Genomic DNA, 264,518 nt, shown 5'->3' with positions numbered 1-264,518 from the left:
TAGAACATGTGGAGCTTCCTACCGCAGACATAAAACATGCAGATGGAAAACCAGAAAAGCATCAGATGACCATCTATTATTTGACTTCATGTCTCCAACCCAATACAAGGAAACCAAAAGAGTTCTGGTTTCACTGGATTCAGAAAAAGCCTTTGGAGAAATAAAACTAGCTTTTCTGTTTTAAGTATGACTCAAGGTGGATCTTGGAGCTGTTTGTTCACAGGATTTAAACACTATTTTACTCAGAGCCATATGTATGTGTATACTCACTGCTCACTTCATGAGGCACACCTGACCATCTGCTCGTTATCGCAAATTTCTAATCAGCCAATCACATGGCAGCATGTAGACATGGTCCAGACGATCTGCTGCAGCTCAGAGCATCAGAATCAAGAAGACCATCTGTAGGGTTTAAAGGGAGTGGTCCCAAAAAGAGAAAATATTCCAGTGAGCAGCAGTGATTTGAGCAGAAATGCCTTGTTAATGCCAGAGGTCAGACTGGTTCCAGCTGATAGAAAGACAACAGGAACTCAAAGAACCACTGGTTCCAACTGAGGTCTGCAGAAGAGCATCTCTGAACAACACGTCCAACCTGGAGGCAGATGGACTACAGCAGCAGAAGACCACACTGGGTATCACTGCTGTCAGCTCAGAACAGGAAACTGAGGCTACAATTCACACAGACTCACCAAAAATGGACCATGGAGGATGGAAAAACCTTGTCTGATCTGATGAGTCTCCATTTCTGCTGCCACATTCAGATGGTAGGATCAACAACATGAAAGCTTGGATCCATCCTGCCTTGTATCAACGGTTCCGGCTGGTGGTGGTTTGGGGGATATTTTCTTGGCTCACTTTTGGTGCCTTAGTACCAACTGAACATGGTTCCACTGCCACAGCCTAACTGAGTGTTGTTGCTGACCATGTCCATCCCTTCATGACCACAGTGGACCATCTTCTGATGCTACTTCCAGCAGAATAAGGCGCCATGTCAGAAAGCTGGTTTCTTGAACATGACAATGACTTCTCTGGACTCAAAGGGCCTCCACAGTCACCAATAGATCAGTGTTTCCCAACACTGGTCCTTAGGGAAGACTGTCCTGCATGTTTTCCATGTAGCCCTGCTTATGCACACCTGATTTAGCTCATCATCAGGCTCTGCAGAACCTGACAATGACTGTCCTCAAAAATAGATGTGTCTCATCACTGCTGGATTGAAAAACTGCAGGACAGTTTGCCCTGAGGAGCACGGTCGGAAGACACAGCAATAGAGAACCTTTGGGATGTGGTGGAACGGGACATCGGTATCATGGATGTGCAGCTGACAAATCCGCAGCAACTGTGTGATGCTGTCATGTCGGCGTGGACAGAAGTTTCTGAGGAATGTTTCCAGAACCTTGTTGAATCTATGGCACCCAGGATACAATGCACCCTCTTTACCATGATTCAGCTTTGTTTAGTCTGTCAGGCCTCCTAACTCGACCTTGAATCCACCTCCACAAGTTTTCTTCTTCAATAAACCGAAGAGTTTTCATGCAACCCCAACCAACTCAATTATACCAACATTAGACCAATAAAGTCAACCTTTTTAACATCCGCAAACAGTTTGGAAAAACTGCACATTTCATCGGGGGGTCTTGGTGGATCCTGAACAGCCCCCCCTTGAGAGGACAGCATCCATGAGATTCAACAGAAAAACTCAAACCAGCTCAGTACTTCAGTCAGATTTTATTTTGAAATGTATTTTTCTTTTATTCTGAAATGACAGGACTTCTTCAGAAGCACCTGGCTAGTGGCACCTCAGGGGGGTGGGGTTTGTGGCTCTTCATGCCATCGGCCGCGTGGTCTCGACCCGTCGGCGTGTAAACGTGTGCTGGTTAAGGCGTGTGTGCGGCTGGTCGAGGGGGCGGGGCTCCTCTCAGATTCCGTACTTCTGCTTCAGCTCCTCCACCAGCTTGACGTACTCCTTCATGGCGTCCTCCTTGCTCTTGCCTGATGGGACAGAGGTCACGTCACATTCGTGCCCGCCAACACTGACGTGTGAAGATTCTTACAGAAACCTGCCCAGGACCAGCAGGAAGCTAATGTTACCATGGTAACGCTGTAGCATTCATAGTCACCACGGACACGCAACTCCACCACGGTCCTCCAGCATTTGGTCAAATTGAGTATTGGGGGGGGGGGGGGGTCCTTTTCAGCTTTTGGGCTCTGGGTTATGCCCCGCCTCCCTGAGAAGAGGTCTCTCCTGATTGGCTAACTTAAGAACCACTAAAGATGAATCTTGTTCTCAGCAGCTCAGGCTCATGAAGAGGTTTTTCAGACCCACAATGACACCAACAAAGCTTCAGGAAGAAGGCGGAGTCATGCAGAGTCCACGTCACCAAGCTGTTCGTCATGAAACCACACCCACTGAGTGGATTGTCATGTTCGGACAGAGAGCGCCCCCTACTGTTCTAGTGTTTAGTTTAGTACAAAGACACAAAAGGTGTCCTGAGTGGAGCCAAAATGGCGAGCAATGCCCCTTGGCGTGACGAGTGAGAGCCGGCCCTCAGCGTGGACGCATCTGTCTCTGGACACCTTCAGTCCTCAGACCCGGTTCTGTCGTGGTCTGATCCGTGACTGGAGGCAGGATCCGTGATATTTCAATGAGTCCACGGATTTCCCTTTTAGTGTCACTGAGCGACTGATGGCAGCAGCCAATCAGGTGCAGCCTCACCTCCAGTCTACGAAGACAGAGGTGGGCCGAGTGTGCAGAACCTCCTAGAACCTTCAGTCTGAGCGGTCATACCGGAACCAGAACCACTCACCTTTCTGCTTCTCCCAGGCGTCCCACTTGGCTTTTCCAGTGAAGTCCAGCATCCCAGGACGAGCTGCAAACACACATCAGAGCCGTCAGACGGGCACCAGCAGGTGTGGGCGCCTCTGGGGGCGTGGCGTGGGCGCCTCTGGGGGCGGTCCTACCTGTGTTGACGTCGCCCACGCTTGCCTGCTTGAACAGGGCGTAGACCTGCAGCATCTCCTCGTCGGTCGGCTTGGCCTTCAGCTGCTTCACCTCCGCTGCCGCGGCATCAAACTGCGCCTGCGGACACGTTCAGGTGTTGCAGCATGAGGGAGGGGCCGTTTCTATAGCAACGCACGGCAGGTGCCCCAACCCCAACCAGTAGAGGGCACTGGAGCCCCAACAGCACGTGCACGTAAACTAGCCGAACCGTTCTGACACGCAAACGGGCTCGGCCCACGAGCAGGTTCTTGGTCCAACAGAACAATTCTTTAGAACTTTGAACCGCTGGGCTGACGTCACGGACAGGGTGGGAGGTCACGAACGCAACGCCTCGCGCGTTGGCTGCGTGACAGCCAGACGTCGACACCACGTCCACGGACTCCTTCACAAACAAAGCTCACGCGGCGCGTCAGAGGAAACACTTCCACACGTTTCACCCGCGAGCCCACAGACCGCCCAGAACTCCACAGACCAGGACTGCTGCCTTGGCGCGTGCAGCGGTCCTGGTCCGCGCGGACATCCGGGGGTTAGCAAAGCCCCTCAGCAGCCCCTCCCCCCGCAGACCCGCGGCGGCGCCAAACGCTTACCTGGAGCTCCGCCATCTTTGCTGAGGTCGTTACTGCGGTTCGGACGGAGTAAAGGAGTGAGCTCGCGGGCTGAAGTCCACCACCGCTTTAGTGCATCAGCTGACCTTGCCCCCTGTGGACACGCCCTCCTATAACACTATTGGCTGAGCGGAGCATGGCGGATTTTTGGAGCCGCTGATTGGGTGGCGTGAAGATTTCAGCCTATCACAAAGCCAAAGACGGCCCAAAAAGCATGACGTCATCTCTGAGTCCAAAGTCCCTGAAGTTCCGTTAATCTGAGGACTTGGACCAAGTACCTGCAGTTTCAGGACATAATCTAGACCCAAAACTGTAATGTGGTGGTTCTGGTTCTGATTCTTTTGCCTCTTCCTGAATAATAAACTCTGTTCACATACAAATAAATTCAAAAAATGACGGTTTGGGTTCCTGAAACAGGTCTTGGATCTGTGAGAACCCGTCCTTTTTGATCTGCTCGGTTCTACAGGGTTCTGCGTGATTACACCCTCTGGAGTTTCCTGGACTCCAATTGGTTTAGAAGAACTTCTGGGATCCAAAAGAAAAATCTTGAAGCAAAACTTTTTCTTGTGTTCTTCAGGGTTTTTTGTAAGACAACAGAACCATCACCCAAATGGGTCCAGCTGAAGTTTTTCAGCCAGAACCTCAGATAAGGTAACGGTCATCGGCACGCTTACAGTCCAGAATGGCGGAGGCCCGCCTTGCTCCTCCTGGATCTCCTCCACCGTGACGCTCCTGCAGGCCTCTGGCCACGCGGAACCAGGATGAGCCTGACGTTCCTCAGAGCCCGTGAAGCTCCCTTCACCTCTGAGGACAGCAGTAGGATGGATGTTCCTCTGCAGACATGAACACATCACACGACTGAAGGAGATTCAATGACTCAAACTTTATTAACAGTCTTGAAAATCCAACTTTTATCGACACAGTCTGGAAAACAAACAATAAAGAGGAGAACTCGGGCGAGAAGCACAGCTGCCAGACTAACCAAAAGCTGAAAAGGTTTGTCCCTCACAGACTTTGGCCGGGGGTCACCAGGAAGTGGTGGGGTTGGCTTTGTACAAACCATAATCCTCCTTGTTGAAGAAGGCCACTTCAGTCTCATGAGCTGTGAAGACACAAAGACAGCCGAGCTGAGATGCTGCAGCTCCGTCACCTGAGGAGCACCCGTCCGTTTGGGACCGTTGGAAACCGGTCCTCTTGAAGATCTCTGGGTCCTCATGAGAACACAGACCTGATGCCGTCTCATCACTGACTTTAGAATCATGCAACACCTTCCTTCTACAAACAATTTCCAGTCATAAAGCTGATGTTCCTGCTGTGAATGCCGTGCTCCTCGGGACCATGAGGGTTCTGCCAGACTGAAATGAGGAGCAGCTCTTACCAACACCTGCAGCTCGGAGGCTTTGGTCTTCCTGCAGAATGAGCTGGTCGTCATCCTCTGTGCTCATCACCAACTCGTTGGTCTGAAACAGAGAAGGTGCAGTCGTCAGCCTGAGGAGACTCTTATCTGAGCTTTTAACTCTCACAAAGCCAGAATAAAGAACTACAGAACATCCTCATCACAGTGAAGAGACCCTCAAGGTGGAAAGCAAACTCTGCAGTCCCCTCAGACCTCTGATGGTTCCCCTAAGCTTCATAAAGATCCCCTTCAGCTCTGGATCCGCCATTCTTCTCTTTGTCTTCAGTCTGTGGTGGATCTGCTGCTCAGATAAAGGTTCAGCCCAGATGAAATCTGGTTCCAGAGGAGCTTCTGGTTTAGTCCAAGTTCCACATCATCATTCTGCCTCCTCTGTGCTGCACTGGTGATCTTTCAGATCGACTTTGGTCTTTGGCCAGACCTTGTTGAATCAGATGCAGTTTGTGAGGTGGAGTTATGCTTCCTCTTCCTCTCCAGTCTCACTGGGCCGTCATGGACGTGAACATGAAAGACTGAGAATGGAAGAACCTGGACTGGTAGAGGATCCCTCTGTTCCTAGGAAAGGTCAATCCTACACGACTCTCCTATCCGCCTGGCCAAGAATATTTAGAAGCTAACAGGAGACTATAGCTTTACAGAAATCTGGGACAGAAGGAGAAACTTCTGCTTCAGAGGTCAGAGGTCATGCTCCTCAGACGCCCAGGTACCTTTGCTCCGTGAGCGTGGTGGATGATCTTCATGGTGTCTGTGAACACAGAAGAGCAGATTCAGGAACATGGAGACGATCAAGTGAAGCAAACAAAACCCCATTTCAGCATCTGTTCCTGTGATGGACGTGCACGCGCACGTGCACGAGGCCTGCTGGACAACATTTGCATGTCAAACCTGTATTTTTAGTTAAAAGTCTCACTGAGATTAAAAGCCTCATTTCCAAGAGAGTCCTGGAGCATCATTACAATTCCAGCAGCAGAACCTGAGGAAGCTCAAAGTAAGACGCAATTTAAAACAGAAACGTGCAGAAAGTTCACACCTGGACAGGTAAAAAATCCATTTCACAGCAGCAGCGCTACAGACAATAAAACAGGAACATCCGTAAAACAGACCAGAACCCACTTTAACCAATCAGAAGCTTCGTCTTTTGATGCTTCTGTTTTCTTTCATAAGTCTTTGTTGTTTAAGCATATTGGGTTTAGTAAAAAATTATCTGTTTTTTTAAATAAGGAGTAATTTTTAATATACATATTCTAAATACATTTGGTGTTTTTCAAAATATTGTTTTTGTGTGTCTAAATAGTTTGATGTTCAGAAAAAAAACTAATTTTTTTGCGTCTTGTGAAATTTTTATTTCTTTTTACAATTTTCGTTTGTTTTTCAAAGAAATGTTAGCAATTTTGTTTTTTTGTCGTTGCTTTTCAAAATATTTATTTTAGAACTACAAACCAAAAAGTTAGAAAAAAAGTTATTTTGAAATGAAACTGTTGATCGAGGAAATGTCCACAAAGTGCCGTGGTTCACCGTAGACGGAGTAATAGAGTAGTTGTATTTCAAATAGAAGTATTTATTTGGGCCTGTATGAACACCAATGAGTATCAGATGGTCTGAGATATTCTTCTTGTTGACGGTCTCTGCCCGTCTGCGGCTTCACCCGCAGTAGGCGGAGCCTATTTAACTAATAACTCTGGCAGTCATTCATTCTCTGCATCAATACAAACCAAAGCCTGAATAGACATACAGTTTCTAAATGCAGATCCGATTGTGGTTTTCATGCCTTTGTAGTTTTTTTAAATAAATAAAAATATCTGAAGAAGAAAAAAAAAACTATACATTTTTATTGAAGATGCTTCGGTGGAGAAAATGTGACGGGTTTCCCGTCAACTACTGATCCAGACGGCTGAATCATAAACCAGCATCACTGTTTGTCTCAGTGTTAGCAGACCGTTACAGTTTATTTGATCTTTTCTTCATTTTGTAGCCCACCTGCAACCGTAAGAAACAAATGTTTGACATTTTCCAGACGTCACTTTCAGCATCTTTATGGCAGATTTCCTCTGGCCTTCAAACAGGAACTGCTGGAAAATTCTCTGAATGCCTGACAAAAGATTCTGAGAGCATCTCTGATGGTCCGTGCCCCCCCGTGATGCCCCCCCGCGGAGCACCAAGATGCCCCATGCTGCACCGTGCACCACAGGCCCTCCCTTGTGGATCACTGTGGATCACATTGGTGCATGGCCCCACCACGATCCACAGTGATCCACCACGATCCACAGTGATCCACCATGATCCACAGTGATCCACCATGATCCACCATGATCCACAGTGATCCACCATGATCCACAGTGATCCACAGTGATCCACAGTGATCCCTCCTACAGCAGTCATACGTACCGTAGGCGTGTTTTCTGAAGGGGGGAGGAAGTCCGGCCCTGGTCATGATGTCTGAAAGAAACATTCAGAGACGCGGTGAGACCTGGATCCTGTCACAGGTAAGACCCAGGTGATCATCCACCACCCGCTCCCCCTCCCCATTGGACCCCTCCCCATTGGACCCCTCTCTCCCCTTCTGTTAGTGAACCGGGCTGAAACCAGGTCCCAGGTGGTTCAGAACCTGCTTCTGAGGTCTTGGGCATTGTATACATTTGTAGTGCTCAAAAGTCTAGAAAAGTACGTCATTTGTATAACATCAAACATCAAACATCAAGTTCATCAAACTTTAAATTCTGACGAACTTGCAGCTCGTGCATGCGCGCGCAGCTGCAGACTGACTGACCGTCTCTCACGCGCTGCATGAAATCGCGCACACTCTGGTCCAGCTGGACCTCCCGGAACACCATGGGCCGGAAGTTCCTCTTCTCGAACGACCTCACCAGACGAACCGTGACCACCGCCTCCGCCATGATACCGAACCGAAACACCGTCTCTCGCGGTGCCTCCGCTCTCGTGGCTCCGCTAATAGAGTCTGCAGACCGGAGCAGTCGATCTCCGAACGAACCTCTGGATCTACGTCGTGTCGCCCCCTGGTGGAAAAGCGAGGGACTTCCAGTCACTGAAGCAGACATCCATCCATCCATCCATCCACCCATCCATCCATCCATCATCCATCCATCCATCCATCCATCCATCCATCCATCCATCCATCCACCCATCCATCCATCGCAGTAATAAACCGTTTGAATAATAAGAAAACCAAAAGAAAAAATAAATGTGAAACCTTCAACTAGAGATCCACAATCCCAACAAACTCCAGAATGTCACGAGTCCTGAAACCTCGAGGGTCTGAAGAGATTTTATCTGTATCAATATAGTTTTTAATTTCAACAAACAAAAGATTGAAAATGGCTTTTATTGAAAAACATTTGTGGATATGAAATTCTGCAAGTATTAATAAATTATTTACATGAATAGTTTTTGTGAGAGCTGTTAACAGAGTAAAAACCAAACAATACATTTTATAGAGAACATTGAAGTTTCTAAGAATGTTACGCTGCACAAAAAGGGAAAATTCTGCAGGTGAAACGATATTTCCTATAAATAGAAGAGAAGTCCCGGCTGGGGGACCTGAACCAGAACATCAATGACGGACCTTTCTGTGTGGAGTTAGCATGTTCTCCCTGTGCATGCGTGGGTTTACTCCAGCTTCCTCCCACCGTCCAAAAACATGCTTCATAGGTTAATTGGTTACTCTAAATTGTTCCTAGGTGTGAGTGTGCATGGGTGTGTGATATGTGTGACCTTGTGACAGACTGGTGACCTGTCCTGTTCGCCCATAAGTGGCTGGGATAGGCTCCAGCAGCCCTGTGACCCCAAAAGGGATAAAACGGGAAAAAATGAATGAATGAATGACTGATGAGAAGTTGTTTCATTGTCCAGTTTGGAGAAGGTTTCAGGCATTTTCTTGTTGATGCTGACGTCACATCGGATCCTCAGAGGTTCTCCCTGCACCATCTGGTCTGAAGGACGTGAACTCTGACCTGGAGCTTCAGGAGGAACAGAACCAGGTTCTGAAGAAGCATCTGCAGCAGGATTCATGGACACATTCCTCCTGAAGATCTGAAAACATCACATTCCAGCTGGTTCCGAGAATCTGCTGTTCATGTTTCTTCAGGTCATTCAGCTAACGGGCTTCGGCCCGGTTCTGATAAAGTCCAAATTTCATCCCCAAAGCAGCTCAGAGTCTGTCAGCAGTGAAGATGTCCACATTCACTAGATGGCGCTGTTGCTCTAACAGAGGACGTGTTTCAGCTGCTGAGGAAACTGTTGGTTCCAAACCGGACCTGAAGTTCTGGTTCTGAGGTTTCATCTGCAGAAATCTGGACGTTCAGCAGAACTTCTCTCAGAAGACATTGAGTCTTCCAGAAGAACAGTCTCTGATTTCCTGTGGGTCAGTGAAGCTGTGAATATTTGAAGCTGAAACAGGCATTTGAGGGAGGCTGGACCCCCAGCGGACCTCGTCTCCATCCTCCTCCTGGTTCTGGAGCAGCAGCGCTGATGCAGGCGGTGCAACTGACCCGCAGCTCTCCGTGTTCCACATCTGATCTGCATTGTAAAACAGGAACTGGAGGCGAGCGGCTGCATCAAGGTGAACTCGGCCTCTGAGCAGTGTTCCCCTGACCCACCGCTGCTGCACAGCGCCGCCTGCTGTCCACCCGGAGCCCGTCTGAACCTCAGGAGGCTCCTCCATCCGCAGTGGGTCCAGCTCAGAGTAAAGATCTGGTGTGAAGGTCAGAAAAGCCTCAGCTGACCTCAGAGTCTCTGCAGGAAGAGCATGAAGCTGCCAGAAAGGAGGTCATGGAGGCAGCAGCTCATGAAGACTTCTGTCAACCGGAGAAGATCAGAGCTTCATCACAGCAATCAGTGTTATTGATCACACTTCAGCGATGCTCCTGAGAATGTTTGAATGGAGGCAGAGCGGCTCTCCGAGAGCCACCATCAGCTGATGATGGACGTCCACAGCCTGAAGCATCAGCTCACTGAGTCTGAGCAAACCGCCAGTCGTGTTTCTGTCTGAAGATGACGTGATGATGATGAGGATGATGCATGTTCCTCTGAAGAACGGGAAGGCTTAGTTTAGTCTCAGCGAGAACAAACGGCCTGCAGGGTTCTGCAGGCACAGAACACGGAGGAACCCACGCAGAGAAGAACTTCCTTAAAGAGCCCAGCATGGGAACCTCCTCCTCATCCTCCCTGCTCCAGAAGAGAGCAGAACCCGAACCCGGTTCTGAACATCCTCATCTGCCAAAAGACTGAATCTTTCCACAAAATGTTTAAAAAAATCGTTTCAGTGAAACGTTTTTGGTTCAAAACATTTAACTAAATTTGACCTCATTTCTTAACGTCCAGCTGATTTATGTTGAACTGTGTTCATATTGAGTTCAGTTACGTTGGTTTCAGTTCGGATCCTTTCAAACCAGTTTAACTGTTTTCAGTGCAGGTGTACTCAGGTAAGTTTCATTCAAATGAAGTTCAATTCCCTAAAAATTCACGAATTCAACTTTCTTCTGTTGACTCAAAGACTCACCGTCAATAACGAGGCGCTGAGGCAAAACTAAGAATTATGGGAAAACATCGATCTACATTTGCTTTAATCACGTTTGGTTCCATTTATGCGACTTTTTAAAAATTCGATTTTGTTTTGAAATCAAAATTTACGTGAAATGTTGGAAAATCTCAAAAACATTCATGAATCAAAGAATAAAAATCTGATTTTCAATGTAAACAAAACTATGAGAGTTAAAAAGAAACAACCAATATTTTTTTTGTCTGAGAAGTTACTGCGCCTGCGCAGAGATTCTGATCGGATCAATCCACTCATGGAAGATCATCAAAAAAATGTTTCTTTATTGATGCAGAACAAAAGTGACATACAGCAAAAGAACAAGGAACAATAAACTGTACATCAAATGTTCAAAAAATAAAATAAACACCAGGGGATACAAGCAAGAAAAGAAACTTATATTACAGCTGAGCAAGGTGATACGTTTTAATAGCTTTTTTGTTTGTACTGGGGGAAACGGAAAGTAAGTAACATCTAACTTGGGCTAGAAAATCAAGAAAATTAGGAGCTTTATTGCTGAATTTAGATTTGTGAATATAATACTTGGTTAATAAAATCAGAATATTTATTAAATAAAATTGAGATAAAAATGTCTTATCATAATTAATGTGTTTTTATTTCTCAAAGCAGAGAAGCAGAGTTTTCCACAGCAGTGTCCGTCACGTGAAGCTGTGGTTGGGGAGCAGATGGAGATCCTTTATAAAGACAGGAGAGGCTGAAGGGAACGGCATAAAAAATCCCGAAAAGTCCTTCACAGAAACAGGATCTGGTAGAACTGAAGGAATTCGGTGTGAGTGTAAAGTTGACCTTGTTGATTAAATAATTGACTAACTAGTCTGATATTATTATCAAACCACTGTTCACTGTCATCTAGTCGTGTGACGTCATCGCCGCTCAAAAATCTCACTGGTGTGCAGCGCGCGTGGACATTCGCCGCGCGCGCAGCTTTGGGGTGTCCGCTCCTTCTCGCTCTCCCGCATACGGGACCCCCGCCCCCATCACGTGCCCCCTCCAGCCTGTGTCCGCACTCGCCCGCGTCCCTCATCAACATTACCCGACGGAAAGCGCACGTGCCAGCGCGCGCCTCGCAGACTCTAAGGAGGAGGCTGGTCGCCGCGGTGATCGGGGTCGTCATGGTTCTGGTTCTCATCATCGCTATTCCCCTGCTGGTCCAGACCTCCGGGACCCGCGCCCACTACGAGATGATGGGCACGTGCCGCATGATCTGCGAGCCGTACGGCGCCACCGCGCGCACCACCCTGGAGGTTCTGCAGGACCTCAGCAGCGTCCCCGCTCCCACCCTGGTCCAAGGCATCAAAGGCGAGCCGGGACGTCCGGGTAAACCTGGACCCAGGGGCCCCCCGGGCGAGCCGGGCCCCCCCGGTCCCAGGGGGCCGCCGGGCGACAGGAGAGACCTGGCACGCGCCGGTCAGCCCGAGTTGGCGGGCACCGAGCTGCCCGACACCAGCGAGGAAGAAAGCTCCACCTCTGGGGGGGCGAAGATCGCCTTCTATGTGGGCCTGAAGAACCCGCACGAGGGATACGAGGTTCTGCGGTTCGACGACGTGGTCACGAACCTGGGGAACCACTACGACGCCACGACCGGCAAGTTCACGTGCCAGGTGTCCGGGACCTACTTCTTCTCCTACCACGTGCTGATGCGCGGGGGGGACGGCACGAGCATGTGGGCGGACCTGTGCAAGAACGGACAGGTAAACGGTTCAGGTGTCTAGTCCTGCGCGTAAAGAGGCGGGGCTTGACCGAGACGCCGTTCCCGTTAAACGGAGTTCAAGAACTTCACCTCCGGTTTGTTTGGATCAGAAGATACGTTTAGTTTTTCACAAACATTTGATTTAAAATTAAAATTCCAGCTCAACTTCAGCTGAAAACATAAATCAGGGAATATTTCAGATATAAACTGTTGAAAGTTTGAGTTTTTCCAGATGAGGAACTTTTCGCGCCGCTGTTATCGGTGTTCCTGCGCGCGCTTGACGCGCCGGTCCAGCTGCTTCACCGGAAGTAGTCTGGAAATGTTCTACCCTCATCAACACTTGTGAATTTCTCTTGCCATGTTCTGCGGGCCGCCGTGACCGTGCGCGTGCTTGTGTGCAGGTCCGAGCCAGCGCCATCGCGCAGGACGCGGACCAGAACTACGACTACGCCAGCAACAGCGCCGTGCTGCACCTGGACTCCGGGGACGAGATCTACGTGAAGCTGGACGGCGGGAAAGCGCACGGGGGCAACAATAACAAGTACAGCACGTTCTCGGGGTTCCTGCTGTACCCGGACTGACCCGGATTGACCCGGACTAACCCCGAACCGCCTGGATTTCATCGGCGCGTTAATTAGGTTTCCCGTCAACCTGATTGGTTGAAGATCAAAGTTGAATTTTAATTTAAACTAATTTGGTTTTTAAATGCCACAAAGATGAAGCTTTTATCAGAAAGTTATGAATTCTTACAAACAAATTAATGAAATAAATAAAATAAATATAGATTATTTAAGATTATTGTGACCCCATAGCTTTTCCTGGCTGATGGTTTTGTTGCTGACAAAGCAGGTCATACATTGATGCCCCCCCCTAGTGTGTCTTTGCAGTTCAGACTCTTGTGAGGCAGAAGATGCTGAGTGCCCCCCCCCCCCCCCCCAGCCCCCACAGACGTGCTTGTTGTTCTCATGTAAACCAAACCACATCAATAAATTACTGTTTCTACGTCCGCCTGGAGTTTCTGTTGCTGCTGGATCTCTCACATGCGGGGGGGGGGGGGGGGGGGGGGGCACGTGCACATGGGCTCGTGCACACAACAGAGCTGCTGCAGAGCCACAGTCAGAGGGATGAGAGTCCCCCGTTTGGAGGGGGGGGGGTCTCTGAGCAGAGAGAGAGCTGCCCCCCCCCCATCCCCGCATCTCCATCCTCTGCCAAACGAGCTTCCACAGGTTACTTTATGGCGCCGACAGTCTGAGCATCCAGAATGAAACACAGCAGCTGTCCCCCCATCACCCCCCCAAACACCTCCTCCTCTCAGCCTGTTCTCGATGGGGGGGGGGGGGGGGGCAGGTGCTTCTTTACAGCTGTGATTGACACCTGAGCCCGGTTCTGACACACTAACTGGATCTCTGGCGATAAAACAAGACGAAGCTCCGTGTCACTTCCACGCAGACATGGCGAGCTGCCGGCGCCTACAGCCGCCACACGCTAACTTCTTCTGACAGGGGGCCGCCGTTTAAAATAGGACTGTCTCTTGGAGGCTGTTTGTTTGGGGGGGGGGGTCACTTTTGACAATAAATATAAATCCAGTCTCAGGGACTTGGCTGGTTGTTTCGTTTAGACTTTTGCCTTTGCGTCTTCATGAAGCTGAAAGCCCCCAGATGTGGCCCAGAGACACCAAACAGTCTGTCCTGCTGGGGGGTCCTGACCCTCCCCAGGCAGCACAGTGGTGCTTGATCCTCCAGGCCTTCAGGATTGTTTGTGTCTCTCACAGACCTCAGTGTCTTTTTGGTAGAGTGTTCACCCTCAAACTGGGAGGTTGTGGGTTGGAATCCAGGCTTAAGACTCTGAAAATGGGACCCGATGCCTTGGTGTGACCCTGGACCAGCGTCAGCACGGGGAGAGGGTGACCCCCCAGCTCTGAAGCTGGAGGATCAGGAGAGGAGAGAGAATCTGCTGCTTTCAAAACCACCAGCTGGTTCTGCCAGAGCTGAACCAGCAGCTAGGATAGGCTCCAGCAACCGGATTGAGTTTGGAAAACAGATGCCTGAATGATTAAGCAGTAAAGGAGGTGTTTACGGAAGCCCCGCCCACCCCCACCCCCCTGGGTAGACAGCCAGCCCTGACTCTACCTCAGAGTCTTCATCACAGGTGAGAGGAAGTCAGTCAGACGTCCTCAGAGTTTTATGAACCTTTAGTGTGTAAAAATGAAGCACCCCCCCATCCGTAAGCTATAAGCTCATGGCCACGAAGGGGGGGGGGGGGGGGGGCAGTTGTCACCTCAGTGGAGGACGAATCAGCTGCCCTCCCCCACCACCACAGGGCCATGTCTGTGGCTCTGAGAGGGGGGGTCAACTGCAGTATCCCCCAACTGCACTTGTTGAAATGTTTTTTACTAAAAACTACTGAAAATATGGACACAGACAGCCCCCCCCCCCCCCCCCCAGCCCTGAAGCTTCACTGCTGTCTGTTGTCTTCTTGTCTGGGGGGTGGGGGGTGTCGAGGCTCTCTCTGGTTCCTCCTCAACATTTCCTCTGTTATTATCTTCCGGGGGGGGGTCCTTCAGCAGAGACTCAAGTGTTCATTACAGCTTCTGTTTGGGTGGGGGCTGCAAAAAGCAGCAGGGGGCATCATGTATAGAAGCGCCACAGCTGAGCCGAGTCCACCTCAGGACATGAAGCTATTTTAGCTCACCCATCAGGGGGGGGGTGCATGTGGCGTCCAGAGGTCCAGCAGCCCCTCCCACGTGGAGCCAGACCCACGTGTGAAGCAGGAGCCTCCAGCTGAAGAACTTCATGAATCTGGCAGCAGGCGGGCGCCCCAGACCCGGAAGAAGGTCTGGCCCGGTTTCTGTGCTGGTTCTGTTCCCGAAAAACCGTTTATGAAGCCAAATGAAGCCAGACTGACCGACTCAGGAGCGACAACCAAGACAGCATGCAGCCCCCCCCCCCAGCAGAAATAAACAAGAGAACACACAGCAGCAGCCCCCCCCAGTAGAAGGTTCCTGTGGGAGTCTGAAGGTCCGGACCCGCCCATGAGCAGAGGTCCAAACAGAATTCAATAGAACCTCCCCCAAATAATGGAACAGCACAGTGTTTGACCCCCCCAGACTAAACAACAATAAGCTCTCCCCCCGGACAGCACGGATGCGTGTTCTGGTGTTGCTAAGTTCACGCATGAACAACCTGCTTCTCTGCTTGGGCTGCAAGGCATTGTGGGATTGGAAGTCTTCCTGAAGGAGGAAGCTCCTCATTCTGGTTCAAGGAGACGCTCAGCCACTTCCAGGTTGAATCCAGGGCCATTCCAAGATATTTGTTGACAAAAGACTTCAAATTGTTTTTGTGGTGGGGAGCATCTCTCACTGACCTGATTGGAGCCAGATGCCCCAATAGTGTCCGGGGGGTATGGGGGGGGGGGGGCAGATTTGAAACAATCTTGGAGGAAGAACCTAGTCGTGCACAAACTAAACTTCTAACTTCAAACCAATGCTTCAGTTAGAGGTTTTGGAGCGGTTCTGGTGTCCTCTGTCAGCCGTGAGTTGTTCCAAAGAGAGGTTAGATATTCGGGGGAGGGGGGGGGGTTCTAGACCCTCAACTCCTTCCAGTTTGACCTCCTTGGAGATTAATTGAAAGGAGGAAGAACACACGGACCAATCTCCAGTGGAACCAGTTTTTCTCCCTCACCACACAGTCAAACTCCTTTATGGACACATAAAATTAATCATTTTACTTTTTTGGGGTAAAATATTTTATCAATCCACATTTTTCAAGCGTTTTCAACCTGTGACTGGTTCCGGCTCCATCAGCCAACAGCAGCAGAGAGAGGAAACAGCAGACTGCAGAGCCTTGATTCTGCAGGACTGAACTCTGAATTTATTTATGATGGAGAATGTCTGCAGTCATTCACATTCTGTCATGTCAATCACTCACTCAGTGGTGACAGAAATGAACACAACTCAGACGAGCGTCTCATCCGTTTGTGAGTCCTGTCTGTGTGTGTTTGTGTTGTTAGTCGTCTGATCATGTCTCCAGTTGTTCCATCGGATTGAAATTCAGCAGATTTTTCTTTTAGAGACCGACTGGGATGTTGGTGGAAGAGCGTCTGCTTCCATCGTCTGCTTCCATCGGCTGCTTCTATCGTCTGCTTCCATCGTCTGCTTCCATCAGCTGCTTCTATCGTCTGCTTCCATCGTCTGCTTCCATCAGCTGCTTCCATCGTCTGCTTCCATCAGCTGCTTCCATCGTCTGCTTCCATCAGCTGCTTCCATCGTCTGCTGCCATCGTCTGCTTCCATCGTCTGCTTCCATCGTCTGCTTCCATCGTCTGCTTCCATCGTCTGCTTCCATCAGCTGCTTCCATCAGCTGCTTCCATCGTCTGCTTCCATCGTCTGCTTCCATCGTCTGCTTCCATCAGCTGCTTCCATCGTCTGCATCCATCGTCTGCTTCCATCAGCTGCTTCCATCGGCTGCTTCCATCGTCTGCTTCCATCGTCTGCTTCCATCAGCTGCTTCCATCGTCTGCTTCCATCGTCTGCTTCCATCAGCTGCTTCCATCAGCTGCTTCCATCGTCTGCTTCCATCGTCTGCTTCCATCAGCTGCTTCCATCGTCTGCTTCCATCGTCTGCTTCCATCAGCTGCTTCCATCGTCTGCTTCCATCGTCTGCTTCCATCAGCTGCTTCCATCAGCTGCTTCCATCGTCTGCTTCCATCGTCTGCTTCCATCAGCTGCTTCCATCGTCTGCATCCATCGTCTGCTTCCATCGTCTGCTTCCATCAGCTGCTTCCATCGTCTGCTTCCATCGTCTGCTTCCATCAGCTCCTTCCATCAGCTGCTTCCATCGTCTGCTTCCATCGTCTGCTTCCATCAGCTGCTTCCATCGTCTGCATCCATCGTCTGCTTCCATCGTCTGCTTCCATCGTCTGCTTCCATCAGCTGCTTCCATCGTCTGCTTCCATCGTCTGTTTCCATCGTCTGCTTCCATCAGCTGCTTCCATCAGCTGCTTCCATCGTCTGCTTCCATCGTCTGCTTCCATCAGCTGCTTCCATCGTCTGCTTCCATCAGCTGTTTCCATCGTCTGCTTCCATCAGCTGCTTCCATCAGCTGCTTCCATCGTCTGCTTCCATCGTCTGCTTCCATCAGCTGCTTCCATCGTCTGCATCCATCGTCTGCTTCCATCGTCTGCTTCCATCAGCTGCTTCCATCGTCTGCTTCCATCGTCTGCTTCCATCAGCTGCTTCCATCAGCTGCTTCCATCGTCTGCTTCCATCCTCTGCTTCCATCAGCTGCTTCCATCGTCTGCATCCATCGTCTGCTTCCATCGTCTGCTTCCATCGACTGCTTCCATCAGCTGCTTCCATCGTCTGCTTCCATCGTCTGTTTCCATCGTCTGCTTCCATCAGCTGCTTCCATCAGCTGCTTCCATCAGCTGCTTCCATCGTCTGCTTCCATCAGCTGCTTCCATCGTCTGCTTCCATCAGCTGTTTCCATCATCTGCTTTCATCGTCTGCTTCCATCAGCTGCTTCCATCGTCTGCTTCCATCAGCTGCTTCCATCAGCTGCTTCCATCGTCTGCTTCCATCAGCTGCTTCCATCGTCTGCTTCCATCGTCTGCTTCTATCGTCTGCTTCCATCGTCTGCTTCCATCAGGTGCTTTCATCGTCTGCTTCTATCGTCTGCTTCCATCAGGTGCTTCCATCGTCTGCTTCCATCAGCTGCTTCCATCGTCTGCTTCCATCGTCTGCTTCCATCGTCTGCTTCCATCGTCTGCTTCCATCAGCTGCTTCCATCAGCTGCTTCCATCGTCTGCTTCCATCAGCTGCTTCCATCGTCTGCTTCCATCGTCTGCTTCTATCGTCTGCTTCCATCAGGTGCTTTCATCGTCTGCTTCTATCGTCTGCTTCCATCAGGTGCTTCCATCGTCTGCTTCCATCAGCTGCTTCCATCGTCTGCTTCCATCGTCTGCTTCCATCGTCTGCTTCCATCGTCTGCTTCCATCAGCTGCTTCCATCGTCTGCTTCCATCGTCTGCTTCCATCAGCTGCTTCCATCGTCTGCTTCCATCGTCTGCTTCCATCAGCTGCTTCCATCATCTGCTTCCATCGTCTGCTTCCATCAGCTGCTTCCATCGTCTGCTTCCATCAGCTGCTTCCATCGTCTGCTTCCATCAGGTGCTTCCATCGTCTGCTTCCATCATCTGCTTCCATCAGCTGCTTCCATCAGCTGCTTCCATCGTCTGCTTCCATCGTCTGCTTCCATCAGCTGCTTCCATCAGCTGCTTCCATCATCTGCTTCCATCGTCTGCTTCCATCAGCTCCTTCCATCAGCTGCTTCCATCATCTGCTTCCATCGTCTGCTTCCATCGTCTGCTTCCATCGTATGCTTCCATCGTCTGCTCCCATCAGCTGCTTCCATCATCTGCTTCCATCGTCTGCTTCCAATCGTCTGCTTCCATCGTATGCTTCCATCAGCTGCTTCCATCGTCTGCTTCCATCGTCTGCTTCCATCGTATGCTTCCATCAGCTGCTTTCATCGTCTGCTTCCATCGTCTGCTTCCATCAGCTGCTTCCATCGTCTGCTTCCAGCGTCTGCTTCCATCGTCTGCTTCCATCAGCCGCTTCCATCTTCTGCTTCCATCAGCTGCTTCCATCAGCTGCTTCCATCAGCTGCTTCCACCGTCTGCTTCCATCGTCTGCTTCCATCGTCTGCTTCCATCGTCTGCTTCCATCGGCTGCTTCCATCGTCTGCTTCCATCGGCTGCTTCCATCGTCTGCTTCCATCAGCTGCTTCCATCGTATGCTTCCATCGTATGCTTCCATCGTCTGCTTCCATCGTCTCCTCCCATCAGCTGCTTCCATCAGCTGCTTCCATCGTCTGCTTCCATCAGCTGCTTCCATCAGCTGCTTCCATCGTCTGCTTCCATCGTCTGCTTCCATCGGCTGCTTCCATCGTCTGCTTCCATCGGCTGCTTCCATCGTCTGCTTCCATCAGCTGCTTCCATCGTCTGCTTCCATCAGCTGCTTCCATCAGCTGCTTCCATCGTATGCTTCCATCAGCTGCTTCCATCGGCTGCTTCCATCGTCTGCTTCCATCGTCTGCTTCCATCAGCTGCTTCCATCAGCTGCTTCCATCATCTGCTTCCATCGTCTGCTTCCATCAGCTCCTTCCATCAGCTGCTTCCATCATCTGCTTCCATCGTCTGCTTCCATCAGCTGCTTCCATCATCTGCTTCCATCGTCTGCTTCCATCAGCTCCTTCCATCAGCTGCTTCCATCGTCTGCTTCCATCGTCTGCTTCCATCAGCTGCTTCCATCAGCTGCTTCCATCGTATGCTTCCATCGTATGCTTCCATCATCTGCTTCCATCAGCTGCTTCCATCAGCTGCTTCCATCGTATGCTTCCATCGTATGCTTCCATCAGCTGCTTCCATCAGCTGCTTCCATCATCTGCTTCCATCGTATGCTTCCATCGTCTGCTTCCATCGTCTCCTCCCATCAGCTGCTTCCATCAGCTGCTTCCATCGTCTGCTTCCATCAGCTGCTTCCATCAGCTGCTTCCATCGTATGCTTCCATCAGCTGCTTCCATCGGCTGCTTCCATCGTCTGCTTCCATCGTCTGCTTCCATCAGCTGCTTCCATCAGCTGCTTCCATCATCTGCTTCCATCGTCTGCTTCCATCAGCTCCTTCCATCAGCTGCTTCCATCATCTGCTTCCATCGTCTGCTTCCATCGTCTGCTTCCATCGTATGCTTCCATCGTCTGCTCCCATCAGCTGCTTCCATCATCTGCTTCCATCGTCTGCTTCCAATCGTCTGCTTCCATCGTATGCTTCCATCAGCTGCTTCCATCGTCTGCTTCCATCGTCTGCTTCCATCGTATGCTTCCATCAGCTGCTTTCATCGTCTGCTTCCATCGTCTGCTTCCATCAGCTGCTTCCATCGTCTGCTTCCAGCGTCTGCTTCCATCGTCTGCTTCCATCAGCCGCTTCCATCTTCTGCTTCCATCAGCTGCTTCCATCAGCTGCTTCCATCAGCTGCTTCCACCGTCTGCTTCCATCGTCTGCTTCCATCGTCTGCTTCCATCGTCTGCTTCCATCGGCTGCTTCCATCGTCTGCTTCCATCGGCTGCTTCCATCGTCTGCTTCCATCAGCTGCTTCCATCGTATGCTTCCATCGTATGCTTCCATCGTCTGCTTCCATCGTCTCCTCCCATCAGCTGCTTCCATCAGCTGCTTCCATCGTCTGCTTCCATCAGCTGCTTCCATCAGCTGCTTCCATCGTCTGCTTCCATCGTCTGCTTCCATCGGCTGCTTCCATCGTCTGCTTCCATCGTCTGCTTCCATCGTCTCCTCCCATCAGCTGCTTCCATCAGCTGCTTCCATCGTCTGCTTCCATCAGCTGCTTCCATCAGCTGCTTCCATCGTCTGCTTCCATCGTCTGCTTCCATCGTCTGCTTCCATCAGCTCCCATCCATTGCAGCCTGGGAATTTGTCAGTGTTTGTCTTTGGGGGGGGGGCCTGGCGCTGAAAGGAGACACCTAGCACGAGTGCCCGACATGAGGAGATGCCAACCCCCACCCCACTCCACCCCACCCCTCGGATTTGTTTGGTTTCAGACCCGGAAACATTCTGGAAGCCGTTCCTCAACTGCCCTCCGCCCTTTATGACATGTTAACAGGGCATGCGTGGGGGGAGGGGGGCAGCTTGCCACATGGTGGGGGCGACCCCTGTGATTCATGTTACACCTGAGCTGCTGTTTGTCCCTCCAGATGAAGAGGATCCCATCAGTTCCTGTCGGGGATCTCTACCTTTCAATGGACCTCGTCTCTTGTTTGGGGGGTCGTCTTAGGCATTGACCCCGTGTCGGACGACTTGCGGGGTTGCCAGGCAGATGTTCAATGGAGTGGGGGTGTCTCCAGTGAGGTTTTGGACAAAGCAGACAAGCCCACAATGTCCTGTCCGTCAAAGGGACTCGCCCCTTGATGGAGCAGAATGTCAATCTAAAATATAAGAATAAGATGAACACATTTTTAAAAATAGGTCTTAAATGTTCAATTTGATCTCAGAAGGACAAAAAAGGCTTTTAAAGTGGGTAGCCAGCTCTCCTGCAGGGGGTGGGCCCACCGGGGAAGGAGACCACATCATCCTTTCAGCCTGGGCCCAACCCCAGGCCTGGCTCCAGGGCGGGGCCCCAGGTTCAGTGCAGCTCTCAAGCTCCTCCCATGAGGAGACGGTTCACACAGCGGCAGGAGCTTCTTCAGAGACGGTGCTCAAAGAACGAGAAGCTCATTTTCCTGCTGTTTTTTGTGGGGTGAGATCTCCATTTAGACCACAGATGGGGGGGGGGGGGGGGGGGGCAGCATTTATCAGCATTCCAGCTTAGTCCTGAAGAGCAAATAGTTGATTCTCAGTTGATCAGCCTAGGCACACATGCACACACACACACACACACCACCGTGTGGCCTTTCACAGAGGGGGCGGGATGCTCTGTGTGCAAATGAGAGCCAGCCTCTTCCACAGGTGAGCAGCAGCGTGCCGGGAATGCCAGATGAGCGCCTCTAATGAGTCTGAAGAGTCAACAGATGACCTCGGGTCTTACCAGGAACCTCAGGGGTCACAGATCAACCAGGCGGGGGCACAGGAACTCACTGCAGATCCTCTCACTGCTGCAAAGGTGAAAGTTGGGGCTTTTAGCAGCAGAACTTCATCCCCTAAACTGTGGGTTCCATGTGTACGTGCACAATGCAGGGGTGACTGAGCCCCCCCCCCCCCCCCCCCGCAGGCCATAAGTTTGCAGAGGATGGACTGGGAGTCAGAGATTGTGGTTTATAACTGGTTTGGTGGAACAAAACTCTGGAGTTTTAGTATGTTCTAGAATCACAGTAACCTGGAGATTTTTCCAATCTTTCTGAAGAAAAGCGGTTGTCAAAGGTGGGCCGGAATGTGTGTAATATTTGTGCTGATCCTATTTCTTTTGGTGTTGGGTGGTTTTGTGTGTTGTGCTGTTTTGTTTAGTTTTTTTAACTTTTGCATGCGGTTTAATTTTATTGGATCATGGACCTGATTGCACACACCTGGACCTCATTGGGCAGAACTCCTCACCACTGCGTAAATGGAACTCTGAGCGGTTGCCGGTGGATCAAGCACCTGAGGCAGACGCAGCGCAGCAGAAGCGTGCCGCAAGGAATGAAGCTCTGGGTGAGAGCCAATGGAAGGCGGACCAGCTGATCGCCAGGTCGACGCCGACATTGAAGACGTAGCGGGAGCCGTGTGCGACGGGGGCCTCCACCGTGTGGAGGAACGCCGAGGCTGACCGAGAAGTTGCGTGTGGGACCTGAAGGCCTGACGATCGGTGCATAAAGGAAAGTCTGCTCTCCCGACCTGCCTGGATGCGTGTGGCTGATGTTGGTGTAACACCCTGAAGTTTTCCGTTTTTTTTGTGAGTTCATTTCAGCCGCACAGACGCTGGGTTTTTTTCCCCCCTCCACGGCCGGTTCCAACGGTGGACTTCGGGGGGCGCGGCTTTGGGACTGGACTTTTTTTTTTTTTTTTTTTTTTTTTTTTTAGCTGGGACTTTTAATCAAAATTTTATGTCTTTTATTTTTTTACCAATTTAAAGCTGTTTTAGATTACTATTTATTAAATCCCTTTTTATATTTTTAATTGTTTTAAGTCATTTTTGCACAGTATTTTATTGAGCTGATTCAATCACCAGTGTGACACGGTCTGGATCTTTCTTTGTTCCACAATCTTCCAAGATCAATCATGCAAGATTTCCAATCCTCCTTTAGGGTGTGAAGTCCAATGTTTTTAAGAGCCCCTCCCAAGTCCAGACAAACGTGTCCGGGGGATCACCGACACGAAACCAAAGCCACCAGAGGAACAGCCCAGGCTAGATGTTTTGGAGATGAATGCAGGGAAGCAGACTGAGATGTTTCAGACCAGGAAGGAGGCTGACAGAAAGACCATAGAGGGGGGGCATTGATGAAGAAAAGGAGCACGAGGGTGGCTGGTTGAGGTGTGACGGACGCTGAGGTTGGGCTTTGATGGAGGCGGATGATTCGCTGAATGGAGCAGGAGAAAGACAAAGAAGATTGCCGACCTTCCTTCCATGGAAGTGATGTTGTCTTTTGGTCAAAAGTCTCCATGTTGTCTGGAGTTCCTCAAGGCTCCATCCTCAGATCTCTGCTGTTTCACCTGCACATGCTCTCTCTGGGTCAGAACGAGCAAACCAAGTAGTTTTTTTTTTTTGTCACAGATTTGCAGATGACACACAGACTTAACCCTTGTTCTATCCTAGGCACTTTAACGTTGGGAGTTGGGTCATCTAGACCCACTAGACAGAGCTCTGAACCTTTTTTTCTTCAATGATTTGTGATCTTCACTGGTGTCCATGGATTACATGAAATCTTTCCACCTTTATCCACCTTTGTCATGGTAGGGAGAACACCTCAATGGAAGGGGGGGGGGGTCATCTAAGATAGCACAAGGGTTAAATAGCTCTGTCAGTGAGCCACAACAGTCACAACAAGCAACACCAAGATTACATTTTAGGAAACTTTATTAGCACAAGCTTTTGCTTACAGAAAACTCACAGCTTATAAAGGCAGTTTGAACGTACAGCACAGCGGAACGTTTTTGTTTTCTTGTATTTTTGTCGTCATGTTTACATGAGATCCGAGGATCAGCTGCTGTTTGAATGAGACACGCTGTCGTCCAGAGAAGGAAATGATGGCGAACGATGAAGGCGTGGAAACCAGTCTCTGCTGCAGACTCCGTCCCAGCCGGTCACCTGTTGCTCTCAGGAGTTTCAGATACAATGAACTCCCACGTCTTCATTGTGGTCGCAGTTGTGAACGCCAAACCCAGGATGACGGCACGCAGAGATGTCTAGCTCCTCTCCTGTGCACTGCACCTCGTCCAGCCAGATCTGACCCGATCCTGCAAACAGCACAGCAAACTCTGATTTCATGGCAATCGCACTACAGACGCAAAGAGCTGCACAGAAGCCTGCAGAAAACCAGAATGAGGTTCTCCTGCATCTCACTGCAGTTCATGCAGCCGCTCATGTCTTCACTCTTATTCATGGACAGATCATTTAGTTAGGGGGAAGTGTCTTGCTCAAGGACACAACAGCACTTGACTGAGGGGGGGTAGAGCTTGAATGATGGAGACGGTTTCTCACCTTGTGTAGCAATAAAGACTTCGACACAAGAATCGAAGCCAAGCATCCTACAAAGTACTCGTCCATCCATTGGGCCAAAGTTGTCATCACAGATGGTTCCCCAGACATCGTTGTGTTTCACCTCCACTCGTCCTTTGTTTCTGCCCGGAACAAGTCGCACTTTCACTAGAGGAAAGAGTTTCACGTGAGGAGGGGTGGATGCTTCTGCAGGTGAGTCTGCTCTCTGACAGGACCTCAGTGACCAGCTCATCTCCTCCTTTGACTGAAGCTCCAGCGTTCACAGAAACAAACATCTGACCCCGCGTGAGCACGCCACGAACGTTTGAGGAGCCCCCGCCAAAAGAGCAACAGACGAAGAGCCTGAAAAGCTCTGATCTTCAACCGCTCTAGTCTTTGTCTCACACACCAGCTGCGCTGTGCCACATCAGCCTGCAGGGGGCGCCCCAATCTTTCCAGGTCTGTCAGATCTGCTGTTGGGGTCAGAATCTGCTCAACACATCCCCAAAGGAAAGCATATTCTGCACCCCTGCTGAGAAAAATGTCCTCTTAACGTGTGAGAACCCCCCCACCACTATAAGAACTCTGGGTAAAATGCTCAGAAATGAGTGAACTGGATGGACTGTAGTGTAAATCTGATGTCAATCCCTAAAACCTTTTCCTTCACTCTGTTTCATGGACTTATAGAGACCCTGCCCTCCCTCCAGGACAGGAAAAGTTCATGATGTAGAACTTCCTGGTTAGTTACTGTCAGACTGTCAGGAATAGTGAGTAGGCTTGGTCCAGGTCCAGTGAGTTTGTCTAAATATCAGACATGTTTCTTTGTTGTCGTCAATTTTGTCTGCTTGCTCTGGAGTTGAATGGATCCTCTGAGAATGGAAGATTCAACTGTAGGCACACCTGAGTGGCAGGGGCTCAGGTGGTTGAGCAGGTTGGCCACGCCCCCACCCAGTCAAGTGCTGCTGTGTCCCTGGGCAGGACCCTTCACCCAAACTAAACTATCAGGTAACTCAAACTTTATTGAACTCTTTCACAAACAGTTGAAGCCCAGTGTGTACCAGCCCAGCAGGCTCCTGACTACAGTACCCACAATGCTCCAACAATCAAAGTCAAACATTTGGACAGATATTTGAGCTCTGTGTGCCGCAGAAAATCTGTTTGATTTAGAATAAGGCGGACTGTCAATGCGTCTGGTTTTGCTAGATTTTCCGTCACTAACAGCAATAAAATCAAACCTGTTTATTTTCAGTGTGAATCACTTCTGAAATCACAATTCCTTCCACATTTACTGCATTTAGATGATCCCACGGTACAGGATGTCTTTTGTTTTGAAAAGAAGTCATAGGAACCTCTGTCAAAAGTTGTTAACTATTTTCTACTACAGAGATTCGGCTCCTTTAGATCTCAACTCCAGAAAGGCTCTTTAATTGTTGATGGTTGCAGACTCCAGATCCAGATCATTCCTTGGACTAAAACATTGATTTATATGTATGTAAATGAATACGTAAAATCGCCCCCAACGAGATCCTTGATGTTTCTGAGAACATCCTTCTGTCATGGAGCCTCTGGAGGATTTTCCAGCAGGAACTGTCAGACTGAATAGAGGTGGTGGGTCAGACTCAACTGGATGTTTCTGCATAGATCTAGACTGTAGCGTACATGTTTCATGTTAAGGTTTAAGTGTCTCTGTGAAATGCACAGATTGTCTCCTCCTTCTGGGTCAGACTTACACTCCTTTCCCGGATCTCCCTTCTGTCCTTTGGGACCGCTGACTCCAGGGATGCCTGTGGGCAGAGCAGCAGACGTAGCTCTTTCTTTACACTAAAGGTCATCTCATCACATCCCCCCCCACATCATATGTAGGATCACTCACCGGGGGCTCCAGAGGGGCCGGGGGGTCCTGCTGCTCCTGTTGCAGAGGCAAAAATTGGATGATGAAAGTTTGAAACCGAAACTTTGAACAGCTGAAAACCAGTTTGAAAAGGTCGCAAACATCTTTGGAACAGCAGCAGGTGACCTGTCGCCATGGAAACGCCAGAATTGGCTGTTTCTCTTCCTGGATTTACCTACGTACTGGAAGTACGTGTGTCCTGCCGGCTAACCCGCTCACACATTAACGGGTCCAAATATCCACGTCCTGCTTACCTGAAGGTCCTGGTGGACCAACAACTCCCGGGTCTCCCTTCTCTCCTCTCAGTCCTGCACAACAAGCCAGCAGTCATGGACTCACAAACGTGCAGCAGGACACATGACCAGAGATCAACACAAGATCCAGATGTCAGTTTAAAACATGTCATCTGTGTCATTTCACAATGATGCACCAGCTCACACACACACACACACACACACACACACCGCCTCCCCATAAATAAATAAAATGGTCTGCAGCCCCCAGAGCTTCTCTTCTGTCATAAACCTGCAGTGGAGCTTCTTGTTTCTGCAGGAATCGCAGATTTCTCCGAAGCCCCTTTCAGATCTGGAAGGTGAAGACCTCAGCCTCTTCACGTGCTCAGCCGTTTCGGGACATCTCTGCGTGCTCTGAGGCATAAAATCCCTTCATTTGAAAACTTGTTGAACCAAAACTACTCAAAGGTGCAGCTGCTCGTCATGACAGACATGATCTTTGAGCATCAGAACACATCACAGCTCTGAACGGGGCTGTGACCCGTCTTTCAACCAGATTTCAGGTCCCCTTCACAAACCTGGACTGAACCTGAAGGTATCGCTCTGTTCAAAACCCTGTTGTTCAGATTCTTGTCTGAACTGGACCAGACCGCAGGTCCAGTTGGAACCAGCACCACAGTCAGTTGTTGGAACCAAACATCCGAGAAACCGTTCTGCTGCAGAAGTTCTCAGATTCTGCGTTCAGACATGCTCTTCACTCCTGAACCAGGAGGAAGCGGCTGTGGATTTGGTTGATTTGGTGAGTCACTCTCAGGTCCGGCAGCTTTTTGACACTTCTCCTTTAGAATGCTCAGGTTACACAGGTTTGATCCCCACACCCGAGCAGGAACATCATCACACACACGCAGGGATCAAACCTGTGGCCCTGATCCAATCACTGACCTGTGGCTCCAGGGGCGCCTGGGTCTCCCTTCAGACCTGCTGGTCCTTCACTTCCTGGGGGGCCTCTGGGACCTGCAGCAGACAGACACTGTAGTGATCAGGTGACCCCTTGAAGACGGTGAAACTTTTGGATCAAACGATCGTCTCTGGATCCTCCAGAACCTTCCTGCAGGGACTCGTCTCTTTCTGAAAACGCTTTGATTTCTACGACATAACCTGGATTTAGCTCAGCAAGCGGAAGATTCCAGGACGAGTGAGGAAAAGAAACTCCTGTTCATCATAACTTCATCTGCTGGAGGTGCTTCGAGTCCTGCAGCCACAGGAGTTTAGGATCTGTTCAGGGTTAAAGGGATTTGGAACCAGTGACCACGAAGCACAAGGAGCTCTGCCCTGCCTTGCTCAAGGGCCTGTTCACGACATTTTTCACTGCAGGTAACAAACTCAAGTCTTTCAAAATAAAAGTTCCTCCATATCTTGATTATATAGCTACACACACAACCACACACAGACACACACGAAAAACACACCCACCCACGCAAACACACACACACACACACACACACACACATACAATAATCAGAATTTCAACACTCACCAGCTTCACCTGCAGGTCCTGGTTCTCCACGTTCTCCAACAGGTCCCTTTTCACCCTTGGGTCCTTGAGGTCCAGCGACCCCACTGTCACCTGCACAACACAAAGTTTGGTTTTCCTGAATTCATGTCTGAGTGGTCCACCTAAACCATCTGAATTTGACTTGGATCGGTCCATTTCGGACCAGAACCTGTGGGACCTGAGGAAGACAGAGCAGTTTCAGACCCCGATGACCCGACCCACTGACAGAAAGTCAGCCATAAATAGGACTGGTCCCAAAACTAGCAGAACCAAGCCAGAACTCTGCTCTGAGAGAACCTCATCTTTGACATGACAATGCAGGTCAAGCAGTGTGGCCCACTGGTTGGTTCTGATGCAAAGACACAGGACCACCAAAGTTCTGCAGAGCTTACCTTTCAGGCCCTTCTCTCCGGGGGAACCGGCCTGTCCGGCTGGACCCTGTGGGCCTGGAGGTCCTGGAGGTCCTGGAAGTGGATGCATATGATGAGCAGCATGAAGCTGAAGGAACCAGAGAACGTCAGGCGTTGGACTCACCGCTTTTGAGGCTGAGGTTTGCCACTTCGCTCCTTAGGTTCTGGTTGCTGGAGTTCAGCCGGTGGAGGTCCGCTCTGAGACCGCCCAGCTGGCCTTCTTCACTACACAGACTGCTGACCTGTTGTCATGGCAACAGATGTTTCAGAAAGACAGTAGAGGACCTCAGATCCTCCTTGACCATCACAGGAAACCAAAACTGATCTGTGGGGTGCTCGAATGGACCTGGTTCTGCAAGGCCCAGAGGTGGGTTCTCAGGCTCCTGGTCTCCTGGCTGCTGTTTTGAAGAAGATGTTGGAGGTTGTCTTCATTCGGAGGAGCCAGATCAGACTTCTGCTTCTCTGATAGCGGCTTCTCCAGAGAGGACTGCAACACGAAAACTGAAGCAGAGGGAACACACATGATTTGTGGATAACCCGTTCACAGGAAGGATGGGGGTGTCAGGTGGTCCTTCAGGAAAATGCTGTCATGGAGGTTTGGAGAAAGGAAGGAGGTCCTGAACCAGCAAACATCTCTTCTACAATCAGAGTCGCTTGTGAACATCCAATGTTTCTGGTCTTCGGACCTCCAGGCTTTCTGGTAGAACGTCTCTACATCGTGTTGTGTTTATGAGGAAATCCTGCAGAACAGGGAGAACCGAGGACTGCTCTCTCCTGAAGCTGAGAAGATCCAGCAGTACCTTTGTAGACGAGGAAGCAGTTCAGGAGCAACAGCAGGATGACGCCCACCGTCAGCACGCCAAGGCACCACTGTCTTCTGGGGGGGGCAGGTTTCAGTTCTGCAAAACAGGAAAGTTCGTATGAAACAAAAGAGGAGCAACTTCAGGGTGACGAGAGGACAGAAGGAGCCCAGAGAACCTGGGAGGTCTCCTTAGTCTCTCCTGACGGGAAGTTTCTGGAGTTCAGAGTTTTTGTCTTTTTCTTGGTCAAAACCAGGTCAGCAGATCCAAGACCAGCAGGGTTTGTGGTTTCAGCTACAGGTCCAGCAGACATATGGGAGTCTCCTCTGGTCTCTCTGAGGAAACCTGAAGCAGTGCTGCCACCTGCTGGGAGAAATCCCGCTCCTCCTCCCGATATTCTGGATCAGAGCCTGGGTCGAGTCTTCTTCATTACAGGCGCTCACATGAGAAAAACTCAGATTACTCCTTTAATCTTCTGTGTTCCAAGCAGCTCCTGAATTTACTACACCTTTGCTCACCTGAGACCTGCCTGTGAGCTCCTCTGCAGCCTTCAGTCTGTCCGTTCTCGTCTGTCAAAATCTCTGCTTTTGTTTTGAACTATCTGACCTGAAGTTTGGCACTCAGCAAAAACTCATTTATCTGATTAATTCTAGATCGTTCGTCAAAGATGTTAAAGTCCAGGTCGGCTGTTAAAGTCCAGGTCGGCTGTTAAAGTCCAGGTCGGGTGTTAAAGTCCAGGTCGGCTGTTAAAGTCCAGGTCGGGTGTTAAAGTCCAGGTCGGCTGTTAAAGTCCAGGTCGGCTGTTAAAGTCCAGGTCGGCTGTTAAAGTCCAGGTCGGCCGTTAAAGTCCAGGTCGGCTGTTAAAGTCCAGGTCGGCTGTTAAAGTCCAGGTCGGCTGTTAAAGTCCAGGTCGGGTGTTAAAGTCCAGGTCGGCTGTTAAAGTCCAGGTCGGCTGTTAAAGTCCAGGTCGGGTGTTAAAGTCCAGGTCGGCTGTTAAAGTCCAGGTCGGGTGTTAAAGTCCAGGTCGACTGTTAAAGTCCAGGTCGGCTGTTAAAGTCCAGGTCGGGTGTTAAAGTCCAGGTCGGCTGTTAAAGTCCAGGTCGGCTGTTAAAGTCCAGGTCGGCTGTTAAAGTCCAGGTCGGCTGTTAAAGTCCAGGTCGGGTGTTAAAGTCCAGGTCGACTGTTAAAGTCCAGGTCGGCCGTTAAAGTCCAGGTCGGGTGTTAAAGTCCAGGTCGGGTGTCCAGGTTGGTTTCCAGCTCCTTGATGCTTCTTCTTGACCAAACACACCTCATCCGGGTCAGAAGCAGCAGGTAGGGCAGGGACGTCTGATGTTGGACCCTGAAAACCACGAGTCTTCCTCCCAGCAGACTCACTCATGGTGGCCCACAGGGCTCTGTAATGGTCCAATCTCTTTTAGTCTTCACTACCTTCTCTATTTACACTCAAACATCTCCAGCTCAGACTTTGTCTGCAGGAGTCAACCGTCTGATGTTTCTCCTCATTTCTGTAGGAAGAACTTTGAGGTCTCACTAAACGCCAGAATCCAAGTTTCTTCGTTCCTCCTGGCATTTTTAAAAAGTCATTCACGTTTTTTTTCCTGTGAACTTGCACCAAAATGGTGGATGTGAGGAAGACTAAAGCTGTGTGAGCTCTTGGTCGTCGTTCACTCACCGTCAGGCTGGAGGCGGTACAGACTGCTGCTGCTGCCTGACATGTCAAACAGCGGGTTGAAGTAAACTTGAGCCGTGTGTTTCTCCTCTTCTGCCTCCATGCTCTCCAGAGCCCAGATGTTCCTCACTTCCTGCTTCAGCCACTTTAAGACTCCCCCCCCCCCCCCCCCCCACATGCACACATTTGCCACAGTTGCTGTTTTGTAGCTGATTGGACAAAATTCTGGAGTAAACATCACAATGAGGAAGTCAGAGCTGCAGGCTTCCACTGTCCTGTAGAAAAAATGGACGCTGCGATGTCTGACAACAAACCAACCTCCAGCTGGTGGAGTGGGGGGGGGGGGGTCCTATTGGGGGTAAAATGATACCCAGCCTCATGTATCCCTAGGGCTGGATATCACCAATCATTTCCAGAATCAATTTGATTCTCCCAATTTGTTTGCTTCTTTCGATTCACTTGATTCAGTTTTGAATTTACACGGTTTACACCTTTAGACGCATTGGTATAGAAATGCAATAATAATCTTTATATGTTTTAAAGATATTCATGTTAATCTGATGCAGTTAAATCTATTAGTGACATAATAAACCAGTCAGATTGTTAAAACCATACAGTGTTCCATGGCTGAGAAACTCCAACAAAAATGTGCCGATCATTAACTTTGTAAAGTCTCTAAACTTTGTAATATTTCAAAAACAAATGTTCTGCCTCTACTGGAGGTGTTTCAGTTTGGCCACTAGGCGGAGCTGGCACTATAGCATTACACTTTAGCATTGCTAAACATACATGCATTAAATTAGCATTAAATGTTAGCATTAGCCGTCCTATGGGAAATTCTATTATACGTTAGCATCAAGCTAGCTTACATCGCTTTACTGCTGTTATTTGTTAGGTCACCGGAAAAGTTAAAGTCTCAACATAGTGTGACAGGGGTGTGCAGAATTTGTTCTCCACATTTAACCCATCCCCTGGGGGAGCGACGAGCTGCAGGCGACCCGCGCTCAGGAGGCAGTAGCGTTAAGGTCTTGCCCAAAGGCCCTCACTGGGTGATGTTTATTGCTCGCCATTGATATGGTAATTGCCCCATTACCATTGTTCATTCCCCTCCGGGAATTGAACCCTGGATTCTTGTGTGGTAATCTTTCACCTTACCAACCGAGCTGCCCAGGAAAGGCATTAAAGATCCGTCTCTAATGTTATAGATCAATTATTGATTTATTAAGCTCTGATTGATTCAGATCAATTAATCAACTTGATCAAGCCAGCCATAGGTTTCCTGCTTTTGTCTAGGAGGTCATCAGCAGCTTTGAAGCTTCACTTATTCAGAAAAGAATCATCAAAATCAAACGTTTACTTTTCTGAAAAACCAACATTTTCCAGATCAAATGAAATTGCTACAAGTTCTGACCACGATAAAAACCTAAGCAGAACAAAAGTCTCCTGAAAGAAGCGGACCCAGACTGACATGTGGGTTCTGAGGGGACTCTCCAGGTGCAGGTCTTGGATCAGAACCTGGACTCTTAGGTGACCTGATGTCACACTTTTTCATATTTCCTTTCTTCCAAAGAAGCACAGAGAGCATGATGCTCCCACCTCCATGTTTCACTTCAGAAGACCTTCTCCTTCTTACGTTTAGGTTTCAAATGTCTACATTTCAATTGAAGAGCTTCCTGAGGTCACCATGACGACGGTCTCAAGCAGCAATCTCCCTGATGCTTCAGACGCAGAGGAAATCTTCTGACCTTGGCCTTGGTTCTGGTGCAGCTCCTCTGGAGAAGCAGCTCTTAGACCGGAACGGCAGTCACCTGTCTGAGATCCGTCTGGCTGTTCAGGTTCCTGGGAGCCAAAGCTCAGCTCCTCCAGAGAACCTGAGATGCAGATCTGCAGAAGGTGTGGAGGCCCAGAGCTGAGGAACATTCATGACAAGCTAATAGGAGGAAGCTGAGTCTGTGCTGCAGACTTCAGCTGAACCCCTGAGCTCCTATCTTCAACAAATCGCCTCCTCTTCTGCACCATCTGCTGCTTTTTCTGTTCATCCATCCATTTGTTGACCCTTCTTAATCCCTTCAGTTTGATGGTGTTACTGGAGCCTATCCCTGCCACTTTCAGGCAAAGGCGCGGATCCTCCTGGACAGTTCCTCAGGACTTTCTCTGCTCACAGTTTTGATTTTGTGGAATGGAGTCTATTTTGGTGATTCAGCTCTTGGGTCACGGCTGATCGTGTTGATTCATACGATTCATGGTCACATGAATCCAGTTCCTGCAAGAAGGAAAGAAGAAGTGACCGTTGGTTCCTCCTCTTAAAACAGATCTGCCAGTTTTCGCTTGTCTCAGCTGAAACCGACTCTCTTGCTTCCGTTTCTCAGCAGATCTGAAATCCTGGATTGTTGACGATGAACTCCTAAAGTTCAGCTGAGCTCCGACTTAGACAATGCGCATTTACAACGCTCTTCTGAGTCCTTGAAGGCCTCACACACTGCAGAAAACACAAATGCTTATCAATTACTTTTGACTGGTTTCTAGTTAAAATAGCCTATTACACTTGATGTGATTCCTGCTAAAATTCTAAAGGAAGCTTTTGAAACTGCAAGGCCTGGACTTTTTTTAGCAGGTCCTGAAGCTCTGGAGTTGTTCCGTCTGCTTTTAAACATGATGCGGTTAAGCCTCTTCTTAAAAAAACTCATCTGGACACCTGTTTTATCTCATTTTAGACCCGTTTCCTAATTGTCATTTTTTAGCAGTTAGAGTCTTTTTTAGAACACAATTTTAATTTCTGGGAAGTTTCAGTCGGGTTTTAGATCTCGGCACAGAACAGAGTCCGCCTGCTAAAGGTGGCATCGCTGTGTCCGTTGATGCTCTGCTGCTGTTGGACTTGACTGCAGCTTTTGACACGGTGGACCTTGCAGGCCTCCTGTCTCCACTACCACATCACGCCGGCATTCGTGGCACCGCACCAATAACAGGGAGAGGTTTTTCAGTCTGGATTGGTGAGGCCTCCTCACGGTTAATCCTCCGTCCTGCTCTTTTTTCTTTATACCTACTGCCTCTTGGTTCTGTCATTGCACAGCATGATGTCTCTTTTCATTGTTATGCCGATGATCTGCAGATAAATCTGCCCCTAAGTTAGAGAAAAAAGAGCTCAGAAAACGTTTTAACAGAGTCCGTTGATGGCATAAAGCAGTGGTTGATCCAGAATGTTCTGTATTTGAACGAGTCAAAAAGAGAGAGAATTGTGTGTGTGTTTGTCATGTTTCTTTGTGTGTCAGCAGTGACACTAAAACAGACCTTCTGTCCTGCAGCTTGTCTGCTCCTCCAACGTGAACTGCTCCTCTGCAGCCACCAGGGGGCGCAGTGGTTCCATCATGAGCTCCGGCATCAGCAGAGCTTCATCTGCGGTTCTCCTCCAAAGGAATCTGCTCCAAGCGGGTTTTTCCGTAGGTGACAAACCCCCACCCCCACCAGCATCCCCTCAGACCCTGTTGTAGATCATTATCGGAGGTTTTTCCTCCCGTTGTCCTTTCTCCAACAGTCTGATCTTCTCCCAGAGGTCATTATTCTGTGACCTGCTCCACCTTCATTCTACGAAATGACTCTGATGTCCAGGTTTGGCATTTTTCCTGCCTTTCTGGGAGAAAAATGAACATTCATCTGCAAAGTCCATCAGGAGACTCTGACATGGTCACGTGACTTCAGCTTCCCCTTCACTGAACTAAGCTTTTGTGCATCGATTGTTCCTGAAACGATGAGGATTTTATGTTAAAGATTGTTTTTAGTTTACCTGGAACTTAGAATTCAAACCTTTGCTCCAAACTTTAATTCGTCCGAACATAAAACAGAATAATCAAAACATGACTCAGCAGAATTCTGTTTGGTTTTCTACTTCCTGTTTTGTCTCCGCTAGTTCTCCTTTTATTTTTAATTTGATCATGTTATTGCTGGGATTTATTAAATCATCTAGTGATAAAAAGAAATTACAATTTATTTTAAAATTTTGATTTTATTATGGTTTACTTTATTAAAAACAGACAAGAATAAATGTACTTTATTTTAAATCGAAACAAAAATAAATGAATATTAGCAGAAAAACACAATAAAAACAAAACAAAATTTACTGGTGGAAAAAATGTGCGCTTTTTCTTCTTCTTTTTGCATTTTTTAATAACTCTTTAAATTAATAATACATGGATTTATAGTTTAATAAATTAATCAATTGTGCTTCTGTTTACACCCTTTCCTTTTGTCCAGATCGGAAAGTCTCCGTTTGTGTTTTTGCTCTGACCCCCCCGAGAAGCGGTGCGTGTGCGCCGCGTGCGCGCGCGACTCTGATGGACGGCTTGGCACGAGCGCAGTGACAGTGGCCCATCGCGGCCCTTGATAAACACGCGCGGAATTAGAGGCGATCAATTATCCACGGCAGCTCCACATCACCGCCGCGAGATAAGAGCGCGCGCGTGCGCCGTACTGCCTGCGGAACAATGTCGGAAACAAAGCTGAGAACGCGCCGCGAGCAGTCCAGGGGTGGCACGCGCGTGCCAATAAAAAGGTGCGTCCAATGAGTGTGGCAGGTGAAGCGAGCGAGAAGACAAAGACTCGTGAAAACGAGTCTGTACGAGCACGAGCGCGAAGTGGGTCAGAGAAAATGTAACAGTGAAAACATGACAACAAACACAGAAAAAGCAAAAAGAAAATGAAAAACAGTAATTAAAAAGAAAAAAGTTACAACAAAAATAGGAAATATATTAATAAAAAATCAAATGAAAAAAATCCTCAAAAAAGAACAAAAGCAATAAAAGGACACGGAGGTACGTGACCCACAACGAGCAGGAGGCCGACACGCGCTCCACCGCGCGCGCACTGCTCTAAGTATGTTTGGATTTGTGCTGTTACATCCTCGTGCGCGTTTGATTCTAGTTTACCTGTTTCTGCTCACCTTTCTTCTCCCAGTCTTGTTGCTGTGCGCATGCGGTGCGCATGACAATGAGGCCCTTTCTGTCAGTTTACTGCGCGTGCGCGCGAGAGTGTGAGGAAAAGTCCGTCTTGCTTATCCTCCGCTGCAGCAGACAGTGGTAATCGGGCCGAACCTTTGTGGTTCCGCCTGTTCGGTCCTCCTGTCGGTTTACAAACGCCGGACGTCATTGGCCGTCGTCACACGGGGTCCAAAAGCTTCCCGCTCGCTGATTGGCCCGCTGCGCTCCGGCTCTAATCGCTGCGTCCCGGCCCGCTGACTCTCCACCGGACTGATGCGAGGACAGGTTCGGCCGTCAGAGCAGCGAGCACTGCGGGGAGCCGACCATGACGCGCTGGAGCTGCGGCGCGCTGCCTGGACACCCCCGTTCCGACAGCACAAGCAGGTTCTAGTGGTTCTGGTTGATTTGAGTCTAGAAACCGAGGCTCACAGCAAACTGGCCCGACGGAACAGCACCAGGTTCCGTGGACAGACAGCGATGGAGACACAGCGGGACCGGAGCAGTTCGGACTGCAGCGACCCGGAGAGCGTGTCCCCGGGTCCCAGCCTGCCCTCCCCGCCCACGATGCCGCTCCAGGCCCAGCAGGCCCACCGAACCACCAACTTTTTCATCGACAACATCCTGCGGCCGGACTTCGGCTGCAAGAAGGAGCTGGGTTTGGGCCCTCGGGACCGGGCGCACACATCCGGGCGGCTGCGCGCTCACCCACTGCTCAGCAGGCCCAGCCTTCCCGGGACACCGAACCAGGACTCGAACTGCAGCAGTGACAGCATCTCCTCCTCCTCCACCTCCTCTTCGTCGGTACACAGTCCAAAGAAGAGCGACGGCAGCGCTGTGGGGCCCGAGGGCGGCGGCGGCGGCGTCAACCCGGCGGAGAGGAGCGAAGAGGGGGCCGCGGACAGCACCTCCTCCCCGCTGGCGGCTCTGAAAGGAACCGCGGCGCAGACGCAGGACAGCCAGCCGCTGCTGTGGCCCGCGTGGGTCTACTGCACCCGGTACTCGGACCGGCCGTCATCTGGTAAGGCGACACATTCGGTTCCGTTGCGCCGCAGTCACCCCAGTTCAGAACCGGAAAGAGAAGCTACACACATTTACACACAGAACAACAACAACAACAACAACAACAATAATAATAATTTTAATAATAATAACAATTTTAATAATAATAATAATAATAACAATAATAATAATAAAAATAATAATAATAACAATAATAATAATAATAATACCAATAACAATAATTTTAACAACTATAATAATAATAATTGACAATAATTATAATAAAATGTAATAATGGTACGAATACTTTAAGTCTTACCACAGATGTTTGTTTAATTGTTCTGCATTTGTTTCTTTTTCAAAAATACGAATAACAGTCACGCGCGTGATTTAAAATAATCCAAAATGCCTCCTTTAAAATAATACTAATTAAATATATTAATTTAATTTTTTCATAGTAGTCATTTCTGTCATTATATTTTTTTTATTATAGCAACTATTTTATTTTTATAATTAAATGTTCTAAAATTTCTAAATAAAATATTTTTTATTCAATTATTTTTTAAATCTTACCAAACATGCTTTGGATTTTACACTTTTTTTTCAAATAAAGACTTAACAGTTCTACTAAAACGTAGCACTGAGCGCGTGCTGGACCTACAAAGGTGCAAACACGTGCACGGCTCTGAAATGTCCCGTCTGAGGATGACCGTCGTTCATCGGTCACGCGCCTTGTTACAACAAAAGAAATAAATGTTTTGGACGTTATAACATTTTTCTCTTTTGTGATTTTCGTTTCTTTCATCCGCAAAGGCCTAAATTCTATTACACGTCACGTGCAGAGAAAGACAGAACACGCACGCGGTGTTTGAGTTGTTTTAAATCCTTTCATCTTCATTTTTCAGCTGCATAAAACTATTAAACCTTCTTTAGGGTTAAACTAAAAAAAACAACAATAACTTCATAATTAATAAAAAAACAGAACAAGAAGGTTTTCGGCGCGTTGGTGTTGATCGTCGCGCGCACGTCAATCAGCTGTTAGATGCAAAAATAAAGTTTAAAGTCGTTGATTTAAAAGCAAAGAAATCCTAAATAATACAACCATTAATTTAAATAAGTATTTAAACACTAAAACTGTTGCTGCTCCAAGTCAGAAGTTCCGTTCTTAGCATTTTTATGATTGATTTAAAATAAAAACTAAACGCAGTTTTCAGGTCAGAAACGTTTTGACTGTCAGCGCGCGGCCGTGTTGGCTCTTAACGGTCCATGCATGTTTAATCACGGCGTGCACGCGCGCACCCATTACAGCAAAACCCTAAGGGGAACTTGGAGTCACTAGACCAGGAAAACACGATGTTTTCGGACCGAACCGAGGAAAGTTCGGGTGCAGCTTACTGACGCCGGTTAAGAGTACGCACGGTGTGTGTGTGTGTGTGTGTGGGGGGGGGGGGGGGGGTCCAGGCAGTTTATGCTGGATTTCATGATCGCAGGCTAAACCTGTCCAGGTGAGAGTCATGCACGCGCGCGTGAGGGGCTCTTGTCATCGCGTTTTCCCCACAGAGCAGCAGATCCTCATCAGAGGTCCAACATGGAGAAGTTGAGTAAAAAAAAACTGTCAGGCAGAGAAAATACGATTTGAGTTTCAACGGACCCTCATTTATCAAAGTAAAGGAGGCGCCCGTCTTCTGTTGCCATGACAACAGTTTTCCAGACACTTTTTTGTTGTTAAAAAGTTCTCAAATCGGCGAGGTTCTTCAGTGAGTGAGAGTCATGTCTGCAGATCAGGTTGTTGTTTTTGTGTTGCTGCTGCTGCCTAAAGGTTCCGCTCAATAACATTTTCATTTGAAATGTGAGAATTTTACAGGAATTCAATCACAGTTAATGGCGTCTGTAGTTAGAAACCTCAACGGGCTTCACAGTCACAGTCCTGTTGACTTGGGATGTGTAGCTGCCTTTAGGACGTGTTTAATTGATGGTTTTTGACTTTTTAAAAATGCTTCATGGGTCTCCTTCTATCTTTTTGTTGTAAACCTGAATTTAGTGTCTCCACTTCTATTACATTTTCATTCTGTTGTGGCTGCAAACTCAGCTCGTTGAAAATGAAATTTTCTACCCGGAGCTACCTGGACGAACACACTCACACACACTCACACACACACCTACACACACACACAAACACACTCTCACACACTGATGGCGCCAAGCTATAACCACCAGAAGCTATAGGGTTCGGTGTTTTGCCCATGGGCCAGCAGGGCAGGAGCCGAGTCATCTGGGATCGGAGGTCGACCGCTCCTCCACAGCGTTTTCCATCTGTGATTATGGGCCAGTGGGATTATTTTCGGGGAGGGAACAATATCCTCTGCAAAGAGAAAAGATCTGCGGATTAAAAACTGGAAGGTTTCCTTTGATTTGAGATTAAGATGTTAAATGAAACAGTGACGTCATTCTTAAAGTAACACAGAAAACGCAAAAGACTCCAGTGTTTTGTCTGATTTGCTTCCGCCTATAGTTTATTGTGCCTGTTGCGAGCGCGCGCGACAATTTTTTTTCTGCGTGTGTGGGCACGCACATGTACGTGCCGCGCACATATTCACCTCTCCGCTCCGCCCTCTGCCCCCACTGCAGGTCCACGGACGCGGAAACTGAAGAAATCCAGGAGCGGCAGGGAGGACAAGCGGCCGCGCACGGCCTTCACGGCCGAGCAGCTGCAGCGGCTGCGCGCGGAGTTCCAGGTGAACCGGTACATCACGGAGCAGCGGCGGCAGGCGCTGGCGCACGAGCTCCACCTGAACGAGTCCCAGATCAAGATCTGGTTCCAGAACAAGCGGGCCAAGATCAAGAAGGCGAGCGGCCTAAAAAACGGGCTCGCGCTGCAGCTGATGGCGCAGGGCCTCTACAACCACTCCACCACCACCGTGCACGAGGAGCGCGAGGACAGCGACTGACCTGCGCGCGGCGCGGGGTCAGCACAGGCTGGATCACCTGAACCAAAGAGCTTCTTTCAGACCTGAAGGCACGTGCACGCTCAGGACGCACGCGCGCCGTTCTCCGTCGGTTCCAGAGCGTAAAGGAGCAGCCCTCATTAAACTTTTCCTGGACCAAACGAACTCCCCCTCCGCCGGAGTGGGCCGAACGCACGCGCATTCTGCTGCTGGTTCCGGTTCTTTTGATAACAATGGAATTATAATAGGATCTGAGGAAACATCCGACCAGAACCTCAATGGTGGAACTCAGAGAAACCAGAATATTCTACAAAACTCGGTCCGGGAGTTCTGAGCGGCCCAATGGTTCGTGTTTACGCACAGACGTCCTTCAGAATTCTGGATAACTCCGCGCTCTCAGAACCTCCTGCATGACTGGTGGATTCGGTTTGCAGTACCAGACAGGTTCTGGGGAAAGCAGCAGTGTTATCTGCCGGTTCTGATCCAGAGTATCAGGGTGTAGAAAGGGAAAAACGGGAACTGGATGGAACCGTTGGGAGTCACGGACTGGACCGAGTGGGTCTCAGGTTCTGTATGAATTTCCAATAAAGCTTTTTCTACTGAGACCCAGCTCCTTTGTTGGGGTGGGGGGTGGGGGGAGCTGTGACATCACCGCTGATGCGCGGCAGAGCGTGAAATTACCTGCTGATCTGTGCCCGTAGATTCCACGAGCACTGCTGCGCTCAGAACCGGGTTCGGAACCGGAAGTTAACATTTCTAATATGTTATGAATGAAGAGAAGAGTTCTAAACTGTGTGATTACGCATGCGCAGCGTCACTAATCACAATACGATCTGCGGTTTTTCCCCTGCGCAGAAGATACTTCTGACAGAAAACAGAACCGCAGGAGATCAGGCCGGTTCCGGTTTTAAAGGTACTAGCAATTCACCTTTGAGATCCAAGGCCCTGATGAGAAAACACCTGCTGGTTCCGTAGAACCCAGACAGAACCGTTTTCCTTTAGAGTCAGAGAAAAAAGGCTTTAAATGTTTTGATATTTTATTTTGAAATTCAGTTCTGTTTTAGTTTCCTGTTTGACAGAATTCACTGAATGAAACTTTTCTCTAATCACTTTGGTTTCTTTATTTTGACTCTTTTTTAAACAAACATTTTTTAATTTCCATAGATGTCAAATAAATGTATAAACTAAGCTTCTTTATCAAGAGATGAGGAGCATCCTTCAACAGCTTAACACAACACACACACACACACACACACACTCTCTTGTCCAGTTTCTATCAGAACTTCTTCAGATTTTTCTGAATCAGAACAACAAAATACCAAAAACTTCGCTCCAGACCAATGAGCTTCAGTTCAGACTGAAACCAAACCTGCGATCCAGACGGATCCCAGTGACGTCACGCTCTCAGCTGATAACCAAAGGTCTCCAGTCCAGACCTCAGTGTTCTATGTCTCCAAACCAACGAGCCATTGAAGCTCCTTATTGGTTAAACACACCTGGTGCAGGTAATCAGCAGCAGACGCAGGATTTCTAGCAGAATGCCGGTCCTGGAGACCCCCGCCTCAAAGAGATCCATGGGGCCCTGCAGGTTCCTGAAGGTCTGAGAGAAGAAGAGTTGTTCACTCACATTCCACTTCCTACTTTTTATTATTCCGTCTGCTTAATTGCTTAATTGCTGCTCCATGTCAGAAGTTCCGTTCTTACTATTTATATGACAGAAATCCTTCATTTTTATTCATTGACACGTAAGCAAAAGCTACATTTCACATGTACACACAAACAGACACACACACACACACACACCCACATACACAAACCAACACACACAGACCAACACACACACACAAACAAACCAACACACACAAAACAAGCACACACACACAGTGGCTTATTGTCCAACTGTGTTTTCGTGTTTGATGCTGCAGTGCTGGTCAGACGCTCCGCACTGGGACTTGTTGCGGTCATGCAGGCTGCTCTGCTGGATGAAAGGTTAGAGAAGAACATGACAGCTGCGGCTTTTCTCTGCTGCTGTTCATCGTCGGAGGCAGCATCATTGTGTTGTCATGAACAACACAATGATGCTGCCCTTCACCCGGACCACAGGAGGACAGCTTCATTGCTGCATGGAGGCATCTGAGATCCAATCTTCATGTTTGGCGCCGCTCTCTGACATACTTCCTGTTTTTTTTTGTTGCTCTTGAAGAAGGACAAAGGTGTTAGACCTTCACATGCTTGGATAGACGTGACAGGTTATAAAGCAGCAGAATGGTATGAAGCACACGCCTGAATCTTTGCTTTGAACTCCTGATGTTTATTGAGTCCGATTTTTGCCTCATTTGTAGTTGTTAGCTTATAGTTGTGATAGTTTTCTGAATATGAAGTTATGGCTGTGTGGCAGCTGTCCGTTTCTGGAACACAGAGAACGTTTTGGTTCCTGCTGCTAAAACAAAAAACTGGTGAGGATCTCAAGGAGAGCTTCACCTTTGGCTCAGATCCTTCTCCGCTACATCAGATGTATGCAGCCACCCCACTGCTGCAGCCGCTACACCCGTCCGTCTGTCAATCCAACTGTCCACCCTCACTCGTAACCAAGACCTAGAAGGACTGAAGCTCCTCCCCTTGGGGCCGTAGCTCTCCACCTGCCAGGAGAGGCAAACCATCTAGTCCTGGTTGAGAACCATGTCCTCCAACTTGGAGAGGACAAAACCCCCTCACTTTTGTTTGTAGTCATTAAAAAGATTAGGGCCAACCAGTCTTTGATGTCCAGACAAGACAGAAGTGGTGTAACGGAGCAACCTTACTTAATTAGTAAATAAATCTGACCATGGTCAGCATAGCAGTGAAAGGATGGAGCCCAGAGGAAGGAGGTACAGAGAGAGTAACAGTGGTCCTAAAGTAGAGCCCTGTGGAACCCCAAACAACAACGGAGCAGTTAAAGAATAAGATAAGACACGCTCACACACACACAGCCAGTCTGTTGGGTCCGTCCGGTCTCCTCCTTTGTCAGCAAATCCAACCCTCCACCAGAGGGTGATCCGTTGAAAGCTCCGCCCTTCTCTTTGGTGCCCTAGACAGACTGCCAAAGGTCACATGATACAACCAATAGTCAGTCGGGGACCTCCTGCCTCAGATGTTCTGGTGTGACATGCTTGTGCTAGAGAATGGTTTTCATTACAGACAAACTGTGTCCAATCCCAAAACACTACTCAGATCAGAGAGGCCGTTGGTCTCGATCACGCCCTTCCAGGTATCACTCTCATTGCCCACAATGAGTAGAAGTGAAGTAGAACAAGAGGTTTCTCCCATTTTCTGTTACCCCTCCTAGAGATCCCAAGTACTCCTCTTTTGTTGACATGCCGAGGCCACATGACCTGACCCCAGTCTGTAGGCGCAGGGACGTGACCTTCCTGTCAACAGAGGGGAACCTCAACACAAGACAAAAGTACCCCGTCATGTCTCACCATGGGCAACTCAGAGTCCAATGCCTCTGGGTTTTAGCGCCCACAACTGTATGTGGAACCCAAATATGTCTAGCTGCTACTGCTCATCTTTCCACACAAGCTCAGGCCCGTTTCCGCTCTGTGAGGTGACATTCCAAGTCCCAATGGTTGGATTTCATCTCTGTGGGTTGGGCCCGGTGGGCCCCGCCCTTGGCTGCTGCCTCATCTTTGTCTGTCCTCTTTTCTTCTGCTGGTTTCTTAAATCTTTTTGACCTTTTCATGAATTTTTTTATTAAGAATAGATTTGGTTCTAAAATCCTTTGTAATACAGTTAGCAGACGCAGGACAGTGCTGTTTAGACGACCTGCTCCAGATATGATCAGGATCTAAGAGGACATCACCTTCAGCAGCCGAGGAGCTGAGGCTGAGGTCATGTTTCATGTGTCACTTCCTGTTTCACGTGTCACTTCCTGCTGGTCTAAACCTTCCAGAAGTCAGACTGCAGCCATGCACTGATGCTCTGAGCTTCAGATTTATGGTGAACTTGGAGCCCTGCAGTCACTCATAGGTCGGTTACAAGAAGAAAATGGACTTCCAGCTCCTCCTTTGGTGAGGCTGAGGTCACTCGCCTAACTTCTGCATGGAGGATCTGAGATCTGGGTGGCTTAGAGTCTGGACGTGCACACCTGCAGATGCTCACGGCCTTCATAAAATGAAAACAGGAGAGCTGTGGAGGTCAGACTGAGCCTCTGTGTGGTCTCCTTTCTGCATCTGGATGGAATGAGACGCTTCACACCCGGCTCAAGTTAAGGCAGCACAGGTTCAAGATCAGTCCAAGTTTGAAAAATCTGCTCCTGTGAGCAGCGTGTCACCTGAATCTCTGCAGAGAAAGGTTTCCATGGAGCTGTGGTTCAGAGACCAACGCTCAGATGGACCGACACCAGAGTCAACAGCAACATCAGAGGAGGTTTGATGCCACGCTGCTCCACACCAAAGCAAAAGCAGGTTAACATCTGGAAATCATCATTTCTAATTGGACAGGCAGCAGTTTGTACAATGGTGTAGTGGTTAGCACTTTCACCTTAAAATGACAAGGTTCAAATCCCAGCTGTGTTCTCCTCAGGGTTACCTGGGTTGATTGTTGGCTCCACATTGTCCAGGCTCGTGTTCCTGAACTTACGGGAAACCATCCAGATCTTCCAAAAAGCATCTGCTGACATAAAAACATCAGAATGTCAGATGTTTTTATGTCAGCACTCTGAGGTAAATTAGTAGGAAAAGTGAAGTTCGATTTGATATCTTCAAGAACGTATTGTTCCAGAATTTTCCAAACAGATCTTTTGTCATAGGGGCTGTGCAGTTGTGTAGTGGTTGGCACTCGCATCTCACTGTGAGAAGGTTCTGGTTCTGGTCTTTACTGTGTGGAGTTTGTATGTTCTCCATGTTCACGTGGGGGTCTTCTCTGGTTTTCCCCCACAATCCAAAAACGTGTTTTATGGGTTCATTGGTGTCTCTGAATGTGTGTGTCCCCCTGTGGTGAGCAGTATCTGGGATAGGCTCCAGCATCCTCAGTCTGCAGAGGTTCTGGGACGTGAGGCAGAAACTTCACTGACGGCATCTGATGTTTATCTCATTTGACAGGGAGTCCAAATAAATCAGGGAGCAGCTTCTCTTCAAAGTGTTCCTAATTTCCTTTATTTTCATGAAAACCTCCCAGAAACCGTGAAGGTGTTTTAGCTTTCCTCTGGCTGACAGCAGAAGGGTTGAAGAGCAGTTCCTGCTTCTGCAAAGACCGTTATCATCACATGAGGAGCTGATTGTCAGCTGATAACCTCCTCCTGACATGTCAGAGGGAGGAGCAGAGGAACCTGTGCAACGCCGCTCAGGAGGTCAAAGAGGACATTCTTCTGCGCTCCTGCGCCTGAGCGTGATCCCTCATGTCTTATCGGAGCGGCGCCTCATCTTCCTGCTGCTGATAATGACAGGCTCCACGCTCCAGCCCGAGGTCCTGCCGACTCCATCCGGACGCCTCCAACCTGAACCCAGACAGGACACCAAGCTCAGAGCCGGTACCTGGATCCATGCATGACATTCTACCCCCCCCCCCCCCCCCCCCCCCACACTCACCATCCAACCCCACCCGGTTGAGTGCTCAGAGCTGCAAATGCAAAACCCAAAAAAAAGTTTGATCTCTTTTCACGTGAACTTTCCTCAGCCTGTCACCAACTTATGGCACTCGTGAGGCTGAGCGCACGCGAGGCTGAGCGCACGTGAGGCTGAGCGCACGTGAGGCTGAGCGCACGTGAGGCTGGGTGCTCGGGATCGGCGCACTTTGATGTTTATCTTTCATCAGACAGTGACACGGTGACAGAAACGGACTGAAACTGAACGACAGGCTGTGAACACCTGGGATGGTGCGACACACCTGAGAGGCGGAGCTGAAGGAAAGCAGCCGCTGCTGTGGTCAGATCCAGAGGTGAACAGCTGAGGACATCATATGGTTCCTGGCGCGTGGAACCACGGTTCATGGTTCATGGAACGTTTGGCAGAGACCACAGCAAACAGGAACGTTCTGGGTTGGAATCTGAAAGGTTCTGGTTCTGGTCTGGAACAATTTAGAAACTGGACTCTCATCCTGAGGAAGTGTGAAGGATGGGATGTTCTATCCCAGTTTGAAGGTGGTGGGGGGCAGAGGGGGCTCTCCTCAGTGATTGAAGGACAGACTTTTCTCCAAATATCCATCAGGTCAGAACATTCCTCCATAGAGAAGATAAGCATCTCTGGGGGGGTGGGGGGCAGGTTCGCAGCCTCCTCTTCCTCTCAGACGCCGGCCGCATCCTCGCTTCCATTAATCAGGTGTGTCAGAAAGTCGATCCTATCGGCGCCCCGCGCAGGGATGACGCGGCGTTAAGTGCTCACCGCGACCCCTCCATGTCACTGAACTGTACAATTAGACCCCGCCCCCGACACTGAGAGACAGGCAGTGATGGAAGAACAGCCAAGGCTGCCATCATAACTCACTGATGATGACGGGGGTGGGGGCTCACCTCACGAATTACATCCGTTTCCTGTCTGCGTGCAGCACAGCGCCACCTATCTGATCCTCTATCAGCATCTGAATTACAGCCTGACTCCTCCCTCTCTGGCAATTGTGACGGCCATGGGGGGGGGGGGGTTCTGGACCCTCAATAAGACAGTGATGGGAGTGAACCTTGGAGGAAGATCAGCACAGGAATGGTCAGGATTTCCAAAACCTCCGTCATGCTCCACGTTCTCTCGGCGGTGCTGCGGGGGCTTGGAGGGTCTCGGGGGGGGCTTGGAGGGTCTCAGATGAAGCTCTTTGGTTTGGTCTGGATCTTCATCCCCTTCATCATCATCAATTTCTGTGGTTCTGTGCAATGAAGGAGTCTGAAGAACCTCTCAGCTGTTTGAGCAGCAGCGCCGTGTCTCCATGAAGCTCCTCCATCAGCTGCTCTGATCCGCTCATCTGTGGGGTCTGAAGGTATCCCACCCCCCTGGCATGGGGGGGCTGAGGGCTCTCCATCGGCCTGTCATGAGTCTGCAGATGAGCGGCTAATAGGACATTACTTGGGGCCCACCGCCTGACCGGACAGCTGATTAATGTCGCAGGAGATGACTCAGGGCCAGGGAGGGGGGGTTAGATTGGAGAGAGCAGGATGATGAACGAGGAGCGGAGCCCACGGCCGTGTCTCATTAGCACGGCTGCTTTCTGGCATTAAACTAATGTAGCGCGTCGGGGCAGGGTTCATGGGGATGGGGGGGGGGGGGGGGGGGGTCCACAGGAGGAGCACCAGGACATGATGAGGAGAGAGGAGTCTAAAGATCTAAGCCGGCAGGTAGATGGAGAAGACGTCCCCCCACACCTGAACCACTGCAAGGACCACCTGACCGTCTTAGCAGCAGGTCTCTGATGCTGATGATGCAGACGCATCCAGGTCCCAGCAGGTCCCGGGGGTCTGAGGTGCAGGTCCCGGGGGTCTGAGGTGCAGGTCCCGGGGGTCTGAGGTGCAGGTCCCGGGGGCCTCAGCAGACTTGGGGTCAGAGACCACGCTGCTAAAGACTCTGAACCATCTGCTCCAATTCTCCCAGTGGGACCAGACCCTGAAGCAGCACGGAGCCAGACGTTGGATCCAATCTGGTTCTTGGTTCTGTGGTCAAAACCTGGATGATGTATGACATAAATTGTCCTAAGGCCTGGATGTTAAACTTTGACCTAGTCATCATTGTCTTGGGTTTCATCTAAACCTCAGTTTGGGTGTAAACTTTAGTTTGTTTTTGTTCATTATCTCATCCATCCATTTTCTTAACCTGCCATCTCCCATTCAGGGTTACGGGGTTGCTGGAGCCTATCCCAGCTACGGTTGGGCGAAGGCAGGGTACACCCTGGATAGAACGCCAGTCTGTCGCAGGACACACAATCATTCCCACACACACTGACACGGTCACACCTAGGGACACTTTCGAGTCACCGATGAACCAATTAAGCGTGTTTTGGGACGGTGGGAGGGGGCTGTAGCGTCCAGAGAAAACCCACACATGTATGGGGAGAACATGCAAACTCCACTCAGAAAGGTCCAACTAGGATTTGGACCAGGAGCTTCTCGCCGTGAGGCAAGAGTGCTAACCACTGCACCGCTGTTCTTTCATCTGTTAGTTAATTTGTTCATTCTGTCGTTTGTTAGACAGAATCATCAGTTCTGTAGACGGTCGGGTTATTTGTTCAACTGTTAGATCATCAGTTAATTTATTGATCGCTCCTTTGTTTGTTGGTTTATTTAATTGTTCGTTGATCATTTGTTCAATCATTCTCTAGTTGATTAGATGGAATTATTTATTTGTACGCTGATCATTCATTAATTGTTCGTTAGCTTGTTGGTTCATTCAAACGTTTCTTAGTTCTTTAGATCGTTTGTTCATCTTTTGTTTGATCATTCGCCAGATTGTTTGTTTGTTGATTGTGTGTTTGTTTGTTGATTGTTTGTTTGTTGATTGTGTGTTTGTTTGTTGATTGTTTGTTTGTTGATTGTGTGTTTGTGTGTGTTTGTTTGTTTGTTGATTGTGTGTTTGTTTGTTTGTTGTTTGTTTATTGATATTCCCTCGATCATCGTTTGTTGATTGTCCGCTCGTCAGTAGCCCTGGTTTGTGTGTGTCCACGTGTGTGTGTGTGGAGCAGGTGGGGGGGTGTTGTGGCTTAAGGGTCAGGACTATTTTTGAACGAGGTTCTTCATGAACCTTTGACCCCCAGGATCCTCTTTTCTCAGCAACTGTGTTGTCTCAGAGAGCGTTTTGGAGGAACTCAGCTGCCTGAACGGACCAAAACACCCATTTGGGATTTCCCATTGTGAGAAATGAACATTATACAGTAATACACTTTATAGCTCAAAAAGTTGATGTTTGCATTTTATAGGCCCCTTAAATACTCCCAAGGCTTTTTTTAAAGTTTGTTTGACTGTTATTATATTTTTCATCATTCCTGTTGATGAAAACAGGAAAAGAAAAACTAAAAATGAACAGATTCTATTTTCTATTTGTCTTCTGCTGCAGCGATTCTGTTCACAGAAACTATCTCAGTGTTGGGGGGGGGGGGGGGTCTGTGCATGTGTGTGCGTGCGCATGTGTGTGAGCCATCTGAAGGTGGAAGGGTCTTTATGGGGTCTCCTGGGTCTTCAATCTGTCCCATTTCAGCTTTATGACCCCCCCAAGGAGCAGGTCTGGGTCAGTGGTTTAACCCCGGATAACGCCCCCCATTACTTGTGGTGTCACTTACATTCTGACAAATACCCCCCCCTCCACAGTAATGAGGACAACAGGCCCCCGAACAACCATCTAATATGTATCAATAAGTCCAACAGTTTCATGTAATTGTTTTCTCTGAGAGGGTGGGGCTACCCCCACCCCCACTTTGGGGCAGGTTAGTATGAAATCTGACAGTCCACCAAACGGACACACTTGAGGAGAAGCTTCGGCTCTGACTGTAGAAGTGCTGCACAGAGCAGGAAGCCCCTCCCACTGCACACCTGGAGGGGCCGCTCAGGTACTGCTGGACGTCAACATTGAGAATCCAGCAGAAGATCAGATGTTCCAGTGTTCTGATGTTCTTTCACACAGGGAGGAGCAGAATATTTTGTAAAGTCCGAGCCCCCCCACATCGGCCCTCTGAGGGCCTTCATGAGGACCCCCCCCCCCCCTGCCGAGGCGGCGCCCTCATCAGCTCTGCGGTTCCATCAACAAGGTCAAGCTCTAGTTCTGCTCCGGATCACTGACTCCTCCTCCCACCAGCCGCCCTTTCCCACCCTGACCCACTGCGGAGGCTGGTGGCAGGGGGGGGGGGGGGGGGGGGGGGTGCTCTTATTAAAAGGGGCCGGCTCTTACTTTTGAAGCGCTCACGTCTAGACGGCTCCTCGCCATGAAAGGCTGGGAGGCCCCGCCCTCACCGTCATCCTCTCCCGCCTTTGTTCGGGCCCCGCGGCCTTCCATCCTCCCCGCTGGCACAGGACAAATGCCGACCAGCGCCACTTCCTAAACGCGTCAACGGGCGCACTGACTCCCCGCGGGGCCCCTCAGCCTGGGCCGGGGGCGGGGCCGCCGTGGCCGGCCATGCAGAGCCGCAGCACAAGAGGCGGCGGATGCAGGCGTCAGTCATGGCGGGAGAGGAGACGGACGCTGAATATTCATCTGACTGCTGTCTCCATGTTTTCAGATGGGGGGGCGCAAGAATGCAGGTCTTTACAAACTACAGCAACACAGGTAACGCCCCCCCCCACTCCACGTCCTGCTGCTCATCCCTCAGCCTGTCATGCCCCCCCCCCCCAACCCTTACTCTTATCATCGGCCATGCCTGCTCAGGCTCAGAGGTATGGGGGGGGCTCCATGGCATGCTGGGGGGTTGGAGGGGCTCTGGCACAAAGGAGCCCCCCCCCCCCCGGATTGTTTGCAGTGTGACAAAGGCCTCACTGTATCAGTTATAACCTTCTGTCTCATTGACAGTGGGGGGGGTACTGTAGCCTGTAATAGAGAGAATTTCACTGCTGGGGGGTCAAAACAGTTTGCCCACAGGCTGAGCGTGGGTTCAAAAACACACTATCATTATTCATTATGGCGCTCACAGTCACCACCATGGGGGGGGGGTAAATCTTTCACACCCCCTACCAAACTAACTGATTCTTTTGGACAACCTAGATTTTGTTACAGTGACGGACACTGTGGTCATTTCTTAATTGAATTCTTAAATAAAGGCAGGTCAAAGGTCAGGGGTCCACTCAGAGGAGAACACATTCCTGATTCTGTGAGCGTTTGAGCACGAGACCCCCGGATGTGTTTGTGTTCAGTTATGGATGTGTGAGTGTGGTGTGTGTCTTCTTTGTGAGTCTTTGGTTCCATTTGTCTGGATTTCTCCAGTGTTGGTTGATGATTTCTTCTCAGACTTTGTTTTGTGACCTTTGACCTCCAGGTTGACCTTCTAGAAGACTCTTGGTTCTCCTAAGAAACAGGTGCATGACCAGCAGATGCATCCAACACATGCATGAGGGGCCTCATGATCTGGGCATTCCTCACATATGCTACCCCCCCCACACCCATGACGGTCAGAGCAGATGACGACCCCCCCCCCCCCCCCCCCCCCCCCCGATTTGACCCCATCTCTGGTTCCACAGGAAGGACAGGTGTCACGGAGGGAGCGGAGCATCTCCTGACCCTCATCACACCTGCTCAACACGTGACCCGCTCTGGGTCACCTGTGGACAACCTGAGGCGTGCACGGAGGCTGAGACGTGCACGGAGGCTGAGACGAGCACGGAGGCTGAGGCGTGCACAGAGGCTGAGGCGTGCACGGAGGCTGAGGCGTGCACAGTGGCTGAGGCGTGCACGGAGGCTGAGGCGTGCACGGAGGCTGAGACGTGCACGGAGGCTGAGGCGTGCACGGAGGCTGAGGCGTGCACGGAGGCTGAGGCGTGCACGGAGGCTGAGACGTGCACGGAGGCTGAGACGTGCACGGAGGCTGAGACGTGCACGGAGGCTGAGGCGTGCACGGAGGCTGAGACGTGCACGGAGGCTGAGACGTGCACAGAGGCTGAGACGTGCACGGAGGCTGAGACGTGCACAGAGGCTGAGGCGTGCACGGAGGCTGAGACGTGCACAGAGGCTGAGGCGTGCACGGAGGCTGAGGCGTGCACGGAGGCTGAGACGTGCACGGAGGCTGAGACGTGCACGGAGGCTGAGACGTGCACGGAGGCTGAGGCGTGCACGGAGGCTGAGGCGTGCACGGAGGCTGAGGCGTGCACGGAGGCTGAGACGTGCACGGAGGCTGAGACGTGCACAGAGGCTGAGACGTGCACGGAGGCTGAGACGTGCACAGAGGCTGAGGCGTGCACGGAGGCTGAGACGTGCACAGAGGCTGAAACGAGCACGGAGGCTGAGGCGTGCACAGAGGCTGAGGCGGGCACGGAGGCTGAGGCGTGCACAGAGGCTGAGGCGTGCACGGAGGCTGAGACGTGCACGGAGGCTGAGGCGTGGACAGAGGCTGAGGCGTGCACGGAGGCTGAGGCGTGCACGGAGGCTGAGACGTGCACGGAGGCTGAGACGTGCACGGAGGCTGAGGCGTGCACGGAGGCTGAGGCGTGCACAATGGTTGAGGCGTGCACGGAGGCTGAGACGTGCACGGAGGCTGAGGCGTGCACGGAGGCTCAGACGTGCACGGAGGCTGAGGCGTGCACAGAGGCTGAGGCGTGCACGGAGGCTGAGGCGTGCACGGAGGCTGAGACGTGCACGGAGGCTGAGGCGTGCACGGAGGCTGAGACGTGCACGGAGGCTGAGACGTGCACGGAGGCTGAGGCGTGCACGGAGGCTGAGGCGTGCACAATGGTTGAGGCGTGCACGCAGGCTGAGACGTGCACAGAGGCTGAGGCGTGCACAATGGTTGAGGCGTGCACGGAGGCTGAAACGAGCACGGAGGCTGAGGCGTGCACGGAGGCTGAGGCGTGCACAGGGGCACGGAGGCTGAGGCGTGCACAGAGGCTGAGGCGTGCACAATGGTTGAGGCGTGCACGGAGGCTGAGGCGTGCACGGAGGCTGAGGCGTGCACGGAGGCTGAGGCGTGCACAGAGGCTGAGGCGTGCACGGAGGCTGAGACGTGCACGGAGGCTGAGGCGTGCACAGAGGCTGAGGCGTGCACGGAGGCTGAGGCGTGCACGGAGGCTGAGACGTGCACGGAGGCTGAGACGTGCACGGAGGCTGAGGCGTGCACGGAGGCTGAGGCGTGCACAATGGTTGAGGCGTGCACGGAGGCTGAGACGTGCACGGAGGCTGAGGCGTGCACGGAGGCTGAGGCGTGCACGGAGGCTGAGGCGTGCACAATGGTTGAGGCGTGCACGCAGGCTGAGACGTGCACAGAGGCTGAGGCGTGCACAATGGTTGAGGCGTGCACGGAGGCTGAAACGAGCACGGAGGCTGAGGCGTGCACGGAGGCTGAGGCGTGCACAGGGGCACGGAGGCTGAGGCGTGCACAGAGGCTGAGGCGTGCACAATGGTTGAGGCGTGCACGGAGGCTGAGGCGTGCACGGAGGCTGAGGCGTGCACGGAGGCTCAGACGTGCACGGAGGCTGAGGCGTGCACAGAGGCTGAGGCGTGCACGGAGGCTGAGGCGTGCACGGAGGCTGAGACGTGCACGGAGGCTGAGGCGTGCACGGAGGCTGAGACGTGCACGGAGGCTGAGACGTGCACGGAGGCTGAGGCGTGCACGGAGGCTGAGGCGTGCACAATGGTTGAGGCGTGCACGCAGGCTGAGACGTGCACAGAGGCTGAGGCGTGCACAATGGTTGAGGCGTGCACGGAGGCTGAAACGAGCACGGAGGCTGAGGCGTGCACGGAGGCTGAGGCGTGCACAGGGGCACGGAGGCTGAGGCGTGCACAGAGGCTGAGGCGTGCACAATGGTTGAGGCGTGCACGGAGGCTGAGGCGTGCACGGAGGCTGAGGCGTGCACAGGGGCACGGAGGCTGAGGCGTGCACAGAGGCTGAGGCGTGCACGGAGGCTGAGACGTGCACGGAGGCTGAGGCGTGCACAGAGGCTGAGGCGTGCACGGAGGCTGAGACGTGCACGGAGGCTGAGGCGTGCACGGAGGCTGACACGTGCACGGAGGCTGAGGCGTGCACGGAGGCTGAGGCGTGCACAGAGGCTGAGGCGTGCACGGAGGCTGAGGCGTGCACGGAGGCTGAGGCGTGCACGGAGGCTGAGGCGTGCACGGAGGCTGAGGCGTGCACGGAGGCTGAGGCGTGCACGGAGGCTGAGGCGTGCACGGAGGCTGAGGCCTCCACACCTGAGCTGCAGGTGAGGACCAGAAACACAGGTAGAGATCACAACGTCGGACTCAGGAGGAGGACATCTCTCCGCTGAGGTCTTTGCTGAGGCCCCGCCCCTCATCATGGTTGTTTTGTTTGTTTTTTTGGGGGGGTTTATAATAATAATCTTTATTTGTATAGAACCTTTCAAGATATAGAATCACAAAGTGCTTTACAGTAAACATAAAAGCAAGAAACACACGATATAATACACATATAGAAATAAGAAAAAGTTAAGAGAACGCCATTTTAAAATGATATGTTTTAGCTGCTTTTTAAAAGAAAGAACTGATTCCACAGATCTGAGGCTAAGGGGGAGGGAATTCCAGAGAGATGGAGCGACCGCTGTGAAGGCTCTGTCACCTTTTGTTTTCAGCCCAGTTCTTGGAACAACCAGCAGACCCCGGTCACATGATCTCAGGGAACGGTTGGGAGTGTGAGGCTGTAGGAGGTTTGTTAGGTAAGCCGGTGCTTGGCTCTTCAAAGCTCTGTATGTCAGCACCAGGACTTTAAAATGCACTCGGTCACGGATGGGGAGCCAATGAAGCTGGTTCAGCAAGCGGGTGACATGTGAATACTTGGAGGATTTGGTTAAGAGCCTAGCAGCAGCGTTCTGGACAACTTGAAGCCGTTCCAGAGATTTTTCATTTAAACATGTGAAAATGGCGCTGCAATAGTCGAGGCGTGTTGAGATGAAAGCATGGATGAGCATCTCCATTTCTGAGCGTGACAGAATAGGACTCAGTTTAGCAATATTCTTCAAATGATAAAAACAAGAACGAACAAGTGAGTTAATATGAAAGTCGAGAGATAAAACAGGATCTAAAATAACACCGAGGTTCCTCACAGAGGGTTTAATAGAAGACGCGAGTGGACCGAGACTCTCGACTACCTGAGGCAGGCATTTGTCCAGAGCGCAGACGAGGACTTCGGTTTTAGATTCATTTAGTTGAAGAAAGTTGTCACTCATGCAGCTCCTGACAGAGTCCAGACACTTGAGTAGAGTCTGTATTTTAAGAACATCCTGTGGTTTAAAAGACACATGTAACTGAATATCATCAGCGTAAAAGTGGTAAGAAAGATCTTTAAAAGAACTTAAAATATGCTGTAAAGGCAGCAGATTTAAGTTAAACAATAAGGGTCCCAAGACAGACCCTTGTGGTACACCACATGTAAGTAATGCTGAGGAGGATTTGAATTTGGAAAGAACTACATAAAATGACCTTCCTGACAGGTATGAGGCGAACCAATTTAAGGCGGATCCTGATATCCCGACCCAGTGCTTCAGTCCATCTAGCAGGACGTGATGGTCAATAGTGTCAAAGGCTGCTGTCAGGTCCAGCAGCACTGGCACAGAGCAGTGTCCTGTATCACTGTCCATCAGGATGTCGTTTGTGACTCTAAGAAGGGCCGTCTCCGTAGAGTGAGCTTTACGAAAACCTGACTGAAACTGATCGGGGATCCCGTGAGCTGTGAGGCAACAACAGCAGGGTTCTGCTGCAGAAATCCCGCTGCGGCGTGACAAACGCCAGAATCGTCCTGAATGACCTTCTCTTCGTTCTGCCGGTCGTTAAAACACCTCTGATCCATAAACCCGTAAATCCAGCAGGAGCCGCGAGGAGGTTCAGGGCAGACGAAGCTCCTCCTCCTGCAGCCTTCTGCTGCGTTTCTCATCCCGGCACATTTGAAAGCGTGACCAGGAACGAATCGAGGAGAATTGCTCCACGTGCACACATGTGCACACATGTGCACGTGGAGCTGAAGGAGACGTCTGACCTCCAGAAGGCAAGAGGTTTTCATCTAAAGCTGTTTTATCCTGATTTCATATTTGAAGTGTTTTTTTTTTTTACTGCGGGGGGGGGGGGGGGGGGGGGGGTTGCAAAGCATTCTGCAGCAAACGTCTGCTCAGGCTGTGGGCTCCACCTCGGTCTCTGCAGAACTCAGGTGAACTCACCTGACAGGTACGATGAATCTGAATGAACCGCTCCTCAGGCTTTAAAACAGGAAGTGGGGAGGTGGGCGGAGCTTTTCCAGACGAATAGGAAACAGGGCACCAACATCAAACGAAGAGAAGACAGATGATGTGGAAGGAGACGGAGGGAGGGGTCTGCGTGGTCCCCCCCCCAGTGAAGGTCCAGAGGAAAGTCTCCTCACAGCCGCTTTGCTTGGAGAGGGGGGGGGGGGGGGTTGACTTAAACTTCAGTCCCAGTGCCCCCCCCCCAGCAGATGACTCAGCGCTGGAAAAGGCCCGGTCTCGCTCCAGGTGTGGAACCAACCGGCACATGCCAAGACAGGATGTTTCTGACGGTCTGAGGACGCCGCAGGTGTGTCATGCTGTCACCCACCTGTCAGTCACTCAGCACCCAGGTGAGAATCCATCACTTACCTGCTTCTCACACACCTGCCCTCTGAGGGAGGGGCAGGAGACGCTTCGGGCGCTTGCTGGAAAGATTCTCACCTCTGAGCTGGAGGACGCTGCTGGGACGATTTCCTCATCTGGAAGGGGGCGTGGCTCCAATGCTGCCAGACTGGACCTACAGAAAACATCTGTAAGGTGAGGTCACCGGCATGGGGGGGGGGGCAAATTTGTCCCTCGTCTGATGGAACAATCATGAAGTTTGATCGTGAGAAAGACCAGAGCTGTCTACGTCCTGAGCCCCCCCAGTAGATAGCTATGCCCTGACAGAAAGCCCCACCCTCACTGAAAGCCCCGCCCTTACTGAAAGCCTGGCCCTCACTGAAAGCCCCACCCTTACTGAAAGCCCCGCCCTTAATAATAGCTCCGTCCAGATGTTGACAGCAGCATCTGGAACTAAACTCTCAGCTGCTATGAGAATGAAGAATGTTCCAAACCCAGAACCCTGGCAGCAGGTCGGCCCAAAGGCGGCGCCGCCTCCTACTCCGGGGCTCCTCCTCCTACTTCGGGGCTCCTCCCACTTTCACCGGTTAACAAGGTTTCCTACCAAGATGAAGAAAATCTGAGCGTCTGAGCCGCAGACCAAGACCGTCACCCCTGCAGGTACACAGGGGAAAAACTGACAGCAGGACACACACAAGCTCACACACACAACAGCAGGACAGACTCACAACAGCAGGACACACACAAACAACAACTCACAGACTCACAACAATAGAACAGACTCACAACAGCAGGACACACACAAACAACAACTCACAGACTCACAACAGCTCACAGACACACAACAGCAGGACAGACACACAACAGCAGGACAGACACAAACAACAACTCACAGACTCACAACAATAGAACAGACTCACAACAGCAGGACAAACTCACATCAACTCACAGAGACACAACAATAGAACAGACACACAAGAATAGAACAAACTCACAACATCAAAACAGACTGACAACAGCAGCACAGAAACACAAACAGTTGTGAGTCTGCAGCATTGGCTGCCCCTTATTAGGGCTCAGAGCTGCAGGCTAATGGAGGGAATTGTTGAACAATGGACAGCGCTCGTGCATGTCATTGTGTGTGCATGTAGTGTGCGTGCATGTGAGTGTGTGTGCATTTGAGTGTGCACGTGTGTTCCAGCATGTTCCTGAGATTGTTGTACAGCCTGGTTCCTGACAGAACCAGCCGGACCCTCTGCGCTGGGCTAACGAGCTGTATGCTTGACAGGTGTGTCGAGATGGGGGCCGCTGTTCCTGACCACGCACACAAACACCACCATGCCCCCCCCCCCCCCCCCCCCCGGTAAACACCCCCCCCAGCCGGCCCGCTCTGGAGCTGCAGGAAAGAACATGTTTGACAGATTTAATTGGCTCTTTCTGTAAAGTGAGTCAAAAGAGATGAAAGGGGTTATCAGGCTGAAATAATTAATTTGGGCCGGTTCTGCTGACAGTCGGCTCCTTTCACGTTCCTCCTCTAATCAGCGCCTCCTGAACCACGGAGGACACCGTCTCCACTGAGGAGCAGCTCATGAAAAAGGGCCTAAAAGGAGGTAATTAATTTGGACCTGCAGCGGGTTCCTGCTCCTTTCATAGATTATTGCTGTCATTATGAGGCTAATGCAGCTTTTTAATCCAATTAATCTGGAATGAAAGAGGAAATGATGTGGATTAATAATGGGGGGGAGGATACACACATCTTTACAATTACCATCTGTATGGTATCCTATCTGTGTCTGCGATTAACAGGAGGACATGGGGGGGGGGGGGGGTGTTGCAGAGCAGACGCTCAGACCCGCTGGCAGAGGAACCTGAGTGTCTCGTCCCACGATGAAAATGTTTTTTGATATAATTGGGTCAAGAACAACCCATCCCATCAGAACCCAGATCTGCAGATCAGGACCTTGGATTAACTCCTGGTACCAGTGCCTGAACCAGAACTCTGACCCAGCAGCAGCATCAACAGCATGTTATAGGAATGACCCCCCACCCCCACGCATTCATACACACACACAAAGAAAAGATCAAGCATCCATTTAACCCAGTCAAGCCTTCTGTTCAGCAGTGGGGGCTGTGAGGACGTGGGGCCCACTGGGACTGTCACCCCCCCCGCACACACACACACAGTTGTAGTGTATTGTGGGAAATTGTTGCTTCATTTTAGTTTTAAAAAAGTCAATTAGTCCAAACGAATAGACCACCAAAGGTTGGGGGGGTGGGGGGGTCATTTGTCAATAAAACCTGCGGCTTTCTGCGCTTTGATGATCCATTAAAGTGTTTTAAACACCACTGCAGTGGATGAAGTGCTTGGTTTGAGAACAGCTTTAGAGCCGGGGATCCAGATCCAACAGATGAACCTTCAGCATCTGTGGATCCCTCTTCATCAGGAGGGAATCCTTCTTTAACCCTTGTGCTATCTTAGATGACCCCCCCCCCCTTCCATTGAGGTGTTCTCCCTACCATGACAAAGGTGGATAAAGGTGGAAAGATTTCATGTAATCCATGGACACCAGTGAAGATCACAAATCATTGAAGAAAAAAGGTTCAGAGCACTGTCTAGTGGGTCTAGATGACCCAACTCCCAACGTTAAAGTGTCCAGGATAGCACAAGGGTTACAAGCCATAGATCTGCTTTTGGCAGTTATAGATCATTCATTTACTATTATAGAATTTTTCTTGGCTATAGGATCCTCCTATAGATCCGCTTTCATCAACCTCATGCCTCCTGATCACGCGTGGATCATTTTATAGCAACTAAAGATTCTGTTTTATTCATTACATTTTTTAGGAATCGTTTTGGTTTCCTGACAAATGTTCTTCTTGGTCTGTCTTACGTTGCGGTGTTGAACCCTGAGCCTGTGTCAGTTTACCGGCGCGTCTTCCTCGCTGAAGTTGGAAGGCTCAGCCTCTCTGCTTAGTGTGACCCGTGATGCCTCCTGAAGCCTTTCCGAAGCCTCCTGATGCCTCCTGAAGCCTTTCCGAAGCCTCCAGATGCCTCCTGAAGCCTCCTGTAGCCTCCTGAAGCTTCCCGAAGCTTCCTGATGCCTCCTGAAGCCTCCTGAAGCCTTTCCGAAGCCTCCCGATGCCTCCTGAAGCCTCCTGATGCCTTCCTGAAGCCTCCGGAAGCCTCCGGAAGCCTCCTGATGCCTCCCTGAAGCCTCCTGAAGCTTCCTGAAGCTTCTCGAAGCTTCCTTATGCCTCCTTATGCCTCCTGAGGCCTCCTGAAGCTCCCTGATGCCTCCTGGAGCCTAATGGAGCCAGCTGGAGCCTCCTGATGCCTCCTGACGCCTCTTGAAGCCTCCTGAAGCCTCTTGAAGCTTCCTGACGCCTCCTGATGCATTCTGATGCCTCCTGAAGCCTCCTGGAGCCTCCTTAAGCCTCCTGATGCCTCCTTGAAGCCTCCTGATGCCTCCTTGAAGCCTCCTGATGCCTCCTGAAGCCTCCTGAAGCCTCCTGATGCCTCCTGATGCCTCCTGATGCCTCCTGATGCCTCCCGAAGCCTTCTGAAGCCTCCTGAAGCCTCCTGATGCCTCCTGATGCCTCCTGATGCCTCCTGCAGCCTCCTGAAGCCTCCTGAAGCCTCCTGAAGCCTCCTGATGCCTCCTGAAGCCTCCTGAAGCCTTCTGAAGCCTCCTGAAGCCTCCTGATGCCTCCTGAAGCCTCCTGAAGCCTTCTGAAGCCTCCTGAAGCCTCCTGAGGTCTCCTGAAGCCTCCTGAAGCCTCCTGAAGCCTCCTGAAGCCTCATGAGGCCTCCTGAAGCCTCCTGAAGCCTCCTGAAGCCTCCTGATGCCTCCTGAAGCCTCCTGAAGCCTCCTGAAGCCTCCTGATGCCTCCTGAAGCCTCCTGAAGCCTTCTGAAGCCTCCTGAAGCCTCCTGAGGTCTCCTGGAGCCTCCCGAAGCCTTCTGAAGCCTCCTGATGCCTCCTGATGCCTCCTGATGCCTCCTGCAGCCTCCTGAAGCCTCCTGAAGCCTCCTGAAGCCTCCTGATGCCTCCTGAAGCCTCCTGAAGCCTTCTGAAGCCTCCTGAAGCCTCCTGATGCCTCCTGATGCCTCCTGAAGCCTCCTGAAGCCTTCTGAAGCCTCCTGAAGCCTCCTGAGGTCTCCTGAGGTCTCCTGAAGCCTCCTGAAGCCTCCTGAAGCCTCATGAGGCCTCCTGAAGCCTCCTGAAGCCTCCTGAAGCCTCCTGATGCCTCCTGAAGCCTCCTGAAGCCTCCTGAAGCCTCCTGATGCCTCCTGAAGCCTCCTGAAGCCTTCTGAAGCCTCCTGAAGCCTCCTGAGGTCTCCTGAAGCCTCCTGAAGCCTCCTGAAGCCTCCTGAAGCCTCATGAGGCCTCCTGAAGCCTCCTGAAGCCTCCTGAAGCCTCCTGATGCCTCCTGAAGCCTCCTGATGCCTCCTGATGCCTCCTGATGCCTCCTGAAGCCTCCTGAGGCCTCCTGAAGCCTCCTGAAGCCTCCTGAAGCCTCCTGATGCCTCCTGAAGCCTCCTGATGCCTCCTGAAGCCTCCTGATGCCTCCTGATGCCTCCTGCGGCCTCCTGAAGCCTCATGAGGCCTCCTGAAGCCTCCTGAAGCCTCCAAACCGTCTGCATCACAGGAACAAAGGCAGCACCTGGTTTGGGAATCTCTCCAGGCCATCATCATAGCAGAGATGTCTGACGGACAGCCTGGGGAGATGCTTCGGCCTCCGAAGAGCTCAGGCTGAGAGGCAGCCGCGTTTCAGCGTCCAGGTTCCAATTATCCGCTGAGCGTTTCCTCCCGGCGCTTCTAGCAAGCATATTGTCTGAGAATGACTGTCAACTTGAACCCGATATCCAGACAAACTGAATAGATTCAAAAAAACTCATGAAAGCATCTTTTAGAGTTTTAAATAAGGAAGGTGTGACAAAGGGGAGGGACATTTGCCATGGACTCTGAGGTGCAGCTGTGATCTATAAACACAGATTTGGTCACAAACACATGCGTGTTCAAATTCCACAGCAGATATCAAGCCTCATCATTTCTGCTGGGTTCACATCAATCCTGTGAGTAAATTGCTGCAGCTTACAGCTGCGTACAATTACGTTTCCACAGCAGAGTTGCACAAACCAGGGATTAAATAAAAACACAAAGTTCAGCATTCTATTAAATATAAACTATGATCACATGAATCAAAGAAAACGTCAGAAAAGCATTTCCATGTTCGCTGTGAAATTGGAATTACTAACTCGACAACTTTGCATCAACATTTTCTCCACACATGCAGCTGCATACCTGCACGCAGGTGGAACAGCGGCCTCCTCTGCCATCCTGTTGTCCCGGGGGGGGCCAGGACTGTCAGGCTGAACGCCCCCTCCTCCTCAGCTGCTCATGTGAACAAGCTCTGCTGCAGACCTGAAACAAGAGAGCTCACTTTCCGGCTCGCAGCACCTCTGGCTGCTCCGGTTGGAGCTGCAGCCTCGCCACGCAGCTTTCCCTCCTAATCGGGGGTGTCAAACTTGGAGGATGGGAGCCGTGTTCGTGGGTGTCATGGAGACGCGCAAGTTGTCATTCAGGGAGAGGATGCCTGTGCAGGAGGCTGCAGGAGGAGTAGGTGGTGGCGGGGGGAATGAGAGCAGCTGAAACAGTCGGAGCGCTGAAGGATGGAGGTGAAGCGCAGCTGAAGAGCAGTGGGGCTGCTCCTGCCGAGTTGCTCCTGTGACCTCTAGAGGTCAGGCTGTGCAGGGGACATCACACGCTGCAGCATCACGGAGGGGTTCTGATTCTGAGCACTGGTCCGACCCAGTCGCACAGGCATCTGGGAGACGTGCATGAGCTCTGCAGCGGGTTAGGCCAGGTGTGCTGCAGGTACAGGATGTTCCGAGTGCAGACAGACATTCATGACCATCGCACACCAGCGGCGACAGGAAGTTCAACCCTAAAGGAACCCCACAACCACCTGGAGGAAAAAACGATGGCCTTGCATTCCTGGATCCGCTCAGAGCTCCACATCCGCTACATCTGCTCTCCGTGATTGACAGGTCTCAGTTTATTTCCCTTGGGACCGCCTCCCCGCCCTCTTCCTCTGCTCTGACTGGACGCTCTCATTACCGTCTTATCTCAGTGGCCTGCTCACCGCGTTTATCTTTGTAATTATGCTGGAGCTTACCTGCTGATGGGCTTCAGGACGGCCTCTCTGGGGTCAGGGTCTCCTGCCTTCCAGACATCTTTGCTATCTGCTCATGCAAACAGCGCAGCCCCCTCATCTTCCTCACTCAGAGCTCAGTGTTCACAGATAACACCTCGTCCTTTCTAGTCCCCCTAATTGTTTGGTCGAGTGTTTGATTTCCTGATGAGGAGGGCCGCTTACACAGATGAAGGTCAGTAGTCTGTCATCACACACTTCAACACCCTGGTGGAGATCACACATACGGCTCTGGATCGGATGGAGCTGCTTCACGCTAATAAACCGCTGCACGCAGAAGGTGGTGTAGTGGTTAGCACTCTCACCTAGCAGCAAAAAGGTGCATGTTCAAATCCCAGCTGGGACCATTGAGTGTGGATCCTCAGCCATGAATCAAACACTCAGGAAGAACATCTACGCTCTGCACTGCCCTTCATCAAAGTGGAGAGCTGCGTTAGAGTACACCACTGATGTATTAGAAAGAAGTTCTCTGCTGTACCACTACATGCTAAAATGCTAAACTGCACTTTCATTTAGAGAACTTTTTTTTAAAGGCTTTTGAAAAATCCACAAAACAGCGAGACAGCCAAAGGTGCAGCTCCATAGTGAGGGAACCTTTGTAATTAATGACAATAGTTGGAAATGTGCACGAGTGGGTGTGTGCATGTGTGCATGCACGTGTGAAGGGAGACTGTAATTGATTTGACTTTCAACCTCAGGTTTGACAGTGAACAGAAGAGGAGCGGCCTCGCAGAGTAGCTCCACTGACAATGATCATTTTGGTGAGCTTAATCGATGGAGAAGAGGACGAAGAGGAGGCGAAGCCCCCACTTTCATATTGGAGCTGAAAGGAGTTTGTGAAGGACCCCCCCACAGAGGTCTTTAAAGGTCAGAAAAATGATCATTGTGTGGGACCCTCGGACCATTCTGTGGATCTGAGGCAGAACCAGGATGTGAAAGAGAAACCAGTGAGTGTCCCCGGCCCCGTCAGAGCTTTATGGGGCCCCCAAGTGAGGAACCTTTTGTTTGTTGTGTAATTCTTGGATTCATTGTGTTGAAGCATCATTCCCACACCACGCCTCCATCACGTCTGCAGCACCCCTCCATCACGCATGCAACACGCCTCCATCACACATGCAGCACGCCTCCATCTCCATCACGCATTCTGCATGCCTCCATCATGCCTCCATCACGCCTACAACACGCCTCCATCACGTCTGCAGCACGCCTCCATCACGCCAACAGCACCCCTCCATCACGTCTGCAGCATGCCTCCATCACGCCTGCAGCACGCCTCCATCACGTCTGCAGCATGCCTCCATCACGCCTGCTACACGCCTCCATCACGTCTGCAGCATGCCTCCAACACGCCTGCAGCACGCCTCCATCACGTCTGCAGCATGCCTCCATCACGCCTGCTACACGTCTCCATCACGTCTGCAGCACGCCTCCATCACGTCTGCAACACACCTCCATCACGTCTGCAACACACCTCCATCACGTCTGCAGCACGCCTCCATCACGTCTGCAGCATGCCTCCATCACGCCAACAGCACCCCTCCATCACGTCTGCAGCATGCCTCCATCACGCCTGCAGCACGCCTCCATCACGTCTGCAGCATGCCTCCATCACGCCTGCTACACGCCTCCATCACGTCTGCAGCATGCCTCCAACACGCCTGCAGCACGCCTCCATCACGTCTGCAGCACGCCTCCATCACGTCTGCAACACACCTCCATCACGCCTGCAACACACCCCCATCACGTCTGCAGCACGCCTCCATCACGCCTCCATCACGCTTCCATCTCCATCACGCCTCCATCCCGCCTCCATCACACCTGCAACACGTCTGCAGCACGTCTGCAACACGCCTCCATCACGTCTGCAACACGCCTCCATCACGTATGCAGCACGTCTGCAACACGTCTGCAACACGTCTGCAACACGTCTGCAACACGTCTGCAACACGCCTCAATCTCCATCACACCTCCATCACGTCTGCAGCACACCTCCATCACGCCTGCTACACGTCTCCATCACGTCTGCAGCATGCCTCCATCAGGCCTGCAGCACGCCTCCATCACGTCTGCAGCACACCTCCATCACGCCTGCTACACGTCTCCATCACGTCTGCAGCACGCCTCCATCACGTCAGTAGCATGCCTCCATCACGTCTGCAGCACACCTCCATCACGCCTCCATCTCCATCACGCCTCCAGCACGTCTGCAACACGCCTGCAGCACGCCTCCATCACGCCTCCAGCACGTCTGCAGCACACCTCCATCAGGCCTGCAGCACGCCTCCATCACGTCTGCAGCATGCTTCCATCACGCTTGCAGCACGCCTCCATCACGTCTGCAGCACGCCTCCATCACGTCAGTAGCATGCCTCCATCACGTCTGCAGCATGCCTCCATCAGGCCTGCAGCACGCCTCCATCACGTCTGCAGCACACCTCCATCACGCCTGCTACACGTCTCCATCACGTCAGTAGCATGCCTCCATCACGTCTGCAGCACACCTCCATCACGCCTCCATCTCCATCACGCCTCCAGCACGTCTGCAACACGCCTGCAGCACGCCTCCATCATGCCTCCATCACGCCTGCAGCATGCCTCCATCAGGCCTGCAGCACGCCTCCATCACGTCTGCAGCACACCTCCATCAGGCCTGCAGCACGCCTCCATCACGTCTGCAGCATGCTTCCATCACGCTTGCAGCACGCCTCCATCACGTCTGCAGCACGCCTCCATCACGTCAGTAGCACGCCTCCATCACGTCAGTAGCATGCCTCCATCACGCCTCCATCTCCATCACGCCTCCATCTCCATCACGCCTCCAGCACGTCTGCAACACGCCTGCAGCACGCCTCCATCACGCCTCCAGCACGCCTCCATCACGCCTGCAACACGTCTGCAACACATCTGCAACACGCCTCCATCACGTATGCAGCACGTCTGCAGCACACCGCCATCACGCCTCCATCACGCCTCCAGCACGTCTGCAACACGCCTGCAGCACGCCTCCATCACGCCTCCAGCACGTCTGCAGCATGCCTCCATCACACATGCAGCACGCCTCCATCACACCTGCAACACGCCTCCATCATGCCTGCAGCACGCCTCCATCACACCTGCAACACGCCTCCATCATGCCTGCAGCACGCCTCCATCACGCCTGCAGCATGCCTCCATCACGCCTGCAGCACGCCTCCATCGCGTCTGCAGCATGCCTCCATCACGCCTGCAGCACGCCTCCATCACGTCTGCAGCATGCCTCCATCACGTCTGCAGCACGCCTCCATCACGCCTCCATCACGCCTCCATCTCCATCACGCCTCCATCACGCCTCCATCATGTCTGCAGCACGCCTCCATCACGCATGCAACACACCTGCATCACGCATGCAGCACGCCTCCATCATGTCTGCAGCTTTAAGGCAGCATCAGCTCGGTCACGCGTCACAGAGAACTGCAGAACAGTTTGGGTCTGCTACCTCGTCCCGTCACGCCTTCTGCTCGTGTCCCACGCCAACGCTAAGTGGATTACACTCTGATGATCCGTGTTTGAGGAGAGGCGTTTAGTCAGAGAAGGGATCAGGGGCCTGCATGTCTTCAGTCTGGTCAGCGAGCGTGACTAATGGCGTCCGAGCTTCAGCACGTGTCTGTGGAGCCGCCAGCAGCACGGAGAGAATCCGCCAGGTAAACAGAAGCTTCAGGTCTGCAGCTCCTCCATGTTTCAACAACCACAGGTGTTAAGCCTCCATTTCACTGCAGAAACAGGACTGTTTCCCTGCAGCGCCACCTGCTGGGCTTGAGCACTCACCTGATCACAACTCCAGTGTGATTTGAGCTCATCTTCAGAAACGTCCTTCACCTTCTCCTGTGACAGACTCCTGCTCTTCTCCTCAAACATCTGCCAGCAGCTCTCAGAACATTTCTGTGAGAACATCTGAGGGTCTTTGCTGAGCCGGAACTCTTCCTCCTCATCTTCATCGCTTCAGCTGCTGACAGAACATCATAGTGGAAACATTCTATGTTCAGGTGCAGACACTCCACCATGTGCTGCAGATGATGTGTTTACAGCCTGAGGAGGAGAACGGGAGGAGTGGACGCTGCATGGTGGTGGGGGTGAGGAGGTTCATGCAGGTAGTCCACCTCATCCTGATTCTGCTTCAGGTGTCTCACTGACTTCCTTTGCTTTGTTTCTTCATATCTTCTCTCCTTAGACCATCACATGAATTCAGAACCAGACTGGATGGAGTTCGGTTCTGCTCCAGCAGACTGTCAGGAACAGGAAGACTCATCACCGCCCAGAACAGGGTTCTTCATCCTCCCTGATGAAAACCCAGAAAACATGTATGAAGGGGCAGGGTTTAATGTGGAAGTGGGAGGGGTCTGACTAAAGTGCATGCATTGCAGTTTTTGGACACAGAATGACTCCCCACCCCAACCCCCCATCGGCTATAAGCTCCTTCACATCCTTTTTTCTCTTTGGGTCGGGTCAGTTCTGGCCCAGGTTGCCCCCGTGACCGTTGGAGTCCCTCCCATTACAGACGCGCTGACAGAGCAGAGCATCTATTCCGGCTGCTGAGCACCTGAACTCCATTATTCCCTGAGCTCCAGCCCCCCCTCAGAACTGTGGGTGTCGACACTGATTGTGATTGATGGCTTCCCATTAGAGTGTGTTATCGCTGCGGCTGGAGGAACGACTACTGAGTTGTAACGCAGCACATTACCTGAGAGCCTGCGAGTCAGTCAAACACAGGGCCCCCCCTCCATAAACACGTCATTAGTATTCATATGAAGCCATTCCGCAGCAGCTCTGCCTCCGTCTGATTGTGGATTTCTGCGCTGCGGCTTCTCAAGGCCTGCCCCCCCCCCCGGTTCCTCTTAGCTGCCTCTGTCAGAGTGATTGATCGAGCCGTGACTCTCGGTGTCCTGCACGAGCCCAACAAATGATGCGGCCCCCGCCAGCAAACCTTGGCCGGAAAGAGATCAATATTTCTCCATTAAAATCTATCAGGGGAAAGTGGAGGGGGGGGGGGGGGGGGGTCGGCGGCAGCGCTGAGTTTCACAGATCATCTGAAGTCACCTCTCATCTGTGATGAATGTCTCTGGGGACGGGAATCATGTTGGGACACACTTCAACAAGCCCCCCCAGGGCCACCTCCAGCTTTGTGCTTCATCTGCTGCAGCTTCCCAGGAGCTTCACGGCCCCCCAGGGACTGGAGGACGGGAATCTGCTGCAGAGTGATGGAGCCCAGGGAGGGGGGGACAGCTGAGGAGGTCCCACCAGAGCGGCCGTGGTCTCCAAACGAAGCAGTTGGGGGCAGAGATTCAGCTGGAATCAGAACATCTGGTTGCCGTGGTAACGACTCATGCAGCCTCTGATGATGACACAGCAGGTGAGCTCCACCCCCTCCTCAGCTCCCTGCTTCACCTGGACTCTCCTGCATGAGCAGACTCTGAGGCTGAAGGTCAGGAGGAGGCCCCAGCGGGCTCCAAGGCTCTTCCTGAGGAACGGAGAGCCCGGCTCGTCAGCAGATAATTGCTTGTCAGGAACAAATGGAGAGATTAATGAGTTCATTAGAGGAAGTTTGGCTCCTCTTGGCGAGCGCGCAGCACGCCTCTTGTTTCATCAGACGCTTCGCCCTGAACAATAACATTCACGCAGCAAATTTTCTCCTCCCCTCATGTACGCCACAGAAGCTGCAGCAGAACCGGCCCGGACGACCCGCCGCCGCCCTTCATCTTCATTAGAGCCCCAGCAGACAGCACATCCATCTGCAGCAATGCTGGTGCACGTGAGGTGTGCACGCCAGGTCTCTGCAAAACACTTCGATCCATCACTTCTGCTGTTCCAGGATGTTCTGGTCCAGTTTGATCCTGGATAAATGCAGATCCTCCTCAGATGTTCCGCGGTGCAGTGAGGAACATGCCTCTCCATCTCAAAGCAGATCAGAAAAGGTGGAATATGGGGAGGGGGGGGGGGAGGGGGGGTCAGTCAGACCTTTGGATCTGATTTTTCCAAAAACTATGAGCTTCAAACTGAGAACGAGGCCATCTGCTGGTCATCTGTAGTCATTACAGCCTTCAAAAGACTGAATCTGCTGCATTTCTAGTCAGGCTTACTTGCCTTGTTTGTTTGAATAAAACCTTAAAGGTGAGGACATCTCTAGAGCTATGAGGAGACGCAAAGGTCTCCTCAGTCTGCAGCTGAGTAGAAGCTCAAGCATCTTTACAGCTTCAGACATGAACATCCTCAGAATGAAATGAAGCTGCGGTCCAACCAAACGTCTGCAGGTGAACACAGAACAAATACTTCTCTTTATTTCAGATTTTTTCATCCGACAGGCGTGTCATCGTCTGACTTTGATAAAAACACTGATTGAACTTCAGGAGGTCCGGTCTGGATGGGGTTCTGAGGAGCAGGTCCCCTCAGTCCACATCGTCCGCTCTGTGGACTCGCTCCTCTGCACACAGCAGAGCTGGATCACACCTGCACAGGTGAAGCTGCTCAGATCCTCCACCCATACTAACAAATCCACCTGGGTGGGGTTGGCACTGCTGTGGGTGAGCAGAACCCCCCAGGCTCATCAAATACTGAGTTCATGTGTCCATGTGCTGGGGGGGGGCCGAGCAGGTCTCAGTCCTGGTGGGTCTTCTGGAGGAGCTTATGTTCGTACTGAAAGAGCAGAGAAGCAGCTGAGGAAGGTCCAGTTTTGGTTCTGACTCATTCTGATCGCATTAATAAATGTTCAGAACCCCCCCTTACCAAGGCCAGCTGCCGCCCGATGTTTCCCATGGTGATGACCCCGGCGAAGAAGATGCAGGGCAGCCAGGAGCGGATGTAGAGGAAGTCTGGGGAGGTGTACCTGAGGGACAGAGGAGCATCTTCAAACGGGGGGACAGGGTGCCGCTTCAGCGCCCCCCAGTGGCGTGATTCAAGCATTTTGAAGCCCCCCCCCCCCCCCCCCCCCCCCCTTACTGGAAGAATTCGTTGTAGACCAGCAGCTGCGTGGTCAGCGTGGCCAGCAGGGCGATGGCCACACCCAGGGCAAAGCCGCGGCGGGATCGGTCGAAGGTCCACCACAGCCCGATCGACAGCGCCGCCAGAGTCAGCGACAGCTGGACGTTGTTGGCGAAGTCCACTTTCTGATGGGGCGGAGTCAAGGGGCACACAGGAGCTCACCTGAACTTCCAGCTGTGAGGACGACCCCCCCTACAGGTGTGCATCTACCTGCGGCTAACACTTCTGAAAGGATACGGCGCTGGCGTGGTTGATGCCCACGAAGACGGCCACGCAGCGCATCACGCTCGACCACTCCCTCTTGAAGCGGTGCGGCTCCCCCACCCGGCTGTCGATGCAGGGGTACAGCAGGCCGATGACAGCTGGGGGGGGGGGGGGGGGGGGGGCGTGACAGCTCAGTCACCACGATCAGTAAAACGCCACTAAAGTCTTCAGGATCAACCTCCAGAGATGAAGGAGCCATCCTGATCCACAACCTGTGACCCCATCAAATGTCTGGCCGGAACGCCGCTGGAGCTCCTGAAGCACCTGAGGCTTCAGGAGCTGCAGTACCCCCCTCCCCCACACACACCTCTCACTCTCCCGTACACACCTGAGGCGGTACCGCAGCAGGGAGGAACCCACCACGCCGAGGAGAAGATGCTGCTGATGACATCAGGAGGAAAGAGCGTGACGTTCCTCTGCACCTGCAGCAGGTTCAGCACCAGAGCCAGGAAGACCCCCACGGAGAAAAGCAGGCCCCCCCGGATCAGCAGGTTGGTGTTCCTGCAGGAGAGCAGACGGTTCTGATGGCTGCAGACGGTTCTGATGGCTGCACACGGCCACACGCCGGCTGTGAAGCTGCACAGCTCACCTGTCCGTGATGAAGGACATGTAGGGTCCTCGGGGCCCCGCCCCTGCACCCCCGCTCATGGCCGTCAGAGTCAGGAACTTGGGGGTGAGACTCATCAGCGCCCCCTCTGGTCACGGCCGACCTAGAAGTGAATGTGTAGGGAGTCAAACACCTGAAAAAGGAAGAAACCTGGTGAGATGGGTCTAAGCTCCGCCCTCTGCCAGCTCACACTCCTGGTTTACAGACTGAAGCCTCCCTGGCCAGGCTCCACCCACCGCCTGCATCACCATGACAACACGCCAGACGGTTCTCTGCTTGAACGCCCTCTGAGGCTCCGCGGCCTTCACCTGATGACATCAGCAGAGGTTCTGCAGCTCTCCACAGGTTCTTCCAGGTGAGAACTGGAACGCGGGGATCACAGGTCTGTGGGCTCAGGTGTGATTGCTGCTGTCAATCAGACCTGCAGGTGTGTCAGAACCTTTGGTGGACAGGAGAAGAACATGGAGCTGGTTCCGACCAGTCACCTGACCACCAGAGAACGGCATCGCTCCATCAGGCCTGGGCCGAGCATGTTTCTCCTCAGGTTCTGGTTCTTACTCAGAACAGAACCGTCCTGCAGGAGGACTTACATCTGCTTGATTCTCCACAGTGCTGAGACCCGGACCACGCTGTGAAACCAGCACCTGGACTGGGTTCAGAACATCATAAGATCTGGGACCATCGAAGCAGACGGCTTACAGTCCAGAACCCGCTTGAAAAAGTCTAGCGACTGTCTGGATCAGGGATCTATAGAACCGAACTGGACCAGTAAATGGATCACTCTATGGTCAGGAGTCAACCTTCAGGCTGGATCCAGAATCCTCCTCCTGCAAACCCGCAGATTAGAAAGTTCGGGATTCCACCCAAGTCTTCCGGGTTCGGATGGGAGGACGAGTCCAAGGAAGCCCGTATCAGAACCAGCGTGACAGGAGGTCCTGGAGGCTCAGCAGAACCTCAGCAACAATGGGAATCGCACCTCCCCTATGCTACATGCTAAGCTAGCTGGAGGCTAGCGGGGCTGGACGGGCGGCTGCCGCCCTTCCGCTCCTTCTGTCGGCGTTGACCCTCACCTTGCGCCCGCAGGAGTCTTCCCCGAACACGTGCATGTCCGAGCGCTGAGGCGGCCCAAAAAGGTTCCAATCCCAGAACCGGATCACCCCAGCTGAGCCTCCAGCTCCACGGCTAAACAAACAGCCGTGACGTAACCACGTCACGCAAAGCGTCACGTGGCTGAATTTGCATGCTTGCTAAGGCCCCGCCCCTTCCCCAAAGCCGCCACACGTGGGTCAGACGTTTGTCCGTCTGTCAGCATGGATGGTCTGAGATGACATAAACGATCTTTTCAGTAACCTATAGATGGATTATCGACATCAAAATGGAAGGATTTCTACTCAAAGAAAAGCATAGATATTATCCAGTAAAATATATTTGTTGATTTTTCTTGTATGAAGGTAAAATCTGCTGTTTGACAGCTTTGTCGCTAAACTAAAACTTATGTGAGCAAAATCAAAGATAGGAAAAAAGCGAGATGAGACACAACGCATGCAAAAACATTTGGTTTTTTTAAAGCAAAAAAAAAGTGAAAGCAAGTATTTAATATTTTCATTTGCAACTTAGAAAGCTTTGTGTGCAACGTGGTTACATAAATATCAATCCATATAAAGAAAACAAATTGAAAGATCAGAGAAGTTGATCACAATTCCTGCACAATCATTTCAAAATAAAATAGGAGTCCAGTCCGCAAAGGAGGGTCTAAGGGCAGGAATGTCCTGTTTAGTCTGTTTAGTTAGTTCAATTTAGTATTTTCCATGATCCTTTTTGTTTTACTTTGTCAATTACCGTTACAAAAGCCCATCGAGACGACTGTTGTTGTGACTTTGGGCTCTACAAATACAATTGAATGAGAACAAATTCAACCATTCTGAATTCCTGAACCCTCCTTTTCCCACCAGAACAGACAGAACTGTTGTTTACAGGTTCCTGGGGGCGGAGCCACCTTTTTAATGGGCGGCGTGAGTTTCTGCCGTCAGGTAATTGGGGCCTTCCAGCGTTGTGCGTAAGGCGTGCATGTGGCTGTTCAGGACAAACCAGCTGATAAATCATTTGTATGTAATTAGCGCTTTGCAAGGTCACGCCTGACACACGCTTTCATCTTAATTAGAGGAGAATTTGTTCCAGTAATTTAATCTGGAGCGCATCAGCGCCTCAGAACATCTGCAGCAGAACCCAGGAGCCACCACCACAACAGGATCGCCTTCCCGTCTGCTGGGTCAAGCCGGGTCAGCCTTTGAGATCCGGTTCTGAAGGTGACGGGAAGACCCCATGCAGGAGCTGAGCCTGCTGCAGATCCAGGTTCTGAAGCTGGAGTCCACATTTAAATCAGATTAAGCTTCTGGTTGCTTCAGCGGTGGCATGAACGAACCGTCATCGGAGAAGTTCCTCCTTTTCTGAAAACATGTTTTCCCACAAACACTGCATTTTCCTGAGCTCACCTGAATGCCTCACAGTGCAGCTCACCTGTACCTGTGCTGCTGTCACACAGTCAGGGTTCTGACCCGATCCGAGACATGAGTGTCACCCTGATGGACACACTGCTGCAGACAGACATGAAGGAACCCGAGACGTTTGAAGGTTCAAGCTTTATTCAGCTAAGCTGAAGAACAAACAGTCCAACTGTGTCATCAGAACCTTTTGCCGGTTCTGGATCCAGTAAGTTCTGATGGTTTTGTTACACAGCCGGTGGAAGGTGACCGCCATCCGAGCAGCTGTGGGTCAGCAGACGGTCCTGGGTGGCCCGTCAGATCTTTTGGGAATGGCGTCCCTTCCGGGCCCGCCTCTTCTGGTCTTTGGTCTTGTGGGGGTCTTCTTTACCCGCCCCCGCGGCAGACGCCTTCTTCCTCGCCAGCTCCTCCTCAGTCATGGGCTGGATGATGGTGCCCAGCTGGGTCAGGACTTTGGGCATGGTGAGCTTCTTGACGGTACGCTCGGTGTTCCAGGTGCGGCCCAGCGGCGTGCGGACGGCGCTTTCGAACTGGGCGTGGTTCTCGTAGGGGAAAGGCAGAGCGCTGACCTGGTGAGCGCTGAGCGAGCCGTTCCTCTGCTCGGAGATGATGACACCGGGAAGGCGCTGGTCCTTTCTGGGTTCAGCCGGCGCCACCTTGACCCGGAACCTTCTGCGCTTTCTGCTGGACGGTTTGAGGCCCTGCCCGCCCCACTCGCCCCAACCTGGCAGCGTCAGGTCCACCACCTTGGGCTTGGCGGCGTCCTCCTGCTTCCTCTTGTCTCTGAGGAAGTCTGCGATGACGTCATCCCCAGCAAACGCCTCCATGATGAGCCCCCGCTGGTCCAGCTCCTCATCAGAACCGTCTGCGGTGTCGGTCAGGGTCGGAGCGAGCGGCACCGTGACAGTTTTGGCGTCTTTGGTGAGGACTTCTTTCAGCTCAATGTTCCTCTTACGTTTTTTGCTGCCGCGTGCTTTCTGCCCTGTGGGCGGGGCTTCTTCCTGAGGGGCCGAGGGTGGAGATTCTGAGCATGGGAGGAGCTCCACATCCTCAGGTGGGAGGAGCTCCGCATCTTCCACAGTCCTGATTCTAATCAGCCCTCCTTCAAGTGGGGCGGAGCTACAGCCAGCAGTACTCGCCGCTGCCGCCTCCTTCAGCCCTTCTGCAACTCCTCTGAAGAGACTCCTGAACTCAGAGAGCCCCTCCTCCTCTTGGTCCTGGTCTGCAGGCCCCTCCTCTTCGTCAGAGTCCTCCACATCCTGACCAGGAGCCTCCTCCTCCTTCTGGCGAAGCTTTCTCCTGCCCTCAAAGTCTCTCAGAAGTGCCTGCTCCTCATCGGCCTCCTTCTCCTCCTCCTCTTCATGCTGTTCCTTCTCAGCTGCTGGAGCAGCCACCTCCTGCTCGCTCCTCTGGGCGTCTGCAGGTTCTGCAGACAGCTCTCCTCTCATCCACGGGTTGGAGGAGACCTGACCCGGTTCTGCATCATTGACAAAGTCCGGCAGAAGTTCTGGATCTGATGCTCCGTCCTCCTGCTCCTCCTGGTTGCTGAGCGAGCTCCTCACCTTCTGGGTCAGGTCCTTGTTGAGCTCCAGCTGCTGCTGCATGGCCCGCCGGGCCCCCTCATCATACTTGGCCATGATGGCTTTGGACCGGGCCCACTTTCCGCTGTTCTGGTGCTTCAGAGACATCCTCTCCTTCATGCGGGCCAGCTCCATTTTGTTGAGCTCCTCCAGAGCGCCGTTTGGATCCGTCTTCACCATCTGATCAAACTGCTTCAGGAACTCTTTGCGCCGGGCCTTGTTCTGGACCCGGTGGTACTTCTTGCTCTTGATCTTCCTCTCTCTGCGGGCCTTGGCCTCATAGTAGGACTGCAGGGCCCGGGCTTTCTGCAACTCTGCTCGCCGGATCTGGGCCTCCTCCAGGCTCATAGCCCGGAGCGAGGCCTCCTCTGCCGGGCTCAGAACCGGGTTGTGGATCGGCTGCTTATTGGCGGACAACAGGTTGAAGACTTCCTGCTCCAGAGGAGTCTGAACCCTCCAGCCAGTCACCACCTTCTCCAGGGGTTTGGGTCCGGACGGTTCTTGGTTCAAGGGGAACACCAGCTGCTCCGACCTGCGGTTCTGGGTCACGACGCTTTTCCAGCGGCTCACGTGCACAGCGGCCTTCTGGAAGGCTAGGTCCCTCTGCACGCGCTCGCTCTCCTGCCTGCTGAGCGGCTGCTCCACCGTCTTCTGGCTGCGGCGCAGATTCTGGAGCTGTTTCCGGGTCTGGGTCGGAACCGCGGGGCTCTGCTGCGCCCCCTCGATGAGGTCTGAAAGCTGGACCTTTTGGCGCTCACCCTCCGCGGTCACGGCGAACTCGGACACGCGCACGGCCGCCTCGGACCTCTCTCCCAAAGGCTTCTTCCTCCCCCCGCGGAGCGCCGTGATGGCCTCGACGAGCTTCAGGCGCCTGCGTTCATCCTCCTCGTCCTCGCGCTCATTTTCAGCGTCCTCGCGCTCATTTTCAGCGTCCTCGCGCTCATTTTCAGCGTCCTCGCGCTCCATCTCTGGATCCTCGCTTTCCATATCGGAGTTACTTTTTATTCCAACCCAGTCCGAACCTCCGGCCGTCACAGCCTCACCGAATCCACGTTTGCCGCAAACTGCTCTGAGGTGTTTCTCAGCCGTAAGTGGAGACTAACCGTCGCGAATCTCTTGTGGGCGCATGCGCAGTACCGAAGAGCCATAATTTTTTTTTTAACAATTGCAGAATACAAAAAACACAAATGCAGCAATTGTGCAAATATAATGAACAATGCTGTTCTGAAAACAGCATAAACTTGTTATGATCCTAAGAATATCTTAATTATTATATTCACAGAAGGAGAACACTAAAATAAAAATTAAAAAGTAAGATAAAAAAGAAATAAACGTAGGCAAATAGAAATGCGAGAGTAAATTTATGTCATTAGTTCAAAAGATTTACAGATTTTAATTGTTTTTGTTAACCCTTGGTATTATTTGAAGCTGAAATTAAATTTATATATCGCTGCAATTCCAATTTGAACACGAAGAAATCAGGTTTTTTATTAGAAAATGTACTTTTGTGAATATGAAATTTAGCCATTAATAACACGATAATAGAATCAGTGATACATTTGTGGATGTTTTTCTAAAATTTGTATGTGAATTCATAAGAGCCATAAAATGTTTTTTTTTTTTTTTTAGACAACGTCACGTGCTGCCATCACGTGACCTGCCCTCAGTGTTTCCGTCCATCATGGCCGCGTCTGTGTTCCAGAGAGTCCGGACCGGGTCCAAACTAGGCGCCCAGTACGACCAGGAGGGCCATCTGATCCAGGTACGTTGGTGTTCGGCGAACCCGAACTCCGAACTGAGCCCATCCGACGAGAGAAACGCGACCTGCGGCCGGAACGGCGCGAATAGTTAGCAAGCTAGCAGGTCCAGGTCGTCGGGGATGTGACGTCCGACTCTGGTGTCGGGGAACAGGGTTCGGGTGAGTTCGGAGCAGACTGAGCTCCGGTTCCGCGGGCGTTTGTCTGCAGGTGGAGAGCCGTGAGGATGAGGAGCAGAGCGTGAAGCTGGCCGAGATCCTGGAGCTGCTGCTGGCTGCCGGCTACTTCAGAGCCCGGATCAAAGGCCTGTCCCCGTTTGATAAGGTCAGCTGACCTGCGCGCGAGCCCTCTCTACGTCACCAGACCCGAGTGGCAGCTTCTCCTCCTCTTCCTCAGGTGGTGGGGGGGATGACCTGGTGCATCACTACATGTAATTTTGACGTAGATGTGGATCTGCTGTTCCAGGAAAACTCCACAATCGGTCAGAAGATGTAGGTGCTCCTCACACCATCATCACCATCACCATCATCATCAATCACCATCATCATCATCATCATCACCACCTGGTTATTCCAATCGTGTTTACAGCTTGTGTTCTGCTGTTTCTCAGAGCTCTGACGGAGAAGATCGTCTCTGTTCTTCCAAAGATGAAGTGTCCTCATCGTCTGGAACCTCATCAAATCCAGGGTTTGGACTTCATCCACATTTTCCCAGTGATTCAGGTAAGACAGATGAAGCTGGTTCAGCAGAACCCGTAGACCCGATTGGACAGGCTTCCTCCTCCTTTTTGTTCCCAGCTGTGTTTCCTGCAGACAAAAGCAGGTTTACTGTCTGATTTTTGGTTCTTTACTGACTTTTTTTTGTCTCACGAAGCCCATCGAGACGACTGTTGTTGCGATTTGGGGCTATGCAAATTGAATAGAATAGTTTGACGGACAGGAGGAGGTGGACTTTCAGCTCAGCTTCACAGCTTCTGTCGTGTCTTCATGGTTGTCACAGTCAGACGGCGGCTGGAAGTGCTGGAGTCCTAAAGCAGCAGAAATCCTTTGTGAATGTGAATCTGGTCGTGTTTCATCCCAGGATGAAGACTCTGTCTTCTCCAGCGGAGCATCTGAGACGGTTCTGAAGGCCCGTTTCCTCAGAACTGCTGCTTCTCATTTCAGTGGCTGGTGAAGCGAGCCATTGAGACCAGGGAGGAGATGGGAGACCAAGTGAGAGCCTTCTCCATCGCAGAGTTCCAGAAGACTCACAAACTGCCTGAAGTACGACACAGACAACACAAACGCACACACAGGCCCACATAGGCCACGCCCACAGCTTTTCTTCCATCACCACACGAGTAAAACATATGGTACCTCTCTATGACATCTTCATACTGCTTGGTCTGTGGTTTCAGGATGACGAGTTCCTTCAGAGGAAGGACAAGGCTGTCAGAGCCATCATCAACGTCCAGGTGAGCGGCTGCAGGTCTGTGCTCTCATTGGTCCACGGGAATACAGGTAATGAGGTTCTCCCGCTTTCCAGGAAGTGTACCAGCCTCAGAGGAAGTACAGGAGGCAGAAGGAGGCTGAGGAGCTGCTGGATGAGGAGTCGAGGGTCCACTCCACTCTGTTAGAATACGGGAGGTGAGTCCCGCCCCCCAGGTGTGTGCTGTCAGGTCGGACATGGAGGAGCAGGTCAGGAGGTTCTGCTCCGTCTCAGGAGCCTCTTCCACTCTGTGTTTGCAGAGGTGTAGTGATCCACAGCTCTGAACTGACCCCCCCTGGTGGCAGTCTGCTGTAAGCCAGCGTGTGTGTGTGCGTGTGTGTGTTCGTTCTGCTGCCCCCATCACCCACCCTAAGAGCAGATTCTTCGGAGTCCTCATGTGTGCCTGCAGGGGGCGCTGGTCTGAGAACTGTCTGCTCCTGGTCTGAGGTCTGTGCTTCCTGCAGGAGCAGCGGGGGGCAGTGCTCATGAGTGTGCACGTGAGAGTGTAGTGCATGCGTGCTGTGAGCGTGCACGTGAGTGTAGTGTACACGTGCTGTGAGCGTGCACGTCCAAGCACGGTCAGCGTCTGAATCTGCTCTCTTCTTCCAGGCGCCAGGCCTTCAGCAAAGCCTCCCGGACCGCAGAGGTAAGAGTCCCCCCCCTCCCCCCGATGGCCCGTTTGGACCATCGCCTGGACACCAGAACCGGAACCGTTTTGGGGAACTTTTGTTCTTCTGAACCCTTCTGTCCTGTCTCTTCCTGGAGGAGGGGAAGGCGCCGCTGACCCCCGGCTCCCAGGCGGCCCCCTCGGGGATGGCCGAGGTGTCTGAGGAGGAGCACCTGCAGGCGGCAGAGGAGGTGAGCTCCTCTTCAGTGAGGCGCAGGTCCTCCCCAATTCAGGTGGAGGTGCTCACAGGCCCCTCCCCCTTCTTCTGCTCTTCAGATGAGGATCAAAACCCTGATGACCAACATGGCTGCCATGGCGAGTGAAGAGGTGTGGGCTCAGCTGCACCTCCTGCCTGAGTGGAGGAGGTGGCTCTCCACATTCCCTCTGTGAGGGTCCGGTCCTGGTCCTGGTCCAGGTCCAGTCTCAAGGTTCTGACTGCTGTGACTGTGTGCAGGGGAGGCTGATGGCCAGTGCTGTGGGTCAGATCGTGGGTCTGCAGTCGCAGGAGATCAAGCAGATGGTTTCAGAGTACGCGGAGAAGGTGAGCAGGAGGTTCTGAACGGGCTCGGTTCTGGAGCTGGGATGTTTTCCAGCTTCTCCTTCTTGAGAGGAACCGTTTCCTCTGCATGGGGGGCCGTCAGCGCCTCCCTGCTGTGGAGCTTCAGCCTGTCTGTGCGGTTCCCGCAGCAGTCCGAGCTTTCCTCGGAGGAGCGGCAGGAGCGCTTCGGGCCGCTGCAGCAGCACCGCCGGGCCGTCGCCTCGCTCAACAAGCAGGTCCAGACGAAGGTCAAACAGCTGGAGCAGGTGAGTCCCACGCCGCTCCTCCACAGGAGAAGAGGGACGCACGGGTTCTGACGGGTCGGGTTTGTCTCCTCACAGCTGCAGGCGGAGCACGCAGAGGTCAAGGCCAACTGTGACAAGGCCAAGCAGGAGCTGATGGAGGTGGGTGTCTGCACTCAGGGGTGAAGCTCCAGAACCGGGCCGGGCCTGACCCACTGTCACGCTCACTCTCTCCTCAGGCTGCGGAGCGCTCCGGGCAGCTGGAGCAGGAGCTGGAGTCGCTGCAGGAGCAGGAGGAGCAGGCGGACAGTAGGTGGGTGCTTCACCTCGCCGTGAGGGTTCTGTCAGAACATGTTCTGGTACTGACCCGCTCGGTCCTGCAGGCTCCTGGAGAAGCTCAAAGCTTTGGTCACCATGAACGAGAACCTGAAGCAGCAGGAGCAGGAGTTCCGCACACACTGCAGGGTGAGCGTCGGGGCCGCCGTTCGGACCGGGCCGCACGCCGCCGCTCGCCTTATGGTGGATCTGTGTGTGTGTGTGTGTGTGTGTACGCAGGAGGAGATGGTTCGCCTGCAGCAGAACATCGAGGAGCTGAAGTCCGCTTCTGGACAAGATTTAGAGGAGGAGAAGGTACCCCCTGGTTCTGACCCATTCTGTTGTCATGAACAGCTGACAGAACCATCTGACCCACTTTTGTGTGTCGTCGTCCAAAGAGGAACCAGATTGACGCGCAGTACAACTCGGACCGGGAGAAGCTGCAGAAGATCCGTCTGCTCATGGTAACCACGGAAACCATCCTGCTGAGCTTCAGCACCTCTCCCATGCCCTCATTGTTCTTTAATGTCTCGTTCCTCCCATCCTCCCTCCTCGGGTCTCCCTTTCCACACCTCCACAGCTTCTCCAGTCCAGATCTCCTCCTGAGCTCCTCCTCCTTTCTTTGCAGGCACGGAGGAACCGGGAGATCGCCATCCTGCAGAGGAAGATCGACGAGGTGCCGAGCCGCGCCGAGCTCACGCAGTACCAGAAGAGGTTTGTGGAGCTCTACAGCCAAGGTGGGTTCTGGAGGTCCACTGGTGCCTGCAGGGGGCGCTCTCTGTGAAAGTCGACCTGCTTTTGTTTCTTTCAGTTTCTGCGACGCACAAAGAAACCAAGCAGTTCTTCACGCTGTACAACACCTTAGACGACAAGAAGGTCTACCTGGAGAAGGAGGTGAGGATCCGGTTCTGTCAGGAACACGGAGGCGGCACTCCTCCGGACCAGCTCCGAGGTCTCAGAAGTCCATCTGCAGCTGCTGGTCCGCGGAGTGCTGCCTCCACGGTTCCTCTGCAGTCCGTCAGACTCTGAACCGGGTGTTCTGTTCCAGGTGAACCTGCTGAACTCCATCCATGATAACTTCCAGCAGTAAGTACCGCAGACGTCCGTCAGGCGAGTGACGCCTTCAGAGACGCAGCTCCGCCTCTCTCCTCAGAGCCATGTCCTCCTCAGCAGCCAGGGAGCAGTTCCTGCGGCAGATGGAGCAGATTGTGGAGGGCATCAAGCAGAACCGTATCAAGGTGGGGCTCCAGCAGAACTTTGACTTTCAGCTCCAGGAAGTTCTGATGAGGATGGAGGGTTCAGTCCGGGCGTGGTCATCAGAACAGGTCCAGGTGGTTCTGACCACCAAAGGGGAGGAAGACGGCGCTTTCTTCTCACTTCTGCACATGCTCAGATCCTCTGCTCTGCTTTCCCAGATGGAGAGGAAGAAACAGGAGAACAAGATGAGGAGAGATCAGCTGAACGACGAGTACCTGGAGCTGCTGGACAAGCAGAGGCTCTACTTCAAGACCGTCAAAGACTTCAAGGAGGTGAGAGGAGGTCCGCCTGCAGGAGGAGCTGATGGAGAAGCTTCCAGAAGCAGGCAGATGTTGGGATGCAGGGAGGTTTGATTTTAGATGGATGGATGGATGGATGGATGGATGGATGGATGGATGGATGGATGGATGGATGGATGAACAGATGGACGGATGGATGAACAGATGGATGGATGGATGAACAGATGGATGGATGGATGAACAGATGGACGGATGGATGAACAGATGGACGGATGGATGAACAGATGGATGGATGGATGGATGGATGGATGGATGGATGAACAGATGGATGGATGGATGAACAGATGGACGGATGGATGAACAGATGGATGGATGGATGAACAGATGGATGGATGGATGAACAGATGGACGGATGGATGAACAGATGGACGGATGGATGAACAGATGGATGGATGAACAGATGGATGGATGAACAGATGGATGGATGAACAGATGGATGGATGGATGGATGGATGAACAGATGGATGGATGGATGAACAGATGGATGGATGGATGAACAGATGGATGGATGGATGAACAGATGGATGGATGGATGAACAGATGGATGGATGAACAGATGGATGGATGGATGAACAGATGGATGAACAGATGGATGGATGGATGAACAGATGGATGGATGGATGAACAGATGGATGGATGGATGAACAGATGGATGGATGGATGAACAGATGGATGGATGGATGGATGGATGAACAGATGGATGGATGGATGAACAGATGGATGGATGGATGAACAGATGGATGGATGGATGAACAGATGGATGGATGGATGAACAGATGGATGGATGGATGAACAGATGGATGGATGGATGAACAGATGGACGGATGGATGAACAGATGGACGGATGGATGAACAGATGGATGGATGGATGAACAGATGGACGGATGGATGAACAGATGGACGGATGGATGAACAGATGGATGGATGGATGAACAGATGGATGGATGAACAGATGGATGGATGAACAGATGGATGAACAGATGGATGAACAGATGGATGAACAGATGGACGGATGGATGAACAGATGGATGGATGGATGAACAGATGGATGGATGGATGAACAGATGGATGGATGGATGAACAGATGGATGGATGAACAGATGGATGGATGGATGGATGAACAGATGGATGGATGGATGGATGGATGGATGGATGGATGGATGAACAGATGGATGGATGGATGGATGGATGGATGGATGAACAGATGGACGGATGGATGAACAGATGGATGGATGAACAGATGGATGGATGGATGGATGGATGGATGGATGGATGGATGGATGGATGAACAGATGGATGGATGGATGAACAGATGGACGGATGGATGAACAGATGGATGAACAGATGGATGGATGAACAGATGGATGGATGAACAGATGGATGGATGGATGAACAGATGGATGGATGAACAGATGGATGGATGGATGAACAGATGGATGAACAGATGGATGGATGAACAGACGGATGGAGTGGGTGTGATTATTCAGAGCAGAAGTTCTGGTTCTTCACGAAGCTCTTTCCCTCCCCAGGAGTGTCGCAGGAACGAGATGCTGCTCTCCAAGCTGAGGGCCAAAGGAGCGTCCTAGTTCTGCTGGTTCTGTCGGCCCAGTGGACCATCTGCTAGTGATGAGCAGAACACAGGATGGACGGACAGGTTCTGGTTCTGGTAATGCCTACAGTGATCCTTCATGACGCTGATGGACCTGAAGGTCAAGTGACCCGTTACCTCTGTTGCCCCCCCCCCCCAATAAAGAGTAATTGAACAGCCTTTGATGGTATTATGAGTCCAGTCTTTTGGTTCTGGTGCTGGTGCTGATAAGGGGTTGTTTTGGTGGGAAGAGGCGGGGAGGTTTCCAGGGTTAACCATGAGGGGCGGGGCCTGACAGCAGCTGATTCTGGTTCCCGCCCAGGCAGCTCAGACTGATCGGAGCTCGGATGCAGAGGCGTGATTCTGATCCGTCTCTTTGGACTCTGCGGGTCCAGAACAGATGGTGAAAACTCTGTGACCCAGAACTCAGAGGTTCCTCACAAAGAGTTCTTCTGGAGTCCCGCCTGCTTACCTGAAGGAACGTTTAAAAACGAGCAGGTAGACGCGTCTCTGTCTTCAGATCCTCAAGCCTTCGTCTTTGTGGTCCTCAGTGGACCTGATGGTTCTGTTCTGTTCTGCTGGGAACTGATCTCACTAAAGGCTACATGTGAGCTTCTTCAGAACCGTGGGAATGCCCGTCTGTGTTTCCAGCAGCTCCTGAAGATAAGGAGACCTTATCACGCCGCAGCTCAGCATCGTGTTGTTGCTGATAGTCCGGCGGGAGAATCGGACGTCTTCGGATCATCGGGTCCCGGACGGCCAGGATGCTCTGTGGTTCTGCCAGGACGTCTTTGTGCCACAGGAATGAGGCCGGAGCATCACCTCTGCTGGCGGAAACCTCTGGCAATCACAAGCTGCACCCATCTTCAAATCTGCTCTTTGGAGATCAGAGTGAGGGTCCAGCTGCCCCCCCCACAGCAGGTGAGGCAGAAGAGCGTGACCTTGAGGGTCACGTGACCGGCGCTCAGGTTGGAGGGAAGCCGTGTTGTTCCTCTATCAGCTGCTGCTCTAATCTCTCCGAACAGACAGTTTCTCTCCATCCCGCTCTGATTGGACGACACGGAAACACCGGCTCGCCCCCCAACAGCGGACCAGCCCAGTCTGACACCCCCCCCCCAGCAGCTGCAGCACCAACCAGAACCTGGAGCGGGCCTGGCGGGTGATGGTGGCTCTGTGAAGCCGGTCCCAGGAGGCGGATCTCCGATATGACCCTGATAAGAAGTGCGTACAGAACCGTATCTCTGAGAGTCCAACCCCCCAGGAGTTCTGACAGGAGGAGGCGCCGATAAAAGGAGGCGGCCAGACTCCACCGCCGGACACCGGCGTGGGATCTGCTGCTCTCATGAACTTCACTGTGGAGGTTCCTTCAGGGAGGCTGGGACTCCTGCTGCTCCTGCTCGGTTCCCTTTGTCCTCAGCTGGACGGGGCCAAGGGCCCGGAGCAGAAGGTTCTCCAGCAGGAGCAGAAGGTTCTCCAGCAGGAGCAGAAGGTTCTCCAGCAGGAGCAGAAGGTTCTCCAGCAGGAGCAGAAGGTTCTCCAGCAGGAGCAGAAGGTTCTCCAGCAGGAGCAGAAGGTTCTCCAGCAGGAGCAGAGCTCCCACATCCCCCTCTGGAAGATCCACATGAGAGACTCGCTGGTGAAAGGCAGAGGTGAGAGGATCTCCTCTGGATGCTGGTGTTGATGCTCTTCTCATCCACACAGATCATCCTATTCTCAGAACCGTTTCCCTGATCTGATTCCTTTTGGGTTTTTCTGAAAAATAAATGAAAGGGGGATTACATCTGTAATCAGATTACAAAGGTAACCGCACGCAGCAGGAAAGTTCACCTTGCTGAAGATGCACCAACAGTCTTGAACTCCTTCTGACCTGAGCTGCGTCTGACGGCCTCCTCCTCCCCAGAAGTCCTCGCTGAAGGACTCGGGAGAGGTGGACAGTGGGGGTGGATAGAGGAGGTCCATATTTGACCACGCCAAGATCAAACCCTGACAACAGAAATCTGTGGAACGTTTGGTCAGTTCCCTCAGAAAAACGTTCAGCAGGTTTCTGAGGCTCCTCAGCTTCACCGTGAAAATATCCATGGTTTCCTCCTAAAGGAGAAAAGAAGGACCTCCTTCCTCCTCCTTCTGGATCATCTCATTGAATCAGGATCCTTCCTTTCCATCAGGCAGCACCCTGCTCTCCGGCCGCACTTGTGCGTGTGACCACCAGGAGGCGTGGTTGGTCGGTTCTGATGATGTCTCTGTTTTCTGTGACGCAGGTCGCAGTCTTGGAGAACCAGAGGTCATCCAGGAGCAGCTGCTCTACTGCCGCGTCGGGATCGGCTTCCACCTCCAGATCCTGCCCGGAGGCTCGGTCCGCGGTGTCCACAGACCCACTCAGTACAGTGAGTTCAGCACACAGAACCCGACAGAACCGCATCAGAGTTCATCACCACATCAACAGAAGGAGAACAGCGGAACGCTGATCTGCAGATATCAGATATGCAGTTTGTGAATCAGGAGCTCATGTTCGTGCTCACAGAGTTCGGGACAGATTCTTCTGCTCAGTCTGATCTATCAGCTCATCACGTTCCTCTGATAATCTGAGCCGAGCTCCGTCTACGGAAGATGACTGATCCTCCTTATCTAGAGAGGCTGGAGTTCTGCTGGAGCTCCTCCTGAGCCGCACAGCAGGCTGACGGCTGGTTGTGCTTCCTGCAGGTTGGTTGAAGCTCTTCTCCATCAGGCCCGGGTTGGTGGCCATCAGAGGCCTCAGGAGCGGCCTGTTCCTCTGCATGAGCAGAGACGGCTGGGCTCACGGAGCGGTAAGTGAGGCGCTCTGAACCTCCTCACATGTTGTCTGTGAGCAGACCTTCAGCTGCTTCTCTCTGCAGGAAAAGTTCTCTGATGACTGCATATTCAAGGAGAACCTGGAGGAGAACCACTACACCACCTACTCCTCCTACTCACACCCAGGAAACTACCTGGCTCTGTCCCGCAAAGGAGAGCTCAGGAGGGGCGGCAGTGCCAACCGGAACCAAGCCAGCACCCACTTCCTGCCCAGGAGGAGGCTGTGGTGAGGCGGTCCAGAGGTCTCACCTGAACTCCACCTGAAGGCTGCAGGAACCACACTGGTTCTGAGAATGAAGCTCCTGAACTCAGAAGTCCGCAAAAGAATGGACCCGTGCTCCTCTCCTCCTGAGGAGGTGACGCTGCTCCCACCAAACTGTGGCAGGAACCACCTGGAGTCCTGATGCAGAGGAGAACATCTGGACCAACGATGCTCCTCTACCGTGCTGATGAAACTCACATTTAGGACCCTGTAATGCTGAGTTCATTCAGGGGGCTTGGGGGCCATCTTTAGAGTCTATGTATGGTAGGACTTGGATTTGAACTCACGACCTCAGGGCGGACACTCTACCACAGGGCCAGAGTGAAAGGATGAAGCTGAGCTTCAGTTTGATTTCTTTTGTTTAAAGTTGTTTATACTTGATCCGTGAATGAATGTAATTGATGTTCTGTCCTCTGATGTTTGTTTGGCTTTGCTGACTTTGTGTAAAATGTGATATTTATTTACATAGAAGTAGAAATAAAAGAACAGAGGGGAACCTCAAAGCTGAAGAACCTGGTTTGACTCCCTTCCATCAGAGATGGCTGCAGACCCCAGCTTTACACTGGAAGATCCTGTAGTGATCTCCTGGAGGGATCTCCAGACTGAAGCTCAGATGAACGCCACGCTTCATCCAGAAACGGAAACGTGTCTCTGAAACTGCTGAGGACGAAGAGGAGCTGAAAGGATGGAGGATGAAGGTCTACCAGTGATGCAGGGGTGGCGTAGGGGACCAGCAGCCCCCCCCTCAGAGAGCGGTTTGTTGCTCCCTGGAGCTCAGTAACCTGATCCGATGAGGGAGGTGTGGCGTCACCTGACCCCCCCCCAGCGGGCAGCAACGCTGCTCAGGTGTCGCTCAGCGAAGACACGAAGACGGAGGAAGAAGCACGGACGGACGATGGCAGGATGATGAGGAACAGCGAGGACATTGGTATGTTGGTTGTCCAGGGGGGGTTGTACTGGATTGTGTCTGTCTCAGGGGGGTTGTACTGGATTGTGTCTGTCCCGGAGGGGTTGTACTGGATTGCGTCTGTCCCGGGGGGGGTTGTACTGGATTGCGTCTGTCCCGGGGGGGGTTGTACTGGATTGCGTCTGTCCTGGGGGGGGGGGGGGGGGGGGGGGTTGTACTGGATTGTGTCTGTCCCGGGGGGGTTGTACTGGATTGTGTCTGTCCCGGAGGGGTTGTACTGGATTGTGTCTGTCTCAGGGGGGGGGTTGTACTGGATTGCGTCTGTCCCGGGGGGGTTGTACTGGATTGTGTCTGTCCCGGAGGGGTTGTACTGGATTGCGTCTGTCCCGGGGGGGGTTGTACTGGATTGCGTCTGTCTCAGGGGGGTTGTACTGGATTGCGTCTGTCTCAGGGGGGTTGTACTGGATTGTGTCTGTCCCGGGGGGTTGTACTGGATTGCGTCTGTCCCGGGGGGGTTGTACTGGATTGCGTCTGTCCCGGAGGGGTTGTACTGGATTGCGTCTGTCCCGGGGGGGGTTGTACTGGATTGTGTCTGTCTCAGGGGGGTTGTACTGGATTGCGTCTGTCTCAGGGGGGTTGTACTGGATTGTGTCTGTCCCGGGGGGGTTGTACTGGATTGCGTCTGTCCCGGGGGGGTTGTACTGGATTGCATCTGTCCCGGGGGGGGTTGTACTGGATTGTGTCTGTCCTGGTCTCAGCTCCGGGTCTCCCCTGTGTCTCCACAGATGCTGCTCCAGAACTCACAGAGCCTCCTCCTGAAGTAAGTCAGACCGGAGTCCTTCTGGTTCCTCCTCATATCTTGCTCCTGATCAATGATGAGGAACCCCAGGAGAAGACAGCAATCCCCCCAGAGCAGATCCCCCACAAGGGGTTTACTGAAGGCCAGGACCGTCCATAAACAAGAGACTGCCTTCTGTCATGCGATCAGACCTCTGAGAACGTGTGAGGAAAAGGAGGAGACCCTAACGGTGGAAGCAGGAGAAGATGATGGAACATCTCCATGATGAATGTCCTGCAGACACCGTCAAGCCTGAGTGGAAATGGAACCGTGTCCCTGCTCCGTTCAGACAGCATGAGAGGAGGATCGTCCTCACGTGTGCTGGGGGGTCCCATCTTTCCAGACGGACATGTGGTCACGGAGAACTAGACTTTCACCTGAAGACAAACCTTGGGGGAACCAAAAGTTAAAGAGTAGTCCTGTTCCCAGAACCGGATCCACATTAAGGGAACAGTTTACTTTCTGATTGGACTTTAATGTTTACCCAGCATGCATTTCACTGGGTTACTTTGTGCAGAAAATCCAAACACGACTCGCTGTTTCTCTGTAGGAACTGGAGCCCGAAACCCCCCAGGAACCAGAAGGCTCGCATATTGAACTTGTGTCTGTGACGGAGGAAGACCTTCCTGCAGTCGAGACCCCCACCACCCTGAACGTCAGCCCTCTGGACGGTTCTGCTGCGGATCTACAAGAGGACACAGATCCACCCGGACCGGTGGAATCACAACCTGTAGCTGCATCTGCCCACAGCATGCCGGTTACCAAGGTGCAGCCCTTCCTCCCCGGTGAGGGTCCCAATGGTTCTGAGGGTTCCAATGCTTCTGATGGTCCCAGTGGTTATGAAGGTTCCAGTGGTTCTTAGAGTTCCAATGGTTCTGAAGGTCCCAATGGTTCTGAGAGTTCCAATGGTTCTGAGGGTTCCAATGGTTCTGCTGGTCCCAATAGTTCTGATGGTCCTAGTGGTTCTGAGGGTCCTAGTGCTTCTGAGTGTTCTAGTGCTTCTGAGGGTTCTAGTGCTTCTGAGGGTTCCAGTGGTTCTGAGGGTCCCAATGGTTCTGATGTTCCCAGTGGTTCTGATTGTCCCAATGGTCCTGATTGTCCTAGTGGTTCTGAGGGTCCCAATGGTTCTGAGGGTCCTAGTGCTTCTGAGGGTTCCAATGGTTCTGAGGGTCCCAGTGGTTCTGATGGTCCCAGTAGTTCTGATTGTCCTAGTGGTTCTGAGGGTCCTAGTGCTTCTGAGGGTTCCAGTGGTTCTGATGGTCCTAGTGCTTCTGCGAAGGGGGGTCTAAGGGCAGGGATGCCAGTATAGCTTAGTCAGTTTGTTAGTTCATTTAAGTATTTTCCTATTGAACGCTTTGTATTCATGATCCTTTTGAGTTCATGTTTTACTTCGAAGCCCATCGAGACGACTGTTGTTGTGATTTTGGGCTATACAAATAAAATTGAATTGAATTGAATTGAATTGAATTCTGAGTGTTCCAGTGGTTCTGAGGGTTCCAGTGGTTCTCAGGGTCCCAATGATTCTGATGTTCCCAGTGGTTCTGAGTGTTCCAGTGCTTCTCAGGGTTCCAATGGTTCTGAGGGTCCCAATGGTTCTGATGGTCCTAGTGCTTCTGAGGGTCCTAATGGTTCTGAGGGTCCCAATGGTTCTGATGGTCCTAGTGGTTCTGAGGGTTCCAATGGTTCTGATGGTCCTAGTGCTTCTGAGGGTTCCAGTGGTTCTGATGGTCCCAATGGTTCTGATGGTCCTAGTGGTTCTGAGGGTCCCAATGGTTCTGATGGTCCTAGTGGTTCTGAGGGTCCCAATGGTTCTGAGGGTTCCAATGGTTCTGAGGGTCCCAATGGTTCTGATGGTCCTAGTGGTTCTGAGGGTCCCAATGGTTCTGAGGGTCCCAATGGTTCTGATGGTCCTAGTGCTTCTGAGGGTCCTAATGGTTCTGAGGGTCCCAATGGTTCTGATGGTCCTAGTGGTTCTGAGGGTCCCAATGGTTCTGATGGTCCTAGTGCTTCTGAGGGTCCTAATGGTTCTGAGGGTCCCAATGGTTCTGATGGTCCTAGTGGTTCTGAGGGTCCCAATGGTTCTGATGGTCCTAGTGCTTCTGAGGGTTCCAGTGGTTCTGATGGTCCTAGTGGTTCTGAGGGTCCCAATGGTTCTGATGTTCGTAGTGGTTCTGAGGGTCCCAATGGTTCTGAGGGTCCCAATGGTTCTGAGGGTTCCAATGGTTCTGAGGGTCCCAGTGGTTCTGATGGTCCCAGTAGTTCTGATTGTCCTAGTGGTTCTGAGGGTCCTAGTGCTTCTGAGGGTTCCAGTGGTTCTGATGGTCCCAGTAGTTCTGATTGTCCTAGTGCTTCTGCGAAGGGGGGTCTAAGGGCAGGGATGCCAGTATAGCTTAGTCAGTTTGTTAGTTCATTTAAGTATTTTCCTATTGAACGCTTTGTATTCATGATCCTTTTGAGTTCATGTTTCACTTCGAAGCCCATCGAGACGACTGTTGTTGTGATTTTGGGCTATACAAATAAAATTGAATTGAATTGAATTGAATTGAATTCTGAGTGTTCCAGTGGTTCTGAGGGTTCCAGTGGTTCTCAGGGTCCCAATGATTCTGATGTTCCCAGTGGTTCTGAGTGTTCCAGTGCTTCTCAGGGTTCCAATGGTTCTGAGGGTCCCAATGGTTCTGATGGTCCTAGTGCTTCTGAGGGTCCTAATGGTTCTGAGGGTCCCAATGGTTCTGATGGTCCTAGTGGTTCTGAGGGTTCCAATGGTTCTGATGGTCCTAGTGCTTCTGAGGGTTCCAGTGGTTCTGATGGTCCCAATGGTTCTGATGGTCCTAGTGGTTCTGAGGGTCCCAATGGTTCTGATGGTCCTAGTGGTTCTGAGGGTCCCAATGGTTCTGAGGGTTCCAATGGTTCTGAGGGTCCCAATGGTTCTGATGGTCCTAGTGGTTCTGAGGGTCCCAATGGTTCTGAGGGTCCCAATGGTTCTGATGGTCCTAGTGCTTCTGAGGGTCCTAATGGTTCTGAGGGTCCCAATGGTTCTGATGGTCCTAGTGGTTCTGAGGGTCCCAATGGTTCTGATGGTCCTAGTGCTTCTGAGGGTTCCAGTGGTTCTGATGGTCCTAGTGGTTCTGAGGGTCCCAATGGTTCTGATGTTCGTAGTGGTTCTGAGGGTCCCAATGGTTCTGATGGTCCTAGTGGTTCTGAGGGTCCCAATGGTTCTGATGGTCCTAGTGGTTCTGAGGGTCCCAATGGTTCTGAGGGTTCCAATGGTTCTGAGGGTCCCAATGGTTCTGATGGTCCTAGTGGTTCTGAGGGTCCCAATGGTTCTGAGGGTCCCAATGGTTCTGATGGTCCTAGTGCTTCTGAGGGTCCTAATGGTTCTGAGGGTCCCAATGGTTCTGATGGTCCTAGTGGTTCTGAGGGTCCCAATGGTTCTGATGGTCCTAGTGCTTCTGAGGGTTCCAGTGGTTCTGATGGTCCTAGTGGTTCTGAGGGTCCCAATGGTTCTGATGTTCGTAGTGGTTCTGAGGGTCCCAATGGTTCTGAGGGTTCCAATGGTTCTGAGGGTCCCAGTGGTTCTGATGGTCCCAGTAGTTCTGATTGTCCTAGTGGTTCTGAGGGTCCTAGTGCTTCTGAGGGTTCCAGTGGTTCTGATGGTCCCAGTAGTTCTGATTGTCCTAGTGCTTCTGCGAAGGGGGGTCTAAGAGCAGGGATGCCAGTATAGCTTAGTCAGTTTGTTAGTTCATTTAAGTATTTTCCTATTGAACGCTTTGTATTCATGATCCTTTTGAGTTCATGTTTTACTTCGAAGCCCATCGAGACGACTGTTGTTGTGATTTTGGGCTATACAAATAAAATTGAATTGAATTGAATTGAATTGAATTCTGAGTGTTCCAGTGGTTCTGAGGGTTCCAGTGGTTCTCAGGGTCCCAATGATTCTGATGTTCCCAGTGGTTCTGAGTGTTCCAGTGCTTCTCAGGGTTCCAATGGTTCTGAGGGTCCCAATGGTTCTGATGGTCCTAGTGCTTCTGAAGGTCCTAATGGTTCTGAGGGTCCCAATGGTTCTGATGGTCCTAGTGGTTCTGAGGGTTCCAATGGTTCTGATGGTCCTAGTGCTTCTGAGGGTTCCAGTGGTTCTGATGGTCCCAATGGTTCTGATGGTCCTAGTGGTTCTGAGGGTCCCAATGGTTCTGATGGTCCTAGTGGTTCTGAGGGTCCCAATGGTTCTGAGGGTTCCAATGGTTATGATGGTCCTAGTGGTTCTGAGGGTCCCAATGGTTCTGAGGGTTCCAATGGTTCTGAGGGTCCCAATGGTTCTGATGGTCCTAGTGGTTCTGAGGGTCCCAATGGTTCTGAGGGTTCCAATGGTTCTTAGGGTCCCAATGGTTCTGAAGGTTCCAGTGGTTCTGAGAGTTCCAATGGTTCTGAGGGTTCCAATGGTTCTCATGGTCCCAATAGTTCTGATGGTCCTAGTGGTTCTGAGGGTCCTAGTGCTTCTGAGTGTTCCAGTGGTTCTGATGGTCCCAATGGTTCTGATGGTCCTAGTGGTTCTGAGGGTCCCAAGGGTTCTGAGGGTCCCAATGGTTCTGATGGTCCTAGTGCTTCTGAGTGTTCCAGTGGTTCTGAGGGTTCCAATTGTTCTGAGGGTCCCAATGGTTCTGAGGGTCCAAGTGGTTCTGATGGTCCCAATGGTTCTGAGGGTCCCAAGGGTTCTTAAGGTCCCAATGGTTCTGATGGTCCTAGTGCTTCTGAGTGTTCCAGTGGTTCTGAGGGTTCCAATTGTTCTGAGGGTCCCTATGGTTCTGAGGGTCCAAGTGGTTCTGAGGGTCCCAATGGTTCTGAGGGTCCCAAGGGTTCTTAAGGTCCCAATGGTTCTGATGGTCCTAGTGCTTCTGAGTGTTCCAGTGCTTCTGAGTGTTCCAGTGGTTCTGAGGGTCCCAATGGTTCTGAGGGTCCCAATGGTTCTGATTGTCCTAGTGGTTCTGATGGTGCCAATGGTTCTGAGGGTCCCAATGGTTCTGAGGGTCCCAATGGTTCTGATGGTCCCAATGGTTCTGATGGTCCCAGTGGTTCTGAGGGTTCCAATGGTTCTGATGGTCCTAGTGCTTCTGAGGGTTCCAGTGGTTCTGATGGTTCTGATGGTCCTAGTGGTTCTGAGGGTCCCAATGGTTCTGATGGTCCTAGTGGTTCTGAGGGTCCCAATGGTTCTGAGGGTTCCAATGGTTCTGAGGGTCCCAATGGTTCTGATGGTCCTAGTGGTTCTGAGGGTCCCAGTGGTTCTGATGGTCCCAATGGTTCTGATGGTCCCAGTGGTTCTGAGGGTCCCAATGGTTCTGATGGTCCTAGTGCTTCTGAGGGTTCCAGTGGTTCTGATGGTCCCAATGGTTCTGATGGTCCTAGTGGTTCTGAGGGTCCCAATGGTTCTGAGGGTCCCAATGGTTCTGATGGTCCTAGTGGTTCTGAGGGTCCCAATGGTTCTGATGGTCCTAGTGGTTCTGAGGGTTCCAATGGTTCTGAGGGTCCTAGTGCTTCTGAGGGTTCCAATGGTTCTGAGGGTCCTAGTGCTTCTGAGGGTTCCAAGGGTTCTGATGGTCCTAGTGCTTCTGAGTGTTCCAGTGGTTCTGAGGGTTCCAATGGTTCTAAGGGTCCCAATGGATCTGATGGTCCTAGTGGTTCTGAGGGTCCCAATGGTTCTGAGGGTCCTAATGGTTCTGATGGTCCTAGTGGTTCTGAGGGTTCCAATGGTTCTGATGGTCCTAGTGCTTCTGATGGTTCCAGTGGTTCTGATGGTCCCAATGGTTCTGATGGTCCTAGTGGTTCTGAGGGTTCCAGTGGTTCTGATGGTCCCAATGGTTCTGATGGTCCTAGTGGTTCTGAGGGTCCCAATGGTTCTGATGGTCCTAGTGGTTCTGAGGGTCCCAATGGTTCTGAGGGTTCCAATGGTTCTGATGGTCCTAGTGGTTCTGAAAGGTCCCAATGGTTCTGAGGGTCCCAGTGGTTCTGATGGTCCCAATGGTTCTGATGGTCCCAGTGGTTCTGAGGGTCCCAATGGTTCTGATGGTCCTAGTGCTTCTGAGGGTTCCAGTGGTTCTGATGGTCCCAATGGTTCTGATGGTCCTAGTGGTTCTGAGGGTCCCAATGGTTCTGAGGGTTCCAATGGTTCTGAGGGTCCCAATGGTTCTGATGGTCCTAGTGGTTCTGAGGGTCCCAATGGTTATGAGGGTTCCAATGGTTCTTAGGGTCCCAATGGTTCTGAAGGTTCCAGTGGTTCTGAGAGTTCCAATGGTTCTGAGGGTTCCAATGGTTCTCATGGTCCCAATAGTTCTGATGGTCCTAGTGGTTCTGAGGGTCCTAGTGCTTCTGAGTGTTCCAGTGGTTCTGATGGTCCCAATGGTTCTGATGGTCCTAGTGGTTCTGAGGGTCCCAAGGGTTCTGAGGGTCCCAATGGTTCTGATGGTCCTAGTGCTTCTGAGTGTTCCAGTGGTTCTGAGGGTTCCAATTGTTCTGAGGGTCCCAATGGTTCTGAGGGTCCAAGTGGTTCTGATGGTCCCAATGGTTCTGAGGGTCCCAAGGGTTCTTAAGGTCCCAATGGTTCTGATGGTCCTAGTGCTTCTGAGTGTTCCAGTGGTTCTGAGGGTTCCAATTGTTCTGAAGGTCCCAATGGTTCTGAGGGTCCAAGTGGTTCTGAGGGTCCCAATGGTTCTGAGGGTCCCAAGGGTTCTTAAGGTCCCAATGGTTCTGATGGTCCTAGTGCTTCTGAGTGTTCCAGTGCTTCTGAGTGTTCCAGTGGTTCTGAGGGTCCCAATGGTTCTGAGGGTCCCAATGGTTCTGATGGTCCTAGTGGTTCTGATGGTGCCAATGGTTCTGAGGGTCCCAATGGTTCTGAGGGTCCCAATGGTTCTGATGGTCCCAATGGTTCTGATGGTCCCAGTGGTTCTGAGGGTTCCAATGGTTCTGATGGTCCTAGTGCTTCTGAGGGTTCCAGTGGTTCTGATGGTTCTGATGGTCCTAGTGGTTCTGAGGGTCCCAATGGTTCTGATGGTCCTAGTGGTTCTGAGGGTCCCAATGGTTCTGAGGGTTCCAATGGTTCTGATGGTCCTAGTGGTTCTGAAAGGTCCCAATGGTTCTGAGGGTCCCAGTGGTTCTGATGGTCCCAATGGTTCTGATGGTCCCAGTGGTTCTGAGGGTCCCAATGGTTCTGATGGTCCTAGTGCTTCTGAGGGTTCCAGTGGTTCTGATGGTCCCAATGGTTCTGATGGTCCTAGTGGTTCTGAGGGTCCCAATGGTTCTGAGGGTTCCAATGGTTCTGAGGGTCCCAATGGTTCTGATGGTCCTAGTGGTTCTGAGGGTCCCAATGGTTATGAGGGTTCCAATGGTTCTTAGGGTCCCAATGGTTCTGAAGGTTCCAGTGGTTCTGAGAGTTCCAATGGTTCTGAGGGTTCCAATGGTTCTCATGGTCCCAATAGTTCTGATGGTCCTAGTGGTTCTGAGGGTCCTAGTGCTTCTGAGTGTTCCAGTGGTTCTGATGGTCCCAATGGTTCTGATGGTCCTAGTGGTTCTGAGGGTCCCAAGGGTTCTGAGGGTCCCAATGGTTCTGATGGTCCTAGTGCTTCTGAGTGTTCCAGTGGTTCTGAGGGTTCCAATTGTTCTGAGGGTCCCAATGGTTCTGAGGGTCCAAGTGGTTCTGATGGTCCCAATGGTTCTGAGGGTCCCAAGGGTTCTTAAGGTCCCAATGGTTCTGATGGTCCTAGTGCTTCTGAGTGTTCCAGTGGTTCTGAGGGTTCCAATTGTTCTGAGGGTCCCAATGGTTCTGAGGGTCCAAGTGGTTCTGAGGGTCCCAATGGTTCTGAGGGTCCCAAGGGTTCTTAAGGTCCCAATGGTTCTGATGGTCCTAGTGCTTCTGAGTGTTCCAGTGCTTCTGAGTGTTCCAGTGGTTCTGAGGGTCCCAATGGTTCTGAGGGTCCCAATGGTTCTGATGGTCCTAGTGGTTCTGATGGTGCCAATGGTTCTGAGGGTCCCAATGGTTCTGAGGGTCCCAATGGTTCTGATGGTCCCAATGGTTCTGATGGTCCCAGTGGTTCTGAGGGTTCCAATGGTTCTGATGGTCCTAGTGCTTCTGAGGGTCCCAGTGGTTCTGATGGTTCTGATGGTCCTAGTGGTTCTGAGGGTCCCAATGGTTCTGATGGTCCTAGTGGTTCTGAGGGTCCCAATGGTTCTGAGGGTTCCAATGGTTCTGAGGGTCCCAATGGTTCTGATGGTCCTAGTGGTTCTGAGGGTCCCAATGGTTCTGAGGGTCCCAGTGGTTCTGATGGTCCCAATGGTTCTGATGGTCCCAGTGGTTCTGAGGGTCCCAATGGTTCTGATGGTCCTAGTGCTTCTGAGGGTTCCAGTGGTTCTGATGGTCCCAATGGTTCTGATGGTCCTAGTGGTTCTGAGGGTCCCAATGGTTCTGAGGGTCCCAATGGTTCTGATGGTCCTAGTGGTTCTGAGGGTCCCAATGGTTCTGATGGTCCTAGTGGTTCTGAGGGTTCCAATGGTTCTGAGGGTCCTAGTGCTTCTGAGGGTTCCAATGGTTCTGAGGGTCCTAGTGCTTCTGAGGGTTCCAAGGGTTCTGATGGTCCTAGTGGTTCTGAGGGTCCCAATGGTTCTGAGGGTTCCAATGGTTCTGAGGGTCCCAATGGTTCTGATGGTCCTAGTGGTTCTGAGGGTCCCAATGGTTCTGAGGGTCCCAGTGGTTCTGATGGTCCCAATGGTTCTGATGGTCCCAGTGGTTCTGAGGGTCCCAATGGTTCTGATGGTCCTAGTGCTTCTGAGGGTTCCAGTGGTTCTGATGGTCCCAATGGTTCTGATGGTCCTAGTGGTTCTGAGGGTCCCAATGGTTCTGAGGGTCCCAATGGTTCTGATGGTCCTAGTGGTTCTGAGGGTCCCAATGGTTCTGATGGTCCTAGTGGTTCTGAGGGTTCCAATGGTTCTGAGGGTCCTAGTGCTTCTGAGGGTTCCAATGGTTCTGAGGGTCCTAGTGCTTCTGAGGGTTCCAAGGGTTCTGATGGTCCTAGTGCTTCTGAGTGTTCCAGTGGTTCTGAGGGTTCCAATGGTTCTAAGGGTCCCAATGGTTCTGATGGTCCTAGTGGTTCTGAGGGTTCCAATGGTTCTGATGGTCCTAGTGCTTCTGAGGGTTCCAGTGGTTCTGATGGTCCCAATGGTTCTGATGGTCCTAGTGGTTCTGAGGGTCCCAATGGTTCTGATGTTCGTAGTGGTTCTGAGGGTCCCAATGGTTCTGATGGTTCAATGGTCCTGAGGGTTCTAAAAGTTCTTGGGTCTTTCATGCTTCTAAAAGTTGTTCTCAGAGTTCTTGTACATTTGAAGTCTTTGACGGTTCTAAAGGTTCTAAGGTTCTCTTGGTTCTGAGAATTCTATAAGTTTTCAGGGCTCTAGGTCATTCTAAAAGGTTTGGATATTCTAAATGATTTCAAAGTTTTGTTGGTTCTAAAGGTTCCTAAGGTCCATGTTTTCCTTAGAGTAAACCATGGTCTTGCTCTCCTTCCCTTTTCGACATGACGACCACCGTCTTCCTCCGGACTTTGGACGTTCTCGTACGTCAATAGAAGTTTCAAACTTTTTCTCACTGATCCTTTAATGACGATGATGTCGTTTTGACCCAAAATCCACAAACCTGTGTGATTTTCAGGGACATAGTTTCTGCAGAGCGGCAGGAGCTCATTAGAAGTTCACCTCTGAGTTGTGGACGGGACTGTTGGCACAGCCTGTCCCCATTTCCCCATCATCCCTTTCTCTACAGTCTTTCCCTGCTAGCTTACAGCCCCTCACACCCCCAACCGAACATTAGCAGTGCAACAAAAATGGCAGCGATGTCAGATCTATCCAGCCGTACTCTTTAGATCCAGAACCCACAGAAAAGTCACCGTCTAAAATATAAATTTATGTTTTTATGCCCACTAAGCCGTTTATATTTCAAATATATCTTTTAAATATTTACAATATTTGATCGTTAGAAGTTTCTTTGTATAACAACTTCATTTTCTCATACTTTGACAGCAGCACATACACGTTCCTTTCAAAATAAAATACATCCTGTGTCAAAACGATCGTCTCGCTGCAGCTGATTTACTGAATCAAACATGGCAATAAATAAACCTATATGTGCTTTAAGCCGAGTCTAATAAAAAACCACTCTAATATTTGTTCTAACCCTAAATATAAATCACAAAACTTCATTAAAACAAATTACTTGTAAACCCTGTATTTATTGAAATCCTTAGCATTCTTCTTCATAGCCAAAGAGCCACGAAGGAGGGATGAAGGAGCCGACTGCAGCCCCCAGCTTTACACAGCCATGGTGCTGAAGGTCCGGACGCCACGCGTCCACACTGGACCCTGCATAGCAGACTCAGCAGGTTCAAAATGCAGAATCCGGCATCCTGCAGAGGATTTTAGGTTTTCCTCATATCAGTCAGATGTTTGGAGCAGCAGAGACAGCATTTCTGGCTTCAGGGATGTACTTTTGCTTGGCAGATGTTGGGAAGTCCTAAGGAACCTGCAGGAACCCGCGGGAACCTGCAGGAACCCACAGGAACCTGCAGGAACCCCCAGGAACCTGCAGGAACCCACAGGAACCTGCAGGAACCCGCAGGAACCCGCAGGAACCTGCAGGAACCCACGGGAACCTGCAGGAACCCGCGGGAACCTGCAGGAACCCGCAGGAACCTGCAGGAACCCCCAGGAACCCCCAGGAACCTGCAGGAACCTGCAGGAACCCCCAGGAACCCCCAGGAACCTGCAGGAACCCACAGGAACCCGCAGGAACCCGCCCATCTGGGTGTTCAGAGGGAGTGAAGGGGTGTCTCGTAACGGGGTTCTTGTTCTTGTTCTGCAGACAATGATGTGGAGAAGAGCTGGAGGAGCCGGCTGTTCCCCCATCGTCTGGAGCTGCTGGTGGCGGCGTGCCTCCTGCTGGCCGTGGCGTTCTTCTTCAGCGTGGGTCTTGGAGGTGAGCAGCGCCGTCGTCGCATTAATGAGCCGGCCCGTCCTCCATGAATGTTTGATTCCCAGCAGACGGATGCTCGGATTCGGCCCACAGGAACCGTCCCCACAGAGCGTCCGCCTCACTTCCAGAGCTTTTAGTTTGGACAGAACCCAAAACTGGAACATGGCAGTCCAACAGAACCAGACGCTGTGGGAGAACCAGCAGAACTTTGCTCTAAACGCTTTCAGTGACTCATTGAAATGATTCTGAAGTAAAGAACCCATCAGGACTTTAGCACACCCACTGTTCATGTTCTCCCTCATTCCCCCCTGAGGTCTCTGTAAGCTGCGTCACTCGGTACCGCTCTGCGCTGACCCAAACCAGCAGAAAGGATAAAGTTGTGATGAAGGACCAGCAGAAGCTCAGGAACTTCAGACGCTGGCGCTCCTCCTCCGGAGACGAGCGATCTGGTTATTTTAGGATGAAGAAGGAAACGTGGACCAACGTCTGGTTCTGACAGTCTGGAGATGTTTGACAGACGTTCCTCCTCAGTTCCTCCTCCTGACGCTGGTTGGATGTTTGGGTGTTTGGTCTGTGGAAACAGCTGCTGGATCAGAACCTTCACCCACAGACCGGGTCCGACTCTCACTGCCACCTTCAGCTGCTGGAGAAGCTGCTTGAGGTTCTCAGGATGTTCTTCCTCCTGAGAAGTTCTCAGCTAATTCTGGTAGTTCTGACAAAGGTCCAAACATGAAGAGCAGAGCATCAGTGAAAGTTCAGTCAGCGAGTCCTTCAGCCGAGTCCAAATGAAGAGAACTTGTTTGGACGAGGACCAGGAAGCAGTAGAGCAGAACCGGTCGGTTTCTGGGTTAAAGCGGTGCCGGGTCGGTGGACCATGACTGACACGACGGGAAGTTCAGGTGGTGAAGATGATCCTGATGCTCTGAGCAGCAGACCAGAACCCTCACTGAAGTATTCCTGAAAACCTGATCCAGATCAGGAGAAAAAGACTCGTTGGTCCAAAAGTGTTCAGTCATGGTCAGCAGGTTTCCATGAGGCCCAGTCCTTTCAGATCTGTTTGTGCTCTTGGGTCCATGTGTTCTGATCCGGTCTGATGGTGGACCTCGGTTCAAACCAGTATGGTTCTGGAAGGGACCACATGTGTCAGAAGCGACTTATTCGTCTCTTTTCTGCTTCTGTTTCTCCACGGCAGTACAGAACCGAACCGATGGGTTCTAGAGTCTCATGTCTGTCTGTTGTCGGTTCTCCTCGGGTTGGATCGCATTGTGGTACCTGTTTTCTGAACAAGTGGTTCTGAATTCCTCAAAGCTCACCTGTGATCTCTCTGTTCTACAGTGGGGCTGAGCTGCGTGGGCCGGTTCCGCTGTGGTTCCTCGCAGAAGTGCGTCGCCTCCTCGGCCCGGTGCGACGGAGCGGCGGACTGCCCCAACCAGGAGGACGAGCTGGGCTGTGGTGAGACTCGGACCCGCTCCTGTGGGGTGCTGAACGCTGGAGAAGGACTGACGCGAGTTCTCTGTTCACATCAGTCCGGCTGAGCGGCAGGAGGTCCGTCCTGCAGGTCCAGAGACGAGGAGAATGGAGAACCGTCTGCGCAGACAACTGGAACAACTCGCTGGGACTCTCCGCCTGCAAGCAGCTGGGATACTCCAGGTCTGCCTCGGTTCTGGTCCAACAACAGCCCCCCCTCCCCCAAGGCCTTCTGAAGGTCCACTCTCTGTGTGTTTGCTGAAGAGTAGGAAGTCCATTTCCACCTCTATCACTAAGAGCAGAACTTCAGGTCCGCTTCCACTCTGCAGAGGAGGTCCACTCCAATTCCTCAGGTTCTGACCCACAATAGTGGTTCTGAGAAACAACAGATGGAGGCTCAGAGGAAGGAAGGAGCTCATGAGCTCCGCTGTCAGCATTCCCAGCAGGGTGTCCTTCTTTAGGGGTGGCCGTGGTGCAGTGGTAGAGCGGTCGACCTCTGATTGGACTATTGCAGGTTGTTAGTGAGTGTTGTAGTGTCCTTGAGTAAGACATTGACCCCACTATTGACCCCACTTTGCCTCTGGTGTATCTGTGACTGTAAACCGCCTTCCGGGAAGGTAGAGACGCGCTGCACGAGTCCTCGCCATTGACCACTTTTAGGACACTTCAACACATCAGGTGTAGAATTGGAACCAGCAGCTCCCGCCTGAAGCTGCGCTGTGGTTTCAGGTATGTGGAGTCGTCCTTCGTCCCTCAGAACTCCATTGAAGAAGACCTTCAGAGCAGCCTGGTGTCCTTGGACACGACGCAGTCTGACGTCATCAAGCTTCAGAGCGCCGCGGCCTTCAGGTATGCAGACCGGCAGGATAAAGGGTCCAAACTGATCCAGATCCACCAGCTCTGATCAGAACCGGTAGAATTCTGCCAACAATAGAGCAGGAACCGTAGACCAACATTGAACTAGAAGCAGCAGCTGCTTCTTCTCTGATGTAGGTCAGACCTGCACAGACACGGTTCTAGGCACAAATCCACAGTATTCTGGATGCTCTTCTCTGGTTCTGATCCACATCAGAGTCCTCTGTTGTCTGTTTTACAGTGAGAGTCAGTGCAGCTCCGGGATGGTGACCACGCTGAAGTGTCTGGGTGAGGAACCTCTGCTGTCAGGACGGGTTCTGATGACCAAGAGGAGACCCACAAAGAAATCTCAGCAGAACTCCAATTAGAGCTTCGGGTTTAGAGAACACTCGGAACCAAGGTTCTGATGAGGTTTCCTGCTGGGAAAAAGGGTCAGCACATCTGGGTTTCTGAGTTTCAAACAGGTCTTGGAGGTTCTGGAGAAGCAGTAATGGTCCAGAAGACAGCAGACGTACAGAGCAATGGGAGGGGGGGGGGGGGCTTCAAAAAAAGACTTCAGATCAGGAGGAAAAGACCAGAACCCAAAACTAGAACCTGTTTGTCAGTCACAGCTTCTGGATGTCTCCCGGTCATGACATGTCCCCTCCCCGTGTCTTCAGAGTGCGGCTCCAGGCCTCGGTACCAAACCCGCGTGGTGGGGGGGAACCTGTCATTGCCGGGTCAGTTCCCCTGGCAGGCTAGTCTCCACTTTAGGGGGGAGCACATGTGCGGGGGCTCGGTCATCTCCCCGCTGTGGATCGTCACCGCGGCCCACTGCGTGTACGGGTGAGTCCAGTCTGGGGGGGTTCTGAGCAGTCCTCCTCTCAGTGTGGAGCCATCAGTGACAAATTCTCCAAAACTCTGAGTTCTGATTCAGAAAAACATAAATGTGGGACAAACTCCCCCAGGGATGAACATCACAGAGACCCCTGCTCCACAACTCTATGAGGAGGGGGAGGGGGGTTCTGAGCAGAAAATGATTATTCTGCCCAAAGGACCTTAAACAGTGTTTCCACCCCCGACCTCCTGATTGGTTCCTCGCATCTCCACTGTGGCGTGAACGGCCTACCCACAAAGATCTCAGCAGAAGCTGACGTTGACGGTTAGATGGTGGATCCTGAATCAGGATCCTGAAACTGGATCCAGACAGCTGATCCTGAAACTGGATCCAGACAGCTGATCCTGAAACTGGATCCAGATGGTTCCCCTGAGAGGAGGACATGAGCGAGCGTCTTCTCTGATCTAACCTTTGTCCACCCCGGTCAGGTTCAGCAACTCGTCCCTGTGGAAGGTTTACGTGGGGCTGACGGAGCAGCCGATCCACGCCGCTCAGTCTCTGGCTGTGAGGAAGATCGTTTACCACGCCCGGTACCGGTCCAGAAGCCTGGACTACGACATCGCTCTGATGAGACTGGACCAGCCTCTCACGTTTAACGGTATTGTGATCTTCAGATCCTGAAATGGACTCAGATTTCTTCTGTCAGCAGAACTTCCTGTTTGTGTTTCTTCTCCAACTCAACATCGTCATGGAGACGTTAGTCAGATCTCCATCCATCAGTGAGCGAGAACCTTCACACCTCCCTCATTCCGACTCAAGACTTCTTCTGGTCTAGAAGAACCCACAGATGTCCTCATGTTCCGTCAAACCTTCTGTAGAAAAGCTCCATCCAGGTTTCAGGGATGATCAACCTGCTGTCCTCCTCAGGTCTGGTGGAGCCCATCTGCCTCCCCAACCATGGGGAAGACTTCCAGGAGGACACCAAGTGCTGGATCTCCGGCTGGGGAGCAACGGAGGAGGACGGTGAGTCTGGACATAGACTTCTGTCTGATGTTACCTCCTCAGGTCTGCGTGCAGACAAACGCAGAACCTCATGGAGAACGTGTGTCAGTGAAGACCGTATGACCCACCAACCGGCGTTAGCAGAACATCTCACATGTGGAGAAGCAACCAATACATCAGTCAGCAAGACGGGTCCAGATGTGAACCTGTGGGACACATCTGGACCAGGGGGGTATTCCAGAAAGCAGGTTCTGCTAGTTACCACGGTAAGTTTGAGGCTAAGGAAGTTGATAACCTCAGCTCTCAGTTCCAGAAATGGAGGTATGTTTCAGGGTATGTCAAGTTGCCATAGCAACTCATGCTCTGAACATAACCTGGTCTGGAGCAGGTTTAGTTGAAGGTTAGTTTGTTTACAGAGAGGTGAAGCAGCATGGCGTGTCCATTTGAAGATGATTTAGTGGATGAAGAAGCTCAGATAATACTTTTTCCACCATGAGAGGATGATAAGACCACATATGGATGTTGGAAAGATAAACTTTTTACTTTGATCTAACTTAATTATTTGCTTCAGTTAAAATAATTAAAAATCTTTTTTTTTGTTAAGTCATCTTAAAAATAACACGTAGTTTTCAGACAGTTATTTTACTTTCATTCAAGTTAATTCAATGAAGTAGGTGTAACTTTGGTGCTGCTGTTAGATCAGCACCGCAAGGGATTGTGGGATACCATTCCCTTTGCCTGTCTGGACAGATGTGGGTTTAAGTGTGGGTTTTTGACCAAATGTGTTTAGATGTTTAGCTGGTTTACCGTGTTTTGCAGAGTTATTTTGTCCTACTTTAATTAAGTCTCTGCACCATGAGTGAGAGTGAAAGAGAGGATGATGAGTTTATATAGCACTCCTACTGTGTAACGTTTTTTTTTTTTTTTTTTTTATTGAACTATTGCAACATACAGAACAAGAAAATGCAACAATTATGCACATATAATGTACAATAGAATTCTGAATACAGAATAAACGTGTTACATCATTAAGAGAATTTCAATTATTAGTAACAATCACAAAAGGAAAAATAAAAAATAAAAATAAATAAAATAAAACTAAGTAAAGAAAAAAATATATAATAAAAAGAAAAAGAAAAAATGCGAGAGTAAACTTATGTCAGTAGTCCAAAAGATTTACAAATGTCAATTGTTTTTTGATCTTTTGTATTTTTTGAAGATGAAATGAAGTTTAAATATTGCTGCAGTTCAAGTTTGAACACAAAGAAATCAGGTTTTTTATTGGAGAATTTGCTTTTGTGAACATGAAATTAACCATAAATAATAACATGTTTACACAAAAGAAAGCATCACGATCTCTGACATCAAAGCTATGAAAACAAAATAGTATATTTTTATAATAAAGTTGTATATCAGCAAAAATAGATTCGGTAATAAATTTATGAATGTTTTTCCAAAATTTGTTTGTGAATTCACAGACCAGAATAAATGAGAGCAGGTTTCAGGTTGTTTCTGACAGAAAGTAAAGTTAGTGTTTATGTCGTGGTAAAGATCAGACTTTTTTCATTCAATGTTTGAAGTAAAATTAGCCCATTAAAAATTAGCTGATGGAACAGAAACTAAATTATCTTGAAACAAAGCTCTGAAATTAATTTAGGTTGAATAAATGTAACTCAATTACTTGTTACCAATTGAATGAATTTAAGTTGGATAAGTTATATATATATGCGTCACATGAAAATGGAAATAATATCAGAAACTCTTGCGTTTACTTTGTCTGTTCTTCTACTACAAGCAGAAACTCTCTTTTGCTGATGATGCAGCCGTGTTACTTTTTTGATGGACGTGTAATCTTCATACGCTGTCATTAAAATCTCAGACTCCGTCTCACTGAAGTATAGCGCTCTCTTTTTCTCTCCACGCGTTTCCATGATAATTCTGGAAATCTACGATCTATTGAGAATGTCTTTGTGTACCTGCTGTGCATGAGCATTAACCCAGGGTTACCAAGTGGAGCGTAATTACGCTAACTCATATCCGGTCTGTTGGAACCGACATACCCAGAGTAAGCAAGTTCAGATGGATTTCAGCCAGAGTTCAGGGTTAAAGTCAGGCTAGTTTAAACGGGCCTTCTGGAATTCAGGTTCTGGTTCCTCAAAGCAAGTTCTGGTTCTGGTTTCTCAGAGCAGGAGCAGGTTCTGGTTCCTCAGAGCAGGTTCAGGTTTCAGAGCAGGTTCAGGTTCTGGTTCCTCAGAGCAGGTTCTGGTTCCTCAGAGCAGGTTCTGGTTCTTCAGAGCAGGTTCAGGTTCTGGTTCCTCAGAGCAGGTTCTGGTTCCTCAGAGCAGGTTCAGGTTCTGGTTCCTCAGAGCAGGTTCTGGTTCCTCAGAGCAGGTTCTGGTTCTTCAGAGCAGGAGCAGGTTCTGGTTCCTCAGAGCAGGTTCTGGTTCTTCAGAGCAGGTTCAGGTTCTGGTTCCTCAGAGCAGGTTCTGGTTCTGGTTCCTCAGAGCAGGTTCTGGTTCCTCAGAGCAGGTTCAGGTTCTGGTTCCTCAGAGCAGGTTCTGGTTCCTCAGAGCAGGTTCTGGTTCCTCAGAGCAGGTTCTGGTTCTGGTTCCTCAGAGCAGGTTCTGGTTCCTCAGAGCAGGTTCAGGTTCTGGTTCTTCAGAGCAGGTTCAGGTTCTGGTTCCTCAGAGCAGGTTCTGGTTCCTCAGAGCAGGTTCAGGTTCTGGTTCCTCAGAGCAGGTTCTGGTTCCTCAGAGCAGGTTCAGGTTTCAGAGCAGGTTCAGGTTCTGGTTCCTCAGAGCAGGTTCTGGTTCCTCAGAGCAGGTTCAGGTTCTGGTTCCTCAGAGCAGGTTCTGGTTCCTCAGAGCAGGTTCAGGTTCTGGTTCTTCAGAGCAGGTTCAGGTTCTGGTTCCTCAGAGCAGGTTCTGGTTCTTCAGAGCAGGTTCAGGTTCTGGTTCCTCAGAGCAGGTTCTGGTTCTGGTTCCTCAGAGCAGGTTCTGGTTCCTCAGAGCAGGTTCAGGTTCTGGTTCCTCAGAGCAGGTTCTGGTTCCTCAGAGCAGGTTCTGGTTCCTCAGAGCAGGTTCTGGTTCCTCAGAGCAGGTTCAGGTTCTGGTTCCTCAGAGCAGGTTCTGGTTCCTCAGAGCAGGTTCAGGTTCTGGTTCTTCAGAGCAGGTTCAGGTTCTGGTTCCTCAGAGCAGGTTCTGGTTCCTCAGAGCAGGTTCAGGTTCTGGTTCCCCAGAGCAGGTTCTGGTTCCTCAGAGCAGGTTCAGGTTCTGGTTCCTCAGAGCAGGTTCTGGTTCCTCAGAGCAGGTTCAGGTTCTGGTTCCTCAGAGCAGGTTCTGGTTCCTCAGAGCAGGTTCAGGTTCTGGTTCTTCAGAGCAGGTTCAGGTTCTGGTTCCTCAGAGCAGGTTCAGGTTTCAGAGCAGGTTCAGGTTCTGGTTCCTCAGAGCAGGTTCTGGTTCCTCAGAGCAGGTTCTGGTTCCTCAGAGCAGGTTCTGGTTCCTCAGAGCAGGTTCTGGTTCTGGTTCCTCAGAGCAGGTTCTGGTTCCTCAGAGCAGGTTCAGGTTCTGGTTCCTCAGAGCAGGTTCAGGGTTATGGTTCCTCAGAGCAAGTTCTGGTTTCTCAGAGCAGGTTCTGGTTCTGGTTCCTCAAAGCAGGTTCTGGTTCTGGTTCCTCAGAGCAGGTTCTGGTTCCTCAGAGCAGGTTCTGGTTCCTCAGAGCAGGTTCAGGTTCTGGTTTCTCAGAGCAGGTTCAGGTTTCTCAGAGCAGGTTCAGGTTCTGGTTCCTCAGAGCAGGTTCAGGTTCTGGTTCCTCAAAGCAGCTTCTGGTTCTGGTTCCTCAGAGCAGGTTCTGGTTCCTCAGAGCAGGTTCAGGTTCTGGTTCCTCAGAGCAGGTTCAGGTTCTGGTTTCTCAGAGCAGGTTCAGGTTTCTCAGAGCAGGTTCAGGTTCTGGTTTCTCAGAGCAGGTTCTGGTTCCTCAAAGCAGGTTCTGGTTCTGGTTCCTCAGAGCAGGTTCTGGTTCCTCAGAGCAGGTTCAGGTTCTGGTTTCTCAGAGCAGGTTCTGGTTCCTCAGAGCAGGTTCAGGTTCTGGTTTCTCAGAGCAGGTTCAGGTTTCTCAGAGCAGGTTCAGGTTCTGGTTTCTCAGAGCAGGTTCTGGTTCCTCAAAGCAGGTTCTGGTTCTGGTTCCTCAGAGCAGGTTCTGGTTCCTCAGAGCAGGTTCAGGTTCTGGTTCCTCAGAGCAGGTTCTGGTTCCTCAGAGCAGGTTCAGGTTCTGGTTCTTCAGAGCAGGTTCAGGTTCTGGTTCCTCAGAGCAGGTTCAGGTTTCAGAGCAGGTTCAGGTTCTGGTTCCTCAGAGCAGGTTCTGGTTCCTCAGAGCAGGTTCTGGTTCTGGTTCCTCAGAGCAGGTTCTGGTTCTGGTTCCTCAGAGCAGGTTCAGGTTTTGGTTCCTCAGAGCAGGTTCAGGTTCTGGTTCCTCAGAGCAGGTTCTGGTTCCTCAGAGCAGGTTCTGGTTCTGGTTCCTCAGAGCAGGTTCTGGTTCCTCAGAGCAGGTTCAGGTTCTGGTTCCTCAGAGCAGGTTCAGGTTCTGGTTCTTCAGAGCAGGTTCAGGTTCTGGTTCTTCAGAGCAGGTTCAGGTTTTGGTTCCTCAGAGCAGGTTCTGGTTCCTCAGAGCAGGTTCAGGTTCTGGTTCCTCAGAGCAGGTTCTGGTTCCTCAGAGCAGGTTCAGGTTTCAGAGCAGGTTCAGGTTCTGGTTCCTCAGAGCAGGTTCAGGTTCTGGTTCTTCAGAGCAGGTTCAGGTTCTGGTTCCTCAGAGCAGGTTCTGGTTCCTCAGAGCAGGTTCAGGTTCTGGTTCCTCAGAGCAGGTTCTGGTTCCTCAGAGCAGGTTCAGGTTCTGGTTCTTCAGAGCAGGTTCAGGTTCTGGTTCCTCAGAGCAGGTTCAGGTTTCAGAGCAGGTTCAGGTTCTGGTTCCTCAGAGCAGGTTCTGGTTCCTCAGAGCAGGTTCTGGTTCTGGTTCCTCAGAGCAGGTTCTGGTTCCTCAGAGCAGGTTCTGGTTCTGGTTCCTCAGAGCAGGTTCAGGTTTTGGTTCCTCAGAGCAGGTTCAGGTTCTGGTTCCTCAGAGCAGGTTCTGGTTCCTCAGAGCAGGTTCAGGGTTCTGGTTCCTCAGAGCAGGTTCTGGTTCTGGTTCCTCAGAGCAGGTTCTGGTTCCTCAGAGCAGGTTCAGGTTCTGGTTCCTCAGAGCAGGTTCAGGGTTATGGTTCCTCAGAGCAAGTTCTGGTTTCTCAGAGCAGGTTCTGGTTCTGGTTCCTCAAAGCAGGTTCTGGTTCTGGTTCCTCAGAGCAGGTTCTGGTTCCTCAGAGCAGGTTCTGGTTCCTCAGAGCAGGTTCAGGTTCTGGTTTCTCAGAGCAGGTTCAGGTTTCTCAGAGCAGGTTCAGGTTCTGGTTCCTCAGAGCAGGTTCAGGTTCTGGTTCCTCAAAGCAGGTTCTGGTTCTGGTTCCTCAGAGCAGGTTCTGGTTCCTCAGAGCAGGTTCAGGTTCTGGTTCCTCAGAGCAGGTTCAGGTTCTGGTTTCCCAGAGCAGGTTCAGGTTTCTCAGAGCAGGTTCAGGTTCTGGTTTCTCAGAGCAGGTTCTGGTTCCTCAAAGCAGGTTCTGGTTCTGGTTCCTCAGAGCAGGTTCTGGTTCCTCAGAGCAGGTTCAGGTTCTGGTTTCTCAGAGCAGGTTCTGGTTCCTCAGAGCAGGTTCAGGTTCAGGTTTCTCAGAGCAGGTTCTGGTTCTGGTTCCTCAAAGCAGGTTCTGGTTCTGGTTCCTCAGAGCAGGTTCTGGTTCCTCAGAGCAGGTTCAGGTTCTGGTTTCTCAGAGCAGGTTCAGGTTTCTCAGAGCAGGTTCAGGTTCTGGTTCCTCAGAGCAGGTTCAGGTTCTGGTTCCTCAAAGCAGGTTCTGGTTCTGGTTCCTCAGAGCAGGTTCTGGTTCCTCAGAGCAGGTTCAGGTTCTGGTTCCTCAGAGCAGGTTCTGGTTCCTCAGAGCAGGTTCAGGTTTCAGAGCAGGTTCAGGTTCTGGTTCCTCAGAGCAGGTTCAGGTTCTGGTTCTTCAGAGCAGGTTCAGGTTCTGGTTCCTCAGAGCAGGTTCTGGTTCCTCAGAGCAGGTTCAGGTTCTGGTTCCTCAGAGCAGGTTCTGGTTCCTCAGAGCAGGTTCAGGTTCTGGTTCTTCAGAGCAGGTTCAGGTTCTGGTTCCTCAGAGCAGGTTCAGGTTTCAGAGCAGGTTCAGGTTCTGGTTCCTCAGAGCAGGTTCTGGTTCCTCAGAGCAGGTTCTGGTTCTGGTTCCTCAGAGCAGGTTCTGGTTCCTCAGAGCAGGTTCTGGTTCTGGTTCCTCAGAGCAGGTTCAGGTTTTGGTTCCTCAGAGCAGGTTCAGGTTCTGGTTCCTCAGAGCAGGTTCTGGTTCCTCAGAGCAGGTTCAGGGTTCTGGTTCCTCAGAGCAGGTTCTGGTTCTGGTTCCTCAGAGCAGGTTCTGGTTCCTCAGAGCAGGTTCAGGTTCTGGTTCCTCAGAGCAGGTTCAGGGTTATGGTTCCTCAGAGCAAGTTCTGGTTTCTCAGAGCAGGTTCTGGTTCTGGTTCCTCAAAGCAGGTTCTGGTTCTGGTTCCTCAGAGCAGGTTCTGGTTCCTCAGAGCAGGTTCTGGTTCCTCAGAGCAGGTTCAGGTTCTGGTTTCTCAGAGCAGGTTCAGGTTTCTCAGAGCAGGTTCAGGTTCTGGTTCCTCAGAGCAGGTTCAGGTTCTGGTTCCTCAAAGCAGGTTCTGGTTCTGGTTCCTCAGAGCAGGTTCTGGTTCCTCAGAGCAGGTTCAGGTTCTGGTTCCTCAGAGCAGGTTCAGGTTCTGGTTTCCCAGAGCAGGTTCAGGTTTCTCAGAGCAGGTTCAGGTTCTGGTTTCTCAGAGCAGGTTCTGGTTCCTCAAAGCAGGTTCTGGTTCTGGTTCCTCAGAGCAGGTTCTGGTTCCTCAGAGCAGGTTCAGGTTCTGGTTTCTCAGAGCAGGTTCTGGTTCCTCAGAGCAGGTTCAGGTTCAGGTTTCTCAGAGCAGGTTCTGGTTCTGGTTCCTCAAAGCAGGTTCTGGTTCTGGTTCCTCAGAGCAGGTTCTGGTTCCTCAGAGCAGGTTCAGGTTCTGGTTTCTCAGAGCAGGTTCAGGTTTCTCAGAGCAGGTTCAGGTTCTGGTTCCTCAGAGCAGGTTCAGGTTCTGGTTCCTCAAAGCAGGTTCTGGTTCTGGTTCCTCAGAGCAGGTTCTGGTTCCTCAGAGCAGGTTCAGGTTCTGGTTCCTCAGAGCAGGTTCAGGTTCTGGTTTCTCAGAGCAGGTTCAGGTTTCTCAGAGCAGGTTCAGGTTCTGGTTTCTCAGAGCAGGTTCTGGTTCCTCAAAGCAGGTTCTGGTTCTGGTTCCTCAGAGCAGGTTCTGGTTCCTCAGAGCAGGTTCAGGTTCTGGTTTCTCAGAGCAGGTTCTGGTTCCTCAGAGCAGGTTCAGGTTCTGGTTTCTCAGAGCAGGTTCAGGTTTCTCAGAGCAGGTTCAGGTTCTGGTTTCTCAGAGCAGGTTCTGGTTCCTCAAAGCAGGTTCTGGTTCTGGTTCCTCAGAGCAGGTTCTGGTTCCTCAGAGCAGGTTCAGGTTCTGGTTCCTCAGAGCAGGTTCTGGTTCCTCAGAGCAGGTTCAGGTTCTGGTTCTTCAGAGCAGGTTCAGGTTCTGGTTCCTCAGAGCAGGTTCAGGTTTCAGAGCAGGTTCAGGTTCTGGTTCCTCAGAGCAGGTTCTGGTTCCTCAGAGCAGGTTCTGGTTCTGGTTCCTCAGAGCAGGTTCTGGTTCTGGTTCCTCAGAGCAGGTTCAGGTTTTGGTTCCTCAGAGCAGGTTCAGGTTCTGGTTCCTCAGAGCAGGTTCTGGTTCCTCAGAGCAGGTTCTGGTTCTGGTTCCTCAGAGCAGGTTCTGGTTCCTCAGAGCAGGTTCAGGTTCTGGTTCCTCAGAGCAGGTTCAGGTTCTGGTTCTTCAGAGCAGGTTCAGGTTTTGGTTCCTCAGAGCAGGTTCTGGTTCCTCAGAGCAGGTTCAGGTTCTGGTTCCTCAGAGCAGGTTCTGGTTCCTCAGAGCAGGTTCAGGTTTCAGAGCAGGTTCAGGTTCTGGTTCCTCAGAGCAGGTTCAGGTTCTGGTTCTTCAGAGCAGGTTCAGGTTCTGGTTCCTCAGAGCAGGTTCTGGTTCCTCAGAGCAGGTTCAGGTTCTGGTTCCTCAGAGCAGGTTCTGGTTCCTCAGAGCAGGTTCAGGTTCTGGTTCTTCAGAGCAGGTTCAGGTTCTGGTTCCTCAGAGCAGGTTCAGGTTTCAGAGCAGGTTCAGGTTCTGGTTCCTCAGAGCAGGTTCTGGTTCCTCAGAGCAGGTTCTGGTTCTGGTTCCTCAGAGCAGGTTCTGGTTCCTCAGAGCAGGTTCTGGTTCTGGTTCCTCAGAGCAGGTTCAGGTTTTGGTTCCTCAGAGCAGGTTCAGGTTCTGGTTCCTCAGAGCAGGTTCTGGTTCCTCAGAGCAGGTTCAGGGTTCTGGTTCCTCAGAGCAGGTTCTGGTTCTGGTTCCTCAGAGCAGGTTCTGGTTCCTCAGAGCAGGTTCAGGTTCTGGTTCCTCAGAGCAGGTTCAGGGTTATGGTTCCTCAGAGCAAGTTCTGGTTTCTCAGAGCAGGTTCTGGTTCTGGTTCCTCAAAGCAGGTTCTGGTTCTGGTTCCTCAGAGCAGGTTCTGGTTCCTCAGAGCAGGTTCAGGGTTATGGTTCCTCAGAGCAAGTTCTGGTTTCTCAGAGCAGGTTCTGGTTCTGGTTCCTCAAAGCAGGTTCTGGTTCTGGTTCCTCAGAGCAGGTTCTGGTTCCTCAGAGCAGGTTCAGGTTCTGGTTTCTCAGAGCAGGTTCAGGTTTCTCAGAGCAGGTTCAGGTTCTGGTTCCTCAGAGCAGGTTCAGGTTCTGGTTCCTCAAAGCAGGTTCTGGTTCTGGTTCCTCAGAGCAGGTTCTGGTTCCTCAGAGCAGGTTCAGGTTCTGGTTCCTCAGAGCAGGTTCAGGTTCTGGTTTCTCAGAGCAGGTTCAGGTTTCTCAGAGCAGGTTCAGGTTCTGGTTTCTCAGAGCAGGTTCTGGTTCCTCAAAGCAGGTTCTGGTTCTGGTTCCTCAGAGCAGGTTCTGGTTCCTCAGAGCAGGTTCAGGTTCTGGTTTCTCAGAGCAGGTTCTGGTTCCTCAGAGCAGGTTCAGGTTCTGGTTTCTCAGAGCAGGTTCAGGTTTCTCAGAGCAGGTTCAGGTTCTGGTTTCTCAGAGCAGGTTCTGGTTCCTCAAAGCAGGTTCTGGTTCTGGTTCCTCAGAGCAGGTTCTGGTTCCTCAGAGCAGGTTCAGGTTCTGGTTCCTCAGAGCAGGTTCTGGTTCCTCAGAGCAGGTTCAGGTTCTGGTTCTTCAGAGCAGGTTCAGGTTCTGGTTCCTCAGAGCAGGTTCAGGTTTCAGAGCAGGTTCAGGTTCTGGTTCCTCAGAGCAGGTTCTGGTTCCTCAGAGCAGGTTCTGGTTCTGGTTCCTCAGAGCAGGTTCTGGTTCTGGTTCCTCAGAGCAGGTTCAGGTTTTGGTTCCTCAGAGCAGGTTCAGGTTCTGGTTCCTCAGAGCAGGTTCTGGTTCCTCAGAGCAGGTTCTGGTTCTGGTTCCTCAGAGCAGGTTCTGGTTCCTCAGAGCAGGTTCAGGTTCTGGTTCCTCAGAGCAGGTTCAGGTTCTGGTTCTTCAGAGCAGGTTCAGGTTTTGGTTCCTCAGAGCAGGTTCTGGTTCCTCAGAGCAGGTTCAGGTTCTGGTTCCTCAGAGCAGGTTCTGGTTCCTCAGAGCAGGTTCAGGTTTCAGAGCAGGTTCAGGTTCTGGTTCCTCAGAGCAGGTTCAGGTTCTGGTTCTTCAGAGCAGGTTCAGGTTCTGGTTCCTCAGAGCAGGTTCTGGTTCCTCAGAGCAGGTTCAGGTTCTGGTTCCTCAGAGCAGGTTCTGGTTCCTCAGAGCAGGTTCAGGTTCTGGTTCTTCAGAGCAGGTTCAGGTTCTGGTTCCTCAGAGCAGGTTCAGGTTTCAGAGCAGGTTCAGGTTCTGGTTCCTCAGAGCAGGTTCTGGTTCCTCAGAGCAGGTTCTGGTTCTGGTTCCTCAGAGCAGGTTCTGGTTCCTCAGAGCAGGTTCTGGTTCTGGTTCCTCAGAGCAGGTTCAGGTTTTGGTTCCTCAGAGCAGGTTCAGGTTCTGGTTCCTCAGAGCAGGTTCTGGTTCCTCAGAGCAGGTTCAGGGTTCTGGTTCCTCAGAGCAGGTTCTGGTTCTGGTTCCTCAGAGCAGGTTCTGGTTCCTCAGAGCAGGTTCAGGTTCTGGTTCCTCAGAGCAGGTTCAGGGTTATGGTTCCTCAGAGCAAGTTCTGGTTTCTCAGAGCAGGTTCTGGTTCTGGTTCCTCAAAGCAGGTTCTGGTTCTGGTTCCTCAGAGCAGGTTCTGGTTCCTCAGAGCAGGTTCTGGTTCCTCAGAGCAGGTTCAGGTTCTGGTTTCTCAGAGCAGGTTCAGGTTTCTCAGAGCAGGTTCAGGTTCTGGTTCCTCAGAGCAGGTTCAGGTTCTGGTTCCTCAAAGCAGGTTCTGGTTCTGGTTCCTCAGAGCAGGTTCTGGTTCTGGTTCCTCAGAGCAGGTTCTGGTTCCTCAGAGCAGGTTCTGGTTCCTCAGAGCAGGTTCAGGTTCTGGTTCCTCAGAGCAGGTTCAGGTTTCTCAGAGCAGGTTCAGGTTCTGGTTCCTCAGAGCAGGTTCAGGTTCTGGTTCCTCAAAGCAGGTTCTGGTTCTGGTTCCTCAGAGCAGGTTCTGGTTCCTCAGAGCAGGTTCAGGTTCTGGTTCCTCAGAGCAGGTTCAGGTTCTGGTTTCCCAGAGCAGGTTCAGGTTTCTCAGAGCAGGTTCAGGTTCTGGTTTCTCAGAGCAGGTTCTGGTTCCTCAAAGCAGGTTCTGGTTCTGGTTCCTCAGAGCAGGTTCTGGTTCCTCAGAGCAGGTTCAGGTTCTGGTTTCTCAGAGCATGTTCTGGTTCCTCAGAGCAGGTTCAGGTTTCTCAGAGCAGGTTCTGGTTCTGGTTCCTCAGAGCAGGTTCTGGTTCCTCAGAGCAGGTTCAGGGTTCTGGTTCTTCAGAGCAGGTTCAGGTTCTGGTTCCTAAGAGCAGGTTCTGGTTCCTCAGAGCAGGTTCAGGGTTCTGGTTCCTCAGAGCAGGTTCTGGTTCTGGTTCCTCAGAGCAGGTTCTGGTTCTGGTTCCTCAAAGCAGGTTCTGGTTCTGGTTCCTCAGAGCAGGTTCTGGTTCCTCAGAGCAGGTTCAGGTTCTGGTTCCTCAGAGCAGGTTCAGGTTCTGGTTTCTCAGAGCAGGTTCAGGTTTCTCAGAGCAGGTTCAGGTTCTGGTTTCTCAGAGCAGGTTCTGGTTCCTCAAAGCAGGTTCTGGTTCCTCAGAGCAGGTTCTGGTTCCTCAGAGCAGGTTCAGGTTCTGGTTTCTCAGAGCAGGTTCTGGTTCCTCAGAGCAGGTTCAGGTTCAGGTTTCTCAGAGCAGGTTCTGGTTATGGTTCCTCAGAGCAGGTTCTGGTTATGGTTCCTCAGAGCAAGTTCTGGTTTCTCAGAGCAGGTTCTGGTTCTGGTTCCTCAAAGCAGGTTCTGGTTCTGGTTCCTCAGAGCAGGTTCTGGTTCCTCAGAGCAGGTTCTGGTTCCTCAGAGCAGGTTCAGGTTCTGGTTTCTCAGAGCAGGTTCAGGTTTCTCAGAGCAGGTTCAGGTTCTGGTTCCTCAGAGCAGGTTCAGGTTCTGGTTCCTCAAAGCAGGTTCTGGTTCTGGTTCCTCAGAGCAGGTTCTGGTTCCTCAGAGCAGGTTCAGGTTCTGGTTCCTCAGAGCAGGTTCAGGTTCTGGTTTCTCAGAGCAGGTTCAGGTTTCTCAGAGCAGGTTCAGGTTCTGGTTTCTCAGAGCAGGTTCTGGTTCCTCAAAGCAGGTTCTGGTTCTGGTTCCTCAGAGCAGGTTCTGGTTCCTCAGAGCAGGTTCAGGTTCTGGTTTCTCAGAGCAGGTTCTGGTTCCTCAGAGCAGGTTCTGGTTCAGGTTTCTCAGAGCAGGTTCTGGTTCTGGTTCCTCAGAGCAGGTTCTGGTTCCTCAGAGCAGGTTCAGGGTTCTGGTTCCTCAGAGCAGGTTCTGGTTATGGTTCCTCAGAGCAAGTTCTGGTTTCTCAGAGCAGGTTCTGGTTCCTCAGAGCAGGTTCTGGTTATGGTTCCTCAGAGCAAGTTCTGGTTTCTCAGAGCAGGTTCTGGTTCTGGTTCCTCAAAGCAGGTTCTGGTTCTGGTTCCTCAGAGCAGGTTCTGGTTCCTCAGAGCAGGTTCTGGTTCCTCAGAGCAGGTTCAGGTTCTGGTTTCTCAGAGCAGGTTCAGGTTTCTCAGAGCAGGTTCAGGTTCTGGTTCCTCAGAGCAGGTTCAGGTTCTGGTTCCTCAAAGCAGGTTCTGGTTCTGGTTCCTCAGAGCAGGTTCTGGTTCCTCAGAGCAGGTTCAGGTTCTGGTTCCTCAGAGCAGGTTCAGGTTCTGGTTTCTCAGAGCAGGTTCAGGTTTCTCAGAGCAGGTTCAGGTTCTGGTTTCTCAGAGCAGGTTCTGGTTCCTCAAAGCAGGTTCTGGTTCTGGTTCCTCAGAGCAGGTTCTGGTTCCTCAGAGCAGGTTCAGGTTCTGGTTTCTCAGAGCAGGTTCTGGTTCCTCAGAGCAGGTTCAGGTTCAGGTTTCTCAGAGCAGGTTCTGGTTCTGGTTCCTCAGAGCAGGTTCTGGTTCCTCAGAGCAGGTTCAGGGTTCTGGTTCCTCAGAGCAGGTTCAGGTTCTGGTTCCTAAGAGCAGGTTCTGGTTCCTCAGAGCAGGTTCAGGGTTCTGGTTCCTCAGAGCAGGTTCTGGTTCTGGTTCCTCAGAGCAGGTTCTGGTTCTGGTTCCTCAGAGCAGGTTCTGGTTCTGGTTCCTCAGAGCAGGTTCTGGTTCCTCAGAGCAGGTTCAGGTTCTGGTTCCTCAGAGCAGGTTCAGGTTCTGGTTTCTCAGAGCAGGTTCAGGTTTCTCAGAGCAGGTTCAGGTTCTGGTTTCTCAGAGCAGGTTCTGGTTCCTCAAAGCAGGTTCTGGTTCTGGTTCCTCAGAGCAGGTTCTGGTTCCTCAGAGCAGGTTCAGGTTCTGGTTTCTCAGAGCAGGTTCTGGTTCCTCAGAGCAGGTTCAGGTTCAGGTTTCTCAGAGCAGGTTCAGGTTCTGGTTCCTCAGAGCAGGTTCTGGTTCCTCAGAGCAGGTTCAGGTTCTGGTTTCTCAGAGCAGGTTCAGGTTTCTCAGAGCAGGTTCAGGTTCTGGTTTCTCAGAGCAGGTTCTGGTTCCTCAAAGCAGGTTCTGGTTCTGGTTCCTCAGAGCAGGTTCTGGTTCCTCAGAGCAGGTTCAGGTTCTGGTTTCTCAGAGCAGGTTCTGGTTCCTCAGAGCAGGTTCAGGTTCAGGTTTCTCAGAGCAGGTTCTGGTTCTGGTTCCTCAGAGCAGGTTCTGGTTCCTCAGAGCAGGTTCAGGGTTCTGGTTCCTCAGAGCAGGTTCTGGTTATGGTTCCTCAGAGCAAGTTCTGGTTTCTCAGAGCAGGTTCTGGTTCTGGTTCCTCAGAGCAGGTTCTGGTTATGGTTCCTCAGAGCAAGTTCTGGTTTCTCAGAGCAGGTTCTAGTTCTGGTTCCTCAAAGCAGGTTCTGGTTCTGGTTCCTCAGAGCAGGTTCTGGTTCCTCAGAGCAGGTTCTGGTTCCTCAGAGCAGGTTCAGGTTCTGGTTTCTCAGAGCAGGTTCAGGTTTCTCAGAGCAGGTTCAGGTTCTGGTTCCTCAGAGCAGGTTCAGGTTCTGGTTCCTCAAAGCAGGTTCTGGTTCTGGTTCCTCAGAGCAGGTTCTGGTTCCTCAGAGCAGGTTCAGGTTCTGGTTCCTCAGAGCAGGTTCAGGTTCTGGTTCCTCAGAGCAGGTTCTGGTTCTGGTTCCTCAGAGCAGGTTCAGGTTCTGGTTTCTCAGAGCAGGTTCAGGTTTCTCAGAGCAGGTTCAGGTTCTGGTTCCTCAGAGCAGGTTCAGGTTCTGGTTCCTCAAAGCAGGTTCTGGTTCTGGTTCCTCAGAGCAGGTTCTGGTTCCTCAGAGCAGGTTCTGGTTCTGGTTCCTCAGAGCAGGTTCAGGTTCTGGTTCCTCAGAGCAGGTTCTGGTTCTGGTTCCTCAGAGCAGGTTCAGGTTCTGGTTCTTCCCAGGCAGTGTTGAGGATTTTGTTTTTCGGGTCAGGTTCTCTGTCTCTTGGTTCCTGCCTTCCAGGTCCGGTGGGATCCAGTCTTTGGTTCTTTGTTCTCCGGTCCCCCGTAGAACCTCATCAAGCACGTTCTCTGAGAACAGCAAACGTTGGTGTTTGTGTGTCTGCACAGGAGAGAGCAGCGTGGTTCTGCGCGCTGCCGTGGTTCCCCTCATCTCCACCAGAACCTGCAACCAGCCAGAGGTCTATGCGGGCCACATCTCATCCTGGATGATCTGTGCAGGATACCTGGAGGGGGGGGTGGACTCCTGTCAGGTACGAGCAGCTTCCTCATTCAGAGAAAACTGATGCATCTGAACACTGAAGACATTTAATGAGGGGGCGGAGCTAATGTCTAGAAACCGCCAAAGAAAGAAATGACCCCCCCTCCCTCCTAAGGATGTGGAAACACCGTCCCAGGTCGACTTTAGGTCCATCTACCTGATCCAATCGGACCGTGGCTAAAACCAATCGTTACTCAGACTGACAGGCGGCCTCAGAACCACGACTGCCACCATTTTCAGGATGGGGGGGCTCTAAGAACATAACTGTGTTCTCACCTGGTGTTACCTGTGCAGGGCGACAGCGGGGGCCCGCTCGCCTGCCACGACCCGTCGGCGTGGAAACTGGTGGGAGCGACGAGCTGGGGGGAGGGCTGCGCCGCCAGGAACAGGCCCGGCGTTTACACGCGCGTCACCACGGCGCTCAGCTGGATCCGCAAGCAGATGGAGGTCAGTGCAGAGGGTGGCCATGAGGGGGGGTCAAAGGTCGTCCAGAGGACCGACCGGGTCTCCTCAGAACCGTCCAGAACCATGACGCTCCAGAGTTCAGCTGACCCCCCCACAGCTGAGATCTGGGGGTTCTGGTGTGAGTTTGTAGAACCATGAGTCTGGTTCTACGCTGGCAGCATCACGGGTCACGTGCACACTCCTGTATAGATCAAAGGCTTCCTCCTGAACTTTGTTCTGTTTACATCAAAAGCAGGTCCGGGTCTGAACAGCACCAGGACAGAACCAGAACCCTGGTGTCCCAGTGAGGGACTCCCTGCTCCGCGTTCAGAGCTCATCCAGAGTTCTGGTTCTGTCCCGGAGATGATGCAACGTTCATCCTGAATGTTACATCGTCTCCTGGCAGAGGTCCTGATGCTGGCAGTCCCCCCCCCCTTTCGGACCGGGCCAGGCCGACACCAGCGGGAGATCCAGGTCCGTGTGGTAACTGTTCACCTCTGTGTTTTCCAGAGAGACGAGGCTCAGAAGAATGACTGACGCTCCACCACAGCCACACACCCCGCCCCGCCCATCAGAACCTCCAACAGAACCTTGCCGTCGTGACAGAGACCCAACAGCAGAGTTAGGCATCGTTTATTCCAAAATAGAAAGCTCTAAGGCAAAACAGACAAAAAGGTGAACATCACTCCATACAAAGCAACACAGATCCAAAGTGGAGAGCAGGCGGCGCCAGAACCACCACTGTCCCCGGACCGGCCCGCTTGGGGCCCACAGATCCAACGCTTCAGCACGAGTCTGCAGGGACGGGATGGTCTCCTGCAGCACAGTCCGTGTCCAGAAATAAAAGCCGGTCCAGCATTGTGGGCGTGTGCTTAGTGTTGTGATTGTGCGTGACGGTGTGGCTGATCGGGAGGCTGCGGCGGCGTCCGCGGCGGCGTCCGCCTCCACAACGTTCCATCAGGAGTTTAGTGTCTCTGCGACCAATTCCACCCACAGACCTTGTGCTTCTTGGCAAAAACTCTTTAGAAAACAGCAGTAAGGCCTTGTTAGCATCGTGCGTTTCAAACCGATTCTGAGAGCGAGAGCGTCGACTCTTTTTAGAAAACTTGAGAGCCCTGGAAAACAGGGCGGAGCTTCCACCAGGTTCACTACGGAAATACAAACCACAGATGAACCGAGCACCCACGTCTGTAGAAAAATAAGCCTCTGACGCGTTTGTGGCTCTGATAGCCCCGCCCACATCTACCAAACACAAGCATGCAGGAAGTGAAGACAAACGGTACACAAACGGGTCCCGGCCCGGCATCCAACGTGGGCTCAGGACCCGACAAGACGAGCAGAACTAAACAATATTGATTAACGGAGCAGACCCATCTGCCTCTGGTGTTTTAACACGTCGCTTCTTCTTCTGGAGCTTAAATATACAGAAAAGTGCACTCGCCTACATGTTCAAACCGGGGGGGGGCAGTTTGTGAAGTCACGCCGCCGGAGCAGGCGCTCGGTCCAGGGTGGAGGGGCGGGACGCCCAGTGGTGGCGCCACCCGCCCTTGTGCTCTGCAGGGACCTGGAGCGCCTGCGTGAGTCCACGCGCTCACGTGTCGGCGTGCCGCGGAGCGCGTCCTCTACTGCAACGAGTCGCTGTTGTCCAGGCCCAGCCCGGCCATGTCGCCGTCATCGTCCTCGCTGTCCCCCGACTCGTCCTCGCTGTGGCCCCCCAGCATCACCTGCTGCACCGCCAGCGTGGCTCCGTCCGACGTCAGGCTCTGCAGACCCTCCATGTTCATGGTCACCATGGTTCCTGCAGGGCACGAGAGGGAACGCTCAGGGGTCACGGCGCTCACAGAGGCCCCCACACGTGCAGACATGGAGCTGTCAAAACTGTCAAAATAAAAGAGGCGCTGCTCTCTGATCCAGGCTAACGCAGCCGTACCAAACCAGCTTTTATTTTCTTAAGAGTCTTTTAGGTTTTATTGTGATAGAGCTCAGGAAAAGCATCTGCACTTGACAGATACGGACTTTTAAAGGTGGAAGAGGAAAGGCAAGAGGGGCGGCAGCTGACGTCACATGATTACTCTCTGGGGGGGGGGGACTATGGGGGGGGGATATCAAACGGTTTCTCTGCCTTCCTGCTTTTATAGCTTCACCTTAGTTAAGCTTAAGGTCATCAATGGATGACCTTAAGCCTAAGAACCCATTCATCTGCATAGAGAGGCAGCGTACCGTCTGGCATGGTGACCTGCTGGTGGGAGCCCCCCCCAGCTGCAATGGAGTCGGGCCAGAAGCGCTGCAGTGGCCGGTTCTGCGGCGTCTTCTTCTTGGATTTTGGCGCCTCTGAGGCGCTGGCGTCCAGCATGGGCTGCAGGATCCGCCTACGAGCGTTGATGAACCTGAAAAGACGAGCAAGGAGGGCAGAGAGTTGACAAGAGTTCCTGCAGCAGCAGCAGCAGAGGTTCCTGCAGCAGCAGCAGCAGCAGAGGTTGCTGCTGCAGCAGCAGCAGAGGTTCCTGCAGCAGCAGCAGCAGCAGAGGTTGCTGCTGCAGCAGCAGCAGAGGTTCCTGCAGCAGCAGCAGCTGAGGTTCCTGCAGCAGCAGCAGCTGAGGTTCCTGCAGCAGCAGCAGCTGAGGTTCCTGCTGCAGCAGCAGCTGAGGTTCCTGCAGCAGCAGAGGTTCCTGCTGCAGCAGCAGCAGAGGTTCCTGCTGCAGCAGCAGCTGAGGTTCCTGCTGCAGCAGCAGCAGAGGTTCCTGCAGCAGCAGCAGCAGAGGTTCCTGCAGCAGCAGCTGAGGTTCCTGCAGCAGCAGCAGAGGTTCCTGCAGCAGCAGCAGCAGCAGAGGTTGCTGCTGCAGCAGCAGCTGAGGTTCCTGCTGCAGCAGCAGCTGAGGTTCCTGCAACAGCAGCAGCAGAGGTTCCTGCAGCAGCAGCTGAGGTTCCTGCAGCAGCAGCAGAGGTTCCTGCAGCAGCAGCAGCAGCAGAGGTTGCTGCTGCAGCAGCAGCTGAGGTTCCTGCTGCAGCAGCAGCTGAGGTTCCTGCAGCAGCAGCAGCTGAGGTTCCTGCAGCAGCAGCAGCTGAGGTTCCTGCTGCAGCAGCAGCAGAGGTTCCTGCTGCAGCAGCAGCTGAGGTTCCTGCTGCAGCAGCAGCAGAGGTTCCTGCTGCAGCAGCAGCTGAGGTTCCTGCTGCAGCAGCAGAGGTTCTTGCAGCAGCAGAGGTTCCTGCTGCAGCAGCAGCTGAGGTTCCTGCTGCAGCAGCAGCTGAGGTTCTTGCAGCAGCAGCAGCATAGGTTCCTGCAGCAGCAGCAGCAGAGGTTCCTGCAGCAGCAGCTGAGGTTCCTGCAGCAGCAGCTGAGGATCCTGCAGCAGCAGCAGAGGTTCCTGCAGCAGCAGCAGCAGCAGAGGTTGCTGCTGCAGCAGCAGCAGCAGAGGTTCCTGCTGCAGCAGCAGCAGAGGTTCCTGCTGCAGCAGCAGCTGAGGTTCCTGCTGCAGCAGCAGCTGAGGTTCCTGCAGCAGCAGCAGCTGAGGTTCCTGCAGCAGCAGCAGCTGAGGTTCCTGCAGCAGCAGCAGCTGAGGTTCCTGCTGCAGCAGCAGCAGAGGTTCCTGCTGCAGCAGCAGCTGAGGTTCCTGCTGCAGCAGCAGCTGAGGTTCCTGCTGCAGCAGCAGCAGAGGTTCCTGCTGCAGCAGCAGCAGAGGTTCTTGCAGCAGCAGAGGTTCCTGCTGCAGCAGCAGCTGAGGTTCCTGCTGCAGCAGCAGCTGAGGTTCCTGCTGCAGCAGCAGCTGAGGTTCCTGCTGCAGCAGCAGCTGAGGTTCCTGCAGCAGCAGCAGCATAGGTTCCTGCAGCAGCAGCAGCAGAGGTTCCTGCAGCAGCAGCTGAGGTTCCTGCAGCAGCAGCTGAGGTTCCTGCAGCAGCAGCAGAGGTTCCTGCAGCAGCAGCAGCAGAGGTTGCTGCTGCAGCAGCAGCAGCTGAGGTTCCTGCTGCAGCAGCAGCTGAGGTTCCTGCTGCAGCAGCAGCAGAGGTTCCTGCTGCAGCAGCAGCTGAGGTTCCTGCTGCAGCAGCAGCTGAGGTTCCTGCTGCAGCAGCAGCAGAGGTTCCTGCTGCAGCAGCAGCAGAGGTTCTTGCAGCAGCAGAGGTTCCTGCTGCAGCAGCAGCTGAGGTTCCTGCTGCAGCAGCAGCAGAGGTTCCTGCTGCAGCAGCAGCTGAGGTTCTTGCAGCAGCAGCAGCATAGGTTCCTGCAGCAGCAGCAGCAGAGGTTCTTGCAGCAGCAGAGGTTCCTGCTGCAGCAGCAGCTGAGGTTCCTGCTGCAGCAGCAGCTGAGGTTCCTGCTGCAGCAGCAGCTGAGGTTCCTGCAGCAGCAGCAGCATAGGTTCCTGCAGCAGCAGCAGCAGAGGTTCCTGCAGCAGCAGCAGCAGAGGTTCCTGCAGCAGCAGCAGCAGCAGAGGCTCCTCACTCACCAGTTGTTGACTTGCAGGAGTGTCAGGTTGGTCTGCGTGGCGATCTGCTTCTTCTCGTCCTCTGTTGGATATGGGTGCTGCAGAGCCAGAAGAAACGGCGTGAAGCTACGATGGCAGACGTTCTGCATCGACCACACCTGCAGACGCACTCACCCCGATGTGCTGGAAGAGCCAGGAGCGCATGACGTTGGTGGCGTGTTTGGGAAGGACGCCGCGTTTATTCTTGGTGGAGTTGTCGTCGTGATTGAACAGGTTCACATCCTGGTGGAACTGCAGCTGAAACTGAGCACAGACGTCCCGTCAAAGGTGAGCTGCAAGAGTCCAGACACACCGGACCCCCTACCTGAAGAACTCCCCGATTCTGAACCGACAGTACCGAGGAGGAGGAGCGACAGGCACGATTACTGGACTTGACCCCGCCCATCTCAACGCAGAGAGGTATAGGGCGGGAACAGGTTTTAGTTCTTTTGGGCCCTCCCAATTCAGAAAAGCCGACCCCTAATGACCCGGAACCACTGATGTCCCCCAGGTATAAAACAGAAATGAAGCAGCAGTCTTTGAAAAACTCTTTAAAACCAAACTGGTTTATTTCTGGATTCAATCAGATTTAGCGCTGTGACGGGTTGGCATAGCGTCCACAGTAAACCCCGCCTTCCCCAAGAACCGATAGGATAGACCCCAGCAACCCCATAAAGTGGGCCTGAAAAATGGAATCTGACAACCTGCCTCCAGTGGTCATTCAAGGAACTGCACTGTTTGGTACTTCCTGTCTTGCGTGGATGTCGTACAGACTGTGGGGGCTTTCTGTTCACCGATACGTTTTCTTGAAATGTTTGATCATAGAAAATCTTTGGAAATAAATCATTGTTGTTCATTAGGTATATAATAAAACACGGGACAGTTAAGCATGTTTATTAACTAATTACAACCTGAACTGAAGCTGCTTCAAATATAGAACATGTATGTTAGTGATGGCATAACACAGGGAGGGGTAGGTGTGTGGGGGGGGTGCTGTTTACACCCACAGATTGGGGAGTTTACCGCTCAAATCGGCGGCTTTTGCTCCGTTTTAATGTAGCAACACTGCAGGCGGACAGACGCCGCGCTGGCATGAGCTCTTTACTGGACGCATTTTTACAAAACTGCGACCAAAGTATCTAAAGTATCGATCTCATCACGCTAGTATCAATACTTTGATGCAGATACTATGGACACTCCGATTGATCGGCCACCTCTACTCATGAGCGCGCTCGCGGACAATGGCCCCTCCTACTGGCACCACACGGACGTACCTGATTGTTCTGGACGCGGATGGTTCCCGGTGAGAGAGTCTGGGTCACCACCTGACCCTGGGGGGTAACCACGGTGACGGGCTGGTACACGGCCCCTCCTGAAACACACACAGGTATGCTCAGCTTCCAGCTGCTGCCTGACGGTTCGGGGGGGGGCGCTCGCGGACCCACCTGCCACCATCTGGTTGGGGTTGACGGCGGTCACGGTGACATTGCCCTGCTGCAGGGTGGAGGCCGGGACCACGATCTGACCCTGGGGACTGATGGCCCCGGACATGGAGCTGGGGGTCTGCACACAGACCGGAACACATGACCTCGGGGTCGCACACGTCTACCTGCAGGAGGAGGGGGCCAGAGCTCACCTGAGTCTTGGTGGGGGAGAAGGCCTGCGCCTGACCCTGCACGGGCGAGTAGGGGCTGCCGGGCTCGCCGCTCAGCAGCGTCTCGCTGTTCATCTTGGTCTTGAGGCAGGCGATGTAGCGGCTGCAGAAGTCCTTGCACAGGTCGCTCACCTTCTCCAGCTCCAGCAGGTGGATCCGGAGCACCTGGATGGCTTTCACCATCTCCACAGAGCAGAAAGAGAGCGGCGTGTCATCAGCATGGATCCGCTGATCATATGGTTAGACCTGAACACGCCGTTCATGCAGGAATGACCACATCCATGTTTGTGTCTGACTTCCTGCCAAGCACCAAACTTCTGATTGGACGCTGAGAAAGCTCCTGAAAAGGATCAGCTGGCTGGTTTTTTTTGTATTGGGGGGGCAGCATTACCAAGGCGACTCACCAAGTTGTCGAGTTCAGGGTCCTCGCTGAAAAAGGGCCGGCCCTCCTTCTCCTGACTGCGGACGAAGTTCTCGATGTCCACGTCGAAGCTGGCGGAGGTGATGCAGTCGGCGCTCAGCGTGGACTGCTCACACTTCTCGAACAGCAGCGCCAGCAGAGGGAACAGAGGATGCCTGGGGAGAGAAGCCCCCCCAAAACCCGCCGCTTCATTCCACGTTCAAACATCCAGAACAGCACAGACACCGATGTTCTTCACTGGATCCACATCTGCACTCCTGTCTGGTAATCTGACCCTCTTCTTTGCTCTGAGGAGGGCGGGGCTAATCAGGAACAGAACCTGCTTTGCATCTGGGGAGGGGGTTTGCTCTAGTGAACACAAACAGGATGTACCGGTAGATCGATGCCTTGTCTGCATCCATGGGGTTCTTCAGCTCCGTGTGGCCCGGGCTCGGCATTTCTGCCAACGGCCCCCCGATGAAGGTGTGCTCCGAGTCGCTGTCGTCCTTTACCCCGCCCTGCATCTGCGGGACGGAGAAACCAGAAGGCGTGAAAAACCAGGCATGTTCTTGTAAGTCAAGGACCTCCATGGTAGAAGCTTTCCTGAGCTCAGAGCAGATGAAGAACACCAACGCTCTGAAAGCTCATTTAACCACAAAGATGGCGCTCCTTTCATTTATTTGTGTCCACAGATAAAATACCAGAACATCTCTGAGAAACTTGCATTTCATGATGTTGCATCAAAAACATTCAGGAGAACAGCAGAGAGCGAGGAAGAGGAGGCGTCTGAGGATGAAGCTCCGCCCCCTCACAGACAGGACCGTCTCCTCTCTGAAGCAGGACTACAGCATCTTCAGTGAAACCTCTGGAGACGATGTCCTCTCTGCTCCTCAGTCTCCCCATCAAGGAGCCTGACGTTCTCCAGCCCGACCCCCCCCCCGAGCTAAAAACTCTGTTCCTGAGCAGTTCCATCTTCTGAAGGACAGATCCACCGTGGCTGTGTCAGAACCCCTAGAAATGCAGTGCAGCACTATGTAGAGCCCTGAATTACAAACGCGGTTCAGACTCCATGATCACTATTCTTCTTTTTTAAACGGCGGATATGATGTCATCGATTTCACAAAGTTAAACTCTAATTGATATGAGCGTTTTCTGACGATTATTTATTATGATATGATTATTTATGAGTCCACTGAGTTCTGAGGATTAAAACATTGATGGTTTATTTATTTAAAGACATTTTTGGGGGCTAAATTTGTTCCGATGCAATGCATTGTGGTCTATGTTCTCAGATCTAGTGAGCATTGATGCTCACTGGTTTTTCACAGAGACTTCTGGGAAATTTCTAGGGCTCTGGATTTTGGGATTGTAGATTCAGACAAACTAGAACATGGAGAACGCGCTGTAGAGTGAGCAGGGGAGGAATTCAGACACACGTGACTTCAGTTCCTAGAGGAGCACTACGAGCCCAAACAGCCTGCTGGGAATCGAACACCGGCGTCCAGCTTGCTCAACGTTTCACTAAATGGCCTCCCTAAAGGAAGAACGGGGGAGGCCGGTATCAAACCACATCAGAACGTCCTGTGTTCTGCAGGCTCAGTCCCAACATTTAGAACCGGGTCACGGTTCTGCTGCTCAGAACATCAGAGGAGCTGTCAGAGAACCGAACTTCTACAGGTGGAGACAGAGCAGTGTGTGTAAGTTCTGGACTGACCAAGCTGTTCTGCTCAGAGGTGGCCAGACTTTAGGGGCGTGTCCTTTGCTGGCTGCTGTATTCTGGGCTAAAACAAGTGGAGGACACACTCAGCCTTCAACATTCAGGAGGGGGGGGACCACCTGGAACATCAGGGTCATGGTTAACTTTGACCTCGTTCAGGTAGAAGCAGCTGCCGGAGGCCTCAGGTGAGCCTCACCCACCTGATGCTCCTCCTTCGGGTACTTGTCAAGGGACACTGACTGGGCCGCCATCACGTTCACTGCAGAACCTGCAGACCGCGGCTCATCCTAGACAGCAGGACCAGGGCCCGACCTGCAACGACAACACGGTCACTGACGTCACCGCTCTGTCAGGAAACACTAGTGTAACCACGCAGCTGACGTTCCAGCTGCCCGGGAATGACGGGCCTTATCCCGGGGGAATGTTTTCACGGGCGCGTGCCCGAGCGCACAGCACTTTATTTGGATATTTGTTTTGGGGGAGCTTGAGTTAGCCGCGGCTTTGCTAGCACAGCTACCGCGGCACGGAGAGGAGGTTAAATCCAACGCACCCCTGAGGCTAACGTCTGCGTGCTTTATGAAAGAAGGGGGTTTAGAGGGGGCTTGATTTCGCCACCGCCATGGGATGTAAAGGAACGGGCACGCTCGTTAGCCCGACCTCCCGACTAAAGCTAGCCTACAGAACATCGGAACGAACATGAAGAGAAACGGGAGTGTTTTTCATGCTGTAAAAACACGCGCCGTCATGTGTGGAGAGGCGGGAACCTCAAAGCAAACATCACATTCAAGATTAAAAAACATGCTAACTGTGCTAGCCAGGTTATAAAAAAAAAAGCCCGCTGCGGAGTGATACAAAGGGAGCCGTCTGACGCGGAGCTGCGGCCTCTGCCATTAGCCAAACACTTTTAGTGGTTGTTCGTTTTTTTCCAAATTTTTAATTGTGTTAAGCGTTGGGACTGGGACAACACAAAGCACTGGCCGCGCACCGCGTAGCCAGGTTGATCTTGAAATCCTCCCCCGTGAGTCGATCAATCATGCGGGGACAGCTGCGTCCCCTCCCTCCCTCCCTCCGCGCTAACGTTGCATGTGTCGGGCCTCGCTCGTGGCTCTCGCCCTCTCCTTCTTCACCATCCTCCTCTGCCTGCAAACGCAGACATATTTCAACCCCCCCTCTCCCTTCTATTTTTTTATTTATTTGAATTCCTCCCGCAGCTCTAACACTGGGGTTTTGCTTCCCAGGACGCCTTCCGCCGCCTTGACTAGGTCCGCGCTCCTCGCCCTGGGGCATTTTTACGTGCGGCCCAGATTGTTTGATTGATAGGGAACGGAAAAAGAGGGATTTTGAGTGACAGCTTACCTGAGTGCCAATCTTCGTCACACTGACAAGCGGCTGCAGCAATCGGGACCCGCAGTTGTCGCGTTGCGTCATCGCGCAGGGGCACGCAGCAGCGCTCGGCTCATGTTTATGGATGAGGAGGGCGGAGCTCTGACGTCAGCATGCCTCCGAGTCCCTGAGGCCTGATTTAGAGGCTGTTTGTTACGCCGCGCGCGTGCGCAGGGGTGTGTCCAAAGAGGGGAGCAGGGGTGCCTCGGCCCCCCCGTGGAATTTTATTGGCCGACTCAGCTCCCGCCCTTCTCGACATCAGCTCTGATTGGTCGATGGTCCAGTCCATCAGCCGACACGGACTCAGTGAGAAAAACGGACCCTGGGCGAGTCTGAAGTTTGTGGCACAGCAGTCAGGATGAAATGGAACAAAAACAGCTTTAACCAACGATAAACTGTTAACTATTGACTTTTTGTGTTAACCCAAAACTTCGCCTGACTAAGTGACTGCTATTTATTAGCTAAACTCAAATTTCTGATTCTAGATTTCTAATTGCACCCACAGAAAAACAGATTCCTTGCAAGGCTCCTAATGGTATATATTAGGGGGTTCATTCATCTTCTTAACTGTTTTTCGTTCCTCTTGGGGTCACAGGGTGCTGGAGCCTATCCTGGCCACTGGTGGGTGAAGGCAGGGGGCATCCTGGACAGGGTCGCCAGTCTGTCGCAGGGCCACATGCACACACCCATGCACACTCACACCTAGGCACAATTTAGAGGAACCAATGAACCTATGAAGCATATTTTGGGAGGGGGGGGGGGGGCAGAGTCCCCGGAGAAAATCCAGGCATGTATGGGTAGAACATGCAAACTCCACACAGAAAGGCCCCCCATTGGTGTTTTCAACCAGGGGCCTACCTGCTGTGAGGCAAGAGCGCTAACCACTGCACCACCATCCTATAATAGTGGTGTAATAATGAGTTCCTTTTGTGTTTTTCTACATTATTAGGTGCATGACAAGTCAAACTGCTGTGAAAGTATTTGAAATGGTTAAAAAGCTGAAAAACCTTTGAAACCTATGAACTTTAATTAAAACACGGTGCATGTTTTAATCTTTTTTCCCTTAGTTTCTCCTCTTTGTTGCCCTTTTGGACTCTTTGATATTTGTGTTATTACTTCTACATGTTGTGCATCTATTGTTCCAATGTTGTAAAAACCTAACTTTGCTTCTTTGTAATTGTTCCCCGTCGTCTTCAGGAGCTTCCTGCCTGTAAGCATCAGTTCTAATGTTCTCTCCCGTCTGAAGTGAAGACATCCTGAACCCAAAAAGACCAGCAGCAGAACACGGGGGGTGTGGAGCAGAAAGACATTTTTAATGACGCCACCATGGGACCACTGAGGGGGGGGTCCTCTGCTAGTGTCTGGGCGAGGGTCTGCCAGAGGAGGGCTGGGGGAGGCGATATTTGGCCATCTCCAGGTCCAGGTCAGCAAACGTGTAGGGGTTGTAGGAGTGGTGCTGGTAGTTCTTGTAGGTGCTGTTATCCAAAGGTTCCTCCGGTTCTGGAGCTGCAGCTTCTGCACACAAACACACATGACGGGGGGAGGAGGGGGGGTCAAGCATGTAAAGACTGCATCTCCACGCTTAATGATTCTTTGCAGAAAGATCCCTCAAGCTACACCGCGGCTCTGAAGGAGACCTGAAACTACGTTCCTACTCTACAGCTGAACGTCTTGGATCCGTAGACGGGACCAGAACCTCCTCTGTGGCGACCGCTGCAGAGCTTTGGACATAAAGGATGGACAGAATCCAGTAAGGCTGTGTTCAGACTGGACTCATCTGGTCCCCAAAGTGAACCAGAGTTCGTTTCCCCCGATAATCCAATTTCAGTCCGAATACACCCAAGTGGACCCTGGTCCGGGACCAGAACCCGCTTTCTGACCCATCTTTGGAGGTGCTCTTGGTTCGTTTCCAACCAATCGGAGTGAGCTTCGGTTCTCTGAGATTCCTCAGTCTGACTACAATCCACCCTTGGAGCGGAACAACTGGACCGAAACGGCGGCCGTAGCGACGTGAACAGAGTAGGAATGTGGGAACAGACGAGCCGTGGACAAATGTGAAACAACGATTGTCGTGTTATACCACGGTCTGGGTGAGTTCTAGATTCTGATTGGCTGCTGGGTGTGCATTAAATAATGATAATCCACATCTAAAAAAGTAGTTCTGGTCACATAGCTTAAATGTTCTGTATCACCGCGCTGGCTCCCTTAAAACAACCTTTATCTTCATCATCTGGACAAAAACAGGCGGTTAGAGGAGAACTTTCTGATCTGATGCTTTACGTAACCATGGGGACCATCAGCATAGATGTCGCTTTGCCGCTGCAGTCGAGGATGCTGTGCTGCTGTGACGCCATCCTAAAAGCTGCCTTGTAGTTCCTTAACAGAATTCTCTAAAACAATACCATAACACCACAAGGAGGAGACACAACTCATTCAAATGTGGTCTGACGAATTCAGGCTCACCAAAACAACTCTTACCATAACACACAACGTGACACACAACGTGACACACAATGTGACTCACATCACTTCTCTCTTTTTTCCCCCGACAATCTATGTCATAAACATGTATCAGCGTACCTTCATACCATCGTCGCTTGATGCTAAATACAGACCAAACCCAAGGTTCAAAGGATTTTTCCAGTCTGAATACACCCTCAGTCTAAATGGAGGGGGGAGGGGGGGGTCCTCACACGAATGTATTTTCCGCAGCTGCCACAGAGCGTGGATGTACGAACCTGATAGTGTTCCTCAGTTATCAACAGCAAAAAACCATAAAATGACTGTTTCATTATTTTCTGTCAGATTGAAGATCGTTGTGTCGATAACCGATGGTGATCGGTCCAGATCCAGAATGTTCAGCTCATGTTCTGTGAGTTCTGATGGGAAATAAGAAACCCAGATCCCCAAATCCTTCAGAAGGGAACCAAAGTCCTCCATCCAAGTTACCGAGAAATTCAGAAAGAGGGTGGGGGTGGGGGAGGAGAAGAAGGTGGAGGTGGAAGAAGAGAAGAAGGTGGAGGTGGGGGAAGAGAAGAGGGTGGAGGTGTGGGAAGTACTGGATTCAGGCTTCCGCTGCACACATGGGTTTGTTTGCACACATCCACGTACTGAAGCCCATGAAACCAACCAGCTTCAATGCGGAAGTCAAAGGTTAATGACGTCCGTTGGACAGCATTGAAGTCAGATTTCTGTCACCTGAGAGGGGGACACTGACTAAAGAACGATGACATCATGCAGGGGCGGGGTCATAGATTTGTACTGACATTTGTCTTCAGATGTGAAGGAGGTCATAAGTGACCTCTGACCTTCTGAAGTGCTGTCCACCAGCAGCCGTCACAGACATGTCATCCAACCCACTAACCGGCCTACCTTCTCAGGTGACATGCGTCATGGCAGAGGAACGGTTTCGTGTTACAAGAACAGAGGACAGAGAGGTGGCGGGCAGCAGACCTCAGGGTTGTTAGTAAGTTCAGCTGCAGAGACCAGAGGAATGACAGGAGGAGGGGTGGGTGGTGTGGTGTGTACCCTCAAGCTGAAGCTGTCCTGCTCCTTCCAGGACTTGGCCAGGGTCCACCAGTTCCTCCAGGGCCCCTGCAGGGCTGGACGCCTTCATCTGAGCCTCAGGGTCCACCAGTTCCTCTGGGGCCCCTGGAGGGCTGGACGCCTTCATCTGAGCCTCAGGGTCCACCAGTTCCTCCAGGGCCCCTGCAGGGCTGGACGCCTTGCTCTGAGCCTCAGGGTCCACCAGTTCCTCCAGGGCCCCTGCAGGGCTGGACGCCTTCATCTGAGCCTCAGGGTCCACCAGTTCCTCCGGGGCCCCTGCAGGGTTGGACGCCTTGCTCTGAGCCTCAGGGTCCACCAGTTCCTCCGGGGCCCCTGCAGGGTTGGACGCCTTGCTCTGAGCCTCAGGGTCCACCAGTTCCTCTGGGGCCCCTGCAGGGCTGGACGCCTTCATCTGAGCCTCAGGGTCCACCAGTTCCTCTGGGGCCCCTGCAGGGCTGGACGCCTTCATCTGAGCCTCAGGGTCCACCAGTTCCTCCGGGGCCCCTGCAGGGCTGGACTTCTCGCTTTGAGATTCAGGAGCTTTGGCATAGGGGTTCTGTGGTTCTGCAGATTCTTCAACAGCTTCTGCTCCACCCAAACGTTTAACGGAGGCTTCTGAGACGTCTACAGCAGTTTCCTCAGCAGGGGGCTCTGCAGGGGCTGCAGTCTGGGTTTCATCTTCAGCTGTGACCTGGACCGGTGATGGAGATGGAGCGTCGCTGGTCGCTGCACGGACTGCAGGAGCGTCTTCTTCTGCGGCCTCTGCAGAAACCTTCTCAACCTCCTCAGATGGAGTTTGTGGACTGCTAGGCTTCGGTGGCTCCAGTTTCTCCCCAGAACTTTCACGGAGAGTTTCTTCCACAGGTGGAGCTCCATGTGAGGATGCTGGCCCCTTCTGAACTTCAGCCTGATGTCCTGTGTGCTCTGGAAAATGCTCTTCTTTCTCCGCTGAAGACCGCTGCAGCTCTGGAGATGAGGCTGGACCAGCAGACGCGCTCTTCTCATCTTCAGAGTCTGAATCCGAATCGGACTCGCTGTCTGACGAGGAGGACGTCTCATCTGCTGCGGGGTCGCTTGTTTCTGGACTGGGAGCGCCCTCTGTGGCGGCAGCTGGGACTGCAGCCGTGTCCGCCTCTCCTCCACCCGCCTCCTCAGCAGGAGGCGATGCTCGGTCAGGGGTGAGCTGAGCCGAATGGGAGGAGGAGATCGCTGACTCAACCTCAGATGGAGCACCGGATGGAAAGGAGGAGGAGGTGCTTGCCGACTCAGCTTCTCCCACACTGTTGGTGAGGAGAACTGCAGGCTGCCGAGTCCTGACGGGAAAGCCGACAGCGCTCTTGTAGGCCAGCAGGGCGTCCCTGAGGTCTGGAGCCTCTGCTGCTGAGGAGAACGTAGACGCACACAGGCAGGTTACAGGAACACGCAGAACCACAGCTTTCTGCACACCAAACCCAGAAACAGCTCCACAAAGCCACAGAGGAGGAGCAGCTGCACCCACTCCTGATCTCCTCCATGCTAGACGCTCCTGGATATGAATTCAGAGAGTGTTCAGCAGGAAAGTCATTCAGCCTCTGAGAGAAGGAACGTCTGCAGCAAACCACACCCACTCATTCTGCACAGAGCAGGACCCTCACACCTGCACAGGTGTCTTTCTACACGCACAGAACCTGCAGAGGCAGCCAGAGGCAGAGCCTTACTTTTCTCAGCGGCTTTCTTCTTCCGGCCGGGTTTTGTTGAGTCTTCGGTTTTGGTGCAGAAGCTCACAGCAGAGCGGCTCCTCAGCAGACCCCAGCGGTCCGCCTGGAGGCCCTGCAGAGGAGCACAGAACATCAGAACCGAACTCACGAATCATCTGCTTCAGCCCTCCAGCACAGCAGAGGATTCCAGGTTTCTGGACCTGACAGAACTAAACCAAGAGTTCTGCAGTCTCTCCATTAAACTGAAGTTCTCCTAAGTTCTGCAGAAGACCCGGAACCCCGCGGGTCCACCTCTGCGTGTCTGAAGGAGGTGAGGAGGGGAAGCGTTTGGACTCAAAGTTCCTCTGTGGGTCTCGGTGTCAGAACTTCAAATGTATCGTTTCATCTGAACATGAACGTCATCAACAGAGAGGAAACGCCAGTTTTCCCGCCAACAACATGTCTCATTCGGTTCACTTCAGATGACACGACTCGGTTCTGTTCGGGTCGATTCTTACCTTGAAGGAGCTCAGACGTAATAAACGGGCCGCCATCTTTAGGTACGACTCCTATGTGTGTCCGGGTGGAAACTCGGCACAGACGGACAGAAAGGTTCCTGCTTCTCTCCGTGTCCGACAGCGGCCTCGTGTGGCGGGAAAACGCATCTGGATCAAATCCGAACCCACTAAAAATCTGCTTAGAAACCCTGAAACGTACGGGGTCGAACCGGAAAAAGAGGATTCCGTTTTTCTGGGGTCCACCTGTCTTTGATCTTCATGAACAGGTGAAATGTTTTCTTGGTGAGACAGGAATTCCAGGTGGAGGTGAGACTGCACCAAGAATCAGCTTTGCACTCCTTTTGTCACCATGGTGACGGGCAGCCGCACTGATGAGGTTAGACAGGAATCTCTGTGGATCGTGATGTTTGCAGATGACACTGTGGTCTGCAGCGACCAGGTGGAGGAACATCTAGAGAGGTGGAGGTTTGGAGCAGAATGAAGATCAGCTGGAATCAGACAGAGTCTCTGTGTGTGAATGAGAAGAACTCCAGAGGAGCGGTGAGGTCAAGGGAGCAGAGGTGGAGAAGGTGGAGAGTCCAGAAGAACACACAGGTAAAGAGGTTGGAACAGGTGGAGGAAGGTTTCAGGTGTGACAAAGGATAAGGTGTAGCAGACGTGGTGAGAGCAGCCATGTTGTTGGTTCAGAGACTCTGAAGCAGAGCTGAAGGCAGCAGAGAGGAAGATGCTGAGCTTCTCTGTGGGACCAGGATGGATCAGGAATGAATCCATCAGAGGATCAGATCATGGATGTTCTGGAGATCCATGCAGGGAAGCAGATGGAGATGTTTGAGAGGAGGAACAGTGATGATGATGGTAGAAGGTTGGAGATACCAGGACAGAGAGGAAGACCAAAGAGGAGGTTCATGGATGAAGGACGTGTGAGGAGGGGTAGATGAAGGCAGATCATGGCTGCATCGCCCTACAGGGAGCAGCTGAAACCTTGTTTGGATGCTTGAACTTCTTGAGAGGTTTTAGCCTAAAGCACACCTTTAGAACAATGACGACACCTGAGCGCACGAAGTGACAAAGAAAAGCTCACAGAAACTTTATTCCAGACAAATGTGGGAACAACATTTCTGAGAAAAGGACCGTTTTTGTTCAGAAAGAAAACTGGATCTAAAGAATACGAATATATTCTTCAGTGAAGTTTCCATCATGAGAGGTTCTGGAAAAGATGCAGAACCACCTGGTCTTTATCTTCTTTCTGTAATGACAAACTACCCCCCACCCAACACAGAAACACCCATGCCCCCCCCCCAACACAGAAAGACCCATGCCCCCCCCAACACAGAAAGACCCATGCCCCCCCCCTCCCCAGAAACACCCATGCCCCCCCCCAACACAGAAACACCCATGCCCCCCCCCAACACAGAAACACCCATGCCCCCCCCCCCCAGAGTCCAGATCATCCACTTTCCACCTGGAGCTTCAGGCAGATGATTCACTGGAAGAACAGGAGAAGGTTCTTCTGTCCTCCTTCACTTCTGTGAGCCTTCGTCCAGCCGAGGCTCTGAAACACACAGAGCAGAGGTCCGGTTAGACCCAGTCAGACCCGGTCCGATCCGGAGTAGGCCGCCTGACCAATGAGTGGACTCACCTGGGAAAGAGAACTCTGGGAAGGACTCCAGGTCTCCACCTCCGTACAACCTCTGCAGCTTGGCCACCTCTTCTGCTACAGTCTTCTGGTAATCTGCGCCGGCGTCCAGCAGCCCCCCAGCTGCCCTGCAAGGGGGAGGGGGGGGTCGTCAGCCATATTTAGGACTCACGATGTATTCATCCACCGAGGGAAATAGTCCCAGAGAACCTGACTCACGCCCCACCACTTCCTCCCAGAAATCTCCCAGCAGGAATCTGTGCGACTCCTTTGTGTTTGAGATCACAACAGGAAAAGAAAAAAACTTCTCTGGAAGGGAAAGGCGAACAGCAGAGAACCACGCGGAGAACCACGCGGCGGTCACAGCGCCGTCATCCGTTTCCTGTCGTCCGGTGAGAGTCTGATCCACACTTCAGGCTCCCGCTCTTGGTGGAGCGGCAAGCTCATTCAGGTAGACCCAGCCTCTTCCTGATCCTGCTTCCCTGCTTCAGACTGTTCGACTCGATGCTTCTGGCTGCTTTGACTTGATGGGCGGAGCTCTAAAATCTGGGCGTGGCCAAAGACTCAGGAGTTTTTTTTAAGTAAACCTGTCTCCTTCCTGCTCTCTCACTGTTGGAGTTCTCGCTAATGTTACGGGTACGAGCAAATCCGGTTTGTCTTCAGCAGATGTCTGCTGCCTTCCTGTTCTTCTGCTTCCTGGTCCCTGGCGGCTGCTCGCTCTTGCCCAGATGCTTCAGGGATTAGCATTCGCCCATCTGTCTCTGTTTGGGCCCCCCAGACTCCAGCAGGTGCCCCCCCGTCTAACCGAGTCTGGTCCCTGATCTTCTGTTCAGATGGAGTTTTGCTCTCAGAACAGTGATCACACCAAGCAACATTCGTGTAATCTGCTGGTCACCTAACTCGGTTAAAATAACCGGTTTGAGAACGTCGGGTGGAGAACTGACGGCAGAAACTCACGTGAAGCTGCGACTCACCGGCTCTCAGAGGAATACTGACGAATAGAGTCCAGGAAGAGCTTCTGGATGGGGTCCAGCTGAGCTGAGGACCACAGAGAGAACACAAAGATCAAACCAGGCCCACGTCAGCACATGTCAGGACAGGAGGACGACCACAAGCACCGTGCACGGGACAGCAGCCGAACACACAGGTGAGACAGGAAGGAGAGTCAGCAGGTGGAGCTGCTGCTGTGGAGGTGTGATGTCAGCAGCACAGCCTCCTCAGATGGGCGACAGACGACGGCAGGTGACAAGGACCCAGAGCAGAAAGTCCAACCCGGACATGGTCCTGGAGGAGGTTCAGAGAGGATTCCAACCAACACACTCAAGAATCCTGATGACCTCAGATGCTATTCTAAAGGGAATCTTCTGGTGGGTCCAGAACAGCAGAGGTTTAATGAAAGTTCCAGAAGAACCAGAGGAAGTGGAGGTTCAAAGATCCTCGGTGGAGATGTCCTCTGTGTTTTACTGGACAGAGACACGATCACGGTGGGAGACCATACCCATCAAATAGCCCACCAGGATGTCGAGTCCTTTCATGGGGAGTTTGGAAACACTGATGACCATAGAATGGATTTTTGGGAATGGAAGATGAAAAAGTGTTTCAGGTCATCAAATGAGGCAGAGGAAGTCTTCAAGGTCAAGAAGAAAATGTGTTGAACATCTGACTCAAGCCCGGACAAAGCCCCGGAAGGTCCTGCCCGTCGGGAGTTCAGAGGAGGAGCAGAGTTCCTCTGGAGGAGGTATGTTGGCCCCAAAGCCCCCCCACCATTAAAATAATAAGAAAACTGTAGATGATCAAGAAGCACAAGCACAGCTCATAATTAGAGGAAGATGGTCATCATCATCATCATCAATTCAGGTAAATTACAGATCAGAAGGATGTGTGGTGAGTGGGGGGTCATCCTGATCGAGTGTCACCCATCTGCCAAAGCCTGAAAGAAAGAGAACCCCCCCCAAAAGAACTGGTTTGGTGATTGCTTCTTTGAAGGTGACCTCACTTCCTGTTTTCAATGAAGGTCTGACTCCTTCAATGTTCCTCAGACCTCAAACTGGCTCCTCGCCATCAAAGACTGACGTCCATCTGAAAGACTTTGTCTTTCATTGACCCCCCCCCCCCCCCCCCCACGCTTTACAGGAACTTCAGAGAAGTCAGAACCTCCAACAATCAACAGGAAGTGACCTCACAAGCAACCCGAGAGGAGACAGGCTGTTCAGAAGCTGCAGGGTCAGAGGTGAGGAGCAGCAGACACATTGACGTTAGTGAGACCCCTCCCACACCGAGGAGCAAACACAGGACAGCTTAGCGACAATGGGGGGGGGGTTGGGAGGTGTGAGGCATTCAGGAACAAGAAGGGACAGTTAGGAGCAGCTGTGAGTCTACCAAGGAGAAGTTCTTCATCCATGCTCACTCTTTAACCTTAAACTCTAGAACCTGCAGAGTTAACGTTGCTGGGGGGCCCACAGAGGAAAAGAGAGGGGAGGGGGGGTTCGGTGAGTACCCTCAGCTGGTCCCTCTGGTGCAGCAGAAGGCTCCTCCTGCAGATTCTCCCCTGCAGCTTCGCCCGCAACTGGAGCAGCATCCAGCAGCTGCTCTGAGGAGGAAACTCCAGCCTCTGCACCATCCACGGCCGGCTCAGGGGCCGCTTCAACAGGGGCCGCTTCCACGGCCGGCTCAGGGGCCGCTTCAACAGGGGCCGCTTCAACAGGGGCCGCTTCCACGGCCGGCTCAGGGGCCGCTTCAACGGGGGCCGCTTCCACGACCGGCTCAGGGGCCACTTCCACGACCGGCTCAGGGGCCGCTTCCACGGCGCACTCAGGGGCCGCTTCAACGGGGGCCGCTTCCAAGACCGGCTCAGGGGCGGCTTCCAAGACCGGCTCAGGGGCCGCTTCCGCGACGGGCTCAGGGGCTGGTTCCGCGACCGGCTCAGGGGACACTTCAGCGGGGGCTGCTTCCACAACTGGTTCTGCAACCACTTTAATGGGGGCCGCTTCAACGGGGGCCGCTTCCAAGACCGGCTCAGGGGCCACTTCAATGGGGGCCGCTTTCACGACCGGCTCAGGGGCTGCTTCCGCGACCGGCTCAGGGGCCACTTCAATGGGGGCAGCTTCCGCGACCGGCTCAGGGGCCACTTCAATGGGGGCCGCTTCCACGATCGGCTCAGGGGCCACTACAATGGGGGCCGCTTCCACGATCGGCTCAAGGACAGCTTCCGCGACCGGCTCAGGGGCCGCTTCCACAGCTGGTTCTGCGGCCACTTCGACGGGGGCCACTTCCACGACAGGCTCAGGGGCTGCTTCAACGGGGGCCGCTTCCACAACTGGCTCCGGTACCGCTTCATCCGTGGTGGCTTCCAATACTGGCTCTGGGGCAGCTTTAACAGAAGCTGCTTCAAGCATCGGCTTTGAGGAAGCTGTATCCACCACAACAGGTGGTGGTGCCTCAGCAGCTACAGCAGGTTCATCTGTGGCCCTAGGAGTGGGCGTGGCCTCCACGGCCTCAGGTGCAGTGACAGAAGGTGGCGGCTGTATTGCAGCAGAAACTGCAGCTTGTGCCGCGGCAGAGACCTCCTTCTTGGGGACGTCAAAGGACTTGTGCTGAATAAGTTTTTCTATATCAAAGTACGTTTTTGGGTTGGCTTTGTCTAGATGGGGGAGGGAGGGGGGCAAACAGACAAAGTTACTGTTGGAAGCGAATCTGGTGACAAAACTGTGCACCAAGAACGCACACTAATCACAACATTGTGATTGGACGTTCGGACAGAACGTCCAACAGCTTTGTTCTCTACAGACGGAAAGAACGTCCAACAGCTTTGTCTCTACAGACGGAAAGAACGTCCAACAGCTTTGTTCCTACAGACGGACAGAACGTCCAACAGCTTTGTCTCTACAGACGGACAGAACGTCCAACAGCTTTGTTCTCTACAGACGGAAAGAACGTCCAACAGCTTTGTCTCTACAGACGGAAAGAACGTCCAACAGCTTTGTTCCTACAGACGGACAGAACGTCCAACAGCTTTGTCTCTACAGACGGACAGAACGTCCAACAGCTTTGTTCTCTACAGACGGAAAGAACGTCCAACAGCTTTGTTCTCTACAGACGGAAAGAACGTCCAACAGCTTTGTCTCTACAGACGAAAAGAACGTCCAACAGCTTTGTCTCTACAGACGGACAGAACGTCCAACAGCTTTGTTCTCTACAGACGGACAGAACGTCCAACAGCTTTGTTCTCTACAGACGGAAAGAACGTCCAACAGCTTTGTTCCTACAGACGGACAGAACGTCCAACAGCTTTGTCTCTACAGACGGAAAGAACGTCCAACAGCTTTGTTCCTACAGACGGACAGAACGTCCAACAGCTTTGTTCCTACAGACGGACAGAACGTCCAACAGCTTTGTCTCTACAGACGGACAGAACGTCCAACAGCTTTGTCTCTACAGACGGACAGAACGTCCAACAGCTTTGTCTCTACAGACGGAAAGAACGTCCAACAGCTTTGTTCCTACAGACGGACAGAACGTCCAACAGCTTTGTCTCTACAGACGGAAAGAACGTCCAACAGCTTTGTTCCTACAGACGGACAGAACGTCCAACAGCTTTGTCTCTACAGACGGACAGAACGTCCAACAGCTTTGTCTCTACAGACGGACAGAACGTCCAACAGCTTTGTCTCTACAGACGGAAAGAACGTCCAACAGCTTTGTCTCTACAGACGGACAGAACGTCCAACAGCTTTGTCTCTACAGACGGACAGAACGTCCAACAGCTTTGTCTCTACAGACGGAAAGAACGTCCAACAGCTTTGTTCTCCACAGACTGATGTCTAAAACAACAACAGGATTTGTCTGGCTTTAGGCCCGTGGGAGCAGGCCCTGGTTCTAACACTCTAAACGGGCCTTCCTCAGAACCTGCTGGATAGAGGGCCCGTTAGGCAGAAGCTGCGTTTAGAGACCTGAGCTGGAAGTCTGGTTTAGCGCCACAGAACGCCTGCGGCTTGACAGAACCGGTTCAGCTCTCCCTGCTGATCGGCCCCTAAATGCCAGGAAGGTGATGAGGCGTTAGCGTTCTTCGCTTCAGAGGAGACACACTAACAAGCTGGTCCTTTTCCACTAAGCTGGTACCAGTTCCAGTCCAGACCCAGAGGAGGTTCTGAGGCCGTCCACCTCCTAAACATTGGATCTCTATAGTGGTTCTAAGCAGAAACCGAGTTTTTGGTGGACCACAGTGGACAGCTGGACTGGGCTGATTAGATCAGGGGTTGGGGGTTCTCAGGCTGACAGAAGAGCAACCACGAGGTCAGAACAAGGACTTGCAAAGGAAGGACCGCCTCCTCCACGTCTACAATCTCTGCCTGAGTGTTTCTGCTCCTCTGCTCTGGTGAACTCAAGCGTGTTAGATGGCGTAGGAACAGCTCTGACGTGGGTCCAGACCTGAAGAACCAACAGTGAGAGTCCCGGCGCGACAAACAAGAACAAGGTCATTTTAAATGGAAAACCGACACAAGGGGACCTGAGGTCCAGTTCTTGAAGGACTGCCATAGTGAAGCAAACAACCAGCGCCTCACGTCTGACTCCCCGTTTACATCCAGGAGTACGTTCCAGTGTTAAAACCTAAGTTCACCTGGTCGTACTTCCTACTACACACTCTGTGGTCTTCCTCATTTTCACAGGACTGACTCATTTTAACCACCAGCTTTTAAACTCCACCCACTTAAGAGCTTTCAGGGCTCATAACCGATCAATCACCTATCAATCAAAAGACCACGCCCCCATTCTAACAGTAATAAACTTAAATGAGACATAAACCACCTGCTTGGCATCGGTTCCTTGGTTTAGTTCATTTTTCCAACAAACCTCAGAACCAACTCAATGGAGGAAGTGGGAGGGGCTAAAGGCAAACAAGGCAGAGCCCAGACCATCAGCTCCCTCCTCTGAAACCAAAGCCAGTCCACAACTCTGCTGGACTGGAACTGCAGGCAGAGGTTCTGAAAACAGAAGCCTGCGCCACCAAGAGGAGAAGCCAGAAGTCCTGAATCTGTGCAGCCATGTTTGGAGCAGAAAAACGAGGCTGACGCCACAGCGGAGGAGGAGGAGCTTCCGCCACACGTCCACGTCTTACCTGGCCGGTTCTTCTTGGTCGACTTGTTGGAGCCTCCAGATTTGGTGCTGAAGGCTGCAGACGTTCTACCCAGACCAGTACAGCTCTCGGCCTGCAAACACTAAAGACAGAAACCAACTTCAGTGAAGTTCTCCCAGGACCCAACAGAACCGGGACGGATCTGTGTGGAGTTAAAGCGAGGTTAGAGGAGGAGGTGCGCTCCGATGGAGAGCCTCACTCCATTCAGACTGAAGACAGACACTGGCAGCTTCACAGGGAGGAGGAGGAGAACTCAGGGTTATGTGAGGCTGCAGAACATCTCAGAACCGGTCTTTGGCCAGTTCACCTCCATGTGTTTGAAGAACCTGTTTGCAGGAGGACATTACAATCTCAACCGGTGTGCAGGTCCAAACCGGGGCGGCAGATGTTTGTCGGTCCTAAACTCAGAACTTCAGGAGCTCAGTCTTCTGTCTATTTCCACTCTGGAATTCCTGGTTCCAGAAATGCCAGCGCTCCAGGACGCATCCGGACAGCTGCAGGGGGCTGTCGGTGTCACAGGTCTAACGGGTCCGGACACACTTCCTCCTGCTTTATGGTGTCGGTCCATTTAGCAGAACACCTCTGACTAGAAGGTCCAAAATAATCTGATTTATGCAGAACTCGCTGCTCAGTTCAAAAGATGTTTTTCTACAAATAAACTTTATTAACCAAACATCTGTACGTATCGTCAGAAGAACACAGCGAATAAAATGATGATTCCATCTGAGTGGATGAAAACATAATGAAAAAGGAGGAAAGTTTAGAGTCTGAATTCCTGAGAGGTTTGCTGTGTTTTTAACGTCACAAATGAAAGTAGAGAAAGACGGTTTCATGTGGCTATATTTACATTTATGTCTATGGAATTTGGCTAAAAGAAGATTTTCATTGAGTAAATGGACCTTGTGTTTTCAGTTTCTTCAAATAATGTAAAATAATATTATGCAAATAAAAAACAAACATGAATAATGTGTTTTTTCCAGCCCGTTTTGAGCACAGGTCCAAAATGTTGTACATGAACAGGTCCAAACAAATGTGAAACGGTTCCGAATGACTAATGCAAACAGAACTGCTGGTGTCGATATCCTTTTGCACAGCTCTAAAGATCAGAACCTGCAGAACCAGGGCTTGAATGACCCAGAATCCTCTCGGATTCGGACTTACTCTCGTCCGGAACAGGCGTCCCGTCCTCAGCAGAGCAGCCGCCATCTTTCTGCTGCAGCCACGGACAAGCAGCACGAGCGCAGAGGAGCACGAACCGAACCGAACCGTACCTCACGGTCCAGGAGAGCCGAGCGTCACCTGTGATGTAACCCAAAATATGTGCTCGACCTCCCGCCAATCAGAGTAGGGACAGCTCCAGGATTGGGCCAATGAGATTATACGGATTTCACGCCACGCCCCCGGCCCCTCCCACAGCCGAAGCCTTCGCGAGAACATCATGTTTGGAAAAGTAAAACATCGACATAGAGGTTCGGCTTGTTAGAATTTTCCCACATAATCTGTTTGGTTCCGGAAAAACGATGAAATGTTTCTGTATCTGACTGTCTTCAGTTTATTTCTCTGCTCGTCCTCTGGGGCAGAAAACACACGAAGAAGAGACTGGAGGAAACGTGACGTCATTTATAGGCGACTGCGCGCGTGTCTGTCTTTCGGTGCACAGACGGCGCGGAAACATGAGGACCCTGGGCTTCTGTGGAGACTGGCTCGTGACCAGCTGTGGCACGAAGCTCGTGGCGGTTCACACGAAGGAGGACAGGTGAGAGCCGCGCGTGCCGCTGCATCAAGGACCACCGCGTGCTCCTCCTGGTAGTTGGGCTCTTCAGTCACGTGATGCAAACAAAACTAGTGCGAGCTGTTGGCTCCATAGTAAAATGATTGAAAAGGAAGCCTATGATGATGATGATGATCATGAGGGTGGAGATGAAGGTGGGACTTGAGTTTGAGGTCCGTTAAGATGGTTGAAGGCAGAAGAGATGGGATCAGGGCTGTTGATGAAGACTATGATGAGGAAGACTGTGGGCAATTTCTGATGACGTTATGGCTCTTGATAAAGATGATGATGGTCTGTGAAGGTCGAGCAAGTGGCCACGCCCTCTGTCACACCAGCAGATCAGACGTTTTCCTCACCTGAAGGTTGTGAAACGACCACAGCTGAAGCACTTCCTGTTTGACCTGCAGAGAGGCGTTTGTGTTTGACTGCAGCCTCGCTGAGAAGAAGCCGAAACAGACGAAGGGCGATGACACCAGGTGAGAACATGGAGCAGGAGGAGCAGAGGCTGATGGGAAATGCAGGTAACCTCTGAAGGCCCGTACACACCGGGACGAATATTCGCCAGGCGTTTTTCGCCACGTCTTTTGTGTTCACACCCAGGCGATTTTCGCTGACGATGAGCCGAGCGAACATGCAATTTCATTCCCTGACATTAGATGGCGCTTAATGTAAACAGAAATACTCCTGTACACAAGGTGGCGCTGCGCAACTTTACGATTCTTAAAGTCGCTTTTCACTCAGAAGAAGAGAGCAAGTATTTACGCGCTAGTCAGAATCATACAAAGAAAACATGAATATTTCAAGCACCAGTAGCTCCAACTGGTGCTTGGTTCGGGGATATTTAAGAATGTCCGTCATTATTTCTTCGCGGCAGTGTAGACGCTACTTGGCGTCTATCTTCTTCGCTGGTATGTGTGCTCAGCAAGGCAGTTTTGTGTTTGAGCGCCCCCAAGTTGTGTTTTACTGTAACTTCAGAAGCTCCAGACACGTGTGCAAAAGCGCCATTCTCATTGGTCCAATAGATTTAGACGCGACGCGTCGGAAAAAAAAACGAACCCGAGGCGTTTTTTTTTTGACGCTTTGGCGCATGGCGTTTTTTCGCGTCGGTGTGCACACTCTCATTGGTGCCCTTTGTTTAGTCACGAGGCGTTAAACGTCGGCGAAAATCGCCGGCGAAATTCCCCCCGGTGTGAACAGGCCTTAAGTCTTATCTTTTCAGCGAGGAAACGGGAAACGACGAGGTGCTCGCCGTCGCCACATCTGCATCTGGAAAGTTGTTGGCGCTGACTGATGACACGAAGAGGCTGGTCCTGTTTGGCTGTGAGCCCTCGTGGAGATGCATCAGCACCAGGTGAGCTTCACCTGCGTGGCCACTGAGCGCCGCGTCATGTCCGGACCCGGTGCAACAGCAGCTTCTGCCTCTGCGGGGCAGGTGGGTGGTCAGGAGGTGCACCGCGCTGACCTTCAGCCGGGCGGAAGACGAGCTGCTGCTGGCCGACAAGTCTGGAGACGTCTACAGCTTCTCGGTGGTGGAGGCGCAGAGGGACGGCGAGCTGAAGCTGGGTCACCTGTCCATGCTGCTGGCTGTGGTAGGACGCTACACTCATGACGGCAGGTTTAACAGCAACCGTTCTGTAGAGAGCGCCGGCGTCACGGAAGGTAAACGCTGAAGATCATGAAGCATAAGCTGAGCTGAGGAGAACCAGAACCCCGAGGAACCCTCTGCTCTGATGAGAACATCCACCTGAGGGGCCGGGACCCTGACCTGCCCCTCCCTCTGTGTGCCCCCCTCCAGGTCATTTCTCCAGACGACAGGTTCATCATCACAGCCGACCGCGACGAGAAGATCAGGGTGAGCCACCGGAGATCCCCCTACAACATCCAGGCCTTCTGCCTCGGCCATCGACAGTGAGTGTCTGAGCCCGGAACACCGGCCCGGTCCTCCCAAGTCCACCTCTGTCCTCAGAGGCGGGTCACAGGGGCAGAACTTAGGTCTGCCAAGCAGAACCAGAACCTGCACTCATCCACGTTAAAGGGAGCCGTCGGTGGATCTGATGTCTGCAGCCGGATTCAACTTCCTTGTTCTCTAGACTTCATGTAGGACCCATTAAAATACATCCATTCCCCCTTAACTACCCCCTTAACAGTTAAGGGGGAAGCTGAAAACCAGAAGCCATAACGAACCCGAATCCATGGAGTTTCCAACTGTACCATCAGCATCCTCGGAACAGTAGAGATTCAGCGCCACATGTTCTAAACGTGGCTTTAGCGTGAGAACAACCGTCGTTCTAAAATAAAACGCTTCTGTTCTGCTAAATCCAGATTTCTTTTATTTTGAAGGCTTGAACGATTTTCTTCTGTTTTCTCTCCGTCTACTTTCTCCACAAAGAAACTTGAAAAGACTTTTGTTAACTTTGCTAGTCATGTGAAGAAATTAGGACCCCCCCCCATTAAAGTCAGCTCTGTCTTAATAATGTTAATAATATATAATGTCCAGTCTGATCTGGAACATTTTCTAAACAAAGGGATTTACCGAAACAAGCTAAAACATTACTATTATTCTACTCAGATCTGAACAAAAATCCCATTTTATTGGAGCTCAACGTTTGGACCTCCTGCATCCTTAAGATGTTTTTGCTCCTTTGGCTGAAATGGCGTCTTTTCTGTGTCATGATCTACGATCCGTCAATTAAATGAGTCTTAAGGGACAAAACTTAAACATAAGCAGGAATTTAGGAAACCCTAGAAAATTCTAAACAGGCTTACATTTTTAATGTCAAGTTATTTTGCTTGGATCACTCGGTGATGTCCAAGCGTGTTCAAATATGTCCAAGCGTGTCCAAATATGTCCAAGCGTGTCCAAATATGTCCAAGCGTGTCCAAATATGTCCAAGCGTGTCCAAATATGTCCAAGCGTGTTCAAATATGTCCAAGCGTGTTCAAATATGTCCAAGCGTGTCCAAATATGTCCAAGCGTGTCCAAATATGTCCAAGCGTGTCCAAATATGTCCAAGCGTGTCCAAATATGTCCAAGCGTGTCCAAATATGTCCAAGCGTGTTCAAATATGTCCAAGCGTGTCCAAATATGTCCAAGCGTGTCCAAATATGTCCAAGCGTGTCCAAATATGTCCAAGCGTGTCCAAATATGTCCAAGCGTGTCCAAATATGTCCAAGCGTGTCCAAATATGTCCAAGCGTGTCCAAATATGTCCAAGCGTGTCCAAATATGTCCAAGCGTGTCCAAATATGTCCAAGCGTGTCCAAATATGTCCAAGCGTGTCCAAATATGTCCAAGCGTGTCCAAATATGTCCAAGCGTGTTCAAATATGTCCAAGCGTGTCCAAATATGTCCAAGCGTGTCCAAATATGTCCAAGCGTGTCCAAATATGTCCAAGCGTGTCCAAATATGTCCAAGCGTGTCCAAATATGTCCAAGCGTGTCCAAATATGTCCAAGCGTGTCCAAATATGTCCAAGCGTGTCCAAATATGTCCAAGCGTGTCCAAATATGTCCAAGCGTGTCCAAATATGTCCAAGCGTGTCCAAATATGTCCAAGCGTGTTCAAATATGTCCAAGCGTGTCCAAATATGTCCAAGCGTGTCCAAATATGTCCAAGCGTGTCCAAATATGTCCAAGCGTGTCCAAATATGTCCAAGCGTGTCCAAATATGTCCAAGCGTGTCCAAATATGTCCAAGCGTGTCCAAATATGTCCAAGCGTGTTCAAATATGTCCAAGCGTGTCCAAATATGTCCAAGCGTGTCCAAATATGTCCAAGCGTGTCCAAATATGTCCAAGCGTGTCCAAATATGTCCAAGCGTGTTCAAATATGTCCAAGCGTGTCCAAATATGTCCAAGCGTGTCCAAATATGTCCAAGCGTGTCCAAATATGTCCAAGCGTGTCCAAATATGTCCAAGCGTGTCCAAATATGTCCAAGCGTGTCCAAATATGTCCAAGCGTGTCCAAATATGTCCAAGCGTGTCCAAATATGTCCAAGCGTGTCCAAATATGTCCAAGCGTGTCCAAATATGTCCAAGCGTGTCCAAATGTGTCCAAGCGTGTCCAAATGTGTCCAAGCGTGTCCAAATATGTCCAAGCGTGTTCAAATATGTCCAAGCGTGTCCAAATATGTCCAACCATACAGGCTTTCAGAGGATCTCCTCATTTTTTCACATGACTTTAGTTTGAGGACCTCAGTTCAGCAGGCGGAGCGGCTCCTGCTAGAAATGGGACAGGTTGGGTAGGTGGTGGTGGGGGGGAGTCGGGACCCCTCCCTCCCCCCCTCCCTCCTCCAGTCTGAGGTGATGAAGGTCACCTGCTCTCTCCTCAGGTTCGTCAGCGCTCTGCACATCCCAGCGGGACGTCCTGATTGGCTACTCTCTGGATCAGGGGTATGTCCCCCCCCCATCACACACGTGTTTGTTGTCATATGGGGGAGGGGGAGCAATATGGGGGTGTTAAACCAAATGCTGTACCTGCCAGGACGGGACCGTGAAGCTGTGGGAGTTCGAGTCCGGCCGACAGCTGCAGAGCTGGGAGCTCCAGCAGGACGTGTCTGCAGCTGAACAGAACCAGAACCAGGTCCATCCTGCTGCAGACCAGGTTTGTCCTGCAGTCTCTGTGTTCTTCAGGGGGTTTTGAAGGTTCCATCTGAGTCTTTGACATCCAGAGGAGGCTGGATGTCAAACACGGAACCGAACAGTCCAGAACGTTATATCAGACCCGGACTGGATCAGACTGGAACCTCGTCTGAAAGGTTGGTCTTGTGTAGAGTTTTCCGATGATCATCTGAGGTGGACGTGGAGCCCTTCTCCATGACTGACGGCAGAAAGGTTCTGATAGGTTCTGCACTGAAGCTCCCGGCTGTGAACGGCAGACTGAGCATGTGCAGAGGCTACGGAGGAGCCTCGTCCGGCTGTGGATCTTGGTGCAGGTCCTCTTTCTGGGTCAGTAATGAAGGTGGAAGATCTCATGTTCTGAGATGCCGACTCAGAACCGGGTTTCCAGGATCAGAGTAGAAATGAGGTTTAGGCTTAGTCTGGAGAACAGAAGGTGGATGCAGCAGAACGTCGTCCCACAGCTGGGCTGTAGATCCGAGGACTTTCAGGATCTGAGCATGTTTGCTCCTCTGTATTTCCCAGGATGCAGCTGTTTGCAGCGTCACCAGCTCGCCGGATGCTCACCACGTGGCCATTCTGTGTGAGAGGTGAGTGACGCTACACGCCTGGCCCTTCAGCCTTTGCCTTTAACACCTGCTTCATCCAGACTCGGGTCGCCCGGTTCTCGTGGGGTTCTAGACACAGACAGACTGGCAGGAACCTCAGAATCTGTAACGGTGGTCTGAAGTGGATTTCCTGGAACCTCTGTGTCCTCCGTCTCTGCAGAGACTCCAGCCGTCATTTGTTCTGTCTGGACTCGGATGGAGGGACTGGCTTCGGCCCCCCCCACATGCTGTCTCTGGCCTGCTCTCCTCTGGACGTGAGCTTTGACCAGGAAGGCCGGCTGTGGGTTCTGATGGACTCCTGTGAGGACCCGGTCCAAGTCCTCTGCTGCAGTCAGAGCGGCTGGCAGGTACAGGTGGTGGCTCCATTCTGCTCATGTGGGGGGGGGTCTGTCCCAGAAGCTCCAGGCTTTGGTCGGGTTGATCATCTTATAACTGATAGATGGAAAGTTCTGCACCTCAACAGAACCTGACCCAGAGGATTTCTTTGAAAGCTCCCACCTCCAGACCACAGCGTCCGGGTCGGGTGGAGATCTGGGTCACGGCAGCTCCTCCGTTCTTCTCCTCGTCTTCCTTCTTATCGTATTTTTTAACGAGGGGGCGGAGTTCTGATGGTCCGTTTGGATCAACGTGTTGGCCTGCTGTCTCCAACAGATCCGGCTCAGACTAGCTCAGCTGATGTACTTGGATTTGGTTCTGATCCAGTTTTGGTGGGAGGTGAGCGGCTCATAGTCTGTTTTTCTCCCCCCAGAGCCTCAGGGGGGGGAGTGGGGGTCCTGAACTCTGTCGAGTGATGGGAGGTCTGAAGCCCCACTGGAGCCGTTCTGAGGGTGAGGCGCACACACGCACACATACACACGGAGGAGAAGGCACACACACAGGCCCACACACACACACACACATGGAGGAGAAGGCACACACACAGGCCCACACACACACACTCAGACACACACAGCTACACAGACCCACAAACGGATGAAGAAACATAAAAGCCACAGATCTGAGTTCTAACAGAATCTGGTGGTCCAGTCAGCACCTGTTCGGATAGGTTAGGGCCTCGGCCCAGTTTCAGTGGTTCTGTTCTCTCCATCCTAGCGTCCACCAGGAGCTTCCAGCACCTGTTCAAGGTGAGCTACGACAACGTGACGTCGTACCTGCAGAAGAAGCAGCAGCGGCTGGAGGAGCAGCTGAAGAGGAGGGCGGCGCAGGAGGAGAAGAGCAACAAGAAGTCCAGGGGGGAGGAGTCCAGCCCGGAGAACCCGGAGGAACCGGAGAACATCTGAACATGTGCTGAACCCAATCAAATGCTCCAGAACCGTGGGAGGGTCCGAGGACCGCTTTAGCTCCACCTGGTCTGGACTCGGAACCAGACCTTCAGAGGAGGTCTGCTGGACGGATGGATCTTCCCAGCAGAGCCAAGTCTTCATGGACTTTGTTTCATTGACTTGACATTGGTTCTAGCAGAACCCTGGAGAGGTTCTTCATGAACATTCTGGACTGATCCACTTCCACGACTCGCTTGATGGTCCTTCTAGAAGCTTTTTGTCAGAGCAGCTCTGTGATGCCTCTGCGGTCATCAGAACTTTGTGTTTCATGACTGAGAGAAGGTCTTCATCACTTCTTCACCGTAATCCAGTTGAACTTTGTTTTTTACATCTCAATAAAACCCCCCTCACCCCGTGAGGTTCTCCCCGATCCTTCTGTGAACCAAGACTGGAACCTGTTCAGGAACCAGATCTACTGGCACCAGATGGTTTCTGCAGAACCTTCATCCACCAGTAGATTAGTTTGTTCTACTGCAGAACAAACGCCCAGACACTTACAGTAGAATTCAAAATTTTTTAATTTTCTCATTTTTAGGTCTTAAAATGTAAAAAAATGAAACTTTTGTCCTAAGATTAGAATTTTACACTGTAGTTCTCATGCCATTGCGGCTCAGAGGTCCAACAGAACCAGTCATGAGGCCTCTGAAGTCCGGGTCCAGCAGGACCGAGGTGTTGGGACACAAACGACGCCGAAGAGAAGAAAGGCCACATTTATTTGCTCCCAGAAACGGACCGCGCCCACTAGTGGGTCTTTGTAAACAGAAATCAAGTGCAAAGTCAGGAAACGACCACAGACAAGGCACGCAGCTTTGAAAAAAGTGCACGAGTTAGTGCACGTGAGACGGCACGGCGCCTCAGCACTCACAGGAAGTGACCTCACAGGTTACACCCACAACCTTCATGATTGGTGTGGACAGATCCACAATAAATTAACCGAAGACCACAATAAATAAAAGGTAAACAGAAAACGGTCCGTAAACGGCTCCTTCATCGCGGACGAGAGAGGAAGACTCCACAGAACGGAGAAAACGTCTGCGGCAGGCGAGGAAGAGGAAGGTCCAGACCTGCAGCTCAGTGCTTCTTCAGCCTGAAACACACAAACAGGAAGTCGTGAACACACAAACGCACAACAACGCAGCACAAAAGGAGGGCGCGCCGACGAGGCAGCTCTGCACACTCGTTACCATGACGACAGTTCAGAAGAGTCCCACATCAGACATGAAGGATCCAAAAGTAAAGACTTACTCCACGGGAGAAATGGGACCAGATTTAGACGAGGTCATCTCATTTGTCACGAGGCGCAACAACAACTACACAAGCAGAGACACAAACAACAAAGGTGAGGTTCAGTCAGGGATGATCATCAGGTCCGGAGGAGGAGGCGGAGCTCTGAGCTGCTCCGTTCACTGACCAGCAGGGCGAAGAAGTCCGCCGCCATCAGCATGTAGAAGACCTTATCCCAGCCGTACGATGACAGCAGCCCCGCCAGCAGGGGGCCCAGTGCCGCACCTGAGCACAAACAGGCAGGTAAGAGGCCCCCCATCTGTAACCCCCACCAACAAGAGCTTCACATCCCAGTGAAGCCTTTTAGTCAGGGTGGGGTCACTGCTCTACTGCTGCTGACGGCCCAGCTTCAGCATCCGGGCAGCTGATCAGTGCTGGAATGCTGACATCATCATCAGGACCAGGTCAGAGGTCAGAGGTCACCGTGCAGACAGACTCTGTCCTCTGATGCCCGAATGGGTTTGAAGTAGGGACGGCCTGTTTGACGCGGACGCTTCGGCGCGCAGATCACGTGGTTGATGACGTATGACGCGCCAAATGCATCGTTTGAGTTTTAGGGTTCTAGTCCAGCATTTTACTTTTTGTTTTTTATTTGCTTTGTATTTATTTCCTTCATGTATGTGTGTTTTGCTGTGTCAAGCGCGTCTCACAGAAATGAACATGTTGTGTTTTAGGTTAATCATCGTTAACAACATTGTTTTGTTTTAGGTTTTTTCATCATCATTTCTACATTGAAGTGTTACAAAGAGCTTAGTTGAAGCGTAATATACGTCCAGTCCGCCACCAGATGACGCTGTTCTGTGCGGTTCAAAGCCCTGAATGGGTGGTTCATATTTCTGGCAGAATTACATGAACCCCAACGAGGCTTCATGGGGCTTCAATTCCCATCCCTAGTTTGAAGTATCAAGGCGCGCGTGTGGAGGACTCACCCACAGATCCCGTCCCATCGATGATGGCGGTGACGGTGGACAGCGCTCTGGCGTTTCCCTTCAAGCTCTTGTGGGTCCCCTGAATTCACACGGACAGAACCACAGCTGAGCAGAACCGTCCACGCTGGATCTGCAGCAGTTCTGTGGGCTTACCAGGTCAGCAGACACCGCCGTGGTGATGAGGGCGTACGGGCCGTTCACCAGAGCTCCAGAGACCAGCAGCATCCCTGTAACCACAACCGGGTCAGATCCGGACCTCCACATCCACAGAACACGGAAAACTAACCTACACTTCCTAAACACGCGATTCTGCCTCTTATGGAATTTTCTGGATTCTTCTCGTCTTTAGTTTGATGCAGAACTCTGGATGAAGAACATCCAACAAGAACCAGAGTCTCTCTGACAGGATAAAGTTCTGGTTCTAGAGCGCTGCATAAACTAGTATTTTGTACAATCAGATCCCTTCCTGTCCCGACATCCGTCCAAACGGCGCCGAGAAGAGACGGTCTGAAAAGGGACGGATGATCTCACCGATGGTTGGACCCAGACCGAACTGGCTGATCATGGAGAAGCCGTAGAGCTGGAGAACAGAACCAGGAGGAGACAGTGAGAACAAACCCACGGAACCGGGCCGCGTGGGGGAGAAGGTCACGTGCACACTCACGGTGGGGGCGGCCAGCAGCAGCATGACTGCGCACGTGGTGGCCCTCTTTCCCAGTTTGTCAGAGATCACACCTGCCAGGACCCCCCCTGTGTGGACAGGTGAGCACAGGTGTGAGCTCGGAAGGTGAACGCAGGTAAGTGGTTGGAGACGTACCTACCCACAATTCCCCCAACATCAAAGAGAGTGGAAAGGTCGCCGGCTCTCTTTGCATCCAGGTGAGCTGAAACAAAAGCACAGGTTCTGCATGTCAGCTCACCGCTAACTCGAGGCTTGTTACCATGACAACACACGACTGCGCTCAGACTTTTATTGTGAAGGCTAGGACTGGAGCTGACTTCCTGTTAGCACCTGCGCGGTACTCACCTGCTTTGGTGATGTAGAGTGGCAGCCAGAAAAGGAAGGTGTAGCTGACCAGCTTAGCAAACAGGAGACACAGAGAGAACTCCACCACGCCCTGCAGAGGAACACCGCCGCCGTTAGCACGCCGCCACGGAGAACCGCCGCCCGGCACAAGACACACGACGAAGACGCACGGCTTCTCCCCGCCTCCATGAGAAGGTCACTTACTGGGATCCGCAGCGCGCCCATGAAGCTGATGGCGGAGGGCTCGGCGCCGCTCTTCACCACCATGACAGGCTGCAAGGGGATGCAGGCGTCGTCCTGAGGCAGCAGCAGCTCCGTGTCACAACCCTAGTGTGGACCGGACGCACAGATCAGGAACCAGAACCGGATCCCTTCTCAGAACAAGACAGGTCAACCAGCAAAGGAAGCGTGTCAGGTCAATCCAGAACGGTCTACACCGCCACGCCGCACCCTCCCCTTCGCCCTCATGTTGACGGCGAGTCCACGTTTACTGTTACCGCTAAACACCTGAACCCAAAAGAGGTCCCAGAACCAGAGCCGCGGCACGTTTGGATCTAGAATGACTAATCAGTAAATGAGCAGCTGGAGATCCAGGTTCTGACCCGCTGACCTTTCCATGAGGATCTACCTGGAAAGATAAAGACAGTCCACCGACCCGGGAATACGTCATGGTCCACCGACAGAATGCCTGCTGGTTCATCCCAGGACGTGTTTTCTGTCCAGGACTGAGACCCCCCCATCATCATCAGACGCAGTGATGAAGAGTGGGGACTGACTTCTGTGAGGGAAGATCTGGATCTGGATTTCCTTGGTTACTACATTCCAATTTAAACTCAACAAAAAGTTTGTTTTTGTCTAAAGAACAATAAGAAAGCCCCCCCCCCCATCCAATCCCTGATGGTCCGTGTGAAGCGTTGGTGACCCCACACAGGAGACGTTCTGACACCTTCTAGGGGAACCCTCAGAGAAGCACACACCTGGTTTTTGTGGTGCTTGTACTGCAGGTACACCTGGGTGTGTCCGTTGGCTCCGCTCCAGCACTTGGCTGGAACCTGGAAGAACAGGATTGGATCCGGTCAGCAGGTTCCTCTGGGAACCTTTACCGCCGCTGAAGTCACAGATTCACTCCAATGTCAGGATCAAACCGCAGTTTTAGTCAAAAAAACTGATTTATGGAACAAAGTTAGAACTCTGTCACAAGTTATGAATCAAAAGGTTTTTTTCCAGAATAAAATGCATCATCTTTCTAAAACTGAATCTTATTTATTATAATGGAACCTGGACATCTCCACAGAGACGACCCGGTTCTGCAGAACCGCTCGGAGGACATGGAGGCGTCTACTCACACTCTGGACGCCTGGAGGCAGGTTCTGCGCGTGGATACTCCTCAGGTCGTTGGGATCTACAGAAACGAGGAGAAAGGTCGGGCAGGTCAGCACGGAAAGACGTTCCTGCTGAAGCGGAGAACCTCACAGAACCGGAAGGTTCAGGAAGAAACTTCACAGAACCGCAACGTTCAAGAGGAGAACTTCACAGAACCACCACGTTCAAGAGGAGAACCTCACAGAACCGCAACGTTCAAGAGGAGAACCTGACAGAACCGCAACGTTCAAGAGGAGAACCTCACAGAACCGCCACGTTCAAGAGGAGAACCTGACAGAACCGCCACGTTCAAGAGGAGAACTTCACAGACCCGCAACGTTCAAGAGGAGAACCTGATAGAACCGCAACGTTCAAGAGGAGAACCTCACAGACCCGCCACGTTCAAGAGGAGAACCTGACAGAACCGCCACGTTCAAGAGGAGAACCTCACAGAACCGCCACGTTCAAGAGGAGAACCTGACAGAACCGCAACGTTCAAGAGGAGAACCTGACAGAACCGCAACGTTCAAGAGGAGAACCTCACAGAACCGCCACGTTCAAGAGGAGAACCTGACAGAACCGCCACGTTCAAGAGGAGAACTTCACAGAACCGCCACGTTCAAGAAGAGAACCTCACAGAACCGCCACGTTCAAGAAGAGAACCTCACAGAACCGCCACGTTCAAGAAGAGAACCTCACAGAACCGCCACGTTCAAGAAGAGAACCTGACAGAACCGCCACGTTCAAGAGAACTTCACAGATCCGCAACGTTCAAGAGGAGAACTTCACAGAACCGCCACGTTCAAGAGGAGAACCTCACAGAACCGCAACGTTCAAGAGGAGAACTTCACAGAACCGCCAAGTTCAAGAGGAGAACCTCACAGAACCGCCACGTTCAAGAAGAGAACCTGACAGAACCGCCACGTTCAAGAGGAGAACTTCACAGAACCGCCACGTTCAAGAGGAGAACTTCACAGAACCGCCACGTTCAAGAGGAGAACTTCACAGAACCGCAAGGTTCAAGAGGAGAACCTGACAGAACCGGAAGGTTCAGGAGGAGAACCTCACAGAACCGCAACGTTCAAGAGGAGAACTTCACAGAACCGCCACGTTCAAGAGGAGAACTTCACAGAACCGCAACGTTCAAGAGGAGAACCTCACAGAACCGCAACGTTCAAGAGGAGAACCTCACAGATCCGCCACGTTCAAGAGGAGAACCTCACAGAACCGCCACGTTCAAGAGGAGAACCTCACAGAACCGCCACGTTCAAGAGGAGAACCTCACAGAACCGCCACGTTTAAGAGGAGAACCTGACAGAACCGCAACGTTCAAGAGGAGAACCTGACAGAACCGCAACGTTCAAGAGGAGAACCTGACAGAACCGCAACGTTCAAGAGGAGAACCTGACAGAACCGCCACGTTCAAGAGGAGAACCTGACAGAACCGCAACGTTCAAGAGGAGAACTTCACAGAACCGCCACGTTCAAGAGGAGAACTTCACAGAACCGCCACGTTCAAGAGAACTTCACAGAACCGCAATGTTCAAGAGAACTTCACAGAACCGCAATGTTCAAGAGAACTTCACAGAACCGCCACGTTAAAGAGGAGAACCTGACAGAACCGCAACGTTCAAGAGAACTTCACAGAACCGCCACGTTCAAGAGGAGAACTTCACAGAACCGCAACGTTCAAGAGGAGAACCTCACAGAACCGCAATGTTCAAGAGAACTTCACAGAACCGCCACGTTCAAGAGGAGAACCTGACAGATCCGCAACGTTCAAGAGGAGAACTTCACAGAACCGCCACGTTCAAGAGAACCTCACAGAACCGCAACGTTCAAGAGGAGAACTTCACAGAACCGCCACGTTCAAGAGGAGAACCTCACAGAACCGCAATGTTCAAGAGAACTTCACAGAACCGCCACGTTAAAGAGGAGAACCTGACAGAACCGCAACGTTCAAGAGAACTTCACAGAACCGCCACGTTCAAGAGGAGAACTTCACAGAACCGCCACGTTCAAGAGGAGAACCTCACAGAACCGCAATGTTCAAGAGGAGAACTTCACAGAACCGCCACGTTCAAGAGGAGAACCTGACAGAACCGCAACGTTCAAAAGAACTTCAAAGAACCGCCACGTTCAAGAGGAGAACCTCACAGAACCGCAATGTTCAAGAGAACTTCACAGAACCGCCACGTTCAAGAGGAGAACCTCACAGAACCGCAATGTTCAAGAGGAGAACTTCACAGAACCGCCACGTTCAAGAGGAGAACCTGACAGAACCGCAACGTTCAAGAGGAGAACCTGACAGAACCGCAACGTTCAAGAGGAGAACCTGAAAGAACCGCAACGTTCAAGAGGAGAACCTGACAGAACCGTCACGTTCAAGAGGAGAACCTGACAGAACCGCAACGTTCAAGAGGAGAACCTGACAGAACCGCAACGTTCAAGAGGAGAACCTGACAGAACCGCAACGTTCAAGAGGAGAACCTGACAGAACCGCCACGTTCAAGAGGAGAACTTCACAGAACCGCAACGTTCAAGAGGAGAACCTGACAGAACCGCCACGTTCAAGAGGAGAACCTGACAGAACCGCCACGTTCAAGAAGAGAACCTGACAGAACCGCCACGTTCAAGAGGAGAACTTCACAGAACCGCCACGTTCAAGAGAACCTCACAGAACCGCAACGTTCAAGAGGAGAACTTCACAGAACCGCCACGTTCAAGAGGAGAACCTCACAGAACCGCAATGTTCAAGAGAACTTCACAGAACCGCCACGTTAAAGAGGAGAACCTGACAGAACCGCAACGTTCAAGAGAACTTCACAGAACCGCCACGTTCAAGAGGAGAACTTCACAGAACCGCCACGTTCAAGAGGAGAACCTCACAGAACCGCAATGTTCAAGAGAACTTCACAGAACCGCCACGTTAAAGAGGAGAACCTGACAGAACCGCAACGTTCAAAAGAACTTCAAAGAACCGCCACGTTCAAGAGGAGAACCTCACAGAACCGCAATGTTCAAGAGAACTTCACAGAACCGCCACGTTCAAGAGGAGAACCTCACAGAACCGCAATGTTCAAGAGGAGAACTTCACAGAACCGCCACGTTCAAGAGGAGAACCTGACAGAACCGCCACGTTCAAGAGGAGAACCTGACAGAACCGCAACGTTCAAGAGGAGAACCTGAAAGAACCGCAACGTTCAAGAGGAGAACCTGACAGAACCGTCACGTTCAAGAGGAGAACCTGACAGAACCGCCACGTTCAAGAGGAGAACCTGACAGAACCGCAACGTTCAAGAGGAGAACCTGACAGAACCGCAACGCTCAAGAGGAGAACCTGACAGAACCGCAACGTTCAAGAGGAGAACCTGACAGAACCGCAACGTTCAAGAGGAGAACCTGACAGAACCGCCACGTTCAAGAGGAGAACCTGACAGAACCGCCACGTTCAAGAAGAGAACCTGACAGAACCGCCACGTTCAAGAGGAGAACCTGACAGAACCGCCACGTTCAAGAGGAGAACCTGACAGAACCGCCACGTTCAAGAGGAGAACCTGACAGAACCGCCACGTTCAAGAGGAGAACTTCACAGAACCGCCACGTTCAAGAGGAGAACTTCACAGAACCGCCACGTTCAAGAGGAGAACTTCACAGAACCGCAAGGTTCAAGAGGAGAACCTGACAGAACCGCCACGTTCAAGAGGAGAACCTGACAGAACCGCCACGTTCAAGAGGAGAACCTGACAGAACCGCCACGTTCAAGAGGAGAACCTGACAGAACCGCCGCGTTCAAGAGGAGAACCTGACAGAACCGCCACGTTCAAGAGGAGAACTTCACAGAACCGCCACGTTCAAGAGGAGAACTTCACATAACCGCCACGTTCAACAGGAGAACTTCACATAACCGCCACGTTCAAGAGAACTTCACAGAACCGCAAGGTTCAAGAGGAGAACCTGACAGAACCGCCTCGTTCAAGAGGAGAACCTGACAGAACCGCCACGTTCAAGAGGAGAACCTGACAGAACCGCCACGTTCAAGAGGAGAACCTGACAGAACCGCCACGTTCAAGAGGAGAACTTCACAGAACCGGAACGTTCAAGAGGAGAACCTGACAGAACCGCCACGTTCAAGAGGAGAACCTCACAGAACCGCAACGTTCAAGAGGAGAACCTCACAGAACCGCAACGTTCAGACATTTCATCGGAAGGCTCAGCAGAGAAAAGGGTCCTGCTGGTCTGCGGATTGTCTGCTGGTGCAGTTTCTCCTCTGAAGGAGGAGGAGGAGGAGGAGAAACTCACGTTCGATGAGGAAGAGGAAGCAGACCACCCCCATGGCCATGATGATGAGTCCTGGGATGATGAAGGACAGGCCCCAGTTGGAGGAGACCCAGTAGGCGGCGATCAGGGAGCCCAGGATGTTCCCCACAGAGGTGTGGGAGTTCCACAGCCCCATGATGAGTCCTCGCCTGACGTGGGGGGGTCACACACCGTTAGGGGCCGAGCTTCGTCCCCCACCCCCACCAGCAGCTTCAGCCTGCACCGAGCTTACCTTCCCTTTCCAAACCAGTTCCCGATGCAGGTCACCACACTGGGCCAGCCGGTGGTTTGGACCAAGCCGTTGGCCACCTGTGTGAGGAGCAAAGGAGACGGCTGTGACTCCTCCTCCTCCTCCTCCTCCTCACAGGAAACGAAGCTGCATTTGTTTGAAAGCCCCCTGACTGCACTCACCTGCACAAAGATGTAGAAGCTCAGGCTGTGGATGTTGTATATGTAACCCATACCGAAAAGGCAGGTGAAGAAGCCGCTGCTCAGCATCCCCACGGTGAGGTACAGCCGGATGGGCAGACGCTCCCCGATGATGCCGCTGTGGGGGTGGGGGGGGGGGAGACGTCAGCTTCCTGGTTCCTCCCTTCACCTCTGACGTTCCTCCATCAGGGAATATCGTTCCTCTGATGGAACCGTCTCACCTGAGGTACATGCCGACGGCGTAGGCGCACAGGAAGGAGTAGTCCATCGTTCCCAGCAGCTCCTTGTAGTTCTTCTTGTCTGAGGACACAAACTCTGAGTGAGGAATGGAAACATCTTCAGGCTGTTCCAGAAGTTCTGTCCTAATCACTGTTCCTGATCGTCAGCCAGAGGAGGAACCAGTCACCAACCAAAAGGTTTCCAGCTGCAGTCCATGTCAGGCCGGAGCAGCAGTGAGGAAGGGCCCTGGCCTCCAAACGCTGAGCAGTTCTTATGAAGCTCGCTCTGCCAGTGAGGGAGCAGAAGAACATTCACTTCAGAACCAAGCAGCCCGAGGTCCATCGGACCCTCTGAGATGTTCCAGCATTAGCTGATGTTTCCAAACATCTCACCCCACAACCCAGGCTGACCTTTGACCCCCCTCAGGTGACACAAATTACCTTCACAATGCTGATGGGTTTCCTGGAGAGGTGGAAGCTGGTGTAGAGCAGGAATGTGAGAAAGAAGGTCAAAGCTCGGTACCTGCAGGTCCAACAGAACACGACAGAGGAAAGAAACAAAACCAGAGTATCAGCGTCAGGTTCTGTCTGAAACATCAACGGAAGGATCAAACAAGATTCTGAGACATCATCATGGTTCTAAAAGTGTCCTGCAGAACTAATGAAGACTCACCATTGGTCCTTGTTAAAGGAAGCCAGCAGTCGAACCCCTGGAGGAACCGGCGCCATGTTGGACGTTCTGGATGAAGCTCGCGGATCAGACTGATGGTTATCCAGACATTGCTTCAGCTTGTCCCAGAGGACCTCGGGTATGTGGCGGGACAGAGGCGGTCTGAATGAAAGGAGAGAAACGGACCTCCATCAGGGAGCAGAACCATGAAGGTCATGAAGGTTTGAGCAAACGGGTCACAGGAAAGCAGAGGTTCTGATCCATTTGTGGAGTCCAGATGTGGGTTGGATCAGAGTCTAACCACGTTGGCCTAAATTCTCCCTCAGAAGCCCGAGGTTCATGGACGCCTTCTTCCATCAGCAACCCTCTGGTGACCTGCTGGAGTTCTGTCAGTCAGAGGGGTTCTGAAGGTCCAGAACAACCTCCATCTTCGGACGCCAGATGCGGTTGTGGATCTGTTCTTCAGAGACTGGACCGTCATGGTGCAAAGCTTCTCTGGACCTCGGATCTTTCCTTTGATGTTTCTGTGTCACGTGGGAGCGCCGCCTCTGATGTCGCACGCGCCTCTGAGGATGATGAAGGTTCTGTTGGAGCTCCGGGACCAGAGAAGACTCTCGGAACCTCTCTCCTCTGACCTTCGGCAGCTTTCGTGCTTAACTCGGGACCGTCACGAGGATCGGTGCGGCGGGTCACGTGATCCGGTTCAGACCTCTGGCTCTAAGTTTAAAGCGAATGCAGCAGGTGTGGTGACGTCACTGCTTCCTGGTACCGGACTGAAGCGCTGTCAGGGCACCGTTGTCCGAACCGGACCAGTACTTTACAGTTTGAGGTGTGATCGTCCCAAACATGGTTCGACTCGGACCGGTTCTGGAATTCGTTAATATTTAAGGTCTTCGGTCGGATCCGGACCGAACCGTGTCTGCTATGCAGGTTCGCTCAAAAATATGTTAAATAAAACAAAGAATCAATCGAATAAACCCAGATGGTCTCAAATCGGAACCGAGTCAGCGTCAGGTAAGGACGAAACCACGGAACCGGCACGCGCTGACGGTATCCATGCTTTGACCAGCGGCGGGTTCTGGTCCCGTAGGTTGGACACGCGGTTCACGGGTCCTGGACCGGGTTCCGAGCTTGAATCCAGAACAGGACCTGTGTTCGAGCTGCCGAACTCACCTTGAATCCTGACGTGAGTCTGTCCCGGAGTCCACTTCCTGGTTGACTGAGAGCGAGCATCTGTCACTGCGCGCGCGCACGCACTACTCTGACGTCACTGTATTCAGCTCCGATTCCGAAGAAACCACCTGGGGAAAAAAAGAAAAAAGAAACCACCTGTTGGTGCCGAACCCAGAACTTCCCTGGACCGGAAACGACTCTAGTTGGGCCTCCTTTACAGAATATAAGCGGTTCTGTTTCGACGCGGGTTCGAATCCCACCTGGTAATAAGAGGCACTGAGAGAACACTCTTGTCGCTAAACCCCGCCCACTGCCTCGCTCCAGGTGGAGAACAGTGCTGAAGAAGAGCGCGCGGCCCAGAAGGAGGCTCGGTTCCTGGGGTCCACGTGGATCCTCCTCCTGACCTCAGGGCCTTCAGGATCAGCCCCCGTCAGGCGGGTCTTCTGGAGCCCATCCAGACTCTAGACTTCCTCAGAACCTTCTGGCTCGGTCTTCCCAGCCTTCATCTCCTGATGATCCAAGGTTGGAGAGAAGTCTCACCTGTTCAGGTTCGGGTCTCAGGCTCGCGAGGAACCCAGAGAAACCGGTGCATCGGTGTGTGTAGGTGTGGGGAGGGGGGGAGGGGGGGGGCTGTTGTAATTTTCGTACTTGTTTTATTGTTACATATTCTGTTTTAATGTAGAACTTTTTGTTTTTGTATACATGTATTTAAATTGTTTTTTTTTAACTGTTTATTGTATTTTATTTACTGCACAGCGAACAGGGGGTTACTCCAGAGAGCAGGTTATGCTAGTTACCACGGTAAGTTTGAGGCTAAGGAAGCCGATAACCTCAGCTCTTAGTTCCAGAAATGGAGGTATGTTTCCGGGTAGGTCAACTTGCCATAGCAACTCATGCTCTGAACATAACCTGGTCTGGAGCAGGTTTAGTTGAAGGTTAGTTTGTTTTCAGAGAGGTGAAGCAGCATGGCGTGTCTATTTGAAGATGATTTAGTGGATGAAGAAGCTCAGATAATACTTTTTCCACCGTGAGAGGGTGATAAGACCACATGTGGATGTTGGAAAGAGAAACTTTATACTTTGATCTAACTTCCTTATTTGCTTCAGTTAAGATAAATCGTTTTTTTAGTTAAGTCAGTTTAAAAATAACACACAGTTGTCAGACATTTTTTTTAACTTTGATTCAAATTAATTCAATTAAGTAGGTGTAACTTCGGTGCTGCTGTTAAATCTGCACCGCAAGGGATTGTGGGTTACCATTCCCTTTGCCTGTCTGGACAGATTTGGCTTTTTGACCAAATGTGTTTAGTTGTTTTACTGGGTTTTGCCGAGTTATTTTTTCCTACTTTAATTAAGTTTCTGCACCATGAGTGAGAGTGAAGGAGAGGATGATGAGTTTATATAGCACCCCTACTGTTGGGTGCTGCAATGATAATGATGAAAAATTGTTTTTCATTATCGAAGTAGCTCCATTTTTTTAGGAGAAAATAAACATTTTATTTTGAAATCTGGAAAGACCAAAAGTTGTAATTTGTTGTTTCATTTTAAATTTCTATTGGTTCAGATCAAATGAAAAATAGGTTGAAACTGTTACCGATTGTAGTAAACAAATACATTTTACTGTTTTCTCTTTATTTGCATTAATGTTTCCATATTATATCCGCCTCTGACCTTCTTACATTTTCATGTTACGGCTACGTTCACACTGCAGGGCTTAATGCTCAATTCGGAAAAAAATCCGAATTGTTTGCTAGACCGTTCACATTTCCAAGTAAATCCGAACTTTTGTGATCTCCAGTGTGACCGTGACACGACCCAAACGAGACCCGCATGCGCAGAAGCCAGAAGAATACTCAACGGTGAACGACGTCACTCGTTTGCGGAGCAGATGTCAACAACAGTGTTGTCAAAAGCGGAGCTCTTTTTGTAATATTAAATTTATTTTCACAAAGGAGCAGCACAATTACAATCTTCTCATTTTAAGAAGGCATTGGAGTCGGGATCGTCTGTACCCACTGTTGTGGAATGGAAATGTGTATGTGTTGGAGCCGCTCGCCCGCGTGTGTGCAAGCGCGTGCCGCGATAGAGAATGGGGGGGGGGGCAGTGTGTGCGCGCGCATTCTTGTTGTGTGTTACGGAGGACGGTAATAAAAGAAGGTTTCCCCCAGAATAAATGCTATGGACTCTTTATTAACCCGTTCTGGAGAATCTAAGGATCAGAACAGAGAGGAGGAGGAGGATCGCCTCGGGTCCCCCGCGCTTCTGAGCACGGTCAAAGGGGAGAAAGAAAAAAAAATTATCACGGGAAAGGTTCAACACCACGCTCTGCCATTTATCTGGAAACTTTTTCAAAAACCGCCCAGTTGCAATAAGAGCCCTGGAGTTTGGCCTGAAAAGAGCGATCAGCCCAAATATTAATCCAATCAGTGACCTCGCTTCCCTTCCACTGACTGATCTCAGCAGCATCGTCCACCATGGTTGATGTTTACGTTCTCGTTCCTGCCTACTTTAACGCAAAATGATGACGTTTGTTGCGTGTCGATGACGTACAGTTCGGAATCAAGTCGCCTGGCCGGTCAGACGGCGGTCGCAATTGAAAAGAACGGCTACAATTCGGAATCAGGCCGGCAAATCCACTGGGCCTGGGTCGCAATTGAAAAGATCGGATCTGTGTCATTCAGACTGTCATGAAAAGATCGGAATTGGGCCGCTTGGGGGCAAAAAAATCGGAATTGGGTCGTTTCAGCCTGCAGTGTGAACGTAGAGCCGTTTGGAACCAGCTCACAGGTTCACTAAACTACATTACCCAAAAACCAGCGCGTGTTGACGTCACAGCCCACTTTCACTCACACGCTTGAAAAGGAATATCTTTTTTTCCTCCACCTGATTAAAATACACAACAGCAAACCGCTCCAGGACCGGCCAGCAGAGTCTCCCGAACAGAACCGTTCTGCTCTTTTATTGTAGGAAACGTCTTGGAGCTGGAAGCGGGCGGGGGGTGGAGCCTGCGACGTAGCAGCTCTGACGTCATCCAGCCGCGCCGCGTTTGAGAACGTGGGTAAAGTTTTAGCTGGCGTGCACGTGAAAAGCCCGCTAGCATGGCTTCGTCTCAGCAGCCGGAGGTCCAGCTGGCCCAAAGACTGGCCTCCAACGAGAAACCCGTCCGGACCAGAGCTCTGCGCAAACTCAAGAAGTACATCAGCGCGCGCGAGGGCGCCGCAGGTGAGCCCGCTTCGGGTGCCACAGAACCCAGGCTGACCCGGCCCGCTGAGGGAGGCTGGTGGTTCTCCGGTTACCCGATTCTAAAGTCTCCCGGTTGTTTGTCACCTGAGTCACGCGCCTAAACGGCGTAAATCATGTGTCAGCTGGAGCGCGTGGACAGGTATGACGGTAAAGTCAAGTAAATAACAAGCAGCGCAACCAGAACCTAAGTCCGACAGAACACTTAGTTCTACCTGAAGGAAAGTTCCCTGTTTCTGGATCTGGTGTGTTCTGCCAGCGAGAACCAGGAAGGGTCCACCCTGTTGGAGCGGTTCTGTAGTGGCTCCTGGATGAATGTTCTCCTGGTTCTCCTTCCAGGTGGATTCTCCGCTGAGGAGCTGCTGAAGCTCTGGAAGGGTCTCTTCTACTGCCTGTGGATGCAGGACAAGCCTCTGCTGCAGGTCTGTGACGGTCAGCCGCCTCCTCCTCCTGACACGACCATGAAGGGCCTCCTGCCGATGCCACAGACCTTCAGGGTCCTGGGCTCTGGTGGAGGTCTCACCGTTGATCTGCTTTCCAGCAGAACATGAGGTTCTGTCCATCTGTGCTGACGCCTCCTAGTGAAGGCAACCTGCTTTTACCTGGTCTGGAGATCGGGGCGTCTGTGACATCCACTGTTCTGTAGAACTGTTCTCCAGACGGGCTTTTCCTCAGGAACAGCTGCTGTCTGCATGGATCCTCTGCAGAACGTGTCCTCGTGGATCATCCTCATTCTCTTTGTGTTTTTGAAGGAGGAGCTGTCCTCGCAGATCTCCAACCTCGTCCACAGCTTCCCCCACACCGACAAGCGTAAGTAACCTCCGTGTTTCTAGACTCGGGTCTTAAGTCAGGTCTTGACTCGGGTCATGAGTCTGGTCTTGACTCCGGCCTCGACTCTGGTCTTGACTCGGGTCTTGAATTGGGTCATATGTCAGGTCTTGACTCGGGTCTTAAGTCCGGTCTTGACTCGGGTCTTAAGTCCGGTCTTGACTCGGGTCTTAAGTCCGGTCTTGACTCGGGTCTTAAGTCCGGTCTTGACTCTGGTCTTGAGTCCGGTCTTGACTCTGGTCTTGAGTCCGGTCTTGACTCTGGTCTTAAGTCCGGCCTAAACTCGGGTCTCGACTGCGGCCTAGACTCGGGTCTCGACTCCGGCCTAGACTCGGGTCTTGAATTGGGTCATATGTCAGGTCTTGACTCGGGTCTTAAGTCCGGTTTTGACTCGGGTCTTAAGTCCGGTCTTGACTCGGGTCTTAAGTCCGGTCTTGACTCGGGTCTCGACTCCGGCCTAGACTCGGGTCTCGACTCCGGCCTAGACTCGGGTCTCGACTCCGGCCTAGACTCGGGTCTCGAGTCCGGCCTCGAGTCAGGTCTTGACTCGGGTCTTAAGTCAGGTCTTGACTCGGGTCTTAAGTCCGGTCTTGACTCGGGTCTTAAGTCCGGTGTTGACTCGGGTCTTGAGTCCGGTGTTGACTCGGGTCTTGAGTCCGGTCTTGACTCTGGTCTTGAGTCCGGTCTTGACTCTGGTCTTGAGTCCGGTCTTGACTCTGGTCTTGAGTCCGGTCTTGACTCTGGTCTTGAGTCCGGTCTTGACTCTGGTCTTGAGTCCGGTCTTGACTCGGGTCTTAAGTCTGGCCTAGACTCGGGTCTCGACTCCGGCCTAGACTCGGGTCTCGACTCCGGCCTAGACTCGGGTCTCGACTCCGGCCTAGACTCGGGTCTCGACTCCGGCCTAGACTCGGGTCTCGACTCGGGCCTAGACTCGGGTCTCGACTCCGGCCTAGACTCTGGCCTAGACTCGGGTCTTGACTCCGGCCTAGACTCCTGTCTAGACTCGGGTCTTGAGTCCGGCCTCGAGTCAGGTCTTGACTCGGGTCTTAAGTCCGGTCTTGACTCGGGTCTCGACTCCGGCCTAGACTCGGGCCTAGACTCGGGTCTCGACTCCGGCCTAGACTCGGGTCTCGACTCCGGCCTAGGCTCCGGCTTAGACTCCGGCCTAGACCCCGGTCTCGACTCGGGTCTCGACTCGGGTCTCGACTCCGGCCTAGACTCCGGTCTAGACTCGGGTCTCGACTCGGGCCTAGACTCGGGTCTCGACTCCGGCCTAGACTCTGGCCTAGACTCGGGTCTTGACTCCGGCCTAGACTCCTGTCTAGACTCGGGTCTTGAGTCCGGCCTCGAGTCAGGTCTTGACTCGGGTCTTAAGTCCGGTCTTGACTCGGGTCTCGACTCCGGCCTAGACTCGGGCCTAGACTCGGGTCTCGACTCCGGCCTAGACTCGGGTCTCGACTCCGGCCTAGGCTCCGGCTTAGACTCCGGCCTAGACCCCGGTCTCGACTCGGGTCTCGACTCGGGTCTCGACTCCGGCCTAGACTCCGGTCTAGACTCGGGTCTCGACTCCGGTCTCGACTCGGGCCTCGACTCGGGCCTCGACTCGGGCCTCGACTCCGGCCTAGACTCCGGCCTAGACTTCGGTCTTGAGCCCTGTCTCGAGTCCGGTCTTGACTCCTGCTGCTCTCCCTGCAGAGCTTCTGTTCTTCCAGAGCTTCCTGCAGACCATGAAGCGGGAGTGGACCGGCATTGATCGCCTGCGGATGGACAAGTTCTTCCAGGTAAATGCTGCAGATATCTGCTGAGTCAGCAGGCGGAGATGTTGTCTGGGGCTCATCTCTGTCAGGAACGTTCCAGGTCTGGATCTGAGCAGGTGACCCGTACAGCCCTAAAGTTCATGAATGTCTTTTCAGTTGATCCGCTTCATGTTCAGACAGACCTTTGAGGTTCTGAAGAGGAACTCCTGGGACAGCAGGTAAGGTTCTGAACACACCTGTTTTCTGTTGGACATTGACCCGGTTTGAATGAACCCGGGCCTGTTTTGCCCCCCCTCCAGGGCGGTGACCGGGTTCCTGGAGCTGCTGGGCTCTCAGCTGCTGCAGAGCGACAGCGAAACCCCTGCTGGACTCCAGCTCCATATTCTGGAGCTGTACCTGACCGAGCTGGCCGCCGTGGGTTCTGCAGAGGTATCACACTGGACCACAGCTGACCCATCAGGCTTCATCTCCTATGAGAAGAGGGTGGTGTTGATTGGACCGGATTTGGTGTTCTGAGGAAGGGGGTGTCAGGAATGTAGGAATGAAGAGTCCAGAAGTTTGGATCTCTTGGCATTAAGTTCATGGTCCATGGAGAATCTCTGGCGTGGTTCTGGGGGTCCGGGTGGGTTCTCCTCCTCCTGACCAATCTGTGTTGACGCTGATGTTGGTCATGATGGGATTAAAATCGATACTGATGACCCAATGTTATCTCAGGAGCTGGTCTTAAGGTGCTGTCAGTGGTTCCGGTTCTTTGCTCTGTCTGGACCCAGGTGTGAGTCAGTACCAAATCTCTGCTTTGTCTTCTGCAGCTCACTGCTGAACAGAACCTGACCTTCATCGACCCCTTCTGCAGAACCGTGGCCAAAACCAAGAAGTAAGTCCTCACTGCAGAACCTCCAGAACCTGTGAGGCGGGTCCACTGACTGTTGATCCTCCTGCTTCTTCAGTCAGATGCTCTTCAGCGCCATCTGCAGGAGCATCTTCAGCACAATCATCGACCAGGCTCCCTTCGCCCTGGAGGACCTGATGAGGGAGGTGGGGCAAGCGGAGGAGTCTGACCCCGAGGACAGCGAGGGGGGGCCAAAAACCCAGAGAGGGGGTGATCAAGGAAAACTAGTCAATGGTAGGAATCCTCCTTCTGTTGCAGGTTCTTTCGTACCGTCGGCTGTACCTCCCCCTGTTCTCGTGTTCCCTCCCCCTGTTCTCGTGTTCCCTCCCCCTGTTCTCATGTTCCCTCCCCCTGTTCTCGTGTTCCCTCCCCCTGTTCTCGTGTTCCCTCCCCCTGTTCTCGTGTTCCCTCCCCCTGTTCTCGTGTTCCCTCCCCCTGTTTTCGTGTTCCCTCCCCCTGTTCTCGTGTTCCCTCCCCCTGTTCTCGTGGTCCCTCCCCCTGTTCTCGTGTCCCTCCCCCTGTTCTCGTGTTCCCTCCCCCTGTTCTTGTGTTCCCTCCCCCTGTTCTCGTGTTCCCTCCCCCTGTTCTCGTGTCCCCTCCCCCTGTTCTCGTGTCCCCTCCCCCTCTTCTCGTGTCCCCTCCCCCTCTTCTCGTGTCCCCTCCCCCTGTTCTCGTGTCCCCTCCCCCTGTTCTCGTGTCCCCTCCCCCTGTTCTCGTGTCCCCTCCCCCTGTTCTCGTGTTCCCTCCCCCTGTTCTCGTGTTCCCTCCCCCTGTTCTCGTGTTCCCTCCCCCTGTTCTCGTGTTCCCTCCCCCTGTTCTCGTGTCCCTCCCCCTGTTCTCGTGTCCCTCCCCCTGTTCTCGTGTTCCCTCCCCCTCTTCTCGTGTTCCCTCCCCCTCTTCTCGTGTTCCCTCCCCCTCTTCTCGTGTTCCCTCCCCCTCTTCTCGTGTTCCCTCCCCCTGTTCTCGTGTTCCTCCCCCTGTTCTCGTGTCCCCTCCCCCTGTTCTCGTGTTCCCTCCCCCTGTTCTCGTGTTCCCTCCCCCTGTTCTCGTGTTCCCTCCCCCTGTTCTCGTGTTCCCTCCCCCTGTTCTCGTGTTCCCTCCCCCTGTTCTCGTGTTCCCTCCCCCTGTTTTCGTGTTCGCTCCCCCAGTTCTCGTGTCCCTCCCCCTGTTCTCGTGTTCCCTCCCCCTGTTTTCGTGTTCCCTCCCCCTGTTCTCGTGTTCCCTCCCCCTGTTCTCGTGTTCCCTCCCCCTGTTCTCTTGTTCCCTCCCCCTGTTCTCGTGTTCCCTCCCCCTGTTCTCGTGTTCCCTCCCCCTGTTCTCGTGTTCCCTCCCCCTGTTCTCGTGTTCCCTCCCCCTGTTCTCGTGTTCCCTCCCCCTGTTCTCGTGTTCCCTCCCCCTGTTTTCGTGTTCGCTCCCCCTGTTCTCGTGTCCCCTCCCCCTGTTCTCGTGTTCCCTCCCCCTGTTTTCGTGTTCCCTCCCCCTGTTTTCGTGTTCCCTCCCCCTGTTTTCGTGTTCCCTCCCCCTGTTTTCGTGTTCCCTCCCCCTGTTTTCGTGTTCCCTCCCCCTGTTTTCGTGTTCCCTCCCCCTGTTTTCGTGTTCCCTCCCCCTGTTCTCGTGGTCCCTCCCCCTGTTCTCGTGGTCCCTCCCCCTGTTCTCGTGTCCCTCCCCCTGTTCTCGTGTTCCCTCCCCCTGTTCTTGTGTTCCCTCCCCCTGTTCTCGTGTTCCCTCCCCCTGTTCTCGTGTCCCCTCCCCCTGTTCTCGTGTCCCCTCCCCCTCTTCTCGTGTCCCCTCCCCCTCTTCTCGTGTCCCCTCCCCCTGTTCTCGTGTCCCCTCCCCCTGTTCTCGTGTCCCCTCCCCCTGTTCTCGTGTCCCCTCCCCCTGTTCTCGTGTTCCCTCCCCCTGTTCTCGTGTTCCCTCCCCCTGTTCTCGTGTTCCCTCCCCCTGTTCTCGTGTTCCCTCCCCCTGTTCTCGTGTCCCTCCCCCTGTTCTCGTGTCCCTCCCCCTGTTCTCGTGTTCCCTCCCCCTCTTCTCGTGTTCCCTCCCCCTCTTCTCGTGTTCCCTCCCCCTCTTCTCGTGTTCCCTCCCCCTCTTCTCGTGTTCCCTCCCCCTGTTCTCGTGTTCCTCCCCCTGTTCTCGTGTCCCCTCCCCCTGTTCTCGTGTTCCCTCCCCCTGTTCTCGTGTTCCCTCCCCCTGTTCTCGTGTTCCCTCCCCCTGTTCTCGTGTTCCCTCCCCCTGTTCTCGTGTTCCCTCCCCCTGTTCTCGTGTTCCCTCCCCCTGTTCTCGTGTTCCCTCCCCCTGTTTTCGTGTTCGCTCCCCCAGTTCTCGTGTCCCTCCCCCTGTTCTCGTGTTCCCTCCCCCTGTTTTCGTGTTCCCTCCCCCTGTTTTCGTGTTCCCTCCCCCTGTTTTCGTGTTCCCTCCCCCTGTTTTCGTGTTCCCTCCCCCTGTTTTCGTGTTCCCTCCCCCTGTTTTCGTGTTCCCTCCCCCTGTTTTCGTGTCCCCTCCCCCTGTTCTCGTGTTCCCTCCCCCTGTTCTCGTGTTCCCTCCCCCTGTTCTCGTGTTCCCTCCCCCTGTTCTCGTGTTCCCTCCCCCTGTTCTCGTGTTCCCTCCCCCTGTTTTCGTGTTCGCTCCCCCTGTTTTCGTGTTCGCTCCCCCTGTTCTCGTGTTCCCTCCCCCTGTTCTCGTGTTCCCTCCCCCTGTTCTCGTGTCCCCTCCCCCTGTTCTCGTGTCCCCTCCCCCTGTTCTCGTGTTCCCTCCCCCCGTTCTCGTGTTCCCTCCCCCCGTTCTCGTGTTCCCTCCCCCTGTTCTCGTGGTCCCTCCCCCTGTTCTCGTGTCCCTCCCCCTGTTCTCGTGTCCCTCCCCCTGTTCTCGTGTTCCCTCCCCCTGTTCTCGTGTTCCCTCCCCCTGTTCTCGTGTTCCCTCCCCCTGTTCTCGTGTTCCCTCCCCCTCTTCTCGTGTCCCCTCCCCCTCTTCTCGTGTCCCCTCCCCCTGTTCTCGTGTCCCCTCCCCCTGTTCTCGTGTCCCCTCCCCCTGTTCTCGTGTCCCCTCCCCCTGTTCTCGTGTCCCCTCCCCCTGTTCTCGTGTTCCCTCCCCCTGTTCTCGTGTTCCCTCCCCCTGTTCTCGTGTTCCCTCCCCCTGTTCTCGTGTTCCCTCCCCCTGTTCTCGTGTCCCTCCCCCTGTTCTCGTGTCCCTCCCCCTGTTCTCGTGTTCCCTCCCCCTCTTCTCGTGTTCCCTCCCCCTCTTCTCGTGTTCCCTCCCCCTCTTCTCGTGTTCCCTCCCCCTCTTCTCGTGTTCCCTCCCCCTCTTCTCGTGTTCCTCCCCCTGTTCTCGTGTCCCCTCCCCCTGTTCTCGTGTCCCCTCCCCCTGTTCTCGTGTTCCCTCCCCCTGTTCTCGTGTTCCCTCCCCCTGTTCTCGTGTTCCCTCCCCCTGTTCTCGTGTTCCCTCCCCCTGTTCTCGTGTTCCCTCCCCCTGTTCTCGTGTTCCCTCCCCCAGTTCTCGTGTCCCTCCCCCTGTTCTCGTGTTCCCTCCCCCTGTTTTCGTGTTCCCTCCCCCTGTTTTCGTGTTCCCTCCCCCTGTTTTCGTGTTCCCTCCCCCTGTTTTCGTGTTCCCTCCCCCTGTTTTCGTGTTCCCTCCCCCTGTTTTCGTGTCCCCTCCCCCTGTTCTCGTGTTCCCTCCCCCTGTTCTCGTGTTCCCTCCCCCTGTTCTCGTGTTCCCTCCCCCTGTTCTCGTGTTCCCTCCCCCTGTTCTCGTGTTCCCTCCCCCTGTTCTCGTGTTCCCTCCCCCTGTTCTCGTGTTCCCTCCCCCTGTTCTCGTGTTCCCTCCCCCTGTTTTCGTGTTCGCTCCCCCTGTTCTCGTGTCCCTCCCCCTGTTCTCGTGTTCCCTCCCCCTGTTCTCGTGTCCCCTCCCCCTGTTCTCGTGTCCCCTCCCCCTGTTCTCGTGTTCCCTCTCCCCGTTCTCGTGTTCCCTCCCCCCGTTCTCGTGTTCCCTCCCCCTGTTCTCGTGTTCCCTCCCCCTGTTCTCGTGTTCCCTCCCCCTGTCGCCTCATTGTGTTGGTTTCCTATAGCTGGTTTAGGTTTCTGCTTTCAGGCAAAGACTCCAGTGAGGAAGAGGAGGAGGATCTTCTTCCTTTGGACCTGGAGTCCCAGCTTTCAGGTGATGAGGACATTGGACCAGTCTTACAGGTAAGGGGTGGGGTCTTGATGATTTGAGTGTTCTGGACAGGGACAGCTGTCAGGAGTTAGGTGGTCTGAACCTGGCCGGTCCAACAGCCATCAGAACGTACATCATCTAGCAGATCTGTCCTCCATGACGAGGAGACGGTTGCTGGTTGAAAACCAACAGATTTTTGTATCATTTGAAGAAGCTTTGGCTTCAGACCGTCCCATGGTTCTGGTACCAGATGTCATTAGAAACAAACCTCTCAGAACTTCTATTTGCTGCTGAGATGAACTTTTTTAAAGACTTTGTTTTCAGCGTTTAGGCGAAGAGGTCAAATGTCGTCTGTCTGCCACACAAACAGATCTCGATGATGAAGATGACCTCTAAAGCTTCTTCTGGTGTTTTTCAGTTCGATTACGCCGCTGTTGCAGACCGGCTCCTGGCGCTGGCGGGTCGGGGCAGCACGCCAGGTCAGAACCGACGAAAACTCTACAGAATCGTTAAAGTGTGAGTATCTTTTGGTGCCGTCTGTGTTTCTGTGCTCCTCTGGTCCATAAGTGTTTGAACACGACCAGAATCTGGTTCTGGCCAGGTTCTTGGGTGCTAGAATGTAGAACTTGGATGAGGAGCTCAGATCCCACATTACCTCCTGTCTGGCCCAAGGCTCCCCTGTCGGGTTCTGCTGGTCGTTGGACTGAGGTCCACCTCTGTGGCTGCTATCAGAACAGAAATGTTCTGGTTTTGTTGAGGAGAACTTGTAGAACTGAGTCCAAACGATCCTCTGTGCTTCTGCTTGTCTTCCATGTGCTGCTGCAGGCTGAAGGACCTCAGTGAAGGTAGAACCTCCTGGATTTACTGCGGTTCTCGTGGATCTTCAGGGTCTCACTCCGCTCCTCTGCTCAGGCGTGTTTCCTCAGGACGAGTATCCGGAGGAGGTCTCCACGGACGAAGACGACGACATGTTCGGCAGCAGGAAGAGGATGAAGAGGGCGGCTCGCCTGGGCCGTGGTGAGGAAGAGCCGGCAGCAGGACAGAAGAAGGCTTCCAAGTCAGGTGGGCGGTTCAGCCGCTGGGGTGGATCCAAACCTTCTGCCGGTTCTTGGAACTCACAGCTGTGGTTCCTGTCAAACAGAACCTTTGTCGGTTTGGTTCTGTTGACTTTTCTTTCAAACTGAAATCATCTTCTGATCTTTGTGGGGTTCTTGTAGCCGGGCCGGGTCGTCTCAGGCAGAACTTTTATTCTGCTTCCTTGTTTTCAGGAAGCGACGTCACCAAGCAGCAAAACCAGAACAATGAACCAGCAGAGGCAGCGGTGAAGAAGAAGAAGAAGAAGAAGAGGAAGAAGGAAGTTCTTGGAGATGAAGTGAACTCTGAAGACCAAACTGCAGCTGACGTGAAGATGGCAGAAGAGCGTTTGCAGAGAGCCTCGGATCCATCAGAGGGTCCAGAAGAAACCCCAGAGCTAAAGGCTGCAGAGGAAGAGCTCAGCACTGCCGTGCAGAAAGACCAACCAAAGAGGAAGAAGAGCACCAAAGCGGAGCTCCAAGAGCTTCAGGAGCTTCAGCAGACCTCGGCTCCAGCTGAAACAGAGAACCGCGGTTCCTTAATGAAGAAGAAGAGGAGGAGGAGGAGGAAAAGCAAGGTTCTGGGGGTCGAAGCAGAGGAAGCCTCAGAACCTCCCGAGTCCAAAGATGAAGCTCCTGCTGAGATCACAAACAAGGCCAAGAAGATGAAGGCCCCAGCTGGGCCTCCAGTCAACGGCTCGCCGGCTTCTGTCAAAGCGGAGGCTGAAGGCGGCGTGGAGTCAAGCGTGGTCGTTCCAAAGAGGAGAAAGGTCTCATCCATCAGGATGAAGAAAAGTCCAAGGGCCGAAGAAGCGGACCAGCAGAAGACCGGAGGTCCTGAAGTCTCTGCTGGAGCGTTACAGCAGCCAGAGGCCACAGGAGACGAGCAGAAGTCTGGTGCCGACGTGGACCCGAAACCCCTAGAGTCTCCAGAACCAGGACCCGTCTCACCTCTGAAGAAGAGGAAGAAGAGGAAACTGTCAGCAGCTGAGCAGGCCAGAGGAAATGCAGAAAGCCTGCAAGCTGGCGAAGAGAAAACACCTGAGGTTACCGTGGCAACAGCAGCAAAGAAGAAAAAGATGAACGGACCCCAGAGTCAGATCTCAGAGGAAACCCGTCTGACAACTGAGCTGCCATCGGTTGACTGCCAGGAGAAAGTGAAGAAGAGGAGGAGGAAGAAGATCCCCGTGGAGTTTGAGTTTGAGGCGGATGAGCTGAAGGAGGCGGCAGAAGGAAAGATGGACGCCAAGAAACCCCAGCAGGTCAAGGTGAGTACAAAGGTCCGCCCCCTTCACGATGATCTGAAGGTCCGCCCCCTTCACGATGATCTGAAGGTCCGCCCCCTTCACGGTGATCTGAAGGTCCGCCCCCTTCACGGTGATCTGAAGGTCCGCCCCCTTCATGGTGATCTGAAGGTCCGCCCCTTCACGGTGATCTGAAGGTCCGCCCCCTTCACGATGATCTGAAGGTCCGCCCCCTTCACGGTGATCTGAAGGTCCGCCCCCTTCACGGTGATCTGAAGGTCCGCCCCCTTCACGGTGATCTGAAGGTCCGCCCCCTTCACGGTGATCTGAAGGTCCGCCCCCTTCACGGTGATCTGAAGGTCCGCCCCTTCATGGTGATCTGAAGGTCCGCCCCTTCGTGTCCTTTCAGACCAGGACTGTGGTTCCTAAGCCTCTCTTCTGCAAGACCAGGGTGGGGCAGGTCACCCCGCACTCCAAGAAGAAGGTACAATGATTGAGGGTAGCTTGACCCCGGAGGAGCTTTGGCAGAACCCGGTGGGTTCTACCAAAGTTCGACCTTTGACCTCAGAAGATGAAGAGCTGATGTTCTCTCGGGTTCCTCCACAGATCTTAAAGTCCCTCATGAGTTACCTCTGTCCTGCTTCTGCTGAATGTTTTTGGTTCCAGGTCCAGAGGGTTCGTGGTCTTGGTCCTGTCATGTGACCCGTTTGCTGCTTTGTCTCCACAGAAGAAACCCACCCCCAGATCTGAGCTGAAGAAGGTGACCTTCGGCCTGAAGAACAACCAGACGGCTGGTGAGAACCCGCATGTGGCTGTCGTTTCTCTGATCAGTCATCTTCTGTTTGAAATCGGGCCTCAGAGTCCCGCGGTTCTGGGTTTTCTGGATGGTGCGGTGGATTCTGCAGATCCACAGGTGTTCCTGAAGAACCCGCAGGTGTGGGGAGGAGCTGCAGGTCCCACTCTGAAGTGTTGTCACAGTGGAGTGTGGGTCTCGGGTTCCCACACAGATGGTTAAAGGACGGTCCGAGCGCGCTCCGTTTGGAGAAGCAGGAATGTTGATCCAGTTCTGGTCCTGGAGATCCACCATCCAACCTTCTGATCCCTCCCTAACCCTCCTTCTGGCTCCACTCAGCCAAGAAAGAAGCACAGATTACAAAGATTATGAGTGAACAGGCACTTAATAATCATCGTAATAATAAAATCACGTTTAGAAGATCATCTCGCTCTATGTAGCAGGTTTCTTTGTTTACAACGGATCTAAATATTTCTTCTTCTACGGTTGTTTCCAGTGTTTTAGAGAGTTCTGCGCATGTCTAAACGAGTCATTCCGACCAAAAGTGTGGTCTATGTCCACAGTTCAATTCTAAACCGATCTTTGATCCGATCAAAGACATTTTGCCCATAGAGCCGCAGCTAGTGACGCTGCAGGTTTTCATCAGGACAGCGAGCTGAGGAACGCAGGTTGATAGAACCTGGACAACGTTCTAAAGTCTGACCTGCATCACAGTGGAAGTCACAGGACAGGGATCAAAAAGTGGAAAAGGAGACTAAACGGAGTCAAACTGGCTCAAAAAGCCAGCAGTTCTGTTGGAGAGGGTTCTGGGGACAGACGGCGTGTGGAACAGGTCGATTGAGTTCTTTCAGGTTCTCCGTCTCTGGTGTCCAGGGTTGGTTTTTGAAATGCGGCCCCCGTCTGCAGTTCTGCTGAATATCTGAGGACCCCGATCTGCTCGCTAATGAACCCCATCTGCCCCCCCTGCAGAGTTCAGGAAGAGCGACCGCAGCCTGCTCCTGAGTCCAGAGGGGTCATCTCGAGTGCCGTTTGACCCGGAGCAGAAACCAAAGTTTGGCGTTTTAAAGACTCCTCCCACCACGCCGATAACCGGCAAGAAGCGTTCAAAGACCAAGACCTCCAAGACAGCGAAGGGCCCGGGGAAACGCCGGCCCCTGGCGTCAGACTTCTTCTGACAGAACAAGAAAGTGGACGATTCTCTGTGACGTTTGAAAGGACACCTGAACTCACCTGTTGGTTTTTGAGAGATTCTGTTTTAATAAAGTTCCTCCTCCTGTTTTCACGCTTTTACATCACATCTGTGTGGAAATGTGTCCGTTCTGACAGAAAACACGCACCTGCTCCTCCTGATTTATGCACACATTATATTGTAACGATCCGGCCAAACCGTCACTTTAGTGGGATAGCGAAAGCCAACTGCTATTTAGATGGCTTCATTGGAGAGCTGTCCGTGCCCCAGACACCACACGACCCTGGACAGTCTCAGGTTGGAGGAAACGTAGAGAGAGGCAATATTAGCTTTTGAGCAACAAGTCTGTTTATTCCAGCACACATACAGCCCAAACAGCATGGAGGGTCACTTCAGCTTCCAGCCCTCTGACTCAAGGTTTCACCCTTAAGCTCCCCACTTCCCATGAGCCTTTGGGGCAGAAGGCAGCGCTAACCCCCGGGTCGCCACAATATGCTGTTTGAAGTACAAACCAAGAAATGAGATTACAGACACAGAAAGGCAGAGTGGGAGGAGGAAAAACTGGAACAGATCTTAGGCAAAAGACAACTTCAAAGAAGAATTTTATAAAGATTATATCATTTTGATAATTAAGAAATTCAGAAAAATAGCAAACAGGGGAATAGCATTTCCATTCGCATGAAGTACTTCCAGAGAACAATGACTGGGTTAACCACATCAGAGGTAGTGGAGCCTGAATGGTCCATAAAGTGCAGAAAATATTACCAACAATAAAAACTGACAGACATGAATATCAGACCAAAGATTTCAGGTGTTTTCCCTGAAAAAGAAGCGATGGTTCTGGTACCGACGCCCTTCAGTCCTGATGAAACGCTGGACTCCGCCCACAGGCGGCCCCGCCCTCTAACCTTCCGCCGTAAAGCAGCGTTGGTCTTTACGACAGCCGAGCTGCTTTGCGGTAACCTTCATCTGTCATGTAAGATGTTTTGAAGGAGCGCAGCTGTCCGCGTGCCGAAGAGCCAAACCCGTCAGTATGCTTTCTTCTCTCAAGTCCGGAGCTCGCGCTCATGTCGTTTCTGCTTTAGTGTGAAGCTTCGAGGCTTTCAGACGGATCCAAACGGTTCCGGTTTAGATCTGGACTGAAGTCTCACCGGGAGAGAGTTTAACACAAAGGTTTCCAGAAAGCTTTAAATGCATCAGAAAATGTGGACTTCCGGTCCCTGTGCTGTCATTATGGGATGCATTTAGCAGCTTTTTGTATTTATTGTGTTAAAAGCTGATAAATGTCTGACCTGAATAGAAACAGCAAAGGTAAATAATCAGCAGCCACAGGTTTACCTGTAAAAACAATGACGCAGAGGTCACGTGACTCTGTGAAAAGTCGATCTGGAGCTTCTGATCAATAAAATCGTGTTTGAATTTTAATTCTATTCAAACGTGTACAAATGAATCCCGTTACTCTGAATGTAATGCTGAGGCCCTTTCAAAATAAGAGTGTTCTTCATTGACTCCTGAACTACAGCAAAGATGGAGGCTTTTACAGAGAAAGGTCCCTCCAACCAGCACAATGTGGAGCGGTTAATGTGTTCAAACTGTTTGAGACAGTCCTGGAAGTTTGTTCGTTTTCTTATAACCTGCTGCTGCTGCGTCAGAATGACGGATTATAGATGAATAAATCCACCGGATGCTTCAGGTGTTTCCCTGCTCATCCACAGCTCGGGTTCATGTCTCACCCCATTAAAATAACGTCCTTTTCCTTTGGAGGTAACCCCGTAGTCCTGCTCAAGGTGGAGTTTCTCCTGCAGGAGGTTCACGGATGCTCCTTTCTCTTTCACCAGACCAGGCCAAACCGCAGTGATGGCGTCCCGTTTCCTGACCTACTCCGTGCTCCTTCAGAAGTACCGGACACCGCTGCTCGTGGCGAGCTGCGGCGGACTCTTTGCCGCCAACATGTTCTACCACGTTTGTCCAGACCTGTCCTACCGGCAGCTCTACCAGGCCTGGCACAAGGGGGCGCCGGTGGAGCTGTCCGACAAACTGGAAAGGCTTTTTCAGGAGGTAACGTGTCAACGCTTCACCAGAGAAAATGGATTTTCAGGCAAACACAGACCTGAAGGTCGTTCCTCATCCAGGTGTTCCCTTTGAAGGTCACTGCTGCAGAGAGTGTCCTACAGCCGGATTAGACTGTCTGACAAAACGGTTTCTCTTTAGAGAAGATGAAGCTGACAAAGGAAGAAGCAAAGATCAGTGAGGATGAAGAGGACGAAGAGTGGAGAGGCAGGTGGTTCTGACAACATACCTGTGGAGGTCTGAAAGAGTTTAGGGGAGGTGGCAGAAGAGTCTCTGACTGTTTAAGAAGAGCAGATGTCTGAAGAGCGGAGGAGAAGAGTTGGGGTTCTATTATTAAGAAGAATGAAGAGGTGCAGAGATGTCTAAACCAGGGAGGAATTAGGCCCATGCGTTGCAATGTATTATGGGAAAAGTTAGAGGAACATCTGTGAGCAACGGAATGGTTTCATGCAGAGAAAGAGAACCAGATGTTTGCTTTGAGGGTGTTTCTGCAGAAGGTCCGAAGGAGCCGCTTTGTGTCTTTGTAGATGTGGACAAAGTCTAAGACAGGATCCAGGAGGCCTGGAGGGTCAAAGAGCGTTGGAGTTGACCGGGACACGGATGAGAGCTGGAAGACAGCCGTGAGATGTTCTGTGGGCGCGACAGAGAAGATCAAGGTGGAGGGGAGCTTTGAGCTCTTTGTTTCCATGGTGATGGACAGACTGACAGAAGAGGTTACAGAGGAATCTCTGTGGACCATCATGTTTGCAGATGATGCTCTGTGACGAGAGCAGGTGGAGGGACAGCTAGAGAGGTGGAGGTTTGCTCTGGAGAGGAGAGAACCAAAGGTCAGACGGAGTATCTGTGTGTAAACGAGAGGAGCGGTGAGGTCAAGGGAGCAGAGGTGGAGAAGGTGGAGAGTCCAGAAGAACACACAGGTAAAGAGGTTGGAACAGGTGGAGGAAGGTTTCAGGTGTGACAAAGGATAAGGTGTAGCAGACGTGGTGAGAGCAGCCATGTTGTTGGTTCAGAGACTCTGAAGCAGAGCTGAAGGCAGCAGAGAGGAAGATGCTGAGCTTCTCTGTGGGACCAGGATGGATCAGGAATGAATCCATCAGAGGATCAGATCATGGATGTTCTGGAGATCCATGCAGGGAAGCAGATGGAGATGTTTGAGAGGAGGAACAGTGATGATGATGGTAGAAGGTTGGAGATACCAGGACAGAGAGGAAGATGAGGTTCATGGATGAAGAAGGACGTGTGAGGAGGGGTAGATGGAGGCAGATCATGGCTGACTCATGTATGCAGAGTTAGCTGAAACATGAGCCAATTGCGGCTGGCTGTTCCAGATGGTTCAGATCCGACCTGGAATGACCAGAAAACCTAAAGCAAACCGGATCAGCTCCTCTCAGGGGGAGATGCATGTTTTCAGACTAGACTGTCAGCTTCTCTGCAGGATGTTGGTCCTCACAGACGGAGTCGGTCTCCATCTTTTGGTCTCTGATCTTCGTCAAAACATGATTGGTCAGAATTTCTGGGTTCGTGTGTCTTTGCTGTGATGGTCTCCTTCTTCAGACCTGCAGCTCTGAAGGTTTTTATCTGACATCAGATAAAAAGTGTGAGGCCAAAAACAAGGTGGAACGCCCCCTCCAGGAAAGGATGGACAGGGGGGGCACTTGGTCCATTTTGATGTTACAAATCGGACTCTGGTAGATTAATTCTGCTCAGATGCTCCTCCGTGTGGAGTGCTGCTTCTGAGCAGATCTGGACTCCCAGAAGCCTTTGCAGTGAGGTGACACCAGCCTGGTGTTCAGGTGTCTTTCTGTTCCAGGTGCTGACGGACTGCCGGGTCAAATCCCCCAGCAGCTTCTCTGCCTTCGCCTCCTTCGGGTTCCACCCCGTTGGCGCCGGAGTCCCGTGGCTTCCTGCGGGGGTCCAGATTGGCATCCCAGCTAACTTCAACAGCACCGCCGCCGACCTGAGCGGAATAACCAACCGGAACATTTTTATCAACGGCAAAACGGTGGACTGGACCACCAAGACTGGTTCCGCCTTAAAGGAGGCGCTGGTGTTCTCCCCGGAGGCGCAGAAGTTCGCCATCGCGCGAGAGGTGGTCCGGCTGCAGTCCGGGGGCCCCGTTTTAAACGCAGCGGTGGCCCCGCTGTGTCTGGGCGGGGTGTGGGTGTACAGCGTCCTGCTCAAACAGGTGTTCGGGCTGCACGCCGGCTCCGCCCTGCTCCGGGGCGTGGCCAACATGGTGGCACTGAGCATTGGCGCCGTTTCCTACTTCCTCACCTCAGACGCCGTCAGCCAGTGGACGGACTACGCCTCAGACCGGCACGCGGCGCGGGTGTCTCCACAGTACGCCAAAGGGGGGGTGGAGTTTTACGACAAAATCTTGTCCAGAAATAAGACCCTGCGCTCCCTGATGGGCCGCAAAGGCGAGGAGATGTACGCGCCCAGTGGGAACCTGTTTCCCGCCCACATCCTCCAGCTGAAGCACACGCCGTACACGTCCAGGAGGGAGGGGCTTCTGGCTCTGCTGAAGGAGGACAAAGTGTGAAGTGTTGGAAATCAGAAGTTGTTCTCATTAAAAAGATGCTGAACGCTGGTCTGTGTGTGTTCACCGTGATCTGGTTGAAGGTGGGTGGAGGTGACGACCTTTAGGGGTCATTCTGGGTTTTTGTCGCTGACTCCAAACAGCTGATGGTTCTGCTGTGACTCTTTAAGTGGAGTAAAGGAAAACGCTTCCGTGTTCACAGATTTATGACACTTGGAGAAAAGTTCAACTTTCTTCAGAAAATGATCTGTTTTGGTTCCAGGGGGTCAGAGGGGGGGGGTCGGGGCTCAGACATTGATTCAGAGGAGCTTTTTTCCTGTCGGGTCATTGGAATTGAAAGAGCAGCAGCGTGCGTCCTCCCTGCCGTGGTGCCTTTGAGCAGCATGTGTGTGTTTTGTTTCCAAAGCTAAAGCAGACAAGCGAGCATTGTGTTGAAGAAGAGGATTTAGACTCTCGTTTCCGTCCTCTTCATCAGCAACACTGCCGTCATTGTCCTCTCTCTGCTCTGCACTTCATCAGTCGCCTCATTTTGTGCTCCAGTAATCTTCCTCACAATGGAGCTTTGTGTCTGTGCGGCGCGGTTCCCTGCACAACCACATGGGGTCAGCATCGGCCTGCCGGGCCGCCCCCGTGCCCCCCCACCCCATGCCCCCCAGCCCTGCTGAACTTCTTTTTTATTGAAGAGATAAACTAGGTTTACAATCTTGTGGCAGTTGTTCGAGGAGTTTGTCAAATGACATTTAGAACGGACATCGAAAAATGTAAACAACAGTAATACATTTAAGTAAAAGAGTAAACAACAACACAACAATACAGACCCACATAAAGTAAGGTTAAACACAAAGCAGGGGGACATTATAATGATCATTAACTTAGGGGCTGTCAAAACACTAAATTATTTGATAATTTAGAATTTCATTGCAAGTTTATTTTCCATGAAGTTTACGGATGAAAATAAAAGCAAAGTTCTTTATGAAATGTGGAAAAATATGATTTGATTGTAAGGAATCGACAGAATGAACATTTAAAATTATTACTTTGTTTCCTAAAATAAACCCAAAAATGATGTCCTTCATAGAAAAGTCTGGAAAACATGGAATCTTGGGGAGGAGCCAATAATGTATATCATCCCAAAAGGCATCTGAAGAAAAACATTCAAAGAATAGAAGTTCAGTTGTTTTAATATCCTTGTTACAAAAAGAACAACAGATTTCAGGAAATCCAACCCGTTTTCTGAGTAATTTCATGGCCCTGCTGAACAGGAAGGAGGGGGGACACCGAACTTCTGCATGTTTTAGACAGAAATCCTCCCTTTTAATAACCGACACCTAATTCATCAGCGGCTGCAGAGGAAACGTCTTTAAAAAGGTTTTTGTTTCGTTTTTCAGAGATTTTGTATCAAGTTATCAATTTTGGTTCAATTTTTTTTGAAATAGATTCAAATTTTGCTTTGGTTTCGTACTTAATGGTCAAATGTGGTTTTATGACACGATATAGAGAAACTGAACGCCTGCATCAGAGACATCAAGACCTGGATGACAATTAATGACCTCCTCCTGAACCCAGAAAAAACTGAGGTCATTATACTTGGTCCTAAAAACCTCAGAGATGCTCTTTCTGCTCAGATAGTCTCCCTGGATGGCATAAGTATAGCCCCCAATTCCACAGTTAGAAACCTTGGGGTTTTGTTTGACCAGGATTTATCATTTAAGGCTCACATATCTCAGGCGTGTAGAACTGCCTTTTTTCACCTGCGGAATATTGCTAAGATCAGAAATCTACTTTCTAAGAGTGATGCTGAAAAACTCATCCATGCATTTGTTACGTCGAGGCTGGATTACTGTAACTCCTTGTTAGCAGCGTGTCCTAAGAGTTCCTTAAGAAGTCTCCAGCTTGTTCAGAACGCAGCAGCTAGATTGTTAGCTGGAACCAGCAGAAGAGATCACATCACTCCTGTGTTAGTTTCGCTCCATTGGCTCCCAGTTGATTCCAGAATCCAGTTCAAGATCCTCCTGTTAACCTATAAGGCCTTACATGGAATGGCCCCGTCCTATATTAAGGACCTCATAGTCCCTTACCATCCAATCAGAACACTTCACTCACTAAATGCAGGACTGCTTGTGGTTCCTAGAATTAGTCAAAGTACGGTTGGAGGTAGAGCGTTTAGCCACCAAGCCCCTGTCTTATGGAATAAACTCCCAGCTCATGGAAGAGAGGCCGACTCAGTTTCTACATTCAAAGCTAGACTGAAAACATTCCTCTGTGGACAGGATTATTGTCAGACTAGCTAGTATTCAGAGATTATTTAACTTAATGTTAGTTTGTTTAAATTAAACTTAATAACTATTTCTTTTAAAAGGCTGCTAGAAGTTGAAGCTGGGGTAACTATGGTGCTCTGGGGTTCTGTCCTCTTTTCTCATCTACTTCTACCCTTCCTCTTCTCTATTCTTGATCATAATTTATCATTTAGTTCTCCATGCCTCTGTTTGGTGCAGGGATTCATGTATTGTCCCTCTTTTCCTCTCCCCTCCTGGGGAGTGGGAGTGCTTCCAGACTCCAGTTGTTTCATCCGTGCTCCAGTTCCTGACCGTTTGCCTCGTCTCTGCTCCTGCTCCTACACCTGGCTGTGGTTCCTGTCTCCGGCTCGACTCGCACCTTTGACTGTCCCCACAACCACGGCTGGATGAAGCTCGTCTGCTGGACTTTATATATGTAGTTGTAGATTTAGATAAGTTAATTCTTCTCTAAGAGTTCTGGTAAATCGCCTGTCCGTCCTGGGGGAGGATCCCTCCTTCATGTGGGCACCCCTGAGGTTTCTTCGTTTTTTCCGGAATCCGTTTTTTTAGGAGTTTTTCCTCACAGAGAAGGGGGGTCTAAGGGCAGGGATGCCAGTATAGCTTAGTCAGTTTGTTAGTTCATTTTAGTATTTTCCTATTGAACTCTTTGTATTCATGATCCTTTGATTTCATGTTTTACTTCGAAGCCCATCGAGACGACTGTTGTTGTGATTTTGGGCTATACAAATAAAATTGAATTGAATTGAATCACACAGATGAAAATCATCTGGATGCAGATTTTATTATTAACTATTTATCCCAGACTTCGTTTAGGTGACCCCCCCCCCATCAGAGGTGCAGCCGCCAACAGAATCAGGAAAGTTGATGGAAGTGAAATAAATAGTGTTGATCCTCACTAATGCCTCACTTTGAAGACTCTGGTCTTTGTGCTACAAAGAATAGGATTTCACCAGAAGGAGGAAATGGAGGTGACTTTTCCGCTGCTTGATCCATGTGACTGTTAATCCCTTCATCTGATGTTACGGATCATAGATCTTATGTCGTGATATATGTAAGAAAAGTGTGAAAGAACGTTTTTGTGCATTTGTGATGAACTATGATGAGATAAACCACAATCCGGACGCAATTTGTTTATGACATAAAATTGGACAACAGCGCAGTATTTCCAATTTTACCACTGAATATAATCTGAGATCCATCTAATCCAGATTCATCTCAGTGAATTCAGAATCAGTGAATTCCGTGCGGTTATCTAACATTCAGAGTAAATCAGTCATTTTGCTTTTTGTCTGTTTGTTTGCAGATGATGTTGTCGTGTTTCATTCTGGTGATAATCCCGGTATAATCCAATCCAGTCAAAACAATGACGCTCTGGAGACCTGTCGTTATGGCAACAAACTTGATTGACAGGCTTCAGGTAGATCACCGGGTGGGGGGCTGCTGGTTCCGTTAATGGCCGCCCCTGAGCGGCTCACCTGCTGCCGGTTGACCCGCGCTCGGACCGGGCAGTTGAAGTCCCGGATGTGTCATACTGTTTTTGTGCCCCCGCCCCCCGCGGACTGCATTTTCGCTCAAAAGCACCGCGCTCTGTCGCAAGGCCACGCCCCTGTGCGTCGCGGCTGCGTGATGACGTGGGCACAGGTCGCTGCAGGCAGCAGCTGCAGGATCGGGACGCGCTGACAACAACGAGACGCTGCGAGCGAAAAGTAGAGCCGTGTTCTGGTCCCGAATGAGCCGATCTGCCGCCGGAGCTCGGTTCTAGGCCCTCGCCGTCCCGCGGAGGATCCCACTAGTCCGTGGTTCGGCGGAAATGAGCCGCTAGGCGCCGCGTTCGGCCAATGGTCGCTGCGAGGGCTCCTGTCTTGTGGATTATCCGTCGTCGCCGCGCCAGTCTGATGGTGGAGCCCGGAGGAGGCCGCGCTCCGCTGGGTGGATGTTTGTGAAGCAGCGCCGATGAAGAGAATGCTGCTGGCGAACTGAGCGTGGATGTCCGGGCTCGGCGGCCGCTCAGACACTCTTCTCCCTCAGCGCTCCTCCGCCCCGAAACCTGGACGCCTCTGGAGCAGTTTATGACGGTAAGACGGCGGCGCGCGGCGCGGAGTGGGGAGGCGCGCGGCGCGGAGTGGGGAGGCGCGCGGGCCGGCTCCGGGGCCAGCTGACGCTAGCGGGCTAGCTTAGCGCTGTCACTTTACCCAGGTGTCTGTGCGCCGCTAAAGCTGCAGAAACGCTGAGGCCTCTTACGCAACCGTTCTCCTGCGTGTTTTGCGTGGACCCCCCGCAGGTTTAGCCGTCAATTGTTGTGTTGTGTGTGTTTTTTTTGCTAGCCGTTTTCGCTCGCGCTGCCTCCCGCATCTTTCTGCACGTAAACGCTCCTTGGCTTGGCGCACGCGCCATGGAGGCGCGCGTGCGTTCACAGAGTCCCACACTGATGTGGCTTTAAAAATGGCATCTGTTTATTTATGCGTGTGCGGTTGGTCTTTTGTGCACGAGGCAGTGTGGTTATTGACATCTAGCGCACGCGCACACACGCATCCAGGCGGCTCACATGGATGAGTTGCGATCTGGAGCCGCGCGTGCGGTCCTCCTGCGGGTTTTTTGCGGTAGATGTTGGGGCAAGTCGGCAAACCCCGTCTTTGCAAGTCGATGCGTGAGGTTCTGTTTGTCTCCTCTCCTCGATGACGTAATCTCCTCACCGTTCGCGCCACATCTTCTGGGTCGCCAACGGTTCCACTGCTGGGATCCTCCCTCCTCTCCTCCTCTGAGCTCCTTACAGACATGAAGGTGGAAATGAGACCTTCAGGCTTCCGTTACTATGATGGTCAGATGCTCTTTGTGGATCCTCTCGTCTCCATTCTGATCCAGATTCTGCAGAATTTTCTGCTGAAGTTCTGTCAGGACATCTGTCAGCTGTGTTAAAACCTTAATATCAGCTGATCTTCCCGCTCTGCTCTGGTCCAGCAGTTCTGCCCGGATTCACGGGGAATCCAGTTCTGTGTTTAGGGAATCGGGTCAGTGGTGCTGCAGGATCCGGGATGAGTCTGATCACAGCACTTTCCCTCCAAAAGCAGAGGGGGGGGGGGTTCTGAAAACTGCTGATGGAACCAGAAGATCAGAGCTTTGGGCTTCAGCTCCATGAGCAGGAAGAGAACCCGGCATGGATCAGTACCTCGGTGGGTCGCCCAGGAGGGGCTCTGGTGAGGACGCCGTTCTGGTGGGTACGGCGCTCTGGTGCTGATGGCGCTCTGGTAGTGATCCTGCTCTGGTGGGACGCCGTGATGATGGCGCTCTGGTGGGACGCCGTGATGATGGCGCTCTGGTGGGACGCCGTGATGATGGCGCTCTGGTGGGACGCCGTGATGATGGCGCTCTGGTGGGACGCCGGGATGATGGCGCTCTGGTGGGACGCCGTGATGATGCCGCTCTGGTGGGACGCCGTGATGATGGCACTCTGGTGGGACACCGGGATGATGGCGCTCTGGTGGGACGCCGTGATGATGGCACTCTGGTGGGACGCCGTGATGATGGCGCTCTGGTGGGACGCCGGGATGATGGCGCTCTGGTGGGACGCCGTGATGATGGCGCTCTGGTGGGACGCCGGGATGATGGCGCTCTGGTGGGACGCCGTGATGATGCCGCTCTGGTGGGACGCCGTGATGATGGCGCTCTGGTGGGACGCCGTGATGATGGCGCTCTGGTGGGACGCCGTGATGATGGCGCTCTGGTGGGACGCCGGGATGATGGCGCTCTGGTGGGACGCCGTGATGATGCCGCTCTGGTGGGACGCCGTGATGATGGCACTCTGGTGGGACACCGGGATGATGGCGCTCTGGTGGGACGCCGTGATGATGGCGCTCTGGTGGGACGCCGGGATGATGGCGCTCTGGTGGGACGCCGTGATGATGCCGCTCTGGTGGGACGCCGTGATGATGGCGCTCTGGTGGGACACCGTGATGATGGCGCTCTGGTGGGACGCCGTGATGATGGCGCTCTGGTGGGACGCCGTGATGATGGCGCTCTGGTGGGGACGCCGTGATGATGGTGCTCTGGTGGGACGCCGTGCTATGATGGCGCTCTGGTGGGGACGCCGTGATGATGGCGCTCTGGTGGGACGCCGTGATGATGGCGCTCTGGTGGGACGCCGTGATGATGGCGCTCTGGTGGGGACGGTGTTCATTCAGAACTGAAGGAGCAGCAGTCATGAGAGTACCTGTATCATGTACCTGGATCCTGAATCCCGAGTAAGTCCTGCATTGAGAAGAACCTCCTGATGTTCTCATCATTGTAATGTGAGAAGCGTCTTAGGAACCAGTGGTCCGAACATCGATCCTCCAATGTTCTGCTGTAAACTGAATCACTTTGTGAAGGATTATGGAATTATTTCTGGTTTAACGGAAAAATGGGTTTGATCATTTAGCAAAAACATTCCAAGTTCTGTTCGATTCTGCTAGTTTCTGGATTTTTGTTCTGATCCAGTTCAGCTAGCATGAATACCTTCTGATGACTCTGCTCGTTGCATTAATGTTCTCAGGATCTCGTTTAGTAACGCTGACCTAACGTGGCGTCTGTCTTTGGCCTCAAACGCTTGGTTTCAACCGGAAAGACTACAGGTCCAGGTCTTGTCCTTGCCTCCGGGTCCGGGTCTTGTCCTGGCCTCCAGGTCCAGGTCTTGTCCTGGCCTCTTGGTCCAGTAGCAGACTCCTGCAGACGTTCCTCGTGTTCTCTGCAGGTCTGTGGGTTTAATTGGATCCAAAAATGACGTCCAGTGGTTCCTTGAATCCGTTTGCAAAGGATTGACTCAGACCTGCAGGTGTAAACGGGAGGGGGCGGGTCCTCAGGTGAGCTGTTGGGTTAAGGTGGGGGCGGAGCCTCCAGGTGAAGCTTCAGCAGGTAAAAAGCCTGCACCTGTGTTAGTCATCATGAGGCCTCCAGACCTCATGCTGGAGGTTCTGGAGGTTCTGTGAAGCTGCTTTGGAGCATCAGTGTGTGGCGGCGTTTCACCACCAGAAATATCCGTATCTGCCATGGAGCTGGTTAGCGGTCAGACTAAAGTCACCTGAGATGAGCACAGCTGTGTTGATGTTCTCCAGCCCCCCCCCCCTCTCCAAAAAAAAAAAAATGACGGTTCCACCCACTGCTGGGTGGAGGACCCCCCCCACCCCCAGTTCCTCACTGAGTTTGATGGGAGAGCATTGATCTGCCCGCTGGCTTTGCTCTGCAGCCTGATAGAGGAGATGAGGAGACCGGTTTCGGTCCAAAGACCGGTTCCGGGCTCTTGCAGAGATGTTCTGAGGCCGACCCGGTTCTGGAGGGCGGCTCTTCTGGGAGCCCCTGTATACCCAACAGCCTTTACCAGCCGTCTGTCAGCAGACGGGACTGTGGTTCCTCCTCAGGACGGCCCCCCCACAGGAGAACGCTCTACTGCCCTCAGGAAGGAGGAAGACCCGAATCCTGGAACGGGAAACCAGCTGCTGGGAGACGTCGTCCCAGTTGAAGGACTCGTCTGCAGCCGTCTGCTCGGCAGGATCTCTGCAGCCGGCTGGAAAACGTTGGCGGTCAGGAGATCCTCGCTCGGTTCAGACCTCAGGTTCTTCAGAAACCCTCATGCGATGCGTTTGAGGTCTACGGGAGAGGAGGATTCAGATCCATGGAACCAGGTTCTCCATTCCACCCAGAAACCAAATCTGCCTGAATCCAAATCCTCTGTTGTCATTGTAGACACAACAAAACCGTTTTAACCAGAATAAAGTTTTCAAAGCGTTTCTGTTGATTCTAAAAGCAGACGGGGAATTTTTCATAATAATTGATCCTTTATTTATCCCTCAGTGGGGAAATTCTTCTGCCCATCTGGCCCGTCCCCTGGGGGAGCGGTGAGCTGCAGACTAGCCGCGCTCGGGGGGCGACAGCTGGCTGGGGAGAGCGGGGATCGAACCACAAACCCTTTGGTTATTGGATGACCTGCTTTACCGGCTGAGCTAAACTGCCGCCCAGTTTTATGCCAAACATCAACCGCAGAACTCGCGGCGTGATTCCACCAGCGAGGCGAGGCCCTCCTTTGGACTCTGTGTGGCGCTGGCGTCGGAGCTCCTCAGAACCGCCGCAGAGGAACCTCCGCTTTGAAGTGTTGGCTTTAAACCTGCCGACAGACGGGTTTCTGGTTGCAGGACGCTTCAGGTGCAGCTGGTTCCTGAGAGCGTCTCTGAACGGAGGCAAACGGAAGGTGGCAGATGTGGGACGGCGTTTGGTTTTGGACCCGTCCAAAAAAGGCTGCGAGCAGGAGATGCTTCAGAATCGGCTGCAGGAACACAGCAGGCTGTGGGTTCTGACAGAAGCTGCTGGTTGAACTCCCCACCGGTTCAGGGTTCCTCCAAGCCGGTCATGTGACCCTCAGGTGATGCGAGCTGGAAGTTGTTTCAGCTGACGGCAGGTTCCCTCTGCTCCTTTACGACCCTCAGGTATGCGGCTGCAGCTGCTTCCTGGCGTGTTTCTGCTCGTCCTCCGTTCATCCTCCCCCCGCGCGTCAGCACCCCCCCCCCCCATGTATTTGCCCCACCCGTTATAACTGGCCTCCTGTGTGACGAGAGTCCGCGGGTCGCTGCTCCACACAGCTGTTGGAACAGCCTTGAATGCATCAGGAGGCCGGAGGGCACAGTTGCTTGGGGAGGGGGGGGGGACACCACTCATCACCCCCCCAGAACTTCCTGTCTGGTGTTTGAAGTTCTGAATGTTTTCTAGTTCTAGTTGGACCAAAATGCTGGAATCCAATTTTTTCTTTTGGGTCAGAACCTGACTGCTGGATGAGCGGTTCTGGTTCTGAGGGGTCCATGCAGACGGTTTCATCTTTCTCATGTGTCTGTGTAAAAACACAATGGGGGGGGGGGGGGGGTGTCAATGGATCAACATGGAAACAAAAGTGTTTCCAGGGGGGGGCAGTGAGGGATGATTACAGGAGCCGTTACATTCTAGTGGTTTCTCTGATTTCAGCAGGGGGGGTTACTTACAGGCCCTGTGATGCATCACAGGGCCTGTAAGTAACCAGTTCCCGTAACGGTTGCATTGACCGTTTCATTAGCCGTTGCATTAGCCGTTGCAGGACCTGTTGCATTAGCGATTGCATAAACCGTTGCATTAGCGGTAGCATTAACGTTGCAGGACCTGTTGCATTAGCCGTAGCATTAGCGGTTGCAGGACCTGTTGCATTAGCCGTTGCATGACCTGTTGCATTAGCCGTAGCATTAGCCCTTGCAGGACCTGTTGCATTAGCCGTTGCAGGACCTGTTGCATTAGAGGTAGCATTAGCCCTTGCAGGACCTGTTGCATTAGCGGTTGCATTAACCGTTGCATTAGCGGTAGCATTAACCGTTGCAAGACCTGTTGCATTAGCTGTTGCAGGACCTGTTGCATTAGCGGTTGCATTAGCCGTTGCAGGAGCTGTTGCATTAGCCTTTGCAGGACCTGTTGCATTAGCCGTTGCAGGACCTGTTGCATTAGGTGTTGCAGGACCTGTTGCATTAGCGGTTGCATTAGCCGTTGCAGGAGCTGTTGCATTAGCCTTTGCAGGACCTGTTGCATTAGCCGTTGCAGGACCTGTTGCATTAGGTGTTGCAGGACCTGTTGCATTAGCCATTGCAGGACCTGTTGCATTAGCCGAAGCATTAGCCGTTGCAGAACCTGTTGCATTAGGGGTAGCATTAGCCGTTGCAGGACCTGTTGCATTAGCGGTAGCATTAGCCGTTGCAGGACCTGTTGCATTAGCCGTTGCAGGACCTGTTGCATTAGCGGTAGCATTAGCCGTTGCAGGACCTGTTGCATTAGCGATTGCATAAACCGTTGCATTAGCGGTAGCATTAACGTTGCAGGACCTGTTGCATTAGCCGTTGCAGGACCTGTTGCATTAGCGGTTGAATTAACCGTTGCATTAGCGGTAGCATTAACCGTTGCAAGACCTGTTGCATTAGCTGTTGCAGGACCTGTTGCATTAGCGGTTGCATTAGCCGTTGCAGGAGCTGTTGCATTAGCCTTTGCAGGACCTGTTGCATTAGCCGTTGCAGGACCTGTTGCATTAGGTGTTGCAGGACCTGTTGCATTAGCGGTAGCATTAGCCGTTGCAGGACCTGTTGCATTAGCGGTAGCATTAGCCGTTGCAGGACCTGTTGCATTAGCGGTTGCAGGACCTGTTGCATTAGCGGTTGCAGGACCTGTTGCATTAGCTGTTTCATTAGCCGTTGCAGGACCTGTTGCATTAGCGGTTGCATTAGAGGTTGCAGAACCTGTTGCATTAGCCGTTGCATTAGCCGTTGCAGGACCTGTTGCATTAGCGGTTGCAGGACCTGTTGCATTAGCCGTTGCGTTAGCCATTGCAGGACCTGTGTGTAAATAGGTCGCTGCTCTAGGAGAGGTATCAACAGAAACCAGGGGGGTAGTTTCCGGGGCAAGCTGTGGTTGTACGCACAAAACGAGGTGCACTAGATGCGTATCGGCTGTTTGAGTTCCTGCCCCCCAGCTAAAGACCCGTCAGGGTCTTGGGGGGGGGGGAGAGAACGTGCCCCGCGTTGTCGGGAGCAGAGACGCTTGTTTTCTAGAGTGCAGGAGCTCTGGGGAAAGTGTCAGGTGGGCCCACGCCTTCCTGTTTTGGCCCCGTGTACCAACCACAACATGTTCCATCCTCCCCCGCCTCCCCATCCTCACCTCATCACACCCACAGAGATCCATTAATACCCCTCCCACATGTGCACGCTGCTTCTTATGCCTCGCATGTTGTTACCCCTTCATCTCCTCACTGTGGAGTCTGAAGCTCCTCCACCGCTCCGGCGTGCTCAGGGGTCACCGGGTCACCGCTATGGAGACGTCTGGTCAAACGTTCAGGTTTTTTCTGGGTTCTTCATCATTTCATGACGTCTTCAATAAAGGAAGTGGTTGCAGTTTCTGAGGAGCATGGAGTCTGCACGCGAACGCGTGTGCTGCGCTCAGAGAGCCGCTCCTCCGCTATGGAAGTGATTGTGTAGCATAATTAAAAATAAAAGTGAAAACCAGAAATGCTTTTTCATTTTCAGAATAAATCTGTATTTTTGGACTCAAAATTATAATGAAAAATCAATCCACCAAAATGCTTTTTCATTTTATACTTAAAAACCGCTCATTCTGTGTCATAATTAAAAGGAAATGCTGCTTCGATCTGAGAAACCATCATAGGAATTTGTGTTTCCAGAACAAAATAAAGGATGATGTAGGGTTGTGCCGATGGACGATATCATCGTCCATCGTGATGGGTGACTGACATCCCGATGGAGAGACACCATCGTGATGCCACGCCCCCGCCACGTTGCGAGTCGACACCATAAGCCGCGGTTACATGTACAAAATATCTTGATGGGATCAATGGTCGGATTAGAATCCAACCGTGTACATGGGCCCAGAAAAATGTTTTCAGAATATAACAAACGTTCACTAAGGTCACACTTTCCATCGGAATAAATCATTCGCACATGCGCAGTAGGGTTTGAAAACCGGAAAAGGATATAAGTTCCGCCGAGCGGCTATTTTTTTTCCAAACTTTATTGAATGTAACAATTCAATACAAAACGATGTTAAACAGCGCCGAGCGGCTAGTTACATTGACATGTCAGCTCGGTAATATACAAGACGATGTTCTAAACGTGCTTTTAATAATGTTACGGTTATTATGAAACACCTGTTCGCTCATCATTTGAATTTTAATCCGTGTGGTCAGTGCTTTTTCTGAACGAAGCCAGGATTAGCAGTATGCTAACACGGGCTAACAACATTAGCTTTGGGTGGCGCTGCATGCTGGCTGCACGTAAACATATAAGAATAACATCAGCTTTTATTTAGTCGGGACACGACTGGAAACACAAATCCACATGATTGTTTGAATGTTTTCTAAGGACTGAGCGACATTTCTGCTTTGAAGCTCAAACCGCTGTGTGTGCTGACGATCCGAGCTGTGCTCAGACACACGTTTAGACCCGGTTCTGAGTTCGGTAGCCCGTTCCCCAAGAGCTGCGGGACGGATCGCAGTCTTAAATCTCCCACACATAGCGCTCATGTAACAAAGCACACCCCCCCCCCCCCCTTCCCATCAAACACAAAGCTGTAAGTCCGCGCTCCACCGGTCCACTTCACTAGTTAAGTGCGGGAGCGGACCACTTCTTTTCTATTTTGTTTGTTACTTTTTTTGTTAAAGTCACTTCCCTCAGTTTATACTGGATCATCGCGGATTAGTCATTAGTTGGGAAATAAAGTAATAAAATAAAATAACGGATAGCAATTATGAGAATGAAAAATTTAAAAATACCCCCGCCACCAACGATATCATCATTGGGGGGGGGGTTGGTTGACAGCAAACATCGTCAACGGCCAATTTAGGGGACATCGCCCAACCCTAGGATGAAATCGTTATCGCAATATTAATCCCTCACATCGCAAGTTTTCTTTATATCGTGCAGCCCTAGTTAAGTACGTCCACGGCTAATGTTTTAGCACATATTAGCATAATGCTAACCCGTCTTCTTTTGGGTCCTTGCAGCGAGGAAAAAAAGCACATGAAAATACAATCCCCTCTTTGCATTTTCCTTTCAATTATGACACAGAATCAACCGTTATTAAATAGAAGATAAAAAAGCATTTTGATGGATTGATTTTTCATTTTGATTTTGAATCATTTGATGCAGCTTCATGTTGAAAATGAAAAGCATTTCTGGTTTTGACTTTTATTTTTAATTATGCTCCAGAATGGCTTCCATACTCCACGGTGGTTCTGTGAACAATCTCCTTCAGTGAAACCTCAGCTTCTCATGTGAAGATGTCAGACACACCTTCACCTTTGACCTGTGGTCACATGTGTCCCTCCTGTGGATCGCTGCACGTGGTGCTTCCGTCTTTCAGAAATGCGGCGGTTTGACGCTGATGCTTTGAACATTCAATAAACATGAAAGTTTCTTTGTTTGGAGGCTTTTATCTTCCTCAAACTGAGGAAGATGGGCCGACTGCTCTGTCAGGACTTTATCACTGAGACTCAAACTCCCACCCTCTTTTTGAGGGGGGGTGGGTTGTGTGGCGTGGGCTGTGGCGGCGTGATGACATTTGGGCGGGAGGAGCTTTGCTGAAGCTCAAATTCATTTTCAGGTTCGGTGAAGCTGAGGGTGTCGTTCCTGCGTGTTCTGCTGTTCGCTCGCCTGCTGCTGGGCGTGCATACCTGTTGGCGCGGCGGCGTGTGCCGGCACGTCTTTGGGCTGCAGGTGGGGGGGGGCTGCTGCTCCCTCCTTCCTGCGAGGAGCGTCCTCCGATCTGCAGGAGCACAAACGGAGGTGGGTTTGACCTGCGGCTCCTGAAGGCCTCGTGGAGGCGCCGTGGCCTCGAATCTGTGGTCACGCTGGGGTTCAGGTGTCACCCATTATTTATAGAATGGAGACCCCCCCCCCCCCCCCCCCCTTCGTCATGTGACAGCTCAGCCGCTGTGGGAGGACGGCGGTCGGGTCCGGCTTTCTTCAGGGTCTGCAGACTTCAGGTCTCGGTATCCTGACCCAAACTCTTTTTTTTCAGAGCTGTAACTTTGGATCTGTCACTGATGGTTTGATGGATCTCTGCCTGAAGAAAGAGGGATAGGAAAGGGGGCGGAGCCAGTGGAGTGAGCGTTTTGTTTCTGCAGTAAAACAATAACTAAATGTGAAAAAATGAAGTTTTTAGAATTGAGGATCCATGTTGGGATTGTTTATCCCACTTCCTTTAAAGGTGTTTGAACCCTGGACCAGACTCCAGTCCTCTGCTGTTTCTGACTCCAGGTCAGGCCTTCAGGGGTCAGAGGGCGTTGGCTGCTGATGGCCCCACCCAAGACCTGTGAGCAGCAGCTGGGGGGGGGGTGGTGATGCTGCAGGAATGTGCAGGTGGAAAGCTGCAGTGTGACTCTGGGATTTGGTAGTCAGAAGGTCAATCAGACTTGGAGGCTGTGACTGGCGTGCGTGTTTTGGGTTGGTCTAACTTGACTAACCGACCCGCTGCTGCAGTAGCTGACATAGCGCCCTCCTCTGTCGTGTGGGAGGACTGCATGCTGTTGGTGGCGCTGCTGTTGTTGGTTTTTCGGGTGTGATGCTTCTGTGGTTTGCTCCTCGCTGCAGGTTCTGCAGGTTTCATCCGGGAAGTTCCTGTTAACCTCTGCGGGGTTGAAGTTTGTTTGTGGATGTTTGCTCATCAAACGTTCTGATCAGCGGACTGCAGAGAAAAGAGAACAAGATTTAAATTAAATGTTCTCTGCTGCTTTGACATGAGTCCACCTTGATGATGGCAGAGGAGCAGTCTTCTCACTGGCGTCACTGAGGTTTCATATCAGAGAATCTCCTTTGATAAATGAGCAGATTAGCTGTGCAAACGGAACAGAACGAGCAGAACGTCATGTAGATCGAGAACCGTGAGATGATCAGCTAAACCAAAGCGGCTCCACCGCAGACTCACTGCTAAGACTCTCAGTTGTTCTTTGGACTTATCTCCTTAAAACCATCTGCAGGCTGAAGAGACGAAGCTGAACTTTCTTTCAAAGCATCACAGTCAAACACGGTGGTGGTAGTGTGATGATTTGATGGTTTTAAGCTGCTTCAGGACTTGCTGTGCTGAATGGATTCTGATGTTTACAAAAAGGTGAGAGTCCTCCATCTGTAGGAAGACGAAGATCCCAAACCCAAAATGACTGAAGATGATGATGAGGATGAGGAGGAGGATGAGGAGGAGGAGGTCCTGATTCCAGTCTGACATACTGAGACCTTAGAAAGTTCTAGATCTATGACATTTAGACTCGTAATCACAACCGAGCGTTTATGTCAAACATGTTTGATTAGCATTTCGGAGCAGGGGAGCGGTTTGTCCTCCTGCTGGTGGAGCTCCTCGTGTCTGCACCCAGACTTTGGACATGCTGCTGCTGCTCATGCTGTCAACCGTGTCTGAGTGTCTGATCTGCATCCAAACGACTTAGATTGTGTTTTCAAATGTCATCACTGATCATAAAGATGGTACGTTTGGACCATCAGATGCTCTAAGCTCCTTTTATTTCCTCAGAAGTGCACGGTTCGGTGTGCTTTCTGACCTGGAGCCGGTTTTCTGTGGAACATGGCGCTCCAAATTCTGTACAAACGTTGGTTTGTGACCTGTGAAGCTGCAGCGCTTGATGGATTGCTGGAGCATTGTGGGTATTGTAGTCAGGAGGCTGGCAGAGGGATGTGTACTGAGCACGTTTATTTAGTATTTTATGTGTCAAGAGGAGAAAAAGCTTCCCATCAACACTTCCGGCTGACCCCTGCTTCATGACTCCTCTAGGCATTCTGGGTAGTGTAGTCAACATCATCTCAACGTTTAGCTTTGCCTAATGTGCTCATCATATGGCAAAAAGGTTTGTTCTTTAGTTTTTTAACATTGCATATACATACTATTTCCTGTACTTGTATAATGGAATATTTATAATGTCTGTTTCTCTGGAATTCCTGTTTTCATCTATAAGGACAGTCACGTTTTTGTGTTGATTTTTGTTTTTGTGTTGTCACCTGAGCATCTTTCTGCTGACTTGGTAGAAATGAAAAGCTTGTCTGGGCACAAATCAGCTGTTTTCTTGTTTTTGTACGTGTTTAGCACTTAATAATGTTTAGCGGGGTCAAGTTTTACGTCACTTCTGCTACGAAGCCGCCGGCCGGCAAAACACGACAGCAGAAGACGGAGAAGAAATGAATGAAAGCGAGCAGCTGAGAAACGCTTCAGACCGGAAGAGACGCAAACACTTCACTGAGATAAACACTGTTGGAATTTTTACTGTAGAACAATAACAGAACAAGCCTCTGGACTGTTTCATGTATTTATAGTGTCCACATAGAGAAAACAGTAGTATAATAATTTTAAAGTCATCGGTTGTCTTTAGAAGCCGTGCTTTGCTGTTGTGTGTCTGGATTTAGTTACAGGGTTGCTGTTTGGGATTCAGTGTTTGCTCATCTGGACTGGGATCTGTTGTTGTTCTCACATGGAAACCGCCACCGTACACGTGTGAGTCATCATCATGGAGGAACGTGTGCTTAGGAAAAGGAAGAAGGTTTAGTGGCTGCAGCAGCGCCGTCTGAGAGGAGCTCCAGGGTCAAAGTGACCCAGCACACACACTCGTCTGTCTGTAACCTCTGCTGACTGCAGGAAGCAATCTTGGCGGCGTGCTTCCGGAGGTTTCCCTGCGGAAACAAGTGACGCAACAATGTGGAGCAGAAGAGCTGAAGATGAGACGGGGGGGGGTAAATTAATGCGATGAAAAACAGACGTGCAGAAAAAAACACAGTTGATTTTTCATTTCATCCCAAAAACTAAAGTCTGGTTTATAATAATATAATAATATATATATATAATAATAATGGGTGTAATAAACACACAGCTGTCATCTGATCTGCAGGGAAAACGGGAATAAATTCTACAGGAAGTGCTTTTATTTTTGCACTCCTCTTCCTGTGTAATGCTGTGTAGTCCTTCATTTTTATCCTTCTTCTCTTCCTTTGGATGAATCACTTTTGTCTTTTTCGTTGTTCTCCAACTGAGACACTAAACAGAGGGAACGTCTCCTCTCTCCAGGATTTGGTTCTGGACCCGTTCTTCCTGGTGCGTTCACACTGTGCTGTTTGGTCTGCACCAAAGCCTGGTTCCACTTCACACACGCCCGGCCTGCATCTTTACGTCCAAACATGGGACGTCCTTCATCCACACGTGTCTGATGGAGAACACGCTTCTATAGTTTGCAGCGTAGCGGCGGCAGAACGTGGGGGAACGTCCTCCTGTTTCATCAGACGTCTGAGTCCACCGTCTATGACGGATGCGCTGAGCTATGCAGGTAGAGTTTTCACCGCCGTGCTCACAGAGCACGGCGGTGAAAACGCTGGTCAGTCAGACATCAGTGTCTGCTCGTTCCCCAGACGTTCTCCAGACGTTCTGCTGCTGTTCTCCAGACGTTCTGCTGACGTTCTGCTACTCGTTGTTCCTCAGAGAACATGGAGCTCAGATGTCCTGAACGTGTTTTTTATTGAACTTTCTCTCTAGAAACGTGTTTGATGTGAGCGTCTGATGTGTCAGCGGTTCAGCGGCGTGTTGTGGCGCTGACCATCGACATGGCGCTGACATTCTTTCCTCATGAAGCAGCCGCTCTGCCCCCCCCCATGCCCCCCCTGCCTGCATGGGCCCGCTCTGTAACCGTCGTTCAGACACGTTTCCCTTTGACCTGTCCGTCACACAGTATCTGCAGTGTGAAGCTAAAGCCCCCTCCTCTAATGTTTAACCCCCCCGTGTGACCTGCAGACCCTGGTCGGAGCGTGATGAGCGCGCGCTTCCGCTTGCCCGCTGGCAGATCCTACAATGTCCGGGCGACGGAGCTGGAGCGAGACAGGCAGCACACGCAGGTGGTGTGCAACGTTCTGCTGCTGGACAACAGCGTCCAGGCCTTCAGAGTCAGCGTGAGTACTTCCTGTTACACACACGTATGCACACACACAAATACACACACACAAATACTCACACACACACATACACACATACACACACATACACAGACACACAAATACACACACACAGAAAAGCATTCATTTCTCTGAAAGTCATTTAAACTCTGTGAGGACCCCCCCTCCCCCAGTCCCTCAGATCAGACTGACAGCAGAGTAGTGTGTGTGTGTGTGTGTGGGGGGGGGTGTTATACATCAATGGCAGACATGTCGAGACCCCCCCCCCCCCCCCCCCCCAACACTCTTGTTTTTGGCTGTGTTTGGTGTCTGTGAGTGAGCGGGCAGCCGCCGGGGCAGATGGGATTTCCTGTTGGCTCTGATGCTGGCGGCGGCGAGGATCCTGCAGACGGTTCCTCCCGGCAGACCTCCATGGGTTTGATGTGTGACCGCGTGAAGCGGGAAACTCCCTGCGTGACTCAGAAATGAGGGTGCGCTCCTTTAGCCCCGCCTCCTGCTGCTGCAGCTTCTGAGAACGTCCATGCAGGAGTTCAGGTCCACGAAGGCCTCAGGACGGAACCAAGCTGGTCCACATTCAGTTCTGCAGAGTTCCTCTGTTCTAAAGGAGCAGTCCTGATCACAGCAGAGCTTCACTGTTCCATCATTTCTCCATCTTCTGCCAGACGTTTTCATGAAGCCTTTGTTCTCAGATGCTCAAAGACGGACTCTGCCTGAACTCTAAGAAACGTTCAAACCGTCTCCAGCAGCAGCTCTCCTCTCCAAATGGGGGGATCAGAACCAGAACCTCTCAGGTGTGTGACCGGGCTGCATCATGATGAGGTGATCCTCCACATGCAGAGGCGTGTCCATAACAGGAAGACGATCCCGGGAGGAACCAGCACCTTCTGAACGGGTTCTGCAGACATCCAGACGTCATTCTGTGGACAGAACCAGGAGATGCTGGGTTTGCAGCATAACTTTGAAAACCAGGAGGCTCCATGGGCCGTTGACAGGAGGTGACGGGTCTGAGCCGGTTTTGGCGCCGCGGCGCTGCTTCAGACAGCTGACCTCCACACCTGTGTGGATGAATGACCCGGCCTCAGTCGCCGTCATTGACCGCAGTCCTGAAAGGACGGGAGCAACAATTCCTCTATTGATCCTCCTCCCGGCTGTAAGTCTGGAGGAGAGGAGGTCCAGGAGCAGCTGCTGCCATGGAAACCGAGGAGGCGGAGCTCTGCGACTGGCGGGAAATCCTTCCTGCGACGATGCACCATTAAAGCGGGACGTTTTTGGCTCCAAACGCCCGCTAGTGTTGTTATACTGCTGAGCCTCCACTCTGACCGTGAGGCTGAGCTGCACGGGTAACCATAGCAACCGCAGCAAAGCATCCTGGAAGAAAAGAGGAAAAACAACCACAACATTTAACATTAAAAAGAGGATCTTTCAGCCTTTCTGGTCACCTCCATCTCATTTGTGAAGGACTCCCTGACAGGATCATGTTGGTTAGAAGGTTTGGATGTTTTTTGTTTGAAGCCTCTTCTGCTCCCTCTGATGGGACGCGACTGCCCCCCCCCCCCCCCCATTCTGTCCAGCAGATTTGTTTAGGTTCTCTGCTATCCAATGACTGTCTATGTGAGCTGGCCCCTCCCTTCTGGCGTTCCAAACAGGAAGTGGCTCCAAGAAGCCAAATCCTCTAGACTCGTTCTATTGGTCAGAAGAACCGTTCTGGATTTGATTCCTTTTTAAAAATGTTCTTGATAATCTTTTTTGAATGAGGTTTTTTCTGTAGTTCTAGTTAATCAACTTGTAAACTGACCAATCAGACGGCTCAATAAAGGTAGTTGGAGCCTGATGTCTCCACGTTACCATAGAAACGTTGAACACATTTCGTGTAGCCCGCTTTCAGGCGGTGTCACTCCTGATTGGTGAGAGTGGTTACCATAGAAACGTTGACTCCATCTGACGGGAGAGTGGCGTCTGGATGGGCTTGACTTGGTTGGAGTAGGAAGGAAATCATTTTCTCCGATGCAGTCCCTGGTTCCTAAGAGGAGACCTCCATGCTGCAGAAACCCTCCTCAGACTGATCCCAGTAGAGATCAGAAAGTGACCCTGATGGGAGGAAAATCTCCCAGTTCTCTGCTGGTACCGGGCCGGTTAGCTCATAAAACATGCAGGGGGGGTCATCTCAGCCGCTCCAAACAAACCGCCTCAGACGTGTCAGAAATGGACCAGATGAAGCCTAAGGTTCTATTTGCAGTCTCTGCATCATTGATCTGTCGTAGCTGGACGTCCACAGTGATGCGTTCAGGGCTGCCCTGGAATCCGGAGAGCTCCCACACTGACCTGCCATCAGTGAAGCTGATGGACTGGAGATGGGACTCAACAGAACCGGACGCTCAAAGAACAGACGATGCGTTCAGGGACATCTCAAAGCTTTCAGCTTGACTGGAACCGTCCAGAATCCCTTCTTGTGGGCCATGTCGTCAGTGGTGGAGCCGCTTTGAGGGTCTGCAAAGAGGAAAGTCTGAGGATTGCTAAACCTGGACCGTTGGTGCCGGTCCTTGGTTCTGAGAGACGGGTTAAGGGGGTCTCCTGGGGGGCAGGAGGTGTCCCAGAGACAGAACCCAGCAGAGCAGAGAATGTAAATGCATGAGGACAGAGCGACCCAGAGAGGAGGAGGAGGAGGAGGAGGAGAGGGCTGATTGAGGACGAGGAGACAGACGCTCTTTGTGCCGCTGCCTGAAACCCAGTCCCTCTGCGTGAGAGTGAGGAAGGAGGCGGGATGATGGCGAGCACGACAGGCGGCGAGCGAACCGTGCAGAGATAAGTCTGACGCCCCCCAGTGCCTATCCTACGGGGGAGGGAGGGGAGGATCCCTGAGATGTTCAGCAGATGTTCAGATGTTCCCTTCAGCACAAACACCAGAAGCTGCAGAGCTGCAGTCAGGAATGTGAGGAGCAGCCTGTCCAGACAGGCTCTTCCTCAGCCATCATCATCATCATCATCATCGCTTTAGACAAAAACACCCAGAAGCTCAGAACAGGAAGTCCGACTTCTGAAACACACACACAGAGCAGACACACACACTCACAAAGACTCACACACAGAGCAAACACACACACTCACAAAGACTCACACACAGAGCAAACACACACACTCACAAAGACTCACACACAGAGCAAACACACACACTCACACACAGAGCAAACACACACACTCACAAAGACTCACACACAGAGCAAACACACACACTCACACACAGAGCAAACACACACACTCACACACACTCACACACAGAGCAAACACGCACACTCACAAAGACTCACACACAGAGCAAACAAACACACTCACACACACTCACACACAGAGCAAACACACACACACACACAGAGCAAACACACACACTCACACACAGAGCAAACACACGCACTCACACACACTCACACACAGAGCAAACACGCACACTCACACACACTCACACACACTCACACACAGAGCAAACACACGCACTCACACACAGAGCAAACACGCACACTCACAAAGACTCACACACAGAGCAAACACACACACTCACACACAGAGCAAACACACACACTCACAAAGACTCACACACAGAGCAAACACACACACTCACACACAGAGCAAACACACACACTCACACACACTCACACACAGAGCAAACACGCACACTCACAAAGACTCACACACAGAGCAAACAAACACACTCACACACACTCACACACAGAGCAAACACACACACTCACACACAGAGCAAACACACACACTCACACACAGAGCAAACACACACACTCACAAAGACTCACACACAGAGCAAACACACACACTCACACACAGAGCAAACACACGCACTCACACACAGAGCAAACACACACACTCACACCCACTCACACACAGAGCAAACACGCACACTCACAAAGACTCACACACAGAGCAAACACACACACTCACACACACTCACACACAGAGCAAACACGCACACTCACACACACTCACACACACTCACACACAGAGCAAACACACGCACTCACACACAGAGCAAACACGCACACTCACAAAGACTCACACACAGAGCAAACACACACACTCACACACAGAGCAAACACACACACTCACACACAGAGTAAACAAGCGCAAACACACAGACATAGACTCACACACAGACATACAGAGCAAACACACACACACACAGACATAGACTCACACACACACACACACAGACTCACACACACACACACACACACACCCACACACACAGACATAGACTCATGCACACACACACACACACACACACCGACACTCACACACAAACACACACGCACAAAGACACACGCACACACTCACAGACACTCACACACTCACACAGACTCACACACACACACACACACACACACACACACACAGACAGACGGTGACTGGTCTCCTGGTTCTCTGCAGAAGTCCGATCACGGTCAGGTGCTGCTGGACGCCGTCTTTAGACACTTGGAGCTGACGGAGAGAGACTACTTCGGCCTCCACGTGGCTGATGACGCCTCAGACGCGCCGGTCAGTGCCGCCCTTTATGTTTATGAAGTATTGATGGAAGTTTTTAGAATGAAAGGCCGCCGGTTCTGACAGTTTAAATTTCTGACAGTTTAAAGTTCTGACAGCATATTTTACACTCAGACGTGGTCAGAAGCGGTTCTAGATCAGAACATGGCAGACATCCAGAACAGTAGAAGACCTCACCACTGTGTGACTAAACTTGTCTCCATCAACACTTTGCAGCGCTGGCTGGATCCCAACAAGCCCATCAGGAAGCAGTTAAAAAGTAAGTGACCCCCCCTCTCTGTGAAGAGCGTCTTAGTCACACGTCTGAAAGCCGCTTGTTTGAAGTCACGCGGACAGAGTCTGTCACGCATTTATGATGCAGCCTTTGGGAAGTCCCTACAGTCAGAACATCCTCAGACAAACGGGTTTTTAACCAGCGCCTCTGCGCCGTGGCGCCTTTTGCTGTATTTTTATAATAAAAATAACAGTTTCTGTTTTTCAAAATCTAAGCAGAGACGCGTCTAGAAAACTCTTTTGTGAAAGGTCTGACTCCCGTCAGAGCATCCTTGCTGTGACATGTCTGTGTCCTGTGGGCGGCGGCCTGAGTTCGCCGTAACGCCGGCGTTTGCTCCTCTGCTGACGTTTGTGTCCACGTTCCTGCAGGAGGATCTCCACACAGCTTGAGTTTCAGAGTCAAGTTTTTTGTGACAGATCCGAGCAAACTTCAGGAGGAATACACACGGTGAGTTTATGAGAACCCTGATGCAGGTCTGACCCTCAAGGGGGCGGAGCCTGCGGGACGCTGAGCCTCCTGTGATTCTCTGAAACTTAAATCCAGGACGTGATGTCCAACATTTTCAACGATGATCAGAGTGAGCGAAGAAGTCAAACGTTTGAAAAGTTCACTGACATCAGTTACGTGTGATTGAACACTCCTGATGAAACGGCTCCGCCCCTTTCTGAGGTCATGACCTTAGAGCTGACTCGTGTGGTCCTCAGAGGAGAGCAGGCAGGTCCAGAGGGTGTAGGAGGAACCTGCAGGGCTGTTTTCTCCTGGGTTCGCTGACAGACGGGGGTCAGAGTATAGTTCTCCTAAAGAGCGTTTGGCGTTTTCCTTACAGGTACCAGTACTTCCTGCAGATCAAACAGGACATCTTGACTGGAAGGTGAGTCTGCAGCAGCAGAACTTCCCGCTGATGCCGTTTGCCCAGATGTTCCTGATCTTTGTGTTTCTGTCCTGCAGGCTGCCGTGTCCCAACAACACCGCCGCTCTGCTGGCGTCCTACGCTGTTCAGTGTGAGTACTGCCCCCCCCCCTCCGCCTGGACTTTGATGTTCTCGTCTGTGGAGATCCTTCTGGGGCAGGCCTTTGATTCTTTTTGGTTTGAGGCTTTGGGGGAAGTCTAGGGGAGGTGTTGTACCTTTGGTTAGAGGTTGCCATGGAAACCAAAGAATCTGGGAGCAGCCTCTGTCTGTGCGTGAAGACCAGAATCCCGTGGAGACCTGAGGTGGACAGACCTGTCGTCTCAAAGGCTCCTCAGTCCTGCAGGGTGTTCAGTGTCAGATCTTTTGCTTCTGTCCTTTGGAGTCTCCTCTTCTTTGTCGTCCAGTTCTTCATGATTAACTTCACTTTTGAAGTTCATGACCTGGACTGTCCAGACCCTGACATGTTCATGATCTGACCTGAGTTGGTTACCTGCATCAGGAGAGAGAGAGAGGAGGCTCCCATTGAAGATCTGGAGCGTCGTTTTAGGACCACCTCTTTTCCTCCTCGCCGGCGTTTTGTCATCTGCTCCCTGTTCCGCACCGATTACACCCCCCCTGAAAACGGACCCCCCCCCCCCCCCCCACAGCGGCTCTGGCATGTTTGAAGTCGGCTCAAACAGCTGCAGAATCTAGGTCAAAGCAGAGATTTGACCTATACTTGCAGTGCGCGCACGTGTGCACGTGCACACAGACACGTACTGTGCAGAGCCTGACCCACACTGTGTGTTTTCAGATGGCAGCAGATTATGGAGATAAATGTTTGCTCTGGAGTAGAAAAGCAGCCGCGGTTCTGCTAATTTAGTCTGAGAGGAAAGCGTTTAATCTCTGGTGACTGACGGCGTTCGGACCCAAACCCAAAGCAGGTGCACTGACATGCACGCACACATGCACTGACATGCATGCACACACGCTCTTTACACACACACACATGCTCTTCACATGCACATATGTGCTTGGCGGTTTGTCGTGACTCATAAACCCGCCGAGTTCATCCTGGTTTCTGTTTTCCAGGAAAGAGTTTGGATTATGAAGGACGGTCAGCAGAGCTGCTCCCTGATTCTTTGGCCGCATTTCCACTGCATGGTTCAACCGACCCAATTCTGAGTTTTCCTCTTATGTGGCACAGATCAGATATGACCGGTGAACGGCAGGAAAAAACCCACATAGATTCTGATTTTCTCAGATCGGATTCAGGCCTCTGTGGGAAATAATTGGATACGAATTGGATGCGTGCGTTTGCGTGTGCCATGTAAGCAGACAAATCGGATATTCCCCAGTAAATGCGAGTCGTACGTCAGTGACGTCACTTCAGGACACCACCTGAGATCACATGACTTATTAAGGTGCTTTTGAGCTGATTTGCTGTTGGAGGACAGCTGGAGCCCCAGCAGCGGGACACCGTTGCTCTGGAACAGGCTAGAAGCAGTTTATCTCTTTGCTTGGATCAAACTGTTAGTGCAGCACAACGTCTGCAAACACTTCCTCATTCAAAACTCAGAGAGACATAAGCCGGCCGAGCAGCCCTCTTTTTTCCTCTCCCGCGCATCCCCTCTCCTGCACCTGCCTCTTCCTGGAGCGCCCAAGGCAACGCCTCCTTCCGTCGCTGCGTTGCCTCCATGACAACCACTGTCACACAAAAGAAACACAACAAAAAAAGGGGGGCTACGCTGCTAACAATCAGCTGTTTGGACCAACACGCGTCTTCTAAATGTGCATTTATTACAGTTGTGATTATTGTTAAGGGCCTGCTCGCTCATGATTTTTTAAATCCGTGCGGTCAGTGCTTTTTTCCTGGCTGCAGGACAGCGAAGAAGGATTAGCATTAGGCTAATAATACATGTTAAAAACATTAGCCGTGGAGGGACTTTACTCTCTGAACGGGCAACGAGCATCTTGCATGTAAACATGTGGGAATGACATCAGCCTTTGTTTGGTCTGGACACCACTGGAAACACAAATTCATATGATGGTTTAGAGTTTGTCAGATCTGTGTAGCAGCACTTCCGCCTTCGGCGATCCGGCTGCCGGTCCAACAACAAAGCTAGTCCCGGTGGAAAGTTTCGACAAACCGCGGTGCGTCCGAAGGAGGACCGCAGAAGGCGGAAATGCTGCTAGGTGGTCCTCAGAACGTCTCCGTTGGATAGTTTCAGCGTTGTATGGTGTAAATACAAAAATCAGATACGGGACACTTTTAAAAGATGATGTAAGCGGGTCGTCAAAAAAATCGGATTTAGTCAGAAAATCAGATTTGGGCATCAAGACCTGCAGTGTAAATGCAGGTCTTGAGGATGAGGATGATGAGGATGAGGATGATGAGCAGTCACCTGGATGTGGTTGTCATGACGCCTAAAAAGACGTGCAAAGGAGCCTGACAGTGGAGCATGCCCAGTGAGGCTCATAGCTCTGCAGATGAGGTCCACATTTCTGGAACCAGAGTTCAAGGCGCCTCTGCTGGTCGCCTGGTGAACTGCGCCCTGTCCCAGTCAGTCCTTGAACCTTAACCCAAAGGTCAAAGGGTCGCTGACAGAGGTCAGGTTTCACGTCTCTGAAGACCAGCAGGGATGTCTGAGTCTTTGATTGAATGTGGGTGGATGTTCTGTCACCATTAGAGATGCCAACTCCTGTGGTCCAGGGGTTCCTAGCCTGAGCTCCTCACATGGCCTCGAGCTCCTCCCACAAGATGGCGAGAAATGTTCTGTGAAGATTAGCTCGTTGTTATCAAATCATCTTGTTTCTGAGAAACACAGAAAGGACGTCCAGATGATGTCACGGCGTCTTTGTTCCTCTGTTTGCCGCCCCTCTGAATGTCTCCTGGATTATCTCATCCCAGATTACAGCTAGAGCGGTTCTGCACACCTCTCTGTTCTGATGGGTCTTCTGGATGAAGATGCTTCTCTTTGTTTGTTGGGTTCTCCTCATGTTCTCAGCTCTTAATCTGTTCTTTCCAAATGCTTTTTTTGCCCTTCTGCGTGTTCTTGTGGATTTTTCTGTTGTTGAATCTGTTTTGTGCTTGACTCAGTGGAAAATGTTCACCTGAAAACATAAGAACTTTCTGAGAAGCTTTCAGGTGCCTCAACCTGCCACCGGAACCAGAACAACTAAAGTTAGACCCGTGAAAAGAAAAATAAATAAGAAAGCCGTATCCAAGTATCGGATTCTTTATCTGGATTTGGATTATTCAGAAAAATGAGATTATTTGACATGAAAAGATTCAGAAAAATCGTCTCTTCCTGCTGAGAAATAAGGCGGGAAAGTTAACTGACCGTTGGTGGTTTTGGGACTGAAGGTTTCAGCTGCAGCTCCTCGATTAGGGTTCAGACTATCCGCTTTGGTGGAAATGCAGATGGCGGCGGCGAGAGACCAAGCTTCTGGTCAGAGCTGTCATCCAGGAAGCGGCGAGGTTCCGTTCTCATTCTGAAGCTCTTCTCTCTGCTCCTGCAGCCGAGCTGGGGGACTACAACGAGGCCGAGCACAGCTCCGGGTATCTGTCCGAATACTGCTTCATCCCGGCCCCCCCACAGGACTTCCACAAGGAGGTGTCCAAGCACCACCAGCAGCACAGGTAAGAGGGCCTCACCTGTGCTTTTGTTCTGAGTGATGAAGAGGAGAAGCAGATTCTTTGATGAGACGATGGGTTTTTTAGCCACGAGGAAGTCGGTGCTGCAGAACCGGGTCAGACGGGATCCAACAGTTCCTGAAATGCTGTTTAGACTGAAGCCAGTGATGTTAGCCTGAACTCTGAAGGCTCGGCCCCCCCCATCACTTCTCCAGATTCTGGCCAAAGATGCCTCTGCCTCACTGGGAGTGATGACTCAGCGCTTTAGGCCTTAGAGAAGCCGCTGAGCGCCTTGGCCGTGGACATGAGGGAGGATTGGTGGCGTCCGTCCGTCAGACGTTCTTGTTTGTGTTCTGCTGCTGTTCCTCATCTCACCTCCGTCTGTTTCTTCCCAGCGGCCTGACCCCCGCCCAGGCCGAGTTCAATTACCTGAACACGGCGCGGACGCTGGAGCTGTACGGGGTGGAGCTGCACTATGCAAGGGTAACACGCACGGGACACGCGCACACACGCACACACACACACACACACACACACACACACACACACACGCACACACACACACACACACACACACACACACACACACACACCCTTACACACACTTACACACCCACGCACACACACACTTACGCACACGCACCTACACACATACATGCACACACACCTACACACCCACGCACACACACACACACACTTACGCACACGCACTTACACACATACATGCACACACACACACACACACACACCTACACGCACACTTACACACACGCACACACACACACTTACACACCCACGCACACACACACACACTTACGCACACGCACCTACACACATACATGCACACCAACACACACAGACACACACACTTACACGCACACTCGTGCACACACACATGCTTTCAGTGAGGGACGGAACCAGGGCAGCAGAACTGGGGGGGGGGGGGGGGTCTTTTTGAATGTTTTTAAAGTTTCTTCTAAACGGTCTTCTTTCTTCTAAACGGTCTTCTTCCTCCTCAGAGGAGACCATGAATGTTGGGGCGGGTTCTGCTGAACTATCTCCACGTTCCAGGAGAGTCAGAGATGTGAGCAGACGGTGGTTTGTGGTTCTCAGACGGTTCTCTGTTTCTTCAGGACCAGAGGAACGCAGAGATCCTCATGGGGGTGATGTCCGCCGGCGTGGTGGTCTACCAGAACAGGGTTCGGAAAAACCTCTTCCAATGGTGAGTGGCTCCTGCCTCCTTCTGTTCCTTGGAACCTCGACCCTGCGATGAGCCGGTTCTGATCCGGGTTTGGCTGATGAGGCTGGGATGGAGGGTTGGACCACAGACTAGGGGGGGTTTTTCCAGAGCGACGCTCTCGGTTCCAGATTTGGTGATGGCGTGACCCTCAGTGAGGCTGCAGCACGTTTGGGAAACTGGAAGGTTCTGCCGGGTTTCTCCTGTGGGGAGAACCAGTGTGGAGCTAGACCTCCTGGGAAAGTGACACGCTTGGCTACACCTCCTCCTGCTCCTCCTCCTGCTCCTCCTCCTGGAGCATGACGCTCCTGCTTCAGCTGTGGAGCAAACATGCTTCTCCTGTCTCCTTTGCTGGGGGGGGTTAACTTGGAGAAGGTCCCGACAGAGGCGGAGCACCGCGTGGAGCAGAACCTCCTCTGCCCGGTTCTCCCTCCACTTCGGTCCAAAAATGAAAAAGGAGAAGAACTTGAGGGTTTCTGCCTCGTTCTCTGTCTGCAGAATGAGCCACAGGAAGAGGGGCTGTGAGTCACTGTGTGCGTGCGTGCTCGTGCATGTGCACGTGAGAGCGGGCCAGTGTCTTTAGCAGCAGCGATGAGTCAGAAGGTTTGGGTTCCTCTCTGACAGCCTGTGTGGTCTCTGATTGGATCTCATACCTGTGATCTGACCAGGATGGGGGAGGGGGGCATGTTTTCCCCCCAAACAGCTGAGTTCTGGATGTGACGATAAACGTTTGTGTTTGTGATGCAGAAGATGAAGCTTTTCACTCTGAACCGTGGATCAACAACAAAATCATCTTCCTCCTGTTTTTGCTGCAGTTTTTGATGAAAGTTTTTCTGCTTTTTAGGCTGAAAATTGTGAAAATTTCCTTCAAGTCGAAACAGTTTTTCATCCAACTGAGAAGAGAGGCAGTGAGTACCCCCCCCCCACCCCCACACACGCATGAAGAAAAGAACACACACATTATTGTGCATTTCTGGATCGCCGTATTCAACCAACGATCTATTCTACCGCTTGATGATGTCATCAAGTCGCGAAAGAGCAATAGGGAGGAGCCAGAGGGGCAGGAGTTCAGAATCAGCCTCACATTTTGTGTGTGTGTGTTTTGTGTGTATGTGTGATTTGTGTTTTTGTCTGTTTGTGGTTTTGTGTGTTTCTGTGTGTTTGTGTGATTTGTGTTTTTGTGTGTGGTTTTGTGTGTGTGTGTTTTTGTGTGTTTCTGTGTGTTTGTGTGTATGTGTGTTGGTGGTGCATAGATTTAATGTGTGCTATCTGCATGTGTGGTTTTTTTGTCTGCATGTGTGTAATCTGTCAGATTAGGCTGTTGTTGTTGTTGTTGGCTCCGCCTCCTCTGTAATCTCTGTTTTCCAGCAGATTGTCAACAACATTTAGCTGGTTTGAGCTTTAGAATAAACCTGATTGACATTCTTTGATAGAAATGACACGTTTAGACTCAGAAGGTTCTAGTAGAGCAGAGGTCACGGGTTAGTGGTGGTAGTTTTTAGGTGGTGATGAAGGTAAACAGAGGATTTGTTTCCAAAGATGCAGCTCAGCAGACGTCACAGAGAACAGCTGTGATTGGTCAGGACGGTCTGGCTGCGTCAGACCGGACCTCAGAACCTCTGCGGGTCCGGACGGACCTTTGTGTCCTGAAGGTCCTGGAGCTGTGTCTTCTGCTCACAAATCAGATGGTTTTTCAAAAGCTTTGCTGTCCCCCTTTGCTGCCCCCCCCATGTAGACGGAGACCCGAGAGACGCTGCTGGGCTTCAACATGGTGAACTACCGGGCCTGCAAGAACCTGTGGAAGGCCTGCGTGGAGCACCACACCTTCTTCCGGCTGGAGCAGCCCATCCCCCCCCAGAAGAACTTCTTCGCTCACTACTTCTCTCTGGGCTCGAAGTACAGATACTGGTGAGCAGCCGCTCCTGCAGGCTTCCATCATGGATTCATGAGGAGGGAAATGTTTGGATGTTTGAGGTTTTCACTTTGCTTTGGAGAACCCAGCACTTTTTGAAAACTCAGACACTACAGAGTTGTGGGCGGGGCTGTTGCCACGCGGCAATCCCGCCCCCCTTCCCATCCCATTGCTGAGAGCTGGGGAGCTTGTGGCCCCGCCCAGCGATCTTTTTCAGCCGCTCACTCCTCCTCCTCCTCCTGTGAGGAGTCGGATGACGAGGAGGAGACGGAACAGCTCACACGTGCATGTGAGGGGGCGTGCACGTTGTTCCGTTTCCTGTGGGGGGGTCTCATGTGGGTCTTCGGTCAAACTCAGTCCAGTTCTGTGACCAAACCCCCCCAAACCTGCAGGAAGCCATTTCTGCTCCGGTCTCTGTGGGAAAACAGGATGAGTGGACCCAAAGAACAGAGTCCAGGTTCTGAAGGGGCTTCCAGAACCGGGTCTTTGGGTTGTTCACCGCTGACTGGTTCTTGTCTGTGCGGATCCTGGACATCCTGACCTGACGCTTCATCACGTCTGTTCCAGCGGGCGGACGGAGGTGCAGTCGGTGCAGTACGGGAAGGAGAAGGCGGTCAAGGACAGAGTCTTCGCCAGGTACGACACTCTTTGAGGTGAAGGTAACCAACCCAGGTGTCGTCCACTCCACGCCAGGGACGGGAGGGGTTCTTTATAGCTGCCGCTCACACAGGAAACAAGGGTTCCTCCTGTGGAACAAACATTAGCATCATTCCACAGATGTCTGTAAGTGTCGTTGTTTCCTGAGCAGAAGTTCAGATCTTAGATTCCCGTCAGCTGTTCAGTCATCTGCCAATAAAAGAATTGAATGTGACAAATGGGAACCTTTATGCAAAGTAGTTTAAACTTGATTGGTTCTACGGCCCTCCTGGTTGGTGGATCAAGTGGCACCGAAAGAGGCGTGACGCCGGCGTAAACCGCGGCGGAGTTCGTCTGCTGACTCAGCATTTGTGTCCGAGCAGGTCTCCCAGCAAACCCTTGGCCAGGAAGTTGATGGGCGGGACGGACTGGGAGTCGGTCAGCAGGAACAGCCTATCAGATGAGAGGCTGGAGACCCAGAGCCTGCCCACCCGCTCTCCCCCCGGCACCCCCAGCCAGTGAGCCCCCCTGTTCTCCAGAACCGGAATCTGAAGGTTTGAGATCTTCTGACAGGAGTGTGGTTTCCACAGGAACTCGCTGTTCGTCCAGGAGGGCACACGCCTGCGCCCCTCCTCTGTCGGCCATCTGGTTGATCATGTGATCCACGCCTCCCCCAGCCTGCCCGTCTTCTCCTCCAATCACAAGTCGGCGTCGTCCACGCAGGCCAACAGCATCAGCCTGGACTCCACGCCGTGAGTCTGACCTCCTCTGCTCCTCTCACAGCTCCTGGACCCACTAGTGTGGGAAACTCGGTACCAGAGGAGACGCCCTCTAATTTGGAGGTTAAACTTTCCTCCTCTGCGTTTGTTCCAGACGCTTTTATTTCTGTTTTTAAAACTCTGTGGCGTCCCCCGACGGTTCACACCCTCCGTCAGTGACACTTAGCTCCCCCCGCTGGAGCCAGCAGCCCATAAAATGTGTTTACAGCAGGAGGAGGCGGAGCCTTTGGGCTGAAGCTGGAGGGGTTCCTCAGAGGGAGAAGCTGCAGAAGCAGAGAGGCAGTTCATGAAGCAGCGTCTGCGCAGGCAGCTCTGTTAGTGAGGAACAGGGTTCGTCCTCTTCCTGTCCTGCAGACAACCTTCAGAGGTTCGAACCCGCAGTCGGGGCAGACGGACCCGCAGTCGGGGCAGAGGGACCCGCAGTCGGGGCAGACGGACCCGCGGTCGGGGCAGACGGACCCGCGGTCGGGGCAGACGGACCCGCAGTCGGGGCAGACGGACCCGCAGTCGGGGCAGACGGACCCGCAGTCGGGGCAGACGGACCCGCAGTCGGGGCGGAGGGACCCGCGGTCGGGGCAGACGGACCCGCGGTCGGGGCAGACGGACCCGCGGTCGGGGCAGACGGACCCGCGGTCGGGGCAGACGGACCCGCGGTCGGGGCAGACGGACCCGCGGTCGGGGCAGACGGACCCGCGGTCGGGGCAGACGGACCCGCGGTCGGGGCAGACGGACCCGCGGTCGGGGCAGACGGACCCGCAGTCGGGGCAGACGGACCCGCAGTCGGGGCAGACGAACGCTCAGTCGGGGCAGACGGACCCGCAGTCGGGGCAGACGGACCCGCAGTCGGGGCGGAGGGACCCGCGGTCGGTGCAGAGCGACCCGCAGTCGGGGCAGACGGACCCGCGGTCGGGGCAGACGGACCCGCGGTCGGGGCAGACGGACCCGCGGTCGGGGCAGATGGACCTCCGGTTGGGGCGGACGAGCCCGCGGTCGAGTTCAGGGGGGAGCATTTCTCAGCTGCAAATCAGACAGATTACACTGAATTGGCAGATCTTCTGTCTGCAGAGCTCCTTGAAAACGAACAGCACAAATGTTGCTTTTGAGCAAAAAGGTGTCATGGTCACTGTTGCGCTTTCCATCTGTCTGCGCAGCCGTCATGTTACAGGGTAAACCTCAGCAGCTGGATGGAGGAGGTGGAACTGCTGCAGCCTCACTGATCTCACTGAGAACAGGACTCAGATGAGGTTTTCTTTATTTGTTTGGAAACTGAATTCTTCCAGGCAGATTTAATCCCAGAGGAGGAGATAATCTCACTTCTGCTTTCTGTGGTCGTCCTGCTGCGTCTGAGGAAACGTTCTCAGCTGATTCCTCTGAAAACGGTCGCTCTGCAGCTTTTGGACGTCGCCTCAGTGGCTGTAGGTCGTCTGCGGGAGGGGGGGGGTTCATGGTGGAGGTTAGATGGAGGCGGATGAAGGGAGCAGCTGAAAGGTCTACGAGGGCGTTTTTCAGAGGGGGGGTGACACGTTTAAATCCTGTTTCAGGAAACTACATTTTTTCTGTGAATCTTCCTCCTTTCATTTCTCTGAATCGGATTCAAAGCTGCCTCCAAACTCTGCAGGATTCCTCCTCTGTCATCGTTTTCCCAGCATTCCACCTGGAGCTTCCTTATTCTAAAATAGCCCCCCCCCCCCCCCATTCCATTATAAGGAAGTGTGGGGGGAGGGGGGTGTTTTCCATTTAGTCTCTGAAGTTTTCATGAAATTTCAGAGATCTGAACAGTGTTTACCACAAACTTTGACATCTGACCCCCCCCCACACACACATGCCCCTCCCTCCCTGGAGGGGTGACCTGCTTTTGACCCCCCATGTGTTTACAGCAGCAGACAAATCAAAGGCGGTGCACTTTGACGGCTGCTCATAGCCCCCCCCACTTGCAGTAAAACATTAGGATTGAGGGAGGGGGGGGGGTTCATGGTTGAAGCTGAGTTAGCGATGAAGGACATAGACTTCCTCTGGAGGCTTTAGGAGGAAATATTCCTCATTCAGGTTCTGCCCCCCCCTCCCCCCCCCAGGTCTCCAGAGGGGGTGGAGGGTCAGCCCCCGGCGCTGCCCCCCAAGCAGCTGAGCAGAAAGACGCTGAGCCAGATCATCCAGGCTCACTCTCAGCAGAGCCTGCTGGACAACCACGTCAATGAAATGTACGACGTCCCAGCAAACCCCGAGAAGACCACGGTCAGTCCCCCCCCCCCCCAAAAAAAAAACTTTATTGAGACCGAATCGTTTCAATAAATGTGAAATGCTGACTGTTTCAGCTGAACGGCGTCGTCCCGCACGATAACCTGGTTTTGATCAAGATGAGACCCGATGAACACGGACGCTTCGGCTTCAACGTGAAGGTGAGTCTGAGGGATGCTGAGGGGAGGGGCAGCTCGATGGGGCAGCATGTCACGTTTTCGTTTACCTGCAGGGGGGGGTTGATCAGAAGATGCCCATCATCGTGTCCCGCGTGGCTCCAGGAACGTCGGTGAGTCCCGCCTCACGATGGCATCCTTCCATCCGAGCCCCAGCTGACCCCGTCTTCCTCCGCAGGCGGACCTGTGCGTGCCGCGCCTCAACGAGGGCGACCAGGTGGTCCTGATCAATGGGCGGGACATCTCTGACCACACCCACGACCAGGTGGTCATGTTCATTAAGGCCAGCTGCGAGAGCCACTCCGGAGAGCTCATCCTGCTGGTCCGACCAAACGGTGAGCAGGGCAGCTCTGAAGGTTAGACTGAAGACACGCTGTTTTTAAGCTCCGCCCACATGTAAAGACAAAGACCAAGACTTTAGAAATGAAGTTGCCTGTGTAAGAAATGTCTAGTAGGACTCCTTTAAAATCACATGACTCCCTTTTTTTTGTAGCCAATTACGACGTGGTGGAGGAGAAGGCGGAGTCTGAGCCCGATTTTCAGTACATCCCCGAGAAAACCCCCCAGGACCCGGCCCAGGTGGACCAGCATGCCCTGAGGGACTCCATGTCCGTGCTGAGGGAGGGCCTGAGCAGCGGCGCCGTCCTGTCCCAGTTTGACGTAAGGACAAGAATGAAGGACAGAAACGAGGAAAGCTTTGGCGTCTTCCTCTGACTCCTCCTCTCTCCAACAGCAACTGTACAGGAAGAGGCCGGGCATGACCATGCTGTGCGCCAAGTTACCTCAGAACGTGTCCAAAAACCGCTACAGAGACATCTCTCCCTGTGGGTTTCTGCACGCTCACATCCGCCTGCTTAGACTCGGTCCTCTGCAGATGCTCTGAACTCTGCTCCTCCTCCTCCCTTTGACAGATGATGCTACGCGGGTCCTGCTGAAGAGCACCGACGACTACATCAACGCCAACTACATCAACGTGAGTTCCTGTTTGTGGGCAAAGCTGCAGATGGGTGGATGTCAGAAGGAGGTTAGGAGGAGCCGGTTTGTGTATTTGCAGTTCTACAGCTTGCAGATGCTGCAGACAAGCCTGCAGTCAGAGCAGACGAGCCTGCAGTCAGAGTGGACATGACTGCAGTTAAAGCAGACAAGCCTGCAGCCAGAGCAGACGTGACTGCAGTTAAAGCAGACAAGCCTGCAGCCAGAGCAGACGTGACTGCAGTTAAAGCAGACAAGCCTGCAGCCAGAGCAGAAGTGACTGCAGTTAAAGCAGACAAGCCTGCAGCCAGAGCAGACGTGACTGCAGTTAAAGCAGACAAGCCTGCAGTCAGAGTGGACATGACTGCAGTTAAAGCAGACAAGCCTGCAGTCAGAGTGGACATGACTGCAGTTAAAGCAGACGAGCCTGCAGTCAGAGTGGACATGACTGCAGTTAAAGCAGACAAGCCTGCAGCCAGAGCAGACGTGACTGCAGTTAAAGCAGACAAGCCTGCAGCCAGAGCAGAAGTGACTGCAGTTAAAGCAGACAAGCCTGCAGCCAGAGCAGAAGTGACTGCAGTTAAAGCAGACAAGCCTGCAGCCAGAGCAGAAGTGACTGCAGTTAAAGCAGACAAGCCTACAGCCAGAGCAGACGTGACTGCAGTTAAAGCAGACAAGCCTGCAGCCAGAGCAGACATGACTGCAGTTAAAGCAGACAAGCCTGCAGCCAGAGCAGAAGTGACTGCAGTTAAAGCAGACAAGCCTACAGCCAGAGCAGACGTGACTGCAGTTAAAGCAGACAAGCCTGCAGCCAGAGCAGATGTGACTGCAGTTAAAGCAGACAAGCCTGCAGCCAGAGCAGATGTGACTGCAGTTAAAGCAGACAAGCCTGCAGCCAGAGCAGAAGTGACTGCAGTTAAAGCAGACAAGCCTGCAGTCAGAGCAGACGAGCCTGCAGTCAGAGTGGACATGACTGCAGTTAAAGCAGACAAGCCTGCAGCCAGAGCAGACGTGACTGCAGTTAAAGCAGACAAGCCTGCAGCCAGAGCAGATCAGAGAGAAGCAGGTTTGCGTCCCATCCCAGTTCCTGCTGGGATAGTTGAACCACTGCACGTATGAACGAGCCCCCCTGTTCATTTGAACAATTCTAAATCAACGGTGAGGCCCCGCCCCTGCGGGGGATCCTCCCCTCTGATTGGTTGTTCCTCTGCTTATGTTCAGATGGAGATTCCCGCCTCCAGCCTGATCAACCGCTACATCGCCTGCCAGGGCCCGCTGCCCACAACCTGCTCCGACTTCTGGCAGATGACCTGGGAGCAGGCCTCGTCCATGGTGGTGATGCTGACCACGCAGGTGGAGAGGGGGCGGGTACGTGACAAACCCAAGCTTAGAGGATTTTCAGGTCAAGTGCTCAAAAGGTTCTGGAGCTGACAGCCGCTCAAGAACGGAGAATGTCCTTCTGACCTTCCGTCCTAACAGATGAGGAGGAATAGAAGAGGTCAAAGCTTCATAGTTCAGGTTCCTCTGATGGTGGAGTTTGTTAGAATTCAATTCAATTCAGTTTTATTTGTAAAACCCAAATAAACAACAACAGTCGTCTCAGTGGGCTTCGTGCCGGTAATAGTAAGGTAAACATACAATCAAAAAGGATCATAAATGCATAGAACTCAATAGGATAATACTAAAACTTTAACCAAACAGACTAAACTAAACTGGCATCCCTGTCCTTAGACCCCCCCTTCGCGTGGTCTAAGGACCGAGAACATCTCTGTTCTAACAAACTCCACTGAGACCAGAACGCAGCTTCCAGAACATGATGCAAAGTAAACTTTCAAGGTACGAAAAGGTACGGAACTTGACCCTTGAACCTCTGGGATCCTTGGAGGACAAATCTTTCCATCTGTGAGGACTTTGGATCTTTAGTGGAGATCCACTGAGACTTTGGAGGAGGACCAGCAGGAGGATCCAGGAGCGTCAAAGCCCAGTCCAAGTTCAGTCTGCAGATCCATTCAGTGACGGATGAAGGGCGGAGATCCTCAGGGATCCTGCTGGAAGCTTCTCTCCACTTTTAAGCTGTTAATCTGAAATAAGTTCATCTGAAAACGTTTTTCCCAAAAAGACGGTTGGTTGAGGTTCAATGACTGTGATGTCCGCTGCAGAGGAAGACTCTGATCCTCTTCATGGTATTTGTGGAGATTTCATGAAGTTCTGAACATCTGAAGATGGAGCAGCAGTCTCATCTGCTGGATCTCTTCTTTGGGTTTGTAGGTGAAGTGTCACCAGTACTGGCCCAACCCGGACAGCAGCGCCACCTACGGGGACTTCGCCGTCACGTGTCTGAACGAGGAGGGCAGCGCCGCCTTCCTGGTCAGAGAGATGACCCTCACCGACGTGAAGGTGAGTGGAAGCGACCTGCAGGGACGTGTTCGCGTCTTCTGACGAAGGCCCAGCTGCTGCTCGTGAGCCGCTCGGGACCGGAGGAGGTGTGTTGTCATGGTGACCAGTGTGGGCTGTTCTTTTTCTGGATGCGGCTGAACACTGGCCTCATCCTGGATGCTGGTTACCGTGACAACCCAACCACCCCAATGCAGATGAAGAGAGCTAGAGGAGGATGATGATGAACATTTGATTCATGAAGGTTTTTTTGCTCGCGTGACTCTGATTAGCTTCTGCCAGTGACTGTTACTATGGAGACAGATGGGTTACTAAGGCGACAATCAGTTCCTCCTGCTTCCTGCTGGTTCAGAAATGATAGCAAAAAAGACTGGGATCCATAAATGTGCAAACAGAACCAGAACCACTTTTATGTGTTGATGTGATAAATGTGGCTGTGGTTCTGGATCCTGTTTTCACAGGAACTGCGTGTTGGTTCAGAACCGGGACCGGCCTCGGTTCTGCTTTTGACGTCTTCTCAAACGCTTTCTGTGTTTGTGCTCAGAGCGGCCAGCAGAGGGAACTCACGCAGATCCAGTACCTGGCGTGGCCGGATCACGGCGTTCCTGACGACTCCACGGACTTTCTGGACTTTGTGGCTCTGGTTCGGAGCAAACGGGCCGGTCAGGACCAGCCAGTGGTGGTTCACTGCAGGTTAGTGTAGCGTCTTCCTCAGGCGACATGTTGACACGCCTCCGTCTGACCTCCTTCTGCTCGCACAGCGCGGGCATCGGCCGGACCGGCGTCCTCATCACCATGGAGACGGCGCTGTGCCTGATGGAGTGCGGTCAGCCGGTGTACCCTTTGGACATCGTCCGGACCATGAGGGACCAGCGGGCCATGATGATACAGACGCCGGTGAGTACCCCCAGCGTCTGCGCCGCGGCGCTCGCCCTGGCTCTGCGCTTCAGCGCCGCCTCTCTCTCCCCGCAGAGCCAGTACCGCTTCGTGTGCGAGGCCATCCTGAAGGTGTACGAGGAGGGGCTGGTCCAACCCTCCAGAGCGGCCGTCTACGCACACAGAGACAGGAGCAGCGGGGAGGTGGAGAAGAAGGAGGCGCAGAGGGACGAAGGCGAGGAGGTGGTGGTGGCGGCGGCGGAGCTGCTGGACGGGGGGCTGGACGAAGAGGAGGACGATGACGACGATGAGGAGGTGGAGGTGCTAGATGTGGGCGAGGTGACGGAAGAGGAAGACGAGGAGGTGGAGGAGCCGAGCGTGGCCAGCGCCACCAGCGTGACGAGTGAGACCAGCGCCAACCCAGACCCTGAGAACCCGTGAAACCCTGGATGCCCCAGGGGGGGGGTTCCGGGATGGTGCTGCGGGGAGAACAAAAGCACTGTTGCACTTTATGCCGTCAAAAACGGAAACCGGACAAAGGAGAACCCCTGAAGGAGCCGCTGGCTCCGCTGAGGCCCGACCTCAGGCTCCAGAAACAAAGAACAAACCCAGAAAAGTAGGAGCGAGTGGATGTGGACGGGGAGCCGTGGCAGTGCCATATGTACGAAGAGGAGGCGGCGCCCCTCCGCTCACGTTTTTTAGCCACTGGGTCGCCCTTTCTGAGCGCGTCTGCCAGACGGACCCGCCTTTTCTATCGTCCTTCTAGCTGAAGAGAGAGCCCTTCTTTTGTTCCTCAGAGTATTTATTGTGTTTTAGTTGGTCCAGGCCTGTCCACTGATCATAAAGCTGGATGTTTTGTTCGTACGCGTCTCGAGCTTCATGCTTTCCTGAATAACCCTTAGCTAGTGCCGTAGTGTGACTCCTCCTCCTGCTTCCCTTCTTTTGCGTTTTGTGGGGAAGTGATTTTATTTATTGCACTCGCTCGGGTCTTTCTCACCCGTGGGGTGCTGTGGGGCGTTGGATTCTTCCTCCCGCTTTGGTCCGAGCCTCATCACGCTGAAATCTCTTATCCTTCCTGCCGGAGTGTCCTTGAGCCAGACGCTCGACAGCAGTCTCAGTGGTTTTATATGCAATCGCTTTTTCTTTTTCCCCGCCGCTTTTTTTGAACAACTACTGTAGTGATCTGACCAAGCGCTGCAGCGGGTCATTCCGGACCCTGACTCGGCTCCAGCGGGTCATTCCGGACCCTGACTCTGCTCCAGCGGGTCATTCTGGACCCTGGCCCAGCTCTAGTGGGTCATTCTGGGCCCTGCAACAATTTGTGAAAAAGGAATCAGCTCCTTTAAATTACGCGGTACATTGTTGCGTGGAGACTTTGTTTACCTTGGATCAGCTGTTTGTGGGGGGTTGGGGGGGGGGGGCTGTCCATCAGTCATCCTCTCCCTCTGCGGTTTCCCTCTTTTCGGTCGGCCTTCTGTAACTGGAAAAACTCCCAGGTTTTCCGCCTCCGATGTGGAGGTGGGACCAGAAGGAGAACCTGCGTTCCTCTCCACCTACTCCTTCAAAGCCCTTCAGCCCCCCCTGCCCTCCCCACAGCATCACCCCCTTCCCTGTCAGTCCAAACGTCTCCTGTTGGACCACGACACGCTGATCTGAGCGGAGCATCATGGGTACAGAAGCACAGACGGAGGCGGCTCTGCTGACCTTTCACGCCGATGAGAACAGCCTCAAAGATTTCCAGAAGCTCCGGAAAAAACGGCCGCCGGCTCCACTAAACGAAACCTTTTTTTGTGTTTTGATCAGTGGCGTTTGAGGCGGGGCCGCATCCTCTGAGGGGTGGGGTCAAAGTTGGTTCAGTGGTAATGGAAGCGGAGCTCCTGGTGGTTTCCTAAAGGTCACACATAACTGGAAGGGAGGGGGGCAGCACTTTGTAGAAGGCCTGGGGGGGCAGGTAGAGCTACTGGAAGAAGAGAACCTGGAGTCAAACTGCGTTAAGTGAGGTGTTTTATTTTAATTTATGGCTTTTATTTTGTTTGAGAAAAAGACACTTGTAAAGAATGAGGAGAAGAACTAACTACACAGTGCCACTTGTTAATCTTGTGTAAATACTAGACCCTGTAAATACTATGTTGTATATGAAAAAAATCTTTAAATAAAAGGGAAAATCATTTGTGAGCAGAAATGCTGTGTTTTTCCGTTGGATGACTCGCTCTGAGGCTTCAGACGACCTCGCTCCTCCACCTGTAACTACGTCACACGGCGAAAGCACGGCGCCACTTTACGCCTGCTCTGGAAAGTATGGCGTCAGCTGATGCGCGGCGTCATCTCTGATGCAAGGCGTCAGCCTGAATAACTGGGAGGCTTATGTCCACGGATGCAACCCGATTATGAGCCACCAAATGCTTATGCTGCATTAGGATGGGATTAGCAGCTCCAGGTGGCAAAGCAGGGGGCGGGGCTTAGAGGGACCTGCTATGAGATTCTTCTGTCCGCCATCCTTTCAGCCGTGAAAACCCGGATATGAAGCGCTCATCCGTGTTCACCAAGGTGCTTCAGAGTTTAATGAAGTGAGGGGTTGAAATGAGTTCAGAACCTCTTGAACCGGGTCGGGACCTTGTTTATTCCCAAACACCGCCTGTGTTCAGCCCCTCTTTCTGCTCGGTGACCGTAAATCTGAGCAGATCCACTCGGGTCACAAAGGTAACCTGAGAGGTCACACACCAGCACAGCCTGAATGGACCAGCAGGGGGCGCTGCTGTCGAAGTTTTCAATTAAAACTCATTCAAATGTGTTTTAGAGGCTACTTTCTCAGAAAAAGTCCAGTTTCACTCATTATCTGCGGTTTCATCAAACAGATGAAATGAGTCAAAACTAGATAACTTCTTAAAAGTTTCATCCCAGAACTTTTCCAGGATTCCTGGTTGTTCTTGAACTGGACTGGGGAGGGGAGGGGGGGCTTCAGGTATCCGGCTCTCCATTAGAGGTCCCGGTTTCAGTGGATGAGCCAGAACCCATCTCCGTCTTCAAGACTTCACCCGGGTGAACCTGCTGCTGGTTCTCCAGCAGTAAACCTGGACCGCTCTGGAATATTCTGGGATGAACCTGGAGGGGGGCCCCTCCCCCCTTCTGATGTTCCTTATAACCAGGGATTCAGATGCTCGCGTCCGTCTAGTGTCTTCTGGCAGATTTGGTAATGTTTCTGCTTTCTCTGTATGTGAGATCTGAATTTTAGTTGATTTGGATTCACTGGACTGATGTGAACAGAATCAGTTGAACAGACAGTTTACCTGATTTGACGGTGGCTTTCTTTGATGTTTCCTTTTTTAATTGCGTAAATTCAGATTTAAATATTAAACTAATTGAATCGCAATGTTTTTTTTAATTAAACAGTTTCCAGCAGAATAACAGAGGAATGAGCCGCGTGCGTCTTTAAAAATGCTAATGAAGCTTTTGTTAGGGATTTGTGGTGACGTCACATCCGGCAGAGAGCCTGACTCCTACTTTTTTTGTTGGGATCTGGGAAAGAATTCGGAGGAGAAAACGGGCGGAACCCTTGAGGAGAAGATCAGCGCGGCGGAGCCCCGGGGATGTGTGAGCTCCCCCCGACGCCGTGACCGCGCGGGCGGCGGGCTTTCGCGGTGAAGTCCTCCTCCGGGGAGCTTTTTTTTGTAAGTATCCCATCATCCAGACGTCCTCGCGGCTACAAGTGTGTCGGGGCGGCGTTCGTTTTGTCGTCCGGGGCTCGTTCGCAGGGCCGGAGACTACTCCGTCTCAGCAGTCCGCTCTCAGCGGCGGCTCCGCGGGTTTTTCCAAGCGCACACCTGTTGCTCCTGTCCGCCTCAGGTGCTCCAGGCCCGGGCCTCACCGGTGAGGATTAAACTGTTTTCGGGAATTTAGGAAAACCCCTCTCTCGCGGTGGAGACTGTCGTCAGACTTTTTTTTCCCGCTTTTCGGTGCCCTTTTCCCCACAAATTGCGAGGTTTTTTTTACACCCCCCCCCCCCGTCTTGTCGGAGCCGGACGCGGTTAGCTAACGTTTTCTTCGTTTTACGATCTTTGCCGAGTTTGTGTGACCGCGAGCAACAAAATTCACAAACTCCCGAAGGTCTCTGGGAATTTTAGTTCACGGATCTCCAAGAGAAACACTTTAAACCACGTTTGAAAAAGAGCAGAACTTAGATTTCCATCTGGATCCGTGTCCCGGTAGAAGTCCAGGCAACACAGGGATGTGGAGCAACGGCACGAATCCATCACGTGCCAAAATGACCAGAAGTGGAACTTTAATGAAGAAACGATGTTTTTCACGCTATAAACTAAAGCTTTTTCCTGAATAACGTCCAACAAACGTTAAAAAAAGCTCAAACTCTGCTAAATGTTCTCCTTTCATTAAATCCCTCTGTTTCCTAACCGGAGGAGGTCGTTGATCTCACGTCAGTCTGAGTTCCTCCTCCATTCAGTCAAGAATCCCTTCATTCTGCGGTTCTCCTGATAACAATGTCTTAGGTTTCAGTCGTGACTTTTTGTTCTGATCAGCCCCTGCAAACAAAGACATTAAGCTTTCCCAATCATGATAATACCGCCACCATGTCCGCTAGAGGGATCTTATTCAGTTTGACGTTAAAAAACGCAAAAGCAAAGCAGTGGAGTTTTCTGTTGTGCTTTCTTAAGCAGCCATGAAGGTTGTGTAAACCTCGTTTGCGCCTAAGGCAGCCGCGCCTGCAGCTGCACCTGCAGCCGCGCCTGCCTTAGGCGCTCACAGATTTGTGGGCGTGGACCGTAACGCTGCAGGGTTTGATTTTTGCACGTGTGCAGGACAAAAGCAACAGTTTGGAGATGAGGGGAAGGCGGTTGGTTAACATCTCAGAAGGGTTCGATCCCCGGCTGACTGACAGGCCGGTGAACCTGGGCTCTGGTTTGTGGGTCGTGACGTCTGCATGGATGTTGGGACCAGAAGGAGAGCTATGCTTGAAGCTCCGCCCTCAGTGAGAACCAGCAGCAGAAATAAAAGGAAGGAGACGGGGCAGTTCTGTAATATATTTAGCTGTATTTCTGTCTTTTCTGAAATGTTTTGAACACAGGATGGGGGGGTGGGGGTGTCCGTGAGGATCTGAGCTGTCAAACATCAGGAAGTGAGATGTTTGTGTTCTATCTCAGCTGATAACGCTGGCAAAGCTCCTTCTGTCTTTGGATGTTTAGCTTCTAGTCTTCACAGAGAGGCTTCGCTTTGCTCAGCGTGAATCCTCCTCCACATGTAGCTGATTTCAGGGGGGTGGGGTGGGTGGGTGGGTGTGTCATCAGCTAGTCGGATATGTCCAGGAGCGGTGGGCGGGGCTAACGTACGGGTCGTTTTCAGCTGAAGCTTGATCGTCTGCCAGCTTCACTTAATGTTTGTGTTTTTTGTTGTTGTTGTCAGGTTTGGTGTTGTTACCCCCCCCCCCCCCCCACCCAGCATGCTGAGTTTCCTGCGCCGGACGCTGGGCCGCCGCTCCATCCGCAAACATGCGGAGAAGGCGCGGCTGCGGGAGGCCCAGCGTGCCACCACGCACATTCCTGCAGCCGGGGATGCCACGTCCATCATCACCTGCCGGGTGTCCCTGCTGGACGGGACGGACGTCAGCGTGGACCTGCCGGTGAGGAGGAGGGGGGCGAGGGTCTGTTGAGAGTCCGGATACTTTTTTATGATGGGTTTTTGCGGAATGCATCCCAGAATATTCTAAATCCTCATTGCTACAAACTCTGGGAAAAGTCAGAGTTTCTTCTGCCTTAATTCCATCCCATAATTCCCAGAAGAGCATTTGAAGAAGGCAAATGAGGTGAATTGTGTTGTTGCGTGTCCCTTTGCATCTGCATCTTATGGAGTGCTTGAATCTATACGTTTATGAACTGATTTAATTAATTTAGCTTGTTGTGGTGACGGTGGTTTAGTGGGGATGCTGGGAAAAACCTCGGTGGTGCTGGAACTCTCTCTCCTGCTGCTTTAAAGCCGCTTGCCTTGAATGTGACGCTGAACCCATGCAGGGGGATTCTGGTCTCTTCCTCCACCATCTGGAAGTTTCTGCTCCATGACGGTCGGGTCTGCCGGTCCACCCCCTGTTCTGCAGAACCCCAGCATGTGGAACACATGGAGAACCTTCTCTGCTTTTACACAGACGCAGTCTGAACCTTTTCAGACTCTGTTCCACACATTCTGAAAAGTAGAGTCTGGATTGGATGTGGAAGGAGAGCTAAATCACGAGGCAGCGCTCCCACCATGACCTTATTCCAGATTGTTCTCTATGTCTGAGGTCGTCTCAGTTTAGCCCGGTTACCTTCCTTCAGCATTAGTGATGGGATTTATGGCTCTTTTCAGGGATCTGAATATTTTGGATCAGTTCATCTCAAAGAGCCGTTCAAAAGTCTGTCTCTTTAGGCTCTTTTTATATTTATTAACTTTTAAGAATCCAGCCTGGAGTTTATTCATTTAATCCTAGAAATAATTACAGGGAGGATTGATGGGCTGAGATCTGGATCAGAACAATTCATATTTTCCGTTAATAATTGAGTTCAAATGATCAATTGTAGCTTCATTTGACATGTGTGGAATAGATGTTAAAGTCTGACATGGATTGACTAAAGAGTGTTTGTGTGCTTTGAATGATGTTTTAATGCAACAGTTGTTTTATAGCATGTAGCTTTTACATTTTTACAGTATTTAAACTATAACAGTGTTAGACTTTTCAATAGGCTAATTCAGAATTTGGATTTATTCTAATTCCTTTCAGAATAAAACGGTGTCAAAGATCCTCCTAAAGCAGTAAACGTACTTCCACTTATTATTATGTGATTCTGTCAGAAACAGAAACTTAGGGGACTCTGTCTGTGCAGCACAAGATAAGAACTTAATCTAAACACAACCAGTTCTGACAGTAGATTTAATCATTAATAAACTGACATGTGTGCATTTTGGAGGATTGATAAAACACATGAGGCCTCTTCATTTAGTGTCGTGTCAGGAGCCGTTACAAATGACAAAATGTAACACAAACTCATTATCTATACACAAGAAACATTTTTAACAAACGCAGCAACTTGAACTCCAGAACGAGGACTGAGTTCCCCGTCTGCAGAGTTTCTCCTCTTTTCTTTATCTTATGTAGTTTATCATTATGTTAGTGTTTCTACATTTGCTTTATTGTCGTATGAACAACAGCGTTGGTTATTTTTGTGTTGTTGTTACATTAGTTTAGTGTTACTTTAGTTCTGGCATGTCCAAAGTGTGGCCCGTGGTGCAAACGTGGCCTGTGTTCAGTTTCCTGATAACGTGCAGCGTCCAGCATTTCTATAGACTGCATCTCCAGTTTGGTAATAGTGGTTTTAAAAGGACTTTCTCAGCCAGTGGAAACCTGTGACGACACTGTCATGCCATCGGAATTTCAGAACGTCAACTGTAAATAAAAAAAGATGACCGTGACGACCACATTCCTTCAGGGAAATACAGAACTGTGCCGGATGTTAGGGACGGCTGATGTATTGGTGCCAGGATCAGCCATCCACCCATATTCTCTTGACTGTTTCCAGAAACACTTTCTTTTTGAAATATAAACTTGTTCCTAACAGATGGGAAGCTCCTGTTTACAGTAAATGTTATTTCTGATGGCGATGCATGTGGAGAGTTTATGATTTATGTCCAACATTGGATAAAAGGTCTGAATGCTTACAGATGTATGAACCTTTTAAAGGGATCCTTGTTCTCATGAGATCCTTTACTGTTTGTTAAGAAGCTCAAGTACAATGGGATTGTCCAGTAAAAGAAAAAGTACGCATTCAATCGGCCCATCCGAGACCTGCGGCTGTTTACAAGGACATGAATATGAAGAGGCAGACCAAACACGCCAACAACCACAAGCGAACTGGAACGGTGGGGAAATACCCAGAGTAATTTAGGTAAAAACGTATTTAGATGTATTAGTTTTCTATTACTAGAAGACTAGTACACTAGTATTGGTAAATGACGTATACTCATATACTTATATACCACTTTTCTACCTACGAGGCCCAAAGCGCTTTCACAGTCACTCACACATTCACAGACTGGTGGCGGCTCCGCTGCCAAACACTGGCGCCCGCCTCCCACCGTAGGCAAGGTGGGGTTCAGAGTCTTGCCCAAGGACACCTTGACTCATGGGGGCACGGAATCGAACCTGCAATCTTACGATCATGGATCGACCGCCCTATCGCTTCACCACGGCCGCCCTATTAGTGTCATAGCAATAGAATATTCATATGTTTGTATATAATGTTGTTTAAATAACATTTTCATCACCAAATCTTTCCTCTTTAGTCACGTCTGCACAGCCCTTCCTCATCCTCATCTTTGACGTGTTCTCCTAACTCTTCCTCAGCGGCGTTACTCAGTACCGCAGAAGGGTTTTGGGTGTAGTGTCCGTCCGTGTGTTTGTTCCTCCACTCATTGGTTGTTAGGGGATCCCACCGCCATTACCGCCCACACCGAGTCCAAACAAGCCTCCAATCAAATTTGTTGACTTCCTGTTTGTCTTTCTGCTTCCTGCCTTCCTCTCTTCTGTTTTTACTTTTTGACAGAGTTCCTGGTTTTGTTTTTCATCTTGTTAATCTGAAAAGTCAGGTTTCCTCCCACACTTCCATGTGTTTTTATTCTCCTGGGTATGCCCCCCCCCCCACCCCCACACCTTGAGACTATGGGGGGGGGGTGTTAAAGCAGTAGATGGAAATATGCGACTAGAACAAACTCAAGGTTTGCATGCTGGTTGCTGGGAGCTTTAAGTGAGTGTTTCTGCGTTCTTGGGTCTGGGGGGTCGGGTGGGTGGGGGTGGGGTGGGGGGTCTCCTGCAGACAGACTGCAAACCAGCAGACAAAGCTGCAGCTCCAGAACAAGACCCCCGCACCACGCACAATAAGCTCTTTGTATTCCCCCCCTCTCTGCGGGCACTTTGGGGGTGTGCTATGCCAGCTAACATGCCCCCCTCCCCATGCGTTTGTGTTGAAACCAGGCCACCCGTGGTACGGCGTTCCTCGCCTTCATAGTTGGTCGTGGTCACCTGCGCAGTCGGGACGGTGGCTGCTGGGATGTGCAGCATTCTGCTTCAGTGAAACTGTGCGTGCATGTGTGCGTGCATGTGTGCGTGCATGTGTGCGTGCATGTGTGCGTGCATGTGTGCGTGCACGTGGAGGAGGTCTCCCAGGGGCAGCAGCACACAGGCTGTTCCTGGTACGCCTTCCTCTCACAGCCTAACCTCTGATCTCCACTTTCTCCTGAAAATCCCCCTCTGCTCCAAACATGACGGAACAAGAACCAGCAGCAGCAGCGTATTTGTCTTTGTGCAGCTTTTCTCCTTTACGCTGTGTGTTTGGATCATTTCTGACACGTATGACTTCCTGTGTTGTTGCTCAGTTCTTTAGCGGTTCTCCAGCAGAACCTTCAGTCTCCTCTGTTCTTCCCTCCTCAGAAAAAAGCCAAAGGTGAGGAGCTGTTTGAGCAGATCATGTATCACCTGGACATCGTGGAGAAAGACTACTTTGGCCTGCGCTTCATGGACTACGCTCAAGTTCCAGTAAGTCGCCCCGACGGCCTGGTTTCTGTGTCAGAGCTGGACCCCGTGGTTCCGTGTTGAGCGTGGTTGTGGACCTCCTCAGTGATAGTCAGTCAGGCCGGCTCCTGATGGAGGGGGTGGTCACCAGGCTGAGGGAGGAGGTGGAAGGAGGAATGTGGGGGAGACCAGAGGAGGAGGAGCTGTGAGTTCCTGTTATCAGTGCAGAGAAACTGACGTTCTGTTAGCATCAGACATGTCCGTTCGGCTGCATGGATGTCTGTGCTGCCAGAGTCGCAGGGCAAAGGTCAGGTGACCCCCATCCTGCCTCACATCCTCCGCCCCCCACCTCCATAGGGGATCAGGTCTGATGAAGCAGAGAAGCAAACAAAATCAGGAAACACTTTAGTAAAGTAAAAGATTTATTTATATTTATATGTTCATTCACCCCCTTAGGTGTGTCCTCTGTGTGTGTGTGAGTGTGTGTGTGTGTGTGTGTGTGGGGGGGGGGGGGGTGTTATAAAGTGAAGTTTCCTGAGTCAAACATTATTTAGGAGACTTCACCGCTGGTCCTTGCTTTGTTCAAACTTTTCTTTGTTGCGATTCCAAAAGTGTTACACTGTAAACATACATGGACTGTAAGTGAGAACTGGACTGAGCGGGTGTGACGGCATCCACAGAAAATGGTTTATTCCAGCTCCAACCAAAAGTCAATGCAGTCGCCATTTTTCCACCATACGGACGCCGCCACGTTGGAGCCATTCAGTAAGCAGTGATGTGATTAAGTCGGTCAGAGTCATCGTTACTATGACAACCACGGTGTCCAATCAGGAGTGAGCCTGTTGGAAGGCCTCTCAAAAACGGGGTACACGACATCTGTCAAAGCTTGTGTCCTAATTCCTTCACTCTATAACGTTCTCCGTTTTCTGTACAAATCTACAAATACAAAATCCCAGAAGTCTCTGCAACAAAACAGTGTGCATCGGTGCTCACTAGATTGGCAAATATAGACCACAATGCATTGCGTCGGAACAGATTTAGCCAAAAAATGTATTTAAATAAATAAACCATCAACGTTTTTATCTTCAGAAGACAGTGGAACCATAAATAATCGTCGCTCATATCAATTAGAGTTTAACTTCACCGTTAAACAGTAGTGATGAGTAGTAGTTCAGTAGAGAGTCTGAACTGCTTCTAAAACCCAGGCCTACTTGGTAGTTAGGGGTTAGGGGGGGGGGATTCAGACATAGCCAGACATTTTGAACGTTGGCTGTGGGGGCCAGCAGGCTCCTCCTACTTTTATTGAGGCCTCTGATTGGTCAGTTTATTACTTCAGTAACTTGAATGAAGAGTATCATGAAAAACTGAGAATCATCAGGAAGGTGTTAGGTTTCAGATCCAGAACGGTTCTTCTGACCAATGGAAGGACTGACAGCCGTTCATTTCTCTGTAGACGTCGGTGGATTCTTGGCTTCGTGGAGCCACTTCCTGTTTGAGAAGGAGGGTCGTAGGTCAGGGATGTCCAGGGTCTGTCCAGTTCAGTTTAGCCATCAGCTATTGTTCATATTTAATGACTGGTTGTGTGTTTTTGTACAGTTATTGGAGTGAAAACCGTTGAGACAAACGTGATGTGATATTTAATATAAATAAAATAGAACTGAATTGTTTGGAACTCCAGGAGGGCGGAGTCACTCAGTCCAGTTTTCACATACAGTCAAAGGGTTTTACTGCTCAAAGGTGTAGTTAGTCTGATAGTTTTGACCAAGTCTTCTGCATAAATAAAGGAATGTTCTGGTAAACACGTGGAACTCAGCTGCCTCTCCGTTGGATTCGGCCGCAGACGTTTGTTTCTTGTGTTTGGTTGCAGCACTGGCTGGACGTCACCAAAAGCATCAAAAAACAAGTGAAAAGTGAGTTTGAAAGCTTTCCGTCGCCTCCTCTGTGCTCCGAGGCACATCCTGAACTTCCTGCTCCGTCTGCCCTTCTCAGTCGGACCTCCGTACTGCCTCCACATGCGGGTCAAGTTCTACTCCTCAGAACCCAACAACCTCCACGAGGAGCTCACCAGGTGAGGGGGGCTCCGGTGCCAGGCGTTTCTGTCAGTGATGGAGGTGGTTCCACTCTGACCCTGAGATGTTCCAATAAGGCGTGAATGAAGCGGGGGTGTCTGTAGGACAGGATTCTGTGATGTTCACTGGTCTGTCCGGACTATGCATGTAGTTTTATTTAGAATGTTCTGTCATTTCAGAACGCTGTTGTTTGAACTCGTGTTTCTCTGAGTCCAGGTGTCTGATGAAAAGCTGCTCTCTTGCTGTCCACCTGTTTACAGGTACCTGTTTGTGCTGCAGTTGAAGCAGGACGTCCTCAGCGGCAAGTACGTTTGTTTTCCACACAGTGTCCTCCCGTTCGGCGTGCAGCTCCTGTTTTCAGGAGCCTGTGGGGGGGGGGGGGGGGGGGTAGTCTGCGGCCAAACGCGCCTCCAGCAGCGGCTCCTTTGGGGCCGTGTCTTTGTCCGAGACGAGTCCTGACCTTCACACCTTTACCTGCCAACGCTAACAGAGCAGGAAGTGAGGTGGCGCCCAGAAGGAGGCGGCGCCCAGCAGGAGGCGGGCCTTAGACCTGTGGTTGTCCAGAGAACTCTGAGCATTTCAGTTTTTGTCTAGAGAGGAACTTATTAAAAACCCTCTACAACCTTTCTTTCTGAGAGATGACTTTGGAGCCATGTTTTTTCAAGAAGATAAGTCTCTAACAAAGCCCTAGTGGCCATTTGGTGAACTGCAGCATAGCTGCCAGCTTTGTTTTTCCACCTTCATGTTTTACTGAAGTGCCTCTAAAGGGGGGGGGGGTACTCTGTGTTCTGCAGGTTTTCAGGTGTGTGACTGTCACTCCTGTGGTTTCAGGCTGGAGTGTCCGTTTGACACGGCGGTGGAGCTGGGGGCCTTCTCCCTGCAGGGTAAGAGCCTTCGTCACGCCTCGTCTTCGCTTGGTCATGTAGATGAAAGGCTCAGCTGATCCTCCACAGACAAACAGATCTTTCTATTCTCCTAAGTGTCTGCCAAAGTACAACCATCGGCTTCTAAGGTCCTTTAAGGCCAACTAGGTGTGCATCATCAGAATGAACACACTTCATTCTGATGATGCACACTTTGAAGGCCATTGACCCGCTTTACCATGGTCACTTACAAAAGAAATAAATATTCAACCAGTTTTTAGTCCTTTATTCTTGTTATCTTTTCGGTTTGGATTGCGTTTTTCACAAAAAGACTTTTTGTTAGGTTGTAGTCACGATGTGTTAAATAAAGCATCATGTCAGAGAGAAACGCTTGTTTTTTTATGTCCAGATGATGAAGATAAAGATCGTTTATAGAAGCCAGCGCAGTGATACAGAACATGTGACCGGAACTACTTTTTTAGGCGTGCGGTTATCACTGAGCGTTATTAGTGCACACTCAGCAGCCAATCAGAATTGGGAATTCGCCCGCATCATGGCAGAAGCGGTTGTGTAATCCCACCGGCAGTCGCCGCAGACCTTGGGGGATCACATGCAGAAAGTCACTGTGGGACACATGCCAGCTCATTAGTGCGGGATCCTGTCGGGGGGCCCCATAATCCGGCCCCGGCTCTGTCTCCTCTCTCAGCTGGTCTTGCTCCTTCTTTTCTCCTGTAGACACATTTCTGGAATTTGTTTCCTCGTCTTTGAAGGAAGCAAAGCCGCGAGCAGACGTCTCCTGAAGGAGGCTTTGTCTCAGAACAGTAACGTTCAGCACACGTTCATCAGTGATCCACAGCTCTCATGACCTTCAGCTGACGGGATTCTGTCGGTTTCTGTAATCCACCATCTCTCTCTCAGTGGTGTCAAGTTGTCAGTTGCAGACAGGCATTTTTTTTAATAAATATCCAGGAACACTGGATTCCTGCGACTTTGTTCTTCTGGAAAGTCGTCCTCAGGCTCTGCAGGTCTGCTCCCATGATGCCAGTCAGCCGCTGACTCGCCGGATTAGCCAGGAGCCCTCAGAGCCGCGTCATGAACCTGTGAGTCTTTGTGTGGTTTCAGCGGAGCTGGGCGACTACGACCCTCTGGAGCACAACCTGGACCTGGTGTCGGAGTTCAGGTTCATCCCCGATCAGACGGAGGAGCTGGAGAGGGCCATTTACAGCGCCTGGAAGGACTGCAGGTGCAGAGATGCCGTCCTTTCCTGCAGGATTTCTTTGCTGCTGTCGCTCTTCTCCATCTTCTCCTCTATCCTCAGAGGCCAGACTCCAGCTCAGGCTGAGATCAACTACCTGAACAAAGCCAAGTGGCTGGAAATGTACGGCGTGGACATGCACATGGTGAAGGTTTGTGACCCCACGTCTCAGGCAATAAAACTCACTAACCGCTTCAGCCGGCGTCCACCATGATGCTCCCAGAATTCACCAGGCAGTAACTGTGGGGAAGCCCCCCCTGTTTGAGCTCCTGCCCCCTGGTGTTCTTTAATCCTCGTGGAGAAACGTGAAGGTCAAAGTTCAAACGCTTCATCTGGATAGCTGGTGAGGTTTAGGCGTCGTCTGTTTGGGTCTGTGGTTTCCGAGCGTCACTGAACGCACCCTCACCACAGAGGAGGGAGTCTGTGGGTCCGTTCTGTTGCCATGACGACAACCCTGCACAGCTTTTTCTGTTTTTTTGGTCAGAAAGTTCTGGAAGCTGCCAGGTTCATGGGTGTGTGAACTCAGACATGTTGGTGTCGCTGCAGCCTGAAGGTTTCATCTGACTGGATTATCAGCATTTCTGCCTCCAAAGATTTACAGATTATTTTTTACTCTTGCAGAACATTCAGTCTGTTTTATGAAGCAGAACGTCTGCAAACTGGAAAATGGATTATTCAGTAGTTTTTAACATTTCAAGTTTTAGTTATGTAAAATAGAATCTATTTTGTGGTGTTTTGATGGTAATAAAGTATCTAATAAAGTATATAAACCATCTACGAGACAAAGAGGAGACGAGGAAAATCCCATCTGTGTGTCGTACCTGTGAGGGTTGGGCGGCCCGTCTTCATAAATGAACTTCCTGTTCGTTAGGCAGCCGTGTCCTCACGCTCCATCATGTGATCAGAACCTCTTTGGACTTGTTTTGTTGAATCATTTGGGCTCTGAGGTGTTTCTGCTGGTTTGAAGCAGACTTCTGCTTTCATCCGTTCAGTCGGTGTAAAAGTCTCTGCTTCACTGAGTCTGACGTTTCCAGGAGTTTGTCTTCTTCCCAGGAGTGTGTGTGCGTATTTAAGGAGCATGTGGCTTTGAACGCATGACGGAGGTGGTTGTTCTCCGTCCGTCTCTGACCTGCAGGCGCGGGACGGTAACGAGTACAGTCTGGGCCTGACTCCCACTGGGGTTCTGGTGTTTGAAGGCCAAACTAAGATCGGACTCTTCTTCTGGTACGTGTGGCCGTCTGTGGCCGTCTGTCGACGTTCCTCTGACAGGTCAGACTGATGATGCCTTTTTTCTTCTCTCCAGGCCCAAGATAACCCGCCTGGACTTCAGGAAGAGCAAACTGACTCTGGTGGTGGTTGAAGACGATGAACAGGTTAATGAACATGCAGTCATCCTCGCTCTTCGTCATCGGCTTTCAAAGATGGCCGCAGATAGTTCTGACTGTTCTGGGCACACGGTCAGTCAGCCTCAGCCTCGTTCTTCTGAAGGTCACGTGGTCACGTCTGTGGCTCCGTGAGTCATTGCAGCTTAGAAACAGACCAGCGTGACTCTTCCATCCCGTTTCCACAGACTTTCCCACAACCTGGGGTCACAGGTTCAATTCCTCGTCCATGTTTCCCTTCAGCTGCACTTTCAGGGCACGGCGGCCGTTTTTCTCAACGAGGAGCAAAGGTCACTTCCTGTTAAACGGTTGCTTAAATGACCCTACCTCAGATGACCCCCCCCCCCCCCGAAAAGATCCGTCTCCTTAAAAAAGTTTGTAAACCCGTAAAAGAAGTGCTGATACTGTACCGTGGGGGGGTTGTTTGTGTCCGTCCCACGAGTCTTTGAGTCAGGTTAATAAAGAAGCCTCCCCCCTCTGGCATTCCTGGTATGCTCCATTCACACACACACACACACACGCACACACACACACACACACACGCACACACACGAGCGGTCAGAGTCCAGCCTGGGTGCTGGGGGGCAGCCTGGGGAGGGCAGGCCTTGATCTGAGTTTCTTTCTAACAGAGTTGGAAACTTGTTTTCGTTGTGTGTGAAGCGTCAGAACGCCGCTGCGTTCTTCTGGGATGAGATCATCAGCCGAGGACAGTTTTGGTTTGGAAAAAACGCCGTTTTGACCATAAAACTGATCAGAAAAATACACATTTAGACTTTTTTTTACAGTAACACAGACGGTTACTTTTCCTGTGACCAGTTCCTTTTAATTATCAAGTACTTCAGTAACTAACTCAGTTACTTTCTGAATGTGAGTAATGAAGTACTTGTTCTAGGTTTGTTCCTGACGCGGTTTTCATTAATTAATGAGAACAAAGATTAAAAAACTTTATTCAAACTAAACATAGTTACAGTTTTCTGCTTTTTATTCTTTCAGGTTTTTTTGTAGGATTCTTGGATTAGAAGTTTCTTTTTTTATTGCATTACTTTTGGTTGTTTTTCTATGTTTATTTTCCTTCAGAAAAAAACAAATAATTTTAAATTTAAACTTTCGAGCTCAAACTTAAGAATGATTCAGTCTTTCCGTCATATCAGTGGAACGACAGATCAATGCGCTCATGGTAAACGGGAAAAAGTGGCGGTGGGATGTTTTCCGATGAGCCTAACTGCTCTAACCCCCCACCCCCCAGGGCAAAGAGCAGGAGCACACCTTTGTGTTCAGGATGGACCACCCCAAAGCCTGCAAGCACCTGTGGAAGTGTGCTGTGGAGCACCACGCCTTCTTCAGGCTGAGAGGCCCGGTGGAGAAGAACTCTGCTCGCTCCGGATTCATACGCATGGGCTCCCGCTTCAGATACAGGTCTCACGCATGCGCAGACGCACACGCAGACGCTGACGGCGTGCTGCTGCAGCTCCTGCTGTGATGCAGACCCGTTCAAAGGTTCTGGATGGTCCAGAGCTCAGCTGCAGACTTTGTTCCGTTCATAGTGGGACAAAGGTCAGAGCTCCACAGCCCTCAGAGGGTTTGAACGTGACGCACAACTGTTTCTGCTTCCAGCGGAAAGACGGAGTATCAGACGACCAAGGCCAGTAAAGCCAGGCGCTCGTCCTCCTTTGAGAGGAGACCCAGCCGGCGATACTCCAGAAGGACATTACAGAGCAGAGGTGAGGAGACGAGCCGCCATCAGCCGCTGGCTTCACTTCTGTTTAGGCACATTTATCCAAAAACGCCAGCATGAACGTTCTGATCCAACAGACGTGTGGTAACTGTAAATTATTGTTTTTCAGGACCGCCGAACACCCAGGAGTAAGTAAACGACGTTCAGACGACCTCACTGCCCCCCCCCCCCCCCCCCCCTTCAGGTTTGCTTTAGTGACTGGGGTGTTTTTGGGCTGCAGGGTGGCGCAGTGGTTAGCGCTCTTGCCTCTCAGCAAAAAGGCCCCCGGTTCAAGTCCCGGCTGGGGGACCTGAACCAAAAAATCAATGGGGGACCTTTCTGTGTGGAGTTTGCATGTTCTCCCCGTGCATGCGTGGGTTTTCTCTGGGGACTCCAGCTTCCTCCCACCGTCCAAAAACATGAGAGTGAGAGTGAATGGGTGTGTGATTGTGGACACTCTACCCTGCGATAGCCTGGCGACCTGTCCAGGATGTCCCCTGCCTTCGCCCACAAGTGGCCAGGATAGGCTCCAGCAGCCCCGTGACCCCGAAAGGAAAAAAACGGAATAGAAAATGAATGAATGAACTGGGGTGTTTCTATGGAGCATCATGAGCAGCTGCTCCACCCGTCTACAGGGGGGCAAAAAAGTATTCAGTCGCCAATACTCCCAGCGTGGAACTCACACCTGCATGCAGGTGCATGAACCCTCAGACACACCTGCATGCAGGTGCATGAACCCTCAGACTGAAGAAAGACCAACCTCTCTCTTTTGACAGGATGATGTCTTCAGGAAACGGAGTCGGTTCCTGTGTCAACAAGGTGAGGAACCAGCAGTGAAGTCAGGATGAATCGGTTCTTACGGTCATTAAAAACCTGGAAAGTTTTGGAAACTTATAATGCAATTCATAGGTCCTTAAAAAGTTTGTGGAAAAACAAAATCTTCTGTTAAGTTTTGGAAAAGTCATGACATTTTAATATTTAGGATGCAAAAAACATAAAAAAACAGTTTAACTTGAGATTTGAACTTAAATTATGGCAGGAGTTCAACCTCACGCAATCGGTGATGGGAGTTTACGTCGCCGTAAAGCAGATGGAGATTTCATGGTGAAGCTTTCAGCCTGCTGTCAGACATGGACTATAAAATACTATGAAATGCTGGGAAGTGTAGCTTTATCATTGAGCGGCAACGACTGTGGCTGCTGAAAGGCCCTGAAACGCATTTTACACCAGAAACATGCAGACTTTGCTCCTTCCACATAAGCAGCATGAGAGAAGCGGGCTGGTGAGAAACGGCGCCGAGAGAACTTTTGTAAACGGGTAATGATGGCGTGACAATGGAAGCTTATTGCATCCAATTGGAAAAAAAAAAGGGGTGATCTTCACTCAAACCTTTTCTGGGATTTTTGTTCTAATATTTTGAAGAACTACAAAGTCCAAACAGGCTCTAACCTCATCTGTTCATGAAAACTAGAAGTTGAGCTGCAGTTGAAAAGTCACAGAGTGTCCGTGTCACGATCCGTTTAGGTTATGTCCTCGTCCCGTCACTTCAAACATTACAGAGAAAAATGTTGGGGAAATATTGACCATTGACCGCCTGTGGGTGACCTGCTGGACGCTGGCGTTGTGGGTGTGGTCACACATTTTTCCAGATTCTTGCTATATTTTTTTCTAAATGTTTGGGAGATGAGGAAGCATCTACAACTTGCATTCCTTGAAGACGGTGGTTCACTCTAGGAGAAAGGCTGAGGATTTATGAGGAGTTTGTTTGAAAATTCTTCTATTATTTTTGGAGCTTATAAGTGTATAATAATGTTGATTCTTCAGGACAAACGACCCCTAAGTGGTGTTTTGACCCATTTTTGCATCTCTGAATATTCCTTTAAAAACCTGCTTTCTGAGCTCCAGCCCCTCCCAGTCCATGAAACCCAGAGGGTTCTCACATTGTGACATCACAACATGAGGAACAGCCCCTTCCAGGAGGAGTCTGCACTGCCAGCCCCGCCCTCAGGCTAATAGACACGCCCACTTTCTCCGTGGAGCCAGCGGTGATCGGCTACACGCTTTCATTTTCCATGCACATCCATTTTTACAACAGTATGGATGTTTGTTTTTTTGGGCGAGACGCAGACACGCTGCCGAGGCCGACTCTAGGTCAAAGGCATGAAATGGGCGGGACCCACACAGAGCAAAAGGCGGAGCCTCAGAGATCAAGTCGTCTTACTTCCTCGCAGGAAAATGAGCTGAGAGACCTGGTTAACCTAAATAATATCTCTTTTGTGTGCCAAAGGTCGTAGATGATCATATACATCGTTTGCTATGAAAGGCTTAAGCATACGGTTCCTTCATGGCTCTGCAGCTTCACATCAAAGCGATGCATTCAAGTTCATACTGTCTGTAGTTACCAACTGCCTTCTTGGTTCTTCATGTTTTAACATCCGGCTGTTACTCGCTTTCTGCATCAGACAAAAATAAACAGTTCATATAGAAGCACATCCAGCGTTTTACTCTGTAATGTTTGTGGATAAGCAGCACAGACAGACTAAAGGGCTCATTCTGACACTCTGTGGGGGTTCAGCTTAGATTCACGGCTTGTTTAATCGTTTTCATGAGCAGCTAAGGTCAGTTAGTTTGCAGTTGATAAAATATTAGGAAGAAGGTTTTTTCTGTGCTGCTGTTGTGATTCATGGTCCTCCCTTTGCCTCCTCTTGCAGCCTCCGCCCAGAGGCGCCTGGTCAGCGATGCCTGTGGTCAGCCCTATAGCGCCGTCTGCCTGTGGACCAATAGAAATCGAGACGTTGCCCAGGAGTCCTGGAGGAGAAAAGAGAAGGTTGGTAGACCTGGATAGTTGGCTCTCTGCGCTTCCACACGCCTGCTCTGCATCTCAGAACACGTCCAGATGTTTTCAACTTCAATTTATGGCCAATGAGGAGGGAAACGGGAGGGTCAGAGGAGGGGGGAAGTCTGTGGGAGGGGCGTATCCACGCGGCCGTCTCTGGTTGAGGACAGGAACAGAGGAGGCATGTTTTTGTGCTTCCTCCAGATCCTAGAGCAGCTTAGACGCTCTTCATGTGTTGATGTGGGGGTTTAATGGCTAAAGGTCAAAAATGGGTTTTTGTTTTCTTGAGACGGACGGCAGAGGAGGCAACATTGATCGGTCGGCCCCCCAGGACCCATCTGCTTTTTTTACGTTTGTTGCAGCAGAAAAAGCCTGAAGATTTTTCTAAAGTTGACAAGTTTGAATTTTTTTCAGTCATCATTTCAGATTCCAGTTTAAACTGATGCACAGCATGGGTTTAAATCCTCATTCAGTCATTTAGTTAATGTTCCATGTTTGCATAATCGTTCTATCACAGCAGCATGTTTAGTGACGTTTACACAAACACGATCAACATTATATTGATGTGGAAAACATGAAATAAAGTTAACTCTGAAGTTTTTATGAGTTTTTTAAAAATCATTTCAATTATACTGTGGTGCAGGTGAATACTCGATTCTGATTGGCTGCTGGGGTGTGCATTAAAAAATGATCACCACACGCCTGAAAAAGTAGTTCCGGTCGCAGAGCTTAGATGTTCTGTATCACTACGCTGGCTTCTTCAAAACAAACGTGATCTTCATCATCTGGAGCTTTCTCTCTGTTCTGATGCTTTATTTAACCATCGTGACCATCAGCATAGATGTCGCTTTCCTTTGCCACTGCAGTAGAGATCGGAGGTTGGTGTGGCGTTGTCACGGTAACCTGACAACGCCACACCACGTGACTAATAGTCCTAACCGAAAAAATAATACCAATAAAGTAAAACCTGGTTGAATGTTGTGGTATAAGCGGGTCAGAAATGTGACTAATAATTCATCTGCCATGGTTCGTCGTGCTGCTTTTAACCTAAATCATCGTCAACACACACAGTGTTAGAAAACATTCGTTTCAGTTAGAAAGACTGAACTTCTTTCATGGGGTCTTAGTGCAGCATAGACGGCTTCACCTGGGGAACAGGTGAGGCTCCTGTCGGTGAAGCCCTGCTGTGGTGTTCCTGTCTGTGCTGCAGGCCGGTGCTGCATTCACTGACCGCTGTAAACCTGCGTGTTCCCTTGTTGTTCCAGTATTAACATGTACTGAGGACTAACTGAACGGAGGCAGGCTGGTAGGTACCCCCCCACTCTGGCCTGGACCAATCAGTGGCTGTGTAGTGGAGGCTTTGGGTAGTCATGTGATCAGCATGGGAGGGGCCTGATCGGTGCAGGAGGTGCTGTCATGATCTGGGATTCTGTCTGGGGGGGGTGTCTTCTGGTGGCTGGCATGAATCAGCAGGATTTGATTTCAGCTTTGGAGCAGATTCTTTTCCCCTTCATCTTCTGATCGTCCTCTTCTTTCGCTCTTCTACTCGTGTTTCTCACTTTACCTGTTGTCATTTAGCAGAAGCATGAATGCAGCTCTGTTACAATCATCCTAGAAACACGACCAACAGGAATAAAAAACTCTCAGGGCCAAATTCCATTTTACGTGAACACGATGGTCCGAGTGGGTTCGACTCGGGCCTCAGGTCCTGGTGGAGGTGGAGAAACCAGCTCTCCTAGTTTCTCCTCTGCTGCCTCAGAGCCAGGAAGAGTCACCTGGGCTCACCTGGGCTCACCTGAGCGGCTGCCAACGTCTTTCATTCAGCCCCATGTGAGAATAAGTTTGGTTAAAAATGTTTTAAAATATAAACAAACATAGAAGTATTGATTTAACCCGGTTCATATTCTGAGTAATTCATGCTGTGTCTGAATTCCCGCCCTAAACCCTAAAAACTATAGAGTGCAGCACTAAGTAGAGCCCTGATTTGAAAAGCCTGTTTTTTTAAACGGCGGATATGATGTCATGGATTTCACAAAGTTCAAATCTAATTAAAATGAGCTTTTGTGATGATTATGTCTTCTGAAGATAAAATCGTTAATAGTTTCTTAAAAAAATACATTTAAATACATTTTTTCTTTAGCAAAATTGTTCTGACGCAATGCATTGTGGTCTATATTCTCAGATCTAGTGAGCATCAACGCACACTGGCTTTTTGCAGAGACTTCTGGGAAGTTTCTTGGTCTCTGGATTGTGGAGGTTTGGACAGAACATGGAGAACGCGCTAAAGAGTGAGCAGCTGCTCTGCTCGTCCACAGTGGGGCAAAAAAGTATTCAGTCAGGAAGGAATTCAGACGCAGCAGTCAGGGGCGTTTCTATGGTTACCGTCACGTTTAGTCACAAAAGACACCAAAGGATGATATTAAATCCTATTTGAATGTGATGTAAAAACATGCAAATGTTTATTACATATATTATAATGAAGGATCTAAAGTAAAAAAGCAGAAACTTTCCTTCTATCCTCATCTTCCTCCCCGCTGCTTCGCTCTGACGGAAATCCTGCGTCTAAAGCCCTTCGGCTGCTGTGACCATCTGTGCTTGGAACGGCGGGCTCCCGCCGATCACGCCGTTCCTCAGATTCTGCTGGAATGGCGGCTGCATGGTAGATTCCTGCCTCCGCTCTTTCTGTCCTTCCTGCATTTCCATCCTCATCTTCCTCAGACGCCGCCGTCATCATCATCATCATCATCCCAGCCTTCATCAGCTGGTCTCCCCTAAACCCCTCTCACCTCCCTCACCCTGTTTTCCTCAGGTCACCCCCCTCCATCCATCCTGTCCCATCCACCCTCCCCTCAAGGAGCAGGCGACACGCTGAGAAATGGGCGTGGCTTACCATGAAGGCGACTTGCTCTGTCCAGTTTTGTGCTGTTTGTTGAAGGACTGTTTCTGTGAAGGTTTGTTAGTGGATGAAGCTCCCCCTCCTCTTCATCAGTGACGTTTCTCACACCAGACAGAAAAACTGGATCTCTTTCCACCCGTCCCCTCAGCTCGGGGTCAGAGGTCATTTCGTCACCCTTCCATCTCCTTCATGTCCACCCCCCCTTCCTGCCTGCCATCGGCGTGAGGCTCAGGAATTCATCCCACTGAATCCAAAGCGAAGGTCGCATACTTTCACCGGCTCCTTATGTTCTCTCTGAGGGGGAGCTTCCTGCCCCCCTGCTGGGGCATCTGCTGTAACATGAAGGGCAATAAGACCTGTGTTTTATGTAATCTCTCCTACATTCCATAAGTTTACTGCTGTGAACCCGAAGGCCTTAGATAAAGACGGACGCTGCATTCCCAGCATTCCTCTTCGGCTCCATTTCCACATCCAGTCTGGAATCTGCAGTCTTCTGAGCGAGAACCGGCTCCACGCGGCGTGTGGAGAAGCGTGTGTGCGTCACCTCTGCAGACGCTGAAGGGATGCAGGTTTAGTGGATCGAGGCGGGAAGGTGGTCTTTGAGTCGCCTTCTCCTCTTCTGTCATGTTTCTACCAAATGAAGAATCACAAAACACTGAATCCATTTAACATGAAAATGTCATTAAAACACTGATTTTGAAACTAAAATATGCTTTAATTTTGTCTTAAATCTAACAGAATTTCTTTTGATGCATCCATACATGTGACTCACAGACACTGGTGGATTTCCACTAAAGGATCTTTTTGTTCGGCTGCATTCAGAAGATTTTCTGTCTTCTGTTTCCTTACAAAGAGTCTCAGTAGAAACACAATAGATGCCGAATGTCTTTCCTCCTGACTGGTCTCTGTGACTGTATATGAGAACTGGACTGACTGACTCCTCCCCCTGGCGTTCCAAACAGGAAGTGGCTCCCAGTAGCCAACATCCCACAGACTTCTGCAGAAATAAACAGTGGTTTCTCCGTCATTCTATTGGCTAACAGCAGAACCCCTCCCTTCCGGATGATCCTCATTTTGTGTTCTCTAAGTTATAAACCGACCAATCAAACGCCTCAATAAAAAGTAGGTGGAGCCTGCTGGCTCCAACATCCAGCGTTCAAAATGTATGACAGGTTTCAAGTGGTGGGGGTGTGGCCATCCAACAAGCTCACTCCTGATTGGTGAGACTGGTTACCATAGAAACGATCCCTGCCTCCTGGCGACGTCTGGCTCCAGCATGGCGGAATCCGTCTGGTGGAAAAATGGCGACTGAATTGATTTTCTAGTGATTACGTCACACACTCTGTCTCTGGTTCTGTTGGAGGAAACTGATGAAGAACGCTGAAGCTGCGCTGGCGTCGGCTTTGAGCGATGCCCGCTTCAGCCTGTTGCCGTGCGCTCAGCACCTTCAGCGAGCCCCGGTATCTGTCAAAGAAACGGCGGCGTCCTGCAGGCCCGTGTTTCAGAGACAGCGGCGTCCTGCAGGCCCGTGTTTCAGAGACAGCGGCGTCCTGCAGGCCCGTGTTTCAGAGACAGCGGCGTCCTGCAGGCCCGTGTTTCAGAGACAGCGGCGTCCTGCAGGCCCGTGTTTCAGAGACAGCGGCGTCCTGCAGGCCCGTGTTTCAGAGACAGCGGCGTCCTGCAGGCCCGTGTTTCAGCACAGGCTTAGCTTCAGCTGCATCTCTGCAGCTTCTCAGACAGGTTTTCTGAAGTATCTGGTGCTGAGCATCACTCCAGGCTCTGCAGAGGTAAGACGCTGAAGTGTCTTCATGGATGACGATGAACCGTACAGGTGAACCTGCCCTCCTCTTTTTTTCACTGTGTCGCACAGCTTACCTGTGGTTGCCGAGCCGCTGGAGACCTGCATCGACGACGTCCTGAAGGCTCCCGCCGCTCCTCCAGCAGCCGCAGCGCTGGAGCCCGGAGCGGGCCACGCCTACGCCGCCGCCAGTGTGGCGGCTGCAGAGCTCAGCATCACCGGTCAGCACACCTAAACGCATTTCTCTGACAAAGCTCAGTGAGCGCAGAGAGGAGGAGCCAGAAGAAGCCACCTTTGCCTTTGTGTTTGCAGAAGCCGCGGCTCGTCTGAAGCAGCTGGAGCTGGAGAGCAGTCCTCTTCTGGCTGTGTCCAGAAATAACATCAATGTGAACATTGCCATGAACAACCAGGTGAGTGTTCAGGTGCGGTTTCTCCTTCTAGGGTTCTCCTCCTAACCGGTGGACGTGGTCGACCCCCCTGGTTGGTTTGTTCTGCAGGAGGACGTGGTGAAGCTCACGGAGAAGTGCGGTCTGAACAGCACGGGCAGTAGTCCAGTGGTCACTCCCCTGCGGACCCCCGAGGATCTGAAGAGCAACATCCTGAAGGCTCAGGCTGAAGCTGCTGCCCTGAAGGTCTGCTGCTCAAACCGTCTGCTTTTACAAGATCTCAGACACTCGGTGAAGCTCCGCCTCCTCAAATGAGGAAGTGTGGGAAATGAGGGTGTTGGAAAACATTGATTCGGTGATATATGGCGATATTTCATTTGGCGATACCTGTATCGATTCAAAGTTTCTGAGCCTCCTTCAGCATCTGACTTGTGTTTTCCACTTCAACCTCCAACCGCTAGTTGGCAGCTCCGCCCACTGAGCCTCTTTGAGCAGCTCTACACGCACAAAACATGAAGACAGAACCTCCCAGCAATAGATTCTGGTTCTGATGGATCTCAGTGATGTGTCCAACGCTCTGGAAAAAGGCCATCGCCGTGGCGATGAGCCGTGAACTCCGTGTTTACTTCCACATGTGAGAAAGTGGAGCTGCAGCTGCAGACGGTCATGGAGACAAAGCATCTGAGCCACGTTAAAGCTCTTCATCCTGTCATCCTCATCATCATCACTTTGTTGTTTCTGGAAAGAATTTGTGTTTTTGTCTTTTTTATTTTAGAAGCTCCGTTCAGACTCCAGAACCGTTTAAAAGTTCTGGAGAATCAACATGAATGTTGGAAATAAACAGAATTTATTTCCTCAATCGTACTTTTAGAACCTTAGTGGTTAAGAAAAATCCCTTCTATTTATTTATACTGAAAAATATTTAGTTGTAGAAATCAGACAATGTTTCTATATTTTAAGTTACCAAAATAAAAGCACTGAATTTGCTTGGGTAAAATAGATGAGATACAGTTGCAGTGCTTAACATTGGGATCTTTAAATCAACTGAATTTGACCATTTTATTACAAAGAAAGACGTATTATTATGCAGGTACAAAAATATGTTCCAGAATACCCCCCCCCCCCAGTGTAAAAGGAGAGATCTGATGTCCTTCTCCAACTGTGAGCGTCGTTGCAAACATCCGATCTAGCAGAAGTTCTGAGCGTTTGTGACTCGGTACCAGTAAAACCTTTAGAACCACCTGGAGCCGCCGTCAGGCCTGAAGGTCCAAAGTGTCTTCATAAGACCTGTAGCTGTTCTTGGTACTGAACTGTTGCTGCAGCTGAAGCTCCTCAGCGTCTTCTGCAGCGTCCAGATGTTGGAAGAGGTCTCACCACAGCTGGGTCTGAGGTCTTCCTGGTGTCTTCTGTGCAGGGGCCTCTGGAGGAGCACGCCGGACCGGCTGGAGACAAAAACTGTAACCTGCAGGAAGCTTCTGCCAGGTGAGTTGAGTTTGCTGAGAGAGCGTGGCGTCACGTGAGGACACAGAGCTGGTCGTGTGGTGAACAGAACTTCTGAAGGTCTCTTCACGTCCCGTTCGGTCCCTCTGAACTGGGATTCTGTGGACCTCTGACTGACTCGGTCTGTGTCTCCTCCTTCCAGGCTGAAGGTGCGTTCGGGGCGGATGGGAAGTAACTCGTCTCTTTCTGTCAGCAGCCGCCCAGAGGCTCAGGACTCCTGGGAGCTTCTCAAAGCCGCCTCGCTGGTCCCATCGGCTGAAGTCAGGTCTGCTTTCACACGGACATCTTTCAGCTTGATCTGCTGAGAGGATCAGGAGGAGACACTTTGACCACAGCTTAGTCCATGTTTTCTGAACCTTCTTCTGGACTGAGCTCAGAGAGAGCTTCCTTCTGATCTCTGCTGACCTCTGCTGGTGTGTTTGGGTAATGCAGCTCCGTCAGATGCTGTGATTTCTGCCTGGAGGCCGCAGCAGAGTGAAATATTGAACCACGGGCGCTCTGGGGTGATGCAGCAGAGCTCCAACCATACCTGCTGGTGTTCTGCTTCATCTCACAGAAGATCATCATCATCATCTTCCCCTGAAATCCACAAACCTGGAACCTCTTAGCCTGACTCACTTCTAGCTCCTCCTCCTTCCGTTTAGTTCGTCTTCTCCAGTCTTTTCCAGGTTTCTCTTCATGATTTGTGTCTTTCTGCTCCTCTTGGATCCTTTAGTGCTGAGACGTCAGTGGAAGACCTGAAACCGTCGGTTTCCAAGACTCCTGCTGCCCCTGAAGGTCTGCTGCTGAAGGTAAGACGGTTGTTCAGCCTGAAGAAAGCTACAGGTTTGACCAATGGAGCTCTCACTACTTTGAATTCCCAAGTGTTTCAGCTCCAACCTGAACTTTGAGCCTGAAGCTTGACGCGGTTCCTTCCCGTTTCCATGGTGATGAGTGTGTTTGTGTCGCAGGCTAAAGCGGAGGAGCTCGACCTGCAAACCCTCAGCCCAGCGACCGAGAACCTGATCGACTTCACGGATCCGTCTCCTCTGGTGAGCGTCCTGCCCCCACCTCCTGGCTCTTCTGCGGTTTGAACTCCTTCATCGCTTCAGCCGCTCTGATGCTCAGACATGAAAATGTTCAGCTCCTCCAGGAGGTTCCTGCTGATTCTTTAGGGTTTTTTTTTTCCACTTTTATGGCTTTCAAAAATACTATGCAGTTTTTTTGAATGAGAAAACTTCAACTTTTTCCTTTTGAGTAGGAATCTGAATGGATTTAGGGAATTGAGTTTGTTTTTGTTGCTGCAGCAGATGCACCATCGTCTTCCTTTTTCTATTTTCCAGTTTCCTGTCGTTTTCCTTTAAGCTTCATCAGCAGCTTCCTGTTCTGCAGAAGTCAGAGCCGAGTCAGAACATGCTTTAGGTTCATAGACTGTAATATGATGGATGAATCGAGGTGTGACATGGATGTGACGTCATCCATAGAAATCGCCGGTTCTCGCGAAATGAGGCCAAATCGCTCACCAATACTTCCTGGTCTGGTCCAAGTCGCTCTGCAGAGCCACTGGTTTCAACATGGCGGCGGCCGTATGGGAAGCAATGGAACTTCCTGTTTGGGAACACGAGAAGGGAGGGGTTAAGCTGTCCATCACAACCCTCTTTTGTGTTTCAGCCCCCACCCCTGCAGCCGCCCAAAGCCGTGATCACGCCTCGCTGGATCGTCCCTGCAGCTGCTGTGAGTTGGCCCTCAGCAGGAAGTGACATCACTAACCCCTCCCTCTGGTAAAGGTGCATAACGTGAACATGCCGTCTGCTCTGCAGCCTCCAGGCATCTTTACCAACGGCCTGATCGACATAGACCCCCCCTCCAAGGTCACTCCTGTTCCCCCCGTCGATGGAGGGGCCCCTCCCCCACTCGCTCATGCACACAATGCTGCCCCCACCAGGTAAGCTTTAATGTCTTTCATCAAACGTCTCCCGTTTCTGTTTTTGAAACTGAAAAACCAGCAGAAAGATAACAAACGGAAGGCTTCGTGTTGTGGCTTCATGCTGTGGTTCTGCGGTCAGTCAGGATTCAAACCAGCACCCTGAGAGCCTCATGTTGAACAAGCGCCTGCACGGAGGTGGGGTGGTAATGGTGTGGGCGTGTCTGCAGTCGAGCAGCATAAATCTGTCTTTATCCGCTTCCTGCAGCACCAGGGGTCCACCCCCCCCTTCAGACGACGGAGCCAAACCCAGAGGTCCCCTGACCACCGAGCTCTGATGAAGACGCCGTCCTCGTCTTCCTCGCCGTGGCCCGGAGGGGAGGGAGCGGCGGCTGACAGCGGACCCTCCTCCCCCTGGCAGAGGAGCGTGAAGGAAGCGGCTCCTGGATGGAGAGCGGCCGTCCTCCGCCCCGGGGTCAGGGACCCTCCTGGACCTCCCTTCACGCTCCGCCGTGGACTCAAACACTGGAACCGTTCTGCAGCAGCTCTCTCTTTTTAAACTTCTGTTTTTACGTTTCGCTCTTTGGGGCGACTGTTTTTTAAAAAGCCCAGAAGGATCTGTCCCTCCTGGGGTTTTAGCGTTTCTTTCTTCTAACCGTAGCGGCAGGAACGGCCTCAGCGGCGCTGCGGTAAAGGCGGCGTGGAACCAGGAACCTCCTTGTGTGTAGCTTCTGCCATGCCTTATGAAAATGAATGTATAGTGATGGGAGCAGGAGCCGCTCAGAAGGAGCCCCAAGGAGGAACATTTACACGAAGGTTTTGGGTGGTTCACGGGCAGAAGGTGTGGACACTCCGCCTCAGCCACCATGAAGGTTTATGTTGAAGACTAGAAGGTTTTTACTGTAGCAGAATCCAGTATTTATGCTGTTTGGACGTGTTGTAGCTCCACTTCAGGATCTAATGTCATTGATATATTTTTGTGTCGACCCTGTAGTTCCTACAGATTTTTTTATTTCAGTAGCTGTAGAAAACGATCAGATACAAGGCAGACGTAAATACAGTTTTCTATCAGCACGGCGCCTCTGGGTTTTCTGTTGAGTCCCGATTCTCTTCAGTTTCTGCTTTAGCTTGAATGTGGTTTGGATTTGACCCAAAGCCTTTTCCAGAGAAACTTCCTGCAGCGGATCTTCTTGTGCTGCATGTTGTCTCCACTGGGGGGCAGTAGAGCTCCACGCTCAGCTGTTTGTCTCCAGGATGCTTGATTCTGACAGAAACTCTGCTTTCTGGACGCATCTCCTGAAACAGCAGCTTCAGTGTTTAAATGACAGTTTTAACCAAACTTTAAACATCTGGACCTTCCTAAAGTTCAGACCGTTTTTTGGCGGATTAAACCACATTTTTGTGTTTGAGTTCTTTCCTTGGTTTGTGTTTTTGGTGGCAGTGAAGCTGCAGTACCGATCTGAGCCTGTAGGGGGCAGATAAGCTCCACGGCAGCCACCTGGCTCTGAGGAGCAGCTCTGGTTCCAGGATCTCTGTCTAGAAATGAGTTTTTCAATGTGTAAGAATCCTTAGAAAAGGAAGGAGGCGTGTTTATACGGGGGAGGTGGTATCATGGTGAGGGCTGCCTCAGAGAGCCAAAGTGTTGAGCGTTCAACCCCTTCAATCGCTCCAACCATCATTGCAGAAGAACGTTCTGCTCTAAGGTATGTGGTTCTAGACCCGACTGACTCATGGGTCAATAGCTGTCAGAACCGCAGATCTTTGATTAGATGAATTTCTTTGATCATCTTCTGTGATTCACCTGAAGAAGACCAGACGATCTTCATCTGCGTCTGTCAAACCAGAAACCGTTTGGTTTGATATAATGTGACGTTTAAAAGGCGGAGCTTATTCGTTTAGGTGCATGGGGGAAACGTGCACGTGAGAGCGCACGTTAGGGGAACGAAATGGGGAACCGACCCGGAAGTGTGTGTGTGTGCACGTCATGAAAGTGTGTGTGTTTGTGTGTCTGTGCACGACAGTGTGATGTGTCAGAATAAGTGTACAGCTGATTCTTTGTGCAGTACCTGATCCACACAAGCAGAGAGGAGGTGCTGGTTCTCCTCATTTCACAGTTGACACATGAAGGAGGAAGCTGCAGGTCCTTCTAGTCTGAGTTGTCCTCCAGCTGACGAGCATCATGGTACGTCTGCCTCCTCTGTGAGCTTCTGCTGCTGATCCAACTCCACATCCTAGAAGTCTCCTCACAGAGGAACATCTCAAAGATCACTGAGGGCTTTGAGAAGAACTGAGGTTAGATGTTGGGACCAAGCTCTCCTCCTCTGACGCAGCAGCTAGACGTTCCTCCTCCACCCTCTGCCTTAGAGCCCACATCTGCTCTCAGGCAGCCAAACGCCCACCGTTTGGTTCTGCCGTCTGCGCAGATCGGAGCCCGGCTGCGTCCCGCCTGCAGTGCAGCTCTGAAAATGTTGAGGTTCAGCAGCAGAAACATCAGAAGGTGTGAGGATGACGAGGAGCAGATGGGTGAAGAACACCAACCCAACGTGGAGATCCTGCAGGAAGAAAGTCTGATGTTCTGCAGCAGCTGAAGCCGGACTCGTTACTCCCACATGATCTGAGCGGACCTCCATCAAAAGCAGAGTAAGTCAGCCGGACAGACGAGCTTTGCCGCCGCCGCCGCCGCTTTGATTCATTTAAATGATCTCAACACTGTTCTGTGTCCATCCGGGTGGAAGGAAGCTGCAGATGAAAGCGTTCCTGCCGCGTGGCTGGTCTTTGTGAAGGCGTGCGGTCGCCGGGCAGATTTCATATTGTCCGTTTATTCTTTGGAAGGTTTACCTGTCTCTGGGGTGGAGCTCCGCCTCCACCTGCACTGTCTGTCCCTCGTGGTTCGCTGAATCCCGACGGTCACAAACACACTTCCAGATGGGTTTCCATGGCAACCATTGTTGAGACGAGCCGCAGAGGAGCGTCCGTCAGCTCACAGACACACACCTCCCCGGGTTCTGGATCAGAACTTCAGATGAGATCAACGTTTGGCTGGAGGTCACGCCGTCTGAGTGTGACCTCTGTGTCTGCTGTTGAGAAATCTGTGTGCAGAGCCTCCAACTGCTCTGGCTCTTCTTCTATGGTGAGTGGTTAATGGCGTTTACCTGGACAGCACTTTCTACCTTCCTGGAAGGCCAAAGCGCTTTACACTCACAGGCCCAGCCACACATTCACGCCCTGGTGGGGGCTGCGCTGCCGAACACTGATGCCAAACGCTGGCGCCGACCTTCCACCAGAGGCAAGGCGGGAATTGAACCTGCAATCTTCCGCCCTTCCGCTGCACCACTAAGCCTCCTCCTCATGAGTTAACTATGGACACGTGGCGTTATCCTACTTATACTATGCTCACTGAAGAAATGAATGTTAAATGTTTGAGCTCTATTCTTGTCATTTCAACGCCTAAATTAGACTGTTGGATATGCGTGTGAGGCGTTGTCATGGTAACGGCTACAGAACCTGCAGCTGGTGTCTGAGGACTAAACATCCAAAGCATCGTTTCAGAGGAAACGTTCACCTCTTAGCGCTTATTTCTGTCCAGACGCCCGATATCCACCATGATCAGTAAATGTGGATCATTTGATGATCAACTAAAGGATTTCAAACGCTGCATCAGGCATTAAGGTCAATGAGACCATTCAAACCCGGTGATGCTGCCGACATTTTCCGTTTTGTGGCTCAAAGTAAATCTTCTTTCTGAGGACGTGTGCCGCCTCATCATCAGGGGAATTCTCCTGGACGTTGTCATTCTTCAGCTGACTTGATCCGTCAGAGGAAGTTTCTTCCTTCACTTCCTGTAATGACTCCACAGGCCGAACCGATTACCAACAGGACGGCGGGCGCCAACGCGCAGACGAGGTGGCGCTCGCTGGGCTGCATGAACGGAGGCTGTGATGGGCCAGCAGGAAACAGCAAGACTGTCAGAAGTGAGTAATCTTTTTAATTTGGAGGGTGTGCGTGTAATGGGGGGGAACCGGTAGCATCAGTGGCGTGAATAGAAATGATGATCTTATTAGAAAAAGCCAATAAAAGGAGAGTTCTGGTTCCTCAGAGTAATGACTCATGGTCTACGGAGATCAGACCTTCTTCAGCTGCAAACGCGTCTGAACTCAGGAAGGAGGAAGAGGAGGAGATGCTTTGGAGATGAAGTCAGTTTGGACCGGATCAGAGGACCAGCACCTCCTCTCCGATGGAGGAGCCAGAAATGGAGCCAGTCCCACGCTCAGAGTAACCACGGGTGGCGCCGTACAAAGTCTAGCCTGTCCCCAAATAACATCAAAGGGAACCGAGGGGGTGTGGCTGTCGGGATGAGGGGTAAATGGGTCTCAGTGGGCGTGTTCGTCCCACAAATTTGATCCAATCGAAACGATGACGAGCCAAACGCCGACACAGGAGGAGCCCGTCCAGAGGGTCACATGACCACAGGGCTGCTCCATCTGTCATATTGGAGACAGGAGGCGGAGAAAGGAGTTTGTGGAGGAAGGAGGTCCTGAGGGACGGGAGGAGCCGGATGTCATGGAGGTGAAGGAACCGGCGAGAGGACCTCCTCTGGACTGAGGAACTCGTCTGTCCAGTCCTGCAGCGCTCTGCGCTCAACAGCAGAAACCGATTTGAACTGCCAAAGCGAGGCCCAGGCTGGTCCTGACGGTCACACGGCAGTGACCAAGTCGTGTGTTTGAAACCCTGCTGGACCCAAAGATGTCCGTTTCCGATCCTGATCCCTGAACAGAAGACTCTGTTCCACTAAATCCTGAGCGAAACATCAGGGGTCTTCACTGAAACGCCAGAAGTCCCTTTAAACTCTCACTGACCTCAGACGACCTCGTCCTTCAAACACTCTACTAGGCCTGCTCATTTATAATAATAAATCACACATTTACTGCAATACGCATATCGCCAAAAATGGCAACAAATGGGTTCTGTAAATGAGCTAAAACAATCTTATGGCAGCTTGAAGTATTTAATGAATCAAATAAATCCCTTTATGAATTTAACCAATCGGATGGTCTCCTTTACATCATCGGCCAATCGGATGGTCTCCTTTTGTGTAGCCGAGGGTCATTTTGAGCGTAATTTAAATGATGTTGACATGGTCACACACTTGACTTAATTTTAACCCATGGCTTAACAACTTTCGACCTTGAAATCTGTGATGCTTTGTTTTCTGACCACATGCCTGTTTTGTTTAATGTACAGCTGCCATGTCACACAGTTAAATTTCCAGCCCCTTTTTTATGCAGTCGCACTATTAACTCCCATACGGCCGCACAATTCTCTGCAGCTTTTAACTCTACCATCATTTTACCAGAACATCAGAGCTGCAATTCAGATGTTGAGAACATGTCATCCTGCTTGTATTCAACCTGTCAAACTGTTTTAGACAGTGTAGCTCCACTAAAAACAAGGCTCTCCAGGTTGAGGTCTGAGCCCTGGTTAGATGAGACCACTCGTGCCGTCAGGCGAGAGTGCAGGAGAGCCGAGCGGAAATGGAAGAAAGACCGGCGATCTTATCAAAAGACCATGAAGGCTGCTAAAACTAAACATTTTTCAGACATCATTGCAAGCAACCAGCACAATCCTCGGGTTTTATTTAAAACCATTAACTCCGTTTTAAATGTTCCACAACCGGTCTCTCTTGAGAACTCAACTGAGGTTTGTGAGATGTTTATGACCTTTTTTATTGATAAAATCAAGAACATTAGGACCCTCATTAGCCCCCCCTCTTTCAGTCACTCCGTCTCCACCTCATGTTCTACTGTTCTCCACCGGTTTGAGCATGTCAGTCTGTCTTACTTGGAAAAATTAATTAGTCAGATGAAGCCATCAGGATCTCCCAATGATCCAGTTCCACCTCGTCTTTTTAAAGAAGTGTTTCCCACTCTGGCTCCCTAAGTTCTCGATTTAATTAACGGCAGTTTAATTCATGGGAGTGTGCCTTCGTGCTTCAAACATGCAGTAGTAACACCACTTATTAAAAAGCCTGGCCTGGACTCCTCCATTTTGTCAAACTTTAGACCAATTTCTAAGCTCCCCTTCCTTTCGAAGGTTTTGGAGAAAATTGTGTACTGCCAGTTAACAACGTTTTTAGAGGAGAACAGCATCCTTGAGGTGTTTCAGTCAGGATTTAAACCCCGTCACAGTACCGAGTTTGCGCTAGTGAGGGTTTCAAATGACATTTTTCTAGCAACGGATGCCGGTCACCATGTTGTTTTGGTTCTGCTCGATCTGGCAGCTGCATTCGACACAGTTGACCACCAAATCCTTTTGTCTCGCCTGGAAAGCTGGGTGGGTCTTCGAGGTAGTGCTTTAGAATGGTTCAGATCTTATTTAAATGAGAGGAGCTTCTGTGTCCGTCTTGGACGTGCAGAATCCCGTAGAGCAACTTTCACATGTGGTGTACCTCAGGGCTCTGTTCTGGGGCCTCTTCTTTTTTCATTGTACCTGCTTCCACTTGGGTCTATTCTCCGCAAACACGGGATTTCATTCCACCTCTATGCTGACGACAGTCAGATTTACATACCGTTAAAACAGGAAGAAGCATATTCTGCTCACCAGTTACTAGAATGTCTTGATGACATTAAGACATGGATGTCATGTAACTTCCTGCACTTAAACCAGGAAAAAACAGAGGTTCTGCTATTTGGTCCAAGTGATGTCTGTAAGGCACATGTCGACTTAGGCGTTTTAAATGATCACCTGAAACAGACAGCAACAAGTCTAGGTGTGAAACTGGATAGCAATTTAACTTTTAATGCTCATATCAACTCAGTGGTGAAATCCAGCTTTTTTCACCTGAGACAACTGGCCAAGGTTAAACCTCTCCTCTCCCGCCATGACTTTGAGATTTTAATCCATGCTTTTATTTCAACACGTTTGGACTACTGTAATGCTCTCTATGTTGGGCTTTCCCAGAATTTACTTGCTCGATTGCAGTTAGTCCAAAACGCTGCTGCCCGTCTTCTAACTGGTACACGGAAACAAGAACATATCACTCCCATTTTAGCATCTCTTCATTGGCTCCCAGTTCGCTTACGCATTGATTTTAAAATTCTCCTATTTGTTTTTAAAAGTCTCCATGGACTCGCCCCAAAATATCTGTCTGACCTGATTCAGGTGTACCCCCCCCCCCCCCCCCCCCGCTCCCTTAGGTCACCCAATCAGACACAGCTGGTCGTCTCGAAGACCAGGAGAAAACTGACAGGTGACCGAGCCTTCTCGGTCTTCGGACCAAAAATCTGGAACAAATTGCCCCTGTACCTCAGACAGATAGACTCACTTAGTATTTTTAAATCTGCTCTTAAAACATATTTTTTCACTTTGGCTTTTAACTGAGTTGGAATCCGGACCTATTTTATGTGTTTTATGCTTTATATTTTTATGTGCTTTTATTAATTTTTGTATTGTTCAGCACTTTGGTGAACCTTGTTCTGTTTAAAGTGCTTTATAAATAAAGTTGAGTTGAGTGAGTTGACTCTTATTTACATGAAACTGTTGCAGTGAAATGGAGATGATGTTTTTGGTTGTTATTTGTTCATGAATCAGACGTTTTATCGTCAATATATGGATATTTAATATCATAAATCCTTTGTTTTCCTCACATGGTGCAGCCTTACACTGTACTCTTTTCTTTTCTGGCTTCAGGAAGTCACTCTGAAACCGTCACACAGAACATTTTGCACACTTTGCACGTATGACATGTTGGTCTTCCATGATTCGTGCGTGCTCTACGTCATTCTTGCGTTCGTCATTCGTCTATGTCCGTGGAGGGTTTGGGACGACGGGTCTTTATGTGAATTCGGTTTTGAGCTGTTCACCACTTTGGTCAGTGGATTTAATCATATTTTACCTAGTTTATACACAATTATTACGTAAATGTCACACAATTGTGTGTGATTTTTGTGAGATGCTTACACAAATGTGTCTTTTCACGCCCGTTCCACGTTTGTCTAACAGAGTTTTCAGACATGAACCCCCGATGTCTAACTTCAACGTCAAAGTTATGTAACAGATGCCTGAATCACTAATGACCTGCAGAGAAACCGCTGTAATCACACGGTTCATGTTCCACGTTGGTTTACGTGTTCTTTGCGTGTTTATTTGTGGTTTTAACATGTTTATTCCTGAAATATCTGTGAAAATGTCACATAAAGACCAAACTTTTCTGACTTTTTCCACATAGATTCACGTCTGACCAGTTTTCATGCGTGCAGCACGTACATAGTGGCTGTGCGACACGGCCTGCAGGTCGGGTCTGAGTTCCCTCTCTGCTCTTCATCAGGCTGTCTGAATCCACAATCCTAACATTAAGTATCCAGAAAGAAACGGAGCATCGCTGCTCACTATTGGTAAATACAGACCACAATGCATTGGTGTGAACAATATGTCATTAAAAAAATGTCTGTACATTTGGTTTTTCTAAATCATCCAGTTTCCCCATCAGAATGCAGTGGATTCTTTAAAAGTAGTAAGCATGGGTCCAAACCTCCCTAAAATCCAGAACACTGGATAAAGTTCTGTTGGGGTTCTGGAGGAGGGATGGGATTGAGATGCCGCCCAAACATCTCAGAGGCTTCTGGGGGTTTGAGCTTCAGGGCTTCAAACTGGAACCGGACCAGCGTCTGATGGCTCATTGGGTGGTTTCTCAGCTCTGCTCCTCTCTGGCGCCTCCTTTACTCCTCTTCTTTGGAGCGAATGAACCCGTTTACCGAGTTTGATGGCGTGTTGGAAGGAGAGTGACATCAGAGACGCTCGGCTGAGTCTTCTTCTGAAGTCTTTTCAGTTTTCCCCGCCGTGCCCCCCCCCCCACACACACACGGCGGACACCATTCAGGAGGTCAGGGCGGTGCTCTGCGGCGAGACGAGGCCTTCCAGGAATAATTTCAATTCTTCATGGGAAACTAACGGGCGGAGGAGCACTGACCACGCAGGATTCCTCCGTCTGTCAGCTGAGAGCGTCCCGCTTGGTCGTCCTCTCACAGAGTCTTTAGGAGAGTCCAGACGTTTGGACGAGAGGAAGGACGGGGACAAACACAGACATTTGTCTTAGTACCCAGGACAACTTGGGAGACGCGAGGGAATAAAAAAGCGATGGAGGGAGGAATGAAAAGCAGAGATGCTGTTGGACGAGAGAAGAGAGACGGAGGACAACGGAAAGCCATTTCTTCCCAGAATGAATGGAGAGGAAGAGGAGGGTTGGACCTTAACATTCAGAAGAAGGATCAAAGAGGAAACAAAGAGAGAGAGAAAGAGAGAGAGAGAGCAGATGGAGGAGGAGAATGAGGAGTTCATGACTCCACCCTTGTGCGACGGGGCGTGTCTGCTCCAACGCCAGGCGGCTATTCAGCGCACTCATTTATACACCCCGTTTTCTATTGGGGGGGGGGGGGGGGGGGGTCTGCAGTTATTTCTGCTTTCCCCCCAGGTTTCTCCTCCTCCTGTCAGACCCCCCCCCTGGTGTCCTCTTTTGCTCCTTCGGTTGCAGAGTCCGTCTGTTCTCCTGCTGGACATGATTTCACTGAAGGGGTTACAGAAAGAAAACCTGTTCTCCATCTGCACCCTCAGAACCCAAACATCAAAATAACGTCATGCGTTTGGTTCTCAGTGTGGCTGAATTCCACACAAAAACAAAGAAATGTTTGGTTCTGCGGGTTTACAACAGGATCTCTGTCAACAAAAGCGGAGTTGCATTCAGATCGATGTGGATCTGCTGCGCCGGTTCCACGTGGATCTGCTGATCCGGTTCCATGTGGATCTGCTGCTCCGGTTCCACGCGCGTCTGCTGATCCGGTTCCACGCGCGTCTGCTGATCCGGTTCCATGTGGATCTGCTGCTCCGGTTCCATGTGGATCTGCTGATCCGGTTCCATGTGGATCTGCTGATCCGGTTCCATGTGGATCTCTGCTGATTCGGTTCCACGTGGATCTGCTGATCCGGTTCCATGTGGATCTGCTGCTCCGGTTCCATGTGGATCTGCTGCTCCAGTTCCATGTGGATCTGCTGCTCCGGTTCCATGTGGATCTGCTGCTCCGGTTCCACGCGTGTCTGCTGATCCAGTTCCATGTGGATCTGCTGCTCCGGTTCCATGTGGATCTGCTGCTCCGGTTCCACGCGGGTCTGCTGATCCGGTTCCACGCGCGTCTGCTGATCCGGTTCCACGCGGATCTGCTGCTCCGGTTCCACGTGGATCTGCTGATCCGGTTTCACGCGGATCTGCTGCTCCGGTTCTCCGGTTCCACGTGGATCTGCTGATCCGGTTCCACGCGCGTCTGCTGATCCGGTTCCACGCGGATCTGCTGATCCGGTTCCACGCGGATCTGCTGCTCCGGTTCTCCGGTTCCACGTGGATCTTGAGCTGGAAGTCTGTTACTTCTTCCTCGTGTTTCCAGTCCTACGTTTTTGAGGACATGTGTTGACAAGCTTCTGGGGATGAAGGACGTGTCTGACTGGCAGCTCCCCACTGACTGGACAAAGTCTCATCTCTGTCTCCAGACGGTCTCAACGGCTTCTCTGACTCAGAAGAGGTGGAGAACAGTTTAAGAGGAAACCTGCGAGAACGCCGTCATGAAGCAGAGATTCCTGCAGAACCCGGCGCCGTGGTCACCTGGAGAACCGGGGAAAGCATCGGCAAACTGGTGAGGGACTTTCTAGAACGGGATGTGAGGAACAAACCGAAGCTTTTCCACAAACGCAGCAGCTCAAAGGCCTCTGAAAGGACAACAGGTGGAAACCAGGAGCTTCCAGGTGTTTCTGATCGTTCGGCGTCAGCTGACCTTAGAAACGAAGTCGAGACCTCAGAGGATGAAGGCCGACTTCTTTTGGGACACAAACCGTTTTTCATTCACCTTTATTTAACCAGGAGAAAAACACTCATTGAGATTAAAAATCTCTTTTGCAAGAGAGTCCTGTCCAAGAGGCAGCAACACAACAATAACACACAACTTTCATGTACACTCACACTCAATCATAATAAACCGTCTCAAATGAAGCATTTACAGTTGGAAAGCTTTGTCTCTCGTTCATTTAAACGTTTTTTAAAAAAGACCAGGGAGATCAATTCTTTCAATTTAAACTCTTTCTGGAGTTTTTTCCAAATCTAAAAGCCTTTTTTCCATCTCTGTGCACCGAGAGCAGAACCGGTCCTGAGAGCTCAGGTTGTAGCTGCTGCTCTTCAGTTCTATGAGCTGCTGGAGAAAAGACGGCACCAACCCCAGAATGCATCTGTAAATGAAAAGGTACCAATGTTTCAGTCTGCGCTGGGACCAGGAGGGCCATCCAGAACAGTGATGGGTCAGTGACCTCATGTCTGGTAGAAAACAGTGTCTAGAGCATCAGCAGAAGCATTCATACACTGACCAAAAATATAAACGCAACACTTTTGTTATTGCTCCCATTTTTTATGGTCTGAACTCAAAGATGTGAAACATTTTCCACATACACAAAATAACCAGTTCTCTGAAATATTGTTCACAAATCTGTCTGCTGATTAGACAGCATGATTATTGCACAGGTGTGCCTTAGACTGGCCACAAGAAAAGGCCACTCTGAAATCTTCAGTTTTGTTTTATTGAGAGGGTCAGGGGACTCAGACAACCAGTCAGTATCTGGTGTGACCACCATTTGCCTCATGAAGTGCGACACATCTCCTTCACATAGAGTTGATCAGGTTGTCTATTGTGACCTGTGGAATGTTGGTCCACTCTTCTTCAATGGCTGTGCGAAGTTGCAGGATATTGGCAGGAACTGGAACACGCTGTCGTATACGCCGATCCAGAGCATCCCAAACATGCTCAATGGGTGACATGTCCGGTGAGGATGCTGGCCATGCAAGAACTGGGATGTTTTCAGCTTCCAAGAATTGTGTCCAGATCCTTGCAACATGGGGCCGTGCATTATCATGCTGCAACATGAGGTGATGTTGTTGGATGTACGGCACAACAATGGGCCCCAGGATCTCGTCACGGTATCTCTGTGCATTCAAAATGCCATCAATGAAATGCACCTGTGTTCTTCGCCCATAACATATGCCTGCCCATACCATAACCCCACCACCACCATGGGCTACTCCATCCACAACATTGACATCAGAAAACCGCTCACCCACACGACGCCACACACGCTGTCTGCCATCTGCCCTGAACAGTGTAAACCGGGATTCATCCGTGAAGAGAACACCTCTCCAACGTGCCAGACGCCATCGCATGTGAGCATTTGCCCACTCAAGTCGGTTACGACGACAAACTGGAGTGAGGTCGAGACCTCGATGAGGACGACGAGCATGCAGATGAGCTTCCCTGAGACGGTTTCTGACAGTTTGTGCAGAAATTCTGTGGTTATCTAAACCGATTGTTTCAGCAGCTGTCCGAGTGGCTGGTCTCAGACGATCTTGGAGGTGGACATGCTGGATGTGGAGTTCTCGGGCTGGTGTGGTTACACGTGGTCTGGGGTTGTGAGGCCGGTTGGATGTGCTGCCAAATTCTCGGAAACGCCTTTGGAGACGGCTTATGGTGGAGAAATGGAGATTCAATTCCCTAGCAACAGCTCTGGTGGATATTCCTGCTATCAGCATGCCAATTGCACGCTCCCTCAAAACTTGCAACATCTGTGGCATTGTGCTGTGTGATACAGTTGAAGATTTCAGAGTGGCCAGTCTTAGGAACACCTGTGCAATAATCATGCTGTCTAATCAGCATCTTGATATGGCACACCTGTGAGGTGGGATGGATTGTCTTGGCAAAGGAGAAGTGCTCACTATCACAGTTTTAGACAGATTTGTGAACAATATTTCAGAGAACTGCTTATTTTGTGTATGTGGTAAATGTTTCACATCTTTGAGTTCATACCATAAAAAAATGGGAGCAACAACACAAGTGTTGTGTTTATATTTTTGGTCAGTGTATAAGTCACATCACCAAAATCAAGGACAGACAGAAAAGTGGCAGAGACAAGTGTCTTATGGTCTTTAAATGATAAACATGATTTGAGTAAAAGCGTAAGTTTAGTTTCAGGCTGTGAGTCAGTTTCTGAATGTGGTTTAAAAGTTAGACAGTCATCAGTTAAAATACCAAACAGTTTGAGAAGATCGACTGGTCAGTTCCTCGTCTTAGAAGTCCATGAAAGTGGCAGGAAGGCTTGATTGACACTAAATTACTGAATAAATGTTAAATATTTACCTTGGTAAATGGCGTATACTTATATAGCGCTTTCTACCCTCTTTCAAAGGCCCAAAGCGCTTTGCAGTCACAGACACATTCACACACTGATGGCGGCTCCGCTGCCAAACACTGGCGCCAACGTACCACCAGAGGCAAGGTGGGGTTCAGTGTCTTGCCCAAGGACACTTCGACTCATGGTTGTGCAAGGCGGGAATCGAACCTGCAATATTACGATCATGGGTCGACCGCCCTACCGCTGCACCACGGCCGCCCCACCGTGACCTTCAAATCGTGAGAGCTGGAACGCACGTGCACGCACACACACACGTGCACGCTCACATGTTCCCCTCCTTGCTGCAGCAGAGTCCCTTCAGCCGCTCAGACATAACAATAAAATCCCTTACAGCCGCTGACGGACAGGATGCCCATATTTGGAAGTGGGGAGAAAGGGGGGCGTTGCTGTAGCTACAGGGAACTTGACGTGGCGGAACGGGTGGCTGACACCGCAGAGCCTGAGAACTTCAGAGCATCAGGACGGCCGTCTGCCCGAGTCCCTGTCACAGCGTGGCTGTCCGTCTGCTCCGCCGTCTCGTCACACTTCGCTCTCTCAGGTTCTGAAACACTTTCTCTTCGTGACCCGAGGGGAACTTTTCGCTTGTCTTTGCGTCACGCCGACATCAGGAAAGAACCGTGTTCCTTAATGTCTGGGATATAAACGTTCATCTGAATTTTTTTTGGCGTCACTGCCGTGGTCACCCACGTCCCATCAGGTGTCTAATGTGATTCCTCAAATATGGAATCGAACCCTCGACATCTCATTGTCAGGACCTCCGCTCCTCCACTAGGCCACTGAACTGCTGCCTTTATGAGCTGGTTCAGCTGCCGTTAACGGACCGAACAAGACGACCACAAAACGAGAAACGACCTCAAATTTAGAAGTTGACCTTTGACCTTTGCACTCTGAAAAACACTTTTCCTGCTCTTAACATTTTAATTGATTTGATGAATGTGACAGTTTTGGACATTATCACTTGAACCGCATCCAACCAGCCGCATCCAACCAGCCGCATCCAACCAGCCGCGTCCAACCAGCTGCATCCATCCAGCCGGATCCAACCAGCTGCATCCTACCAGCTGCATCCTACCAGCTGCATCCAACCAGCCGCATCCGACCAGCTGCATCCAACCAGCTGCATCCAACCAGCCGCATCCAACCAGCCGCATCCAACCAGCCGCGTCCAACCAGCTGCATCCATCCAGCCGGATCCAACCAGCCGCATCCAACCAGCCGCATCCAACCAGCCGCATCCGACCGACCGCATCTAACCAGCCGCATCCAACCAGCCGCATCCAACCAGCCGGATCCAACCAGCTGCATCCAACCAGCTGCATCCAACCAGCCGCATCCAACCAGCTGCGTCCAACCAGCCGCATCCAACCAGCTGCATCCAACCAGCCGCATCCAACCAGCCGCATCCAACCAGCCGGATCCAACCAGCCGCATCCGACCACATGCATCCAACCAGCTGCATCCAACCAGCTGCATCCAACCAGCTGCATCCAACCAGCCGCATCCAACCAGCCGCATCCAACCAGCCGCATCCAACCAGCCGCATCCGACCACATGCATCAGACTACCTGCATCCAACCAGCCGCATCCAACCAGCCGCATCCAACCAGCCGCATCCAACCAGCCGCATCCAACCAGCCGCATCCAACCAGCCGCATCCATCCAGCCGGATCCAACCAGCTGCATCCTACCAGCTGCATCCAACCAGCTGCATCCAACCAGCTGCATCCAACCAGCCGCATCCAACCAGCTGCATCCTACCAGCTGCATCCTACCAGCTGCATCCAACCAGCCGCATCCAACCAGCTGCATCCAACCAGCTGCATCCTACCAGCTGCATCCAACCAGCCGCATCCAACCAGCCGCATCCAACCAGCCGCATCCAACCAGCCGCATCCAACCAGCCGCATCCAACCACGCGGATCCAACCAGCTGCATCCAACCAGCTGCATCCAACCAGCCGCATCCAACCACGCGGATCCAACCAGCTGCATCCTACCAGCCGCATCCAACCAGCCGCATCCTACCAGCCGGATCCAACCAGCTGCATCCTACCAGCCGCATCCAACCAGGCGGATCCAACCACCCGCATCCATCCACCCGCATCCAACCACCCGCATCCAACCAGCTGCGTCCAACCAGCTGCATTCAACCATGATGATGATGATGATGATGATGATGATGATGATGGATGGTTGATAGATAGATAGATAGATAGATAGATAGATAGATATAAACTTTATTAATCTCCCAAAGGAGAAATTCAGGTGTCCGGTAGCAAAACACACAACCACACACAACAAACAACAGTAAAAAGACAGTTCACAAAATAATATCAGTTCATATCAGGCAGGTTCATTAAACAGCCTGATAGCTGTAGGGACAAATGAGTTCTTAAAGCGCTCTGTCCTGCAGCGCAGTGAAAGGAGTCTATTACTCCATGAGCTCCTCTGACCTGACATCGTGTTGTGCAAAGGATGTCTGGGATTGTCCAGGATGCTCTGAGTCACAGCCCTCATTCTCTTCTGCAGCACAGATCCCAGAGAGTCCACCCTCCTCCCGATCACAGATGCACATCTCTTAATCAGTTTGTCCAATCGAGTGCAATCCCTCGTGGTCATACTGCCACCCCAGCAGACAACCCCATGGAAGACAGCACTCGCCACAACCGACTGATAAAAGAGGAGCAACATGTCAGTACATACATCAAAGGACCTCAGCTTTCTCAGAAAGAACAGTCTACTCTGCCCTTTCTTATACAGAGCATGAGCCTGCTCCGACCAGTCCAGTTTGTGGTCAAGGTGCACACCCAAGTATTTGTAGGAGTCAACCACCTCGATTCCCCCTCCATCAATGATCACTGGCTGGTGGGAGGACTTCCTACTAAAGTCAATAATCATCTCCTTGGTCTTTGATATGTTAAGCACAAGACCATTGTCCCTGCTCCAGGAGGTGAATCATCTCCAGGAGGTGATGATGGGTGGATGGATGATGGATGGATGATAAATCCTGAACATACAGAATCTTCAGTTGTTGCATTCTAAAAACACGTCTGACTGCACGTTTTCCTCCCTTGCAGGCGTCTGCGCGTGCAGCAGCTGCAGCAACATCACGTTTAAAAATGAAGCTGCTGGAACACAGACGTTCACTCCTAAAGGGGGTCATCTGTCACTCTCCATCAGCTGATGAATAATTCAACAACATGTCAGCGATCCAATAAGCACACTGCCCCGAGCTGCTGGTTCAGGCGCGGCTCGGTGAAGAGAGCAGCCGCGTTCCTGCATGCACACCCAATGGATGGATGATGGATGGATGACGGATGGATGATGCTCAGGTGCTGCGGTCACCTGCTCACCTGTGGAGACATTAGTTACATGACGGCAATACAGTCTGATGCACTAAAAAGCATCAGAATCATGAAAAAAAACTTTTTCTTTGGTTTCATTGTGTGACATTTTTCATTATAAAACATCACAAAACACCAGAAGCCTTTTCTTCCTCTTCTCCCTCTTCCTCCTCTTCTGCTTGGTGTATTTGAAGGCAGAGTGAGGAAGAGGAGAACAAAGCAGCTATTACAGCAAATTGTTGCTGTCAGGCGCTGATTTCGTGGCCTGAATGCAAATTGACTGAAACACCTTTGTTAATTTGTCAGGTTTTCCAGCCGCTCGCACGGCTTCACCGTTAAAAAAAGTGACTCTGCTGCTTGAAGACCCTCTGGCTCCTCCAGGCCCACCAGGACTTGGTCATATCTCAGCCATAGAGGGATGAATTATTGAGCAGCAGGAGTTTTTTCAGCTCCGGGGTTTGTGTAATCCCTCTCTGATGCTATCGCTAAAAGTGATGACAGTGTGTTGGACTGTGCTGGGTGGGGGTGGGGGGGGGTGCCCTGTATGGTGAAGACCTCCACAGGTATGGGCTCTCCTTTAAAGGACGAAGACGTCTTTAACGCTGAGCAGGCTCGGTTCTGAGGGATGTAGAGGTTAGGGAGCAGATTCTGGGTTCTGGTGATGATGGAGCGAACGGGTCTGAAACAGTGAGGCAGAAACATGAAGGAGGGGGGGGGGGGTGGACGCGTAAAAACGTTTCATATGAACTTTTAGCAATAAAAAGAGCAGCAGGAGCTTTAGTTTTCCTGGTTCTGTCTTCACATAGAGGTTTGCTCCTCATCTGGAAGTTTCCTCCTGATCCGGCGACTCCTGGTTGGTGGAGCTGTCCAGGGAGAAGATCTCATTGGTTCTGGTCCAGACTTTAACTTCATGGATAAGAAATTCAGAAAAGTTTCAACAGTCTGCCACCTTCATCAGAGGTCTAGATCACAGAACCATCATCATCATCATCATGGTATCAACACCAGAGCTTCTCAGCTGGTCCTGAGGGCAAATCCGACACGTGTTCCTGCACACAGAACCGTCAGAGAACCACAAACACGTCCTGTTCGACAAACATCACGGAGCCTTCAGAGGAGAAGAATCTGGAAAATCTCTAGAATAGAAAATCAGGAAGTTAGATTCTTAGAGGAACTCTAATCAACAATATTCAATCCAAAGATAACAGTGACACTGGAATTAAGAGTATTTCAAAATAGTTTAATAATAGACTGGAAGTTAAATTCAAAGACACATTGAAAATATTGAAATAAGATGGGAAAAATGTATAAATCAGGTTTGAATGAAATCAGAAGCCATCGTTTCTATTAAAGGTCCCTTTATTGGACTAGAACATGTTATAATCTAATAAATTATTAAGTGTGGTCCATAATCTGCTTCCTGTTTGGACCCGTCTGACATCAGAGGATGACAGACAGATGCTGCTTTG

The 264,518-nt window shown here is 51.5% G+C and overlaps 19 protein-coding genes and 6 long non-coding RNA genes across 54 annotated transcripts; 16 read left to right on the top strand and 9 right to left on the bottom strand.

The window, feature by feature from the left end:
- Positions 1-1,709: 1,709 nt before the first annotated feature.
- Positions 1,710-7,978, bottom strand: dbi (diazepam binding inhibitor, acyl-CoA binding protein). 2 transcript variants are annotated; one of them, XM_078939006.1, is made up of 9 exons: positions 7,788-7,978; positions 7,406-7,456; positions 5,728-5,765; positions 4,985-5,066; positions 4,589-4,708; positions 4,281-4,439; positions 2,962-3,079; positions 2,808-2,870; positions 1,710-1,992 (listed from the first exon to the last, which is right to left on the bottom strand). In XM_078939006.1, exons 4-9 carry the CDS (start codon positions 5,036-5,038, stop codon positions 1,919-1,921), a joined length of 588 nt encoding a protein of 195 aa, XP_078795132.1. In that variant the 5' UTR covers positions 5,039-5,066; positions 5,728-5,765; positions 7,406-7,456; positions 7,788-7,978; the 3' UTR covers positions 1,710-1,918. The 2 variants fall into 2 exon arrangements, with proteins under 2 accessions (XP_078795132.1, NP_001158334.1); NM_001164862.2 differs by lacking the exons at positions 4,281-4,439; positions 4,589-4,708; positions 4,985-5,066; ... (1 more) ...; positions 7,406-7,456; positions 7,788-7,978 and adding an exon at positions 3,589-3,702 and having other exon boundaries at positions 1,713-1,992.
- A 3,598-nt stretch (positions 7,979-11,576) lies between these two features.
- Positions 11,577-13,003, top strand: c1ql2 (complement component 1, q subcomponent-like 2). The gene is made up of 2 exons (XM_078939272.1): positions 11,577-12,283; positions 12,684-13,003. The coding sequence occupies exons 1-2, from the start codon at positions 11,705-11,707 to the stop codon at positions 12,861-12,863; spliced, it is 759 nt and encodes a 252-aa protein (XP_078795398.1). The 5' UTR covers positions 11,577-11,704; the 3' UTR covers positions 12,864-13,003.
- A 10,813-nt stretch (positions 13,004-23,816) lies between these two features.
- On the bottom strand, positions 23,817-31,172 carry marco (macrophage receptor with collagenous structure). The gene is made up of 12 exons (XM_078939010.1): positions 31,017-31,172; positions 29,345-29,443; positions 28,891-29,045; positions 28,669-28,786; positions 28,527-28,598; positions 28,117-28,206; positions 27,522-27,593; positions 26,601-26,654; positions 26,329-26,364; positions 26,186-26,239; positions 24,459-24,623; positions 23,817-24,214 (listed from the first exon to the last, which is right to left on the bottom strand). The coding sequence occupies exons 1-12, from the start codon at positions 31,114-31,116 to the stop codon at positions 24,084-24,086; spliced, it is 1,146 nt and encodes a 381-aa protein (XP_078795136.1). The 5' UTR covers positions 31,117-31,172; the 3' UTR covers positions 23,817-24,083.
- Positions 31,173-36,046: 4,874 nt separating this feature from the next.
- Positions 36,047-40,532, top strand: LOC144988550 (homeobox protein engrailed-1a-like). Of its 4 annotated transcripts, none has more exons than XM_078939011.1 (2): positions 36,047-37,001; positions 39,611-40,532. In XM_078939011.1, the coding sequence occupies exons 1-2, from the start codon at positions 36,257-36,259 to the stop codon at positions 39,928-39,930; spliced, it is 1,065 nt and encodes a 354-aa protein (XP_078795137.1). In that variant the 5' UTR covers positions 36,047-36,256; the 3' UTR covers positions 39,931-40,532. The 4 variants fall into 4 exon arrangements, 1 of the variants encoding a protein (XP_078795137.1); XR_013652481.1 differs by lacking the exon at positions 36,047-37,001 and adding an exon at positions 38,255-38,392 and having other exon boundaries at positions 39,611-39,751; XR_013652483.1 differs by lacking the exon at positions 36,047-37,001 and adding an exon at positions 38,263-38,401 and having other exon boundaries at positions 39,611-39,751.
- Positions 40,533-68,574: 28,042 nt separating this feature from the next.
- insig2 (insulin induced gene 2) lies at positions 68,575-71,409 on the bottom strand. 2 transcript variants are annotated; one of them, XM_078939246.1, is made up of 7 exons: positions 71,248-71,409; positions 70,160-70,310; positions 69,899-70,071; positions 69,544-69,668; positions 69,265-69,431; positions 69,052-69,151; positions 68,575-68,961 (listed from the first exon to the last, which is right to left on the bottom strand). In XM_078939246.1, the coding sequence occupies exons 2-7, from the start codon at positions 70,252-70,254 to the stop codon at positions 68,923-68,925; spliced, it is 699 nt and encodes a 232-aa protein (XP_078795372.1). In that variant the 5' UTR covers positions 70,255-70,310; positions 71,248-71,409; the 3' UTR covers positions 68,575-68,922. The 2 variants fall into 2 exon arrangements, with proteins under 2 accessions (XP_078795372.1, XP_078795373.1); XM_078939247.1 differs by having other exon boundaries at positions 70,160-70,280.
- ccdc93 (CCC complex scaffolding subunit CCDC93) lies at positions 70,321-82,568 on the top strand. 4 transcript variants are annotated; one of them, XM_078939233.1, is made up of 25 exons: positions 70,321-70,532; positions 75,888-76,020; positions 76,226-76,339; positions 76,412-76,506; positions 76,626-76,737; positions 77,179-77,277; positions 77,412-77,468; positions 77,540-77,640; positions 77,743-77,793; positions 78,092-78,128; positions 78,248-78,340; positions 78,426-78,476; positions 78,604-78,690; positions 78,837-78,953; positions 79,029-79,091; positions 79,169-79,242; positions 79,313-79,394; positions 79,485-79,559; positions 79,643-79,708; positions 79,873-79,981; positions 80,056-80,138; positions 80,293-80,330; positions 80,398-80,482; positions 80,660-80,773; positions 82,330-82,568. In XM_078939233.1, exons 1-25 carry the CDS (start codon positions 70,336-70,338, stop codon positions 82,384-82,386), a joined length of 2,190 nt encoding a protein of 729 aa, XP_078795359.1. In that variant the 5' UTR covers positions 70,321-70,335; the 3' UTR covers positions 82,387-82,568. The 4 variants fall into 4 exon arrangements, with proteins under 4 accessions (XP_078795359.1, XP_078795360.1, XP_078795361.1 ...); XM_078939235.1 differs by lacking the exon at positions 70,321-70,532 and adding an exon at positions 75,206-75,345; XM_078939234.1 differs by lacking the exon at positions 77,743-77,793.
- LOC100049412 (U3 small nucleolar RNA-associated protein 14 homolog A) lies at positions 72,802-75,245 on the bottom strand. Its single transcript, XM_078939232.1, has one exon. It carries the CDS (start codon positions 75,243-75,245, stop codon positions 72,975-72,977), a length of 2,271 nt encoding a protein of 756 aa, XP_078795358.1. The 3' UTR covers positions 72,802-72,974.
- A 144-nt stretch (positions 82,569-82,712) lies between the features above and the next one.
- On the top strand, positions 82,713-85,988 carry LOC144988643 (fibroblast growth factor 4A-like). Of its 3 annotated transcripts, XM_078939245.1 has the most exons (6): positions 82,713-83,309; positions 83,414-83,856; positions 83,962-84,037; positions 84,647-84,772; positions 85,089-85,192; positions 85,262-85,988. In XM_078939245.1, the coding sequence occupies exons 2-6, from the start codon at positions 83,731-83,733 to the stop codon at positions 85,445-85,447; spliced, it is 618 nt and encodes a 205-aa protein (XP_078795371.1). In that variant the 5' UTR covers positions 82,713-83,309; positions 83,414-83,730; the 3' UTR covers positions 85,448-85,988. The 3 variants fall into 3 exon arrangements, with proteins under 3 accessions (XP_078795371.1, XP_078795369.1, XP_078795370.1); XM_078939243.1 differs by having other exon boundaries at positions 83,414-84,037; XM_078939244.1 differs by having other exon boundaries at positions 82,713-83,919.
- A 129-nt stretch (positions 85,989-86,117) lies between these two features.
- tmprss3a (transmembrane serine protease 3a) lies at positions 86,118-103,793 on the top strand. Its single transcript, XM_078939237.1, has 11 exons — positions 86,118-86,407; positions 87,172-87,206; positions 87,775-88,009; positions 98,116-98,229; positions 99,562-99,678; positions 99,753-99,876; positions 100,423-100,542; positions 100,790-100,836; positions 101,208-101,373; positions 101,854-102,023; positions 102,293-103,793. Exons 1-11 carry the CDS (start codon positions 86,383-86,385, stop codon positions 102,763-102,765), a joined length of 1,626 nt encoding a protein of 541 aa, XP_078795363.1. The 5' UTR covers positions 86,118-86,382; the 3' UTR covers positions 102,766-103,793.
- Positions 103,794-104,558: 765 nt separating this feature from the next.
- Positions 104,559-107,755, top strand: LOC144988645 (uncharacterized). 2 transcript variants are annotated; one of them, XR_013652608.1, is made up of 12 exons: positions 104,559-104,646; positions 104,713-104,764; positions 104,903-104,962; positions 105,015-105,060; positions 105,127-105,176; positions 105,387-105,492; positions 105,775-105,838; positions 106,680-106,743; positions 106,848-106,945; positions 107,064-107,127; positions 107,278-107,361; positions 107,724-107,755. It is a non-coding gene; the product is annotated as an uncharacterized LOC144988645 (long non-coding RNA). The 2 variants fall into 2 exon arrangements; XR_013652607.1 differs by lacking the exon at positions 105,015-105,060.
- Positions 107,756-108,342: 587 nt separating this feature from the next.
- Positions 108,343-109,069, top strand: LOC144988648 (uncharacterized). 2 transcript variants are annotated; one of them, XR_013652617.1, is made up of 4 exons: positions 108,343-108,429; positions 108,482-108,553; positions 108,606-108,663; positions 109,026-109,069. It is a non-coding gene; the product is annotated as an uncharacterized LOC144988648 (long non-coding RNA). The 2 variants fall into 2 exon arrangements; XR_013652616.1 differs by lacking the exon at positions 108,482-108,553 and having other exon boundaries at positions 108,361-108,429; positions 108,580-108,663.
- A 1,007-nt stretch (positions 109,070-110,076) lies between these two features.
- On the top strand, positions 110,077-110,723 carry LOC144988647 (uncharacterized). 2 transcript variants are annotated; one of them, XR_013652615.1, is made up of 4 exons: positions 110,077-110,151; positions 110,256-110,353; positions 110,446-110,509; positions 110,660-110,705. It is a non-coding gene; the product is annotated as an uncharacterized LOC144988647 (long non-coding RNA). The 2 variants fall into 2 exon arrangements; XR_013652614.1 differs by lacking the exon at positions 110,077-110,151 and adding an exon at positions 110,562-110,633 and having other exon boundaries at positions 110,326-110,379; positions 110,426-110,509; positions 110,686-110,723.
- Positions 110,724-111,803: 1,080 nt separating this feature from the next.
- On the top strand, positions 111,804-116,352 carry LOC144988646 (uncharacterized). Of its 2 annotated transcripts, none has more exons than XR_013652613.1 (5): positions 111,804-111,878; positions 111,983-112,080; positions 112,173-112,236; positions 112,387-112,450; positions 116,307-116,352. It is a non-coding gene; the product is annotated as an uncharacterized LOC144988646 (long non-coding RNA). The 2 variants fall into 2 exon arrangements; XR_013652612.1 differs by lacking the exon at positions 116,307-116,352 and adding an exon at positions 112,833-112,876 and having other exon boundaries at positions 112,387-112,470.
- On the top strand, positions 114,006-116,122 carry LOC144988649 (uncharacterized). The gene is made up of 4 exons (XR_013652618.1): positions 114,006-114,054; positions 114,646-114,711; positions 115,290-115,361; positions 116,071-116,122. It is a non-coding gene; the product is annotated as an uncharacterized LOC144988649 (long non-coding RNA).
- Positions 116,353-116,618: 266 nt separating the features above from the next.
- LOC144988553 (transmembrane protease serine 3-like) lies at positions 116,619-118,375 on the top strand (the record flags this gene model as incomplete). Its single annotated transcript, XM_078939014.1, has 3 exons — positions 116,619-116,888; positions 117,191-117,343; positions 117,851-118,375. Coding segments are annotated over 3 exons (450 nt in total), but the record flags the coding sequence as incomplete, so codon positions are not given.
- On the bottom strand, positions 117,958-127,097 carry pknox1.1 (pbx/knotted 1 homeobox 1.1). 3 transcript variants are annotated; one of them, XM_078939240.1, is made up of 12 exons: positions 126,925-127,082; positions 125,769-125,880; positions 125,566-125,687; positions 124,245-124,375; positions 123,856-124,027; positions 123,434-123,634; positions 123,243-123,360; positions 123,072-123,169; positions 121,933-122,061; positions 121,780-121,856; positions 119,561-119,727; positions 117,958-119,138 (listed from the first exon to the last, which is right to left on the bottom strand). In XM_078939240.1, exons 4-12 carry the CDS (start codon positions 124,373-124,375, stop codon positions 118,963-118,965), a joined length of 1,269 nt encoding a protein of 422 aa, XP_078795366.1. In that variant the 5' UTR covers positions 125,566-125,687; positions 125,769-125,880; positions 126,925-127,082; the 3' UTR covers positions 117,958-118,962. The 3 variants fall into 3 exon arrangements, with proteins under 3 accessions (XP_078795366.1, XP_020557795.1, XP_020557794.1); XM_020702136.3 differs by lacking the exon at positions 125,566-125,687 and having other exon boundaries at positions 126,925-127,091; XM_020702135.3 differs by lacking the exons at positions 125,566-125,687; positions 125,769-125,880 and having other exon boundaries at positions 126,925-127,097.
- Positions 127,098-128,243: 1,146 nt separating this feature from the next.
- Positions 128,244-133,032, bottom strand: ndufv3 (NADH:ubiquinone oxidoreductase subunit V3). 2 transcript variants are annotated; one of them, XM_020702128.3, is made up of 4 exons: positions 132,692-133,032; positions 132,195-132,306; positions 130,480-131,877; positions 128,244-128,466 (listed from the first exon to the last, which is right to left on the bottom strand). In XM_020702128.3, exons 1-4 carry the CDS (start codon positions 132,725-132,727, stop codon positions 128,306-128,308), a joined length of 1,707 nt encoding a protein of 568 aa, XP_020557787.1. In that variant the 5' UTR covers positions 132,728-133,032; the 3' UTR covers positions 128,244-128,305. The 2 variants fall into 2 exon arrangements, with proteins under 2 accessions (XP_020557787.1, XP_020557788.1); XM_020702129.3 differs by having other exon boundaries at positions 130,480-131,874; positions 132,692-133,024.
- A 722-nt stretch (positions 133,033-133,754) lies between these two features.
- On the bottom strand, positions 133,755-141,762 carry si:ch211-140m22.7 (uncharacterized). Of its 3 annotated transcripts, none has more exons than XM_023950718.2 (7): positions 141,622-141,762; positions 140,443-140,542; positions 137,066-137,967; positions 136,825-136,987; positions 135,302-135,365; positions 134,331-134,455; positions 133,755-134,243 (listed from the first exon to the last, which is right to left on the bottom strand). In XM_023950718.2, exons 1-7 carry the CDS (start codon positions 141,664-141,666, stop codon positions 134,212-134,214), a joined length of 1,431 nt encoding a protein of 476 aa, XP_023806486.1. In that variant the 5' UTR covers positions 141,667-141,762; the 3' UTR covers positions 133,755-134,211. The 3 variants fall into 3 exon arrangements, with proteins under 3 accessions (XP_023806486.1, XP_078795364.1, XP_023806484.1); XM_078939238.1 differs by having other exon boundaries at positions 136,825-137,029; positions 137,069-137,967; XM_023950716.2 differs by having other exon boundaries at positions 136,825-137,967.
- Positions 141,763-141,793: 31 nt separating this feature from the next.
- wdr4 (WD repeat domain 4) lies at positions 141,794-149,130 on the top strand. 2 transcript variants are annotated; one of them, XM_011473634.4, is made up of 12 exons: positions 141,794-141,929; positions 142,012-142,216; positions 142,639-142,707; positions 143,451-143,582; positions 143,664-143,820; positions 144,027-144,139; positions 146,559-146,619; positions 146,711-146,830; positions 147,370-147,434; positions 147,613-147,799; positions 148,201-148,279; positions 148,545-149,130. In XM_011473634.4, exons 1-12 carry the CDS (start codon positions 141,899-141,901, stop codon positions 148,730-148,732), a joined length of 1,407 nt encoding a protein of 468 aa, XP_011471936.2. In that variant the 5' UTR covers positions 141,794-141,898; the 3' UTR covers positions 148,733-149,130. The 2 variants fall into 2 exon arrangements, with proteins under 2 accessions (XP_011471936.2, XP_078795365.1); XM_078939239.1 differs by lacking the exon at positions 141,794-141,929 and having other exon boundaries at positions 142,057-142,216.
- Positions 149,131-149,274: 144 nt separating this feature from the next.
- slc37a1 (solute carrier family 37 member 1) lies at positions 149,275-160,314 on the bottom strand. 3 transcript variants are annotated; one of them, XR_013652605.1, is made up of 20 exons: positions 160,187-160,314; positions 159,017-159,175; positions 158,785-158,866; positions 158,536-158,629; positions 158,347-158,425; positions 158,108-158,243; positions 157,929-158,005; positions 157,679-157,845; positions 153,361-153,416; positions 152,992-153,066; positions 152,219-152,341; positions 152,015-152,105; positions 151,809-151,871; positions 151,652-151,737; positions 151,519-151,567; positions 151,141-151,214; positions 150,988-151,066; positions 150,186-150,283; positions 149,959-150,084; positions 149,275-149,861 (listed from the first exon to the last, which is right to left on the bottom strand). XR_013652605.1 is itself a non-coding variant. In XM_023950714.2 (20 exons), the coding sequence occupies exons 2-20, from the start codon at positions 159,070-159,072 to the stop codon at positions 149,846-149,848; spliced, it is 1,566 nt and encodes a 521-aa protein (XP_023806482.1). In that variant the 5' UTR covers positions 159,073-159,175; positions 160,187-160,314; the 3' UTR covers positions 149,275-149,845. The 3 variants fall into 3 exon arrangements, 2 of the variants coding, with proteins under 2 accessions (XP_023806482.1, XP_023806483.1); XM_023950714.2 differs by having other exon boundaries at positions 150,020-150,084; XM_023950715.2 differs by lacking the exons at positions 149,959-150,084; positions 150,186-150,283.
- Positions 160,315-160,511: 197 nt separating this feature from the next.
- Positions 160,512-175,450, top strand: rrp1 (ribosomal RNA processing 1). Of its 3 annotated transcripts, none has more exons than XM_078939229.1 (17): positions 160,512-160,786; positions 160,943-160,987; positions 163,153-163,407; positions 163,765-163,847; positions 164,178-164,235; positions 165,949-166,034; positions 166,167-166,228; positions 166,310-166,439; positions 166,820-166,884; positions 166,958-167,133; positions 170,983-171,077; positions 171,464-171,561; positions 171,871-171,890; positions 171,958-172,107; positions 172,314-173,386; positions 174,090-174,156; positions 175,125-175,450. In XM_078939229.1, the coding sequence occupies exons 3-17, from the start codon at positions 163,284-163,286 to the stop codon at positions 175,328-175,330; spliced, it is 2,493 nt and encodes an 830-aa protein (XP_078795355.1). In that variant the 5' UTR covers positions 160,512-160,786; positions 160,943-160,987; positions 163,153-163,283; the 3' UTR covers positions 175,331-175,450. The 3 variants fall into 3 exon arrangements, with proteins under 3 accessions (XP_078795355.1, XP_020557778.1, XP_078795356.1); XM_020702119.3 differs by having other exon boundaries at positions 160,631-160,772; XM_078939230.1 differs by having other exon boundaries at positions 160,667-160,790.
- A 763-nt stretch (positions 175,451-176,213) lies between these two features.
- On the top strand, positions 176,214-180,004 carry tmem177 (transmembrane protein 177). 4 transcript variants are annotated; one of them, XM_023950719.2, is made up of 4 exons: positions 176,267-176,371; positions 177,060-177,108; positions 177,183-177,402; positions 179,225-180,004. In XM_023950719.2, the coding sequence occupies exons 3-4, from the start codon at positions 177,202-177,204 to the stop codon at positions 179,954-179,956; spliced, it is 933 nt and encodes a 310-aa protein (XP_023806487.1). In that variant the 5' UTR covers positions 176,267-176,371; positions 177,060-177,108; positions 177,183-177,201; the 3' UTR covers positions 179,957-180,004. The 4 variants fall into 4 exon arrangements, with proteins under 4 accessions (XP_004086954.3, XP_078795368.1, XP_023806487.1 ...); XM_078939241.1 differs by having other exon boundaries at positions 176,361-176,655; XM_004086906.5 differs by lacking the exon at positions 177,060-177,108 and having other exon boundaries at positions 176,214-176,371.
- Positions 180,005-183,388: 3,384 nt separating this feature from the next.
- On the top strand, positions 183,389-220,473 carry ptpn4a (protein tyrosine phosphatase non-receptor type 4a). Of its 2 annotated transcripts, none has more exons than XM_023950763.2 (27): positions 183,389-184,325; positions 197,569-197,723; positions 202,161-202,268; positions 202,491-202,533; positions 202,917-202,995; positions 203,375-203,419; positions 203,497-203,549; positions 206,960-207,080; positions 207,470-207,557; positions 208,208-208,296; positions 209,156-209,219; positions 210,047-210,219; positions 210,791-210,859; positions 211,243-211,377; positions 211,450-211,611; positions 213,711-213,870; positions 213,951-214,034; positions 214,106-214,162; positions 214,228-214,405; positions 214,543-214,709; positions 214,783-214,873; positions 214,961-215,022; positions 216,243-216,389; positions 217,290-217,418; positions 217,960-218,108; positions 218,177-218,312; positions 218,388-220,473. In XM_023950763.2, exons 2-27 carry the CDS (start codon positions 197,586-197,588, stop codon positions 218,730-218,732), a joined length of 3,072 nt encoding a protein of 1,023 aa, XP_023806531.1. In that variant the 5' UTR covers positions 183,389-184,325; positions 197,569-197,585; the 3' UTR covers positions 218,733-220,473. The 2 variants fall into 2 exon arrangements, with proteins under 2 accessions (XP_023806531.1, XP_023806532.1); XM_023950764.2 differs by having other exon boundaries at positions 183,394-184,325; positions 214,228-214,384.
- A 1,287-nt stretch (positions 220,474-221,760) lies between these two features.
- On the top strand, positions 221,761-247,511 carry epb41l5 (erythrocyte membrane protein band 4.1 like 5). Of its 2 annotated transcripts, none has more exons than XM_023950765.2 (26): positions 221,761-221,959; positions 223,704-223,920; positions 227,755-227,859; positions 229,703-229,745; positions 229,825-229,903; positions 230,165-230,209; positions 230,736-230,788; positions 231,890-232,010; positions 232,086-232,173; positions 233,158-233,246; positions 233,326-233,395; positions 234,651-234,820; positions 235,019-235,125; positions 235,249-235,267; positions 235,895-235,937; positions 237,830-237,945; positions 242,721-242,869; positions 242,961-243,058; positions 243,146-243,280; positions 244,449-244,516; positions 244,677-244,799; positions 245,250-245,325; positions 245,485-245,565; positions 246,185-246,247; positions 246,334-246,458; positions 246,706-247,511. In XM_023950765.2, the coding sequence occupies exons 2-26, from the start codon at positions 223,741-223,743 to the stop codon at positions 246,773-246,775; spliced, it is 2,316 nt and encodes a 771-aa protein (XP_023806533.1). In that variant the 5' UTR covers positions 221,761-221,959; positions 223,704-223,740; the 3' UTR covers positions 246,776-247,511. The 2 variants fall into 2 exon arrangements, with proteins under 2 accessions (XP_023806533.1, XP_078795357.1); XM_078939231.1 differs by lacking the exon at positions 221,761-221,959 and adding an exon at positions 221,995-222,158.
- On the bottom strand, positions 225,016-233,991 carry LOC144988650 (uncharacterized). Its single transcript, XR_013652619.1, has 2 exons — positions 233,815-233,991; positions 225,016-228,202 (listed from the first exon to the last, which is right to left on the bottom strand). It is a non-coding gene; the product is annotated as an uncharacterized LOC144988650 (long non-coding RNA).
- Positions 247,512-264,518: the final 17,007 nt, after the last annotated feature.

This window comes from Oryzias latipes, chromosome 21 (assembly GCF_053564925.1).
Source record: "Oryzias latipes strain Hd-rR chromosome 21, Olatipes_Hd-rR_3.1".
Classification (NCBI taxonomy): Eukaryota; Metazoa; Chordata; class Actinopteri; order Beloniformes; family Adrianichthyidae; genus Oryzias; species Oryzias latipes.
The sequence above is the reverse complement of the archived record's forward strand: the minus strand, read 5'-3'. Positions and strand labels throughout refer to the sequence as shown.

What these genes read in the sequence shown, in the direction of transcription:
- si:ch211-140m22.7 (XM_023950716.2), bottom strand. Translation starts at nt 141,666, where the DNA reads ATGGCGGCTGCTCTGCTGAGGACGGGACGCCTGTTCCGGACGAGA. An exon ending in GACGCCTGTTCCGGACGAGA is followed by an intron (nt 140,543 to 141,621) that starts GTAAGTCCGAAT and finishes TTCTGTCTTTAG; the next exon opens with TGTTTGCAGGCCGAGAGCTG. An exon ending in ACCAGAGGGACCAGCTGAGG is followed by an intron (nt 135,366 to 136,824) that starts GTACTCACCGAA and finishes TGTGGTCCTCAG; the next exon opens with CTCAGCTGGACCCCATCCAG.
- epb41l5 (XM_023950765.2), top strand. Translation starts at nt 223,741, where the DNA reads ATGCTGAGTTTCCTGCGCCGGACGCTGGGCCGCCGCTCCATCCGCAAA. An exon ending in TGCAGAGCTCAGCATCACCG is followed by an intron (nt 242,870 to 242,960) that starts GTCAGCACACCT and finishes TTGTGTTTGCAG; the next exon opens with AAGCCGCGGCTCGTCTGAAG. An exon ending in CTGAAGCTGCTGCCCTGAAG is followed by an intron (nt 243,281 to 244,448) that starts GTCTGCTGCTCA and finishes TCTTCTGTGCAG; the next exon opens with GGGCCTCTGGAGGAGCACGC.
- slc37a1 (XM_023950714.2), bottom strand. Translation starts at nt 159,072, where the DNA reads ATGGCGCCGGTTCCTCCAGGGGTTCGACTGCTGGCTTCCTTTAACAAG. An exon ending in GCCGTCGGCATGTACCTCAG is followed by an intron (nt 158,244 to 158,346) that starts GTGAGACGGTTC and finishes CCACCCCCACAG; the next exon opens with CGGCATCATCGGGGAGCGTC. An exon ending in TGGGCGCGCTGCGGATCCCA is followed by an intron (nt 152,106 to 152,218) that starts GTAAGTGACCTT and finishes GTTCCTCTGCAG; the next exon opens with GGCGTGGTGGAGTTCTCTCT.
- LOC144988643 (XM_078939243.1), top strand. Translation starts at nt 83,731, where the DNA reads ATGAACTTCACTGTGGAGGTTCCTTCAGGGAGGCTGGGACTCCTGCTG. An exon ending in CTCGCTGGTGAAAGGCAGAG is followed by an intron (nt 84,038 to 84,646) that starts GTGAGAGGATCT and finishes TCTGTGACGCAG; the next exon opens with GTCGCAGTCTTGGAGAACCA. An exon ending in CCACAGACCCACTCAGTACA is followed by an intron (nt 84,773 to 85,088) that starts GTGAGTTCAGCA and finishes TGCTTCCTGCAG; the next exon opens with GTTGGTTGAAGCTCTTCTCC.
- ccdc93 (XM_078939233.1), top strand. Translation starts at nt 70,336, where the DNA reads ATGGGTCTAAGCTCCGCCCTCTGCCAGCTCACACTCCTGGTTTACAGA. An exon ending in TTTCAGAGTACGCGGAGAAG is followed by an intron (nt 78,691 to 78,836) that starts GTGAGCAGGAGG and finishes CGGTTCCCGCAG; the next exon opens with CAGTCCGAGCTTTCCTCGGA. An exon ending in AAGATTTAGAGGAGGAGAAG is followed by an intron (nt 79,560 to 79,642) that starts GTACCCCCTGGT and finishes CGTCGTCCAAAG; the next exon opens with AGGAACCAGATTGACGCGCA.
- insig2 (XM_078939246.1), bottom strand. Translation starts at nt 70,254, where the DNA reads ATGAGTCTCACCCCCAAGTTCCTGACTCTGACGGCCATGAGCGGGGGT. An exon ending in ATGTCCTTCATCACGGACAG is followed by an intron (nt 70,072 to 70,159) that starts GTGAGCTGTGCA and finishes GCTCTCCTGCAG; the next exon opens with GAACACCAACCTGCTGATCC. An exon ending in GTCTACAACGAATTCTTCCA is followed by an intron (nt 69,152 to 69,264) that starts GTAAGGGGGGGG and finishes TCTGTCCCTCAG; the next exon opens with GTACACCTCCCCAGACTTCC.
- wdr4 (XM_011473634.4), top strand. Translation starts at nt 141,899, where the DNA reads ATGTTTGGAAAAGTAAAACATCGACATAGAG. An exon ending in ACGAAGGGCGATGACACCAG is followed by an intron (nt 142,708 to 143,450) that starts GTGAGAACATGG and finishes TTATCTTTTCAG; the next exon opens with CGAGGAAACGGGAAACGACG. An exon ending in GGCTACTCTCTGGATCAGGG is followed by an intron (nt 146,620 to 146,710) that starts GTATGTCCCCCC and finishes TGTACCTGCCAG; the next exon opens with GACGGGACCGTGAAGCTGTG.
- pknox1.1 (XM_020702135.3), bottom strand. Translation starts at nt 126,996, where the DNA reads ATGACGCAACGCGACAACTGCGGGTCCCGATTGCTGCAGCCGCTTGTC. An exon ending in TGACGAAGATTGGCACTCAG is followed by an intron (nt 124,376 to 126,924) that starts GTAAGCTGTCAC and finishes TCCGTCCCGCAG; the next exon opens with ATGCAGGGCGGGGTAAAGGA. An exon ending in CTCCTGCAAGTCAACAACTG is followed by an intron (nt 119,728 to 121,779) that starts GTGAGTGAGGAG and finishes TCGTCTTTTCAG; the next exon opens with GTTCATCAACGCTCGTAGGC.
- tmprss3a (XM_078939237.1), top strand. Translation starts at nt 86,383, where the DNA reads ATGATGAGGAACAGCGAGGACATTG. An exon ending in TCACAGAGCCTCCTCCTGAA is followed by an intron (nt 87,207 to 87,774) that starts GTAAGTCAGACC and finishes GTTTCTCTGTAG; the next exon opens with GAACTGGAGCCCGAAACCCC. An exon ending in AAGCAGCTGGGATACTCCAG is followed by an intron (nt 99,877 to 100,422) that starts GTCTGCCTCGGT and finishes CTGTGGTTTCAG; the next exon opens with GTATGTGGAGTCGTCCTTCG.
- LOC144988550 (XM_078939011.1), top strand. Translation starts at nt 36,257, where the DNA reads ATGCGAGGACAGGTTCGGCCGTCAGAGCAGCGAGCACTGCGGGGAGCC. An exon ending in CTCGGACCGGCCGTCATCTG is followed by an intron (nt 37,002 to 39,610) that starts GTAAGGCGACAC and finishes CCCCCACTGCAG; the next exon opens with GTCCACGGACGCGGAAACTG.
- dbi (XM_078939006.1), bottom strand. Translation starts at nt 5,038, where the DNA reads ATGACGACCAGCTCATTCTGCAGGAAGACCAAAGCCTCCGAGCTGCAG. An exon ending in CCTCCGAGCTGCAGGTGTTG is followed by an intron (nt 4,709 to 4,984) that starts GTAAGAGCTGCT and finishes GTGTCTTCACAG; the next exon opens with CTCATGAGACTGAAGTGGCC. An exon ending in GGCCTCCGCCATTCTGGACT is followed by an intron (nt 3,080 to 4,280) that starts GTAAGCGTGCCG and finishes ACGTGTCCGCAG; the next exon opens with GCGCAGTTTGATGCCGCGGC.
- c1ql2 (XM_078939272.1), top strand. Translation starts at nt 11,705, where the DNA reads ATGGTTCTGGTTCTCATCATCGCTATTCCCCTGCTGGTCCAGACCTCC. An exon ending in ACCTGTGCAAGAACGGACAG is followed by an intron (nt 12,284 to 12,683) that starts GTAAACGGTTCA and finishes GCTTGTGTGCAG; the next exon opens with GTCCGAGCCAGCGCCATCGC.
- ptpn4a (XM_023950763.2), top strand. Translation starts at nt 197,586, where the DNA reads ATGAGCGCGCGCTTCCGCTTGCCCGCTGGCAGATCCTACAATGTCCGG. An exon ending in CATCAGGAAGCAGTTAAAAA is followed by an intron (nt 202,534 to 202,916) that starts GTAAGTGACCCC and finishes ACGTTCCTGCAG; the next exon opens with GAGGATCTCCACACAGCTTG. An exon ending in TCAACGCCAACTACATCAAC is followed by an intron (nt 215,023 to 216,242) that starts GTGAGTTCCTGT and finishes GCTTATGTTCAG; the next exon opens with ATGGAGATTCCCGCCTCCAG.
- LOC100049412 (XM_078939232.1), bottom strand. Translation starts at nt 75,245, where the DNA reads ATGGAAAGCGAGGATCCAGAGATGGAGCGCGAGGACGCTGAAAATGAG.
- marco (XM_078939010.1), bottom strand. Translation starts at nt 31,116, where the DNA reads ATGGAGGCAGAAGAGGAGAAACACACGGCTCAAGTTTACTTCAACCCG. An exon ending in AAACCTCAGCCTCAAAAGCG is followed by an intron (nt 28,599 to 28,668) that starts GTGAGTCCAACG and finishes ATCCACTTCCAG; the next exon opens with GACCTCCAGGACCTCCAGGC. An exon ending in CGGAGAGAAGGGCCTGAAAG is followed by an intron (nt 28,207 to 28,526) that starts GTAAGCTCTGCA and finishes TGTGTTGTGCAG; the next exon opens with GTGACAGTGGGGTCGCTGGA.
- tmem177 (XM_004086906.5), top strand. Translation starts at nt 177,202, where the DNA reads ATGGCGTCCCGTTTCCTGACCTACTCCGTGCTCCTTCAGAAGTACCGG. An exon ending in TGGAAAGGCTTTTTCAGGAG is followed by an intron (nt 177,403 to 179,224) that starts GTAACGTGTCAA and finishes TTTCTGTTCCAG; the next exon opens with GTGCTGACGGACTGCCGGGT.
- ndufv3 (XM_020702128.3), bottom strand. Translation starts at nt 132,727, where the DNA reads ATGGCGGCCCGTTTATTACGTCTGAGCTCCTTCAAG. An exon ending in TACGTCTGAGCTCCTTCAAG is followed by an intron (nt 132,307 to 132,691) that starts GTAAGAATCGAC and finishes GCTCCTCTGCAG; the next exon opens with GGCCTCCAGGCGGACCGCTG. An exon ending in GAAGAAAGCCGCTGAGAAAA is followed by an intron (nt 131,878 to 132,194) that starts GTAAGGCTCTGC and finishes CGTTCTCCTCAG; the next exon opens with CAGCAGAGGCTCCAGACCTC.
- rrp1 (XM_078939229.1), top strand. Translation starts at nt 163,284, where the DNA reads ATGGCTTCGTCTCAGCAGCCGGAGGTCCAGCTGGCCCAAAGACTGGCC. An exon ending in AGGAACTCCTGGGACAGCAG is followed by an intron (nt 166,229 to 166,309) that starts GTAAGGTTCTGA and finishes CCCCCCCTCCAG; the next exon opens with GGCGGTGACCGGGTTCCTGG. An exon ending in GCTGAAGGACCTCAGTGAAG is followed by an intron (nt 171,891 to 171,957) that starts GTAGAACCTCCT and finishes TCCTCTGCTCAG; the next exon opens with GCGTGTTTCCTCAGGACGAG.